This window comes from Manis pentadactyla, chromosome 1 (genome assembly GCF_030020395.1).
Source record: "Manis pentadactyla isolate mManPen7 chromosome 1, mManPen7.hap1, whole genome shotgun sequence".
NCBI lineage: Eukaryota > Metazoa > Chordata > Mammalia > Pholidota > Manidae > Manis > Manis pentadactyla.
The window spans coordinates 122,166,762-122,455,119 of record NC_080019.1 but is presented as its reverse complement, the minus strand read 5'-3'; the positions used below and the strand labels follow the sequence as shown (position 1 = coordinate 122,455,119).

Genomic DNA, 288,358 nt, shown 5'->3' with positions numbered 1-288,358 from the left:
TAACTGATCCTTGACAAAGGAGCAAAGGCAGCTCAGTGAGCAAAGATAATCTTTTCAACAAATGGTGCTGGAACCACTGGGCATCCACATGCAAAAAATGAATCTAGACCCAGACTTCATATCCTTCACAAAAAATTAACACAAAATGGATCAGAGACCAAAATGTAAAAGGCAAAACTATAAAACTCCTAGAAGATAACAACTGGATGATAATTAATCTGGATGATCTTGAGTTTGGTGGAGACTTTTTAGATAGAACACCAAAGACATGATCCATGAGACAAATAATTGATAAATTGGACTTCATTAAAATTAAAAACTTCAGCTCTGCAAAAGACACTCTCAAGAGAATGAGAATAAAAGCCACAGACTGGAAGAAAATAATGCAGAAGACAAATCTGATAAAAGACTGTTATTCAAAACATACAAAGAATTCTGAAAGTTCAACAATCAGAAAATGAACAACCTTATTTAAAAAGTGGCAAAAGATGAACTGACAGCTGACCAAAGAATATATACAGATAGAAATAAGCAAATGAAAATATACTCAACACTATATGTCATTAGGGAATTGCAAATTAAAACAACAATAAGATAGCACTAAACATCTATTAGAAGGGTGAAAATCAAAAACGTTGACAACATTAAATACTGATGAGGATGTGGAGCAACAGGAACTCTCATTCATTACTGGTGGGAATGCAAAATAGCACAGCCACTTTGGAAGACAGTTTGACAGTTTCCTATAAAGCTAAACATAATCTCACCATACAATTCACTAATCATGCTCCTTGGTTAGCCAAATGAGTTAAAATTTAATGTTCACAACAAAACCCTTCACACTGATATTTATAGCAGCCCCATTCACAATTCCCAAAACTTGGAAACCAAGATGTCTTCCAGTAAGTGACTGGCTAAACAAACTGTTGTATATCTAGTTTGTTGTATATGATGGAATGTTATACATTGATAAAAAGAAGTGAGTTATCAAACTGTGAAAAGACACAATGGCAACTTCAATGCATATTGCCAAGTGAAAGAAGCCAGTCTGAAAAGGCTACATACTATATGATTCCAACTATATGACATTCTGGGAAAGGCAAAACTATGGAGACAGTAAAAGACAAGTGGCTGCCAGGGGCTTGGGGAGGAGAGGGAGGTACAACAGGTGGCATACACGGGATTTTTAGGACAATGCAACTATTCTGTAAAGTTATAGTAGTACTTTACATGACAGTATGCATTTTCAAAATCCATAGTACTGACAACACAAAGAGTAAACCCTAAACTAAGGACTTTAATAATAGTGTATCAATATTGGGTTATCAATTAGAATAAGCATACCCCCCTAACAGAAGATGTTAATAGGGGAAACTGTGTGCAAGGTGCAGGAGGTTCTTAAGAGGGGTATATGGGAATTCTGGACTTTCTGTCCAATTTTTCTGTAAACTTAAAACTTCCATAAAAAATAAACTGTATTAAAGAAACTGTTAGAACTAACAAATGAGTTCAGCAAGTTTACAGGCTACAAGATCAGTCTACAAAAATCAATTGCATTTCTACGTTACAGCAATGAGCAATCTGGAAATTCAGTCACTGTAGCCGTAGTTCAGTTCCTCAACAGCCACACATGAGACTAGTGGCCCCTAGATGGGACAGCACAGGTACAGAGCATTCCCGTCATTGCAGAAAGTTCTACTGGGCAGCACCAACCTAGCACAAAACAAAGGCTCAGTGCCCTCACCAGAAAAGTGGGGATAGTTTCCATCCCACAGGTTGTTGTGAGGATAAAATAGAATGATGTTTGAAACATAGTAGGTGTTCAGTAAGTGATGGCAATGTCATGATTAAAAACCCAGAAGATGGCACTGTTGGTTGTTGGGAACAGCCGTGGCCGGGCAATCCTCAGTGCCGCTACCTGGCCTTGTTGCCTCAGATAACTTATCTCCCCTACCTTGGGCCTCAGCACCTTGGTCTGGAAAATGCAAGAGTTGGACCACATGTCTGTGACCAGTTTCAACATCTGAAGAGACCATTAATCAGAGGATCTTTCTATGATAAATGATTGAAGGAATTTTCTCCCGCTTTCTTCCCCACAGAAGGGCCGTGCTACAATACAGAGAAAAGGAACCAGAGGAAATAATATTTTTTTTTCTCATTTTTCTGAAAGGTCCTAGAATTCTTGGTGAAATTTAGCAATTACAAAAAAATGATTCATTCTTTCAACATACTGAAGAAGGAAGAAAGGGCAGGAGGTTGCGGGAAGGGAGAGAAGCAAATGAATTTACAGGTTGACTCGACCTGTTCTGGCTGGCAGCTGGCGTGGTGGGGCTTCAGACACTTGACCTCGATATATCTTCTGAACAAAGTGGGAGGGAAGGGCCTCCTGCCATCCTTTGTCATCAAGCAGGCCAAGCTTGGCTAATGGGAACTGTCACCTGGGCCTTTCCAGGTCAGAAACGAAGAACAGCAATTAACTCCTCTTGAGGCCTGTGGCCTGAGCAGGCCCTCGTAGGCCAGGTAGCTAAATCATTAAAGACACAGTTCTTTTCAGTGATAAATTGTGCAGGCGCGTGAAACCTGCTGCTGGCCATTAATCTGGGCTAATCAGGTTGAAAGCTGGGTTGTTTTATTTAGTAATTAACGGGTTATGTGAAAAGCATGATCCATGGCCTGGGGTGTGTCTATAGAGCACAGTCCGGGAGGAAAGAATGCAGACCAGTAGGGATTCTCTGGAGAGCCACTCAGCCTTATGCAATTACAGCCATTGGCAAATGCTGAAAAATGACCCTGGGCTTGTATTGACACCCAGGAAAGAAACGTTCCTGCCAACAGCACAGGCGGAGTCTTGAAGGCCGATAATTGCTCTCTGCCTCCTGCCCCTCACCATGGCCTGCTAAACCAAACCAGAAGTTTCAGAGATGCACGTTGATTCTGCAGGCACACACTGCTTCTGGTGGCTGGGGATGGCCTGCGTTTGAGAGTGGGCTTGCTGGAGGGTGGTGCCATTTACAGAAATGGGGGTCCTGAGTGGACAAGGAGGAGGGTGAGGGTGGGAGACACAAACGGTTCCCACTAAACACATTGGCATTGTGGTGCTTAGAGATGTACACTTGGCATCTGGACGGATACAGCTGGAGCTCAGGTCTGGTCTGGAGCTATGAGCCTAGAGAGGGGCATGGGGTCATCCAGGAGAGTGTATAAGAGCAAAGAGCAGAGGCCTGGCTCAGGGCCCAGGTCTGACCGGCTGGAGGTCAGTGCCCATCTATACCCAGTCTCCCTTGCACGGTTCTGCTATCGCTCTACTTCTTTGATTCTCTTTTCCACTCTTGCTCCATGTGGAGTTACCAGAGACCAAGTCCTGCCAAACCCGCTTTCTAACCCACCCTCACATCTTGTTTACCTTCTCCATGATCAGGGCAGAATCATCTCTGTAAGAGTCTCTTGCAAAGGCTACTTTACAGGTCTGCTCACTTACATTCCCATCTCCTCTGATCTAGTCTCCTGAGTGGACCAGGGTAATCTTTCTAAATTGCAAGTTGGCCTAAAATCCTTGGGATGATCCTGGATGATTTAAAGATAAAATCAACATTTTTTTTTGCACCTTGCTGTCCTGTCCAACCACCTCCCCTCCCCTCCCCCTCTGAGATCCAGTCACAGCGCCCTTTACCCTCTTCTTCAAACCTACAATTCTGTATCTTCATCTCAGGGACCTTGCCCAGCCACCACATTAGCACTTGCTCTGCCGTGGGTCTCAGCCTAAAGGTCCCCTCTCTAGGAGCCTCAAGCTGGGTTAGAGGCCTGGCTGTGGGGGCCCCAGCCCTATGCTGTCAGATCACTTTGTGATCATTATCTGTTTGCTTATACTTCCCTCCAAGTTCTGTGAAAGCAAGAACCGAATCCACAGTGTTATTTGCTCTTTCATTTCTAGCTCCTAAAATGTTTTCTGACACATAGCAAGTGATTGATAAAATTTGTTAAATGAGTGACTGATAAATTGATTAACTCAGAAGGCCTCTTAGAGAGCACTGAGACTCAACCCTCACTGTACAAATAAGGAAATTGACCCCAGAGATGGCCAATAACATAGTAGGTCATATGGCAAATTAGTGGCAGATCAGGAAGGGAACATGGGTCTCCCAACCTAGCCCAGAGGTCTTGCCAGCAAACTGTATCACATTTCATCTTTTTTTTTTTTTTTTCACATTTCAATTCACATCTGCCACAGCTTTCTCTTTGGAAGATTTATTATTTAAATTCCCTGTGGAAAGCCCTCGACCTTTTGATCCATTTAAGCAATTTCTTCATATGAGCAGCCTATTGGTGTAAGTGGGAATATCTGACATTTTAGCATATCATCAATGACTAGAAACAATTTAATGACACTCCTGAAAGTTTACAGAAATGTTCTAGGAATCATTGGTAGCAGGTCAGTTGAGAGGTAAGAAAGAGTGTGTGTTTTGGAGGCAGAAAAACTGGGTTTAAATTCTGACTCTATCATGTATTAGCTATGTAATTTGGGGCAATTTGCTGGAGCACTCTATGCCTTACTTTTTTCATCTATAAAATGGGGATAAAAACAATACTGATCTAATAAATATTGTTAATAACAAGTGAGATGCTAGTAATGATGGAAGATACTGTTTATTAAGTGCCAGATTCTATGCTATATGTCTTATCTCAATCTCTGAACAATACACTGTTTGTATCCCCATTTCACAGATGAAAAAATTTACAACATGGAAAAGTTCAGTACACTGCCCAAGGTCACACAGTCAGTGGAAACGCTGGGACTGGCTCACTTCTAGTCGCTGCACTCAGCTTCCTGTGCAGCCCGGGGCCTGGCATACGCGCTCCATCCTTGTTACCCAGCATGAGGAGAGACAGCATCAGAAGCAACAATAGGAATTGCATTTTCTCAAGGGCTTGGTTCATCATAGGTGCTTAATAAATGGTAGTTTGTAGGACTATTATTAGCCTGAAGAGCCTGTCCTGGGAATTTGTTTTCTAATTTTCCTACCCTTTCTTTAAAAAGGACTTAGGAGCCCTTATGAGGACATCTGACCAGCAGGAACCAGTTCCTGTGGAGCTACGGAAGGCATTGTGGCCACAGAGGAGCCAGCTCTCAGCAGGCTAGGACTTCTGGTACTGGCTGGTTTCCAGTCAGTTAGCTGCCAAGTCAAGACATGCCAGGCCCCAGATGGTCTGTTCTCCTTCCAGGCTTGAGGCTAAGTCATGTGCCCAGAAACCAGACGGCACACCAGGTCAGAACACCCAGAGCACCCCTAGGGGACTGTGAAAGCCCTGGGCCCTGGGCCTAGGCCCCAGATGTCAACTGGAAGACATGTCTTTACAGCCCTCTGCCCCTCTTAGACCAGCCATGCAGCAGAAGGGGCATTCATAGTGTCTCCTCTTCCAAGGGAAGCTTACCATCCCTTATAGATGGATCTTTTGTTGGCCTTGTTGTCCAGCTGAGCAAGGGAAGGAAGCCAGTTAGGTACAATTTGACAGGGACACCAGTGGTGCCAGCCCTCGGCAAAGTGGGTAGTCACTGAACCCCAGAGATGGAAGGGGGCTTGCTTAAGATTGAGAGCCTGGACTCCTCCCTAAGCCTCCTCCCCAGGCTTGAGTCCAGGCTCTGCCACTTACCAGCTGTGTGACTGGGGACATGTTTCTTAGCTTCCCTGTACCTCCACATTCTCATCTGTACTAATGGGAGCAATCATGTTACCTAGTTTGTAGAGTTCTGTATTACATGAGAGAGTCCATGAGAAGTATTTAACATGGTGCCTGGGATATAGTAATCGTTCAGTAAGTGTCAACTACTAATTCTTATTACTATAACCCACTCACCTAATGTAGAAATCTTCAACTGTGACTAATGTGCAGCTGCTGTCCTCTTGACCACTTTAGGGACAGGAAGCTCACTACTTTTCAAGGCAGCTCTCCTGTTGCCAGGCATCTCTTGTTATTGGATGATCCTTCTCTGTGCAAAAATTAAAAAGTACACATGGGAAGCCTACACATACTGAAATGGAAGATTTCAAAGATATATTCAATGAAAAAGACCAAGCTGGAGAGCAAAGCACATGTTAAAAAAAAAAAATGGATTTGCCTTACTCAGCCTTGAGACATGTCAGGGGCTGCTAACAGATACTGTCCCTCTCTCTGCATGGTTGGCTTCTAAGAGGAACCAGAGGAAATGCACCCCCACAACACGGTGGGTTTTTGGGCAGGAGGGCAGGCTGGTAGGTAACAGAGGAGAGTTCCTGCTGATTACATCACCCAGCTGCCCGCTAATCCAGCCCCAAAGAGGGTCAGTTCCGGAGTGTGTCCAGAGGACACTCACTGGCTTCAAGAAGTGGGGTGCTTTTTATTTTCTGAATGAAGGCCAGGATCCAGAATTGATGAGAAATCTCAGATTTGGCTTTTCAAAAATCCCCTAAATTCTCAGAGTTGGTCAAGCACCTGTTACACAAAACAGGATGCATGCAAATCAGGGCAATCCCAAATCACCCTCTGTCCCAGGACACCCCAATCCTCTCGCCAGATGCCACCTGTTATCCTCTGACAATGGCCCAGACCCAGCCACAGCACCTGTTTGCTAACCAGCCACAGGAGGAATCGGGTTTCTTCTCCACAACCACTAAACCCAGGAGGCTTGGGATAGTATTATGTCACCTCATCATTAGCATAGAGAGAACACCCATCTTGTCTCTTAACATTGCTGCTGCCAGAGAAGTTTCTGTGGGTCAGTGGCAGACCATGTGAGTGTGCAAAACACCATCATATCTGTTATTCAATCTTACACTAAACCTTATAGTAGGTCTATTTGATTCCCATTTTACAGATGAGAAAACTGAGGCACAGGGAGGGAAGGAACTTGCCAAAGGCCACACTGCTTGCTGTGGCAGAGGTGGGCTTACACCCAGTCTCCCAACTCCTCACTGAAGGTTCTTTCTGGTCCCACTTAACCCTTAGTAGCTTCCTCCTTGTCTCCTGCCTTTGTTCCTGAGGCACTTATGCTGCCCCCTTCAGATATCTGCCATCCTTCAATACCAGGGAGGAAGAGAAATCTATTTCAAGAGGAGGAAGGTGGAAGGAAAGCATGACGGGACAGAGAACTATGGGATGCCCAGGAGAGCAGCAGAAACAGACGCAAACATGAGGCTGTGCCTGTGTGAAAGCTCCTGACTTCTGAGGCTGAGCCCGAGGGCCTGCCTGGGAGCAAAGCGAGGTCCTCCCGATGGAGAGCTGCCCACTGCTCCAGGCTCAACAGAGGCCTGTTGATGAGGTTCCGCAGGGAAGGCTGCAGCGGAGGATAAAGGGATGGCCAGGCTTGCCCTGGGCCCACAGTGCTCACGTGGAGGCCACACGGGAGCTAAAGCCCTGCAGCTGGACTTTGAAGAAGGGTGGGAAGGCAGCCAGACCAAGGAGAAGAGGTCCAGGACCGCCACGGCCACAGCAGCCTCACACAGCTGCATCCTTTTTAAGTAACACACATTGAAGACAGAAAAAGAGAGAAGAAACCGGCCACCAGATGGTCCCTGTGCCTACGTTTTGCAACTGCCTCCAGGTCCTCAGGATTAACAGGGGCGAGGCGAGGCTGGTCTGGGCATCCCTTCCCTGGAAGCAGGGGCTCTACTCTGCAGTCTCCACCTTGGGGTTATGCTGGTGGGTTCCCATCGTCCCAGGTGAACAGGAGGCCACGCGGGGATGTGGCCCCCGGCCTCACCAAGGGGCCCTGTAGAGGGAGGCGCCGCTGAGGAAGGCACCTAGCAGGTGGCTGATGAAGACCCCAGGTGGGACCTGCGTCTGCCCTGGAGCATTTCTGAAGGGCCGCAGCCCTGGGCAAGCCTGAAAATGGGAAAAGTATTTGCCAGCAGGCTTAACTTCAAACTTCAAACACCTGCACAATGGTCAAGCTAAGGGTGCGGGTTGTGGGGAGGAGACGTCCCAAGATAAACTCTTCCTGGGCTGAGAAGGTGAAGGAGGAGAGGTTTCCAATACATTCTTCTGCGTAGGAGTTCTGTTGGGGTCTTTTGTTTCTGCATCGTTAGGAAAAGGGACTGAAGGAACTTCCCAGTCTCTTCATTCTGCTCTCCTGTGACTCTGTCAACTCCACACCTTGATTTCCAAAAAGCCTGTGGCCCCAGGCACAGAAGCGCCAGGTGGACAGAGTATGAGAACTTATCCTAGAGAGGTGCTGCTTCCGGAGGGTTCCCCAGCATCATAAACAAGAAAATATTCTCTTCTTCTGAGACAGACGCAAGTGTGTCTTTACAGCTCCCAAATTCAGCTTCACTCAGTTACATGGTTAATATAATAATTCAGGTATGCTTTCCCACATCTTTCCTTTAATTCAACCACAACTCTGTGTGGAGCACCCCACAGACTCCCCAGGTATGTAAGTGTGCATTTTAGGTCCTGGTACCAGGTTTCTACCTGTTTCCCAGATTCCAACAGCTGAAGGATGTCTTTTTCTTTGGGATCTTCATAAGCTTTTTAAAATACATGTACAGAAACATGGGCGCTGTGGCCTCAGCCTCACCCTGTCTGGGTGCCAGGCCGACTGTCTCATGGGAGATGCAGATGAGACAGAGAAAAAGGGACACTGGGGTCTGACGACATGGACATGCCCCTGCGCCTGGATCTTTTGGGCATTTGCAGGCTTATTTGAACACAGGAGGCACCAGCTGAAAATGGAAAACTCATATGACCTGCTCACAGAGCTGTGGGGGAGTCACAGAGACCCAGCAGGGCCGGGAGACCCCCACTCCCCGACCCAGCTGGCCCCCCACTCACTGCTCTGATCCCGTGCAGCTCCCCAGGGAGCCCATTGTCTGCATGCAAGAGCCGGGCTCCATTGGGGAAACCTGTCCCTGGGAATGGAAAGGGAGATTTCAACCATGGAGTTGGACTTCTTGTGTTAACACAAGTGTGTTTTGTTCGGGAGTTTTGTCCTTTTTCAAATAACACCACACAGAGAACCCTAAAAAAGTCCCCAGGCTGCGACAGACCCACCGTTTCTTTTCATTCCTTCAGTGGGGGGAGAAAAGTAGGAAAGAGAAAAGAAAGGGAAGAAAAGGAAAAAAAGCCCCCAGACCCTCTCCCACATCCTACCCGCCAGCCACGTGGGTTTGTGCCATTAAATCTCAGCAGCTCCGTCCAGGGCCTTGCGGCCCCGACTGCCCCGGGAGGACCGGCACTCCTCACGCGCGCTCAGGTCCCTCCCCGGAGAGCCGCTTCGGCCCGGACCTAGCCTGCACCTCTCCGGGGTGGGCAGTGCTCCTGCAGGGGAGCCCAGGCCAGGCACGAAGCAGCCCGGGCGCCAGCTGAGGAAAACCTGCCGTCCATGAAGAATGCAGGAGAAGCTGGCCACTGGCGTCATATGCTTTTATGTGGCTACAAAGAGAGTTCAACACCAGTGTCAGGCTGGTTTATAGCAGGAACAAGGAAATTATTTGTTTGGCCTTTTTCCTATTAAGCATCCATCAGGGATCATGTGCACTCAAATCATCTAGTAGTTGCAGTTTACCAAAAAAAAAAAAAAATCCTAAACTTTCAATTTTTCTGATAATAAAATTAAGAGCAGGGAACTTAATAAAAGATGTATATTTTAAATCTGAAACTATAGTATCAAATGGGCCTTAGCCCTAGTTAGAAAAGAGAAAATTCAGCTAGAAGAAGGAACTCAGATGGGTAGAAGGAGAGCAGGAGTCTCTGGAATGGGAAGTCCCCACATTTTCCCTCCCGGTCCTCCTGTCCTCTCTGCATCCCAGAGCACGCTGTCCTTGCCTGTGCTCCTCTGCCCCTTCCATACATGTGTGGTTCCCTCCGTCAGGCCCTCTTCAATCCCACTGCCTCCACGCAGCATTCTGGATGCTGTCCCTGTCACCCCTGGCAACACGCCCCCACAGCACCATTGCCCGTGGCCACATCTGCCAATACTATGTTTGTGCCTTATCTTCTCACAGAGCCAATTTGCCTGTCTGGCTTACCCACAGCTACCAGGACTGCTTGCTCCTTGAAGGCCATGGTGGGGTCTCAATACCCCTAAAGACCCCATAGGGCCATTGGCGTGATGCATAACAGGAGTCCTCTGTCTGAGCAAATTGCAGGTGACAGAATGAGGTTGAGTCCCTAGGCAAGATAAACCCAGCTGCCTGCCACCCCTGCATCCACCCTGCCACCCCTGCATCCACCCTGCCACCCCCCTGTACCCACCAGGATGTTGCCGCGCTGTCCGGAAGCTTCTTTGCCACTTTGTTGGACAAAGTCATGTTAATGACATGAATCGCCCCAGTGAAAAAGAGCCCACTTAAGTTAAACTTAAAACTGTGTATGGGGGCAGGGAAGAGAACATGGATATGAGCTCGCAGATCCTGAATTTGCATTTTAACTTGGCCATGTCACTTTGGCTCCTTGATACTGTTTCCTCATCTGTAATATGGGAATAATATTAATAAAAACAATAAGAACAACAAAATCCACCTGGCCTTTTTCCGAGTGATTGTGAAGAGTAAATGTCTGTGCAGTGCACTTGGTAGAAGTTATAGGTACAAATGACTATAAAGCAAGGTCTCCTGTGCTTGGAAGTGTCATTCCTTAAATAATTATTGTCAATAGTTAGAAACTGATTTGAGAATTAACAGAATAAAAGACTGATGGAAAATAAGGGATCTCTATATGAACTTACGGTGTTCTGGTACTTGAAGTGGGGTGGGGCAGGAGGATATTAGGGAAGGGAACCGTGCAAGTCTGAATGTGAAATGGCAACTAGTCTCACCGCACCAAGAGGGCATGCAAGGTAAGTGTGCATGAAAAGGTGGGGGCTTTTTTTTGTTTGTAGAGTTGCACATGTCTATTAATGGAGCCCTTTAGGATTTTTAAGCAGAGAAGGGAAGTGTTGTGGCTCTGTTTGAGCATGGTTAGTGTGGCAGGCCACACTGGACTGGGAGGGGAGACACTGGAGGGAAAGCCACCAGTGAGCAGGTGACAGTAGCCAGATGGGATGTGGACTGGGCTGTGGCAACATCAAGGAGAGGGTAGATTTGGACCCAGCCTGCAGGAAGGGGCCACTGCAGGTGTCTGGTTGGGGGACGGAGGGACAGGAAGGAATATCTGTCATGTCAAAGTGGGATCATCTGGTACTCTGGACACTCCACACATATGTGGCATCATAGCTGCCTGTGGCTTGTTCGTCTCCCACACCGGCCTTCCCATTCCTTGAAAATGTGCCATAGCAATATCATCTGGTCCACAGAAGGTGCTAAGACATATACGTGTGGAATGAGTAAGAGTGACTCCAATTCGACAGCATCTTCAGAGGAGCCCCTTAGTGAAAGCGAGGCTCCTTGTTTGTGAGGGAGCCACATTTGGGAGGTGTGGCCTCTTGGGTCTTCCCCCAGGATGGATGCCACTCTGGGCAGTTCCCGGCTGCCTCTCTCCAGGCTCTACTGTGGCTTTCCCCATCTAATGCAGGTCCTATGAAACACGAGGCCAGCCTGGCCCCCATCGCTGTTCATCACTGGTATCCATCATAGCCAAACTTGTGAAGTGTCTGTCTGCTCTCTGCTTGACCCTGGGGACAGGACATATATCATCTCATTTAAGTCTACTTCATCTTTATGAAATCCTTTAAAAGTGTCATAATCCCATTTATCAGAGGTAGAAACTGGAGCTCAAAAAAGGTCAGAAACTTGCCCAAGACCACACAAGGAGACAAGATGGATGCAAACCACTGTTCTGTGAGCAGCCTGAGGGATTGCCTTGTGCTCACTATTGTATCCCCATACTTTGCCCTCGCTGTGCAATGTTAAGTATTTGTTGAATGAATGAATGAAACTAGATTCTTCTGACTCCAAAGCTCAAATGCATTTTGAACCTCCATTGCCTCATCTGGAAATAATATGAACCTTGTGGGTTTGGTGTGAGTTTACAATGGGTCCTGGCAATATGTAAGGTAAACGGAAGGGTATGCAAATCACTTTCCGTCCAGAATTCCCCATATCCCAGACTTCAGATAACGCTTGCAGGTATCCTTTTGAAAAGGTTTGGCCTTCCGAGCTCAGTTCGCTTCCCACTGGGGCTCATTTGTGGGTCCAATTTGGTACTTAAAACTGGCATTGTCACCTGCCACCAGGCAAGCAGCAAAACTTCGATGAGAAGCTGAACACACTCCCTTTATTTCTAAAGTATCTGAAAGCTGCTCCCAACTCCCAGCCACCATCACCACCCAACACCCCCCCTGGTCCAACCATACCTCCCAGCTCTACCCCCACTCACCTGCAGCTCTTTTTGTCACGGAGCAGAAGTGAAAGGTTAACTGAGAGGGGACGTCTTTGTTGCCAGAAGCAGCTAGCAGTGGGGCTGTGGCCTCTGTCATCGCTGCTGAAGTCTCAGCTGCTGTGGCCACACAGAGCACGCCTTGTTCTTTCATGTAAGTTCTCACCCCAGTTTTGCTCCAGGGATGTGGAGACTTCAGCAGGGACTTTGTGGCCAAAGAAACGTCCTGAACAACAGGGCCACCATCCTCCAAAGGGCTTAATCCCCACTGGAAGGAAAGCTGAGGCTCACAAACTGCTGGCTGCCCAACAGCTGAGGGCCTGGTAAGTTCCAAGAGGCCTAGGAGAAAGGGAGGGCTTGGGCTTCCACTGTGCCAAACCCCGTTAGGCCAGTCAAAACCCCGAGGGAAGCCTGCTTGCCGCCCCGCCTGGTGGTGCCTACATCAGCCACATCCACTCGGGGACAAGATGGGAGATCTAGACCCAGCTTAACTGTCACACTCAGAAGCTGGCTTTTTCTGCCTGGCTCAACTAATAGCCCCTCTTCATCTAGAGTGCCAAGACTGTCTTACAACCAGACAGTTGAATGCAGGAAAGTAAGGGTGAAACTTAATGAGGCATTTACTGAATGCCAGGTGTTGTGAGAAGCACTTCAGAATAATTAATATTTATTAAGCACCTACTATGCTCCAGGCATTTTGTTAAGCAATTTATGTGCACTATTTCATTCTATGTTCCTAATAGCTGTATAAAAAAGGTAAGTATATTATCACCCTCATTTTACAGATGACACATGGAGGTTCAGAGAGGTTAAGTGACTTGACTAAGATCCCACAGGCTGTTAAGTGGTGAGCTAGAATTTTAGTGTGGGATTTCAACCATATTTGTTCCACATAGAAACCTATTTTTCATTATTGAGGTACAGTTGTCATACAATATACTACACAGAGTTTAAGTGTACAATTGGTAAGCTTAGTATATGTAAAAACATCACCACAATCAAGATAGTGAATATATTCATTAGCCTTAAAGTTTTCCCGTACCTCTTCATAGTGCCTTCATCTGTGTCCTAGCAATTACAGATCTGATATGGCTATTTATTAGTTTGCAATTCCTAGAATGCATGATTTCTAGAACCATACAGTATGTACTCTTTTTTTAAAAAATCTGGTTTCTTTCACTTGGCATAACCATTTTGAGATTCATGAATGTTGTATGTATCACTAGTCCGTCCATTTCTTTTGACTGCTGAATAGTATTCCATTGCATAGATTCACCAGGGTGTTTATCCATTTCTCTGTTGGTGGACCCTCGGGTTATATTCAGTTTCTGACTATTAGAAATAAAGCTGCTATCCCACATCTGCACAAATCTTGTCTAGACACATACTTGTATTGCTGTTAGGTAGACACCTAGGAGTGGAATGACTAGGTCATATAGTAGGCTATATATTTTTAAGAAACTGCTAACCCTTTTACAAAGTAGTTTTACCATTTTACATTTCCACCAACAGTGTACCCATACTCACCACAATCATGGGCTCACAGCCAGGTGGTGTGAGAAGGAAGGACAATGCCAAGAGCAAGATGCATGGAGTTCGTGTTACATCCTAGTGCTACCTTTTGAAAGTGACATTAGAGCAGATCCTGGGAGCATGTATAGGAGGAAAGGACTAGACACATGTTCCATGATGAGTCACCATAGGAAGAGAAGAATTCACATTTGTTGAGTGTCTAAATGTTAAGGCACTTTGCATGGGTGTGCTGTAATAGCTCCAGAAACCTTTGAGAAAAGCACATTATCATCTCTAAGCAAACGAGCATTTAGGAGCTCACTGAGCTTAAGAATATTGTACAAAGATCCCAATTACTCCAGATCTTGTCAATACTTGGTATGCTCAATCTTTATAGTTTAAGCTCTAATAGGTATGTAGTATTTTATGGGTTTATTTGCCATTTTATATCTTCCTTGGTGAAATGTCTATTCAAGTTTATTGGCCTTATTTTCAGCTGGGTTGTTTGAGTTCTTACGATTGAGTTTGACAAGTTTTTTTATACCTTCTGAAAACAAGTCCTTTATTAGATATGTGATTTGCAAATATTTATCCCAGTCTGAGGATTATCTTTTCATTCTCTTTAACAATGTCTTTTGAAGAAGTTTTTAATTTTGATGATGTCCAATTTATCAACTTGCTCTTTTATGGATGGTGTTTTCATTGAGGTATTTAAGAAATGTTTGCCTAATTTAAGGTTACAAAGGTATTTTCCTTGTTTTCTTCCAGAAGTTTTAGAGTTTTTACATTTAGGTGTGTGATCCATTTCATATTAATTATATGATGCATTGAAATTTATTTATTTACTTATTACATAGACACTTGTGCCAGCACCATTTATTGAAAAAGTTTTACTTTCTTCATTGAATTGTCCTTGCACTTCTGTCAAAAATCCAGTGTCCATATATCATAGGTTTGTATCTGTACTCTCTAGTTCTTTCCAGTGAGCTGTTTGTCTGTCTTCATGTCAATATCATACAGTCCTGATTACCCTATCTTTATAAAAAGTCTTGAAGTCAGGTATTGTTAATCTTAGTCTGGTTTGTCTTTACGAGGTTGTTTGGGTTTTCTAGGTCCTTTTCACTACCATATAAATTTTGGAATCAGTTTGTCAATTTCTATGAAAGATTTGCTGAGATATTGATGAAGCCTATATCCTTAATTACATGCTGATCATATATAAATTTTACCAAATATCTTTGACCTTGAAATTATTCTTATCATTTTATAGATGAAGAAACCAATACTCATACAGGTTACAGAATCTCAGGGATAAAGTAAAAACTTGAAGCCAGGACTTCTGTAGTTCTTGTCAGAGCATAGTACTTGAAGGAGTTATCTGGGTCATAAATGGTGTCCCAGCCTTCAGCTGGGTTCTCCCATTGGAACATTTTTGGGTTGTATTCAACACCTGAAGCTATCATTTGATGTTTACATGATTGAAAAATAAACCTTCAAAACACATCCTGCACCCTGCCTCTCTCTGTCCCTCTCTTATCCTAAATTCTTCAGTGAATGGTAAACATGCACTTCCATCTATGATATGCTACCTTCCCACTAAGTCTCATTAAATATTATCATTATCACCAGACTTTTTCATAAATGCTCAAATATTTATCTCTTTCAAAGCACATCACTGTCTTATTCAAAACAATCAGTGACTCCTCAGTGCTATTAAAATTAAGGTGACTCATGAAGTCATGCACATTTAGAGCAGAGAGACCTTAGAGATCATGTATACCCCACCCAAAAGTGGAGAAACAATGTTCAGCCCTCTTGTTTCAGATATGAAAGCTGATTGCCAAAGAGAGGAAGAGTTGTTGATTCAAGGAATCTGTAACTCTACCTCTTTTAGGAATTCCGGTTTTCATTTTGTTTTGTTTTGAGCTTTGTGGCAGGATTTTTATTTCAATCCCAGCTTGATGTTTTTTCCTGCAAAAATGTGAAAGACTCACTCTGACATTCCAGGCTCAGTTGCACTCCCATCTATTTCCTTTCCTTCCACCATACTCTGGGCAACTTGCAGCCACATCAGCTGGGCCCTTCCTGACCTCTGTGCCTTGCTTTCTGCCAGTCCTCTATCAATGATGAATTCTCCTTTTTCTCTCTGCATCCCTTTCTTCCTGAAATACCCTCACTCCCCATCATTTGAGGCTGACCTCAAATGCCACCTCTTCCATGACACCTTCTCTGATTCCCTTAGCTCCATGCATAGGTTCTCCCATCATCCTGGGTCTGCGATGAAAAATATACTGGATGGGATTAACAACTGACTGGTGGCTGAAGAGAAGATTAGTGAATCTGATGATATAGCAACAGAAACACAAATGAAAGCCAAAATGGAACCCAAAGAGACGAAAAGAGAATAGCAAGAAAATGAACAGACCATCAGGGAGCTGTGAGACAGCTCTGAGTGGCCTAATATATGTGTAAGTGGGTCACAGAAGAAGAGGAGATGGTACACAGGAAAATACTGAAGAAATAATGGCTGAAGTTTTTCTAAATTTAATTTTTTAAAAGCTTCCCACAGATCCAGGAGGGTCAACAAATGCCCAAGCACAAGAAACATGAAAAAAGTACAGGCATTTCCTAACCACAATGCTTAAAACCAGTGGTCAAAAGAAAAAAAATAAAAGCAATGGAAGAAAAAGGACACAATATGGGCAAAGGCACTAAGTAAATATAGCAGACTTCACACTGGAAACAAGGCAAGTCAGAAGACAGCTGGAGCAACATCTTCAAAGTTCTGAAAAGGAAAATCAACTTAGAATTCTATCCCTGAGAAAATATCTTTTAAAAATGAAGGTGAAAGAAAGATTTTTTCATACTTATAAAAGCTGAAAGTGTTCAACACCTGCAGACACTACAAAAAATATTAAGAGAAATGCATTAAAAATGATTCCAGATGGAAATCTGCCTCTGCAGAAAGGAATAGAGCATCAGGAATGGTAACTACATGGGTAAGTGAATATGATTTTTCTTAATACTCAAATCTCTTTCAAAGATTATTTTTTAAAAATTGCCTATTTAAAGCAAAAGTAATACCAATGTTTTGGGGAAATTTATACCACACGTTGAAGTATAAAATGTATGACAACAGTAGCACATGAAATGTGATGGTTCACTTTTTGAAGAATGCCCTTCTTCAGCTCACATGCTGCCTCCCCCACAAAGGCCACCTAGGTTGCATCTGCTCTCTTTGTGCTACCTTCCCACAGCACTCTGTGCTCCTTTCCAGAGCACTTGTTCTCTAAAGTTACTTCTTGGCTGTGTTTGGGGTTTACCTACTCTCTGCATCACGTTCAGTCCTTACCAAACTGTGTGAGCCTTCCACTGAGGGTGCACATTTTGTTCACTTCTGCCCGCCACCTGCCATCCCCCCCAGAAGTCAGACCTGAATGGAGCAGAATCCTGTCTTCCTGAACCGAGCTCTTCCCAAACACCCACGGTCTCACAGTTTCCCAAGGATTCCTGGTGCAGCGCAGACACCATGAGCCCCTGCCTTTGCCCCCAACCTCCTTCTTTTAGGAAGTCCAGCAACAGAGTCCTCCAAGATTGTTGGCACTATCTTGGAAGGAACTGAAGAGGGAAGTTATAAAATTCCCTAGGTTGTGTGGCTGTTAGGGCATTTGGGTCCCCAGGTGGAGACCCACAGGCTGGTAGTTTCTGCCAAGCTCTTCTACCTCTAGGCCAGGGCCTCTGTTGGCATTCTGGCAATTGCAGATCCAGAGTATATGCTCAGCAGAGAGCATGGGACTCACAGAAACCCAAGTTCTGGATTAGAGCAAGCAGGAAATCCAGAGGCTCCACCCCTTACCCAGCAGGGCAGCAGCAGGTACACGAAGTTCCCCCAGAATCTCCAAGCCAACTCTTTGGCCAACGATGTAATATTGGGCAGCACAATTCAGAACACATACCTCAGGGTGACATTTGTTAATGGGGATCACAGTACAGGTACAGCACAGAGTTGTGACCACAGAATGAGCAGGTTCTGTAGATGCTCAGGGGTCAGGCAGAGGTTGATGTGAATGCACGGGAAGAGCAGGTGAAATGGAGAATTCTCCTGGAGGGAAAAAACTGGTTGTGTTTGTGGGTGTGTTTCCTTGGGGAGAGGGGCAACTGTTGATATTTTTGTCTCTTAACATTAGCAATAAGTCCTTTAAAAGCCTATAGGACTGGGTACAGCAAACTGGAGGCAGCCTGCTTGATACCCTCCACATAGCCTCAAGTAAGTCCCTTTCCTCATTGGGCCTGTTTCCCCACCTGTGAGTGAGGAAGTTGAGTCCCCAGCTCTGGCATGCTTTTTGTCAGCAAATTTACACTCCCTCCCACCCCATCCTAAATGCGCACACACACACACACACACACACACACACACACATGGCTTTAGGAATGCAGGAGGAGTGGGGTACCATGTAGCAATGTGTATGCAGAGGGACGTTTTCAGCCTCTCTCTCTCTCAATCTGCCCAAGACAGTCTTCAGACAGAATAGACCAGATTCAGGACTGGAACAAATCAGGTGTGTTCCTGTGGTGTGGAGGTAATCCTGAGCTGACCTGTGTTCTGAGCTCTCTGGATGTGGTGTGGAAGGAGGAGGTACAGTGAGGTGGCCTCCACCTTCTGAGGACATACACCCCAGCCTGTGCAGGGACATGGGCTTACAGGCAGTCCTCCCATGGTCAGCCCATCCACCCCTTCGTGTGCAAAGTATGGCAGAGCCAAGGGACCTCCTGTCAGCACTGCAAGGGCCCCAAGAGAAATAAGACCAGCTCTGTCCCTTAACAGACTCAGTCCTGATGCCAGAGCATGGAAGGGGCTCCTCTGAGTTAGGGCAGTGCTGAGATCAGCCTGTGATGGGCTGTATGGTGACCATGTCCTGCTGGATACATTCACAGTATGTCGGTTTTGAATGCCAAGGGACAGCATCAAAATTATGAGGCTTAAAAAGGCAAAAGCATTCTATGTTAAGAGTCCAGACAGTGGGCACCCTTGCAGGAAGTGATGCCTGGGAGGGATCACAATTGGCCTGTGGGATGCTGGGATGTTCAGGTTCTTGACCTGCTTCAGAGAAGAGGGTGGGCAGTTTCTGAAAATTCATCAGGTTGAACAGATCACATGTATACATCACATGGCCATAAAAATAGTTTTATATGAAAGGAACTCGTGAAAGAGGAGAGGAAGCATGTGGCTTAGAGTCTGCATTCAGCAGCCCTGTGAAGCCTATAGGAAAGGGCGGTGTACATCTAACACCCCAGCCCTACCCCTGGGAGGGGGAATCCTGGAGGGCCGGCAGCCCGCACGTATTGGCAGAGCAAACACGTGGGCCTCTGAGCACACTGTCCCCTCTGTGTACACAGGGTGTTAGGCCAGGCTCCACCGAGCTGCACTTCATCGTGACAAAGACGACAATGACACCATCTCGTGATTGTCAACAGTGTCGCTGCACTCAAGTCTTTGGAACAATATTTGCAGAGCCAGAGGAACCAGGTTCATGTTGAGATACTGATTTAGATTCATCACTCAGCAGCAAAAGCAGAGTGCCCAGGCCTGCCTGCTCCCCTGCCACGGCCTTCAGGAAGTGCGTGGCCTTAGGAGAAAGTGCGGGGTCTCAGAAAACCACCCTAGCTCGGTTTCACAGCTGTCGTCACTGTTTCCTTCCCCACTGTTTCCTGGGAGTCAGGCTGTAGAGAGGAGTCACCAATTTCCAGACGGCTGATTAAGATTGTCTGCAGGCCCCTGTAAAGGCAACCTGTGAGATCTGCAGGGAAGACAGCTGGAGAAGATGAAGACTACGGTTCACATCCTTGAACAGAAGTTTTCAGGAAGTGGAAATTGGAAAGTTTTTCTTCAGGAGGAAGTTTTCTTTTTCATAAGGAAAGTAATTTCTTTTTCATAACTGGATTAAACTCTCTAAATGCCAAACATGTTGGCCTCTGGTTCAGCATTTTACTTCGCCCAGTATTTTCTGAGTGAGACACTTTCCCGTGGACAAATACAAGCGCCTACTTGCCAGACACTCAGACACTTGTGTTGCCAGGGGAAGGCCCCGCCGCTCTGTGAACTCCAGGGCCCAGAGCTGTCCACGTGTCCACGACCCGCGACCTCCTGGCTCCTGGCCTCACTCTCAGCTGGAGGAGGTGAGTGGCCAGCCTGCGTCAGCTGGACAAGCCAGGGCCTGGAAACATTGCTGGGAGGCTCTGCTTTCCACCAGGGGCTGACCCCTCACTGCAGGGTCCCTGTCCCCGGGGCAGCCTTGCTGCCCAGTCGGGTGGCCAGGAGCTTCGGTGTCTGTTCTCCGACAGAGCTTCTGCTTTCCCATTTCACAGGCGAGCTCTGATGAGACTCCCAGCCCCATGCTCTCTCTGCCTCTAGGGCCCACACATTCAGTGAGACCTCCAATAACCATTAATTTAGCCAGTTTCCTGGGCCCTGCTGTCCCCCAGGGACCCCACTTCGGTGGGCGGCAGCAGAGCAAGGCTCCCTGCTGCCTCCCTTCCTATATAAAGACATGGGCACAAGCTTCCTTGCACTGACTTTGGGAAGCAAGCCCCGGGCCAGTCTGGCCGCCCTCCACGAAACAATGCACACATGTTCCGGAGAATTCCCTCCTCGCCTAATCCAGGCTGGGAAGAAAAGGGCTTTTCTTCTTGTTGTCAAAGGGGGTCTTCGATGCTAAGATACCATTTTGTGTCTCAAGTCATGTCACGGGACTTCTGCTTTGGCCTCGATGCCTGCTCTTTAGAAATGAAAGACACAGTCCTTGCTTCACCTCGGGACAAGTCCCCCCTTCCCCCCACTTCCCCCTGCCCTCCTCTCAAAATAAAGGGGTTGAGGGCCAAGGGAAGCAGGAAAAGCTCTCAACTCCCACTGTTCCTTTCTCATCCTGGCAACCTCGGCTTTCTGGACTATTTGCCCAAAGGATGAGTAGGGAGGCCTGAGCCTCACCTGCTGATCTCAAGGGTCATGAATATTCTTCTAATCCCCTGGAAAGAAGGGTCCTTTCATTAGAGAAGCTGATTCTTCTGGTGGCCTGGGGGCTTGCTACCCCCTCCTACCCATGGGCTTGCTTGCCTGCTCCACAGCCTCTGGGTCCTGGCTGCCTTCTCACTCTCAGCATAGGCTAGACGGAGAAACCAGGTTTTCACGAAGCTGTGCTATGCTGCTTTCCATCTCTAACCCATGTCCCTATTTTATAGATGAATGAAAGGAAATAGCAACAAAGACATGATGGACATGCTTAGAAAGGAGTTAGTTTCAGTACACAGGAGAGAAAATACCCCATCACTGGTAGTGTTTCCTCTTTAACTCATTTGGCAAAAGGATTGGAGGTAGCTTTTCGAAACACCCAAAAAATTCCGATGAAGAATGAGATCAGTGCAGGAGAGCAGCAACATGAAATCAAGCCAGGGCAAAGTTTAACACCATAGAGATGTCAATGTACGTTTCCAGATGAGAGCAATGGTAAGCTGAGAATTTAGTCTGGGCTTCCTAGCAGCCAAAGCAAAGGGAGAAAAATGGTCAGTAGAAGGTCAGAGCAGACCAGTGGCTCAGGGAAAGTACAGTTCATCCTGATACTGAAGCCTGAGACCTTCTATTAGTGATGGTCCTCAAACAAATAAAACATTGTGTGCTGCATTAAAAATGTCACCTCTAATGCAGTTTCATTCAGCTGTGCTTTAAAGAGGTTTAGCATGCAACTCACCAGTGATCACTGACATTTGCTAGACTGCCTTCTAACACTTGCCATTTTTTAAAAATTTATCTTAAGTTCAGGCTATGAAACTAAGGGGTAATTCTCATGGGCAGGGCATTACTTCAGACTTTGAAACAAAGGGTCTGATTCCACAGCTAAATCTTGTAGTACAAAGCAGTGAATGTCAATGTTTTAATCCCTTAAAAATTATTATTACCTTACATTATGTGGGTTATGTCTGTTGATATTTAATACTTACTATTGATATATTAGAAACAAACAGAAGTATTTCATTGATTTTTTAAAAATAAAACAATTTCATGTTAAACTAAATTGCATTTCCTATGAAAAACAAAAAGTAGCAGTAAAAGTAGCTTTTCCCCCCCCACGTTGTACGTTCTCTTTAATGTCTAGCTTGACAGAAGATAACTAGGTTCTTCTATCTGCTCCCACATTCAATCTTTTGCGGTATGTTGTTTTGGTTGAAGTATATGAAGAAAACCTGGCCCCACATAGTAATGTGATAAGGAAAGAGAAGGAGAATTTAATAGCCTTTTCAGGTAATCCTGAGTCTTCTCTGACAGTGTACCAACACTTGATAGAAGTGAATGGCAATTTGGCATCTGATACCATGTCAATGAGCTTCTCACACTCTGTAATGTAAAACCCACTGGCCCACCTTTCACCGGGAAAGGATCTTTCCCAGGCCTGATTTGGTCCCATGGTGCCTTAGATGTTTGGAAAACACTGGTTTCCTTGGTTATGCAGATCTTCCAACTGACACATTGCTTTCAACAATATCAAAAAATCTCAGTCATTAAAATCATCATCCATCTCATCAAATAATGAGAAGTTGTAAAGCTCATTTATATTTGTCCAATTTCTCACTTCTGCATAAATGTGCAGGTTTTATCACTGGCAACAAATATACCAGAGCAGTTTTCCTTGAAGTGGCGGGCTCACTCTGCTGCTTTCTGAGAAAATGTCTGTCCTATGACTAAGCTTCAATTACTGTAATTCCTCAGTCGTTCTTTTAAGCAAAATGGTACTCATGAAAAAAGTCAGCTTGTCACAAATCAAATAATCCAAAAGGCACAAGTACTTTTCCTCAAGAACACCATCATATTTTGGGTTGCAAGGTATTTTATGTGAACCTCCTAATTCATCACACAACTATTAAAAAGACATGTACTTAAGGTTTGTGATTTAGTAAAATGAAAAATCAGTAAAATAATCAAATAGAAATACAAATTAATAAAGTAAATGAATACTTTTTATTCTTTCATTTCACTAAGTCATTCTTTAACTAAAACAGGCTTTTTCTTCTTTTTAAAATGAGCTTGCCTGGCAGTAAAGATGACAATGCCCATTGGTACAGGTTGGAGCCATTGCCTTGACTCATGCCGAGCAGTCTTTCAACCACTACTTTTGCACAACCGGTGGGTGTCAATGAGTGAAAAGGGTAAATAAAATATGGATGATTAATACAAAATTTTGTTGAGCTTGTGACCCCTGAAAGGGTCCATAACCACCTCTTATCAACTGCTGGTGCAGAGGAAGACTTGGCATCTAAGGAGGCAGTTACCTGAGGAGAGACTCCCCAGAAGCTAAAAAAGAGAAGGCAAGGGTTTCTCTCTGAAAATGTCTTATATCTTGAGTACAGCACTGACAGTGAAAGAAATTAGAAATGCACTGTGCTGCAATAATCAGTATTTCAGAAATTCAGTGCTAGAATCCAACTATTTGATTAAGGTTAGATAAATGCTTAAAATAAGATAATAGCTGGATTCTATTCACTTCATCACAATAACTATCTTATTTATTGTATTGATATATTTTAAACAAGTGAGATAATAGCTTTTGAAAGCTATATGCCAATTAAGGGCAGTTTTACTTACAAAAGGCAGTTTATATAAAAATAGAATTAAAGTTCTCACAAATCTCAGCATTAGAAGGATATTTAGTGAACATTCAATCCAACCCTTTTATTTTATCAGTGAAAAAATTAAGACCAAAGATGTAAAGGACTTTCCAAGTTATATTCAAATCCTGATTATGGGTCCAATATTTTGTCAACTGAAGTGAAAAGTTATTTATAGCAGATAGCAAATGAGAAAAGAGATCACACACATACGCTCACACAGATATCAATTTGAGTAAACCTACAGATGGCACTAAACATTAATTTGTACGTACCTCAATATCTACACAGTGTATGTTCTGTAGATATGAAAGATTTACTCATTTAAATAGTTTTTCCATATGTGCGATGTGTCAGGCGCCTTGCTAAGTGTTCAGGAGATGAGGATACACAGCACTCAGTCCTTACCCCCAGAGACCTCACGGTCCTGTGAGGACACGTGTGGGTCAATCAGCAATTCCAGGACTTCTGCAGTTAGGACGGGGCATATGCTCACTGTGGTTTAATGAAAGACGTGATTCAGGTGGGAGACGAGGAAGGTGGAAAGGGGACATGGAAGTTTCCAGAGGAGGTGGTGCTGGACTGGGGTCCCCAAGGATGTATGGGGGTTGCCAGAGCAAGGACAACATTCCAGATGGAACAGTGTGTGTGCAGGAAGGCACAGCAGGAAGATTCCGTTGCTTCAGATACAGATTTGGGATTTGGGCTGGGGAGAGAGGGGCATACTGGAATTGCTGTTGGAGAGATGGGCAGATCCCATATCATGAAGAGCTATGTGCTAAACATTTTGAACTTTAATTTGAAAACTATCTGGAGACAGTTTTGACTATATGATCACATTTGCACTTTCGCTACTTCTGGCCAAAGTGTGTAGGTTGCACAGGACAGAGATGAAAATAAAGGCCTGTGGCGCTAAGGGTGGCCAGCAAATGCAGGCAGATAATAGGACAGGTGCAAGAGGTATTAACATGGTAACTATGGACATTGGTGATTGGGTCTGTTCCTTGTATCAGGGAAAGGGAGATTCATAGCTGTCTGTTTTGTGCTGTATAGCAGTGCCGGTCACCGAAACAGTGAAATCTGGAGGAGGGACAGGTTTCATGGGGACAGGGTTAGTTGCATTTTAGGCAGGTTGAGTGTAAAGTGTCTGTGGGACATGCAAGTAGATAGTTGTAGATAGAGGTTTGGAGCAAGGAGAGACGAACAGGATGGAGCTAGACAGTGGAGAGTCACACGCGGATATGGCAGGATTGCCCAGCCAGGGAGAAAGTGAGATTGAGAAGAGAGTACTGAGGTGGAACTGTGGGGAAGGCCGGCATTTAGGAAGGTCTGCAAACAGTACTGGGAATCAGCAGCCATTTTGTTACTACAAGGAAAACCAGGAGACAGTGGAAGCAGTGTTACAAAAGTACAGAAGTCAAAGAAGTAAGTTTGCAGAGAGAGACAGAGAGAGAGAATAGATGTCACAAAGCATTAAATGGCCTTAAGGGATCAAGCAAAATAAATATTAAATCATTCTGGGGAAATAGTAGCATGAGGGCCATTGGAGGCCTTAGTGAGGGGCAGTTGGCCCAGTGGCAGCAAGGATGAGGTGGAAAGGGTCCCAACTGGTTAATGAAAATGTCAGCTTGAAGTGAGAAGAAGAACAAATGGGGGATGACTTCTGTTTCAGGGAGCTTGGCTGTGAATGAAAGGGAGGGCAGTGCATCATTTATAGATAGGTAAGATTTACAGAAGGTACCAATTTGTTTCTAGATACTGGGGCTCAAACATATTTTAAGAATTCATTTGTCTTGTTTCCAAATAACTCTATCTGGAGTACACAGAACACAGTTAGTGTGGTGGTCTAAAATGAGAATGAAAGGAAGATCCATTCAAATAAGAGAAATGTAAAAATAGCTAATGCAAGCAACCACACTGAATATCCTCTAAAAGCCCCCAATCCAGATTTCCTTCTACCTAGACAGTAGATAAATGGCTGGTGGCAGGGCCTTTAGTATAATAATAAGCCAACCCCTTTTCTGCCTAGCCAGGAACATAGGTATTCACACAACTCACACTGTGCCCTCCTCTCTCAGACAGCCAATCAATATCTAAAGTCCTACTTTGGTTTTACTTCTCTCTGCCCTTCCCTGTTCCGTATGGGTAAGTGCTCAGGACAGTTCCCGACACATAATAAGCACCCAATAAATGTTAGCTATCATTATTTAGAAAGATTCAGAGAGAAACACCTCGCATCTGATTTGGAGGTAAATATTAGAATGTTTTTCACTTAAAAGAAAATGTAGTCTGGAAAATGTCTGTCCTAAGTCAGACCAGGAGGTATTTTCCCTCAGTTTAGGGAGAACGTGCTTAGATGCCAAATTTAACCAACGGCAGAAACTCACAAGCTCTCTGGGCTGGAAGACACCTTTGGGACGGACTATGCAGCTCACTGTCCTTTCCTGTATCTGGTGTGGAGGGAGTTTCCAATAAGGTTTCTCATCATGTGGGTGGCATATCATGATTAGAAGCATGTCTCTTCTGCTTCATGGGCCTGTGCTTGCTTTTGCCCTTCTAAAGACACAAACACACAGGTCTGAACTCTGTACGTGTACGCATGTCTCTGCCTTTGCCTTCCGAGTGCTGCTGCTTTCCTGGCAGACTTCTCCAAGGAGGGTTACTTTTTCTGGAACCAGAGAGGAACTGTTACTATCCAGGATAAACACACACACACACACAAACACGCACAGGCACTCAGACAACAATTGACCCTCTTTTATGAAGCTCCCTCTAGTTAGTGAGATGATTTTATTCAAGGTGTGCAGTAAATACAGCGTAATTACTAAGATTCTGGGCTACCTCTTCCTCAGTAAACCTTCAAACTAGAATGTGCTTTGACTACTCAGAATTCACATAAAATGTGTAAAACTGGCATGCTGTGTGCCACTTTCCCCTACTGAAGTTCACCAGGTGACTTTCAGGACTTGAAGAAGTTTGATGGTTAGAACAAAAGGCTTTTATCTTAGGGTTTTCTCTTAGGACTGACTTAGCCATTGTGTTGGGAGTACTGCATAGTTATCTCTTTATGAATACACATGTTTTTGCCAAGCAGTTCACAACATGGAAAGGGACTGCCACCTCAGGATACCTGAGGGGCTATTAGCACACTGCTGGCCTAATCAATACCTGCTCTTTTTCTAGGCTCTGCAATCAAATCTTCTGGGAATCCCAGAAAAACTCTGCCAATTAGCCAGCCAATTGGAACTTCAGGCAACCTCTCTGAGCCAGAGTTGACCTGCTGGTAAAATGGTGATGATGCTGACCTTAGGATGTTTTAAGAATAAGTAAGGTAATATATTTAATGTGTCTGGCATTTAATCAATATGACTTTCCCTTCAGTCCAGCCTCATCATAAGGAAGTTAAAGCGCTATGCATTTAAATGAAACTAAAAATCTATACATCTTTAAGAATGACGAGAAATCATGTTATTTTCAGAAGCCCTTAATATTTGAGCCTTTCAGAAAGCTCAAATCCATTAAGGCCAGAGGTGAACAGAAAACTTCACTTTAAATCAGTTTTCAAATGGCGACCCACAGGTGGGCAGCATGCTAAGTGTTGATGTTTCTCTTTGACACACACTGTTTAAGATTTTTAAAATTAGCTTTTAACTTTCAAAAGTAAGGAGGTTTCACATGAGTATCCAGCCACCCCTCCACCCCAACTCCTTTTACAAATGCCTGACTTTGGAGGCACTGAATGTGTGGCCCTGATTTAAATCTTCATGGAACAAAAACAACACTGTAGTCTCCCATTACCCGAGGGGAATGCGTTTCAAGACCCCCAGTGGATGCCTGAAATCTTGGATACTGTTGACCCCTATATATATTGTTTTCTTTCCCTATACATACATACCTTTGATGAAGTTTAATTTATAAATTAGACAGTAAGAGATTACAATATGAGAACAATTATAATATATTGTAATAATTTATATACACGTGCTCTCAAAATTGTACTATATTGTTATTTGCCCCTTTCCATGTGATGATGTGAGATAATAAAATGCCTACATGCTGAGACGAAGTAAGGAGAATGACGTAGGCACTGTGATGGGGCGCTAGGCCACTACTGAACTTCAGAGGATCTGCTGCTTTCAGACCAAGGTTAGCACGGATAACTGAAACTGTGGATAAGAAGGGACAGCCAAAGTTGCCTGGGAGTCAGCGGACAAGGGCTCTAGCTCTGCCACTGATTGAACAAATTGCAGCTTTTCTCTGGATCTTTTTCTTCTTTTTTGCAAAACAAGAGCTATCATTGTTCTAAAACTGTAATTCACTTTCTAGATGAACAAATTAAATCCAAGGGTAAAAAAATGATTTAACTCCCCTAGAAATCATGCTGTACTCCATACAGTTGGCCAGATAGTAGACAGCTTTAATAGTGTTTCAGTAACTGGTTGCACAAATGATTATCCAAACTATAGGTATCAGCATAAAAGCCATGGTAATTCAGAAAGAGGAAAATAGTTCTTACAGGAAGAACTAATCTATCTTATGTACACGGGAAGATTTAAGCTTCCCACTACCAGATGTTAAACATGCAGATGTGCCACATATCCATCTGCTCTAGAAACTTCCCTACTGCCACATTCTCGCCTTGTAGTTCTGAGGGGCTGAGCAGCCACGCCTCGGCTGAGGAGGCTTTCTGCTTGGCTGGCTTCAGACAAAGTTACCATTAACTCCCCAACCTGCAAGAAAATTATTTAACACAAAGGATTTCAAAATGTCCTCCTCTCCCCCTACAAGCCTGCAAACAAATGGTACAGGAATGAGGTCAGAAAGGAATCCCCTGCCCACTAGCCCTCTGAATTCATTTACCTACCTCAGAGCCCATTCAGAGAAAGGGGAGGGACCTGGAACAAGAGATGCTCGGAGGCCAAGTGGAGTTTGGGGGTCGAGCGCTACATTACAAGATTTGACAGGCCTTTGCCAGCCTTCAGCTTCTTTGTGTCTCTCACATAATAGAGAAACACAAACTGAGCAGCACACGATCTGTGGTTATACCCTTGGACAGAGCACACTCTTTGCAAATGCTAATAGTATTGTAGCATCCTGTCACCCAGGAACACAAAAAAGGATGTTGATTTTCACATGAACCAGAACAGGCCCATTGTACACAAGTTTGTGACCAACTTGTAGTATCTGCACATCAAAAGCCCAGCCAATCATGGGGGATACAGCTGGTGAGCCACACCGAAAGGGGTGCCCGATGGGGAGGACAAGATCCAAATGCTCCATCTACCAATACCTTCTGCACCACCATGGCTTTTAAACTGATGCTTACCATATCGATTTCCATTCTAATGGTCTTGGGAAACTAGAAACTCTCAGGGCAAGAAAACTAAATAATCACTATATGTGATACTCCTGAAAATAAATGTAGTCAAAATGATAAAGGCCTATGCTAGTAGCTTTCCTTTCAGGTGTCCAATTTATTAGAAACAAAAAGGCAGTCAAAAAACCTTGGGGAAAATAAAACATTCAATCAAGGTTTTAAAAACTGGGGTAAAAATAATTCTGTTATCTTAAATAGCTGGGCTAACTCAAAAAGATTGAGAGAATATGCACTTTCATAAGATGGGAAAATTAAGATGATTAACTGGTGAGGAAAAATTGCAAAGTACTCATTTTACTCACATTTTACTTAAGGTCTGGGATTGACATGAGATTGTAGCCCCCTGAGTATCAGTATTGCCCTGTCTGCCAGGATCCTACAGTAAACCAAATCTCTTTGCAGTTTTCATAATTGGGGAGCCTTGTATAATTAGGGAAACCATCCTGGGCCATTTCTGTAAAGTTAGCTCATTCTGCACTTTGCAGGAGTATCAGTGCCCTGAGGTACTCCTAGCTTCCTAAGTAAATTCATTTGCCTAAGAGCATCTTTGAGAGAGAGCACATTTTAGAATGCATAGGCTTGTAACTGGGTTTGTTTCCAAATTTAGATTTTGGGACACTAAGAAGGACCTGAGGCAAGTTACTTAAAACTTTCCTGAGCCTATTTCCTCATTTGCCAAATGTATGTATGGCAAAATGCAAATAATACCGCCTGTGATAATGGAGGCAAGACATAAGACTTACAGGTTCCTTTGCTTCACATTCAAGGTTTTCCTAACTTTAAAGTTTAAAAGGAAAACTAAGTTTCACAGGGTCAATCCTTGGCAAGATAGGATACTGGTGATTAAAAAGGCTTAAACGAGGTTACTAGATGGATCCCTGTACACTTCTTTGTTGTGTTCTTAGTCCTTCGAAGACCGTCATAGTGGGCCCTTAGTAAGGGTGTTACTATCCCTGGACTGGCTGCAGACGAGGCATCTATTTGTACCTTTCTACCAACATGTATCAGGAACCTCCTGTTAGTGTTGCTCATGGAAGTGAGGAGGGGGCTCACTATTGTCACTGGGTTTGTGCTGTGTTCTTTGGGGAAAGTTAAGGGGACTTCTGTTTCTTACTATATATAAGTTGATTGTCGAAAAAAACTACATACATTTGGCATGCAAGGAGACTGGCTGTGTACCACCTGGAACATCACTGACTGCAAGTGTGAGAACTTTCATCTTAAGCCCTCTAGACAAATACATTTCTTAACAGAAATAGCAAGCATTGCATTCTGTTAATGAGGCGTGACTGCTTCTGTGTTAAGATGTATGGAAAAGAGAAATTAAAAACAAAAATGGAATCCAAGCTAAGGGAGCAGGAAAATGGATGGTTAATTTCTTAAGTTAGGAGGTGAATTAATTTCAGCATTTCCTGGCAGTTGAAGCAAAGAAACAGGGAAGGTCTTGAGTTCACTTTGACGGAAGGAAAGCAGCAGATGTATTTGTCTGGACCTGGAAACTTTACTGCACTGAACTATCTAGTAATCCTTCCTTTAATGAATTTAAGTGATTGGTGACAAGTCATTTTGCTTCTGCAAAAGATACTCCGTATTATCTTCAAATAGATGCATCACATAATATTTGTCTGTGAAAGTCAAGGGGAACTGAGATAAATTGACAGGTAGGTAACATAAGTAGTTCAGGCAGTACTGCTTTCTGAAGATTTGGCCTAATTCTCATAAACTTTAGCAAAGTAAGAAGATGGATTAACCTAGTGTCTACATACTTTCTCACAAACATTAGAGTTCTAAGTTTTTGCCAAATGCAAGATCATGTAAACCATGACCATATTTTCTGATAAGTAGGTAAAAGTCTAATTTCCATGTTGTTGCTTTGTGACTTAGTTACTCCTAGAGTCAGCAGCAGAATTAGCATTCTGCTCAGAAAATTAAGCAGTGTAACTTGTATAACACATTCATAAGCCATGCCTCTGTGGGGGGCTGCGGGCAGTGCCACAGCATGGTGACTGGGTCTTCAGTATGGCCTCTGGTCTACAGCTTTCTTTTTTTTTAAAACAATTTTTTGAATTTTTTCAAAAACTTGAAAAGGAACCAGGTTACACCTGAGTTAATTATTTAAAAACAAATAAGAATTGTTTACCATAAAGAATGAAATAGCAACTGATTTAAAAACATTTCAATCTAGAAAGTTCAACTCTTGTCATTTTAAGATACATATTTAACCCAATGCCTTATGATTTTCTTTACTCTTTATAAACCATCTTTTTCAGGCTAAAGATCACTCATATTTAAACTTTCCTGAGTCTGTCCTGCTTTTCTTAGTCTTTGGCAATTTCTGTAGTACTTAACTCTTAAGTTTTCTACATCTATCAACTTAGTCTAATATAGGAAATATGATTTAGTTATTACAACTGGGTACGCTTGTTTTAAAACACATTTTGTAGCATAATTAAATAATACACCTGCATTATTTATAAGCACCTAGTAGCTACTTCACTTTGTGAAAGATACTAATTGTTCAACTGGAAGTGTTAGAAGAAAAACAGGTTAAGTTCTCTATTAAATCTTCAGGAAGTAAACTCTTCAAATATAAAGATTTTGCACTTGAATTACACAAAAGATGAAAACTTAATTTAAAATAAAACTCTTTTTGGGCCTCACACTAGGATTGGTCTGGTAGCAGTAGTAGTGAAATATATGCCAATATGATCGAAACATATTCTTCCCTATAAGCCCACTAAAGGTATTCAGATTGTCTCTTGACATTTATTCACCAGAAATATACCAAACTCCAGCTTCTATGTACTTCATGAAACAATTGTGACTTCTGGGTCTTTTCCTAGTTTTGACTCTAGTTAATTATATATATTCTAAGGCACACCTACCTTTTGCCATAATTTACACATCTATTAATCAACAAATATTTAATAAACATGATTGATGAGCAGAGTTCTGGAGGAATAAAAAATTGCAAAACGGAAGTTCACAGTTAGGTGGCAGATAGAATTAAGTGATCTTTAAGATTCCTTCCACTTCTAAACTTAGGTGTGACTTTTTAGTCTGAACATGTTAGGATCACAAATGAAAATGATGGCCATGGCAGCAAAATGCAATCTAAAAACGTTTTTTATATATTTTACCAAAGAAAATACCAAAATGTTTTGATGAGTTTCCAGACAAGAAAAAAAGCACGGTTTGACCATGGATTACAACCGTGAAGTGTGAGGCATGTGCAATTCAAGCCTTCAGAGAAAAGCCACATTCAGAGACTTGATAGGTCATAAATTTGATTATACGTGGTTCAAATTATGACCCAAGGTGCACAGGTATCTCTATCTCCCTCATTAAGACAGAGAAAACTTAAAAGACGCTCCCCAATATAGAATTATAATGTGACTTAAATGTCTTTAATTGTTCATCTACACAAATGACCATAAATCAGGCACAAGCAAATATAAATTCCAGTAACACATACATGTAATGTAAACGTTTTTAAAAATAATACAAAGTTCACTCACAGTGCACAAGTAAAAACAAGGCTGAGTTTTAAATACTTAAACATACAGACAGCCATGATTGTTCAAAAGGTAAGCATATGTGTAAGCACATACCTAGTATTGAAGCCTGAAACTATGGCACATACCAGTTTAGCAGACTGAGATTAAAAGCATTACTTTGATCCCCTTTATTGGAAAATTGCCATATTTCATTCACAGATAAGCACATCTAAAATAAATAAATACAAAATTATTAACCAGTTCAGGAGTTTATCTTTCTAACCTACAACTCTGAATCATCAATTTTCAAATTCCCAAATTATAAGGTTAGGTAGTAACACTCTCTGCAATGTTCCTGCTCCTTGTTATACTGTTCATTTGCATTTGGAAGCTAATTTATTTGTTGGAAGAGTCTGTTGGATTAAAGCCTGGAAAAGGGGGAATAATACAAAGAGGAGAGAATATAATTAATCTACTAAGAAAGGCTGATTGCTCCACTTATAACTACAGCTCAGTTGGTTCAACCATGAAGCAGCAAGAACTGTTAGTTTCATACTGTGCATTGCCTACATATACTTTCTAAAATTGATATCCTGACTGAGTAGATTTTAGATATAATCTATTTACAGTTGTTCAGTCTTCCATACAGAGCTTTGTTCACTCAAGTCTTTGCAGATTCTGACATGAAAAACAAATAATTCCTGGTCTAGTTAGAATTTAACTTCTACATATTGAATTTCTGAAGTGATCTGTTTGAATCATTAATTTTTGTACTAGATACAATACACAGGGTTTACTGTTAAGAATCCAAATTTTGTTTGTTTTTTAGAAACATTTGTACTTAATAAATATGTAGCTTGCAAGGGAAGAAAAGGCATGCTTAGTATGATATCAGGTAAAAAGGAAAAAAAATTATATAATCCATGAAAGAAAAAAGTTCTATCATTGAGTGGGGTGGGGGAATATCTGGACTCTTATGTGGAAATTTTATCATCTATTTATATTTAAATTACCTCAAAGAAATGAAGATAAACTACCCTCCTTTCCTAAAGTTACAAAAAGAGGTATGACAAAAATACTGACTTAACATCAGCCTTTTGCTTGGGAGAAATGTGTAGAAATACAGCTGAGGGCACTTCTTCCTATCTATAGCTCACAGAAATTAATATGGTCCTATATTTTTCTTTAGAAAATAGTTTGTAAAGTGGTTGTTTTACAACTGCAAAGATATTAATAACTGCATGGTGTCTGCTTCAGGGAGGGGCCGGCACTGGCGAGGCAGTCACCCAGCGAGGCCCCCTCTAATCGCTGCAGAGAACAGTGGGAGCTCTACTCCCTTCTGTTCACCCACTAGCCCTAGACCCGAAGGACACATGAAATGTACTTGACTACTCACCCACCATAACAATGTGCACTGCAGCTAGAGGCTTCTGAAAGGATCTAATTTTCCTTTCAAACACTACAAAATAAGTATTTACTGAATTCTCAATTTCTGAAATATTCCGTGATATCCTTCAACCTTGCATAGTGTCAGATTGTGACAGTGATCATAGTGAGGAATGTGTGACAAACAAACAAACAAACATGTGGGTGGCAAAGGAAATATTACCAAAATATAATAAAAAAACTGAAAAATTAAGTATAAACTCTAAAATAAAAGCTGTCACAGAGTGGGCACTTTTATTAGAATAATAAAGGCTTAAGGAAATGGCAGCAAAGAGCAGAGTTAAATGAGAAAGACATTTGTAGTTAAAAATGGCATATTTCTTTGCTTTAAAGTCTTTCAGCCAGTAAAAAAAAAATATATAGAACACATGAAAATGCTGTGAGGGTATTATTATAATTGAACTGCAATGATTTAAACTTTATTTTTCTTTCTTTTTTTTAAGCATTCAGCTTTATTTTTCTTTAAACATGAAAAGAGGGGGATGGTCAACATTATTTTAATTGTTGAAATAACTTCATTTAAAATACAGTCTTAATGAAAGAAAACCTTTTACTGATGCTTAGGTGAAATGTTTGACAACAGTCTAAATGAAATTAGTCAATGGATTATTCTTAATCTTCCTTGTCCTATGTCACAATCTAATAGCTCTGTCAACAGGTAAAAAACACTGTTAACAGAAAGCCTAGCTCAAGCATACAACATCCAAAATGAATGAATTTCAAATGTATACAGTGAGTACAAAAACATCAACTGAATCAAACAGGTAAGCTGCTACTGACTTGGCTTCGAAGGGCGACTCTCCAAGCTGTCACTGAGGATTGAAATCTCATTCAGTGAATGCACACAGAATTGTAATTCACATTAACCTATCTGAGGGGTTCTTCTGTTAACTGGTTTTCTTTCATGATGAATATAAACTGAATTGTCATGGTCAAATAGTTTCCGGATATAGAACATTACAGATGCAGATAACAACTTAACAAGTTACCATTATTTTATATACAATTGGTATGTTTTAGAAAATTGCTGTAAGTTTTATTTCAAAACACCTAGCATTCTTTTTCTGGAGAAGAAACTGCCATCAAATAACATCAACTAATGAATTAGTTGAACCAGTGCCACCACACATGAGACAACAAGGAGGAGAGCAAGTTTCTTATCTTCAAGGACTAAACCTAATGGCCATATACCACTTATATTATCCCAATTTGTCACTTCAATACAATAAATTGGATGTTAATACCATTTCCACTGTTTTTTATTCAAAAGGCAGCTGGTGGTTAAAGTGCCTCTAACACTCATAAATTATTTTTACCCCATGACTTTATTTTATATTTAGAAAGGTGGGCAGAAGAAAAAAGGCAGGACAAAAGACTTTGGAATTTTCTTTCTTCAGTTGTATGCAGAGGTGATTATATTATGAGTAGGATTCTGTAAAAATAAACACATCTGATGAATTTAGGTCTGGGGAGACGAATGCAAAATTTCTAAGTACACTTAATTAGTTTCATAAAAGTGTTGATAATCATTAAAATATTGAAGCTTAACTTCCTAAGTTTGCTAGTTTTATTATATTTAAAATATCACCCTCCATGGCACTAAACATAATTTTATCAAACATGATGTATGAATCAAAAACTACTGAAATTTATTTCTTATAGGAAAAAAAAAAAAGTTAAAAACATACTAAAATTGATCAGTGGGAGGAATCTATGTGTGGCTGTGTTGGATATGAATATCCTTAGCAAAGATCAGAATTAGTTACTTAAAACTATCAGGCTGACAAGCTCCACACATGTTAAAAACTCTCATTTCAGGGTACAAAATAGATCATCTTTTCAATTCAGATACTTGGAACAGTTCAGTTATAAATCCCAAGGGTTTGGAAGGGCCTTAGGGGCTGTAGACAAAAAGGGAACAAAGAAAGTTGGGATGGTTTCCTTATACAAATATCATCACCACGTGGCTCCTAGGACTGCCGGGCATGCACCTGGCAGACACTCTGGCAGGAAATGGCATGTTCCCAGCAGCAGTGGGGACTATAGATGGTACACTGACTAGCTTAGTGAAGTGACACTGACTATTATGTAAAGCACTGGCTGGCTTTGGACTTTCTCATTTCATTAAAAAGAAAGAAATGTAGCTTATATTTTTAAAAGTTTTTGTACTTTAATGAATTTTCTCCTCCCAAAAGCCCCATTTATAAACAAAAATATCAAGTAAACTCTGGTGCTGAAAAGAATCTCCAAATCAAGATGGCTCTCAAAACTTTTCTAACATTAACTGTTGATAGGAATCATGATGACGAAGATATAACACTTTATGGTTTTAAAAGAAAATTTTCATACACTGGAGTTGTATAAAATATTCACAAACATAAACATAAAATAACAATTATTTCTGACCTGTGTTAAAGATGACTGACATTTGTTTCTAGATTTATTTTTGTATACACCTATATACATCTATCTTATCTTATGAAAGAGATAAACAAAACAAAGTAACAAGGTATTACTCTAAAGTTTTCTAACTCCTTCCTCCCACTCATTGCTCGTGAATTATTCTGAATGTCTGTCTGAGCTGTGCTCCCCTTTCTAGCTTGCTTTCTCAAATACACTGCTCTTATAGTAGAGGAAACTAGGGAGTTTCATTAAAGAGCTTTTTCCAAACTGAGTACAGCTAAGGAGGGAATCTTTTATTCTTCTACTAGTTCTGACTGTGTTGCAGGCTGCCTAGAGGATAAGGTTCACAGTTAAAGTGACTAATTAAATATTTTAAATAAATTATAATGTCTTAATTATAGCATTTTCCCTTTCTCAACATCTTCAATAAAAGCAAAAGACTTACTAATTATAATTCTTCAGTGATAATTATCAATTTACTGTGCTACTAAGGGAAGTCTCTAAACATGCAATATTTTATTGGGAACATGCTTAAAATGCCAGATTATAAAATTGGACAAGAGAGTCTACACATTTTGAAGAGTACTAAATTCTAAGGGTATCTTAGTTACTTTAAACAGGAGAAAGTTTCATCTACATGTTTTTAAACATAAAATAATAAGATTAAGAGCAATTATTAAGATTTTTAGTCAAGCCAAATAAAAAGTTTGTGAGTTAACATATACATAATTATCCATCAAATCTGAGGAATAACATGAGAGCTATAGTTCAATTCTTAAATATGCAGAAAACTTATGAGCTACTGTATATTATGAAATATCTTAGCTTTGTGCACCTTTATTCTGTTGGAGGATATTTTTAGTTCAGCCAGAAGGCAATCAAATATTCCAAGGAGCAATATGAAATTTAGAATCTAGTTTCAGAGATCCCTGCCATTCAAGTCACTTAATTACATTAAAATAATTATTAAGGAGCAAGCAGGATAGTCAAGTAGAATGATAACTATTAAAATAAGTTTAAAGATAAACTTTGCGCCTAGTCAGAACCAATGCAGTAAGAGGACTTTTACTCACTTATTACAATTATTTCTCCTGATGAAGAGCTTCAATAAAAGCATCAAGTTTTTCTTGAATTTCTCTAACTTTCTCTGTGGAGACAAAAAGAGACAGTAAGTTGGCTAAAAATGAATTTATTTTTCAAAGGCATCACAAATCACAGGAGATAATCACTCAAATAAGATCTGGGATACTTTAACTATTTGGGAAAGGGGGAAAATGTTCCCTTAGCACACACGACCTCTTATCTAAATAAAGTTCAAATGGATAGTAGTAATAGCTCTTAACAATTTTTTTGGAAAGGGGAGGAGGATGAGGTCTGTGACAGACCCCTTTGAGAATCTTATAAAGGTTATGGAATCTTAGAAAAATGCATGTATAGATACACATACAGTTATGTATAGAATTTTAAAGAGTTCTCAGATTCTCCAGAGTCCATCAGGACTCACAGTTAGCAACATCTGGAACAGAGAAAAATACAAAATAGTGAAACTATTTTTAAAAATTAAATGAGAATATAGGTATTTAATTGGCCTTAGACTGGGAAATGACTTTCGAGGTGTAAAGTAACAGGAATAGTTACAAAGGAAAAGATCAACCAGTATGATCACATTAAAATGTGCACTTTATATATCCAAATGCCCTAAAATGAGAAGACAAAAGAAACTGTAGGAAATATTTGCAGCAAACATGAAAAGGACAACAACACTTTAAAAATACATACAAAAATATACTATACTAGTTGTGAATGAGGAAAAGTTTAAACATCAGAGCCACTCAAAATAGATATACATTATTTTTTATTTTAGTTTTTCATATTTATAGACTTCAAAATAAAATCTATAATTTCTCTCTAAAATATAAAGATTTTCACAAAGGTAAACTCTTCACAGTGCACATCAATCTCCTAATATTAAAAATGGAAAAGTAATGGTCTATTCTACTTCATTGCTACCTTAATCATTAAACTCCTATTTTAAAATGTTAAGCAAATTTAAAATATTTTTGTCCCTTTAACACAATTTACCATATTAGTGGGGATTATCAATAAAAGTGAGGTGACTGGTTGAAAGTTAGTGACTTAGAGGGAAAACTGCAAATCATTCTATGTGATTCTAGAGAAATCATGTAAGATGCTTTAAGATTCAACATTTGTATCTTTTACATTTAAAAATAAATAATCAGTAACTGAAGATAAAAGTATCCCTTTCTATCAGTGAGACAGCATTTGCAATGAGTAGCCAATAAAAGAAACGACCTTTTTATGAATTTTTATTAGCACTGCAGGAACTCAACAAAGCCTACCATGGCTGTATATAAAAAACATGATGTCTTTATCTTCTTTTTCCAGTAACTTAACACTTCTAATTCTTTGTATTACATCGAGACTAACACCAAATCTATAGGAAGAAAATCCCTATTGTTTTAATCAAACTATTTACTGAGAAAATATAATAGCTATCACAAAGACAGCAATAACTCTTTATAATAAAGTAGAAAAACTAGAAAAAAGAATTCCAACATATCTTGGAAGTTTAGTCTGTACTTTTTGGTAGTTTGTACTGTTTTTTAATCTGCAGTCAAACCAGTAAATGTAATTCCTTTATCAAAATATGGTCACATTTTTATTTTTAAAATTAATTCAGCTGTTATTGTTAATTCAATAGCAACTTCATCTATTTTCTTCAATGACTATTTAGAGAGTTAAACAGTACAGTTTATTAGTCAAAGAATTTTTTAAAAGGGTGGGAACATAGGAGGAAAACAAGATTTCTAAATTGTCTCATAGAGTTTTGAAAATGAATGGGATCTTTAAAAAATCTTCTAGCTTAACCAGCATAACACGTGGAAATCTAAAACAGGTATTTAGAGCCTAAGCATTTCACTGAGAACTATTTCTATTGGGGAGAGCTGTACTGTATGAAGAGAAGAAATCTGATTCTATTTGCTTCAAGATCTGAGGGGAATCAGGCAAGCTGCAGGGCCAGCCTATCTATCCTTTCACCCTGTCAGTGACCCCTTCCTCAGCTGGGCACTCTGTGAGCAGGTGGCACAGTAGCATCACTCACGAGAGACTACACGGAGCAAAGTTGGATCTGAAACACCAAGAGCCACTCCGATGCAGGCATTTAACTGGGCAGCTGGAATCAAATTCAAATTCTTCTAAAATCAGAGATAAGCAATGTTTTTTCCAAGTGAAAGGCCTATTTAATATGAAAACCACAGAATAAAAGATTACCAAATTTTCCTTTTAAAAAGCCATTGTTTATGATAATGGGGGGAATCTAGCAACCACAATGTTGCTCATGTGACTGTATATTAATGATACCAAATTTTTAAAAAGCCATTGTTAACAAAACATTTTATAATTGGAATATCAGGACACTGTACCACTATGCCCTCAAGAATGACATTTAAGTCAGTTCCTAGGAAGACAAGAGGGAGAGGGGAGGAGAGCAGAGGATGGGGTAAATGTTAAAAGGAAAATGAGTAATTGTGATACATGCATCCTTTTAACATTAAGTTAAAACATTACTTTTGTTCCTTCACTTATACAATGCACTTAACGGTGGGATGTGGAGACACAGATGATATCCTGCCTTTGAGAATAATTCCTTATTCCCTACCTGAATCCAAGTCTACGGTGTCTATTATGTTTTGAAGATGTCAAATCCCACATTTCATTTGGTCCTCACCCAAACCCTTAGGTATCACTGTCCAAGATGGGGACATTAAGCCTAGAGAGTTAGCCTGGTCCACATTCTTCTGATTCAGAAACACAAACTAGATCTGCTGCCATATGCAGACTCTAAATAGTAACAAAATAAATGCCCTTATTTCAAGTGTATTTGCTATGTTTTACATTTTATGTGAAAAAAAAGTATTTTGGTAAAAATCAGGGAATGGAACAGTTACGAAGCACCTCCAAAGTAATTCAGTGCCTGGGAATGACTAAGAAATGTACAATAAATATTATTACTTCTTGAGGAGACTAAATGTATAGACATTGGAGAAACCCTTAGAAAACAATATAAAGGTACAAAACAAAAGTAGCTCAGTACCTTCAGTGTCTACAACAATGCCTGACTCACCACACATGCTCAATAACATGCTCCGTGATAAATAATAAATGAAGTTCCCCCAAATATGGCACAGAAAGTAAGGGCTATTGGTCATCAAGAAGCAAAACACCACTTGACAGGCTTCCTGGATGTTATACCAGTGACCAAGAGGGCAGAAGCCAGAGGCACAAGAGCTAGAGCAAACCTGGGAACAGGAGGCAGGGAACACATTGACAATGAAGATCAAGGGAAGCTGGTGGGTCACTGAACCACATAAGCAACACAGAGTAGAGCACAGTCAGGTCTCCCAGCACAATACCAGTGTACCAGTGGTACTTAATTTTAACACCTTATTAGGAAGACTAAAATATGCTGACTGTATACACACACATACAGTGTTAGCAAATAAACTGATTCCATGCTTTGCAAGGAAACTATATTACAAATAATAAGCAGCATTATTTCCCACAGTTGAAGTCATTCATTTTAAATTCGGATATAAGTTTTCAGCACTATCTTAAACACTAACTATGCCATCTACTGCACAGTATACTAAGTTATCTATAAAAAATTGAGGTTGAATATTAGCAACTAGAACTTTCTACTTTCTGATCCTTCCAAATTAGTATCTGAATATTAGTGTTTTCAAATCCCAAGATTTTAAATAGTATTTAACTATTTCACCATTAGAAATTACTTTTCAGAGAAATATGTATACAGATTAACATGGTTAATTACAAAACAAACTCCTTTTTCTATTAAATATTAGCATTAAATATTTATAGCTAGCGTATCTTTATAAAATTTGTGATTTATTTGATAAATTAAGCCAACTCAGGAAAGGATTAACAAACTGCTCTTTCTGTTACATTGAAATAGCCAATTCTACATGTAGTGAACACTAAGTCTACCTTCCATTTATCTAATGTTTACTTAAGAGATGAACTATTTCAAACATCAATTCACTGTGCTTCTTGATTAAGTCATGAATATTCCCATAATCCCCAACTCATAAACCACCAGTCTCAGTGAATGAAGTCCCTTCTCTTTTTTCTTTTCTTCAGATGACTTGACACCCATTCATGTTTTGGGTCTCTTTATCTCCACACAAAATGATACTGCTACTCATTTTCTTTTTGAGCCTTCTGATACTTGCTCTAGAAGTCTCAAATACAGACTAATCTGTAATTAGGTTTTGAATACACTATGAATACCAAAAGGCCAAACCTGGGAAAAGGTTCACTTCAGTGGTTAGTAACAGTTTAGAACAGGAACAAAGAATCACACACAAAACATTACCACATGCACTGCAATAAACCTTTTACAACTTTTCATATTTTTAAAGAAAGCATGAAGAAACATGCTGCAAACTTACTAATACAGTATACTTTAAGCAAATCACACATTCAAAGACCCAAAAGTACCTCAACAGAACAGTTCTACAACATGCTGCATACATAGTTTGTACCAAGACTGAGGACACCTTGTAGGTGTGATTCTGCTGTAAAAAGCTGTTCACTAAAGGACTGAAAATTAAAGGAACACTTCTTATTCTATAATATATATTGTTCCTGAAAAGGCTTGCTTTTTATTAGATAATTAGAAGTACTCTTTAGAAGTTCAGTACTTAAAGGAATCATCTAGGATACAGAGAAACAAGAAGATAAATTTTAAAAAGATGAGCAGAAGACCAGATTCAAGATTCTCAAAACTACAGTCAAAATCTTAAATTCAGCACAACAAAAAATGTGCACCTTTTAGAGGTGATGAAAGGAATAACCAAAGAAATGCAGTCAAGGGTGTATAGCTAAACCTAACACTTCTGAATCCTGACCCTGTAGGTTTTTTCCTACCACTAGACATGATTATTTACTTCTACTTGTTACAGAAGGAGGGGGCATCATTTCGTACATCCCGGAAAGATGTTTAAGACTGGTATGGTAATTTCAAAGCTGGGTGGGGTCCCAGACTCCTAGGGGCATCTGTGAAGGTGGTATTAAGAGTTCTTTGGTTTATTTCCACTGATTCAAAAGTTCAAATGGAAACCTTTGTTTGGGCTAGAATTATATCTACTCTCACAACACTTACTTACTTAGGCTCATTTTAGGTGATAAAATTGTAACTCTATGTTTCTAATTAAACAATTAAGTGTATTATTGGAGACAAATGGTGGCTACATAAGTACATACACATGTCAAAATTCAACAAGCTGGACACTATGATTTGGGCATTTTATTGTATGTATCTCAATAAAAAAGTAAATAATCTAAGTGTATTTAAGGGTATTATTGTAGAAAGTCCTCTACTACATGGACTTCACAGCAGTATACAATAATGAAATGAGTGTGTGATGAAAAAAAATGTTAGGAACTCCTGGTCTATCACCCCTAATAATCAGTGAGGTAGTTACTTCAAACAATTTTCATAAAGGCAATAACATAATGTATTAAAAAATATATGATAATGTGATCAGGAGAAACAAGTTTCTAGTCCCAGCTTTGTCTTTAACCTAATTTATGACTATAGACAAGTGTCTTTATTTTAATGAAGTAATATGTCCAGAAGAATTCAAAGCCTATTCTACTTTAAAACTTAGGACTGAAATGTAATATTCTGTTTTAATTGCAGTTTTTAAAATGTGTTGTCTTTTGTTTGTTCCTTAGTACCTTTTTACTTATTTGATGTTAAGCTCCCTCCCAGTAAAAAATTCAATCATAAATGACAACATTATTCTCACAGGGCTACACAATTCATTTTAGAAAGATCAGTTTTATATAGCATTTTCCAGGAATCACTATGGAACTGCTTGTATAAATTATTTACTTATAAAAATGTCTGTCATTTAAAATCAACGCAGCAAAGACAGAGGCACTGAACAACACTTTAGAATAGATGGACCTAACAGACATCTACAGAGCACTCCACCCAAAAGCAACAGGATATACATTCTTCTCAAGTGCGCACGGAACATTTTCCAGAACAGATCACATACTAGACCACAAAAAGAGCCTCAGTAAATTTAAAAAGATTGAAATTGAACCAACCAACTTCTCAGATCACAAAGGTATAAAACTAGAAATAAATTGTGCAAAGAAAACAAAAAGGCCAGCAAACACATGGAAGCTTAACAACATGCTCCTAAATAATCAATGGACTAATGGCCAAATTAAAACAGAGATCAAGCAATATATAGAGACAAATGAAAACAACAGCTCAATGCCCCAACTTCTGTGGGATGCAGAGAAGGCAGTTTTAAGAGGAAAGTATACACCAATTCAGGCCTATCTAAAGAAGGAAGAACAATCCCAAATCAACAGTCTAAACTCACAATAAATGAAACTGGAAAAAGAAGAACAAATGAGGTCCAAAGTCAGTAAAAGGAGGGACATAATAATGATCAGAGAAGAAATACATAAAACTGAGAACAATAGAAAGAATTAATAAAACCAAGAGCTAGTTCTTTGAGAAAATGAACAAAACAGATAAACCCCTAACCAGACTTATTAAGAGAAAAACAGAATCTACACACATTCAACAGAATCAGAAATGAGAAAGTAAAAATCATGATGGACCCCACAGAAATAGAAAGAATTATTAGAGACTACTATGAAAACCTATATGCTAACAAGCTGGAAAACCTAGAAGAAATGGACAACTTCCTAGAAAAATACAACCTTCCAAGACTGACCAAGGAAGAAACAGAAAATCTGAACAGACCAATTACCAGCAATGAAATTGAATTGGCAATCAAAAAACTACCCAAGAACAAAATGCCTGGACCAGATGGCTTCACCGCTGAATTTTAGCAGACATTTACAGAAGACCTAATACCCAGCCTCCTTAAAGTTTTCCAAAAAGTAGAAGAGAAGGAAATACTTCCAAACTCATTCTATGAAGGCAGCATCACTCTAATACCAAAACCAGGCAAAGACACCACAAAAAAAAAAGAAAATTACAGGCTAATACCCCCGATGAACATAGATGCAAAAATACTCAACAAAGTATTAGCTGACCAAATTCAAAAATACATCAAAAAGATCATCCATCATGATCAAGTGGGATTTATTTCAGGGATGCAAGGATGGTACAATATTTGAAAATCTATCTACATCACCCACTACATTAACAAAAAGAAGGAAAAAAATCACACAATCATCTCCATAGATACTGAAAAAGCATTTGACAAAATTCAACATTGATTCATGATAAAAACTCTCAACAAAATGGGTACAGAGTGCAAGTACCTCAACATAATAAAGGCTATGTACGACAAACCCACAGCCAACATCATATTTAACAGTGGAAAGCAGAAAGCTTTACCTCTAAGATCAGGAACAAAGCAATGATGCCCACTCTCTCCACTTTTATTCAACATGTATTGCTGGTCCTAGCCATGGCAATCAGACAACACAAAGAAATAAAAGGCATCCAGATTGGTAAAGAAGTTAAACTGTCACTGCTTGCAGATAACATGATATTGTACATAAAAAAACCTCCTAAAGAATTCACTCCAAAACTACTAGAACTAATATCTGAATTCAGCAAACTTGCAGAATACAAAATTAATACACAGAAATCTGCTGCATTCCTATATACTAACAAAGAACTAGGAGAAAGAGAAATCAGGAAAACAATTCCATTCACAATTGCATCAAAAAGAATAAAATACCTAGAAATAAACCTAACCAAGGAAGTAGAAGGCCTATATCATGAAAAACATAAGACACTTTTGAGAGACATTAAATCAGACACTAACAAATGGAAATACATCCCATTCTCATGGGTAGGAAGATTTAATATTGTCAAAATGGCCATCCTGCCTAAAGCAATCTACAGATTGTATGCAATCCCCATCAAAATACCAACAACATTCTTCAATGAACTAGAACAAACATTTCTAAAATTCATATGGAACCAAAAAAGACCCCGAATAGCCAAAACAATCCTTAGAGAGAATAAAGCATGGGGGATTATGCTCCACAACTTCAAGCTCTACTATAAAGCCATAGTAATTAAGGCAATTTGGTACTGGCACAAGAACAGAGCCATAGATCAATCAGTGGAATACAACAGAGAGTCCAGATATAAACCCTCAACATATATGGCCATTTAATATATGATAAAGGAGCCATGGATATACAACAGATAAATGACAGCCTTTTCAACAACTGGTGTTGGCAAAACTGGACAGCTATTATGTAAGAGAATGAAACTGGATTACTATCTAACTCCATACACAAAAGTAAACTCAAAATGGATCAAAGACCTGAATGTAAGTCATGAAAGCATAAAACCTTAGAAGACAACACAGGCAAAAATCTCCTGAATATAAACATGAGCATCTTTTTCATGAACATATCTCCTCGGGCTAGGGAAACAAAAGCAAAAATGAACAAGTGGGACTACATCAAACTAAAAAGCTTCTGTACAGCAAAGGACACCATCAGTAGAACAAAAAGGCATCCTACAGTGTGGGAGAATATATTCATAAATGACATATCCGATAAGGGGTTAACATCCAAAAAATATAAAGAGCTCATATGCCTCAACCCCGAAAAAGCAAATAACCCAATTAAAAAATGGGTAGAGGATCTCAACAGACACCTCTCCAAAGAAGAAATCAAGATGGCCAACAGGCACATGAAAAGATGCTCCACATCGCTTAATCATCAGAGAAATGCAAATAAAAACATGATGAGATATCACCTCACACCAGTTAGGATGGCCAACATCCAAAAGACAAACAACAACAAATCCCGGCGAGGATGTGGAGAAAGGGGAACCCTCCTACCCTGCTGGTGGGAATATAAATTAGTTCAACCATTGTAGAAAGCAGTATGGAGGTTCCCCAAAAAACTAAAAACAGAAATACCATTTGACCCATTAATTCCACTCCTAGGAATTTTCCTGAAGAAAACAGGATCACAGATTGAAAAGATATATGCACCCCTATGCTTATCACAGCACTGTTTACAATAGTCAAGACATGGAAGCAACCTAAGTGTCCATCAGTAGATGAATGGATAAAGAAGATGTGGTACATATACACAATGGAATATTACTCAGCTGTAAGAAAAAAGCAGATCCTACCATTTGCAACAACATGGATGGAGCTAGAGGATATTATGCTCAGTGAAATAAGCCAGGTGGAGAAAGACAAGTATCAAATGATTTCACTAATCTGTGGAGTATAACAACAAAGCAAAAACTGAAGGAACAAAACAGCAGCAGACTCACAGAACCCAAGAATGGACTAGTGGTTACCAAAGGGAAAGAGGTTGGGGAGGGTGGGTGGGAGGAGAGGGAGAAGTTGTTTAAGGGATACTATGATTAACACACTTAATATAGGAGGCTGAGGGGAAGGAAGTAGAGTACAGAGAAGACAAGTAGTGACTATAGCATCTTACTATGCTGATAGACAGTGACTATAATGGGGTATGTGGTGGAGACTTGATAATATGGGTGAATGTAGAAACCATAACGTTGCTCATGTGGAACCTTCATAAGATTGTGTATCATTGATACCTTAATAAAAAAAAAATCACCCTTGCACAGCACTTGCTATGTAATAGATGCCCACAGACATTCATCGCTCATTCATTGCTGACTGATCTTACTTCACCCATACCTAACTCAAACATAAAAGATGATTATTTTAAAAATTTCCTATTTTCAGACCTCAAAACAGTAAGACTTAGAAACAAAGCTGCCATAAGATAGTCTATGAGGTATACTGTAATTTATGTCTCCTGAATATATAAATATTTCAAACTGACTTGAGGATAAATGTAGCCTTCTTTTCTTTCTTAACTGTAAGCATTTCTATCAGATTCCTTTTAGCTAATATAATCAAAACCTCTTAAAGTTATACTTCTTGATACTTAGAAGCCTATTCTCCAAAAGACTTCAGTATGGGTGACAAAGATTAGCCTTATACACAGGCCTTTACACTGAATAGGCCCTTCAACATTCATAAGTAAATAGCAAACCTAATTTCAGCTCAGCTATTAGTTCTTATCCATCTGCCCTTAACAAAGTGGAGTACCATTCCAGGTGCTTATCAATATCAATGAATGTAAAACAAACTTTCCTTTACTAAAAGGCTCAGCTACAAGAAGAAATAAGAAATAAGATTTATGTATGGGGGATGTATAATGCTCCTATTTCTCTAAACACTGTATTTTATCTTTAGATAAGCCAAACCAAATAGCTATGAATCTGGATTGCAGCATTTTGATTTCACCTAGAATTGGTTGTGTGATCAGCCTACACTGAAAATACTAAAGAGCCCCATGAAACTCTTCATTACATGTAGCCATTTGATTCACTACATCATATAATTCAGCATTCCTTTTATGAGGACTGATTACATTTCTCTCAGGTGTGTATACTGGGAATATCTATAATCTACTTTGCTTTCCATTTTGCACCAACCACGAAGACGCTCAGAGCTAAATCTGCAGATTACTTATAGTAAAGTATACAGAATCCTTGAGAATGTATTTTGAGAGGGTACTAGTCTTATCCCCAAGTTTCACATTATTTTACTTGCCTTCATTTACTCTTTTCTTTCATCCAACTTTTCCACCTAATTATCTTTACTTTTTGCACAGGACAGATCTTTGTAAGCTGTCTCACATCCTTTCTGGGAAAACACAGGGAATTAACACACAAACTAACAAACTAATTTGTAGACGATATACCACTAGGCAGCTGACTCATATAATATATTATATTGTCCTAAAACTGGTCTTTTTATACTGCTAATGCTTTTAAAATCAGTAATTTAAGAACATTCTGGGGGGACACTTGTCACATTTAACCCTCTATGAATAATTTTTGTATGGGAGAAAAAATAAATTTTTACTTCTGCTCAATTCTTAGAAAACCCAGTGGCATAAATATCTTTACTTGAGGTATTTACTTTTAGAAACAGAAAAAAATCATAAATTTTTATGGGATTCATGATCACCTTTTTAAATAAAAAAGTTAGATTCTACCATAAGATTGTAATAGTGTACTATGTATTACTTTATTCTATATCCAGTAGATAAAATACCCCATATTAATTATATCTATCCATTCAAATTATGGTAAAAAAAATATTTAAAAGTTATTTTAATGCTAACCCTTTAATAATACACTGCTTTATTTTCTCCCCACCCCAAAAAGCTTAAATAAATACTATTTCAAGAGGAATACATTCCTTTTGTCCCCACTAAAAACTAAGTATCAATACAACTTAAGAAATATAATTTAGATAATTAACTGGGAAGGCTAAAAAAGCTTTAGCCTAATGACCAATAAAACATTCAGTCCCAATCAATTAAAAAGTTTTTAAAATAATCCACTTTTTTCTTTTCTATTTTCCTCTTACTCTTAAAAGTATATTTTACTCCGAATTTTGTTAAGAGGAAAGTTGAAACAGTTTAAGAAAAAGGAAACCACCCAGGCAGCCCTTAAAGAGACAGGACATCATTTATCACCTACAAAGACAGATTTACAAGAAGAGGGCCCCTTCTGTTCCTTTAAGACTGCAAAACAGATGGGAAGTGAATGGACAGTCAATGGGACAAGAAAACACATGGGAGGTGCTGCTGTATGTATGTTCCCAGCATAAGAAAGAGGTCAAGATTGTAACTGCATGACTGGATCCTGGAAAGGGTCTTTCTTCAAGCTGTTACAAAGACAAACGCTGTTCCTCATCCTGATGTCAAACTGTTATAAATATTGGTTTGTCAAAAGACCTTCAGTGCTGAAGCTTTAAAAAGGAGGTGTAACAGATGAATGAATCATGAGAATGATTCTTAGACAGTCAGCTCATTAATGTAATTTTAAAAGTAAAAGAAAAAATAATTCTGATTTATGAGCCATACCAAAAATTTTAAAGTATGGAATTAAAAATTGTAGACTTTAATAAAGTTATGAATAAAGTGAGATGAAAAACAAAAACGAAATACAATTCCCTCTCTTAAATATGATGCTGCATTAGGACAAAGTATTATTAAACTTGTCACAAGGAGAACAAACAGGCATTCATTTTTTGTTAGGCTGACGTCACAAGTTGTCAGTTATTTCTAACAACAACCCTGTAAGGCTCTCACAACAACCCTATCATTATTGATGTTGGTTCAATTAAGTCATAATAAGGTTCAAATAAATGAAAATAACTCCAGAATTAATCTCACATATTCATTAGCTTAGAAAATCACCTTTAAATTGTAAGCCAGAATTTATTAATTTTTTTATAGAAAAAGAAAATAACATAATTGAAATAGCAGCAAGAATACACAGACTTACAAACCTGGGTTATCTTTGGTGATGAATGAAATCATTACATATGTCTTTAGGATACAAATTCATTGTCCTACATTCTCAATAATTAATTTAACTAGGAAGGCTCTAAAATTAACACATTGAAAATAACATAAACAAGCAAATTATATGAACTTGATTATCTACTGTCAACCACAAGCACAAATCCAAACACCAAAGGTGAATAGAATCCCAAAACAAATAAAAAAAGATACTTTTCTAATATATCTGGTTAGCCCCAGTTTTGCCATAAACATTTACATACTGGCTAAATCATTTCCCTCAGTGAACATCCATTTTCCCATTTGAACAATGGGGTATAATACCTTACAAAGCTTCATATGCCTTGCAAGGCAAAAATGGACAAACACGACACATTTATAAAGTGTAAAATTCTATACAAACGTAAGAGGCAGATCCAGAGTACTGAGCAGGATTTGGGTTCCTAAGTACCAAATGATGCAGTTACATGAGAAAACGTTCTATTCCTGAATGCTTCTTGCCTGGCTCATCACTTTCTCTTGCTCATTGGCAACTTTGGAAAAAACAATTACAGTAAAAGTGAGAACAAAAATTGCAAAGTTAAGAAGCAAGGAGGTAACTAAAATTGGAGCTAGTGGGAGGAACACTCAAAGGTTTTCCTGTGTAAAAGAGAATCAACATCAAAAGTAGCTGGAGTGCATGGAAGAATCAATCACACTAACAGTTTTAAGATGGGAATGACTTGGGCATCTTTGAAGGAGAGGCATAATGAAGGCACACGTATACATAAGAAGAGCCAGGGTCCTGAATACAGGTGGGGGTTAACTTTCAAAGGACAGTGATTTTCAGTACATGTTTTGCAACAAGATAGCCTCTGGAATACCTGACCTATTTAAAGTAACTGGTACCATAGGTTTTATTTTTATTAATGCTGTTTATTCCTCTCAGTGAACCTTTCTGGTATGTTTATGTGAAGAAAAGGAAGAGAAATTTAGCCTTCTCTGACAGATGAGAAATGAGAAATAGGAGCAATGACAATGAACTGAAGATGTGGAGGTGAAGAAGCCCACCTAGCAAGGAGGTCTCTTAATGAAAACTATTCAGACATGTCACAGAACTCATGGCCCTGAGACCATATTAAAAAGTTTGTTAAATGCCTAAGGTGCCTAACTGGTTTTCTTGGTTTCACTGGAGATGGCTGGTAATTACAGGTATGCTTTGGTTAGGTAACTATATTCCTATTATGTTAATGTGTGTGCACAATTTAATTAGTAGTTTAAAACCTATCCATGCTGAAGTTACTCTACAAGAAGATATGTCAAAGAAATAATCAATCTCCCCAGGTTTTCTTCTGCCTGCTACTTCTATAGCTTTTCTTCTTCCTTCCTAATCACAACCTTTAAATAGAACTCGTGCCACATGTCAAATTTACCAAGTATCATAATTCTTCCAAGTGGTAAAGACACCTCAAGACAAATGCTGGGCATAGAAGCCACAGGGCATAAATATGCAAAGAAGTAAAAAGCTAACCTTTTCAAACTATAAGGCTTCTCTCTCACTTACCAACTTAACATTTCCCTGTATGGCCCCGGAAGATGACTGGTTAGCCAGAGACGGGTAAGATTCCTCAAGGGAGGAACAACCTAAGACAGGCACAGTCGCAGGGGGCCATCTGGTGAGAAAATGGGGAGCAGCAGAGGTGAGGCTTAGAACCTCCCCCCTCATGTTCTGAGAGAAATCTTCTGCATACGTGGATGTTTATTGCCTTCATCTAGCTCGGATTAACACATAGTCTACAGGCACACACCTGATCATCTACATTTGCTCTCTTACAACACTAAACTCTGTTTTCTACCTTTATCTCGTATCTACCTACCACTTCAGCATTTTATTAAAAATAATAATAATAGAGAAATGTGGTATCCACATATAAATCAAGTTTAAAAATCAAATGAATATTCATATTTGAACTGACTGTTTATAGTTCATAATGCATGAACAAAACCGAAAGCTTCTGTGATGACTGCCCTTGCACTGTTCACCATGTAACTTATTCACTATGTAAGAATTTGTTCTCCATGTAAGAATTTGTTCGTTATGCATCAGAAGATTGGAGACTGACGAAAATTAGGCTTGGGGTGGATTAATGATTGTGCATTGAGTATTGACCCCCCTATACAGAAATTTATTGTTGTTAACAACTATTTGATCAATAAATATGAGAGATGCCCTCACAAAAAAAAAATATATATATATATATATAAACACACTTCCAATTGTAAAATAAATAAGTAACCGGGATGTAATGTATAGCATAAGGAATATAGTCAAAATATTGTAACAACTTGGTATGGTGATAGCTGGTACCTAGAATTATCATGTATATAAATGTTGAATCACTGTGTTGTACACCTGAAACTAATGTAATGTAATACTGTGTGTCAACTACCCTTCAATAAAAAAAAAAAAAAAAAAAAAAGTTTGTTAGACTGCAATGTTAGATTGTTTAAAAAAATTTGCCATCTACATTGTCTAATTTTGTACAGTGTACACATACTAGTTCTGTGATTTAAAAAGGATTAAAATAAAAACACCTAAAATTCTGGTAGTGTATTTGGCGAAGACAAGTACAGTACAGTCTGTGCCTATGACTCAAAGTATGAAGTGGTGCCAAGAAAAGGAGAGACTAAAAAGACTTTAATTCCTTGGCCCAGAAAAAAGATCTAACTAACTAAAGTGAATAAAAAATAGCAAAGCTCTGTCTACAACTCAAAATACTAAAACTAAATAGATGAAACAGCTGTTCTAAGAAATTAAAATAGACTACTTCAATATGCAATAGGTAGCAAGCACAGAAAATCTATTATCTTAAATGGGTTCTACAAGCTTGAAAACTTCACTAGTTCAAAAGATTTCAATTAACAGTGACAGATCCATGATGGTCAGTTACTGGAAATGAGAAGAATTCAAAGTGAATCCCAACCACTAAAAATGATACCATGAAGAACAATTACTATGTGGTCCCAAGAAATGTCTCTTAGTGTCACAATCACCAAGAGGTTATTTGGGGAAATTGTCACTTTTAAGATTGATTGTATCATGAATTAGCTTCATCATTTCTATGAATACAATAATTAAGAATATAAAATTTTGAATTATGTTCATTTGGGAAAAGAAACCACTTAGAAATGTATAAAATAGTAAAAAATTAAAATTCCTTTTACCCTAAACTCCCCTCTCCAACTATCCTAGAATCCTACACTTCACAGAAATTGCCAGTTTAGCATGCATCAATTTGTCCTTCAAGACAGTTCTCTCTTAAAAAAAAAAACTTACACACATCTTGCTTAATTTAATTTTTTAAATATACTGTTTCACAGGCCAATGGATTGTCCTGTGGTTAGTTTTCCATGACTGGATTCCATTTTTTTTCTTAGAAATGGAGAGAACACATAATTTAAAAATAAATCAAAGTTTAGTCCCAACTCTAATGATGTTACTTCTTTTTAAACTCTCACTGAGGAAATGGTAAACAGCATTAACAAGGGAAAGAAACAGCCCAATTTCTACCTTTAAATATGTGCACTGGCTTTTTTATACATAATGTAAACATAAACACATATCACAATAACACATAAATAAAACCTACTCTAAAATGTTAAACAAAAACTTCAATCCATAAATTATGGAGGAGACCTTATCTTTATCTATACTTTCAATCAGTTAAAACAGGAGTTTAAAGCAAAAAGAGTATACTTGCTAGGGAAGAACTGAGTACTAATAGCGAGTTTAAGATTACAGAGAAGTAAATATCCTTTTTATCTTGTACCAATTTATTAATATCCTTCAATGTTGCCTTTAAAAGATAGACTTAGGCCATCAAAAATGTGTTTGATTCTAAAAGTCCCATTTTGAGTCTGAATTTTTTCACCAATAACCTGGAAAGCACACCACTGAGGCTTGTCATGTGGAATTCTGCCTGCAAATAACTACTTCTTTAACACAGAGGACTCTCCCTGAGGATTACTTTATTCTTTGTATCACCCTCTCTAGCTTTCTCTGGCTACAATACAAAGCATCTATGCAATTCAAGGTAAAAATAATCCTTCACTATCTTTCTTAGTTGCTTTGATCTGTCAATTTCACCTTCACAAAGGCAGAATTTAGATATTCAATCACTTTTACCCTGAAAAGATACATCAAAGACCTCAAACACTGTTAACATAAAATAGAAAGAAGTTATTAAGAAACATCCAATCTTCCATTTTTCAAATATACTCATTTCCATTAGTAACAGTTACAAAAAGGTATACAAATGAAAATACTCCATTCAACTTAAAACTACCTAATAAACATAAAAAATTATTAAAGTGCTTGGTGAATTGGGTGGCTTGGCAATTAGGAAATCATTGGTGACCTAAAAAAGTGGTTTTGCTGGGGGTGAAAGCCAGATCACAAGATGCTAGCAAGGCAGTGAGGGGCTTAGGGGTGAAAGAAGCAAATGCAAGCTGCTCCATCTATTAAGGGATGAGATGGCAGCTTTCCGGCATGACAGAGTACGAGAAAGGTTCCTTAGGATGAGAAGAATTGGGTTCCTTCTCCCTCTTTTTTAAGTCAAGAGTACGGGGCTAATGAAGAGTGTGTACTCAAAGGTCATGATCAGTCACTAAACACATACAATATATAATAGACAAAGTATGGTGAATTTATTAAAGAAATTAATCACGTTGGCAGAATAGATCAAAATAGATTTAAAAAATTTAACTGGTTATTTTGATTTATCTGCAGTTACCTATATTAGGAAGAGTGCCTTCTACTCAACTAAACAACACTGACAGTAAGTACCTCAGTAAGGGTTTTAATTACTGAAGGAAGGTAAATAAATAGGAAGGAGGAAAAAATACTGGTTGAGGAGCAAGCAATAATGAAGAAAGCACAGTGAGCTAAGAAAGATGGAAGACTTAAGAGACAGAAGGAAAAGACAGCTTAGGCTGTGCTATGAGGTAGGAGAGATGAGAAAAGCAGGATTGAGGTCTTATTGATTTTTGGCCAAAGAAACACAGTAACACTATTTAGACACAAATAATTCCACAGGGATAATGGTCCATCATATAGTTCATGCCTTTTCTCCAGAGTACCTCTATTGTTTTTGATTGTGCTTTAAAAAAAAGAAAAATTCTCTCTGGACCTATGTACCTAGAATCTTACAACTTTCAATGCCACCCCCTCTTCCTTTAAACCCCATTAAACTTCTTTTTTTTTTGGTTACATCTATAGAAACAAAATGAACATGTTACTATAAACATAGTTCAAATACATTTTCAACAGTCACATGGCTTATAAGACTTTACTAAAACAAAATATTGTCAATTTTGTCCCAATTAATAAAATTACAAATTATACTGCTGTGAACAGGAAGAACTCTTATGTTCTGGTTTGGGGTAGGAGGTTGGGCAGTGGTGGTGCATCTTGGCAAGAATCACCTAAGAAGACTTGTTGAAATATGCATACCAGAGCCCCACCTCTGGAAAAATCAATTCAAACATATGACCTCCCTTTCCTATAATTTTAAGTTCTAGATTTTGAGTATAATAATCTTCCTAGGATGACGTTCAGTCTTACACACTACTTCATGGCTACTATTATAATCCATAATGGCTCTCAGGGGAATGGCAGGTATAGAAGTTTAGGAATGTGGAGTAACCAGTGGAAGTTAAATCCAAGAGTATCTGGTATTTTTCTTTACTAAATTAAGAACAAAATCATTCTGGCTGATGGATCCATCCAGATATGTTCTGACTACTTTTTATTCAAGTTTTAATGTGGCATGAAGTTATTTCTTAACTATCCTACACATTAAAATTACATTTTAGAGTTAATGAAAGGGTCTTTTTAGATTTAAGCAGTTATGATGAATTTTCCTTCCCATCTTAGCTTTTTTACTGCCATAACTTCAAAAACACATTACTATGTTAATTATGAAAAACAAAGTTTTCATTATAAAAATGATTTCTGTTACTGAATATATGGGAGCTCAGAGAAATAAGAAATTTCCATCTGTAGTTTATATTTCTAAAAGTTTTTAGAGTCAAAACTGAATCTCATGCACACTAAGATGCAAAGCTTGCATCTTTGCTCCTTTCTAATTATCAAGAGAAAGGACAGCATGGAGGATAAGAAGGGATAGGGAAAGTGAAGAGACACAAAGACGAGCCTCAACAGTATTGAACACTCCAAAGAGAAACAACATTAAGTTTTAAGAAACAATTGCTTGCTGTCTGGGAGATGCTCAGGCATCAAACAATAAAGAACAGTCAACAGAGGCAAGAGGCCGAGCACGCTGCTGCGATTCCTACTCTCTAATCCCCCAAGCTCTAGTAAAAAGGCCAGCTGTTGCCACCTCGTGTAGGGAGTCAGCAGAGCAAATTAACTATGGGAGAAAAAAGCTGCGGATATTGGAAAATTCTAATTTACCAGCCTCTTTAAACTATGCTGTTAACATTAAGGACATCAAACTGTAACATTAAAATAAGCCTGTGCAGTGGTAGCCCAAGTAAAGGAGTTTACCACTGTTTTCATATTTCATTAGTAAATGAAATGTAAATATATTCACTTTTTACTGAAGTGTATCTTCTATTCATATAAAGTACAAGAAATATGAAGATATACACTGAAGCTTATTATAAAAATTTAAACACTCACAGACTAGCTCAACAGAAAGCTTCAACTTAGAGTAAGAACCATTGGGCTCAATTAAAGATTCTGTATCTGACAGCTCTTCCTTAAGTCTCTAAGCATGAAAACACCACACTGAAAAGCTGTGTCCGAGTTTTGGGCAACTCAGACAACCACTTAACTATGGTGGAATTTTACGGTATATATCTCAACACATGTTTACATGTCATATAAAGAAAATTAACTTCCTTCAATCTGTTTAGTGGCTTTGTTTAAGTGTTCCCTTATCTAGATGTTGTAATTCTATTAAAGCTTCCATATCATTTGAAAGTTTAAATTGCAAAGCTTTTTGTAGTGTACAAAGTATACAGGATGATAATGATCAGGATCATTATTAGGACCATCACTGATAGATATGTTTCTGACCCACTCCATAAAGGACATTAATAACTACAGGAGCTTCCAAATATAAGGACCATTTTACAGAATTGTATTTCCCAATAGCTTAAGGTTTTTTTTTCAAATGATTTTGGCACAGTAGCTAAAAGACCTGGGCTCAAATCTTGCCTTTACCACTATGTTTTTCTAAGCCTCCATTTCTTTATCTATAGAATAAGAAAAATTGTACCTATGTGAATGCATAGGAAAACTATTCAAATATTAGTTCACATGCATGAACAGTTTCAAGTTCTGATACAAAAGTGAAAAGGAATTTATTATAGATAAGGAGGGAAAGACTCCACAGTACTTAGAAAGAATGATCTAAGTGATTGGTAATGCCCCATTAGTTCCTAAGTATCAATGATTCTTCAATTCTGTACACAGAAACACAAAGTGTGTAACTCAGGCTTTAGTGAACAAGAGTTGAAGAAGAAACACAAGTTCTAAATCCCAAGTAATTGATCCAAAAACTCACAATAACCTACATAACAGCTGATATAATATTCATAGAACAAACAATAAAATAATTCCATGCTGTACTGATGAAACTCAATCTAGCAACATTACTACCAACTGTTACTGGTGCCCAGATACACAGCTTTGGGGGTGGAATGGAGAACAAATTCCAAAAAAGTCTGTGAAATTCTAAGCACCATTACTTATATATGACAACAATCATAAAACAGATCATAAAAGAAAGAAAAACTTTGAATTGACTTATATCATACCAATCTTTTCCTCTCCAAAAAAAAGTATTTTCAAACTGTAGTCTGTTTCAACAAATAGATTGGACACATTATTGAAAATTATGCTGGGAATCCAAATAGGTTTTATCTAAGTTAATGCTATATTTAAACATCTATAAAAAAAAAACCCTTAAATAAAACTCAGTACAAAATCAGAAGATTTCATCAAGGCCATAGTGGACATTTTAAATACCGGACAATTGTAGTGTGACTAAACACTGCAAATAAGAAATTATAGTAGAAAGATGAGCTATGTATTTTAATAAATTGTCCAAGAGGTAGGTAACTCAATCTTTCAACATCTTCGGAGATCATGTTTTCAAACATCTTATTTTCTATAAATTATTTTCATATGACACTTATCCATTATCAGTTATATAAACAAAATTAAACCACTTTTTGCTGTTTATATAAAAATAATCTCAGACTTAAAAGTTGTCAGAAAACTACAAGGAACCTACTTTTCCTGAATCAGTTACTGTCATTATGCCCCATAAACGCTGAACATTCTATTGTGTATTAGCTGCAAATAAGGATATTTTCCTAAATAATCCTAATTTAACAAAGCTTGAAAATTAACATTGATGTACTGCAACCATGTAACCTTAGATCTCACTTGAGTTTTACTAACTGACCCATTAATGTCCTTTAGATCAAAAAGAACAGGTTCAGGAACACACACTGCACTCCACATTCACGTTCTTTAGTCTCCTTGAGCCTGGAACAGTTACTCAGTCCTTCCTTGTCTCTCATGATCTTGATACATCTGAAGATTACAGGCCAGTTGCTTTGCAGACTGTGCCTCAGTTTGGGTTTGCCTGGTATAACTCTATGACTGGATTTAAGTTATCATGTGCAGTAAGACTACACTAGCAGTGATGCTGGGTTCTTCTCAGTGCATTCTAAATGTGGCATGCAGTTCTGAGCTGACCATTACTGGGAATATTAACTTCAATTGCTTGGTGAAGGTGGTTAGTGCCAGCCTTCTCTAGCATAAAGGTATTCTGTTTCCTGTTTTAATTATTTTGTGTGACTATACAAACATCCCATTCATCATCATTGATTTAATTCACTTATTTATATAATTATCAATTTATGGATTCTTGTTTTATTCACTGGGTTAAAACCTGCCATTATTTATTTTGATGCCTGGACTGTCCTAATTTTGGCCAGCTGGAGCATTTTCAAGCTGGCTTCTGTATCCTGTTGACAATGTCCCTATCATCCTTAAACTACTTCCTTACTTTGTACTTCTTAAGATGCCCCGAGTTCAAGGGTATCACAGAGAAGAGACATAGTGGATCTCTGCCAACTTGCTGCACTGATGGACAGTGACTGCATTGGGGTATGGGTGATTGCAATGGGATAATACGGGTAAATGTAGTAACCACATTGTTTTTTCATGTGAAACCTTCATAAGAGTGTATATCAATCATACCTTAATAAAAAATTAAAAAAAAAAAAAGATGCCCCAAGTTCATCCTGATCCTTCCTTGCTCCAGCTCAGGAACCCACCATATCTCCAAAGAGTCCTGGTTCCTATGTATGACTTCTCTTCCCATGAACCACCTGAGACTAGAAGAGGTGGGCTCTTTTTCCATCTCTTTGATCTTCCTAACTCTAGCTTCATGGCTTCATTTCAATAGTAAACATGGCATATCTTCTTCAGAATATGAGAGAACACTGCACTACTTATGTACTCATCTTAAGAGACAATCAGTTGATGAATCTCCAAATTGAAGTGGAGAAATGATTTAAATTTGGGCAAGTGCTGTAAGTGACTTGATCACTTAAAAATGATTAAAGACTGGCAAAAAACATGATGCATAAAACTTTTATCAATCTCTGTAACACTCTGCCCTGTACTATTTTGAAATTACAGTAAAAAGTCTTTTGACTGCCTTCCTTTCTCTAAATTCCATCAACTAACACACTATATCTAATTGAATATGCTATCCTAGAAACTTTGATTCATATAATACAGTAGTAACTGTTACCTTTGAAAGTTTTCTGGCTGAAAGTATCCATGACCATACTCCCAAGTGTTAGACTGAAGATAAACAGTGAGGAAAAGGTACTCTCAAGATTCTTTTTCAACTAATGGACAAAGTCATGGCTCATCTCATTTAGTGTGACAGATGAAGCTGAGTCACTGGTGAAACACTTGCTTCCAAGGACATTATTTGGTACATTAACATGACCATAACTTTGTATGTATAAAAGTAGTAAACCATTTTAAGGGAGTCACATGAGTACTTTCTCAGAAAACCAGCAGGAGAACATAAGACTTGGCTTGACAGTGCACAAATCTATGTATTAGTAATGCACTTTCTTTAAATAGTCAAATTGGGAGTGGAGAATGATGGGATTACAGAAGGTTCTATTATAAAACATGAGAAAAGACACATTGTTTTTTTATCACTTACAAATGTATATGCTGGTAAAATATGATTAATTAACTATGTCCTGAGTGATACAAAAGAAATCTATCTGTATAAACTATGACACTGATACACCTCTTCCTATAACAGGACTGATTTAGCTTAAGATTAACAAGGGACTTCTAAACATTTTTTTAAACTAATTCTCCTAACAATCCTGTGAAATAACTATTACAGTAGTCAATACAAACAAAAAAACTAAGACTCTGGGAGATACCCTACCTAATACAACACAGCTAGTTAAGTGGCAGTTCCGATTTAAACATAGGTCCTCTACAATTTAGCACAAACTTAGCTGTACTGTCAAAGTGGCATGAAGAACTAAAAGAAAAGCAACAGAAAGGGAAAATAAAAGTTAACATGAGTTATGTTTCAAAAAGATTATTTAAAGAAAGAAAGGAAAGGAAAGGATGGGAAAGAAATGAAGAGCTCAGCAAACTAGAGAGAATAAGAAGACAAATGATAGAAGAGGGCACACTGCTTGGGCACAGGACAGAAAATATGGAAACACTCTGCCTGGCTTCTCATAGATATTCTAGTGATTGTATTGTACACATACAAATTCAACTTAGAAACTGTTTTCAAATTGGAAGAACTTTCTATTCAGCATCAGCTTTCATTAGATATCAGAAAACTCCTCTAGGGGAGATGCCTACAGTGAAGAGTCAGAGCATGATCTTGGTAGAAATCACAGGTCAGAAAGTTGGCACAGGTTAGATCTGACACAGGATGTCAGAAACCAGATGAGGTAAAAAGGTTGTCAACACAGGGGGAGGCACTGTGGTGGTGGCCTGGGGTTGGCTGATGAGAGGTGAAGAGGACGTCTGTGCAATGAAGGGGATAGTGACAAGCCACCTTGGTTCTCAAGGGATATATTGGTTACATATAGAAAGACTAATCAAAATAAGTAAGTATATTAAGGATAGGTGGAGCCAAATTTCTTGTCAGGAAAAGGAGTCAAAAATATGGGAAAGGAGAAAATTAGAATGAACCCTGTATTTTGGATTAAAATGGAAACTGTTGGTGTCAACTTAAGAGTTTTTGATACAGAGAACTGGGAATACAGATGTAAATGTGTGTACATGCACCTATAAGTGTACTCACATAGAAATGTACTCACATACAAGTATACACACGCAATATTTGTTCCCTAGCTCTGACTACTGGGAAGGTCTGGGGACAGACCTCAATATTGGAATATCGATATTCCAATAACAATGAGCATTTCTAGTCCCCAGCTCTTGCTTCTAAATACTATTTTCTAAAAAAGGAAGCTGGCTGAGGGAAAGTACAGGATGAACATGGAGTATCTTGTTACATGGAAGGAAAATATTAGGACACCAGGGGAAGCTTGAATGGGGCCTGAAAATTAGATGTAGTATCAGTGTTAACATCCTGATTTTGATGGCTGTATTATGGTTGCTAAGAGACCGTTCTAAGAAACAGATATTAAAGTATTTGTAAGTGATGGGGCTTCAGGTCAGCAACTTTCTCTAACAGTTCAGGGGAAAAAAGTTATTTGCATATACTTTTCTGTAAGTTTGAGATTAAATGGATGAGCAAATGAATGCAAATGGGGAAGGGAAAGAGGCAGTAAGAAGAGGAAGAACTACTTACTGAGGTCTTCAGCCAGCTGGACTCGTTTACCAGTAAGCAATTTAACTTTCTTCTCACTGTCTTCAGCAAAATCTTCCAATACCTCTTTAACATTTTTCTCTAATCGTCTGACTGTTCAAAGTAACAAAAAAACTCAAGAATACTGTTTTTATGAACACACAAGGATAAAATCAACAATATATGGAGAGTAAGTTATTTTTCTGATCATGTTAGATCTACTGTTCAGACTTCCCACAGTTACAGGGAGCATCGCTGCTGCTGTACTTTTGTTAACATGAAACCGATGCATATGGTCAGAGAAAGTCATATTCTCAAGCCCGAACACTTAAATGAAGGTGCATATTGCCTAAAAAACTAAGTGATTTGTAGGAGTCCTTTTCTAATAGGGTTTTTGGGTAATGATAGTATAGTTCTCATCTTTTTCAATTATGACTTATTTCCACTAATATTTTAAGGGCAAACTATAATTTTTGGTTTTTCTAATAATGGTTTTTAAGAAAGTATTTTTGCATCTTTCTTTTAAAAATGGATGTTGTTACTATTATTTTTGAAAATAAAATTAGAAAGAGGTTCCTCTGTGGCTCACCTTCAGTGTTTGTAAGTTGCTGCCTTAGAGTATTGGCAGTGATAGCAAGCATGCGCTGTATTCGCCAAAACAGGACAACATCATTGCACTCCAACTGAAATATTAGGTAATTAAGATTACCAGATGCAAATTTAAAATGAATAACATGATCAAACACATACAAGTACTAAAGTCAGTATCTATATCCTAGCTTTAATAAAAAAATACTCAGATTCACCTAATAAATATATTCCTATTGTAGATGTAAACTACTGAAATTTCTCTGTATAGGATCCATGAAATTCTGCATTATGTGAGTTCTATCTGCCCCACAGTTATGTAGCTTTGTTTTGATTCTAATGACAAAGCAAATAAACTTCAGAAGTAAAGCGTTTCATTACATTAAACACAAGTAGAAATTTATAGCATATTCCCTTAATTTGTATTTAGTTTCAACTAACAACAAAGTTACCTTAAGTATGTCAAGTTAACGTTTTTGAGTGTACACTCAAGCCATTTTTGAAATTCAGCTACATATGAAAATAAATTAATGATATTTTTAAAAAGCTTATTCTGTAGCAAGCAGTCATCTCAAAAATTAAAATTATGCAAAAAAACTGGCCACCTTTTTACACAGGTGCATTTAAATACAGATTTTTTAACCTGCTGAAAACTCAGAAGTAAATATTTGAGGGGTCTTAAATAAGATCATGATGAATTAGAGCTCTTTCAGAAGGATACTTTAAAAACCACTTTTTACATCAGTCTGCTGCCACCTACGGGTTACTTTGTGAAATGTGACATTCAACTATGTACAACGGTCCATTCTAAGAACTTCTAAATAATTATTTAAAACAAGATTTTAGTGATCTAAAGAAAGGAGTACAATGTAATAAAGGAAAAAAGCATGATAAAAAATTGCTTTTCAGTATGATTTCCACCATGCAAATGGTTATGTTAGACACAAACACACATGTAAGCAATTGTGTAAAGCTGAACAGAAATACACAAAAATATTATCTAAAATTGTGTCTACGTCAGGGGATTTTATGTGATTATTTCCTTTTGCATATTTTTTTTACATTTATTTACTGCATTTACTTTCCAAAATGGAAATAAACAAAAAAGTTAATTAAAAAAAAAATTACTTAAATGGTTTAGTGTCTATTATATGCAAACACAATCTATAGGCACTGGGATGACATGCATGTAAGTTAAGATACAGTTACTACCAAAATAGTAAATATCTTTGAAAACATATGTTAGGCTATTCTTTATAAATCATGCATATTTTTTTTTCCAGCAGATCAAAGGACTTAGAATTAAAAGCTAAAGTTTACTTTTGAGCATCTAAAGAAATATTGCTTCAATAAAATTTCTTTTTTTGGGAACCATTACCTCAGAATCTACAAAATGCCTTTGGTAGTAATAAAAGCCTCTTCGACAAAGGTTACAATGGTTTAAAGCTGTTTTTAAGAAATGTCTTCTATAAATTTGGTGCCAAGTATCCTTAATCTAAAATGAAGGGAAAAAAAAAAGACCAAAGGGTTACTGTACACTTTTACAGATGATCAAACGCATTCTGAAAAGTCATACAAAAAGTTAATTTATAAAAAAATTAATAAAAACCAATAGCAATGTTATTATTGTACCATCCATTTAATAATCTATTAAATTTTTTTCCAAGACAAAGATTAGAATTACTACTACTCTGACCCCTTACCAGTTTATATACTTCAAAATTTGAAGTGTTTTTTAAAAAGTTATAATATTCAAATAATCATCATGTAGAGTAGACAGAGTAGAGACTGTCTTCTCCTAGTTAGAGGTAAGGCTTCCAAGGCAAAAAGAGGTTGTTGTAAGCCTTGTCTAAGGAGAGCTAGGACTAGGAAGCTGGTCTCAGACCATGTTCACCACCTCAATATCTTCTTTCGATGCAATTTTACTGTTAGCACTGTTAGCACATGGCCCCCACCACATTACTGCTACATAGTCTTTTAGAGTAGTCAAAGTTCTTTCACACCATTGTCTTTTCTGAGCATAACAATAATAATGTTAAGTAGATAGAACAAGTATCAATACCACTTGACAGATGTAAAAAGTGAAGCTCCTATCAATCCCTAGAGGTACCAATACCAGCTAATGGAGTGGAATGATACTTGAATTCATATCTCCTTACATCTAGTCCATCCACCATTCTAGTCATAGTACTTTGCTACCTATTTTACAGCTTCATAAAGTGCACTAAACAAAATATCTTTTGGATAAAAACAAAGATTTTTCTTGTTCACAGAATGTAATTAAGATGTACAGCTGATCCGTATCCTAAGATACAGGCAAAGTCCCTTCTACTGTAGTAACCAAAGTGTCAACACATAGAGCCACATCAAGTTTAAAAGTATCAAACTAAATACAACTTATTGTTAATGAGAGCTAGGACAAATATGGATAAATATAAATCTTGGTTCAACTAATAATTTCATGTAATCATTAGTTTTAATTTCATTTTCAGTTTATAAATACTGCCAGATGTATAAAAGTTTTAACTGCATTGAGTTTGATCAGTTTTCTTGTTTTGACCTCTGTAGGAATTTAAAATAAGTATATTTACTTCTCAGGTGGAGAAACATAAATGGCAGATAATCTTTAAATAAGTTTATGTGGCTCTGAAATTTCTTATGTAGTTGTTTTGTCCATTATGATTACTTTTCTAATTGGCTTTCACTTAAGCTAACTGAAGGTAATACTGAAATGAGGTTTTGATCCCTTACACCCTAACTGGGAAAAACAGGCCCAGAAACACAGTTGTCTTTTGTTTCTTTTTTTCCCCAAATAAGCATCATGAAGGTGAGCAAAAGTAGTCTAAGCTATAGTTATTTTTATCCTCATATTTATACAAATGAAGAAAATGAGACAGAATTTGAAGGCATTATCCAATTTAATAAAAATTTAACATCCACATTTTTACTACATCTGTTCATATCTGATTAAGGTACATTTGATCGAAAAACATAAATATAAATGAGCCATATTTAAGCAGAAATTCTATTCTGCAATCTAAAACAGTGTACTGAGTGAGGTATGGAGATCTGATTGGGTCTTATCCCCTTCTGCCAGAGTTAACTGCTGAACTTGCCCAGGTGCTTTACTTTTCTAAGTCTCAATTTTCCCATTTATAAATGAAGACATTGTATTTAAAAAGGCAATACTGAGAAAAAATTTCTACTCTTTATGCAATCAAAATGACTGAGTTTTTACTGTCACCAAAAGCATACATTACCAAGGTCAAGTTAACCATTTAAGTATCTAAGTGACACATTAGAAGTAGTAATATTTTACTATGAGAAACAAAGATTAAGGATGCAAGTGATGCTTTTCAGCAGTATTTATTACCAAGCTTGGATCTACTGCTACTCCTCGGGATTCAAGGTTCTTCCGGACTGTAGTTATCTCATCACTGGCAAGATAAGCTGGGTGCTCCTCATTGCATTTCAACATCTTCTCCAATTCATTCTTGGTTTCATTGTGAACACACTTGAAAATGTTTAAAACAGAATTTTGTTTAGATAGTTCATGACTGTTACACATACAAAAAACGTCCCTATTTAATAAATAAATTGCTATTGCATAATAAGTGACACAATCTCAATCACAACAAACAAGAAGGAACACACCACCCTGGCTTATCTTATGAATGGAGAACAACCTGGACTCAGGAGATGCAAAATAAAAAAAATAATCAGAAGGAATCAGCCCTATCTCTTATATTTTGCTTTCGCTGAAATGTTTTCCTTTTCCAAATTACAGTACCACAGACATCTTACTATGTATGTTCCTTCTTGATATTGAGGTCTGATTTCAGTCTAGGAAAAAGTACCCTGAGTACATGGGAAGAGATAATCTTCTGCATAAGTTCCTCATATCTAAGAACTGGATGACTGTAAGAACTTGCACCTGTTGACATATTTATTTTCTATAAATATAAAATTCATAGCTTGTTTTTAAAATTCATTCATTAAATATTAGATAGATTCTGTGAGGTGCCTATTATTCTTAAACGAATTCTAGTCTCTTTTATATAACTATTCACAATCTCTTCACCAAAGGAGGAAAACAGTTACACACTATTGATAAGTTTGAAATAAGACTTATAGTGTTAAATTAAGTTTAATTTTTCAGTTCTTCCTTCAAAATTGCATGGTAAAAGAAACTAGCTTCAAATCCAATGATTACCCTAAACAAGTTACTACCACGGCGCTTTGTCCCCGGCCATACCAAGCTATGGGATTTGAGTATTTACACCAGAATAATACTTAAACACAAGTAATTGGCTTGAAAATGGAACTACTAATCAGTATTCCCTGAAAACATGACACTTTGGAAGAAATGTTATTCAATAAAGAGAAATTTCACACTTTCCTTAAACATATCTGCTATTTGGTCTGATGTAGGAAGGAAATCTTATGATATTCCCTAACTCATTCTATCCCGTTTGCTTGTTTTCACTTCCACTTGCCTGCCTGTCCTCACCACGCTTGGTCTTCAGGATAACACTACTCTCCCATCTATCTTGACCAAGATCTCCATTAGTTCAGCTCACACAAGGTGAGAATGTTTCAAAGGGGTAGATTTTTCCTAGAAAACTAGGGAAAAAATAACACAACAGCATAAAATAGTTTTCAGAGCATTGATTCCTCATTTTTAACACAGGAGAATCTTGAATTTCTTTTCCTGCAAAATCTGGCCACTCAGAAGACAGAAGGAAATTTTACACAGCTACCTAAATTTGCAATGGAGACCTGGGGATATTCTCAACCTCTTCCAAAACCTGTTTCTCACTGTAACTCCAAGTATGAGGTTTAAAACAGTGGTTTTCCACTGGGAGTGGGAGGGATGGAAAGGTTAGAGACTTGACTCAGTGAGTCTGACACAAACCTTTGTTCTGAAAGAGAAATTAAAACCTACATAGATAAACCCCTCCCCAGGTGATTCTGATGTCCCTTCTCTACACACTCCAAGTTACAGCATCTGTTCTACAGTCAGCCTGGTCTTAAATATGCTGCCCTGAAACCCTGGGAAGAGAAGACTCTTCTCTGAAGGTTTTCCATATTTCTCTTGTAGGCTACTGATCCTTGCACTGACCTTCAAACTAATTCCTCTGCTTCTTTTGAAGGGCTCAGGTTCCTGAGAAAAATAACTTATAACCAAGAATTATTTGTCTGAGAGTTTTTGGCCAAAGCATATTTACCACTAGCTGCTGAGGCAAGCTCTGCCATCATTGATTGTTCTGGAGACATTAGCCTTGAAGGTTCAAACTCCATTTTTCTTTAGAGTTTCTTGCCTTATACCAGTTCTTTCCAACCAATGCCAGAAACTCAGAAACCTCCAACAGACACCCAAGAAATTCTTTCTTGACAGCTCTCCCCATCTCAGTCCATCTATAGAACAATAACTGATGTACCTGAACACAGGCATGATCCAATCACTAACTGTCCACTTGCTCAGCTTCTCTTCAGTCTCTTATGATACATTTTTCTACAAAAATTTTGTTAGAAAAAAGAAGAGGAACACTGTTCCTTCACTATTTTAAGAGAAAGTGGGATTCACACCTTATGTATCATTTGGTAATATTTCATTCTCCTTCTCTCCTCTCTTGATATTTCCATATCTTGGTTGCTGTTCTCTAATTACAAAAATTCAAGGAATGAAGAAAAGAAAGGGGTTTGGATGCCACTTTCTTATTCATTACTTCTTCATTTATGTATTTTGAGTCTATATTCTATTTACACTCTTTTGTTTAAGGAATGAACATTAAGAATGAAGTGTCAGCCAGGAAAAGAAGCTGTAACAATAAGGAATAAAAAGGGGTGTATGTGGGGGATGGGGATTTTAATAATTTACACACCTTCCTTCTATGTACTTACTTGCAAAGCTATTTATGATTGCCTTTATCATTTTGTTCTTCTGAAGTGCTCATTAAATGTTTATTAAAGTGAACAAATTCTACAATTCTGCTTCCTGTCTGAATTTTTATACTTACTTTGTGAACACAGTGAAGCAAAACATGTAGAAGAATAATTTGAATAGACAACTAAGAGAAAAATCCAGAGGTAATAGAAGAGAATAAGGTAAGAAAAAAAGTCATTATATCTTTTATATTATATCTAATCATTCTACATCCACTGAAATCCTTGTCATTTTTTTCTCCTGTTCATAATCTTTATTTTACCTCAAACAGGGATTTGGAATGAACAAAGCAATCAATCACTAAAGGGGCATCTTTCATCAACTCTTTCTTTTAATAACATAACTCGTTCATATCAAAAAATTTTCTTTTTTAGTTTACTGTTTATTCTAAAGATTCATTCATTGTATTTTAGAAAGGCTGATATAAAACATTTGAAATTATTAAGATTGATCTACAAGTATACAAGGTTATATTTTAATGCTTGGATTAAAATTAACAAAATTATATCATCATAAGACCAGAGATTTGTTTGTTTTTCACCTGTTCTTGAGTCCGATTCTTCCAGTATAACCACCTCTTTTTCCAATCTGGACCTACCATGTTTTCAATTGCATTTTCAGCTAGAAAAATTAGAAAAATAATTAAATTCATACAAATTAAAGAACTGTATCGCTTACCAAGTACATAAATTATAAGTAATATAATCTTGCTTTCTTAACTACTTCAAAGTTCTATATCAATATAAAGTCAGTTGAAATGAAGAAAAAATTTACATGACTGATATGGTAATATGTAAGAATTTAATTATATGTTTACAACCTAGAAAAGTACAATTACTTATGAAGTTCCAATAAATACAGTAGCAAACACTTAAACAGTATGAATTATACCTTTTTAGAATATGAATATATACATATATAAACATGTGTCCAATTTAACATTAGTAGTTTTAATTTAGTAGTTACTAAGCAGTTGACTGAAAAGTCCTGCAAATCTATTCCACTATAGTAACAATGACAAAGAAATGGAAATACTTTTTTTTTTAAACAAATATTCACTGAAGTTGGATAATACTTTAAACACTGGAAATACTAAATACTCAAAACTCAATAGCCCATGTCCCTACTTACTATCCTGGAGACGGGCCTGAAGAGCTTCTTCCATAAAATAAATAGCTGCATCCCACTGCTGTTTATCAGATATGGACCGGTCTTCTAAAGCATTGTGTTGAATAACCCTCTGAAATAACAAGGAGAGAAAAACAACTAATTTATGTCTTACCATTTTGGCAACTGAATTCAAACTGAGAGCTTAGCAAATATCCAAAGTAACAGAGTATCTAAAACATAAAAGTATATCCTCCCACACTACTGCAAGACATCCTAGTATGCGCCTGTTTGTCAGCTGTCTAAAAAATAAACTGGAGATTCTCTCCTACCCCACATTAAATGAGCTGATCATCTCTTATGACAGAGAAAGTAGCAGCAGATTTAACATTTAACTACATAGACTCTAATAACTAGAATCCTAGTATTCAGAAAGTAATGAGTCAGATCATCTCTACCTCTCTTTTTGCCATATGACCTATGTGTTAGCAGTTTCAAAAGAGAGGGGTCGAGAAAAAAAGCATTACTGCACTGTTAACAGCAAAGAAAAATGTAATGGAGGGAATGTTAAAAGAGCTTGACAATTGTTAGTGAATATTAGTTATTATAAGAAAATTGGTTTCTAAATTTTATGATTTTTGAATGAATGAATGAAAATGTCACCAATCTTTTCAAGACAAGTCTTAATAAGCTTTTAATAAGTATGGTTTTCAAACATAAAGACAAAATGTCTTCAAAAAAATTATTACCAGCCCTGTGAGTTATGCATTTTCCTACCACACTGCCCAATCTTACCTTTCAACAATGCCTCTCATAACTGTCTGAGCAGAGCAGGTGCTTAATAAGGTTTGATTATGATAATGAGAATATTCTATGTAAAAGATTTATCAGGTGGTGGAGGTCAGGAGTGAGGCATTGTTATTAGAGCAGGGCTTATGTCTCAGCTTTGCCAACATTAATATGATGGTTTAAGAACTAAATAAGATAATGCTTACAAAATACACAGCAGAGTTTCTGGCACCTTGTACGCATCCAGCACATGGCAGTTAGCATTATGATTTTAGGTGTCTAACATTTTCATGACTCAAATTCACTAAAAAACCAAGGTACCTAATTCCTTTAATTAGCACAGAGGTTAAAATGAGAAGCAGCTACCCTGTTTCTGGACCACATAATGGCTAGTGGATGACAAATCTGTGGAAATTTATAGAAACCTGTTTACTGTGAAGTCTGACTTTTTCTGAAATGATAGCCAAGAAAGAAATAGCAGAGAACAACTTTAGAAGGGCAGAGAAATGTCAAATGGTGATTACAGATAGTAAATCTATTTCTTCCCCTCATTATTTTAAATTCAGAATCTCATTTAAATAGTCATATAAAAATAAAAATAGTCTCCTATAAGGCTATCAATTTGAGAAATGTATAAAAATATGAGGCTGACATGGTAATAGACAAAGAACATACCAAGCTGTCCTCTGCAAAGTCATTCCATTTGTGGCGTTTAATACTTTCTTCCTTAACAGCCTCTTTAAGTTTATCAAATATGTCATCATGCTCTTTTCCTTTTGGTTCTGTCATGAAGCGGGAAAATTCTTCTTGGAGGGTCTCCCAAGCAACCTAAAATTATTTAAAAGAAAAAAGCTGTATTTATACTGGTTTTATTTAATGTGTAACATGAAAAATAAACATTTAAGCTAAATGGATGTGATAAATCAGTTTATCAGAAAATACTTATGAAACCAATTTTTTTTTTTTAAAGGCAGCAAATATAAACTCTGGCCTAGAGAAATCACACTGGTAGCTGGTGGGACAGATCTGGCCTCCTGAGACATTTTGCTAGACATACATAGTGTTCACATTTTTTAAATTAGTAGCCGAAAATGTGAGAAACTGAGAGACTCCATATAAAAATCTGCATTTCTAGCCTTGAACATTGGCAACACTGTGCTGACAGGGCTCCATATCACCAACCTTCAGCACTGAATAGGAGCTGCTCCCTTAGATAGGGTATGCACTCTATGGTCAGCCACCGGATTCAGTGCACTTTTTATTTAGATCATTCTATATGATAGCTGAGTTTGCCTGCTTCTTCCACAGTGTAAAAAGTTTAAAATTTCTTAATGCTTTAGTCCCTTTCAGATCTTTGCCTTTATGAAATCTATGAAGCAATGAATGCATCAATACTTCAAAGCACAGTTGAGTATTATTCAGCCTTGTATTATAGCGAACTCCTAATTATCTGAACAGTGAGAGGAAGAGCTGGGTCAAAAGTAATGAAGAACTAAATCTATTTATACTTAAGTGTGCTAGTTAATGCTGTATTTTATATTAAGCCCCCTCTTTTAAACATTAAGATATTACGGCATAAGGAAAGGTGACTAAGAATACACAAGGATGTATTAAAATCTACACTTCCTGACCTTCAGCAGGTCCACATCTTTCTATCACATCTGGACATGAAGGGAGAGAGTGGCAGGAGACAGAATCACTGCTGCTTTTGTGACCACTTTCATTGCCTGAACCTTATGATATGAAAATATCCTATCATGGAACAAGGCCCAGAAAAATGTGAAGGCCAGTAGTGAGGAGAATTGTGAAGTGATGACAGCAGCTTTCTAATTACTTAGGGGTAAATGTGGAGAGAACTGACCAGGGGTCAGCAACATGCAGTTTAGGTAGAGCAGCTGACAGAGTTCTTAGAAAGTGAGGCCTGAGGAAATTGAGAACAGAGGTAAAGAAGCTAGGACTGGGGCAGGACAGGAAAGGGGTGAAATACACCTGAGTAATTAGAAACTGACATTTCTACCGTAGGTATGAAAAATTATTTTTAACATTGATTCTAATTTTGTGAGCAACCTCACACAGAAGCACAGGACACAGTGACTCTTAGCTAGAAATCATTCTTCAGAGTGACAAGCAGGGCAGATCAGCTTGGATGGTAATGATATGACGATAATAACAGCAGCTGACATTTACTGAATAGTTACTTTAAGCCAGGTATTGTGTAAGTTCTTACATATATGAACTGATTTACTCCTTATGACAATCTGTGAGGTAGACAACATTAGCACCCTATTTGATAGGTGAGTAAACAAAAAGCTTATGCAACTAACCCAAGAATCACACAGCTATTGAGTGGTAAATAGTGGTAGCTACTAAGCCAAGATAAATGGGTAACAGAAAATGCTTTCTTTAAGGTATTTTCTTATAATCCCTACTCTAACTTTCTGGTAGGATCCCAACCTAAGGAAATGATTATTTAAGTATAATTAAGGTGTGTAAAAAATAAATAAAGGAAATGCTTCATCCACTAAACTTTTTTCTTATGGAATCGCTTTCCATTGAAAAAGTTAAAAATATTTCACATTCAAGCAAATTTTGTTGGTTTTATTAAATGCTATCTTTGGAAAAAAAAAATCAATACTATCAGACCAATACCATATCAATTAGTACATTTTTATAACCGTAGTAACTGGTAGCAGCATTAAAGTTAATCCCAACACAGAGATGGAGAGTAAAGAATAAATGGAGCATAAAGACCAAAAAGAAAGATATGGCTGCAGTGGGAATTAAACCTAGAATTTATAGCTCCTACTCCCTTCAGATAATGCTTCTTACCCATTTAATTAAATTATATCCTAACCTCTACTGCTTTATTAGGAAGTTGTTTATCAGTCCACTGTTTAAGCTTGATGTCCACAGTAGTATTAAAAGTCCCTGAATTCATGGTCTGTGCAGCTGGAAGATAGATGTTTTCAATCACATGAGTTGATACTCTTTCCCACAAAGACTGTTGAAGGATTTCCTCCCTAAAATTAAAAAAATAAGTTTCAAGAATATCAAATTTAAATATTAAATGTAATATATTAAATATACTATTTATATTAATGAAATATATTTTAAATATTGAAGTAGCCATTAACTTACAATAAATCACACATGAAATTTTGCCATCTCTACACACCTCTGCATCATTGCAATCAAGATAATGAATTATCTATCATCCGCTACCCCTCAAGTTTTAACCACTAGATCTGCTTTCTGTCACTATAGATTAGCTTACATTTTCTAGAATTTTATATAAATGCAATCATATACTATGTACTCGTTTTTTAATCTGTCTTCTTTCACTCTGCATAATAATTCTGAGATTTCATCCACATTATTGTATATATTAATATATCACTTATTTTTATTGCTAAGTAGGATTCCATTGTGTGAATTGTTTATCTATTCACCTGTTGATGCACATCTGGGTTGTCTCCAGTTATTGGTTTTACAAATAAAGCTGCTGTGATCATTCATGTACAAGTCTGTATGGACATATGCTTTTTTTCCTCTGGGCAGCTACCTAGGAGTGGACTGCTGATTAGATGGTAACCATATAGTATTTAACTTTTTAAGATACTGCCAAACTCAGTATAGCATGGAGAAAACAATTAATGACTCTCTAGCATCTTGCTATGCTGATGGACAGTGACTACAATCGGGGGAGGGGGCTGAGGACTTGATAATATGGGTGAATGTTGGAACCACATGTTGTTCATGTGAACCTTCATAAGATTGTGTATCAATGATACTTTAATACAAATAAAATAAATAAATAAAGGAAAATAAACAAAAAACTAAAATAAACTAAAATAAAACAAAATAGATATGCCAAACTGTTTTTCAAAATGGCTGAACTTTTTTACATTCCCACCAGCAGACTATGAGAGTTCTAGATTCTCTACTTCTTGTCAACACTGTATGGTTAGTCATTTTAATTTTAGTCATTCTCATAGGTTTATAGTGTAATCTCATTATGGTTTTGATTTTAATTTGTGTTTCCCTAATGACTAATAATTCTAAGCATCTTTTCATCGCATATTTGCCTAATATTAATACATACTTTATATGTGTTGACTGTGGAGTCCAAGACTAAAAACTTCTTGGCATATCTTTAAGTTTATCAGAGCATAGCACAAAGCACAGAGATATTATGGGGTGCTGCTAAGTAAAACTGTTCCTCTCTTCATGATTAAGGTAACAATATGAAAGATGCATAATCAAGTTGAAAATACTGCCTTAAAAGACATCTTACAGGAACAAAGATCTCTAAATAAGAAAAAGATAACTATTTCAATCAAGAAAAACAATTGAAATGTCAGGAAAATATTTATTTGGTTTATCACTTTCTACTGTAATATAAACTACGACATACAAAACCACTGCTTATCTGGTGGTCAGTCTTAAAAGTAACCCCCATTCCCTAAGGGGCAGTCACACAAGTCAGGGCAGCAGAAACATCCCTGCTGTCCCAAAGCCAAGCTGCTCTTCTCTTGGGTGAGGAGAATCAGTATTCCCTCCTGGCCCCGAGCACTCTGACTCACTCAACATTCTGTGTAAAATTAAGTCTACTGAGTCAATGGGCTTTGCTGCCAATCTATCTCCTCTTGCCAACTTTCAGGTCCTTTTTCAGTGACAACCAGAGAACAAAAGGAAGTGTATGAGGAAGGGACACACCACTGATGACCAGAAGGGAAGTCAATTCAGCCACAGCATTAACGACAGTGGGAGAATTTTAGGAGCAAGATGGAAGAAAAGAAGCTTGTCAGAGCCTCCAGTTCATATACAATTTTAAACACAAACTCAAGATTTCTGAAAGATGAATAAAAGACCAGGATCTACCTACCATCTGACTACCAGCACTTTACTGACATAGTCTGTTATCTCTTCCTAGGAGTCTGTGCACCAGGAATCTACACCCTGACACCCTTTCAAGGAGACCATAACAAAATTCCAGATCAAATTCTGACAAGCATAAGGTAACTTTCTCAAAGGAGGTGGCTGCTTCCCAATCCACCACAGGTGGCTGCAGTCACTTACCCTTAGCCAGCCTCACCTGCCCTTTCATCACCAAGGTGCTGTCCTCTGTCCAGACTCTCCCTGTTCCCTTCCACCACAATAATTTTTATTGTGCCCTCATTACCCTGGTTCCACAACAAACAAACCATTTTCTATTTTCACTCTCTGTTCCTTGCATCTTCAAACCTTTCCTGGCTCTCCCTTAACAACGATTGTCCTCAAATTCTGCTCACTGAAAATTGCTCATCAGCTGAATGTACTTCAGAGTTAGAAGGCAAGCTATGCCTCCTCACCCCCAGTCTCTCTTCTGGACAGTTAGTCCTTACTTCTCAAGTAAAAATCCCTGCACTGTGAGGCAACCACTTCTGGCTATACCATCTGCTACCCTTACTTGTACCCTAAATTTTCATTGACTAATTTCCCCAGCAGATGTTCTATGTGTTTGTAGACTTCTGCTCTAGCCTAAGTTTTGACATTACCCAAGGACAAATTCCACAAATTTACAAAATACAATTAACATTACAGTTCTACTTATTGCCCTCTTACCCTCCAGGAACTTTACCTATACTAAATTTTAATTTTCAAAATTTTCAAAATGGAAATTTCTTCTTTTAAAGCAGAGAACTTACTCCATATAATAATTTCAAAACAATACATAAGAAGTAAAAAGTCCCCCATAATTCCTCTTTTAGTGGACAACCATTATTCACAGTGTAACTTACTTAAAAAATTTAATGCCTACATAAGTATTTGTGTGTGTTACACTATTAGACATACTGATAAACATTTTTTTAAAACTTAAAAGTATATTGTACATAGTTTTCCATGCCAACATCCCATATTTTTCAATGGCTGCACAATAGTATACTCTGTGGATAAATAAAATATCATGTAACTCCAAGTAGCAGTATTTTCTTTTACACTTTCTAAATCAAGTATTATAATGAAGTATTAGGGTGAAGATTCTTCTGTGTTCATCTCTGTCAAATACATCTTGAATTCCATAGATTCCTATCCACGTAATTACTGGATAAAAAGGTACTCACTGTTTAATAGACTCCTCTTATCCATTACCTATACAACCAATCACTTCATCCTGCCAATTCTATCTTCTGGGTAACCTCTCAAATATCTCAAAAATGTCTCCTGTTCTCCATCTGCACAACCACTATTCAAGTTCAAGCCGACATCACCTCTTGTCTAGATTATTTCAACAGCCAACTGCCTCCTTGCTTAGTTTTCTCCACCTGTATTTCACTTTCCCCTACTAAAATGCACATCTTTCTAAAATGCACATCTGGCCTAAGCCTTTTCAATGGTCCTCACTGCTCATAAGATGAATTCTAAGCTTCTGAACATGGCTTGGAAGTCCCTTAATAATCTATACCCTGAATATACCTACTATTTTATCTCCTGTCTATTGCTTCTTTCTATGCTAAAGCTATAGGTAACTGCTTTCAGCTACTTGTGTCACCTTTCCTGATCTCCTGATCTCACTTCTTGACTGTAATATTCCTGTCATTGCCTTTACCTCACACCTATTTGCCCTTTAAACTGATTATGTCAGAAATATTTTTTTCTTCAAATCTGAGTTAGGGGACTTAACTGTGCACATAATAAACATAATACTTTTCACCAAAAATTGGATATACATGCACAGTAACATTTTTTTAAAAAACTGTATTTCTATAAATCCAGCCAATCAGTTTTCCAAATGACATGAAAAAAAGATATACATATAATAATGGTCACACAATATTAATAATATATCAATATCTTCTGCTTAATGTCAGTAGTTGATTCCTGATGATCAGGTATATTGCATAAAAATATTGAGAGCCTATTCTTCACTATAACACATCACAGGTTAAATATAAACCCCCATAACATTCTTAAAATATAATTAAAGCATAGCAAAATATCTGTAAGTAAATAATAAACTATCATGTTAAGACATAAAATGCTTGTAATGATGCTTTCAGATCACTAAATATATATCAAACACTCCTGTGACTTAAATAATTATAAACATTTTTAGGCATGCATCCTAAAATAGGCACATTTCATAAAATGTCACATATGGCATTATGCAGCAAAAACATGCTACCTAAGACAATTGTCAACTATGTCACAAAAAAATAGAATGTTTTGGGTACAAGGCGGTTGAATTCAATGGGGCATGAACAGTTAAGATTACGACCTGCTATTCTGATCTATGTTTGTATTAAGCAACAGAGTCTGAAAAAAGCTGATGAAAAGATACATAATCATCTGATCCTGCAGCTCACAGATTAAATCTCTAACAGCCAGATGTCCTACTTCTCTCTCTTGCCTTTTCAAAAGGCAATCTGGTAATACAGGTTCTTGTCCCTTCACAATTCCTTCCTGCCACCTCAGTGTTAAATAAACCAAATATGTCTCCAAGGCTTGCTTCAGTGTCGGTATACTTTGATTTCATACTTGCTCTGTCCAAACAAAACTAACCATTCCATTTGATGATGTCAGAAATTTAGAGACACCATATGTTTCTCCCGTAAAAAGCAAATCACTCTTTATGTACATTATCCTCATACAATCCAGTAAGGTGTGTTACATTCATTCTGTGTGTGAAATAGCTAAGAGTCGAATTCTTTTCTGGATAATGAAAGATTAAAATTAGGCAAATTTTGATTACTTGAAGAGGGAAAAGTTCACTGCTGAGGAAGTAAGGGCACTGTACTGAGAAGGGGAAAATAGAAATACTGAATGAAAACGTAAGGACCAGACACTAGTGTCCAGGCTTGATTTTGATTATTTATAATTGAACAAACAGAAGACTACAGAAAATATGTATAATGAATGGCAGTAAGGATAATTCGGCTCCAAGAAAGACAGATTCTTGAAAATACTATAGACTTCATTATAAAGATAATTTAAGCACAAGGAATGTGTTAGTTAAAATATGATAACAGGTGTTGTACACCTGAAACTAATGTAATGTAATACCGTGTGTCAACTACCCTTCAATAAAAAAATAATTATCTAAAAAAAAAAAAAATATGATAACAGAAGTTGCAAGGCTATGTATACACAGCTTCCTTGAGGTACATCAAACCTATTTTGGTTACAATGGTGCCCCATTCCAACAAATTTAAGAGTACCAAAATTAACATAAAGCATAAATTGAAGGTTATAGTTTACCTTAAGGGAGTTTTGCATGGGTATTTTTTAAAAAGAATGCATTTACCTGTTATTTAAAAAAGTTTCAAATAGTATTCAATTTGAAATGTGACTTGTACAAAACACATTAGAAACATATTACAAAAAGCATCAACTGTCTTATCCAGAAATGAGAACTTGAAAATATATACTCTTCTCCTTTCACAAACTAATCTCTATAGTTTTGTTCTCTATGATTAATCCAACAAGAGCAACCAGCTCTAATGGACTTTGAAATTTATCTAAAGCATAATCTGATGAAACTTTTGCCTAAATGATTTTATGGAATCAAAATTATGTACTTATTAAGTATAAGGAAAAGAAAAGCCTAAGGCTAATCAAGATTTAAAAAGAGCACGGGGAAAGGTATCTTTCAAAATATCTCTTCTGAAAGAGACTTAATCAATACATAATTTATTGCACTTAAACGCTTAATTGGATAAAACCAGAATAGTGGTTAGATTTTGCAAAAAGACGTACTTTACGTTCTTGTCAATAACTAACTGCTTTGAGGGATGAGCCAAGACTACAATAAATCACTGCCGTATCAATCTAAATTTCAGTATTCATTATAATTCATATAGTAAAGTGTTTGACAAAAGGTCAAATGCTCACCAATGTTTTGCTGTGACCTGGCTCAGACTGATAACTTCGTCGAGGATTTCATTTTTAGCTTTTTCAAATAGTTCATTCTAGGCAATAAAGACACAAGTAAGTAAGACTTTCAGAAGATAGTTTGCATTGCCACGATTTTCAGAAATAACTAAAAGGAAGGCCTCTGACAGGTTAGTAAGGCTGAGCATAGGTTTGAAGCATGCATGACCAGCAAATAATGTTCTTCTCCTCTAGTCACTGTTGTAGGAATGCCAATATCCAGAAAAGGACAAAGAAACTGAGCCAAGTGTCTACTTTTTTTCACTCAATGCTCAGTACAGTTTTTTATATATTTGTTCAGATAAATTTTTCACATAACAAATATCATGTGAAAGTATTGATACATATTAATTTAGTGTACTGGTTACAATAAATTGATGCTGTGATTTATAACTGATGGCCATTTAAATCAAGGAAAACCAATATTTAAGCCTCACTAAATTAGGGGTATATTTCTCCATGGTAAATGTTGAAAAGGTTAAAAAGTTGATGTGTAATTTTAAAAAATTTACATTACATAAATACATTAATTCTAAAGACCTCTAAAGAATATTCTTCACTTTTTAGAAAACATTTTTAAACACTTGTTTTGACATTCTTGCACCTTAACTAGTTCTTTATGTTATGTAATACATAATTTAAAATTATTGTAGATGAGATAAGTACTCTTGGAAATATATTCTTGCAGCTCTAAATTATGATCATGGTCAAAACCAAAGCAATTTAGCTTACCAGATTTCACTCATCGACATGAAATTTATTAGAGAATATTAAATAAGATATATACAAAATGCATGAGTTATACAAATATTACCCGGTCAAGTTCTCGCAGGCGAGGATAGTTATTTTTCCACTCAGTCTCAAGGTTAAAACGTGTTGCTAAAAAAAAAAGAAAGATATTTAAGATGGAGGATTCTCTTTCTTTCTAGACGCAGTAAAGGTCATCTCACATATCGTCTGTGTTAACTAATGTTTGGAGTACATACCTATGGCTCCTGAATATTTTGGTCTCTCAAGATCTCAGAATGTCATTCTTGCAATAGCTTTCCAAACTAATCTCCTTGACTCTAGTTTCTCCACTTTCAGTCCCCAAAAAACACAGCTGAAACAGTTTAGTACAGGTACTAAGAGCATGGGCCATCATGATTCAAATCCTTGATCTATTATCTTTTGCTTTTGCTGTGTGACACTGGGTATATTACATAGGAAGTTACTCTGTACATCAGCTTCCTCTTCTGTAAAATGGGAACAGTAATAATACAAGGTTGCTGAGGGGCTGAAACAAATATGTAGGATCTGCAAATGTAGTTGAGGGAATATTCTCATCAAAGACATGGAGCAGGAAGTGTGGGATTCAGGATCTAGTACAATGTAGCAGAAGCACAGGCTGCCCTGCTTCCCAACATGTTTCCTCTCTTCCTCCAAAAAGGGGGAATCTGAGTTCTCTACAGTTAAGTAATCCCTTACTCCCAAACACTACTACAAACTTTCTAATCTGTTTAAGCTCTGCAAGGTGCTCCTTGCAGTGTTTCCTCTGATAGGGCTAATCTATTCTTGTAAAACTGAATATTTGTAATTTTTCCACTTTCCACATACTATCAAACAGTAAATGAACTAAAAAAGAAATTGTTAAAGCAAGGGAATAAAGAATCTGATGGATACCTAAGATTGCCAGCTAAGAAAATGTCTAAATTTGTCAGCTTATTTTAAAAATCCAACTTACCTTTGAAACTATCAGCCTGTTGTTCAACTGACTCTCGTACCATTTTCCAAAAGCAGTCTGATACAGCCAGGCTTAAGTTCCGTGTAGTCACTTGGTGTGCCTTTAACATGCTTGTCCTGTAAAAAATAACTAGGGCTATATATTAAAATGGCAAAAGGGACAATACTTATCACCAAGTCTGAGATTGTGCTTGTTATGATAACAATGAAACAGCCTCTTAGACATTTTATACTAGCACCATCAAACTTTCTGTAATGAAGATAGTGTTCTGGATATGCACCATTCAATATGGTAGCTACTTGCCACATGGGGCTACTGAGCCCTTGAAACGTGTGACTGGTGTAAGTGAGCAACTGAAAGTTTTAATTTTATTGAATGTTAATAACTTAAATTTAAATAACCACAGAAGACTAGTGACTACTATATTAGACAGCACAGTTCTATATACCTGTCAGCTCCAAACCAACAGATATTGCTCAAGACTATGTTTGCAAGAACTGCCTTGAAGTACTGTACTAATAAGCTGCAAACATACTTCTCCATTTCAAGAGACTCTCCACATATAAAGTTTTAATAAAATTCAGTTGCCCTTTAGCTCTTTTTGCTTTTCTGTAGGTATCTTCTGTTGATTTCTGTCGATATTTATTTAGGGATACCTCTCTGACATCCCCCCTCCCCAATTCTAACTTTCCTCAATACTGTAAGAGAAATGTGTACACATATTTAAAAATATAAGTGCTGGTTTCTAAAAGTCACTTTATAAGTAAAACAACTTAAGAGGTGCCCATGTTGTCTTTCAGTGCCCCCATCCCAAAGGGCAGTTTATCATGTCAGCATGTATTGTTCCATGTGAAACTGTCCCCAGTTCTGTCACAGCAGCTTGAAGGCTTCCTTACTAGATACACATCACTATTTGGTAAAGTTTTTGGAAATTCAATGTTAAACCAACAGCTATAAAACAAAGTTTTAAGTGAAAACAATTTTAAATGACTCCTTTACTATAAAATCTTTAAACATTTAAATAAGATACCTACTTTAGGAGTTTTGAATTCTGAAAAAATTCTTCTTCATATTCTCTTATAGCTTCAATGCTCTCAGAGCTGTTTCCTAAGGGAAAATGATGGTGAATTTCTCATTAAGAAAACTAACCCATATTATTTGAAAACAACAAGAATGATAATAATCCATCTTTCATACCTTTCCCTGTAACGACAGCAAAATAACCTAGAGCTTTCATTGGGAAGAGCTTCCCTTCGATTATCTGCTGAATCTGTTTTACAAGTGGGAAAAAAGTGGGAAAGATGAACTTGAGGTTTGGGTTTATATAATTTTTCAAATCATACTATTTAAAAAGCAAACTTAAATGCTGTATATGTATATATTTAGTTAAATACATAAATCTGTACAAAAGTGTTAAAATGTTATTTAAGAAAAAAATACATTTAATTTTACTATATTAAAGAGTATCTTTCTAAAATGTAAGTGCCCAAATTGAAACCTACGGTGATGTGTAGTGCTTTGGAGTCAGGCCTTAGTTTGAATTTCTGCTCTGCCACTTACTAGCTATGTGGCCTTAAGTAAGCTACTTAATTTTTCAAAATGGTTGTTGAAAAGATTATATGAGATATAATACCTAACACAGTGCCAGGCATGAAGAGGCACTCAATAAGTGATAGCTGCTATTATTATTTCCCCAAACTCTTCTTCAAATATTTAAATTCTAACCAGGTCGGACTGTGTTTTTGCTTTTTTGTTTGTTTGTTTGTTTATTTATTATTTTTTTATTTTGGTATCATTAATCTGTAATTACATGAGCAGCATTATGTTTACTAGACTCCCCCCCATCGTCAAGTCCCCTTCACATACCCCATTACAGTCACCGTCCATCAGCATAGTAAGATGCTATAGAATCACTACTTGTCTTCTCTGTTATACAGCCCTCCCCATGCCCCACTCTACATTATGTCTGCTAATAGCAATGCCCTTTTTTTCCCCTTATCCCTCCCTTCCCACCCAACCTCTGTAGTCTCTTTCCCTTTGGTAACTGTTAGTCCATTCTTGGGTTCCGTGAGTCTGCTGCTGCTTTGTTCCTTCAGTTTTTTTCTGTGTTCTTATACTCCACAGATGAGTGAAATCATTTGATACTTGTCTTTCTCCGCCGGGCTTATTTCACTGAGCATAATACCCTCTAGCTCCATCCATGTTGTTGCAAATGGTAGAATTTGTTTTGTTCTTATGGCTGAATAATATCACATTGTGTATATGTAACACATTTTCTTTATCCCTTCATCTACTGATGGACACTTAGGTTGCTTCCATTTCTTGGCTATTGTAAATAGTGCTGCAATAAACATAGGGGTGCATATGTCTTTTTCAAACTGGGCTGCTGCATTCTTAGGGTAAATTCCTAGGAGTGGAATTCCTGGGTCAAATGGTATTTCTATTTTGAGTTTCTTGAGTGGAGTGTTTTTTTTAACACTCCCACCCCCTTAAAAAATATTTGGATCCATTGGTTCTTAACCCTTCTGGGTCAAAAATCCTTTTCTAAATGTAATAAAAGCTATAGGCTCTGTTCCCAGAAAAATGCACATTTGCATAAAGAGCTATCATTCACACATAGGTGCAAGAGTTCCTACTCCCTGAAGCCCATTCAGATTCATACTGACAGAAATGTCCCTCCTCTAAGACAAGTTACATCCCGAAGCAAATGCTGAATCTTTGGTATAAAAAAGGACTGATGATATAAGGCTCAATTACATTCAGTATAAAAAAGAAATGATATAAACTAATTACATTTCAAAAAAAAAGTACAAACTTACTATCCTAGAGAAGAGGAGAAAGAAATGAAAGGAATGGGGAGAGATGAAAAGGAGGCACAGAAATTTGCTTCTACCTCCCTTCTCCCTTCTCCATATCAGGACTAATACTGCCACAGTAGGCCTTTCCCTTAAAAATAAGACAAGCAAAGGTCATGGGGGCTGTGAAGAAAAGAGTTAACACAGCAGGCCTGGGATTGCTGTCCACAGAAAGGCCTGTTTGTCTTCGGCTGGCATCTAGGAACTCAACTGGTAAACAATTCCCTACTCTGACACAAAACTTTCCCTAAATAACAGTAGCTTATTGTGCAAGCAATATGGTTTATGCTGAACATCTGAATTTCTCTGGGTGTCCGGAATTCTGATACTTGAGGGTGTCTATATGACCAGCCCCCAGTAAAAACCTTAGGTGCTGAGACTCTAAAGTGCAACATGTTGCTGGTAGGAATCAACTTGTTCCTGAGAGGACTCTTGGACTCCTGAGCATGGTTTCCTCCAGACATCAGCTCTTGCACCTTTTCCCTTTGTGATTGTGCTTTGTATCCTACACTGTAATAAATCTTACATGAAAGAATGACCATGTGTTGAGTCTCCTGAGTTCTCTTAAAGATCAGTGAACTAGGGGTGGTCTGTCTTGGGAACCCCTAACACAGAGGAATAGTTCTAGAAAGTTTCAGATGGAAAGGAGAGAAATTCTAAGCAGCAGCATGAGGGATGGGCACTGTGTCTGAAGTTACTCTATGGGGGGCAAAGATGTAGTAGATCCAGGATTTGAGATCAAGCAATCTCACTACAGATTCTGCACTCTTAACCACTACTTTACTTTACTTACACCCTTATACATATACCTTTATTAAGTAGAGAGCATGCCCTAAGTCAAGACTTGTACCCTAGTTAGACTTAACACACCATGTCACCTTGAAATCTTTTTCCTTGTTATGGGAGTAGAGGAGGGACACTGAACACCATGTAGAGAAGTCACAGAATTTCAAAAATGAAAATGACCCTAGAGATCAACTAGACTAATAGGTTGGATTGTGCACTGAGTAGATGCACAAAAGTAACAAGATCTGCCCAAGGACATACAGCCAGCTGGTGGGGTATGGATAAGAATGCTGAGGCCTGATTCCCAATCCAAAGCCTTCTCTATTATAAAAATCTGCTATACAATCTTTGCTCAGTTAGGAAAAGTAATGCTCAGTTAGGAAAAAATAAATAAAAAAATCAACTGGCATATATAAGGTCCAAAAGGAATCTATACTATCATTAGCTATACACTAATTTATGAACATCAACTAAAAAATATTTTTTTAAAGAAATACCATAAATGAGGTTAATGACTGTACATTAGCAACAAGATTAAACAACAGCAACAGTTTGTGTTTCTGAAACTAACTATAATTATGGAATTCTACTTATACCTTAAAATTGTACTTAAGTAATTTACTGTAACTTTCCAATATTTTAGTTTCAATGAAAGCCAAGAAAAATCCCACTACTACTCTTTGATTAAGTGTTCCACAAGGAATTGTTTTCTTTACAACAAGTCCCTGTCACAGCTGGAGCTTATACAAAGAATCTTTTCTCAGAATAAAGAACTTGCCCTCACCCTACTTGGACTAGCCACATTTTTCTCTGCCAAGTCTACTTTGGTCAAAACAAATATCGTCCTTCTTCCATGAGGATCCATTTGACTGACTAAGTCTGTAACAATGCTGCGTTCAGCATCCACCGATCCATCTGAAAAAAATTGAAATGATACTGTAACAACTGCAAAGTAGACCTTTAAAACTTCCACAAGCTATACCTTATGTTTATATTAGAGTAAGAAAATCTTTCTTAATACCTTTATCTTAGCTAAAAAAAGAATTTCTAGCCAATAAAAATTTCTATGTCTACAGTGAAATTCATTAAAATATTCCTAACTTCAATTCTATTTACTAATCGATGAGTAAGAGGAGAAGGTAAAACATATTTATCTTGTACGCTTATATTTAGAGCTTACATTGCTTAAGAAGGAAGCATTTCAGTGCAATTAAAATCTTTTGATAAGATTTACCTTGGATACATAGTATGATGGCATTAGGATTCTGCATATAAGCTTTGCTGATACTGAAAATGGTTTCCTTTGTGTCAGGAGCCATGCCTGATGTCACAGTCTTGAAGAAAAAGGTTTTAAATGTCATTATAAATGTTTCCTATACTTTGAATAAAAGACATGTTTTGTACATACTTACATTAATCACACCTGGTAAGTCAACAAGCACCATCCTCTGTAGTCCTGGACCTTTTACATTTAAGGATATGGTCTACTCAGGAAAAAAAAGCAAAACACAAAATTTTTAGAGGCAATTTCTTGGGAATTTTTTGATGAGATATATTCTGAAAATTCTCTATTTCATCCATTTGGATATGGTGCTGTGTTATTAAGTTACGAAGGAAAAGTTACTCTTTTCTGATCCTAAAAGTAATTATTCTAGAAAATTACCCACAAAATGATACACTATTTGGAATAGTGAAAAAAAAAAACCCTATGTATTTTGGAACAGCTGCAATCTAGACATCAATGCCAATACCATGATTTATTTCAAATCATAAATATTGGATTTCAATAAAACATTGTTGAGATGAATTATAACACTCACTTCAGGGCTAACAGTGCAGCCTTCTTTCACATTTTTCCTCATTCGAAGTTCTATTTCATGTCTTAATGCTGCAAGCTATGAAAGGAAAACAAAATTCTAAGAAAATCTTCAGTTAAATAATCCATTTAATTGTCTCTTTGAAGTTACATAGGTTACGAAGTTACACACATGAACTTCACATGAATTCTACTTACATCTTCCTCTTTGGTAAGATCAAACTCTCGAGAACTATCTTTAAACAAGGCCACATGGTGAGGACCTTCACTCAGAGTCACCTGAAATGAACAGAAATTAAGATGTAATAATGCATTTACAATTCTTAATTCCCATAGCACTTACATGGTGAGGGGGCCACTGCACTGCACGAATCCAGGTATCTCTTTATACTATACATCAGGAGCATCCCCAGGGGCTGTCATCATGGCAACTCAAAAACCACAGAATTTTGTCTATATTGTCCATACATCTGTCAACTGTGTTGTAATTTCCCAGCAATACTGCCAGCTATTTTGTATCTTTCAATACCTAAAATGTTGTACCCCTCTCATTTCCCAGTCAGTGTTATACAGAGTATGGAGCACAAACCCATCAATTTAAAACTTCTAAAAGAAAAATCTGACATTTAACTTTAAAGAGAAATTTAGGTTAAGGGATGATTCATTTATTTAACATCCATTTATCAGGAGTAACTGTGTCATGTGTTGTAGGAGAAGAAACATGAAGAACTAACTTTTTCTCTTATCAGAGCATGATATGATGTGTAGTCAGTTCATTTTCTGTTTTTCCTAAATTGGAAGTATCTCAAATGCCCACCTAATAGTAAAGTGGATCTATAAAGTTTAGTACAGTCACACAATACCACCGAGCAATGAAAAAGCAGCAAGTCTTACACAGCACAGTTGAGTTCAGTCAGACATTCACTACACTCAAACAGTGAACTCACTACAGACTGGGAGAAATAGACAGGTTTAGAACTCACTATAGTCTGGGAGAAATAGACAGCAATACCAGGACAGTGTAGCAAAACCAACAGTGTCCTAGAAGAGAGCTGTACTGACTACATGGGAGCTAAGGGAGCTTTCACCCAAGGGGTGACATCTAAGCAAGAAGTTCTCTAACAACAACTTACATGTTAACAGTCTTTGGTTTCCTGAGAACTTCTAAACTTCACATTCCTTAACTTTTCAATTATAACTTTTCAAGCTTTTCTATGATACAATTTCACTTTTAAAATTTAATTCCTTCTACTGCAAATGAACTAAACAGACGAGACAATAAACAAAAACCAGCTGTTTAAAGATAGCCATAAAGCAACCATGGCAGCCTGCACAAGTTCAAGACCCTGAAGGATCCTGGGGACATAGTCTTGCAGCTATTTTCCCTCAGGGCATTTGCTGACTTGTGGCACAAGGCAGCTGGAGAGAAAAGCTTAAAATCTATGGCAGTCTTGCTGGTTGAGGAGATGAAGTCACAATTCAGGGTTATCAACAGCCATCATTTAAGGTGCCATGGGCCCACACAGAAACGGAAAGCAGAAATGCATCTCCAAAAACGGAGCCCTATATTCTGTGTGCAATATCCCTATGAGGCTTTTGTGCATTAAGAAACAGCAGAAAGAAGCTGTTAGGCTAAATGTCAAGTCTAGATTTTGGCATCCTCACTGTTCAGGGGAGACAAAAATACGGAGTGCAAGTCCATCGAGGAGGAGAAATCTTGTAAATACCAGAGGAGTCATATAAAGAGACCAGCCTTGTCTGATTCAAGGAAATCTGCCTGTGCATTACCTGCCTGCTGGAAGAAAGTGAACTCCTTCCTAAAACAGCATTATCCACAGCCACTGAAGTGAGCTACTAGTAACAGTGGAAAAGGTAGTTGACAGCAAAACATAGGATGTGTGGTCAGTTCATTTTCTTTTTCTCCTAAATTGGAAGTATCTCAAATGCTCAACCAATAGTAAAGTGGATCTATAAAGTTTAGTACATTCACATAGTACCATGGATCAATGAAAAAGAAACTAGCCTTATTCAACATGGTTGAATTCAGTCTGACACAAAACAGCGAGATCTGTGTGAATCACACTAGACTGCCTGTTGAAATTATAAACAGACTTCATTTCTGGAAGATTTCAGCATATAGCATCAGCTTTATTGCCTCACTTTTTATCACTATTCTGACCTTCATTCTCAGTGATTTCAGTTCTCTTATTGTCCAATTACTCTCTACCTGCACACAACAGCTGAATGAAAAGAAAAAACATATAAACCAAAACAACCATATAGCTTCCCCTTGAATTTACATCCACAGACCTTAATGGGGACTTCAGCACAACTCAGCAATCCTACTATTGCTCAACTTCCTTCATCAACGCACCAGAGGAGTCACCACTCACCTAGAAAAGACTTCACAACTTCCCTCTTACCTCAATCTTCAATACCATCTCCTCTCTCTTTACTTAACAGCTGAAAATGTAGTTTCTGAGTTCACTGAGGAAGTGGAAGTAATCAGAAGGAAACCACCACATATTCTACTTATTTACCTCCACTGGTGTATTCAATGACCAATTCTCAGTCTTCACCTTCCACGATCTATCAGCAGCAGTTGACCTTGCTGGTCTCCTTCTCTTCCACGATATTTTCCTCACCTCATTCCAGTACACTGCACTGTTCTGGTTTCCCTCTTCCCACCCTGGCTGCTCTTCACAAGCTCCTTTGCGGTTTCCTCCTACCTCAACCTCTTAATGTTGGAGTGCCCAGGAAACAATCCTTTGTCCCGTGTCTTCTCTCTCTACTTACTCCCTTGGTAATTTTATCCAGTAAGATAGTGGCTTTAAATACCATCCTTAGATATTAAATTATGACTCCTAAACTTTGTCTCTACCCCAGACCTCTCTCCATATTATATATCTTACTGTTGATATGTTAACACCCCAGCAGTCCAAAACTCCTGCTCTCTTCCCAAAAGCTAATTCACTCTAATCTAGACTTGCCTGTGCCAATTACATGTGTTGATTTATTCAGGTCAAAAACCTTGCAGGCATCCTGAAAACTGATTTTCTGTCTCTCAATATAAAGTATGTCAAGAAATTCTGCTTATTTTACTTTCAGAATAGATCCATAATTCAACTATTTCTTATCACCCTCACTGCTACTTCCCTGGTTCAAGAATCACCACCTAACCACCTGTGGGGCTTTGCACTTTCTCTCTGAATGGAACACTCGTGGACTAGATATCCGCATGATTTCCTCCCTAAATCTCTGCAAGTCTTCATTCAAATACTACCTTTCCAATGCAGTCTTTCAACATACTGGCACTCTCAGTTCACTTGCCTAGTTCTACTTTTTCTTTCTGCACACTTAACTGCTTTCCTCCATTATGGCAAGGATCTTTGTTTTATTTACCAACACACTGCCTAGAACAGTGCAGGTGTGTACTCATATAACTCATTAAATATTTGCTTAATGAAAGATTCTGTAGCCATAAGACTTTCTTCCTGTGACCATGGACGAACTGTCATTGCTTCTATATGCGCAACTTACATGCAGAGTCTCAGCCTCTTTCACCTCAAAGACTTTGCACTTGCAATTGTCCCCTCTCTCTTGCACCATCATTTTTTTTCTCAACTAGATCATTATAATCAGCATAAAAATGCTACTGCCCCAATTCTGTACTTTTTCTTACAGTAAAACTAAAAAATTATATTTAGTGACTCCACTTCCAATACTGTCATTCTCTAACTCAGCTTCTCACTAATCTTACTCAAAATAAGATCCAAAGGCCTAGTATCAGCTCAATGTAGCCTGGCCCTCCACTGTGCCACTGTCCTCTTCCATCATTCTCCTCGCACTCACTCAGCCTGTCTTACTGGCCGCCTGGCTGTGCCTCTACTGATTTCTACAACATGGATACTTGCAAATGCTACATATCTAGTTAGAATTCTTCATTTCAACACAATGAACAGACTTCACTGAAGTGTTTATTTTCCTGAGGAACTTCATCAGATCACCTATTTTCTTACCTTAACCGGAGAGCGTGTCATCATCTCCCCAGATCCTCGCGGGAACATTCGTGCTTGAGCAATCATTTCCAACACGCTAGTTTTTCCAGCACTCTGATCTCCAACCACAACAACCTTACCACAAAATAAGTAACATGTATTCAGATTTTTCAATACTAACTTAAATTTCAATAGATTGGGAATGCTGCTGAGGTTTTCTAGTCTTTTGAAAGATCTACAGTTAAATGATTTTTAAAAATCATCCATAAAAAAAATGGTTGATACATGTATGCATATTGAAAATATAAATAGCAAACCATTAATTGGATTCATTATTTATGGCCAAATTTTTATTAAAAACTTGTCAATTTAAAAACACTATTTCAAAACCAGGTCATTAATGTTCCACAAATCTCTTTCATAGTTTACTTTTAAAAAAGACTTTTTCAGTTCTATAAGGTTAAATTTCACTCATGTGCCTAATTTAACCTACTGTTAGGTATTCTGGTACCAGGAATATTGTGGTTACATAATGCCAAATATCTGATAGCCGTCCTTCATTACACATAAATATAAGTAAAACAATGGACTAAAATAGTCAAATAATATTCAATGCTGAAGATATCATCTAGAACACATAAATAGTATTATTTAAGTAAAAAAAGTCTGTTTATATATATAGATATATATGTATATGTGTATGTGTAAATATATATATAAATACATGTGTCTGTATATATGTATTGTGTGTATGTGTATACGTATTCATATAACTTTTTTAAAGCCTAAAGTGTTTTTTGCTAATGGGTAAGCTCACTACGTATTGATTTATCACTTACCCTCGGCAGATGATCTTGGGTATTGTAACTGGCATCATAATCAGACAGAACATCAAGAACTTCGGAATACATGTCAATCAAAGATTTCTATAAAAATTTAAAAATTAATACTACATAGCAAAACATTAAAAAAAAAGTCAAGAGAAAAAAGCTGACAAATCCATGTTTTTCCATAATCACCGTATTATTTTAATTATGTACATACATATTTTTAGTAAAACAGTATAAAATAAAAATCTATTTCTTTCTACCAAATTTATCCATTTTATTTAGAGATACACTGATTCAACAAAGTACGTTAATTCAGAATGTCCTAACCTTGTAATTAAATGGAAAAAGAGAGAATTTGTTATTTAATATTGAATACCTAATATCTACTACAAAACCACAGTAATCAAGAAAATTTGGTCATGGCACAAGAACAGACCCATAGATCAGTGGAACAGAATAGAGAGACCAGATATAAACCCACACATTCATGGCCAATTAATGTATGATAAAGGGGCCATGGATATACAATGGGGAAATGACAGCCCTTCAACAGCTGGTGTTGGCAAAACTGGACAGCTACATGTAAGAGAATGAAACTGGATTACTGTCCAACTCCATACACAAAAGTAAACTCAAAATGGATCAAAGACCTAAGTCGTGAAACCATAAAACTCTTAGAAGAAAACACAGGTAAAACTCTCTTGAATATAAACATGAGCAACTTTTTCATGAACATAATCTCCTTGGGCAAGGAAAACAAAAGCAAAAATGAACAAGTGGGACTACATCAAACTAAAAAGCTTCTGTACAGCAAAGGACATCATCAGTAGAACAAAAAGGCATTCTACAGTATGCGAGAATATATTCATAAATGACATATCCAATAAGGGGTTGACATCCAAAATATATAAAGAGCTCACATACCTCAATAGCCAAAAAACAAATAACCCAATTAAAAAATGGGCAGAGGATCTGAACAGACACTTGTCCAAAGAAATTCAGTTGACCAACAGACACATGAAAAGATGCTCCACATAGCTAATCATCAGAGAAATGCAAATTAAAACCACAATAAGTTATCACCTCACATCAGTTAGGATGGCCAACATCCAAAAGACAAGCAACAACAAATGCTGACGAGGATGTGGAGAAAGGGGAACTCTCCTACCCTGCTGGTGGGAACATAAATTAGTTAAAACCATTGTGGAAAACAGTATGGAGGTTCCTCAAAAAACTAAAAATAGAAATACCATTTGACCCACTAATTCCATTCCTAGGAATTTTCCTGAAGAAACAGGATCACAGATGGAAAAAGACATATGCACCCCTATGTTTATCACAGCACTATTTATAATAACCAAGACATGGGAGCAACCTAAGTGTTCATCAGTAGATGAATGGATAAAGAAGATGTGGTACATATACAATATTATTCAGCCATAAGAAGAAAACAAATCCTACCATTTGCAACAACATGGTTGGAGCTAGAGGGTATTATGCTCAGTGAAATAAGCTGGGTGGAGAAAGACAAGTATCAAATGATTTCACTCATCTGTGGAGTGTAACAATGCAAAAACTGAAGGAACAAAACAGCAGCAGACTCACAGACTCCAACAATGGATTAATGGTTACCAAAGGGAAAGGGACTGGGGAGAGTGAGTGGGAAGGGAGGGATAAGGGGATCGGGGACATTATGATTAGCGCACATAATATGGCGGGGCACAGGGAAGGAAGTATAGTGCAGAGAAGACAAGTAGTGACTCTACAGCATCTTACTATGCTGATGGACAGTGAATGTAATGGGGTATGTGGTGGGGTCTTGATAATAGGGGGGAATGTAGTAACCACGTGTTGCTCATGTGAAACCTGAGAATAAGATTGTATTATCAATAATACCTTAATAAAAAAGAACTGAATAGCTAATATTAAATACCCAACAATGGAAGAGCATTAACACCATAAAGGCCACATAAGATATCAGGTGACCAACTGAAAGGCAATCACCCTTTATCAAGTCTGTCATGTATATCAGAGAGAGAAAGAGGGACTGAAAAAGGATCAAAGTAAGAAAGCAGCAGCAAGAAGATGGCTGAATCAGTAAGAATGATTAATTTTGATCACTGGGCTGGCTAACAAGTGAGAGCATCAGGATGACATTCAGTACTGTTTCTCTCTGTAGAACCAGGATCAAACGTGGTACTTGGCAAATAAGCTTCAACTAAGTATCTGATGAATTGAGGAGCAAATAAACTAGCTGTGAAAAAAAAGGCTATTATCAAGCATTTAGTAATTAAAGATAAGTTTTAATGTCAAGGCAGGAACAAAATGAGTGTCTACAGTTCCTTTAATCTCTTTGAACACCCAGAAATAATTAAATGGAAAGAAATCGCTATCTCCTCTACCTAAAAATAAACAAAAAAAATTGTTCAGATTTTCATTACCAATTTACTTTATGAGAGAAAATATGGCTTCTTAGGTAAACTCTCAAAATATATTAATACTTGGACATCACTTTGCTCAACTGCCATGTATAACTTTATTAAATTAAAGCCATCCTATTTATTTGCTTCATACAGTCATGATTTAGAGTCAGAACTACTAACACATGTTGGTCAAACTAGCATTATGTATCTTAAGACCCTGGCTTCAGAATATATGTACCATGATTTACTGGAGTTTTGCTAGATACAAATTTTGTTCACGTATATAAGTTAAAAGAATTACTTCCATTTAATTAATTAATTAATTGTTTCTTTTGGTATCATTAATATACAAATACAATTACATAACCACACTATGGTTACTAGATCCCCCCCATTATCAAGTCCCCACCACACACCCCATTGCAGTCACTGTCCATCAGTGTAGTAAGATGCTATAGAATCACTACTTGTCTTCTCTGTGTTATCCTGCCTTTCCCATGTCCCCTGCTACATTATGTGTGCTAATCACATGGCCCTTATTCCCCTTATCCCTCCCTTCCCACCCATCCTCCCCAGTCCCTTTCCCTTTGGTAACTGTTAGTCCATTCTTGGGTTCTGTGAGTCTGATGTTGTTTTGTTCCTTCAGTTTCTTACCTCCATTTAATTTAGCACATACAACTTGGTTTAGTGGGGAATAGTAAGATTTAATCTGTTGATAATGGTAATTACCAATATGCTGCTGCTGACAGTCCCAGCCTATGAAAAGTCCTTTAAAATGCCTAAGAAACCATCCAAAAGAACATGTTAACTCTCTTAATACTGAAAAAAGCATGTTAATCATTCACTGGAAATACAGGTAAGGCAATTATGATGAGTCATATATAAATGTCCATCAACTCACAATTCTGACTTTATAGCTGCAGTAATTAAATAAGCCTAAAGACAAACTAGATATTTCTGAAAAATAAGTTGATTCACAAGAAACAACTGTTAAGAGTATGAAGATTTTATAGGCATAGGATAAACCAAATGTCTGGAGACTATAATTTGTAAAATGTCTTAATCTGGGAAGAGACTTCCTGTCTTTCAAGGACATTAGGTGAGAAAGAAAAGGATGATAGAAGACTTTATAGTTCCTTGAAAACTGATACTGATGAACACACAATGTGAAGTGGCAAAGTTCATAGAACTAACAAATTATGAAAAACTTAAAGTACCTTGAGCTTTCTGTGATGGATGCCTTTGTCATCTTTCTGCAATACTAATTTTCTCAATTCTTTGTTTTCTTTTTCTAACCGTTCCAAGATTCTCTGGTACTTTAACTGCAACAAAATAATACAATTATGTAAGAAAAAAACAGGTTAATAAATAACATTAAGTCTCAAAATCTTCCAAAATCTTGAAGTCATATCCTGACTATTTAAAATGAATTATTTCATTTAAAAAGCTTCTATGAAAATGTTGAGAATAAAATAAATAAATATTACCTCATAAAAGCAGTAAAATTCATTATAGTCTTCTATTATAATTTGGCATTTCATTTGGAAAATTCTTTGCTATTTACATTGAAGAAATTATTTCAAAACACTAAAAATGTAAGAATTTAAAGAAGCAATTTGTTACGTATACTCTATGAAACAGTCTTTCCTATCATACCAAAATTTTAAGTCTTCATTATAGGGACAGTTGACAAAAATTCAAATTCTTCCCATTCTCCATATTATTCTATGTTTTAATTAAAATAATAATAGCTAACAGTACTTGAGCATCATTATGTGACAGGCCCTTGACTATTCCACCTGCATGAAATTCATGAAGTTCCTTACAGTTTCACATGAGGAAAAGGTTGTACAAATTAGGAACTTGATGTTACAGACACTTGGGAGCCATTCAAAATCACAAATTTTGAATATAGGTCTGAGTCAAGGGCTCAAACTCTTACAAGTTTGCTAAGTTTCTTTGGCCAGAGATGATACATTAATTTTTAAATTTTGATATAAAGATAGATTTAAAGACTAAAATGTTTAAACAAGTTATTTTTAACAAAGTCAATGCCAGCTGTACAATTTTCTTCTCAAATATATTGATTCTTTTCTACTTGGTCACCTCAATGTGTACACTATTATTCTCTAAACATTAACAATGTTCAGAAAACTATAAAGAATTACTTCTTCCTACAACCAGCAGAATTGCTAATTTCTAACTTATAATGTTATGTGTTTTATAATGGAAAATATTTCTTATAAAATTTTTTGGTGGCTGTAATCTTCCAAAAAACAAAGCAAGGAACAGATCAAAGCTCTATCCTCAAAACCAAATTGAAGAAAAACATGTTATGTAGTTGAACTATATAGTAGAGACAGAATTATAGACTAGATTCTACTATAAACTTTTTTCCACAGAGCTTGTTCATTTATATGTAGTAACAGTATATACAACAAACTTCATGCAATATCTAAGAATTAGATCTTTGTTAATATGGCAGCCTGTAGTCACATGCAGCTATTGAGCACCAGAAATGTGGCCAGTCTGAATCAAGATATGCTATTGAGTAAAGAACACACAACAGATTTCTATGATTTAGTAAATAAATACCTCATTTATTTTCATACTAGTTACACGTTTAAATTACACTATTTGGGATCTACTGGGTGAAGCAAAATGCATTAAAATCAATTTTGCCTGTTCCTTTTTACTTTTTTTATGTAAAAATTTTAAATGACACATGTAGCTTGCATTGTATTTCTACTGTACATTGATGATATAGATAATCCTATGGTTCATTATACCAATTTTCCATACAGTATTTGTGTCAATGACCAGTGGCTGACAACTATAATTATAATTGCACATGTTGAGGGGTTGATATCAACAAAAATGATATAAAAGGGTGATATGATTTCCATTGGCTCATGTCTTCATAAATATGGAATCAACTGTGAGTTCTACATTTTCTGGGGATGGGACCATTCTTTGATACAAGTCCCCGTCTGGTAGTCATCCTGTAGAGATGTGCTACTAAGCTGTTCTCCAGTGCTCTAGACCAGTAATTCTCAAACTTAAGGATGCATCAGAATCACATGAGGTCTTTTAAAAACATTGATCACTGGGTTCCACTCCCAGAGTTCTTGATTCAACGGGTCTGGGATGAGGCCAATAATTTGCATTTCTAACAAGTCCCCCAATAGCACTCTTTGAGACCAGTGATTCTTAACTTCTGACTACAGACTGGAATTGCCTGGCTGGGAAGCCTTAAAAATGGATATGGTGATGCCCAGACACAAGAGATTGTAAAATATAGTAAGGTATGAGAATCAATGCATAGACATTAAGGAAGCTTGCAATGCAAAATGTACTAATTGTTTAATTTCACCTAGATTGCCTTTGTTTAATATTTTCTTCCCTAAAAAGAGACACACAAGATGTCTTTTTAACTTAAAAAAAAGAAAAAACTTGTTAATTACTTCATATCATTGTTTTCTATATAGAATAACTAACATGGAGTGGGTGATAGGGCAATTTCTGCCCTAGAATGTTATCTACTGACTACATGGCACAGCAAAATAGGTCTTTAAAATAATGACAATTTTATAACCAACAATAAGAGAATAGCTTTTCTAAGTAATGTAAGTAATACCTTTGGTAAAGTTATTACCTGTTTTTGGGCTTTAGAAAAGCAAAGGAAAAAGTTACTGAGGGCTCATTAGGGCTGTGGTAGATTCAAATCCAATTTCTTTAATTGCTACTTAAATTAATTAGTCTATTAATATAAAAATTCAAGCACAGGTTTATACATGGTCATCCCCAATTCTTTTTCCATAGTTTTTCTTTATAATTAGAAGCACAAGATTCGCTCAAAATTAGGCTTTTACATATCAGTGAGTAAACCACACCCACAAGTTCCTTCTTTATTCCTTCTCAATTAGCTTTTGCATTTATTTACATCTATTAATAAAAAGGTTGTCACTAAACATGCCGTATTTTGCTTCATTAAAAAAATTAATTTTCACATCACCAACTTACATTTGAGTTTAAGAAAAAGTCCTTGTTTTTTGTATGCATCGTAATTACCTGAGTATGCAGAAGTTCTTCTTGAAGTTGGTCAATTTTCTCTTTGTCTGAAATCTAAATATTTAAAATAATTTTATTTGAGTAGAACTAGGTTTATACAGAACATACAGAAGTTAAACTTTTAAAAAAATGAGTAAAAACTGGCTTTTTATATATATATATACATGTATATATATATAATCAAAGCAAATTTTAAATCAAATGATTCAAAAGAAACACTTGTATTCAATAAAAATAGTACATTAAAATTTTATATTGTTAAAATTAAATCATTTTCTTAAAAAAAATCATTTTCCCATTGCCATTCTAGTCATTTCTTATGAATGGCTTGTTAGAAAAATAAGAGATCAACACATATGGTCACCATATTCTTCACATGTTTTATCCTCAAGCATAAATACTTCGATGCTTGGAGAAATAAGGCACTGATATCCCTAGAGATGTGCTTTGGAAAGTCAGATACCTGTTATCATTTACAGCTACTGAAAAAGTTCATTGGTCATAGTGTGTATCTGAAGTAAATAGTATCCATATTTATTCTGTAATAGATATTTAATAAATGCAAAGAACTTGCGTTTTCAGAGCTTTAAGAGGAGCTAGATGCTTGTTTTTAAAATCAATTCCAGCACAAGAACTGCTAGCCAATAACATAGCGAATGCATCAGTAGCAATGAAGTTGAGTAAAGCATCTCTACTGGATCTGAACATAAAAGTAGGATATAATACACAGGTATACAAGTATTGTGGAAACTACCTCAAATTGTTGTTAATGCCAATAGTTCTAAGAAAAAACATCCAAAAACAACTTAACAGGTTTTAAAGTAGTCACAATACAATTCTAAATATAAAACACAATCAACAAATATAATTAAAATTATGACACTTATGACAGATCCATGTAACTACACTTTGTTTTGACTTGCTGGTGAGGTACAGAAGTTGTCATCTTCAATCTTTCAAAATAATTGTCCAAATTATGATAATCAAAATTTATAAACATGAATTTACTACATAGGAGACAAAAATCAAGTTAAAATTCTTGTAAAGCCTTGTTTACCTTCAGTCACTCACTATTTAAGCAATGAAGACATGGTAGCAAATACATATGAAAAAAATTTCAATGATTTGCTTATTGAGGGAGACATTAATAACTCTTACCCATGTAATTAAAAAGCTATTTTGATATTTTAATCCCTATTTCCAAAATAATGTCTCAAAATTTTCCCTAAACATCTTTAAAATAAAAACGACACAATGCTTGCTGCAAACGATAAGGTACATGTATTTTCTTGAAAAGCCTATGCCTGAAAATCTCAAATGTGATTCAGTAATCAGCAAAAATGTAAGACAAATTCTGTATTGTTTTCTTATTCCTGTATAGCAAGCAGAGACCTGTGGATAGAAGCTTTTTTTTCATTTGACTGTATGTTTCTAAAAAATGGACAAGAATTATTAATAGTCTCCTAAATGTAAGGAAACAAGCAAGGTGGGGAGGAGTCCACAACCCAAAGAACAAAATCTTGAAGACCAATGAATAAATAACTCCATGTTTTGATTATATGACATGTCATCATACTATAATAATGTAGTCACAAAAATTTTCTCATGCAGATTAAATTCCCAATTCATTTTAAAAGATACTTTGATTTACTCTACTCCAATATTCATCCAACTGCAATTATTACTATGAAATGTACAAACAGTATTAGTAAATAAAACAAATAGAACTAATACTGTTTTATTTTTTATTTTGAGTGTGAATATTTAATGGTTGCATGCAATATATCCTAAATTATAATAGACAACCTAACATTACATTTGGAGCAATAGCAAAGAAACTAATACAGCTACACAAAAAAGTTGGAATGTTTAGTATAAACAAAGGGCTATAGAAGGTTTAATTTTGTAATTTGGTAAAATAAAAAGTTAAAATTATATAAGGTTGTTAAAATGTTACAAATATAATCTTTATGCTAATATTAGTATTCAGTGATCATGACTAGTAGAATTTCTAAAATTTGGATTTTTATAAGTGTTTATTTACATCTATCATTTGCTTTTCTGGCACTATTTTTAGGAATAACTTAGGCACAGTTTTACTAATAAACTTCCTATCTCATTAGTTTAACAAAACTTCAAAATTAATGTCATACTGAAAGACTGGTGGAGTCAAGAGTTAGATAAAGTATTTTCTAGGAAACAAGATGGAAAACCTTCAGGTTTATAAAATAAATAATAAAGATTGAGAAGACAGTTTTACATATGTTCTAAAGAGAATAGCACATGCTATTTTTAATTTGCCACTTATTCAAGGTCTTAACTAGCAATTTGGGTATGTTCTATTTTGATGAACTTTAATGGTAAACTTCACCTGCTTAAGAGAATATTAAGTCCTCGTCCTGTTGTTTAATATGCTCAGTTTGCATAATGAAATTAACTTAAAACTCACCCTGACAGAAACGGGTATCAGTGGTCTTGAAACCAGAACTTTTCTACAATTCCAGAGCTGTGAAACTGATGAAGAAAGAGCGGAATCCTCCGCAGAAACAAGCTAAAGCTGAAAGAGAAAAACCTTTACTGGCTCCTCACAAAACCAGGCCTGATCTTAAAATTTTTGTATTTCTTCCTACTAAGCTATCATAGCCATTCTGAAATACTGCCATACATATATAAAAGACTTGTAAAAATTTCTATGTATGTGTAAATATTCACAAGAGGATAAAAGCTCCAATGGCTGTTTTAACCTACTGTCTCTGTATATCTGCATGAGTTCCTTTGCTCAGAGGATAAAGGGGAAATTTACTAGCTACTACTAAGGAGATATAAAAAATGAAGAACTACTTATATTTTCAAGAAGGTAAAGGAGAAAAAAGTGATTGAAAAGGAACAAAAGATAGCTGTGATTTTGTACTTCAAGTAAACCTTACCTAGAATGATAAAAACCTTATGATATTAGGATTTCCATCATTATGACAGTAAAGGGCTAAAAGTCATCTGGGTACTAACTACAGGGGGAAGATACAGTAAGGAAACTATCTTTAAGGAAAGTAAGGCGAATGATGTCATTATGGAAGAGCATAACTTGTTTTTTAAGTTCCCTTTACTTTCACCCAAGGTAACTCCAAAGTGGGCATGAACAGCCCCATTTGGTGGTCTCCTAAGTATGTGTAAATAAACAAAACAGACGGAGGTACAGTCCTGTCAGTCACTATGTTAGAAACGGAGAAAGTGAAGAATAAATGGGTTATATGGATAATCAAATATTACAATAGTAACACTATATCTAAGCCTGAAAAAAGGCTGGTAAGGTAGGCCACAAATGAATAGTAACAGAGAATGAATAGTATTCAACTAATATCCCTTAAATCATTAGATTCAGAAGCATATTGATAATCTTAAGCCATATCTTAGTCTTAAAATGGGAGATTTATGGAAGGAACTCATTTCAAATTACTTTGCCATTACCAAGGAACAAGCACTTATAACTAGAGCTATATTCATATTTCTAACATACCAGAACATGGTAGCTACCCACCCCTTCTTCCTGCAACAAAGCTGAGAAATAGATGACTCAGCTTAAACGCTTGTTATTATATGTAAATGGTATGCTCAACAGCACACAGAACAAAGAATGCTAAAGCACCATTTAAAATAAGTCTTTCCTTGGTTAACACATCTACTTGAACTTAACCGAGTAGGAAAAAAACTTATTTTCTATTTTCTCCTGTTAGTCATTCACTGAAAGTGTAAAATACAATATGAGTTGATTCCACAGCCATGGAATTGAGAAAAGCCAGTAAGGACAGTGAAAGAATAACTGAGTACTTTCAAATATTACCCATCAGCAAATGAGCTAAGGTTAGCCTGCAGAATTACTGCACTGATACTGGCTGATTTCAGTATCAGAACCTATAGAAAGCTAATTATACAATGGTATCTTTTTCCCTAAGATTTGTATGTAACCTTAAAAGCTTTCTGACCAAATTAACTTTTCTGATTTCAAAATCTCAGAGTACAACTTTAAAATCACCACATTCATTTCATTTTTGACTCAAAGTTTCTTTAGAACATTAACCTTGAGATCTACACTGTGGGAAATCTAACAGCCAAAAGCATATTTTAAGGACCTCCTGATTACACGTTCAACCAAATATTTATACAGATTTTTTGCTTTAGTGACCAGAATTACATCAAATTCTCAATGTTCAACCTTTCACTGGTCCAAGGTGAAAATTTGTGTTGCTTTTACTGATCAATGTGGAAAAATTTTATGCAATGAGTTTACCAAAGTGTATAAGAATAACTTTACCCAAAAGTTAAATCAAAAGTTTTCTTCTATAAGAAATAAGAATGTTCTCTGTTGATCAATTTTACTAAAACAAATAAATTCCATTCTTTAAATAATCTAACATAGTTATCCACAGTAATTCTTTTCATTTTAGAAATGAAAACTTGGAGAACAAGTAAATATAAAAGTTGGCAACAAATGGAGGACTAAAAAACTGGACCAATTAAGTGCAATTCGTCATTCTTTTCTAAATACAAATCCATGGATCTTCACAGATTATCTAATTTTCAGAAAACAAAATCCAATGTCTAATATTTTGGGTTTGTTTGCCCACTCCAGGAAACTTACATATCTGTATTATGTATCTTTCATATTTTTGCTTTGTCGAAAATTTATTTTCAAAATAACTGGAGTCCATGAATGGATCAAGGTGACACGATCTTGGCAGAAATGATCAGTTAGTATGAACATATCAGTATCCCCTTAAACCATCCATCACCTTGCGCTTGTGTTGGGCATAGCTCGAGCTATACTGGCCAGCGGCTCTGCGCGTTTCTTCTTCATGCTCTTGAATTTGCTTTTGTAAGAGAATGAGCTCACCAAGCAGACCCTGCCATGAGTTTACAGCAAGAAGAAGAGGAAAATTGGGGAGGAGAACAATGTTAAACCAAAAGGCACAAGAAAGGAACAGATGTAAATTAGGGAGGAATGGATAATTTACAACAAAAATGAAAACTTATTTATGTTCCTTTATAGCCACTACATAATTGGGCTCTGTACCACATTTCCTTTTTTTCCCTCTGGAAAATTAGATGTCTCTGAAATTGTAAAACAGCATAGTTTAAAAAGTGAAAAGGAAAATGCAATGTGACTGTTTGCTGAATGCAACAAGCCAGATATATAATATTCATATACAGTAACACCTAGACTAACTGGAATGCTCAAGGAAGGTGGCACTGTAGTTAACTAAATTTCCTTGTAACAGGAAAATAAAAATATTTCAGCCCTTATTTTTTAATTGTCAATATGCTTCTGACTTGATACATATGGGGAAAACAACAAAATTGATTTTAACACTGTTGATCTCACAAGCTTAAATTTTAATTCTAAGCCATAATTCTCGAAAGACTGAATAGAAGCTACATAATATAGCTTATTTACTTATTAAATTATTATTCTTAAATATTTTTCCTTGATATAATATCTTCAATTACAGATTACAGCCCCTCAAAATTCTATTAACTTGAGTTTTTACACACCGAATTAGTCAAGGTTTTACATTAATTCATATTTTACATGCCTATGCAAACAAAATTATTTGACTAAAACTTAGAGTTCTTTTTTTGCAAATTAAAAATATTTGAGGTACTGTTTTAACTTAATACAACATCAAATTAGTAGTTTAAATTTTCACCTTCTTTGGGCTGTTTTGACATTAAATGCAAGTAGCCTTAAAGAATATAACCAAGAGTATATTAATTACTGAAAGGTACTAAAGAAGTACATAATTAAAATATGGACATAATATAGTTACTATGAAAATTAAAAAAGAGAAAAAACCCAGTTTGTACCTATGTATAAAATAATCACTTCTATGTTTAAAGTTCATTCCATTTACTAATCATGAACTATTAATCTGGTATAATTTTTTATCATAATGTATTCACATGGCATGATACTAAAACACATGTCATTTTTGTACAGTATTTTTAACTGCTAACCTATTAGATAACCAACCTTGGGAAATGTAGGAGAAAAGGCAATTACCAATTGACACTATGATAAGCTTAGTATTTTCTCAATTAGAAACCTTAAAAACCCTGAAAGTTCCAACGAATGAGGTTACTGGCAAGTGTTCTAGAGAACAATGGGCTCAATATTTATGAAGTGATAAAAAAAAAAAGAGGAAAACTGACATTCATTGAAATGATCTAAATTAGGAGTTTCAAATACCTTCAGAGCTTTTTTAAATAACTGCCCAAAATATTTTATTTTGCATAGTTAGAAAGTTTCTTAAAATAAATACTGGTAAACATTATATTCAAGTTTTAATTACTAGGCTCAACCATAGATTTAATACTTTTATATAACTCAGAGACTTACATAAATACAGAAGTTTTCCAGAAAAGAAATAAATACACAGAAAAGCTATCAACATATAATTTGGGAGATTTTTATTTTGTTTGATTTCTTAGTTTTAATACATTAGGCTATGCCTACAATAAACTGGTTAACTTGCTATAAATCAAAGGATGAAACTAGTTGACATTTCTTCATGACAAGAGGACATCAAAATGGCAAGTAACATAACTGAAATTTCAACATTTCCAAATTCAACAGTTCAAAATGTATTGATAAAAATCTGCAGTTATTGTTAAAGACATATCTTTTAAACAAATACTTTTATGGTTTATGAGAAATCTATTAAAGAAAGACGATGTCCACTCAAGCCCTCATCATTGCCACAATTTTTTATGTCACCTTTCTTGTTTTTTGTATCATTGCTTTGCAATCAAGCAAAAAGTAGTCCTCCAACTTATTTTTATTCAATTGGTCATTTAACATAAACACTTTCTCTAATAATTTATTCTTCAAAACAATTCCCCTACACAGTAGTATACCTGTGCTTTAATTAACATAACACCAGTATTCTAGTTTATAAAATACCAAAGCAGTGAGAAAATATCCCACATTTTTTAACTGTGCTGGTCTCATCACTTGCATGGTTCTTTTTTACTTACAGCTTAAATACTTCACCCTAATCTACTTCTTATATCTATGTACAAATCACATATTGTACATGATAAATACTCTAATAACTGTTAAAATAACAGGAAAACACCCTCTTTCTAGTGACACCTCACTTTCTTTCCAAGTCTGTTACTGAAGCACTGTTATATGAAGGTAGTTGAAATTAACTGTTAACCTCCTGAAAAAAGTAGGAAGAAAGCATGAATTAGACACAGAAAAAGCTATTTATACTATTCTAGATGACTAAAAGGAGGTTACCCTTATCCAATTTTAGGCATTAACTTCCACCCTAAATACTGAGTGATGGGCTCTATAGCTTCTAGGCTAAGGCCATGTGGATAAGGAAGGTGAAGAAATGTGTGTGCCTGTTGTGCCGAACATACTCCTTAAATGGACAAAATACTTTTTTCCAATAAATATTTTCCCCGGCTCAGACATTCTTCTCCCAAGAAATAGCACATAATTATTTTTTAAGTGATACACATTATACAAAATATAATAATTATAAATAACAATCATCATTGTCGAGTACTACAAATTATATACTTCCTAAACATCTGGTTATTATCAATTTGATACTACAGCTCCCTTCATCTCATATTTCGTGTATAATGTTCTCGATTATTAAAAAAATTATGATGTCAGATCAAGAAAACCAGTGACAACTCCAGAAACCAAAATATCAACTGAAAATGCTGTGAAAACCTAGAAGTTGATGAGTTTGGTAGGATAAATTTTAAATAATCTTGAAATTATAAGTTATTCATATGTGAGTACATTTAAAATCCTGTATTTTTAACATTTATTTTACATATAAAATATTGTATTTTTAACAGTATTTAAAAAAATTATAGCAAAGCAGGGCCCATATCCTGCTTGTTTTTATACCTCGCATCCAGAATAAGACTGACACATGAGATATGTTATAGCTTGGCACTGAGGGTACTGCTTGGCACACATTTGTTGTGAATCAACTACAACCTACTTTTATCTAATAATGCACACAAAGTTTCTAGCATAAAATCCAAACTGGGTTTCCTAAAAATGCTTATTCTGTAAATAAGCTATATCTCAACCCTCAATCCATTTTTGCATTTTTTACAATCCCCAGAATAAACTCCACAGAAATTAAGGGGAAGATATTAATGAAAACCTATTAACATACTATTAAGTCATGGAACAATTCAAAGTGTAAGATAATAATGATCACTGCCATTGTCATCATCATCCCAATAGCCAGTATTTGCTTAGTTTAATTATGTGCCAGATCTTATGCTTAAGGGCTTTACATAATTCTCACATCAACCCTATCAGATAGGGTTCCCCCTTTTATAGAGGAGGAAACCAGAAACTCAGAGAAGCTAAGGAACTTGCCCAAGGTCACACAGCTCAGAAAGCAGGAAGGGCAGGATCGGAATGCAAGCAGTGTGACTCCAAAGTCTACAACAGATTAGCCATTCTGGTGACACTATGGTCTCCTTGTATCCAAAGTGCCTTTAACCCATCAGGTTCAACATACATTTAAAAGAGGTAAATGGTAATATTATAATACATTGGAAGGTATGTTTACATTACTCTTTGGAGAAGGAGTTGGCAAACTACTATAGGCTGGCTGAGTGGCTCACAAAGACTGTAAGGCCTGCAAACCTAAAATATTTACAACCAAGTCCTTTAAGGAAAAGTTTGCCAACCCCAGCTTTATTACTTTTATAAGTAATTTGGGTCCAGTACACAACTTTCTGAAGTGATGACTCCTTCTCCCTTCCATTTAAAAAATATTCCTAGGCAATAAAACCACTTTTCAAAATTTGAATAATTCTGCTATTTGATTGGTGAAAAGAACTATTTTCCTCTTTTTTTTTCTTTCCAGTAATACTTAACTCTGTTCAAGATATTTATAGCCAACTAAAAAATGTTTATTATTGGATAGCAAAGGAAAATATATCTTTCCACTTAGATTAACTAGCTCTGCTCCAATTCAGAAATACCATATCCTATTTTACTATTTGGACAATTTCTATAAATAAGAATTTTAAGAGATGAACAAATCAGTCTATTACCAATAGTTATTATCAATATTGCAATTTCTACCAAATACACTGTTTTATATTATTATCTAAAACCAGTACAGTGTAAACAGTATATACCTATTTAATGTTTTGTAGGCACAGAGTACAGTGTGTTTATTAAGAAATAAAATAACGTTTCCTGTTTTGCCTTTTCTCTTTTCCTCAGAGGTTTTCCCTGCTTTTCTTCTCCTGATCCCTGTTTCCTATCTACTGTATTACAGTACACAGGTGGTTGGGCTTCCTGGCTAAGAATATAAACAAATACACTTGCTGATTGTTAGCTGCTCAGGAAACCTAAGTTTCCTGAATTTTGAGCCGGTTGTGAGAACTCAGTTTTGCCAGTTACTACATTATTTGCTGCATGAGGAATCCCAGAAATGTAAATCCTGTAAATTCTACTTAAGCAATACTGCTTCATTACAATTCAGAATACCAAGTACATGTACCATCTTCATATTCTTATTCTCTTCAGTAGTTGCCAAATATTGACAACCAAAAGAAATTCACAGGTAATCAGAGCAAAAAGGCGTACTACATAAAAATCTTTGGACCCACTCTCATTGGCATTAATCAAATTTATTTACCTTATTAAATCAGCCTCCCTTTTACTGAGTTAAATCAATGCATTAATTTTACTAAGAGCTCAGCATTATCCTAGGTGTTCTGAGGACAGGGATTTTGTGACAGAAATAGCCCATTAAAGAGTAAGAAAGCAAGACAAAGTAGTGTTTCATCTGACAAGTGTTTTAGATGTTAAAAGAGTATAATTAATGGAACTAAAATAGTTACAGGATTCATGAAGGAGACAACTGAGCTCAGCTTTGATGATGAGTAGGAATTAAGCACAGGAAAAGGAAGAGAGAGATTTCAGCTGGGAGATCCAATGTAAGTAAAGCCACACAAATAAGAATTGGAGTAACAAGTAGAAGAAGAGCATTAATGTATTACTGTCTAATAATTATATTTAAAACAGTAATACTACTTTTTATGATTTGGACTTTTAAAAGGTCTTTCAAATATTTTCTGTAAGTTATAAATGTGTTTATAACCTTCAGAATGACCATATTTCCTAATTCTGTGAGATGTTTATGACCCATCAGAAACATGATAGAACGGAAGCACAGATAATAAATACCTCATTTAGCAAATTAATCTTCACTAGAACACAACAATCTTATTGAATCTAAAAAAGGAGCCATATTAAGTGGTCCTATCACCTGTATATACTATAATTGATATATAGAAATCTGCTAATTTACAAATCAGATGAGCCTTTTAATTCACTGAAATAGGCTATGGAAGCAACCTAAGTGTCCATCAGTAGATGAATGGATAAAGAAGATGTGGTACATATACACAATGGAATACTATTCAGCCTTAAGAAAGAAACAAATCCTACCATTTGCAACAACATGGATGGAGCTGGAGGATATTATGCTCAGTGAAATAAGCCAGGTGGAGAAAGACAAGTGCCAAATGATTTTCCTTGTTTGTGGAGAAAAACAATGAAGCAAAACTGAAGGAACAAAATAGCAGACTCAGAGACTCCAAGAAGGGACTAGTGGTTACCAAAGGGGAGGGGTGTGGGAGGGCAGTTCGGGAGGAAGGACATGGGGATTGAGGGTTATTATGGTGTCAGGGGTCATGGGGAAGACAGTGTAGCACAGAGAAGGCAAACAGTGAATCTGTGGCATCTTACTACACTGATGGACAGTGACTGCATTGGCATATGGGCGGGGACTTGATAATATGGGTAAATGTAGTAACCACATTGTTTTTTCATGTGAAACCTTCATAAGAGTGTATATCAATAATACCTTAATAAAAAATTTTAAAAAATATATCACAGAATGTTTTTCCTAAATACCTATTTATTTAGATATTACTTTTTTTTTAACTTTCAAGGAATCAGTTTTCTTAACCAATTCCAAAAGATGGAAAAAGTAAAGACTAAGAAAATGTCAGGTTAACATGAATATAAACAAAGCAATGCTTATTTTACAACAGCAATTTTCCTAAAACTTTCATAGGATTTCAACAGATATACTGAAACTGACATACCCTAAACAGCGCCATAATTTTGTTGTCTATCAATGTAATGGAATCAATTTATCCCCTAATGACCCATTTCCTAGTCCGTTAATATTTCCCCTAAGTGTTTGCCATGAAATGTTATTCCCTAAAACACATTCCATGGATAAAGGGCTCTACTGATAAATAAATCTGGGAAACCCTATATATTCTGGACTTCTCTTGGAGATTCACAATGCACAGGAGAATATTAAGGTCTCACAAATCCTAGGGAAAAGAAAAGTACCCTGCTTGTTTTATTTATACCAGCTTTTCCCATACATATTTAGCAATAAAACTCTTTGTTGGGGAAAAACCTTAAAACTAATTATTTCACCCAATATATTTGATGGAAATGGGCTTCCCCAATTACATTTTGAGAACCATTGTATAGTACCTTGAATTTTGTACCAAGATTAGTAACAATACCTCTACTTAGATGCTTTTATATTTGCTCCTCGGATGTTACCATTTTCAAATCTTCCAAGTAGATGAAAACTTCTGCAGTTCTTTCAAGACTACCTATGTGAAGAATTTTCCTGTATACTTACCTTTCTATAATGCTTTTCACTTTCAGATCCATGATCTGTTGCTCTAAATGCCGTTTCTCCAGGGGAACCTTAAAGATAAATACGTAGTCCTTTAAATTCTCCAGTGATGTCAATAGCTTAAACTAAATTCAAGATCATGTCTAGTCAATTAAAAGGTAAGTGGATTTTTAGAGCAAAAATTACTTCTTGGAAAACTCTTCTTATTTTAAGGAATATACTGGTAACCTATGCAGATAATTCTTAAATATATCATAGAACATATTTAACCTATTTTTTTAAATATCATTGAATATGACAATAAAAAGACAATGTTTGATAAGGATTACCTTACATGAGAGTACTTACAGTTCAGCCATATATCACTGCCATTACAGACCACGTATAGTCACAAAATAAATTTAAAATGTCAACTATGACAGGACAGATGAGACAAACTAAAATTACTTTTCATTTTGATTATCAGAATCAGATCAATTTGAAGAAACTATTTTGGTTAAGCAAACTTTCTTAATAGCTTTAATCTTGTAATATAGAGACACTTTTAGGATTTTTAGTTTTCCTACAAAATAATTGTTTTATTATTTCTACCTGAAGGATAATGAATTTGCCCAATATAGTTCTGGAGTTTTAGAATTCAGCATAAGCAGCATTATAAATCTGGAGTACAATTTTATTGGCAAGTAGTTTATTAGAAGCATTTAAAAGGCACGTTAAGGTCAGCAAAAATGTCTGTTTACACACCTAACAAGAGAAGTAGGTCAGAAGCTCCTATGACTTCACTAACCAATTTGTGACCTGTGAAAAATCAGCAGAAAGGGAAATAGAAATGTAAAATTTAACAGAAATGAGCAAACAAAGATGTCTGAGACCTCAGATTTATCTCATGATATGGCAGTAATTGGGCAAATATGCCAGGATTAACCTTAGTAAATTCTACTTATTATGGCCCATCATAATTAAATGTTTTAAAATAGCCAAATTGGCTTTAACCAAGTATGAAAAGCAAACACATAGGAAGTCTCATCTACTTGTCAAGAACAAGTGAAATTTTTTTCTGACAAAAGCTAAAAACATGATGTTTAAGTTCCTGCACATTTTCATTTTATTGGGCTAAACAAAAACTAAAACCACCAAGCAACAAAACTTTGTTGTTTTTTTGAAAAATTTTTCATTTGTAATAAATCTTTTCATTTAGAAGATGGAAATAAACAAATGAATACATCTAAGTATTTTTCCTCTCTGATTCCTGACATTTTAAATGAGATCAAACACAGGTCTTTCCTTACCTGTGGTGAAAAAGTCCTTCAATAAGCTGAGGCTTTCAACAATCTTATCCAAATCAGGTGCTAATTTTGCAAGGTCCTCTGAATCAGGAAGAGCTTTTCTAATTTTCTCTGGAAAGGAAAAAAATTAAAAATTCTCAAAATAAGAATTTGACTATTAAAATATTCATAAAACTTAATCAAAAATTTAAATATTTTCCATTTTTCTCCTTGTTATAACTGCTACAGATACCTGAAATAACGTTATTCTGATATTCTACAAGTCATGAAATTTAAAAAAAAGACTCACCAAACATATGGTTTAGACACTACTTTTGATTTATAAACTAATAGTCCTGAGACAGAAGAAACAATGTTAACACTGGATTGGAATCACAAGTCCTTTTTGGGAGGAAGTCAGCAAAGAGGCAAAGAAACAAAAAAAAACAAGAGAAAAATATTTCTTGTGGACCTGGCCTGAACTAAAAAAAAATGATGAAATCCCAGTTCTAGTTCAAGAACAGAATTCCATTATTTTTCTCTCTCCTTTCATACTCCCTTTGAAGATTCATACTTGTTACCATTTACAAATAACCATCTAAGGACCTCAGCCAAGCTTTTATTTTATTTTTGCTAGCTTTATTGACAAAATACTCAAAGCATTTATTTTTTACAAACACTCAGCAATTTTGTCAAATTTTGGTACAACATTACAGGGTCTTCTGAACTGGAAGATTTTTTTCTAATTTTCTCTGGGGGAGACCAAAATAAATAATCTAAAAGTAAGAATATGTGTCAGATATTATAAGTGCTATAAAAGCATTAAATTTGACTAATCTTTATAACAACCCTGGAGAAAAGCTACCAGCAACTCCATTTTGCAAATGAGGAACTGGGACATAGAGGTTAAGTAACCAGACTTGCGAACACACCAAAAAAGGTGGTGGATTGGAGTCAAGGTTTAAGCCTAGGCAGTATAGCTTCAGAAACCAGGCTTTCACCCACTACACTGTGGTACTGGCAAATGTATTAAGTGAAAAAGCTCTCCTCATGGATATTATAAAAATATTTTGAAGGAGTGCTTTTTCTGCAAATATCTTGGTCAATGCAGTACAGTTTAATTTTTCAGAATTTCTTTGAATAAGTTTAAATAGAGATTAATTCCACTCCCACAAACACCTAAACTAAGAAATAAGACAAAGTCTAAAAAGAGAGAGGGAAGTAATTTCAGTGCCCTGCAAATTTTTTTTTAAAAGAATACCATGACTTACTGACAATTAGAGCTCTCACACATACTTTTTTTTCTCAACTACCTATTATTAGAAAGAGGGGATAGTGGCTGACTTTGGGGAGAAATTACTCTGGACACTAGCAGGCGTTTAAGGAAACTGGTTACAAAAGTAGAGGTCATCAAGCATCCAATCAAAAGACCTAGTTAGGGGGTCACAGTGGATCTGTTCTGGGGAGCACTCTACAACAGTGACAATGATGTTTACGAAGGCTACTTGGTAGTATGGAAAGTGCTGACAAATACATCAGGTAACAAAAGGACAAGACACTGAAATACATGTTCACTATGACTACATCATTTTTAAAAAGGAAACTAAAGTATTGACCACATATACATAAACAATTAAAAGAAAATGCTCTATAAGGGTAGTGGCAGTTGTGTTAAAGTGATGGACTAATGGATAATTCCTTACCAATTTTTTTCTTTGATATTCTACTACTTTTATTACTAAAATAGAACTGCTACACATTAAACTCATGAGTTAAGAAACTATCTCAATACAACTATTTCTCTTTTCTAAAGATACGACAAAGAAAAGAGTTAATGTGGATGATACAAACCTAAATCGATATATTCATCAATCTCCCACACAATGTCAGGCACAATCCATTTATAGTCACTAAGGTCAGGTATCATATCTTTCCACCGATCGAAAGTCTAATAAAAAATAAGAAAGTATGACAATCAAATGCTCTGAATGCCATACAAAATATAAATTAAAACTAATTCATTTAATTAAAGCATGCTAATCTACTAAGAGCAATATAGTATGTTCAAAACTTCCAGAAACAAAGTGGACTCAGCTCTTCTAAAAACAAATTAGCAAGCAAGCATATAAAACACATAAATGTTCCTTTACTAAGTGTGGAAAATGTAAAAATTCAAAATATGTTCCTATTACAAACAGGTTCCATGATATGGCTTTAAATAACACTGTTAAATAGAAGGAAGACAGACCAGGGGTCAGTAAGCTTGCCTCACTCGGGTCCCACAGCCACGAAGAAGTGGTTGTGTTAGCATGCCACATACTTTCCTGCCTCTACAACTAAATGGCAAGCTGAAAATCAAACTTAGGTGTACACACTTCCAGCCCAGTGCACCTTCCACTAGGCCATTTCCATCTCCTACAATTATAACTAAGATTTAGAGAGAATTTTCCTATTAGCACCACTAAAACAACTTAGCATGTGGTAGAGAGATACACAATAAATGCTTAAATATCCAACTATATTCCATTGCACTAAAGAAAAGCTTTATGCTATAAAACCTTAAAACAATTACACTGGAATAAGAAGAAAAGCAGTTGGAAAGATACACTCACCTTTTTGGCTGTATAGCCACCGCCAACAGCAGACCCTAATATGAGATACCGAAGTTTTAAGAGTCTTGCAGCTAATCTCGCTGGCCAAAAATTCCTGCGGGGCTGGTAGCCGTATTTAATTGGAGAAAGTTTCAGTTTACGTAATGGAAGGTTAGTTAGAGAAGAGAATTGCTGAAGTGATGTCTTGAATTGGGGTCTCTGAAGCTTTAAGGTAGGATGATGTGAATGATATACACTTCGTGAAACCAGATGCAGTTTTTGTAATGGTAAGCTTCCTTTTATTCCAGAACTATGTTTCACTAAGGATTGGCAGACCTCACTGAAAGAAAAATGGGTGTGGGAAAAAGATCAGGGTAACAATGCAAAGGAAATGACAGAGAAAGAGCAGTACGCTCAAGGAAAAGCACACGTGCACACATGCCCAACCACACTTTGTCATCCAACAGCTCACGTTCACTGAACAGTTACTGTGTGCCAGACACTGCTGCAGCCTGTGCTACCTCACTTACTCCTGCTGCTAAAATGATCAAAGTGTAGTACTATCCCCATGTTACCTAATGAGAAGAAGGGGGCACACAGACACAGGTAGCTTGCCTAAGTAACACTGATATAAGGAGTAAAGGTGGGATTCAGGAAGTGGGACTCCAGAGCCTATCCTCTAATTTACTATACGTGGGCTATGGTCCTGATCCAAGGAATTTAACCTGAAAAGAAAAAACGTGGAGGCTTCTTCTATTAACTTATTTTATTCACTGACAGTAAAGTTGAAAACATAATAAATGCAAACTTCTGCTTTCAAGCATAAAAACTCCAGCAGCTTGGAACAGCTATTCTTTGCCTTCTCATCTATGTCACACGATCATGAGAGAGCCCAGGAATGGAAAATAAGGAAAAAATATTAACACCTCAGGCACCTGGTTTCCCAGAAAATGAAAATAGCAAAAACAAACAAACAAATAAAAAGCCAACCAACCAGCTAAACAAACAAAAGAAAAGAGAATCTAACTGTACACGTTACTGCCTGAACTCTTCCCTCTTCCCCTTACTGGCAAAGAATGAAAGTTTATAACAAGCAACCATATGCCTGATAATTTTATTCAACACACATTCATCATGCTTACTTCTAAATAGTTTTAAAATATTAATTCATTTAATCACATGGGACTAGAACACCTTAATTAAAAGGATTCAAGGAACACAGAAACAGTGATGTGAAGAAGGATGGTGAGGGAAAAGGCTAAGGGCCAGGTATTAGTGTTAGATGTTTTCACAAATGCTGCCCTAAACTTTCAGAAAAACCTGGTAAGGTAAGTATCCATGTTTTACCAATTTGCCTTTTAAAAAACTGTGTCTTGCCTAAGGTACTATGACTAGTAAATGGTGGAAGAGAGACTGAAACTCAGGTCAGTCTGACAGTAAAGCCCACATTCTTTCCACAAGATACACTACTGGGTAAAGCCTGGGAAGCAGTGGATGCAAAAGACAGGTGTGACTCCAAACAGGAGGCTAGGGTGGCTTTTTGGAACACCTGCCACTTGCTCTGGAACCCTCAGGAAAGACACTGGACTTTCCTCTGATTCAAGACTCTAGAGGAATCTTCTAACTCAGGAAATGTGAGGGAAACAGGATTTAATAATAGGAAAAAATAAATGTTACAGTTCAGGCACACTAGTGATTTATAATTCTACATGTGAAGGTTATTTGCAATTACAAAAATATTTACCTTCTTTTTAGAAGTTGCTAGGCATTCTGTACATCTTTTAAAAGCTCTGACTCCAAGATAAATCATAATTTCTCCCATGTTATAAAGTAAGCTCCTGTTTTCTTTAATTATCCAAGAAATTAAAGTCTCCTGACCTCAACTCAGGACATATAAAAAGCAAAATCTTTCATTTAGCTTCAAAATGGGCTCCACCCAGTAATTATACACATATGAAAATTATTAAAACAATTGCCTCCATGTCAAAGGAGCAGTATAGACAGTAAGTGATAAGTTCACAAAAAAACAAGTGATCCCTAGGCATTGAGGTAGTCAGTGAAAATTTCCCAGACAAAATAAACTTAAAAGTTAGGTAGGAAGTGAAGAGTCAAAAATGGAGAAAGTAATTCAGCTAGAGGGATGGAAGTGAAATAATGAAATGCAAAGAGACCCAGAGAACTGACAAAGAAGGTTCACTGTGGGAGGTGAAATTGGAGAGGTGGCCTAAGAAAGAAACTATAGAGCCACTGATCATCAGGCTGAGTTATCTTGTAGGCAACAGGGAGACACTGAAAGTTTCTGAGTAGATTAACTAAACAGTAATGAAAGAATGTATTAAAGGCAATGTTCTATGAACTGAATGTTTGTGTCCCCCAGCCGCAAAATTCGTATGTGGAAGTCTAATCCCCAGTGTAACAGTAAAGAGAGGTGAGGCCTTTGGGAGGTGAATTGGCTTCTATGTGGTCATACAGGTGGAGCCCCTGTGATGAGCTTGGCATCCTTATAAAGAGCTGAAGAGCACAGACTTCTCTCTTCGGCATGAGAAAACACAGGAACATACTAGTGTCAGATAAATTTTGGTTCCAGTGACAGCTTCACTTCCACTAGCTGTGCAATCAAAGGCAAATTATGAACTCACCAAAGACTCAGTTTTTTAATGTTAAAAGGGATAATAGCTATATTCTTGGACCATAATCCCTTTTCATCATAATCTTTGACCCTAGTGAAACAACCAAGTAACTGACACTTTCATCTTTTTATCTATTAATCTCTGTTTTACCTACTTATCCACTTAACCTACCTTACAATTCCCTGGTTCATACTTTCAATACTCTTTTGCAAATACTCTAGACTCCTTTGCCCTCTAACTTTGTTTCACTTGTGTGGCAAAATACAAATGTTGGGCGAACCTTATTATCACTTTTCTTTCTGCCTGTATCAAGGGAATGAAGCACTACTGAAGAAAATCTCATCCAACTGGACAGACATCTAGCCTAGGCCCTCATGATTGCCTGACTATCTTACTTCATTTCTTTGTCAATTCATTCTTCCACTCTGCTAGGACTGTTTCAGACATTCTCTACTCTCCTCTAACTTCCAACACTTCCCATACTTCCTCCACCTCTCAGATGACCCTGGCCCCCTACTTCATGGAGAAAATACAAGCCATAGCAAGGAAACACGCTGTTGTTCACCTACTCTATCTACACCCATCCTCTTCTAGCTCCCCCTCACCCCACAGCGCCTGTAAGACTGCAGCAAGCACTTAAAAGCAAATCTCTGTCCCTCTGTCCTCCTGCCTTTACTGGAATCACAAGTTTCTCTCAACTTAAAGGAAAGACTAAAAAAAAGACCCCTAGTTTCTCTGCCCTAGCTACTCTATTAAAAGCCAAGCCAATCTGATTTCCATTTGTATCACTTCAGTGAAACAACCCTTACTGAGTCCCCACAAGGCTACCAATGGACATTTCTCAGTTCTCATTTTCTCTCTCAGCAGCATCTGACAAGGTTGACACCTCCTCACTGGTGGAACTCCCTCTTTCCAGAGCAGTCTCTAGTTCTGTTCTTACCTCACTGGCCACTCCTTTTCAGTTGCCTCCTCCCCAACTACCTTTTAGAAGTTGGGAGCTCCTCAGGCTTACATCTAAACCAACTTCTCACTTTATATGCTCTTCCTAGGCAATCTTATCCACACCCATTTCCTCAATTACCATCTACAAACCCATGTTTCATAAATTTATGTCTAATACAAATAGTTAAGTTCCAGATCCCTTACACTTGGGTTATCAAAAAGGGGCCTCAAATTCAAGATGTCTCAAATGGTGGTCTCTCTCCTTACCCTCCCCACAAACCCTGACCCTCCTCCAGTAGAACCCGTCTCAGGAAATCACATAAGCACCTACCCAGTAATGTAATTCACAAACCGGGATCATTCTTGATACCCTCCTTGTCCTCAAGTTCTATTCGTTACATTTTCAATCAGATCTCAAATCTTCCATTTCTCCCATCTCTGCTACCATCCCTTACATGGGCTGCTACAACTGGTGTTCTCCACAATATGAGCAGAGCAGTCTACTGAAATGTAAAGTTGATCACTGTCACCTGCATACATTTCCTGAATGTCTCCTTTTGCATTTAGAATAAAAGCCAAATTCCTGGTCTCTAAAGTCATATTTAGTCTGTACCCTGCTCTGAGTTCCACCCAGACCAGTGTGCACCTAGTTCCTTGACTGGGCCACATGCCTTCCTGCCTCCAGGCTTTGATCCTCACTGCTCTTGGACCAACCCTTCTACCCACTTAACCTCTGCTCCTCCTGATAACTTCTGGCCCAATCAGTTTCACCTCAAGCATTCCCCCCTTTCCTTGAGCCTTCATTCTATTTCAGGCCACCCTGCTACAGTTCTTGTCTCCCTGTACTTTTCCTTCAGTGCTTATAAAATCTGTATTATATAATAATGTAATTATTGGATTAATATTTATCTCTACAATAAAGTTCAATCTTCATAAGGTCAGGGTCCTGCCTGTTTTGCTTACTATTTAATTTCTAAAGTCTAGCCCAAAGCCTCACAAATAGTAGACACTCACTAAATTTGCTGAATGTACATGTTATTGGGAGAATAGCCAAAAAATAAAAGTGAAAGAACCGAGCTACAACATCAGAGTAAGCAGAGTAAGTGCTCAATAAATGTCATTTCACCTTAATATCACTAACTTCCATTAACATTGCCCTTTAACCCTCAAAAGTTCTTTTCTTTTTTTAGAAAGAAGTTAATCTAAATATACAGTTGACCCTCGAACATGCATTTGAACTGCATGAGTCATAAATTCTTAAAATATTTACATATTTATATATAAAAACTTATATATGTAATTTATAAAAACATAAAACAAATAAATGCATAAGTTCTTAAAATAAAAACATACTGGAAAATTTTTTGGAGATTTGTGACAATTCGAGAAAAACACCTCCTTTTCTCTTGTTTACTTTATTGGAAGAATACATTATATAAAACATATACAAACTGTGTTAATCAACTGGTTATGTCATTGGTAAGGTTGCAGGTTAACAGTAGGCTATTAGTAGTTAAGTTTTTGGGGAGTCAACAGTTAAATATGGATTTGTGACTGCATGGGGGTCACTCACTGCCCCTAACGACCACACTGTTGAAGGGTCAGCTATTTATCCAAATAGATGAATTCCAGGCCTGAATGGTCACATCCCTAAGGAATTTTGACTATTCATTACTTTCTTTTTCTTTTACTTCCAACCTCAAAAGTTCCTATTTCTACAATTGTGGCAACAATAGGTGAGGGTAAGGGCAGAGACAAGGATAGAGTATATGGTGGCCCAAGTCAGGAACTACATGTTCCACCACTACTCCCCTGTAAGAGATACTGACTCAAAGTAAAATCCTACTACTTGGAAAGGCATCTTCAAGAATCACTTCTAGAAATTCCAACTCACTACGATGCTCTAAAATACTGATGCTCATTTAGGAGAGACTGTTTTCACAAAAGGATTCTCTTGAGACATGGGTAAGAAAGTGAAAGAAGAAGCTGAGTTTACTGAAGCACTATCTAGGGAAAGATGGTGTAGGTAACCGTCCAGACCATTCCAGTGCTGCTGAGTATTAACAACACTTCCCCCAGGATGAGCAATCTAGCAGTGAAAAGCTAAGGGCTCCTAGAGAGGGTGAGGAAATGAATGAGGTGTTCTTCCCACTGTGAGCCCCAACAATACTGGCATTTGGATGAGATCAGATCACCTGCCCACTCTCTAAAGACCTAAAATGAAGCCTGCTAGATGATATGTCATACACCTAAAACAGTTTGTTAAATTAGCTTTCTCATTCAGGGGTAACCCACAAAAGGCATCCCTGTCAATCAGTCCTTCATGTTTAAATATTAGATAACCAGACTCTTGTAGAAAACCAGCCGCAGATCTTAAGATGAGGACCAAGAAAAATAATACTAACTCTAGAGAAAATAGAAATAAGAAGTTATAATTCTCAGAGGCTTCCTAAAGATATTGCAAATACAAAATAACAGCAGGTGGTCGTTAAAAATAGCCACTGAAGAACACTAAAAGTTTATAGAATTAAATGTGTTTAAGAGTTTAATAAATGTCTAAATGGAATTCTTGGAAATTAAAGCTATAATGTCCAATATTTTTTTTAAATGAATAGCAACACCAGAAAATGAATTAAGGAAATTCTCCGTATAGTTTAGAAAAAAAATGGTGGAAACTATGAGAGAAAAGTTAAACAACTCAGAGAAGTGGTATTCAACATGGGGTGAGAGTGGGGGTAGGGGAGTGGAATGCACTCCATGCAATGCACAAAATGATCCTCTGGGATTCAAGAATAAAGTACCAAAGCTTCTAGATACAATATTTTTTGCACCTCATCCTTCAGGTCTATGTTAGGTAGATTTATAATATAAATAATTAATTAGTACAGAGGTACAGATACAGGATTTAAAAATAAGTATGCATATACACATATTGTGGTACATGCATACTTTTTTTTAACAGATGATGACTACAGATCATATTTTGGATACCGTGGACATATAGGACGAATCTAAATGACCAATATTCATCCAATAGGCATCTATAAACAAAAAGGAAAGGAAAAATGAAAGGAAGGCAATAAATAAGAGAAGAAAAATTTCCCAGAACTGAAGAAAAGGTCCACTGAGTACCAAGCCAGATGGGGGTAGGGAAAGGACCCACACCTGGACAAATCCTTGAGAAATTAAAAATAAGGCCAAGATCCTAATTGCTTTCATGAAGGGAAAAACCACATTCCGACAAACACACAGAAACCAGACTGTCCTGAGAGTTTGCATTAGTAGCAAAGGATGCTAGGAAAAACTGCAGCAATGCCTTCATAGCTCTGAAAGAAAAGGATTTTGAAAACAGGCTTCTATTTTTGATCAAACTAAAATTCAAATGTGATGCAAAATAAGGTTTTCCCATCCTCCTCCTCCCCACCCCTACCAAAATTATCTACCATCTCTTTTACCCTGTATACCATTTCCTACCATTTATTTGTTTTTTCAACAATTTCACACAAACATTTATTGCATCTAAACATTTGGGTCATTGGTCTTTCATGCCCATAAGCATATAATTTGACGTGCCTGCCAAAATGTTTATATTCCCATCTGTTACAGAATAGGAATTTAAATATACTCCTTCATATATGCAAAGGAACTACAGCAAAAGACAAACTGCAGAGCTGAGGCTTCTGATTTGCCACATCTCTACTTCTGCAGGTAGCCAAACTGTGCTATCAACACAAGACACTTATAAGCCATGACTCCATGGAGACCATGGTTGCTTTAGAAACAATTTAGCCCAAAGCACCCAACTGAATAAACAAATATTAGTTATTAAACTTAATTATTAAAGTTTTTCCTACATATCTTAACTGCTTTAGTGAAGTATTCTATTTCCTGCAAAATCTCTTCTCTTTTTATTTAAAGAAACTTAGGTATGGTTCCCCAAATAAATACAGAAGAGTAGGAAAAAAAGGTGGTAACTTACTTCTGTATGAAGGTCTGAGGGTTTACTCAGAAATTATGATTCCATTAGATTGGAAATTATTATTCAATTATTCAAATTGACTAAAACTCTTCACTACTGCATGCTGTACAGTTCTGAATTTAGACTCAAGTTAACCTTCATAACACAAATGGGTTCCATTTGTTAGAAATTCTATAATTACCTACATCATTTAAAAAACGTTCTGAATAAAATTAAAGACAGGTGTTCAGAGGGTTAATTCAGGAAAACCATGTTTTTCCAACTTTGCTTGATGCTATTTTTTCTTACCAAATGCCTGCAACAATGAGTTAAACCTTAAAGTGTCTAAGGACATTAGAACACAACTATGAGTATAAAGTCAAAAATAATCTCATTAAAATGCATATAGTAACCCACAGAAATAAAAAGGCTCCTATGATTTTCTATTTAGGATTAAACCATGCCAGGTTTAACTCACCACTTCGCATTCAAAAGTCCCCCTCCCTAAATACTGCAAAGCTACTATTACAAGAGGTATCTCTGGTCACCAACTCTGACACCGTATGCGTCACTGCTCCAGTTCTGGCTCCAAAGTATGTTCACTCAGAGGACTAAGGAAAGAAAAGAGACAGAATCCCCTTCATCTCGGGATTAGGACGATACCCACGCCTGGTGTGGAGGTAGAAGAAAAAGATAGAGTTAAGAGAGCCACGGAGAGAGTAACACAAGGATACAGCCAGAGACTGGGGAGGGTAGAAAAAGAAGCAACCGGAGACAGAAATAACAATGAGGACAGAAAGGTGAAAGGGGCAGGAACAAAAGGACAACAGAGACAGGCACAGAAATGAAAAGCGCCCAGAATCTTCGAGTGGCATAGGAACAGGGACAAGGGCCAGTACTGGAGCCCGCACCTCAGGTAAGCACAGTCGGGACTCCTGTCATTACGGGTCCTCAAAAATACCAAGGAATCCTCCTACCGCCCTCCGCCTGACCTGAGAGTTATGTGTGCATTCTGGAGATAGTGATGATGGGGCAGCCCGTTTTTCGGAGGCCCCAGAAATAACGGGGCCGGTCGAGCATGCACTTACCAGGCCACGGCGGTCCGGCATAGTCGCCACATTCTGCCGGCGAGGAGGTCACACAGGGGCGGGGACCGCCACGCGGGAACTTCGGTGTCAGCCTCAGTCCAGCTCTTCTGCAGAAATGACCCAGGAAGAGGCCCTCGGCAACAAGGGCACACAGCAGCCACTGCGGCCCTCCCAGTGGCTCATGGACTTCCGGGAGAGCCCGCCAGGCACCCGTACTCGGTCCGTCGGGAAAACAACCACCCCCCAACCCTTCCTAGCAGGGCAGCACAAACGGTCCGCGAAGAACTAGTGAGTGCGCTCCTCCCACTTCCTCGCACAGCTCTCTGTTTCCGGGTAGGCTTTCGGAATGAGCATGTCCCAGGTTAAAGACTTGGAGAGAGGGTGGGTTGAGAGGTAGGCAGGGACTGGGTGAGGAGCGTGAAATACCGAGTGATAAATTCTCACTTGGTAGCTACGAATTTAGGAAAATTTAGGTGTTGAGGGAGCATGGAAGACCCAAGCGAGTACAAAATGCGTGCAGTAATGGAGCAATAGAATGATAAAAACCAACGGTTGCCCCGTTGCCCCACTCTTGTTCAGCGTCTTTGTTTACAAAGCGCTTTCATACTCTTAAGAACAATCCTGAGAGGCAGTAGGAGGAGTCATGGACAGGGTAAGTGCTTTAGAATCTCTGAAGATCAGATATGAGAGGGCCTCAGATTAGGCCAGTTATGTGTTTGGAGTAAGCTTGTGCGTATATGAAGACATCAAAAGTGATTCTGTTCGTTCTTCCTTAACCGGCTTTCATCTTTGAATCTCACTAACTTGGTGAAAGGGCTCGTGTTAAGGTCTTCAAAAATCCCATGTTGCCCGTGGTCACTATACCTCTCAGCATTCCGCTCAGTGTTGTGGGCTCAGCACTTGTCTTCTTCGTTGGCTTCCCTGTCTTGGCTTTCAGTACATAACATTCTCGTTTTTTCTCCAGGGGCTGCTGTTCCTCAGTCTTCTTTGCTGGCTCCTCCTCTCCCAGACCTTTCAACGTTGGAGGGTTCCAGATATCAGAGATTCTGGGCCTCTTCCCTCCTGTATCTTCATTCTCTCCCTAGGTAATCTAAGTCAGTTCTGTGACTTTAAATACCCTTTTCCCTACTAACCCTTATCATTTCGTTTTGTGAGGAAACTGGGTCTCATAAAAGGGATGTGGCCTGTGAAAGGTAATGAAGTCCATTAGCGGCCAGAACCATAATCAAAGGCCCCTGTGCCCCTTCTTCACTTAAAGGGCACCACTCCCACACATGCAAAGCATAAATAAAAACTCTTTTAATCATCAGCATCGTAAGTTTGTATCTAACCATTCACAACAACACTAGTATAGACCCAGCCATTGTAAACTTGTAAACTTCCCAAATACAGAACTCAGGGAATTTTATTATATTTACTGCTGTGACTGCTTTAATGGCAGGTCCAGATAGAAAGTTGCTCTAGTGACCTGTACAAACTATGCAAACTAGCTCTTTCCAGAATTGTAGAGTTGTGCAAAAATTCCATTGTTATTGTTGCTTTCCAGTTGTTTTAAGAAGAAGAAGAAAAACTGTATAATGGCAATCCCTTTCATTTTTGGGTCATCTTTACATTTTTCAAAGCCATTGTTTTTCAGTTTCACTTCCAGGCATTTAGCCTACGAATCATTCCCAAGTGTGTAAAGATGTATGCATGATGTTTATTTCTGCATTGCATGAAATAGCAAAAGATTGGCATCAATAATGTTAAAAATTAAAAGATAAACTAAAGCATATTTCAAATTTTAAGTTTATCTGATAAAAAATTGGTTAGAATCAAGCAGTGTCAAGCCAGAAGTGGTTAGGAGTCCTCTGTAAACAGAAGCTAGGAGCACTACTTTTATAGAGAAGACATGGAAACAAAGCAAGGAAATTGGCTATAGCTTAAATGGTTGCCTTCTTTGGAAAAGTCTAGTTGGTTGTTTAGTTTAGCTAGGTAGTTTTAGGTATTGACTTATTAACCTTGAGGCATTTAAAGCCTCAGGTTTTAGTTTGCTTAGTACACTGCCTAGGCATTAGAACCATCTCAGTCGAATGGCCTCCTTGTTTACTTATTTTAACAGCATAAATATCCATAAATAGGAGCTTAATAAATTATATTCCTACTAGTTATGAAAGCCTGTGAGTTAGATCTCTTTGTACTGATAAGGAGCAATCTCCAATATACAGTATCACATGAGAAAAAAAGGGCAAAATACTGGGGCAATCAAACTGCCAAATCATCTCAGTCCTGTTTTGTTTTCTTGTGTTGGCCTACAATGTTTTACAAATAATATTAGATTTGTTGCCAATTTCACATTTTAAAATTCTGGCCTCTCTTAAAATATCGAAGGTCTGATATCAAGCCTCTATTCTATGTGCAAAAAAAAATTAGTTTGAACAAGAAACCAAGTGGTGGTTCTCTCCTTCAGATATGCATGCTCTCTCCAGCAGTTCACATTCCTTCCTAAAGTCTTTCTGAAATTGAAGAGTAATCAATTACTATTTATCATGAAGCTTGTGCTTTTATTTTCCTTAATAAAATCAAGAGGAAAAGGAACTAGTTAAATTAGATCAAAAGTAAAACAATGAAAGACTGAGAAGGTCAAGTGTTTCCAAAACAACAAAAGAGAGCTTTTTTTTCTTCAAAAGTGAAGAGCATAACTATGCAAGTAAATTATGTGGTGTTGAAAGAATACAGTTTAAGATGACATTATACAACAAAGCACCTGCATTACTCATTCATCTTACATGCCTGACCCAGAAAGTATTTAAGTTGATGAACCTTGGTGAAAGGCAGTGTGATGTTATGATTTATAATTAGAAATGTGTGGTTTGTCTTTGACCCCCTTCCTGGGTCACAATTCCCCAATTTCCTAAGTGATTAGAAGAGGTATCTTTCGTTATGTTTGGTTTTTATCCTCCACATAGCTCCAAAATGATAAAGGTGAAAGGAGTGGCTTGTTATTCATAACAAGTCTCTTTCAAACAAACCTGAATTTATGTTAATAAGTTGATTTTTGGAAAACCCCTAAGGATGGGGCTAGATGCCAGAGGAACCAATCCTGTGATTAGAGGAGTGTATGTTTCAGCCCCACCCAACCATCTCCCCACCTCTGGAGAGGTGGGAGGGGCCAGAGGTCAAATTAATCATCAATGGCCAATGACTTCATCAATTATGCCTATGGAATGAAGCCTCCATAAAAACCCAAAAGGAGAGGGTTTGGAGAGCTTCCAGGTTTGTTAAAAAATGCATCCACATGCTGAGAAAGAAGATGCACCCAAACTCCAAGGGGACAAAAATTCCCATTCCTGGGACCCTTCCAGAACTTTCCTTAGGGATCTCGTCATCTGACTGTTCATTCATATCTTTTCATATCCTTTGTAATACATTTGTACTGTAGTAAGCTATTTTCCTGAGTTCTTTGAACCACTCTAGTAGATTAATCAAACTCAAGGAAGGGGTCTTGCAAACCTTTGATTTATAGCCAGTTGGTAACAACCTGGACCTGTAATTAGCATGTGAAGTGAGGGGGTTGGGGACCAGTCTTGTGGGACTGAGCCCTTAACCTCTGGGATCTGATGTTACTTCCAAGTGGATAGTGTCAGGATTTAATTAAATTATAGGACCCCCAGCCAGTATCTGGAGAATCTGAAAATTGCTTGTTGTAAGGGAACTACTCCTTCCCCCCACGTCATCCCCGCCCCACACACACATTCAGTGACTGTAAGTATCAGGAATGCAGTAGAATATTCAGAGTACTGAGAACAGAAACAGGAAGACTGCTTTTCCTTTACAGGCAGGGTCTGGAGGGACTTGAAGATGGTGAGTCATGAGTGAAATAGACAATTTTATTTCAGTACAATTGGTTAACAATTGTGTATTATTATGTAATAAGAACTATTAATAGAAACTAAAATATTTGTATTTTTTCTTAGTTCTTTGTATTTAAATTTTTACAGTAGGAGCTTTTCCAAATTTCTAGCTGGGAGATGGCCAAGTTCCTTGACACAGCACTCTTCCTGGTTTCCGGGAGACAAAAACTTGCTAATCACATATATTTGCACTCTCATCATTATCAGACTCTTTCCACTCCTCAGAAGAGCATGGCATAATCCTCAACAAGCATTTATAAATTATTCCCTATGAATCCTGGTCTGGGGATATTTAAAAAAACAGAGTAAAACCCACTCCTTGCTCTCAAGTAACCATGGTCTGGTTAGGAAGAGAAACATATGAAAAATAAACAGTGTGAGGAAGTACATGCTGTGAGGGGTAGCAGTTCTGTTGCAGGGAGGAACTATCGCATAATAGTGGGCTTAAGAATGATAATTCTGGAAAAACGTAAAAGGGTCAATTTGTAAAGAGATAGCCTGAGAGTCAGAAAGACTAGATGAAGAGCTATTGAGAAAGTCAAGTTTGAGGGGTCTAAACTACACTATAGAGAGGAATAGAGGTGAGAGATCGAGAGGATATTTCTGAATATTTAAAGCAATAGAAAACTAAATGCAGGAATTAGGGAGGCAATCAAATATGAGTGGGATTTCAAGTCATAATGAATCAACAGTGACAGTGGTAGTTACAGATGCAGGGGAGCTAATTTGGGGTGGAGATGATAATGCTGGCTTTGAATTGGTTAATGCTGAGGTACTAATGAGTTATCCAGGTGGAAAAATCTCTTGAGTTATTTAGAAATCTAGTCCTGAAATTCCAGAATGAGGTAAGGCTTACAGTATAGATTTGAGAGTTATCTTTATAAAAATGAAATTAAGTCATATTAATATTTATGAAACTGCAAGAATTTGAAATTGTTAATAAATGATTAAATCCTATTATTTTATAATGTTATATTTTAAGACGATATGTGTTACATGCAGTGCAGTAATGCAAGAAAAAGAAATGTAAAGCACAACATTTTCAAATAACATTATTGTTTGCATTGAAAACCCTAAGAAATCAATTTAAAAAAAACACTGGAAATAATTCATGAGCTAAGGACAGTCTCAGAAAACAAGGCCAATATTTTTAAAAATTGTGTTTTTATATTCTTAAAAAAGAACCTGTGGAGATATCAGGTCATGATCTTTAGAATTTGTAAATGTTACCTCATTTGGAAAAATAGTCTTCATAGATGTTATTAACTTAAGGATCTTGAGATGGGGAGATTATTCTAGATGGGCCCTAAATTTTATTATATGTATCCTTTTAAGAGGGAGAGTTCACACATACTGAAGAGAAGGCAGTGTGAAGACACAGAGATTGGAGTGACACAACTACAAGCCAAGGAGTGCCAGTGACCACCAGAAGATGGAATAGTCAAGGAATGAATTCTCCTAGCCAGTGCAGTGTTAGGATTTTGCCATGGGGACTAGAGTAGATAGAAGGCTTTGCAGAAACAAAAGTTGGAGAGTAGAGATTCCTAGAGACCAGAAAGAGAAGAATGTTCTTCCTTAACTAGCCCTCCCACACCTGGGAGAAAGACCTCTGAGGGGTGTCAGCCCCTGAAAAGATTCCACCTAAGCAGGATCAGAAACTACAGATACATCAGATTCAAAGGATCGTGAAGACTAGGAATCTGGGAGACTCCAGACATAGCCTATGACCACTAATTATAAAGAACTATTTTCTATCAAATGGTTACATCTATTGTATCTTTATGATCGCTATACTATGTAATACTGTGCTACGTGTATTTCTTCCCAAATCTGCCTTCAATGTCATTTTGCTGGTAGCTTGAAATTAGTTGTGGTGGCACAATTTACATCATAGACACCAGCAAATACTACCAGTCAGGGCTTGATTTATTATTTTCTTGATTGTTTAGTCTTAAGAAAATAATGGAAAAATGGTAATACTGCCAAATAAATTAAAAAATGTGTTGTGGTGATTCCTTTATGAATAGCATAAAAAATTGAGGAAATATTCTTCCAGTATTTAAAAACTATTACTTGATTTAGTAAAGAAGTTTTGCACATCATCTCAGATTATTTAAATTCTGACCTATGTCTTTTCTCTTATTAATATATAGAAAAATACCAACTAATACTTCCCATAAATATATGTTCAGCAGCATTCTAACTCATACATGCTGCAACTACATGGTACAGTATTGACAATGGTGAACAAAACAGTGGTGGTCCCAGTCCTTGCAGAACTAAGGATCTAAGCTCTTAGATGTCCTCACATCAGATCTAAGCTCATAGGTCAATGATGTGAGCAACTTCTTTGCTAAATAGATAGTAATCAAAGTAATCAAGCACTTATTTCTAGTAAAATTTACAATAAATTTATGCATATATATGCATTTTTTTTGTAGAGCTAAACATTTACTACCATACCTCTGGTATGCATATGTATGCTTGAGCAACACAACATTTCCTTTCTTCAATCTATTTCCAGTTTTTCATCATTGAAAACTTTGCCAATTAGTTTTTTCTTTGTTTTGAAGTTTACTATAACTCTGACCACTTATATGGTGTCTCATGTTTTGGGCCAATTTCATACCCACATCCTGCAGAAGTATTCCCTTCTCCCACTCCCCAGGTTTTTTGCTTGTAAGTATTTTTGCTCTATGTCTTCAAACATTTCTTCTTTGTTTGCCTTTTAAAGTAAAAATTTTAAATAGCCTCTCCTTCCACCCTATTCCGAGGAGTGGTGCTTGCATTTACAGAAGGCAGAACGAATCTGCTTACAGTGATTCATTTACCAGGTTATACCTATAAGAAAGGTGATAGGAGTGCACAGTACACAAGAAGTTCTTACCAAGCAGGATTGGATTTATGTATTTATATAAAACAAACATAAATTAAAACCCCTTCTTCCTTTATTTCCTTTACCCAGTTCATCATTTTGTTCCTTCTTTGGGGGTGGGTAAGATTTAGACAAACAGAAAGTATGGGGGGAAAATACTGGATTTAAGGCTACCAGTTGTACCGATTAGCAGTATAGACAGTATGATTTCCATCTTGCATTTTTGTAAGTTTGGAGGAATGTATTAATTTTCTCAAGGTCACACAGTAATTTGGATGTATATGATATATTTAGGGCTCAATATGCAAACTATTTGCCTGATAAAGTAATGGGAGAGAAAACTGAACGTAGGATCAGAACAGATCATAGAGCGGTTTGAAGATGTCAGATTATGTTTGGATATTTTTCTTTTGTCAGAAGGACCTATGTGCAGTTTGTTTGTGGGAAAGCACCATGATCCAAATGTCACTCTATGGAGGTTAATCTACCAGTAGGGTAAGTTGTTTAAAGGTGGGAAGCTAAAAGCAGAGAGCCTAGTTAGGAGAACATTGTAATTACACAAATGTGTTCTGACTTGGACTATGATTATGGGGTCAAAGACGATAATGGAGTTTTAAGCCTAAGTAACTGAAATTTCATTTTCTAATGTTAATGCCGAAAGACATTTATATGCTTTTAAAATGAACTTTTTTGATGTGATGTTACTTTTGTCTTTCCTCTCTTGAAGCATTTGTCTCATCACTATTGCCAGCACAGCCATGCTCCCTTCCTTGTTTCCAGTAGTGTCAGTGCCAGTGATGGGAGCGCTGATATTTTCATAGATATGCTGTTGTATTGTTCTGTCCTGCATAGCCTCAAGGCCACATTCTCCAGCCCTAACAGAGGTTCTGTGAGCTGCCCACTGTGACTTAGTATTACTGCTTAATTTACCCAGAGTTGGTTTCTGTTACTCATAAGAACCATAATTGATTAATTCTTTGATGCCGTAACCCTGATGTTGACTAGAACCACCCTACCCCTATGATTTAAACTACATCTAGTGATTGATTCAAACTACAATTCATATATTGTAGAAAATCCAGTGTTTTCTCCAAGATTTCTACAAATTCTGTGCATGACTTATATTATCACAGACACATCTGGCTCAGATCTTTTGCATCCTCTAAATCAGGATTCCTCAGCCTTCACACTATTGACATTTTAGGCTAGACTATCCTTTATTGTGGGTGGCTGTCTGTACATTTTAAGAATTTTGGCAACATTCCAGACCTCTGCCCACTCAATACCAGTAGCTGCTCTGTCCCAACTATGAAATCAAAAGTGTTTAATTTCTTTACAGGGAAGCACTGTGATCCATATGTCGCTCTAGACTTTTGCTAAATGTTCCCTGGGGGACAAAATCACTCCCAGTTGAGAACCACTATCCTAAATGAATTCAGTGTAGGAATTGGCACCTCTTGTCCCTGTTTTCACCAAGCCAACATAACTGTTTTTTTATCTTTTCAATTTAAAGAAAAATTAAAAATTTTAATTCTTAATTTTTCTTAATTTCCACCAGAATTTTTTAATAGAACCATCAGAAATACACAAACTTATGAAGGTTTCACATGAACAACACTGTGGTTTCAACATTCACCTGTATTATCAAGTCCTCACCCCCGCCATTGCAGCCACTGTCCATCAGTGTAGTAAGATGCTATAGAGTCATTACTTGTCTTCTCTGTGCTGTACTGCCTTCCCTGTGACCTACCTATATTGTGATTGTGAATTATAGTGCCCCTTAATCCCCTTCTTTCTCCTCCCTCCCCACCCATCCCAACCCTTTCCCTTTGGTAACCACTAGTCCCTTCTTAGAGTCTGTGAGTCTGCTGCTATTTTGTTCCTTCAGCTTTTTTAAAAATTGTGGTATCATTGATATACAATCTTATAAAGGTTCCACATAAACAACATTATGGTTTCAACATTCACCCATATTATCAAGTCCCCACACCCCATTGCAATCACTGTCCACCAGCGTAGTAAGATGCTATAGAGTCATTATTTGTCTTCTCCAGCTTTACTGCCTTTCCCATGACCTACATAGATTATGATTGTGAATTACAGTGCCGTTTAATCCCCTTCTCTCTCCCTCCCCACCCACCGTCTCCAATCCCTTTGCTTTAGTAACCACTAAGTCCCTTCTTGAAGTCTGTGAGTCTGCTGCTGTTTTGTTCCTTCGGTTTTGCTTTGTTGTTATACTCCACAAATGAGTGAAATCACTTAGTACTTGTCTTTCTCTGCCTTGCTTATTTCACTGAGCTCCATCCATCTCGTTGCAAATGATAGGATTTGTTTTCTTCTTATGGCTGAATAATATTCCATTGTGTGTATGTACCACATCTTCTTTATCCATTCATCTACTGATGGACACTGAGGTTGCTGCTGTATCTTGGCTATTGTAAATAGTGCTGCAATAAACATAGGGGTCCATATGTCTTTTTGAATCAGGGATCTTGTTTTATTCAGGTAAATTCCTAGGAGTGGAGTTACTGGGTCAAATCGTATTTCTATTTTTTAGTTTTTTGAGGAACCTCCATATTGCTTTCCACAATGGTTGAACTAATTTGCATTCCCATCAACAGTGTAGGAGGGTTCCCTTTCTCCGCATCCTCGCCAGCATTTGTTGTTTCTTGTCGTTTGGGTGTTGGTCATCCTAACTGGTGTGAGGTGATATCTCATTGTGGTTTTAATTTGCATTTTTCTGATAATTAGCAACGTGGAGCAAATTTCCATGTGCCTGTTGGCCATCTGAATTTCTTCTTTGGATAAGTGTCTGTTCAGTCTTCTGCCCATTTTTTAATCGGGTTATTTGCTTTTTGGGTGTGGAGGAGTATGTGTTCTTTACATATTTTGGATGTTAACCCCTTATCAGATAAGTCATTTACAAATATATTCTCCCATACTGTAGGATGCCTTTTTGTTCTGATAATGGTGTGTTTTGTTGTACAGAAGCTTTTAAGTTTGTTGTAGTCCCACTTGTTCATTTTTTATTTTGTTTCACTTGCCCAAGGAGATGTGTTCAGGAAAAAGTTGCTCATGTTTATATTCAAGAGATTTTTGCCTATGTTTTCTTCTATGAGTTTTATGGTTTCATGACTTAAATTCAGGTCTTTGATCCATTTTGAGTTTACTTTTGTGTATGGAGTCAGACCATAATCCATTTTCATTCTCTTACATGTAGCTGTCCAGTTTTGCCAACACTAGTTATGGAAGAGGCTGTCTTTTCCCCATTGTATATTCATGGCTCCTTTATCGTATATTAATTGGCTAGGTATGTGTGGGTTTATATTTGGGCTCTCTATTCAGTTCCATTGATCTATGGGTCTGTTCTTGAGCCAGTACCAAATTGTTTTGATTACTGTGGCTTTGTAGTAGAGCTTGAAGTTAGGGAGCCTGCTTTAATTTTCCTTCTCAGGATTGCTTTGGCTATTCAGGGTCTTCTGTGGTTCCATATGAATTTTAGAACTATTTGCTCTAGTTTCTTGAAGAATACTGTTGGTATTTTGATAGGGATTGCATTAAATCTGTAGATTGCTTTAGGCAGGATGGCCATTTTGACAATATTAATTCTTCCTATCCATGATCATGGGATGTATTTCTATTTATTGGTGTCTTTAATTTATCTTATGAGTGTCTTGTAGTTTCCAGGGTATAGGTCTTTCACCTTCTTGGTTAGGTTTATTCCTAGGTATTTTATTCTTTTTGATGCAATTGTGAATGGAGTTGTTTTCCTGATTTCTCTTTCTGCTAATTAATTGTTAATATATATGAATGTTAACAGGTTTCTGTGTGTTAATTTTGGTATCCTGAAACTTTGCTGAATTCAGTTATTAGTTCTAAATAGTTTTTTGGTGGAGTCTTTAGGATTTTGTATGTATAATATCATGTCTTCTGCAAACAGTGACAGTTTAACTTCTTCCTCACCAATATGGATGCCTTTTCTTTCTTTGTGTCATCTGATTGCTGTGGTGAGGACCTCCAGTACTATGTTGAATAAAAGTGTGGAGAGTGGGCATCCTTGTCTTGTTACTGATCTTAGAGGAAAAACTTTTAGCTTTTCACTGTTAAGTATGGTCTTGGCTGTGGGCTTGTCATATATGGCCTTTATTATGTTGAGGTGCATGCCCTCTATACCCATTCTGTTGAGTGTTTTTATCATGAATGGATGTTAAATTTTGTCAAATGTTTTTTCAGCATCTGTTGAGATGATCATGTGGTTTTTATCCTTCTTTTATTAAAGTGGTGTATGATATTAATGAATTTATGAATATTGTACCATCCTTGCATCCCTGGAATAAATCCTACTTGGTCATGATGGATGATCTTTTTGATATATTTTTTAATTCAATTTGCTAATATTTTGTGGATTTTTGCATCTGTGTTCATCAGGGTTATTGGCCTGTAATTTTTCTTTCTTTGTGGTGTCTTTGTCTGGTTTGTGTATTAGAGTGATGCTGGCTTCATAGAATGAGTTTGGAAGTATTCCCTTCTCTTCTACTTTTTGGAAAACTTGAAGGAGGATAGGTATTAGCTCTTCTTTAAATATTTGATAAAATTTAGCAGTGAAGCCATCTGGTTCAGGGATTTTGTTCTTAGGTAGTTTTTCAATTACCAATTCAATTTCATTGCTGGTTATTGGTCTGTTAAGATTTTGTGTTTCTTCCTGGGTCAGTCTTGGGAAGTTGTATTTTTCTAGAAAGTTGTCCATTTTTTCTGCATTATCCAAATTGTTGGCATATAATTTTTCATAGTATTCTCTAATAATTCTCTGTATTTCCATGTTGTCTGTAGTGATTTTTCCTTTTTCATTTCTGAGTCTGTTTATGTGTATACACTCTTTTTTTTTCTTGATAAGTCTGGCTAAGGGTTTATATATTTTGTTTATTTTCTCAAAGAACCAGCTCCTGCTTTCATTGATTCTTTCTATTGGTTTATTCTTCTCAATTTTATGCACTTGTTCTCTGATCTTCATTATTTCCCTCCTTATACTGATTTTGGGCCTCATTTGTTCTTCTTTTTCTAGTTTCATTAATTGTGAGTTTAGATTGTTCATTTGGGATTGTTTTTCTTTCTTGAGGTAAGCCTGTATTGCAATATACTTTCCTCTTAGAACTGCCTTCGTTGCATTCCACAGGTTTTGGGGTGTTGAGTTGTTTTCATTTGTCTCCATATATTGCTTGATCTCTTTTTATTTGGTCATTGATCCATTGATTATTTAGGAGCATGTTGTAAGCTTTTATGTGTTTGTGGGGCTTTTTGTTTTCTTTGCATCATTTATTTCTAGTTTCATACCTTTGTGGTCTGAGAAACTTGCACAGTTTCAATTATTTTATATTTACTGAGGCTCTTTATGTGGCTTAGTATATGACCTATTCTGGAAAATTTTCCATGTACATTTGAGGAGAATGTATATCCTGCTGCTTTTGGATGGAGTCATCTGTAGATGTCTGTTAGGTCCATCTTTTCTAAAGTGTTGTTCAGTGCCTCTGTCTCCTTACTTATTTTCTGTCTGGTTAATCTGTCTTTTGGAGTGAGTGGTGTGTTGAAGTCTCCTAAAATAAATGCATTGCATTCTATTTCCCCCTTTAAATCTGTTATTATTGTTTCACATATTTAGGTGCTCCTATATTCAGTGCATAGATATCTATAATGGTAATATGCTCTTGCTGGACTGACCTCCTTATCATTATGTAATGTCTTCTTTGTCTCTTGCTACTTTCTTTGTTTTGAAATCTATTTTGTGTTATATAAGTACTGTGAATCCTGCTTTTTTTCTCCCTATTATTTGCATGAAATATCTTTTTCCATCCCTTCACTTTTAGTTTATGTATTTCTTTCAGTTTGAAGTGAGTCTCTTGTAGGCAGCATATAGATGGGTCTTATTTTTTTTATCCATTTTTTAAGTCTGTACCTTTTGATTGGTGCATTAAGTCCATTTGCATTTAGGGTGATTATTAATAGATAGGTACTTATTGCCATTGCAGGCTTTAGATTCGTGGTGACCAACAGTTCAAGGGTAACTTTTTTACTAACAGTCTAACTTAACTCGCTTATTATGCTATTTCAAACACAATCTAAAGGGTCTTTTTTTTTCCTCCCTTCTTCTTCTTCCTTCTCCACTCTTTGTATATTAGGTATCATATTCTGTACTCTTTGTGTATTCCTTCACTGACTTTGTAGGTAGTTAATTTAATCTTGCATTTTCTTGGTAATTAATTGTTCTACTTCCTTTACTGTGGTTTTATACTTTCTGGTGACAGATATTTAGCCTTAGGAGCACTTCCACCTATAGCAGTGCCTTTAAAATACACTGTAGAGATGGTTTGTGGCTTTAAAATACATTGTAGAGAATTTTTGCTTATCTGGAAATTGTTTAATCCCTGCTTCAAATTTAAATAATAATCTTGTTGGATAGAATATTCTTGGTTCGAGGCCCTTCTGTTTCATTGCATTAAATATATTATGCTATTCTCTTCTGACCTTAAGATTTCTGCTGATAGCCCGATGGGCTTTCCTTTGTATGTGATCTTTTTTCTTTCCCTGGCTGCTTTTAATACTCTGTCCTTGTTTTTGATCTTTGCCATTTTAATTATTATATGTCTTGGTGTTGTCTTCCTTGGGTCCCTTGTGTTGGGAGATCTGTTCACTTCCATGGCCTGAGAGACTATTTCCATCTCCACATTGGGTATGTTTTCAGCAATTATTTACTCAAACAGACTTTCTATCTCTTTTTCTTTCTCTTCTTCTTCCCTTACCCCCATAATGTGAATATTGTTCCATTTAGATTGGCCGCACACTTCTCTTATTATTCTTTCATTCCTGGAGATCCTTTTTTCTCTCTGTGCCTCAGCTTCTTTGTTTTCCTGTTCTCTAATTTCTATTTCATTTGCCATCTCCTATATCTCATCTGATCTACTTTTAAATCCCTTCATTGTATGTTTCATTTCAGATACTGCATTTTTCTAAGTTTTTATCTGTTTCTTGAAGTCCTTCCTAAATTCTTGAATATTTTTCTATAGCTCCATGAGCATATTTATGATTTTCATTTGGAAATCTCTATCAAGATTGGTGATTTCAGTTTCACTTAGCCCTCTTTCTGGTGTCTATTGGATTTTTGTACAAAATTTTTTTGCCCTCTCATATTCTAGTGATTCCTACAGAATAATAACTTTGTGTAGGTGGTACCCTCTTGTGCCCAGAAGCACTCTCAGGAGCTGCTGAGCACCTAGAGCAATGGTAGGGTCTGCAAGCACATAGCATTAGTGCCTGCTGGGAGGAAAGAGCTCTTTCCTGCTTCCTGGCTACAGTGCCTGCCTCCTATGCCAGGTCCAGTGGGCCGAGCATGCAGGAATTACACCCTGTAGCTGCTGTAGGTGGGGCCACCCTCCAGCTGGCCTGGCATGATGGCAGATGTCTGGGGCAGCGAACCAGTGCCTAATGAGAGGAAGGAGCAGCAGGCTGCTTATCACAATGAGGGGCCTCAGCGCTGCCTAGCCAGACAGGGGGAATGGAGCATCTGAAGCTTCTGAAACTTCCCAACCTGTTGGGCTGAGTGTGCTGAGATGATTCTGTCCACCTGTCCTTTCTCCTGAGCAGCAAGCTCTGTGTAATCTTTGCCCCTTTAGCAGCCCTCTTGCTGTTGGGAAGTCTTTCAAAGTGCCTGCCTTTCTTTGTCCTGGAACAGCAGGTTGTGGGGACCTGTTCTCCTCAAGCAGCTGGAATCTCAGTCTCTCTGAATATTCTGCCTGTCTTTGCTTTCCAACTGCACTAATCTCCAGAGCACCATGTAATGTGGGTCCATGGCTGATCTCCAGGGCTGGGTGTTTAGCAGTCCTGGGCTACTCCTCCCCGCCTCACCCCATTTCTCTTCCTCCCACCTATGAGCTGGAGTGTGGGGAGGGCTTGGGTCCTGCCAGATCACAGCTTTGCTACTTTACCCTTTTCTGTGAGGTCTTTTCTTTTCTTCAGATGTAGGCAGTCTGTTCTACAGTCTGGGTTACTCTTTGTGGATTAGTTGAATTTGCTGTATTTTTGTGTTACATGTGGTTTTGGGGGGAGGTTTCTGCATCACTTCTCATGCCTCCATCTTTTTCCCCTCTCATGTCCCCGCAATTTTTTTAAGTCACAAAAGGTATCTCTATTGCTAGCAAATTTGATGGAAGTTTTGGGGAATGAAGAGATTTTCATTATAAATATGAAACCAAATCATATTTGTTAGACTGATATTTTTTTAAAGTCTCTCAGTCATTTCTGCAGCTTGGCCCCCAGCCTCTAGCCCTTGCTTGCCCCTCCTCTGTTTCTCTTCCTTAGTTTGCTCTTCCCTCCTTCCAAATTCCTGTCCATTTCCAATTCCCTCAATTGGTTTAGTTGTGTCTTTTTCTCTGTGCCCACTCATCCCCTTAGGGTCTCTTCTTTTACTCCTAATTGGCATGTCAAGGTGTTCTCCCAAACAAAAAGGCCCCTTCCCCCATAGTAATTCTGGAGCCTATTATGAAGAAAATTAAAATTTAATTGTGTAATTCTCACTAAAACTCACCTATATAGCTACAGTAGTATTAACCTCCCTTTATAGGAAAGATACTGTTTTAATGATCTAATTCAGAATAGCAACTACCCCAAATTTAGTGATTCAAAACAACAACCATTTCATCATCTCTCTCTTCAAATGGCATATCCGCCTGGTTGGCTTGGCACCTCACAGAGTAGTGTTCTCAGACTTGTTCACTTTTTACAAGGTGACTCGGGGCTCCTAGAGAGGGATTTTTGTGACAGGAAATGGAAGCCACCAGTCTTTTCAGGCCTGAGCCTTTAGTGTCACTTCTGCCATATTGGTCAGAGTGGGCACAGAGTCTAACAGAGTCAAGTAAATGCGTGGTCATCTTTATTATACTGTCTGGCCACAAAGTTTGATGTGACTCCTTTATGCAAATTACCCTCTTCCCCTCCCAGGACACCCCAAGTATCATCCCATTACAGCATCAGACTTAGACTTGAGGTCTAGGTTTTGATGGATTAGAGAACTAGAAAAAGAGCCAAGAGAACTTGGTGCTCTGAAAGCCCAGGACGGAGAGGGTCTCAAGAACAGAGTGATCGGTAGTGTCAAAGATCAAGCCTTTGACACACAGAGACTGAGGGGAGGGGAGCTTTGGGTGTGGCCAGTAGAAGCTTGGGTCTCCTACTTTCCCTCCTTCACTTTCCCTCTCTCCTTGTTTATTTTTTTTATAAGTAATTTCTTTTTCCAGTAATATAAAACATGTTCCTCCTAGAAATTTAGAAAATGAGGAAAATCATAAAAAAGAAAAATTATGCATAGACAACTACTAAAACCTTTGGTTGAATTGATTCCTCTATTCTTTATGTAAGAATGTATGCTCATATGTATGTATATATGTGTATGTTATGTGCATATATATATATATCCATTCCTTTATACTCTTATCCTTCCTCTAATTGTTCAATCACCAGCAAGACTTTCTGCTGTATACTCAGGGGAGACAAGTATCAGCATTTAACTTTTCAAAAAAGACTTCAAGTTCCCGGAAGTGACAGTACTTTGAGAAAAATCATTTCTGAGTCCCGAAGTCTGACTTCTGTTTACAAAACTTAATTTTATTTAAAAAATAATAGACTAGAATAATGAGTGATATAGGAGTCCATTTCCCTGCCGTGGATTTGGTACAAATATCACAGCTGAAGAAGGAGAAATTGGGGAAGCATGACTGGGTTCAGTGTTGGTGTAGGTCTCAGAGACAACCCCATGTTTTATGGAATGATAGAAGTCCTCGAATACTGGGGTTGGGGACCTCAGGCAGAGAACTGTGTCCTGATTCCCAGGGAAATCTGAGGGGGCAGTGATGTTGACCGAGAAGTCCTTGTGCTAAGATGCCCCAGCAATAGTGGAGAAGAAAGGGTAAGGCAATACAAGATCAGCAAGACCACACCCCACACTGCCTTAGGCTCAGGAGACTTGGGAAAGTGCCTAGAGTTTCATTTGCCCCAGAGGTGTGGAGAAAGACTGAGAGAAGGCTGAGATAATAATTGTGGTGAAGCCACAGATGTCACAGTGGAGGCAAGCCTATTAAATGCCAATGACCAGACAACAAAGGCAGTGGTGGCTAAGCTATGCTAATAACAGGCAGAGGATGGCAAAAGACCAGCCTTTCCTCTCTCTGTGATAGCAAAATTCAGTGAACATAGATGCCAATCTAATGGAAGGAAGAGGGAAGGGGGAAATTTAAACAATTAAATTTCTGACTATTTAAACACAAAGTGCTTGGATATACCCTGGGGTAACGAGCTACCTCATAGTTGACTGGATTTATTTTCTGGCATCAGGGAAGATGAAGGATTAAAACAAAAATCAAGTCAAGATATAAGAAAGTTATATTTTCTATAAAATGTGACCTAAGAAATCTGTATCACTTTATGTGTGTATGTATATATAGGGCCATCTATGTTACTCCCTAACGTTTTGATGACACGGTTTAGAGTTTTACCAAACATTAGATCATGGAGAGTTTAACAATATCATTAAATATTCTTAGGCATGCCTTCATTAACTGTATAATAGTCCATAATATGGATATAGTTTTCCTTCTTCCTTTACTTCCTGTTCTCCCCTCTTCATTTCCCTTCCTTCCCTCCACAATTCCCTGATCACTAAACACTTTGTTTCTAATTTGTCACTGTTACGTGTAACGTTCTTTTATTTATTTTTTTTACATTTTAAATCTTTTTCAGTAATAGCATTATTTCAGGGGAATAATTTCTAAAAGTGAAATTGCTGGGTGAAGTTGTGTAAATGTTTTTAAGATTTCCCACTCACATTGTCAAACTGCCCCCACCCTCTTACCACACCTCAGCACACACACACACGTTCTCATGTGGTTTATACTCCCACCAGCCAGTTCCTTCACTTGGATGTGTCTTTCTTCTGGGCCACTAAGAATGGTAAAGTTCATTGTTTAAGAACCACGTAAAGTATGGTCCCAGTAGATCAAAGACTCTGAGTATATCTGTGTCTTGTCTAGACTTTGAAATATCAAAAGTGACCAGAGAATGAAGGCTGTCCTTTGCCACTAAATGTATATTAAATATGAAGCCACTAGGGGGCAGAGTAATCTCACTAAACCAAGGGTGTTTTGTTTTTGGTGGCGGTGGGCGGGGATGTGCGTGCGTGTGAAGTTCAAGGCAGTGTATAACATTAATCTACATCTAAACTCTGACATTGCCATCAAGGTGGTTTCATTTATTTTAACAAGGTAATTAACAAAGGCAAGGATGCTGTAAATTTAACAGCCCCCAATTACTGTGACAAACGCATTGTATTCACATTACTTTTTTAGGAATAAACTATTTTAGAATAGTTTTAGATTTTACAGGAAAAAAATATGAAAATAGTACAGAGATCCCATATGCTTCAAAGCCAGTTTCCCCTAATTGTTAACATTTTGCATTAGTATGGTACCTTTTATCACAGCCAATGAACCAATATTGACACATTACCATTAACTAAAGTCTATAATTTATTCAGATTTTCTTAGTTTTAACCTCATGTTCTTTATTTGTTCCAGGATACCGCATTACATTTAGTTGTCATGTTTTCTTAAGCACCTCTTGGCAGTGACAGTTTCTTAAACTTTGTTTCTGATGATCTTGACAGTTTTGAGAACAGTGGTCAGGGATTTTGTAGAATATCCTTCTATTGGGATTTATCTAATATTTTCTCACTATTATGCTGGAATTATGAGTTTTGGGGCAGAACATCACAGACATTGAGGGCCATTCTCGTCATCCTGTGAAGGGTACATACTATCGATATGCCATATCACTGTTGATACTGACCTGGACCACCTGGCTGGGGTGGTGTTTGTCAGTGTCACTCCTTTCTCTGCCTTCTGTACTGTTCCCTTGGGAAGGAAGTCACTGCAAGCAACCCCACAGAAGGAGTGGAGACCTATGTAAGGGGCAGTGTCTATATAAGTTATTTGGATTTTTCTGCATAGGAGATTTATCTCTTCTCCCCCATTTATGTATTTACTCTATCCTTTATGTCAATGTGGACTCATGGGTATTTATTTTAAACTTTGAATTACAATCCAAATCCAATTTTTAAATTTCATTGCCCAGATTGTTTTAGTTTGGGCCGCTAGGAGCGTTCCCAGTTGCTCCAATGCCCTTTGATGTATCCCCATCAGCTTTTGGTTTTGTTTTGTTGATCACTTCCTTACTTTCTTGTATTATAAAAGTCTCCAGGCTCATCTTGTATATTTGCTGCCCTAGTTCTGGAGTCAGCTATTTTTCCAAGGAGCTCTGTTTCCTTTTCTTGAAAAATAGTATTAGAAACAAGAATATGGCACTAGGTTTATGTACACTTAGGTACACATTTTGTATACTTTTGTTCTTCCAACAGCCATGTAAAGCTCCTAGTCCTGTTTGTAGATGAACAATCTTTGTAGCCTTGCACAAGCTCCCACAGCTAGCGTAGAGCTTGGCCGCAGGTCCAGATTTGGGGTGACTGCAAATCCATGTTCCTTTCAATGTGCTTGGAAATAATGGCTAAATTGGAAGAGGAATGTCCATTGTTGCTTGCATTTGGATAAAATATTTTCCTTTATTTCCCCTCCTTCACCCCAGAGAAAGAAGCAGCCTTTTTCATGAAATCAATTGTTTGCCAAAGTTCTCTGGCTGTCAGAGAAAAGCGTTGGTGCTCTTGGTGCCTCCATTGTATTAAGGATGCCACCGTGGACCTAGGATCTCAGACGGGTGGCCCTGTCTTGGCTTGCAAGATCAGAAGATGGGGAGTCTATCTGGAGAACCCTGGATAAGCTTCAAACAGGACCAGAGCCAATCAGAGTTGGAGAGGCATGGGCTGGCAGGGAGGAAAGAAACAAAAACATCACTAAGATACATCCTGGAAGAAGGAAACAGCCTCATGGAGAAAAGACAGCCTAATGCATGGTAGCTAAATTTCCATTTCTCTGGGCAGTTCAGGAAGTTCAGTGGATCCTTAATGAGCATTCATTTCCTGTCACCAAGTAAGTCACACTGGTTCTTTATTTGGTTATTTTCTTTGTAATTGGAATAAACTTGTATTACATTTCCAATTCCTTATCTTTGGGAATAATTTTAACTTCTAGTTCATGGGCTCCATCAAAGAGATTAACATTGTGAAGCTTTCAGTGGGGCAAGAGACTTGGTTGGGCTCTAGTAGAGCTTAGGAAGAACTTACAGAAATTATGCTATAGCAAAAAATGTTTTTAATGACATATATTTTCCAATTATGATATTAAAGCATGTTTCTTGTGGAAAATCAGAGGATATAGACAAGTAAATAAAGCCAAGAATTCTCCCACTATTAGGATTTTACTTTATTTCTTCCTCTTCCTCCTCCTCTTCTTTCTTCTCCTACGACTCCTCTACTACTTCTTCTCCTTTCCCTACCCTCTTCCTCCTCTTCCTTGTATTTTTATTGACCATGCTTCCATGGATAATACTGGGCTCATGTTGCATACACAAATTTGCATTTTGTTTTTCACTTAATATTTGGTTACTATTTTCACATTATTAAATATTCTTGAAAATTTTGATACCTAATGTTTCATGTTATTCCATCATATGGGATATATTCAGTTTGAACTGCTGTGATAAAGCCTAAGGAATTCTAGAAATAGAATGAATGGTGATAATAAAAGTATTTCCTTCGTGAAGTTGATGAAAAGAAAATGAAATAAGTTAAACAACTTATAACAGTGTTTGGTACACAGCAAGCATTCAGTCAATGTTAGGTATGATTATTGTAAATATATTCTACTTGATAAATACTAACAAATAGTCTTCCAGAAAACTCCTTTTTCACTCTTAACATAAACATGTCATCTGATATTTAAATAGTAATTGAAAATATTGTGAACCACAACACTAGGCTTTTTGAATGACATCTGGAGTAAGAGATGGGGTCTTGGCCAAAAGGAGTAAAGAAATTAGCAGTAGACCTCCCAAAGACTGGGCTAAAGGGGTGAGTACTATCGTTTCTTGCAGAAAGGAATGGTGAGGGCAGTGTTACCCTGGAATCTAATGGGTCTTTTGGAAGAGTGACCAGGGCTCATGCTGGGGTTGTGCATGTGTCTACCTGCATGTGTGTGCATGTGTGATTGTACCTGTGTGTGATGTTGGAGGGATAGAGGGAAAGGGTTGCAAGGCTCTTGTGATGCCTAACATCCTGTGCTGGGAGGGCCCAGGAGATCAGGTTTGGTGCTGTGCATCCAGGATCAGTCACAGATCATTGTGAGCAGATGGCAGGCCAGCTGCTGCCCGGATACATAGACTGTTCAATTGTGGAGAACATAAAAGGTGGAGAGCATCTCTTCTGTCAGAGGGGTTAAAAGGAGCAAAGCAAAGAGAAGCCTGGAGCTCCAAACTTAAGGACCATCATTGAGATAGTAAATTTCAGAGTGAAACTGAAATTTAGGGAAGCAGCAAAAAGAGCAAGCTAAGAGAGCACAGGTGGACACTGCACGTCCAGAGAACCACACTCTCAACTGCATCTGTGTCACCTAGAGGGGAAGGAGGTACTCTGACTTGGTCCTCTCGGCCACCGTGCGGGGCTGTGAGCTAAGGACCCAGGTACTACTGTCATGTTGCTTTCACCTCTGTCTCCTCACATTATGCTCACTCATGACAGTCCTGTGATTGGTCATTCATGGAGTACTTACCTCAGGGCTGAGCAGTACTAAGCCTTTTACAATATCACAGTGATGGGTCAAATAATATCTGTTTAATCATACAGATGAGGAAACTGAGGCTTGGAGCAGTAAGGTGACTTGTTCAAGATCACATAGTGGGAGAACAAGAGATAGGAACTGCATGTGTTTCCCAACTCCTATTCCAAAATACTTGACCAAAACTACCCTCGCTTATAGTAAACTACTTCTTCCAATGTTAAGAGCTTGCTTCACAGAAGCCAGAGTTCCCAGCAACAATAGCAGATGTTCGTCATATGTTGACTCTGTCCTAAGCCCTTTATATGGGTCATCCCACCTAGCTTCTTATCAAATCCAAGAGATTTGTCAGAGGTTAAGGAATTTGTTCCAGATAACACTGATAGTAAGTGGCAAGTCAGTGACTGGAGCCCAAGCTATCTGATGTGAAGGCTCACTCCCCGGTCTGCTTTATTGAAGTATAATTGATTACAGTAAACTGAGCACATATAAAATGTAAAATCTGTCAGGTGTATACCTGCGAATCACCACTCAAGTCAAGAGGACTGAAGTTCTTACTCTTAACCACTAGGCAGCAGCTTCCACCTGTTTCTCCTTGTTCACCACATCAGTGTCAGTCCGTCCCTCTACATGGCAAGCAGTCTAGTATCTGAAGATAACCAAATGTGCTTCCTGAATCTGTTATTCCTCAAGATAAGCACCTTCATAAATTGCATTTCATGGGACAGAGTTGAGTTTCTCTTATCAGCTTGTTAACCTTCCCAAAGGAATTTTACCCAGGTAATTGGATATTTGGATGCTTCTCTGCTCTGCCAAAAGTCATGGAAACTTTTGCTGCAAGGCACACAGTCTGAGCCCCGGCCTGTGGGTGGCGGCCAGTGATGCCCGTAGACGTGGGGTGGGAGGCCTCCAGGATAACAGGACGTGCTCTGAATGCTCCTGTCCAATAGGCTGGCACCTTTTAAGCAAAACATGAGTTTCTACATGTGTTTATTTTAGAAAGATTAATAAAATGTTTTGTCTTTTTCCCATTTTATATATATGTATACACACACATATATATAAAATGGAAGATATGTACGTATATGGGTATACACATAATATGAAAGAAAACATTCCCAAGCACAGGTTTTCTTCAACTTCTACTAAATATTTTTTATTTACATTTTTATATTGAATATTTTTCCTTAAAAATATTCTTATAAGGCAAATAATGAATCTGTGGCATCTTACTACAGTGATGGACAGTGACTGCATTGGGGTATGAGTGGGGACTTTATAATATGCGTAAATGTAGTAACCACGTTTTTTCATGTGAAACCTTCATAAGAGTGTATATCAATAAAACCTTAATAAAAAATTAAAAAAATATATTCTTATAATTTGACACTAGCCTGGATGTATACATTATCTTCCATATCCTTACCTCATCTCATAGAATAAACCATAACACAGCTAAAAATTGAAGCTTAGGATAACAAGTTAACTTGTCAAATTTTTCATTGCTGTTAAATGGTAGAGCCATAATATAAACCGTGACTCAGAGGCTGACTGGTTTCAGTGCAGGCATGGTTTGGCAGGTGAGTGGTATAGGGAAACAGGGAACAGAGGTTTAAATTCCAAGTCCAAGGACTCCTTTGATTAAGTACCCTCAAATACATCACAATTACACTCACATACATAGATTTTCTGCTTTTACAAAAATGGGATTATCTTCTACAGGGTGCCTGTAACTTCACTTTGCAGTTATGTACCGTAGACGGCTTGCCATGACAGTAGACCCACCTTGTTTTTTTATTTTCCTTTGTATTTTTAAAAGCAGCACAAGCACAGCATAACCCATTCTTGCCCCAAACACAGATCCTGTGTTTCCCCTCAGTTTGGTAGGTCTGGGGCCCAGGGCCTGTGGAGTAGAAAAGCTCCCTGGGTGACAGATAGGCACCCTTGGTGGAGCCCATGGGCTGTCCTCTGCCACCTCCTGTAGGGTGAGCGAGCCATCAACGAGCAGAGCAACAGCAAAACCCACAGCCGGCTCACAGCAAGGGCCCTGGTGCCAGGGAAAGGCAGAGAGGATAGGGAGGAGGGCAGCGACATGCCGGGGCAGACTCGGGAGGAAAGGTGTGCTGCATAGGGACTTCCACGGAGGGGAGTGCCCAGGGACAGTCATCATGCGCTTCTGTAACAGTGATCAGGCTGGAAGCTGGTGGACTTGTTTTAAAGTTGCATTTGTGTGGTAACCACAGTTTTTACTTAGATGTTTAATTTAAGGTGCTTTGTCCCAGTTAACAGAAGCTCTGGGACAGCTAAAAACCTTCAAAGAGGCCTCTTGGCTGGCATACTAAGTGGGGAGGGTCTGCATGCTAGGAGGGCAGGAATTCCACTTGCCGGTCTGTTATCTACCAGGAAATAACGTTTCCTGGTGCCCATTTGCTCAGGGCATGAAAAGACATACATAATATGAACAAATGAAAGCTCTGAATTTCATGAGCTGTTAATTTCAGCCCCTTCTCCCTCCCAAATTATCACTGACTGATCCAGTGTGGCAAGTCTCCACCCTTTGTGCCACGTCTTGTTTGCTGGTGAGTGTCTGCGTCAGTCCTCCTAAAGGTCCGAGGGAAAAGGGATTCACAAGAGCCAGCCCCAGCTTTGTCTCTCTCTCTGTGTCTCCAGCAGGTGCCTGTTCTCGATGCCCACCAGGAAGCTCAGCCCTGTTCCTGGGTCATCCCAGGCCCAGAGTGGGTGTCCGAATCTAGCTCAGTGTCAGTCTCCCCTGCTCAGCACCAAGTGACACATCCCTCCAGTCTCACCAGAGGCAGTGCCCCAATTGTGCTAATTGGGTTTCTGCCTTGTTCCCAAGTCCAAGGCCCCTGTGGTACTGCTGTTCCCACATTCCTGTCTGGCAGCCTACATTAAACCTGGATCCTTCGTAGAAGTAAGGACTAGCCTTTCTCTGGCCAGGCTCTGACCCAGAAGTGGAACACTGTTCCAAGCCCAAAGTCTCTGGCTGGGATTAGTCACAGAGGACACACTCCTGGAGCCAGCTTCCTCTCTGTATTTCCAAGTATCATTTGCCCCAGACTCCTCCTGGCTGGACTCTAATTGCCTGTTGAAAACATCTCTACTTCTGTCTTATGGCCATACCCCCTAAACCCTTGGCAAACTACCTTCTTGAGCTGTAAGCAAAGATTGTCATAAGTTTCAATTGCCTGCCCAACTGAACTTCCTTTGAGAGCACCTGCATTCATCAATTCCCCAAATGCAGATTTTTATCCCAGTGGATATGTCCAGTACCATGTCCCAACCCCTCTATCTTGCCTACATAATTGGATACCCTCTACAATTCTGTGATATGGCCATGGCTTTACACAGTTAGTGGGTTCTGGGAGCATTCTATTTCAACTAAATTTTCCAAACAAAATTATCTTTTAAATATTCTGGAGAGAATGCTTTAAAAATGTGATCCTGATTCCTTTACAAAGGCTGGATAGCAATACATGCTGTGTGAAGTACATTATATAAAACATGAGTCCTTAATTTGAATCCTACCTCTCACAGACTGTAACCTTGGACAAATTATGAAGTTCTTCCTGGAACTTTTTCTTCACCTGAGAAACAATGAGCCTAACTGAGTAATACTAAGACCTAGTCTAGTTAGAAAAGTCTATGGTGCTTAATCTTTGTACACTAACATATACTGTTTGGTATATTTAAATTTTCAGATTGAAAGTTCTCAGAATTAAGTATACTGGCATGAAGTTTCTGCCTGGGAATTTACTCTTTTGGCTTTTTAAAACATAGATTGTCTTTAATTACCTGAAATTGTCATAGTAGTTGCCAAATTAGGTAAGCTTCACAAAAGGAAATCTGCCTTACCTCGAGAGAGGAGCTTTTTATTTTTATTTTTGGAAAAAGCAAAAAGCAAGGGGAGGGACCTTTTCTGACTGTGACATATGGGCCACCCCAAGCCACCTCAAAGCAGGTCAGAGCCCAGTACCAGTCAGGGAAAATGGAGGGTAATGCCTCTGAGAGGTAGAGATGGCCGTTAGCCAGCTCTTTTCTTCAGCAATTCATGGGGAGGTTCTGTATCTTTGTGTTAGACCCTTTAATCTAACTAAGGGTTGCTAAATGTTTTACAAACATTAAGTAATTCAATTAAACATCACATCACCACCTTGAGTCAGGTAATTCCTTTTAGGAATATCACACCTTTGCTTACTCCAATATTGTCCATGGTTTATGCCTTAGTGCAAATTAGGATAATTAATAATAAAAGTGAAATCTTGAGTTTAGTTCTGTAAAGTTCCATAACTGAAGATCTCAAGTACTCTACCATTATCAGATTTTTGAAATAAGGACTGAGAGGAAGCTTGAGGCAGCTCATTACAAATGATGATAAGACAGAAGTACTGAACTTGTTTCAGGTTCTACTCCATGCTGAGGACACATGACCTTGAATAATTCTTTGTGATCTCTTTGTGACTCAGTTCCTATAGCTCTGAAGTGGGGGCAATAGTATTACTCACCTCCATACTTCATAGAGATGTTGCAAGGCAAAATGTTTGTAATGGACTGCGGAGTTCTCAGATGAAAGGTGGAAATTAGTATATAATGAAACATTATTACCACTTACCTGCACACCATCTAAATGGGTTAGGCAAGTGAACTATGAACAACCTCATAATCTTGGCAGAAACAAACACTTCCATCATGTTCACTAAATATCTACTATTACCACCAAAGAGGTTGAAAACTGCTCAGAGCAGCAGACATGCTCTTGGAATAAAGGAAGGCAAGCTGAGATACAAGATCATCAAATTATTTATTTTCTTTGTCTGCCTCCCCCCCTTTCCATTCTTATTTGAGATCATGTATTTAAGAGGAAATGAGTACAGAGAGAGAAGAACTAAGAATGCCAGAAGCAACTTTCCTCTTAGGTATTCCTCTCAATGCTAAATTGTCAGTGTATGCGTATACTTCACAGTCTCCTTATGGGCTCCTGGGCACATCCTCCTCTGTGCCCTTGCCTTCAGTCTCCTTTGTCAATGATGTTTTCCTTATCTGCCTGCATAAATCTAGGCAAGCATAGAACTCCCTATCTCCATGAAGCCTTCCTGGCCTAACTCCCTCCCTGAGCTGCTTCTGACACTCCTCTGTAATTAGCACATGTTTTGGAATTTATCTTTTAGTATTGGTCTTGCTTTCTAATAGACTTATTTTTTCAAGGGTGTATTTTATTAATCTCTATTCTTCATCTAGTACAGGTCTTGGCATACCGAAGTTAAATAAGCATTTATTAAATGAGTAAATGGAATGTCAGCAAATCCAGTTCAGACTGCACTATATCCATGTCCGATATTTTCACCATGCCATATCACACACTGTGAGGCACATGTAGTGCAGAATAAAAATATTGAACAGGAAAAACTAAGGGAAGACAAACTGATTTAAAGAATAAATTTTCCACTCCTTTGGGTTAAATACTAAGGAGTGTGATTGCTGGATCATATGGTAAGATGTTTAATTTTGTAAAGAACTGCCAAACTGTCTTCCGAAGTGGCTGTATCATTTTGCATTCTCACCAGCAATGAATGAGAGTTCCTGCTGCTTCACATCCTTGCCAGCACTGGGTGTTGTCAGTATTTTGGATTTTGGCCATTTTAGTAGGTGTGTAGTGGTATCACATTGTTTTAATTTGCAGTTCTCTAATGACATAGTCAAATAAATTGAAAACATAGGGTCACACAAGGACATGTACATGAATGCTTGCAGCAGCTTTATTTGTAATTGCCAAAACTTGGAAGCAACCAAGATGTTCTTTGGTAGGTGAATAGATAAATAAACTGTGGTACATTCAGACAACAGAATATTATTCAGGTCTAAAAAGAAATGAGCTATCAAACTGTGAACAGACATGGAGGAAACATGAATATCACTAAGTGAAAGAAGTCCATCTGAAAAGGCAACATATGGTATGATTCTAACTCTATAACATTCTGGAAAAGGCCAAGTATATTCAGGAACCCAGCCAGATAAATGCCTGAATTGCCAATCATAGATGGTAAGATTAAACACTCTTCTCTCACCTGCATACTGGCACTGGTACAGTGTTACCATTTCACATACTAACACTCCTCAGCCCCTATCAGTTGAGATAGAGTTTGAAATATTGTTTTATTTTTTTTCCCTGCTAAATATTTAAATGACTGCCTATGAGAGCTCTACAATTCTGGAAAAGGCAAAACTATTCACACAAAAGAATCAGTGCTTGCCAGGAGTTAGGGGAAAGTTACGGATGAAGAGGGGGAGCATAGAGAATTTTTAACGTGGTGAAAATACTCTGTATGATACTATAATGCTGAAACATGTCATACATTTGTCAAAACTCATAGGATGTACATCAAGAGTGAACCTAATCTAAACCTTGGGTGAAAATGACATGTTAAGGTAGGTTCAGCAATTGTAATAAATGTACCATTCTGGTGGGGGATGCCAATAGTGGGGGAGCATGTCCATGCAAGGAGTATATGGGGAACCTCTGTAGCTTCTGCTCAGTTTTGGTGTGAAACTAAAACTGCTTTAAAAGATAAAGCCTATTAATTTTTTTTTTACAAAAAAAACCTTTCAAACCATGTTCTAGAAGGAAATAGAAAATTTAGTTTAGAGGGTTCAAGGAAACTGTTTATTGCATATAATTTTAGCTAGAAATAATGAGTCACTTTAGAACTTGCTTATGCAATGATTCCTGTAATATTTATGCCCAGGATGATAAAGAATAATGTGCATATTTATGACATCAGCTGGCCTTCACTGATATCTTTACTTACTGCATTAGGCCCAGACTCTAGCCTCAAATTCAAGATTTCCATGGAATGGCCTCAATCTATATTTCCTGCACCATCTTGCTCACCCAGTTCTTTTTCCTTCACACACACCCTGGCTCTATACAGCAAAGGTTAGGCACTTCCTCTGCACAAGCATGTACATTTCTGATGACTCCCCTGCTTCAAATCCATCCTCTTCTGGGTGCCACCATCTTCACCTATTGGAGCCTTTTCTGTCTGTTTCAAGGCCCTGCTCAAGTACTTCCTCCACAAAAAGGTTTTCCTGGCTCTATAAACATCCCTCGCTGAGCACTTTGGTGGTCACCTCATAGCTGAGACATGGATTGGGGAAGCTGCATTGGCTGGCCCTAATATCAACTCTTCACTGAGTGTTTGAATGTAGGCAAACTATTGATTTCCTTTACCCAGGCTTCCTTGTCTGCTAAGTGGGGATGATCATAATAGTACCGACCACAGAAGCTGTTGTAAGAAGTGCGCAATGACATGTAAAATGCTTACGACAGTGCCTGACATATGGAAATGTTTGGTAAATTTTGTTTGCTTTTTTCATGGAATCTAGCCCTGTTTGTGTATACTCACGCTTGTAGACCAGCAGTGCCAACTGAGGGAGGGTACTGCCCATATGTCATGCTGCCGTAGAGGCACTGGGATGTTTTACCATTGGAACTCCTGGAGGGATGTGAGAAAACTCACTATTTCAAAGTCTTCAATTGTCCTGGACTGAATTGCTGAAAATGATTTTCTGTGGTCTCTTGGTTTTCACAAAGTTTTTTATGTTCTTAGAGACTTATTTTGCTTTAATACTGTAACCATATAACACGATTTGTTCAATGAAATGAGATCCTGTGGAGTTTTTCCTGTAACTCCTGATCAATTACACACCCATCCTAACCCTACAATGTTGCATGAGTTGCCAAGTATATTCAGGAACCCAGCCAGATAAATGCCTGAATTGCCAATCATAGATGGTAAGATTAAACACTCTTCTCTCACCTGCATACTGGCACTGGTACAGTGTTACCATTTCACATACTAACACTCCTCAGCCCCTATCAGTTGAGATAGAGTTTGAAATATTGTTTTATTTTTTTTCCCTGCTAAATATTTAAATGACTGCCTATGAGAGCTCTACAATGTTCATTTACTTTTGGGGGGTATAATTTCTTTTTATTGAGATATAATTCACATTTGTAAAATTCTCTCAATGAAAGTACAAATTCAGTGACTTTTAGTGTATTCACAAAGTTGTCCTGCCATAACCACTCTCAAATTCCAGGACATTTTCATTCCCTTAAAAAGAAATCCCATACTTCTCATATTTTGATCTTGAGGTATAATGTTAATTGCATTTTTAAGTTTATTTTGTTAAATTGTGCTAATAATTTTTGGAAATTCAGAGAACAGCATATATGTATATATGTATTTATATATATAATAACTAATATTACAATAGCTTATCATTTTTATGCTTGTCTAATTTATACTTTACCATTTGCTCAAGGTTTTGTACATACATATACCCACTCACCCACTTTAGTCTTGGTCTTGTTTGCATTACCAATGTCAGGGTGGGGATATCAGTGCCAACAGTTGTGCATAACTTAAAGGAGAATGAGTGGACACAGTGAAGGTAAAAAATAACTCCTTTATTGAATACATTCTGTTTCCCAGGCACTACTCCTCACACAACAGCTTTAAGAGGTAAGTTCTATTACCATCATCTTTATTTTACATATGAGCAAATGGAGGCTTATGAGGTTTATGAAACTCATTATCCCAAAGTGGCACAACTGGTAAAACCCCAGTTTGAACCTGGATCCTCCAAATCCAGAGCAACGCCCTTAACCACGATGCTCCACCGCCTACTGTTAAATTGGATGTTTCGTTTAATTATACCAACAGCGCTTGATCAGTGCTGCACAATATGTTTTCACAAGTCCGCATTTAAGCCTCCGGTTACTGGATGAGAAGAGCCAACTCCTAAAGGTTAACACAGTTGATCACACAGCTCGACCAGCGCCAATGAGCAGCTGGAATCCAGGTTTTTTTTCCTGAGCCAAAGTGGATGTGTGTTCCCTACATCACACTGGGATTTCTGACAGTTATGTCAGACTTCTGTTCCAGCTTTCATAATAAAAAACCATTTGAAACATTTGTTTTATTTTATTATATTTGTTTGCATGTTTAAATCCCCACATCACTCTGAGGGTAGCAATTATGACTTCATTCATATATAGAGTTCCTGTGTTCAAATAATGTATATTGAATGAATGTGTGAAGAAATTTAAAAAGTCTTGCCACATAGTCAGTTGAATATTTTATTTCCAGACTTTCTTAAGAATTTAGCCACCAATTTTTTAGTGAAAGGAGACTACATAAAATAGTTTGATTATATCTTCATTCTTTGTCTACATGCTTTTTGCAAAAGTAAACTTAATTCCACATACACATTAAGTGGAGTGCCTTTGCATACACACAGAAATGTGATTACGAATACCTTTTGAAGAGGATTAGTTATAATTTGTAGCTTTTGTAAGCAAAATGAATGAGTATACTATTAAAAGCTGATGGGCTGGGGCTTTCATTAATTAAATAAAATCTGCAGCTCTGTTAGCCTCCGTCCACCCCAGTCTCTGAGCCTCTGTGGAAAAAGCAGTGAGCTGGCAGTTCTTGCGTCTGCTCCTCACTCCTTGGAAAGTCCTGCCAACTCTGCATTGTCCTGTTGGATTTGCAGTCAGATATGCTGGCAGGCACTGGGCAGGCAACAAGTTCTTTCCCTGTAAGTTGGGTACAAAAAGATCGGCATGGGAGCAGCCTCTTTTGGGACTGCTGCTCTGGGAGAACACAGTAGGCAAGGAGCAGGCAGACACTCCTCTAAACAGAGGGTGACTTGTGGGAGGAGTTCAGTTTGCTAAGTATTACCATTTGCTGAGAGAAGGTATGTGCTCAAGAAGGAGTTTTAACCTGGAGGATCCTTAACACATTCAGCCGGCTGGCGAGCGACAGTGACTCGGCAAGTTCATCCTGGAAGCATCTGCTCAAGAGGGTCAGGCAGGAGAAGTGGAATCACCGTTTCATGGGGAACCACTTTGAGGATGGCCAGCATGCTTTGCTCAATGAAGGAGAAGAGAATGAGATGGTAAGATTCTAGCCACAGTCCCTCTCTTCACACACACACACACACACACACACACACACACACACTCACACACACACACACTCACTCACTCACTCACTCAGACACTCATGCACTTCTCTTCAATTTGACTCTCATGTTATGTGAGGAAAGATAATGTTCAAGAAATCTTTCTGTCCCATAAATGTAACCTCTGACAGCAGAAATTTTCTAGAATGAAAATATTTTACTCATTTTATCAAGAACATTTTCTTTTTAAATAAAACAGAAAGGGAGTGAAGCACAATGCCACTTTCTGATGTCTTTTTGAGCTTCACCAGTATAGCAAGTTCTGTTCAAAATTTCAAATAATTTCAGCAAATCCCTAATGTGGGGAGCAATGTATTCCTGATAGGGAGAAGCAGAATATCCATAGAGAAATAGAAGTGCAGCTGGTCTTTTACCGTCTTTTCTTCTCACATATCTGTGTTCACAAAGACTGTTGGACAGGGAAAACATAAAATATTAACAATTGTCAGCCTACACACATTTCTGTTTACTTCTAGAATTTTACTTGTAGCTCTCTAGGTATAGAGATGGTTACAGAAAACTTTCTATAGTTAACTATCTCTTTTCATTTAGATGTGTTCCCATCTGGGGAACTATAGGAAAATCAAAAATGATTCTTATGCTCTTGCTGAATTTAAGGCTCTGTTTCTCAATTACATGGTAATCAAGAGAGAGATAGAAATGTTACTTCTGTTTAATAGGGCCTTTTTTGCTAATTGCAAAAGCACAGTCTTTTATACCAGTAATGGTGTAATAAAAATGTTAGAATGTGATACTCTCATTCTGTAATAGCATTTTATCTTCCTGGAATTAATATATAAATAACAAGCCCAAATGATCTTTACTTAAAGTGTTTTCTTGGTTAATTGCTTTAGTCTTGACTATTAAATTCTTTTTTGCTAAACTGGTCTTTCAAGTTTAATCTGCTTACCTGTTCCTATAGCAGCAACATGTTTTGGACCTTCAGAGGTAGATCCTTCTGTTATCAAAGCCGAAAAAATTATAAGGGAATAAAAAGCACCCAAATTTACATGGGTTTCTTCACCTTCTCCTTACTTCCAGATTTGACTGCCAAATAACAGTTGCCTTTAGGTTTTACACAAATGTCACCAGAAAGGACCTTCTGACCCTTTGTTGGATATCATATTTGTATCTTCTGTTTTCTTTAGAGAGTGAATATTCCATTAATATCTATATTAAAGTTGGAAATTTGATCCTCATCTTGAATATTCTTTTTTTTCATTGAATATTCTTCACCAAAAGGCATGGCCTCCTTCCCTCAAGTGTTTTTTTATTCTCTCTCAAATCCTTAGATTAAAACACACCTACTCTTTTCTCATACACTCATTTTTGTTCTTCCATTCTTTGTCATTCAAGAGTCATCTGCTAGCTAGCAGAAATTCCTAGTTTTAGGGAAATTGCTATCTCCGTGTACACATTCCAGTGAAGCAATTTTTTTAACAGACCATCTTTATGATAGTACCACACAATCCTTCAGAGTTATCAGCCTACGTTTTGCCTGCTGCTGAAAGCCCAGTTTGGGGAAGATCTTTGCTATGGAAAAGGACGCTGTGTTTTCTGGAGAGGAGTCATTTGGCCAGTCATCTCAGTGGAGGTGCAGCAATTAGTATACACCCTTGAGCTCTCCATCCTCTTCTGCCTGGAGCCTGGCCATCTGCCTGTTGCTGGGTCTGACACTCCATCCCTTCTTAACCTACTATTCTATTACCTTTACCCAGAGCAGTAAACTTCAAAAATTATCAATATACCTTAAATGGATTCCACATACCTTTATAGTGATTTTTAATTTGTAAAATATTTTCTTGGCCACAAGCTAATTTAGTTTTTGCTATACCCTGTGAGGTGGGTGCTGAAGTTCCCACTTTAAAGATAAGGAAACTGATGCGTGGAGAATGTGCCAGCCTGGTTTCATTGACCAGTAAGTCCAGGAGCTGAGGCACCATATAAATTAGCTTAGGTTGATAGCACTTTTTTCTCTGGATCTACACATAGCCCACCAAAACCCTTTTCAGTTCTTCCTGAGGACACTGTACTCTTAGCAGGGGAATACACTTCCTCCCTTAATAAAACAAAGCTTAGGAGAATATCTAATCTTAGATTCCCTAGGATTTGTTCCATTATGTGTTGTCTTTCCTGAATAAGCTGTCTCCTCTGACTTCAATATTAATCCCTTTGGAAAGCCCAAATTGTCTAGACATGTGTCACACCAAAGGATTTATAGTTTCTTGCTTTAGAATATACACTGTTTGGATCTTTACAGAAGTCATTACTACAATGATAGAAATGATGACAAATTCAAGAAAGATGTTTAGGATTATCTTGTATTCTAGAATAAAAGAAACAGGAAATAAAGAGCAACTCTAGACAAGCTGAAAGTGCAAAATGAGACAGGAGCCAATGGAAGATAGAATTTGTTAGGAAGACAGGAAGGAAAGGAGAGAAAATGGTCTTCAAAGAAGGTTCACCCAGATTTCTGCCTAATAAAGGTCTCAAAGAGGAGCCTGGTCCCCTGACCCACCATAACTGGTCTGGAGGGCCAGCTCTCAATAGCCCTGGGCTCTCCGCTTGCCTACTAGCCTCAGTTTTCTTGTCTGTAAAATAGGAGTGGTCTTTCTTACCCTACCTGCCTCACAGGGCTCTTAAAGAATCAACTGAGACTATCTGTGTGGAACAGTTTTGAGAACTAGAAATTCTGGGGAAGTGTAAGCTGTTATTAACTAAACAAAAACAGGAGGAGTCGGGGCCTCAGCAGGTAACCAATGGAATGAATATTATCTTCCCTCCAAATAAGGTCAACTTTTCTCATTAAATAATGACAAGTGAGGAATATATGCTTTCATTTACATGATATAGCCATCATTTATAAATGGAGAGGACCTGACTTACCTTATAACCTGCCTTATAGGGTTTACTTTGGGAAAACACCTATCTGTCTTGGGACTCAGTTTCCTAGTTTATAAAAGGAAAGTATCAGATGAACTGGGGGCCTGAATTCCTTTGAATTTTGATGTTTCATATTTTTATTTGAAAGGCCTTAGAAACATTGAGTGCTCATTTCTTAACACCATGATTGAACATTGATTAGAACATTGCTCACTAATATTCTTATTACACCCTAATAAAATCTTATTCCTTTGGTGAAAGTGTTTTGTTACAGTGAGACTTGATTTAAAAATAATGTCCTTGGTTTTTTCTCCCCTAAATTTTAGCAAAAAAAAAAAAAAACTCTTGAACTTTTTCTGATTATAGTTAATATATGTTTATTGTAAAAATATTGAAATGACATATAAAGGTCTGAAGAAAGAAGTAATATGATTCATGAACTTTCCACCCAGACCTTATCAATAGTACTGTATTGGTGAATTTCCTTCCAGACTTATAAATGCATCCACAAACTCATCACTTTCTGATTATTTTACTGCATTTAGTATTAGCTATACTCTTGTGATTATTTACATATCTTATATTTGTATCATGGAAAACTACATCATGGTGTGCTACCGACATTTTTACCAACTCCACATTCAGTGATGTTATATTAGTGAATAAAGCCAGAAATATTTATGCCATAGGTAATTGGTAAATGCTACACGGGATTTCCTTCCTGCTCTACCCGAAAGCCAGTTGTCAACTATTTACCAGTATACCACTGAACATATTATTTCTTCAAGACTTTGCATTTTGCTCTTGATACATATATACTTATTGTGGATATTATGCATTCATTTACACTATGAGTCATGACAAAACAAATTAAAATCAATCACAACCTATTCTTAAAAGAATGCACACTCATGTTGGCAAATCCGTATTTTTTTAACAAAAAATGGAGTCATTCCTATATTCTTTCTTTAAGCTCGCTTTTCCATTACACCTAAAAGTATGTTTTGGATATATTCCTTTTGATAATTATAGCTCCACTTAACCATTTTAATGTTTAAATTGTGTTTAGATGAACTATACTATAAGCAAATCTCTCCTGTTGTCCACTTACGGTATTTCAAAGTATTTTTGGCTGTGATGGGCAACTTTATACATGTATTTTTACATATTTGTCAGATCATTTCCTTAGGATAAAATCCTAGAAATAACATTGCTGTGTCAAAGAGGATGTGTGTTTTAAATTTTGATTGATATGCAATGGCAAATTTCTCTCCATAAGATTGTGGGCATAGCAGCTCACACTTTGACTCTCAGTCGTTTTTGAGAATACTTGCTTTTCCACCATATTAGCCAACACTGAGCATTACCAATTTTTTTCACTTTGGTTCATCTGGTATGTGAAAATGATAATTTATGGCGGTATTATTTTTGCATTTCCTTGATTTGAAGTTGAACACATCTCTCTATATGTTCACTGGCATTAATATTTTTTTCTACTAGAATCTCTTAATGGTATCACTCATATTATATCCACTAGTAGACTGCACCACTAAAATCTGGTGAATGTGGAAATGCAAGAGAAACTCTTCTTGAACTTCACTGTCCTTTCTGAGAACAGCAAGAGGTTAGTACTGCAATAGGCACATAATGTGGCAGCAGGATGGTATGTGGTTTTCGCCACATTGGAAGTCCTGTCGCGCCTTCAGCATGAGCTCCGGACATCTGTCCTCACCAATTATTTGGCTCACTTTGATAGCTGATGTTCGTCTTTTCTTCTCTAACCCCAGGGAGCCAAAGCACCTCCCCCCACCTCAATAGCCCCTTATTTATTATGCTCCCTGAGCACCTCTGAGGTGGTTGCCAATGTTAACTAGTGTACCCACAGATCTCATAGTGGAGGAATTGTGTTCAGACTGAGACATTTTGTCAGTTGAAATGTTCGGGAAACTGGGCCACAGGCCAAGTCTAGTGTCTTTATTCTTGATTCATTGCTGTAGAACTCCCGTAAAGTCACTCATCTTTAATATAAACTCTTTAAGAGTTAGATTTAATTGTTTCTTGAGGACAGGGACCCTGCTTGGTTCACGTTTCTCTGGTATCACCCTTCCGTGTCCCACTACCTCCAGAATTTAGCCCAGAGCTTGACACAAATCGTCCGGCATATCTGACAGTGCAGCTGCAAGCTCCAGCCGCCTGCAGTTCTGCATTCTGAGAAGGATGGAGACATGGCAGGGCTCAAAGGGACAGTCAGTTTGAGTAATTGAAAGAGAAACCTAAGAAATATTATGTTATTTATTTGGAATGGTTAGTGATCTTGTGAGTTCATCGATTGATGACTTTCTCCCCCAAGCAAAAACAAAGCTTATTCTTCAGAGCTAATTAGCTATTTTTCTGTGAAATACCCTATTCTATCCTTTCATCTGATCATGTATAAACTCAACAAATATTTACTAAACCCCTACTCTGTGCCAGGAGTCCTCTGTGTTAAACAAGGGGGATTTTGAGTGAATAGCACACAGCTTCTGTTTTCAAGGAGTTCACAGCTGAGTGGGCAGGACCAAGTACATAACTGCGGGGCCCAGAGAAAAATGAAAATGAGGTGACCCTGTTCAACAAGTATTAGGAATTTCAGGATGGTTCTAGCAGTGCTTTAAACCAAGTTCAGGGACCTTCTGAGAGCAGGACCCTGTGTGACTGTGAAGGCTGCACACCCATGGATGGGGGGACCAGGGGTGCAAACATTGAGCATGGTGTAATAGATGTCATTGTCAGAGTTATGTATTCAGAGCTGGAGGAGAACAGAAGCAGCAGCAGCTCAAAGACAACTTCAAGGGGAAAGATGGCATTAATTTCCCTGACGGGAAGGCGAAGACCAGATTGTGAAGGCCTTTATAAGACATCCTAGTAAGTGTACATTTTATTCTTTCCAGTGAGTCTCAAACATTAGTTCATGAATAAAACTGTATCAGAATCAAGTTGGAAAGTATATATATATAAAAATAGATTCCTAAGCCCCTTTCCAGTCCGACTGAATTAGAATGTTTGACGGTGGAGCTGATCTTGGTCAGAATGTCTGTGATGTCAGCCTGGCGGACAAAGTGGGGAAGCCACTGGAAGATTTGAAACAGCGAATGATAGGTAGGATTTGCCCTTCCAAAGGACATCACACCATGGGATAAGGTAGATTGGCTGGAGGAGGAGCAACAAGGAAGGAGGTGTTTGAAAGTCCTGGTAAGAGATAACAGTATAGCCTTGTCAGAGAGGATGCTGAGTAGAGAATGGATTTAAGAGATATTTAGGAATTAGAATTAAAAAACTTCATGATTCATAGGTTGTGGTGAACAAGATGAATAGTTATTAAGGACATCTCTGAAGTTCATAGTTTTCTCAGTAGGAGATGATGCTACCACTTAATCCTCTAGGGAAAAGTAGGACCAGCTTGGAGTGCAGATGGGAATAGTAATAGCAAATACTTACACAGTGTTGATTTGAACTAGGAGCTTCACACATAGTAATTTAATCTTCTCAGCAACCCTGTAAGGAATTACCATCTTTCTTCTACAAATGAGGAAACTGAGGCATAGAGCGGTTAGGTGACATGCTAGGTTCATTTGGTTAAGTAAATGGAAGGCTATGTTTAAGTCCACACTTTAAACCTGGTAGCTTACTGCCTCTTTCTTGGCTTTGGTAAATTTTGGCCACCCTACTTCAGTTGTTAATGGTGGCAAAAACAACAGGGCGTAATTCAGAGAAACACATGAGGAAACAGGAGACCAGCACAGCAGTGTGGGCTCTGCCATTATTTATTCTCACAACTCCAAAGCAAATTTTGTTCATCTCTTTTTGACTTCACTTCGTTTACAAGGCGGAGGAGATAAAATAATATCTTCCTGGGTTGAATCATGGACCAAAGCAGCTGGTTTCTTGAGATGCTCTCCAATACATGCAAACAATATGATTTAAAAAGTTTTAAAACAGGTATAGAAAATTGTTGTGAAACATCTTAAGAAATTTAAGTGATAGTTTTCATTTTTTTCAAAGCTCTGGTGAATTTTTTTAGCCAAGGAAAGAAGAACATATCTGGATTCATTACATCAAGTGGTAACTAGAAAATTATCACAGCTGCTGTGTGATTGACTCATGAATAAAGGAATAAAGAGTAACTCTACTGTTAAATGACTAACCAAAGCTGACTGTGGGGCCTCAGGCCCACAGTAGACATAGAATACAGGCCTTCCGAAGAGTTGGTGATTTGGTGATGTGCTTAGAAAAGATTTATTCTGGGGGTCTGGTTTCAAGGCTTTGTTTATTTTAAAGCTTTGTGAAGACTAGCCAGAGTGGGACCACCTCCCTAAATGGCCTACAGCTATTTCTAGATGCCTATCATATGAACCTTGGTGAGTTACCTGAAACCACAGCTTAGGTAGAGTTGAAAGCAGCTCAGAATACCACCTCCTCAACTCTGTCCTTAGCCTAAGGCTACTCTTAGGGAGAATGAGCACAGCCATGCCCTCAATGTCCATCAGAAAGAGAACAAAGAGGAGGCCCAGATGTCACATATGCTCTCCAGAAAGATACTATGTACCCCAGTCCAGGACGCTTTCTGATTTTAGTGGTTGCACACACAGGGCCCTGGCTGGGAATAGAATCATTTTAGTGTTTCTAGAATCAGTTAGCTTCTTGGGGGAAACATGGCTGGAGAATTTTAAAACTCATGCACTCAAGCCTTAGAATCAGTACAGAGAAGATGATATTGTGAGGAAAGATCAATTTTTTGAGGCCAGTTCAAAAACAAAAGTATCCAAGAATCAAGTTCTGGTGAATGAGTGGTTAGTTCTACTTGCTTTTTAATGGAAAAATAAGACTGATTTTTATGGTACACATTTACCTTCTTTTGCTCTCCTTCAACTTGGAATAACCAAGCATAGTAAGGATCTTTCAGCTTGGAGGCCAAGCCATCCTGTTTGGGTTTAGCCAATTCCAAGAGATAACTTTTGCTTTCCACTCTCTCTGATCATCCCAAATGTGGTCTGTTTGCTCTTCCCAGAATGTATTACATACTTTTTCGGCCAGGCACACATCTTCACCCTGATAACTGGCCACCAGAGTCCTGCCCATCCATCAGAACCCATCTCAAATCTGACTTCCTTCATTAGCATTGGGGATCCCTTGGGTCACATTAATCACTTCCTTGTCTGGAGTAGATTTGAATGCCTATTATAGTGATTTTCACTGGGTTTTGCAGTAGAGTCATTTGTTTATCCTTTCCTCCCAGCAGACTGTGAATTATTACTGGCAGGGACTGTGTTTTATTTCAAGTCTGCATTTTACATGCAACATTGAAGTTACTTAATATGTTTCCAATAGGATGAACTGGAGGTGTTTGTGCAAATTTTATAAGCATTTTCTCTTTTTTTCTGACTTAGTTGAGTCATTAATCCCAAATTTACCAAAGGAAGCAATGAAAAATTATAGACTTTGTCCAAATCTGGAAGCTGAGAAGCCATGAAAACAGATGCTGAATATCAGCAGGTTGATTCCGAGCTCTTGCTCTAATCCTTTGATGCGGCTTCTGTTACCCCTAACTACTCCCACTGCTACTCCCACTGCTTCTGCTCCTACCACATCTAGGAGTGTGGCCAGGAGAATACTGTGCTCTTCCTCATGATCCCATTCCTAGTAGGGGTCAGGGTCAATTCGACATGAAGCACATCAGCTGAATGTGGTCTGACAGAAGAAGATTGGGTATTGGACACTATTTCTTGGAGGGAGATGAATGGGGATGGGTGGAGCAAAAATATAAATGCACAGATAAACAGAATTGCCAATCTGATAGTCAATAAATAATAATTTAACTGAACTGAGCAAATAATATTTAAAGTGGTCAGGTTCTCAGGGTGGTTTTCTTTGCCAGAGAGAATATAAAATATACAGCTTCCCTGCTGGCATTTTAGCTATCTGTGAAGAGATAGAACAAGCTTTTAAATGTATATATTTATTTTTCTGATTTTAACGGTGAAACATACTCAATGAGTAAAATGTGTATAATACAGAAGCAAAAGAAGAATCATGATGATGCGATCACCCAAGGCAAATACTATTAGTCTTTTCTTTGATCCATTTATCTTCCAGTCTTTTTTTGTTTATGCCTCACCATACTGCATAATTTTATTCTGTTTCTCTTCACTTAACATTATTACATGCTTAACAAACATTATTTTAGTGGCTCTATAATATTTATGATTACTATATATACCTAGGTTACTGCCTATTTACTACAACTAATATTGCAGTGAACATCTCTGCATATACATCTTGTCTGCTCTTGTGTAAATTAGATGCTTTTAAGACAGAGAGTCTTTCTTAGTGGTCTAAAATCATACCTTTTGGGGGTTTTCTCATTAGTAAAGTCAGGCATACAGATCTCGAGAACTGCCAGGAAGGGATACGACTGTGATGCTCAGAAATGCCATGTTTGCCATTCTCCATCCCAGAGAACTATGAAGAGGGAGTGTGTAATAGGATGTTGTGAAGCTTCTAGTTATTTAACTGCTTTTCAGGCAAAAGGCATCATGTTCATATAAAGGATGAGTTCTGATCGCAGCAGACACATGTTGCGCAGGTGCATAGGGCTCTAGCAACAGTCTGGGGACTTTCATATTTCATTTCAGAGAAGTTTCTTATGTAACTACCCCCTACTGTTCTACCCTAGGAGGAATAAATGAAAGCTAGAATTCCTGTTATCTTGGTATCAAATTCTAGACCCTGTGGTCAGAGCTGTAGCATCTGTTCTTTAATGAAATCTTGACTCTGGAGACTTTCAACCTTACAGGGAGAAAATCCCAGTCACCTTCCTTCTAAACTTTTACACAAGATCCTAGAGCAGGAAAACAATTTAATTTTGAGATTCATCATCACTGAAATAATTACCTGCAGAGTATCCCTGTATAACACAGAAATTTCATTGGTCAGTTGAAAATAGCAAAAGAATATACAAATAAAAGTCGAATATTTCATTACCCCAAGGAAGATATATTTTTCTATTTAATTTTTAATGGCTTATCAATCAACTATTCACTGCTATAGCTCCAATGCTTAGAAAAATGCCTGGCACGTAATAAGTGCACAATATATACTTTTAGAATACTAAATGAATGTTGGATGAGTGTAGTTAATGACAATATATTCCAAAAATATATGAGATAGCATACAAATCTAAAGGTAAGTAAGAATTCGAATTAGGGAAATAGGTGATTGATTTACCACACTCCATTTCATCTCAGGCCAGAAGCTTCTTCCAAGTTTACCTGACATTGTCCTACCCCTTCCCTCCCATAACTAGCCTTTCCTTAAATGCCCTTGGAGAAGAAAACTTACTGTAAGACAAATCATTTCCTTGCAAGACACAGCTATTATAAAAACTTCCTTATATTGGACTGAAATACGGTTCCATTAACCTGAATTCAGTAGTCCTAACTCTGTGCCTTTTGGGGCCGCATGTCAGAAATCTGCTTCCCTTTCTACAGCTCAGGCATTAAAGTGTTCTTGTATATCCCCCATCCCCATGCCTCTAGACATCTCGAATCTAAACGCATTCAGTTCCTTCATCTGCTCTGTGAAATTTACCTCAGAAACTCTTGGAAACATATCTTCTATGATAGTTTAAAGAAGCTACCCTCTCAGCGTGATCCTCTCTTTGAAGCCCACGGGATTCTGGGACAAAGGAGCACTTACTGAGGCACACAGAGGCACAGGCGCCACTTACTGTGTCCCTAAGGCTGTTGAAGATGAGGAGTTCAGACCAGTGATGCCACCCGGTTCTTCAGTTGAATTCTTGCCTAATAATAGTAATAGTTAACATTGATTGACTACTTGCTAGGTCCTATGCCTGCTGCAAAGCGCTTTCAACCCCATTAGGTAGGTACTATCACTATAGGTGCAAAGGCTGAATGTTTCTGTTGTTACTGCATGACAGGGGCCCGCAAACTATGGACCGTCAGTGAATTTTGGCCCACTGACTTTTTCAAACATAAAGTTTTGTCAGAAAACAGCCACCACCTTGTTTACACATGGTTTCCGGCTGCTTTTGCACCACAGCAGCAGAGTCTGGAAGTTGTGAAAGAGAGTGTATGACCCACAAAGCTGAACATATTTTCTATCTGGCACTTTACAGAAGTTTGCTGATTCTGTTCTTTTCCTTTCCTTATTCGTCTCACTCCTTAAAAAAAATTTTTTTTTTCGACTTTTTCTTTATTGCCTTAGTAAAATGCTACTTGTTAGGATTTTCCAAGTTTCTTCATCTACCAGGGCTGGTTTAGTAGAGCTCAGAAAGGACATGGGCTGGGTGGTGGTTAAGGATTTGGACAGGCTGTCAGATAGGTCAAGAATATTTACCTGCTAGGGTAGAAAGGGGTCTGTTTCGAAGCCTGGGTTCTGTCTAACATGGATTCTCCATTAGCCATTCATTTTGTGTGAGCTATGTCCCCTTGCTTGGTCTGTGTTCTTTCCATCCCTAAAGAGATGTAGATCTGTGTGACCTGTCTGATGTAGATACACACCTGTCCTCATGTTGAGGACATTATTGCTGTTTGAGAAGGGGAGTTCCAGCTTCTCACTAGGTGTCCAGTGATACCGCTCTGGGATGGAGGCCCAGGAATGCCTTCCTATTCCTGTCCATAGGGGCTCCACTGATGCCATAGAATGGGCTCTTGTGACTGCTCAGTGGTAGTGAGAGCTTGAGTCTCTCTAGGTTTCCTCTGACAACACCGCAGCACAGAGGGGGAGTTAACCTTGTCACTGGAGGTTGGGAGTGTAGGTCCAGTCTCCACATGGTTTCTACTGACATTTTAAGGTGCCTTGCTACTACTTGGTGGGGATAAAAGTCCCAGTTCCCTACTTAGCCTTCTTTGACACCATCCTTGCTGTGAGTTGAGGTGCATGTTTACAACAGGATGAGCAAAGCAGTCAAGACACCCCACTTGGCCTTTGTTGGTGTAGGTGTGCTGGGGCCCCACCTTTTTGGGTGAACTTTGGACACTTTCCTTGTTCTTTGGCTAGAAAGATTAAGCTGTCGGTGTGTGTGCGTGTGTGTGCTGATTTTTGTCTGCTCTCCTTTTCAGTTCGCCAGTTCCTTCTGCTCTCAGCCATATGTGAGAGAAAAAGAAAACCCAGGGAAGTGACTGTTGTGTCATTTGTTCCTTGAGTCCCAAGTTCCCTACCCAATTCTGCCTTCTCTTTGCCATTCTGTCTCCTTTTGTTTGTTTTCCATGTAATGTGCAGGGATTTTAGTTGAACTTACTGAGAGGAATAGGAAGAAGTAAGTCTATTCCATGTTTCCAGAAGTGAAAGTCTCCTTTACTTTTAAAAATAATATTAATTACTGACTTTATGTTAAAATGCATTTTATTCTATTTTTATAAATGTTTGAAAGCACAGAGAAGTATAAGGAAATAAATAAACATCCCTCACAATTCTATCATTGTTAACGTTTGGTATACTTTCTGCTAGTTTTTTATTTGCTGATAAATTTCCTTCTATATTATTGGACTCAACTCTAAATGACTTTGCTCATTTAACACATAAATATTTCCCTACATCTTTAGAATTTGCTGTAAACTTTAATTTGAAAATGAATAATGTTCCATTTTGTGGAGGTGTCATATTTACCTGAAAGTTCTTGTGTCTGACAGTTAAGTTCTTTCTAGTGCATGTATATGTTTTATCCTGTATATACAAATACTTGTAGAATTTTACCTTTTCATTGCAGATGATTTCCTTAAGACAGATTCCTAGAAATAATAATTGTATTACTGCTGCAGAAATTATGAGCAACACTTTCAAGGCTCTTGATAAATTTGGTGCATTGCTTTTCAGAGTGTTGTTGCCATGTTTTTAAGGATGCTGCTGACTTTGTACAAGAATGCCCTTGGTACTCTCTCTCTGGTCAGCTTTCAGCACCTGTCAAAGATCTTGACCAACTAAGCAAAAAAAATGACAACTTCTTTTAAGGTTTACCTCCAACCTTATTCAAATTTGACATAATTCAATTTCTTGGGGGTCTGTTATCTGTAAGTCCCTACACTGGATGTCAAAATGCCAAGGTCAATATAAGGATAAAAAAGGCATGCTCTTTTGATCAAGGAGTGCAAAGTCTAGGAACAGCGTTGGCTAATACATCCTGAACACTTGTCATGTCAGGCATTGTATAAGCACTTTATACACAAGATATTATTGAATTGTCACAGCAACCTATGAAATAGTTGCCATTATAATACTAATTTGACAGAAGAAATTTTACTTGTTCAAATGGCAGAGTCTTCTTCACTGTATGCGTCAGCAGTTTCCAAATGCCAGTGTACATAAGAATCAGTGGGGATACTGATCTGGAAATGGTCTTCTGGCCCTACCTCAGAAATTTGGGGTGGTGGCCCAGGAATCTGCTTTTTAAAAAGTTCCCATACGATTCTGATGCATGTAATTGGTAGTCCCACATTTTGGCACTTTGGCATAGATACTATTTATGGCTTGGAAATAAGGGCTATGTGAGCATTGAGCAAAGCATCACTCTCTCTCAATAGAGAACCTAGTTGAGGGTAGTAGAGCAGTGTCAACTGTTTCCAGTGCCTGCTTTTGATGGGAGGGTCTTGTTTTTACACTCCTATCTACTCACTTAGTGCAAAGAAGTTTCCCTCTAAGAGAAGAAGTGATTGCTGCAAAGGCAGGCACATGGCAGTCACCCTCAGGAAGGGGCTGCACTTTAACTAATCCTTTGGGCTATACTTTAGTCCCTCTTGACATACCCTCCAATGAAGGCTTCATAGTACCTATCTTTTCTCAGTCTTAGACAATCTCCAAACCACATCAATGGAGTAGATTTAATGGGTCTCTGCAGTATGGATGCTGAGCAGATAGATAGACATGGTATTTGCCCTCAAGGAGCTAACACTCTAATAGAGAAAGGAAACATTTTATTCAACTACCTCAAGTAGAAGTTCTATAGATAAGGCAATCTAGGCAAATATCCTTCCTTCCATCCTGCCTTTTGCCTCATTTATGTGTGAGTCCTTATGCTGGGTATTAGGTATACAAAGTGCTCAATATCTAGAAGAGGTAGAGTTCAGTGGGCTAGTGCTATTACAGCAATACATGCCAGGTACTTGAGAGCATAGAAGCTACAGTCAATTCCTGAATGACTCAGTTAAAGAGAATCTAGATACATAAATAGGAGTTTACCAGCAAGACTAGATAAGGTAAAAGGCATTCTGAGTCAAGGAGACACAATGTACCAAGGTACTGAGATGTAAAGGAACAGAGCACATTCCATTCAGAGAACTGAATGTAGCTTGACAAAGCTGGTGTAGGGGTGTATATGTGTGTGTGTGGTGGAGTGGGGCAGGGAGAACAGAGAGTTGAGGTTGAAAAGATAGTATGAGAAAGGTTAAGAAGAACGTGAATGCCATTCTAAAGGTGCTTAAGGGTTTGAGTAGGTGACCAGCCATCCTTGTTTGCCTGGAATTTCTGGGCATTAGCAATGAAAACCACATGTGAGAAGCTCCTCAGTCCTGAACAAACCAGGACAGTTGGCCACTCTAGTAAGGAACTGAAATCAGATGTCTATTTTAGAAAAGTAACTGTAGCAGTGCAGACAACAGTGTAGACAGAGGTGGGACAGGAAGGAGTGGTTCTTGTGATAATTTCAGTGGAAGTACAGGTTGAACTAATAAGCAATAGTATTAGGGGTGCAGCAGAGGAGGCCAATTGTGAGATACAGTCAAGAGACTTTGGGTTAATTAGATGTTGAGGGTGGAGGAGGGGAATATTAAAGGGAATTCCTAGATTTCTGGGTCCTGTAATTGGATGTGTAGTGTTGGTGGTGAGGATTAAGAGAGAAGAGGATGTGGGTCATGATTTCGGTTTTAAACTTGTGATTAATTCTGATTGAGGAGGCTTCATAGAGAAAGCTTTACTTGAATAGTGCTTTTAAGATTGCTAGAATAGAGGCGGAGCCAAGATGGCAGCGTGAGTACAACAGTGGGAATCTCCTCCCAAAAACATATATATTTTTGAAAATACAAGAAATACAACTAATCCTAAAAGAGAGACCAGAAGACACAGGACAACAGCCAGACTACATCCACACCTGCGAGAGCCCAGCGCCTGATGAAAGGGGTAAGATACAAGCCCCAGCCTGGCGGGACCCGAGCGCTGGTCACCCCAGCTCCCGGCGGGAGGAGAGGAGTCGGAGCGGGGAGGGAGAGGGAGCCCAGGACTGCTGAACACCCAGCCCTAGCCATCCACACCAGAGCGCAGACACAGTGCATGCGTGGAGTGCTGGAGACTAGGGAAACAGGACAGCAAGACCTCTGAGCAGGTCACGAAGCCAGCGCCCCTGTGACAAAGAAAAGCGAGTGCTTTTTGAAAGTCTTAAAGGGACAGGGATGCCACAGCTGGACGGAAACATCCCAGGTCACAGTCCAGCAGCTGGAAATTCCAGGGAACTGCGGGCACACTAACCCCCTGGGCAACAGCTCTGAGACCCCTCATGGAGGTAAACAGCCAAACAGCCCCCCCATCCATTACCCCTCTGGGGCCCCGCCATAGCAGAGTAGCAGCCTGAGGCTGGCCACGCCCTCAGCAGGGGATCTTCCTCCATACCAGCGGGGCAAGATACAGAGACCCAATCTACACGCAATTGCCCAACACAAGCCACTAGGGGTCACAGTTGTCCCAGTAAAGAAAGGCCAGGAGCCAAGTGGAAAGAGGCCTGACTCTTCCAGCTAGCTGATAGACGCGTCAATAGCACTCCACTGCACCTATCAACATGAAAAGGCAAAAAAATTTGATCCAGACAAGACTAACCCAGACAGCTTCGACATCTGCTACATCTTCCCCTGAGAAGGAACCTGGGGAGATAGATTAAACCAGTCTTCCTGAAAAAGAATTCAAAACAAAAGTCATAACCATGCTGATGGACTTGCAGAGAAATATGCAAGAGCAAAGGAGGGAGAATAAGAAATAAAACAAGCTCTGGAAGGACTTCAAAACAGAATGGACAAGATGCAAGAGACCATTAATGGACTAGAAAACAGAGAACAGGAACGCAGAAAAGCTGATGCAGAGAGAGTTAAAAGGATCTCCAGGAATGAAAGAATTTTAAGAGAGCTGAGTGACCAATCGAAATGGAACAATATCTGCATTATAGGGGTACCAGAAGAAGAAGAGAGAGAAAAAGGGATAGAAAGTGTCTGTGAAGAAATAATTGCTGAAAACTTCCCCAAACTAGGGGAGGAAATGGCCTCTCAGACCACAGAGGTACACAGAACTCCCATGACAAGGGATCCAAGGAGGGCAACACCAAGACACATAATAACTAAAATGGCAAAGATAAAAGACAAGGACAAAGTATTAAAGGCAGCCAGAGAGAAAAAAAAAGGTCACCTACAAAGGAAAACCCATCAGGCTATCATCAGACTTCTCAACAGAAACCCTACAGGCCAGAAGAGAATGGCATGATATACTTAATGCAATGAAACAGAAGGGCCTCGAACCAAGATTACTGTATCCAGCACGATTATCATTTAAATATGAAGGAGGGATTAAACAATTCCCAGACAAACAAAAGTTGAGGGAATTTGCCTCCCACAAACCACCTCTACAGGGCATCTTACTGGGACTGCTCTAGACAGGAGCACTTCTAAAAAGAGCACAGAACAAAACACCCAACGTATGAAAAAGGGAGGAGGAGGAATAAGAAGGGAGAGAAATAAAGAATCATCAGACTGTGTTTATAATAGCTCAATAAGCGAGTTAAGTTAGACAGTAAGATAGTAAAGAAGCTAACCCTGAACCTTTGGTAACCACAAACTTAAAGCCTGCAATGGCAATAAGTACATACCTTTCAATAATCACCCTAAATGTAAATGGACTGAATGCACCAATCAAAAGACACAGAGTAATAGAATGGATAAAAAAGCAAGACCCATCCATATCCTGCTTACAAGAGACTCACCTCAAACCCAAAGACATGTACAGACTTAAAGTCAAGGGACGGAAAAAGATATTTCATGCAAACAGAGAGAAAAAAGCAGGTGTTGCAATACTAGTATCAGACAAAACAGACTTCAAAATAAAGAAAGTAATAAAAGATAAAGAAGAACATTACATAATGATAAAGGGCTCAGACCAACAAGAGGATATAACCATTATAAATATATATGCACCTAATACAGGAGCACCAACATTTGTGAAACAAATACTAACAGAATTAAAGGAGGAAATAGAATGTAATGCATTCATTCTGGGAGACTTCAACACACCACTCACTCCAAAGGACAGGTCCACAAGACAGAAAATAAGTAAGGACACAGAGGCACTGAACAACACACTAGAACAGATGGACCTAATAGACATCTACAGAACTCTACATCCAAAAGCAACAGTATACACATTCTTCTCAAGTGCACATGGAACATTCTCCAGAATAGACCACATACTAGGCCACAAAAAGAGCCTCAGTAAATTCCAAAAGATTGAAATCCTACCAACCAACTTTTCAGACCACAAAGGCATAAAACTAGAAATAAACTGTACAAAGAAAGCAAAGAGGCTCACAAACACATGGAGGCTTAACAACATGCTCCTAAATAATCAATGGATCAATGACCAAATCAAAATGGAGATCCAGCAATATATGGAAACAAATGACAGCAACAACACAAAGCCCCAGCTACTGTGGAATACAGCAAAAGCAGTCTTAAGAGGAAAGTATATAGCAATCCATGCATATTTAAAGAAGGAAGAACAATCTCAAATGAATGGTCTAATGTCACAATTATTGAAACTGGAAAAAGAAGAACAAATGAGGCCTAAGGTCAGCAGAAGGAGGGACATAATAAAGATCAGAGAAGAAATAAATAAAATTGAGAAGAATAAAACAGTAGCAAAAATCAATGAAACCAAGAGCTGGTTCTTCAAGAAAATAAACAAAATAGATAAGCCTCTAGACAGACTTATTAAGAGGAAAAGAGAGTCAACACAAATCAACAGAATCAGAAATGAGAAAGGAAAAATTACGACGGGCCCCACAGAAATACAAAGAATTATTAGAGAGTATTAGGAAAACCTATATGCTAACAAGCTGGGAAACCTAGGAGAAATAGACAACTTCCTAGAAAAATACAATGGTCCAAGACTGACCCAGAAAGAAACAGAAAATCTAAACAGACCAATTGCCAGCAACGAAATTGAAGCGGTAATCAAAAAACTACCAAAGAACAAAACCCCTGGGCCAGACAGATTTACCTCGGAATTTTATCAGACATACAGAGAAGACATAATACCCATTCTCCTTAAAGTTTTCCAAAAAATAGAAGAGGAGGGAATACTCCCAAACTCATTCTATGAAGCCAACATCACCCTAATACCAAAACCAGGCAAAGACCCCACCAAAAAAGAAAACTACAGACCAATATCCCTGATGAATGTAGATGCAAAAATACTCAACAAAATATTAGCAAACCGAATTCAAAAATACATCAAAAGGATCATACACCATGACCAAGTGGGATTCATCCCAGGGATGCAAGGATGGTACAACATTCGAAAATCCATCAACATCATCCACCACATCAACAAAAAGAAAGACAAAAACCACATGATCATCTCCATAGATGCTGAAAAAGCATTTGATAAAATTCAACATCCATTCATGATAAAAATTCTCAATAAAATGGGTATAGAGGGCAAGTACCTCAACATAACAAAGGCCATATATGATAAACCCACAGCCAACATCATACTGTACAGCGAGAAGCTGAAAGCTTTTCCTCTGTGATCGGGAACAAGACAGGGATGCCCACTCTCCCCACTGTTATTCAACATAGTACTGGAGGTCCTAGCCATGGCAATTAGACAAAACAAAGAAATACAAGGAATCCAGATTGGTAAAGAAGAGGTTAAACTGTCACTATTTGCAGATGACATGATATTGTACATAAAAAACCCTAAAGACTCCACTCTGAAACTACTAGAGCTAATATCGGAATTCAGCAAAGTTGCAGGATACAAAATTAACACACAGAAATCTGTGGCTTTTCTATACACTAACAATAAACTAATAGAAAGAGAAATCAGGAAGACAATTCCATTCACAACAGCATCAAAAAGAATAAAATACCTAGGAATAAACCTAACCAAGGAAGTGAAAGACCTATACCCTGAAAACTATAAGACACTCTTAAGAGAAATTAAAGTGGTCACTAACAAATGGAAACTCATCCCATGCTCTTGGCTAGGAAGAATTAATATCATCAAAATGGCCATCCTACCCAAAGCAATATACAGATTCAATGCAATCCCTATCAAATTACCAACAGCTTTCTTCAATGAACTGGAACAAATAGTTCAAAAATTCATATGGAAACACCAAAGACCCCGAATAGCTAAAGCAATCCTGAGAAGGAAGAATAAAGTGGGGGGGATCTCACTCCCCAACTTCAAGCTCTACTACAAAGCCACAGTAATCAAGACAATTTGGTACTGGCACAACAACAGAGCCACAGACCAATGGAACAGAATAGAGACTCCAAACATTAACCCAAACATATATGGTCAACTAATATTCGATAAAGGGGACATGGACATACAATGGGGAAATGACAGTCTCTTCAACAGATGGTGCTGGCAAAACTGGACAGCTACATGTAAGAGAATGAAACTAGATCACTGTCTAACCCCATACACAAAAGTAAATTCAAAATGGATCAAAGACTTGAATGTAAGTCATGAAACCATAAAACTCTTAGAAAAAAACATAGGCAAAAATCTCTTAGACATAAACATAAGTGACCTCTTCTTTAACATATCTCCCTGGGCAAGGGAAGCAAATGCAAAAATGAACAAATGGGACTATATCAAGCTGAAAAGCTTCTGTACAGCAAAGGACACCATCAATAGAACAAAAAGGTATCCTACAGTATGGGAGAATATATTCGAAAATGACAGATCCGATAAAGGGTTGACATCCAAAATATATAAAGAGCTCATATACCTCAACAAACAAAAAGCAAATAATCCAATTAAAAATGGGCAGAGGAGCTGAATAGACAGTTCTCTAAAGAAGAAATTCAGATGGCCAACAGACACATGAAAAGATGCTCCACATCGCTTGTCATCAGAGAAATGCAAATTAAAACCACAATGAGATATCATCTCACACCAGTAAGGATGGCTACCGTCCAAAAGACAAACAACAACAAATGCTGGTGAGGTTGTGAAGAAAGGGGAACCCTCCTACACTGCTGGTGGGAATGTAAATTAGTTAAACCATTATGGAAAGCAGTATGGAGGTTCCTCAAAATGCTCAAATTAGAAATACCATTTGACCCAGGAATTCCACTTCTAGGAATTTACCCTAAGAATGCAGCACTCCAGTTTGAAAAAGACAGATGCACCCCTATGTTTATCACTGCACTATTTACAATAGCCAAGATATGGAAGCAACCTAAATGTCCATCAGTAGATGAATGGATAAAGATGTGGTACATATACACAATGGAATATTATTCAACCATAAGAAGAAAACAAACCCTACCATTTGCAACAACATGGATGGAGCTAGAGGGTATTATGCTCAGTGAAATAAGCCAAGTGGAGAAGGACAAGTACCAAATGATTTCACTCATATGTGGAGTATAAGAACAAAAGAAAACTGAAGGAACAAAACAGCAGCAGAAGCCCAGAACCCAAGAATGGACTAATAGTTACCAAAGGGAAAGGGACTGGGGAGGACAGGTGGGAAGGGAGGGATAAGGGCAGGAAGAAAAGAAAGGGGGCATTACGATTAGCATGTATAGTGTTGGGGGGGCACGGGGAGGGCTGTGCAACACAGAGAAGACAAGTAGTGATTTTACAGTATCTTACTGTGTTCAAGGACAGTGACTGTTAACTTGGTGACAAGTAGTGATTTTACAGCATCTTACTATGTTGATGGACAGTGACTGTGAACGGGGATGCGGGGGGACTTGATGAAGGGAGGAGCCTAGTAAACATAATGTCCTTCATGTAACTGTAGATTAATGATACCAAAAAAATATTTTTTAATTTAAAAAATTAAAAAAATTAGAAAAAAAAGATTGCTAGAATATTTTTTCTGGGAGAGTGAACAGTGAAGTTGGAACAGGCATTTGCAAAATACAAACAAAAACCCTGCTTGAACAAAGACGTGTTGGTGGGCAAGATGTGATATTTTTGGGAATGGTGAGTGGTCAGAGGACATACTCATTTTACGTGTGACTTTGTCTTACATGACTCTGATTTGACTGAGGGCAATAAGAGGAGAAAAGTACTGTTTTGCTCTAAATAGAGGATAAAGCAAAGCTACCCAACTGGTGATCCATGGCTGGCACTTGGTGTCCCAGCTAGATCGCAGGGGCCTTACAGGGGGTGAGATACTGATCTCCTACAGCTAGGAAATTAAGCAGCTTTGTCTATTTATTTGATTTACACTCTGCAAAGATTGTCATTTTTCTATGGGTGCCATTAAATGAAAGAAAAATAAATGAGAAGCGCTGTGCTAAGGAAATCCTCCCTTCTTTGATTTGCTTCAGAGTAAAACTTAAATTGATGTAAAATTACACCTAAATTTTTATTAGAATGCAAAGTAACAAAACAAAGATTAAGCTCCTGTTTTCTTTCTTGCTCATAGTCTATTTTTTTGGAGCCTTATTGAGCTATAACTATATACAACATTGTGTAAGTTTAAGGTATACGAGGTGATGATTCGATATACATATATATTGTAAAATGATTTTGTTCTTTGTAAACAAAAACTCTGGATTCTTTAATCCAGACTCCTGTTGGATAAATGTTATTTCTAAAAGAAAATTCAAGTGAAAACTGCTGAAGATTAGAACATTTCTCAGTTGTCTTTGTGTAACATCTGAAGTCAATGGGAGTATAGCTATTAGCATTTGAACTCTTGCAGAATGACTGCCTCTTCAATAAGGCATTATCATGAAATGAGTAAAGACATTAATTAAAAGAACCATCAAAAAGTACAATGATATCCTTATGAGAGTTTGTGATATCTCCCCCATTTTTGTTTTGAAATACATTGTTATATGTATTAATATTATTTATTATGGATACACAAAAGTACAAAAAGTATTTTTGTATATCTTAATGGATAACTGTGAGGTGGACATTTATTGACCATCATCTAGGTTAAGAAATAGAATGATGTCAAGCCAGTTTGGAAAAACCAGGTGTAGTGGACATAAGCAGGTCTGTTATGAAATTTGAATATGGTTTGGGTATTAGTTGAGTTAAAAACTCACTAACCTGAAAAATTTGAGGCCTGTGAATGACAAATCAGATGGTAAAAGACCATTTACTGTATGGTTTCATTTTGGTGAAACAAACAACATACAGGCAGTAAGTTGTTAATTGTGGTTCTGATTTATGGGAATGTAGTTTTGATTTGTATTTTTGTTTTCTGCTCTTTAAAATGAGCATGTACTGCTTCTGTAATAACGAAACCATTTAAAGTCTCGAGGCAATCCCATACCTATCTGGCCCAGCACGTAATGTCCTGAATTACCATGTATCATTTGCGTGTGCCATCCCAGGATATCTGAAAAAACTAGAAATTCTGTTTTTCCTTATGCTCCTCTATTCTCCCAGACTATTTTCCTTTTTTATCAAGTTACTCAATTCCCTGTCACCTATCCTAATTTAACCATTTCCCATCTGCTTGAAATTCTCCAGCAGATTAGGGTGTTCCTTTTCTGTCTGTCAAAACCAGAATCATGTGTCATCAACCTTGTAAGAAACTGTCCCTAAAGCTCAAATCTGGATGCCAGTTATGGAAATGAATCAAATAGTCTTGTCACACTGGGGAATTCTGATGCTGAGTTGCTGAATATGGCACAGTGGCCAGAGGGTCACACAATGGCATGCTGGCTCCCATTATCAGGCCAAGCTTAGGGCTTCCTGCATGTGCCATGTTCCTTCTTCCAGAGGGCTGTCTGATCATTGTCAAGCAGATGACCTGCACAATATGTTGGCACTAATTTGCAAAATGGTGCAATAGAAACCACTTTTTATTTTTCCTTAAAAAGAATGTTGAAATTTGAGTGAAGGCCATGTGGGAGGCTTTGAAGTATAGGCAGGAATCTTCAGAGCAGGAATTTATGACTTCAGTCATGCATTGATGAGGGGACTACAAACTGTCGCTTAGGTGGTATTTGGGAGGCTCCTATTGTTACAGGAACCATGGGAATCAGAATTTGGAGGGATTCAAGAGATCATATAATTCAGTTACAGAAGAAGAAACTGACCAGAGTTCAGACTAGAACCAGGCTTCCCCATCTCCAAGCCAACACTTTCTTTTCTTCTGACACCAGGGATTGCAAACAAACCTGTGGGCAGTGACTCTCAGTAAGCCTTAGAATTATGATTATGGGCCAGGACCTGTATGTCCAATAAGCGCTGACAGAACCTCCACAGGCAAAAGGGGAACTCAGTCATTTGAGAGCATGGCAGTTTTTGAAATATCGTGTAAACAGGCAAAAAATATATGCAACTGATTTAACAATAAATCAAAACCCATACAATCATTGTGACCTAAGTCAGAAGATAGAACTCAGCTCGTACTCCAGAGGCTCTCCTGGGGTCCCACCTAAATGAAGCCATTGCTGTGCCCTCCCCCAGTGCAGAAGTAATCTCTCATCTGACTTTGGTAATCACTGTTTTTAAGCCTTTAAAGAATATTTTTCTAGCTAGGCATGCATTCTGAAATAATATTTTTGAAGTTATATGGTTGAGGTCAAGGTGATTATACTTTTCTGTGTTTTGCTGCTGCTTCTTATATTTGTGAGATGTATCCATACTATTGAGTAAAATTTTAGTTTGTTTACTTCCATTGTGTCAGAATATATCATTGTAAGACATATATTTGTTAAAAACTCAATTTCATTGTTGATGGACTTTTGGATTGTTTCTAGATTTGAGCTGTTCTTGTTCAAGTCTCCGAGTGTGTACATAGGTGCACACATTTCTGTATGGAAGCTACTTACCAGTGGAATTGCTGGATATCAGTATGCATAGCTTTACCTTTACTAAAAAGGCAACAACCATTTTATTCATGCTTCCCCCCAACCTGCCCCACTTCCATTAAATGGAAAAGATGTAAGGCCATCTCAACAATAGAGCTTGGTAATGTAGTGATTCTCAAAATGATTATATCTATAAAGAGCCTTGTTTAGACATAAACTTGCAATGGAAGTTCAATATATTTATATTGGCTTTATGTTGTTTGAACAGATAGATACGGAGTTGTTCTGGTTGATAGGGAAGTGTTTGTGTGTGTGCATGCATGCAGTGAGTGGGAGGGAGCTCAGAGTACCACCTCTGACCTCTAGTCCATGTTTGTCACCTGGTGTAATTATTAGTAGGTTGCCTGAAAATGGAACAGGATTCCCAGGAAGTAGAGTTAACTTCACTAGAGGTGTGGGAGTTTCATGTTGTGAAAGAAGTGCAGAATCAGATCATCTCTGATTCTTCCCTCTCACAGAGTTTATGATAGCATAGTTCTCCCTCTTTCATTTTCTGAAATCCTATGGAAAGTGACAAATAGTAATACCTGGGGATAAAGTCAAATAATAATATCTGGGGGTACAATATATTGTCAGGATAAATTCTCCATTGATCAAAGATTGAAAGTCTGGCTTGGAAGGAAATCATTGCTTTTTTTTTCTCTCTCTCTCTCTCTGTACCTTTGTTTGAGAATTCTCTTAAAATCTTGGCTTTCTTTGCTGAAAAAATGATGTTTGACTGGGTATTTGCTAAGATTCATCAGGTGCTAACAGTCCATGTCATCTTTGGCCTGTCTGTTTACCAGTCTAGTAATATTCCAATCTAATTCCTTAGATTGGAATCCCTACAATGTAATCCAAGCTGTTTGTTCACTCCCCAGCATAATATTTGTCTACCTATTATGTGCCAGGAAGTGTTTTACTGTGTACCAGGGATCTGGCAGTAAACAAGACTGACAAAAGCTCTGTGTTCATGAAATACACCTTCTAGTAACAGATCATTAATAAAATAAATAAATAAACAAGTAAGAAAAATATCAGATGGTGATAAGGTCTCATAGAGATTTAAAGTGGGGTACTGTGCCAGAGAGTGAATGGGTAGCTTCTTTAGAATGTATGGCCAGGGAGGCCAAAGTCTGAATGATAAGGAGCGGCCAGACATATCAGGGTATCCCTGAGGATTTAACCATGGGCCTTAAGCCTTATTTCCCTCCAATAAGAACAGCTTATATTTGAGTACCACTTTCACTGTTGTTATTGCATTTCACTGCCATAACAGTTTTATGGGGTAGGCATTAACATTCTTATTTTTCAGGTGAGATTGGGACTTCCAGAGGATAAAATTAATATGTGGCAGAGCCAGGCCTGGAACCCATGTGTTTGGTGTTTAAATGTGGCCTTTCCCCTGCTCTGCCCTGTCTTGGGCTTTTATCCTGCATAGTGAGTAGGCTGCCCAGGCAGGATGGGAGTCCCAGACACTAACCTGTCCATGCTCTACCTGTCACACCACTCAGATGTCACCAGCAAGAGGAGTTTTAATTTCAGCATCACACAAGAGCCTAGAAAACACCTCTTGCCCAAGATCGCCAGACACGAAGATTAGGATGTTGCTTGCAGAAACCACCGTCTGGCTGCTGGGTGGAGCCCCTCCTTCCTATTTCTTCTCACTCTGCAGTTTGAAGCTTGTGAAAACCTGTTTAAGGGGAATCTAAGAACGTGTCTGGGCGGCACATACATTAACTCAAATGTGAGCAATCAACAAGAGTTCAAGCTGTGGCCCCTGTGACCCCTGGCAGGTGAGAACATCCTCTATGAGAACATCCCAGATGAGAGACCGAGGAGGGAGTGTGCTCACGAGAAGCAGCCTCACTGGGCCAAAAGCATTTTTGAGTAAGAAGGATCTGGCTCTGTTCCCTACCAGCTAGGTGACTAAGGGTACATGCTTTAACCTCATCAAAACTTATCTTCCTTAGTTCTCACCCACGGCTGATATTAACTTCTTTTTAGGATTGTGAGGATTCAAGCAGAATATGGAAATATATACACTTAGGATGACTGGGATGTAAGAAATTATTATTCAGATGAACTTTATGTTTTTATGACTCCAGTCAAGTCTGGATGGACAGTTATCCACAGGGCAGGGTGTTGCCACCCCACTGGCCACTGATGGGTGGGACAGGTTGCTTTTCTGCCTACTGATTGGCAGCATCCTAGGCTGAGAAGGAAACCCTGATTAGTCAAAGGGCACGAAATCCCCAAACGTGGCTGTTCTTTCTACTTCCATAATCAGACTCTTGCCCTGCTGGAATGGCCATAGACAGTGACCTCTGGCCCTGACTGCATCTAGGACACCAACTTTACAGAAGCCCTGAGAGGTCCACTTGCTGATGGGGGAGGTAGAAAGATGGAGGTGTAGTTTTAAGGGTTCTGTTCTGGCTGATGGTTAGGTGGGGTAGAGTACATGTCCTACAATCCCCAAGGCCCACCTAATAGTGCACCATCTGGCCATACATCCCTCGGATAGATGAAACAGTGCAGTACACTGACCTGTTAGACCTTAAACTGACCTTTTGTTCTTATACATTCCATGCTTGCCTTCAGACTCTGCACTTTTGCCCAAAGCTGGTCCCTCCACTTGGAGTGCCCCTTTTCCTACCCTCCTTTGTCAACTATTGATATTCGAACAATTCCCTCCAAGTCCACCTCAAGTACCAATTCTGGAAAGCTTTTCCTAATTATCATCTCAGTAGGATATCTTCATCATTTGAACTTAATACATTTTTCTCCTTGTATATTTCATATGACACTTAGTGTTTTTTGCAATGAATACTTTTACCTTCCTCATTTGTCTTGTCAGCCCCTCGAGAGTGTGAAATTTATCTCTAGCCAACCTACCTTACCCTTGGCCATAGAGACAGTAAGCAATTTGAACTGAACTGAAGCAAAGACACCTTGAAGACTTTATGCTGGGGATGTAGCACTTAAATCTTTTTATGATGAGTTGCTTGGTTCTGGGGCCTGACACTTCACACAGGCATCATTCTGTGGTTTTCCATAGTGATCCTGTGAGCAATCATTTGACAAGAGAATTGGGAGTCGGTGGCCAGAGAGGTGGTATTCCAAAGCTAGGAATGAGAGAAGAGTGAAATTCCAAAGCTGGGAATGAAATTGACTTAAATGACATGTTAAATGTCTGCCACACCACAGTGAATGGCAGCTAGTCCACTAGACTCCATGGGGTCCCCTCAAGGCTCATGCTTGTTACTACTCAATACATGCCAATGTTATTGAATGGAAAATGGGCTCAGCTGTTAAGTAGTCATTGGAGAATATTTTTTCATACATTTTTAAAATACTTTTATCTTCTAAAGCAATTTCCAAGCCTTGGAAATTAGCACAACTCACCCAAAGGTAATTGCAGATACATTTTTGGTCCAGAGTAGAAACCTGGGCAATAAATGTCCAAATCGGTCTGTCCCTTACAGCCCAGGCCCTTGGTGTGTGTCTGTCAAAGGTAAGGAGTTAGTGAAACTCAGACTTACTTTTAGATCTTCTCAACTCTGGACATAGACTTTAAGGTAGAAGAAAAAGAAAAATGAAAGCCCTTGTTCAGAAACCTAGCCTTAGAAATTAACTTGAATGTAGTACAAATGTTAAGACTGGTTACTGATTCCTAATGACCAGAGGCACAGAGCAATATCTGGGGGCTCTTTTTTCCCCCCAGTGAACTGATATAATTTTCACAGTACCCAAGAAGAGGATACAGTTAAACTTGTTGGGCAAGGTATGAAGTGAGTAAGGGTTTATTAATTTCCTGTCCTTCCCTCCCTCTGCTCTTCTTCCTTCCCTCTTTCCTTCAGTACAGTCACTCATTCATCTGCTCATTCATTCAGCAAATATGTACTGGTGACCACTACATACAGGTAATATGTTAGATGCTGGGTAAACAGTTTTGGAGGAAACAAACTTGAACAGATCCTTATCCTACTGAACTTAAAGTCTTGTGCAAACTGAAAAAAATTCTAAGAAATGATTAGAAAGGGTGGATGAAATCAGGTGCTTATAATTATGTAGGAGATTGTCTGAGACCTCCTTGAGAAGGAAATAATCAAAGGAGACTTGAAAGGATGAGAAGTATCCGGCAGAAGGCCCCGAGGCAGGAAAGAGTCTGTGGCTGGGGCAGAGTGAGAGAGAGGCACAGTGACTCAGGTCTGGGAGGCACAGACCACATGGCCATTTGCTTTCTCTCTTAGCATCTTAGTTTCCTCATCCATAGAAATGAGTTGCTGTGACAACTACTGACATTAGCAGTCATTTAGCATTAAGTGCAAATCTTTTTTTGTCATAGATTTCAGTATCAAAATTCTCTGGTGTTCCTCTGGGTGCTGAAACTAGGAAGCAGAGACCTGTTTAGGTAAGCTGGGGGAAACTCCAGTGCCTTCAGCAGGTTTATCAGCTTCAGCATTATTTGGGACCAGATAATTTTTTTGCCATGGGGACTGGGAGCAGCTGTCCTCTGGCCTGTAGGATGCCTAGTAGCATTCCTGGCCTTTACCCATCAGATGGTAGTAATACCTCTCACCTAGTTGAGAATGACCAAAAATGTCTTCAGCTATTACCGATTGTCCCCTGGGGGGGCAAAATCACCCCTGGTTGAGTACTGCTGGCCTACAGGGTAAGGCTGTAACTTCAAAGGGCAGGCCCAGGATGAGATGAGAAATGGAATCTGACATCTGGCTTCAGTGCTGGGGAAAAGAGAAAGCATGGCAGAGCCCACAGGAAATGGGGAGGCACCTGCTCACTTAAATGGGGGGCATCTCTTACTGTGGCTGATTCTGTCGTTCTTTTCCCCTAAGACTTCAGGTGCTCACAATTAGATTATCCATGATCCGTGGTCATGACACACTTACAATATTTGTCCATGCTGTGTTGCATTACTTTAGTTAAGTTATTAATTAGTTCTTTATAATTAAGTGATGATGACCCCCACCAGCCCAAACAAAGGCTAGGACCTAGGCGGTAGCCTATACTTCACAATGTGGCTCCTCATTTTTCTGCCTCCCCCAGTAGAGGTAGCCATTTTCCTGTATCATGTATTCATTATTCCCTCACGTTCCTTTCTATGTAGTTCTCTTTCATATAAGTATATCCTAAAATATGTTATTTTAAAGTTTAGTTTTTTCACTTACCATTGCCTTCCCAAGAGTCATCCATATTGCCAGTTTTGCTGGAGTTGGCTTACCTGCAGTGTCAGACCCCATTGTGTGAACATACCACAGTATGTCATCCTTCCTCTCACTGGATGGTGCTGGGGTAAATTCCTGGGTTACACTGTATATGTTTCTTGGTGCCCTCCAGCTGATTCTTAACGATGCAAGAATGTGGGTACAGTGTTGTCACAAGTTCTACCCTATTTTAAACAAAAGGTGGAAATTGAAATTTTTATGCAAAAGTAAAAATATTGAGGGACCAATGTAAAGTTTTAAGGATACTTACCCGGCCAACAAGAAACTGCTGATAGCCATTCTTTTTGTGTCTCCAGTTTAAGATTTCTGGATTAATTCATACAGATTGAGAATTTCTCACGTGGATCTCGAAGTAAAATTAACTTATAAGACACTTAGGAAATCATCCTATAGCATGAAAGAGTGGCAAACAAGAAACTACTGAGGGAGAAATGTGAATAGGGTTTGGGGTTGTGATAGGCACTGAGAGAAATTGCACTCATTTATCATAATTTGTTGTAGTGCATAGAAATTACAGTGAAACATGCTCTTCATACCCCAAATTTGGAAGTAAGGGAAGAGAGATCTTCAGGGAGGTAAACTTTTAAAAAATGAATTACTCGGGGAGGGCTGCACAACACAGAGAAGACAAGTAGTGATTTTACAGCATCTTACTACGCAGATGGACAGTGACTGTGAAGGGGTATGTGGGGGGGACTGGGTGAAGGGGGGAGCCTAGGAAACATAATGTTCTTTCTGTAACTGTAGATTAATGATACCAAAAAAAAAAATGAATTACTTAAACTTGCAAATATTTAATGAAGCAAGAAAAAAATTTTTTAATTGTCTTAAAGAGAATAAATGGCTCCCAGGCCAGTAGGATTTGACTTGATTTCATGAAATGAATTAATATGTTTAAAGAAGGCATGTCAGTCAGGGTGGGAGATAGAGAAGAGTCCAGAGCCCATTTTAAACACCATGCTTGCATATAGCTCCATTGGTAGGACAATCATGACTGGAGCTACCTACTCATATTTATCTGGCCAGTGTGACTCCCTCATTTTCACTCCCTTATGTCACTCCATCTCTGAGACCTGATTAACTGGAATCTTCCCTACAAGAAGTGTTCTGCTGGCAGTCTCTGGGACTAGAAGGCTAAAAGCCTTGTTGAGTCCCCAGCTGATGACATTGTCCTGTAAACTTCTTGAAGTCAGCCACTGTTGTTTCCCTCATACTCCCACCTGCACTTCCATGAACCATGTCTTTACTGGTCCACATTCACTAAGTGCTTAGCTAGTGTCAGCCCCAAGTTAAAGTACAGAAAGCAAACTCTGAAAGATGAGCCTTGATTCAGCCTTATGAATCTTCTAGGGCATTGTTCTATCTAGACTCTGGGGACCCCCTGCATTTCTATGGAGAGGTTTATGTGTATGCATCTATATTTTTCTGGGGAGAGTTCTATAGATTCCTAAGTGGTTTTGTTGCCTGAGGTAGTTAAAATCATTGCTTTGGGGAGCATAGTTTTTCTAGAGTATAGGGGCTCTGCAGGGGGAAAGGCAAACGTTATGCCTTCAGGGCTGTAAAGGGCCTAGATCCCCAGGGACAGAGAGATAAGAGGAATCTGTAGGTAGGAGGGGGATAAAGAAAGGGACAGTGTGCTATTCCATAATGCACATAGTCTGCCGTGAGTGTAATATCTTCTGACATTTTCCAAATATTTTTTTTTTAGCTGATCAATTCCTTTTTGTGGGAGGTAAGAGTGGGGTTGGAATGCAGGGTAGCAGGGTTAGTCTCCGCAAGCATTTCAGGGACATGGAAGGCACTCCATAATGTGGGCAGTACATTGCTACAGGGTGGTAATATACAGCACTGTGATAATTTTTTTGCAGTTTTAAACCCAGTGTCTATTAATAGTCAACCCAATGCAATTCACTTCAAGTCAGTACAATTCAATTTATTTCAACAAGAATAATTGAGTGTTCCTTGTCCACATTATTCCAGCCTTTCTACTGAAAATTTGCAATGGATTATGGGTCATGAGCTACTAACTGCTATTGCTGTGTCTTCAGGATTGAAAGCAGGCACGCTTTTAAAGTAACACTCTGGCAAAATTAGGCAGTATTCACCTGGTTTGCCTGGGATCTTCTGGTCTACTCTAGCAGTTCCAGTGTTATTATTAACAGCACTCCATTCAGATGACAATTTATAGCCACCCCTTTCTGTAACATTTTCATTGCTCTAACCTTGTTTAATCTTACCTGTTAAGCTCTTTTCCTACTAAATTAATGAGTTCCTTGAGCCTAGCGACATTGTCTCATTCATCTGTGTCTAGCACATGCCTGTTCTTTGGAGGCCACTTAAAACACATTTGTTAAATTGAGCTTAAATTCAAGAGAGAATGAAGAAGAGACTTAGAGTAAAAATGGCCAGTTCACAATATCTTCCATGTGCTGCAGAGGTCTAGACTGGAGGCCCAGTTTTGAGTTACGATGAGTTTTATGCCTTGAGAACTCCTTAAATCGTTTTCAATTTAATGAAAAAGTATGTGTAGAGTACTTGGTGAAGGGCTTTTAAGTGTTCAATAAATGTTCCCTGCCATCACTGTTACCAATAATAATTAATTGTCAATAATAACTATTACATATAATAACTTTAAACTTCAGGGTGTTTTTTAATTTTTAATTTTTTTTAATTTTGGTATAATTAACCTACAATTACATGAGCAACATTATGTTTACAAGACTCCCCCCATCATCAAGTCCCCACCACATACCCCATTACAGTCACTGTCCATCAGCATAGTAAGATGCTATAGAATCACTGCTTGTCTTCTCTCTGTTGTACAGCCCTCCCCGTGCACCCCCCCTACATTATGTGTGCCCTACATTATGTAATGCCCCTTTTTTTCCCCTTATCCCTCCCTTACCACCCAACCTCCCCAGTCCCTTTCCCTTTGGTAACTGTTAGTCCATTCTTGGATTCTGTGAGTCTGCTGCTGTTTTGTTCTTTCAGGTTTTTTTCTTTGTTCTTATACTCCACACATGAGTAAAATCATTTGATACTCATCTTTTTCCACCTGGCTTATTTTACTGAGCATAACACCCTCTAGCTCCATCCATGTTGTTGCAAATGGTAGGATTTGTTTTCTTCTTATGGCTAAATAATATTCCATTGTGTATATGTACCACATCTTCTTTATCCATTCATTTACTGATGGACACTTAGGTTGCTTCCATTTCTTGGCTATTGTAAATAGTGCAGCGATAAACATAGGGGTGCATATGTCTTTTTCAAACTGGGCTGCTGCATTCTTAGGGTAAATTCCTAGGAGTGGAATTCCTGGGTCAAACAGTATTTCTATTTTGAGTTTTTTGAGGAATCTCCATACTGCTTTTTACAATGGTTAAACTAGTTTACATTCCCACCAGCAGTGTAGGAGGGTTCCCCTTTCTCCACATCCTCGCCAACATTTGTTGTTGTTTGTCTATTGGATTGTGGCCATCCTTACTGCTGTGAGGTGATATCTCATTGTGGTTTTAATTTGCATTTCTATGATGATTAACAATGTGGAACATCTTTTCATGTGCCTCTTGGCCATCTGAATTTCTTCTTTGGAGAAGAGTCTGTTCAGATCCTCTGCCCATTTTTTAATTGGATTATTTGCTTTTTGTTTGTTGAGGTGTGCGAGCTCTTTATATATTTTGGATGTCAAGCCTTTATCGGATCTGTCATTTACAAATATATTCTCCCATACTGTAGGGTACCTTTTTGTTCTATTGATGGTGTCCTTTGCTGAACAGAAGCTTTTCAGCTTGATGTAGTCCCACTTGTTCATTTTTGCTTTTGTTTCCCTTTCCTGGGGAGATATGTTCATGAAGAAGTTGCTCATGTTTATGTCCAAGATATTTTGGCTTATGTTTTTTTTCGAAGAGCTTTATGGTTTCATGACATACATTCAGGTCTTTGATCCTTTTTGAATTTACTTTTATGTATGAGATTAGACAATGATATAGTTTCATTCTCTTACACGTAGCTGTCCAGTTTTGCCAACACCAGCTGTTGAAGAGGCTGTCATTTCCCCATTGTATATCCATGGCTCCTTTATTGTATATTAATTGACCATATATGTTGGGTTAATATCTGGACTTTCTATTCTGTTCCACTGGTCTGTGGTTCTCTTCTTGTGCCAGTACCAAATTGTCTTGATTACTGTGGCTTTGTAGTAGAGCTTGAAGTTTGGGAGCATAATTCCCCCAGCTTTATTCTTCCTTCTCAGGATTGCTTTGGCTATTTGGGGTCTTTTGTGGTTCCATATGAATTTTAGAACTATTTGTTCCAGTTTGTTGAAGAATGCTGTTGGTATTTTGATAGGGATTGCATTGAATCTGTAAATTTCTTTAGGCAGTATGGCCATTTTGACAATATTAATTCCTCCTACCCGAGAACGAACATGGGATGAGTTTCCATTTGTTAGTGTCCTCTTTAATTTCTCTTAAGAGTGTCATGTAGTTTTCAGGGTCTTTCACTTCCTTGGTTAGGTTTATTCTATTTGATTTTATTTTATTTATCTATAGGTATTTTATTCTTTTTGATGCAATTGTGAATGGAATTATTTTCCTGATTTCCTTTTCTGCTAGCTCATCATTAGTGTATAGGAAAGCAAAAGATTTATGTGTATTAATTTTGTATCCTGCAACTTTGCTGAATTCAGATATCAGTTCTAGCAGTTTTGGAGTGGAGTCTTTAGGGTTTTTTGTACAATATCATGTCATCTGCAAATAGTGACAGTTTGACTTCTTCTTTACCAATCTGAATTCCTTGTATTTCTTTGTTTTGTCTGAGTGCCATGGCTAGGACCTCCAATATTATGTTGAATAACAGTGGGGAGAGTGGGCATCCCTGTCTAGTTCCCAATCTTAGGTGAAAAGCTTTCATATTCTTGCTGTTAAGTATGATGTTGGGTGTGGGTTTGTCATATATGGCCTTTATTATGTTGAGGTACTTGCCCTCTATACCCATTTTGTTGAGAGTTTTTATCATGAATGGATGTTGACTTTTGTTGAATGATTTTCAGCATCTATGGAGATGATTATGTGGTCTCTGTCCTTCTTTTTGTTGACGTAGTGTATGATGTTGATAAATTTTCGAATGTTGTACCATCCTTGCATCTCTGAGATGAATCCCATTGATCATGGTGTATGATCTTCTTGATGTATTTTTGAATTCGTTTTGCTAATATTTTGTTGAGTATTTTTACATCTATCTTTATCAGGGATATTGGTCTGTAATTTTCTTATTTTAAGGAGAATGGGTATTATGTCTTCTCTATACGTCTGATAAAATTAAGCAGTGAATCCATCTGGCCCAGGGGTTTTGTTCTTGGGTAGTTTTTTGATTACTGATTCAATTTCGTTGCTGATAGTTGGTCTGTTTAGATTTTCTGTTTCTTCCTTGGTCAGTCTTGGAAGGTTGTATTTTTCTAGGAAGTTATCCATTTCTTTTAGGTTATCCAGTTTGTTAGGATATAGATTTTCATAGTATTCTCTAATAATTCTTTGTATTTCTGTGGGGTCATGATTTTTCCTTTCTCATTTCTGATTCTGTTTATGTATGTAGATTCTCTTTTTCTCTTAATAAATCTGGCCAGGGGTTTATCTATTTCATTTATTTTCTCAAAGAACCAGCTCTTGGTTTCATTGATTTTTTCTATTGTTTTATTCTTCTCAATTTTATTTATTTCTTCTGTGATCTTTATTACGTCCCTCCTTCTGCTGACTTTGGGCCTCATTTGTTCTTCTCTTTCCAATTTCAATAATTGTGACTTTAGACTATTCATTTGGGATTGTTCTTCCTTCTTTAAATAGGCCTGGATTGGTATATACTTTCCTCTTAGAACTGCCTTTGCTGCTTCCCACAGAAGTTGGGGCTTTGTGCTGTTGCTGTCATTTGTCTCCATATATTGCTTGATCTCTGTTTTAATTTGGTCATTGATCCATTGATTATTTAGGGGCATGTTGTTAAGCCTCCATGAGTTTGTGAGCCTTTTTGTTTTCTTTGCACAATTTATTTCTAGTTTTATACCTTTGTGATCTGAGAAACTGGTTGGTACAATTTCAATCTTTTTGAATTTACTGAGGCTCTTTTTGTGGCCTACTATGTGGTCTATTCTGGAAAATGTTCCATGTGCACTTGAGAAGAATGTGTATCCTGTTGCTTTTGGGTGTAGAGTTCTGTAGATGTCTGTTAGGTCCATTTTTTCTAGTGTGTTGTTCAGTGCCTCTGTGTCTTTACTTATTTTCTGTGTGGTTGATCTCTCCTTTGAAGTGAGTGGTGTGTTGAAGTCTCCTGAAATGAATGCATTGCATTCTATTTCCTCCTTTAATTCTGTTAGTATTTGTTTCACATATGTCGCTGCTCCTGTATTGGGTGCATATATATTTATAATGCTTATATCCTCTTGTTGGACTGTCCCCTTTATCGTTATGTAATGTCCTTCTTTATCTCGTTACTTTATTTGTTTTGAAGTCTATTTTGTCTGATACAAGTACTGCAACACCTGCTTTTTTCTCCCTATTGTTTGCATGAAATATCTTTTTCCATCCCTTCAATTTTAGTCTGTGCATGTCTTTGGGTTTGAGGTGAGTCCATTGTAAGCAGCATATAGATGGGTCTTGCTTTTTTATCCATTCTATTACTCTGTGTCTTTTGATTGTTGCATTCTGTCCATTTACATTTAGGGTGATTATCGAAAGATAGGTACTTATTGCCATTGCAGGCTTTGGATTCATGGGTACCAAAGGTTCAAGGGTAGCTTCTTTACTATCTAACCGTCTAACTTAACTTGCTTATTAAGCTATTATAAACACAGTCTGACGATTCTTTATTTCTCTCCCTTCTTATTCTTCCTCCTCCATTCTCTATATGTTAGGTGTTTTATTCTGTACTCTTTTGTGTTTCCTTTGACTGCTTTTGTGGATAGTTGATTTTATTTTTTGCCTTTAGTTAGTATTTGGTTGGTTTGCTTTCTTTGCTGTGATTTTATTTTCTCTGGTAAAGTCTATTTAGCTTTAGGAGTACTTCCATCTAGAGCAGTCCCTTTAAAATATCCTGCAGAGGTGTTTTGTGGGAGGCAAATTCCCTCAACTTTTGCTTCTCTGGGAATCGTTTAATCCCTCTTTCAAATTTAAATGGTAATCTTGCTGGATACAGTATTCTTTGTTTAAGGCCCTTCTGTTTCATTGCATTAAATATATCATGCCATTCTCTTCTGGCCTGTAAGGTTTCTGTTGAGAAGTCTGATGATAGCCTGATGGGTTTTCCTTTGTAGGTGATCTTTTTTCTCTCTCTGGATGCCTTTAATACTCTGTCCTTGTCTTTGATCTTTTGCCATTTTAATTATTATATGTCTTGGTGTTGTCCTCCTTGGGTCCCTTGTGTTGGGAGATCTGTGGGCTTCCATGGTCTGAGAGACCATTTCCTTCCCCAGCTTCAGGAAGTTTTCAGCAATTATTTCTTCAAAGACACTTTCTATCCCTTTTTCTCTCTCTTCTTCTTCTGATACCCCTATGATGTGAATATTTTTCCATTTGGATTGGTCACACAGTTCTCTTAATATTCTTTCATTCCTAGAGATCCTTTTATCTCTCTCTGCCTCAGCTTCTCTGTATTCCTGTTCTCTGATTTCTATTCCATTAGCAGTCTCTTGCACCTTGTCCAGTCTGTTCTTAAGACCTTCTATCGATTGTTTCATTTCTGTTATCACCCTCTAGACTTCATCCCTTAGTTCTTGCATATTTCTCTGCAGGTCCATCAGCATGGTTATGACCTTTATTTTGAATTCTTTTTCAGAAAGATTGGTTATATCTATCTCACCAGGCCCTCTCTCTGAGGTTGTCTGAATGATTCTTGACTGAACCAGATTCTTCTGCCTTTTCATGGCCATAGAGGTGGTCATAGGCAGGTGGCACATGTGTCAACTGAGAGAACAAAGTCCCTTCCTGCTTGCTGGTCACCTTGCCCTTCTCCACTGCCTGTGCCATTTACCCGCACACCAGGAGCAGTCTCTGGGATAATCCCCTGAGCTGTCATGGGTGGGGAAGCTCTCGGGATAGCCTAGAGCCCTGTGGGGAGTCACAGATGCACTGGGTGTGTTCTCCTGCGAGAATGGTGCCCTTTCATGCCTTCCGGACCTTGCTCTGGCTTCCTCTGTCTGTACTGAGCAGTTGCACACCAGCGGTAGCCTCTGGGTCTGTCCTGGTTAGCTGCGTGCTGGGAGGAGACTCTGTGTGGTTGTTGTGGGTAGGACGGTTCTCTGGCTGCTCTGCAGCTGTGGTGAGTCAACCGGTTTGCTTGCAGCGCCAGCTGGGGGGAATGAATGGCAGGTTGCTTATCACCGTGAGGGGCTTCGGGGCTGGGTTACACCTCAGGGGTTTAGGGCACCTGAAGTTCCTTAAGATTCCCAGACTGCTGGGCTGAGTGTGCTGGGATTTGTTCAGCTGATAAACCCTTGTCCCTTTAAGACTTTTAAAAAGCACCCACTTTTCTTTTGTCCCAGGGGAGCCGGCTGTGGGGACCCACTCGCAGTCTCCATCTTGGATTTTACTTTTCCGTTTCTCTAATATCCAGTACACCATGGGATGCGTGTCTGTGCTCCCAGTGCAGGTTACTAGGGCTGGTTATTTAGCAGTCCTGTGCTTCCACTCCCTCCCCACTCTGATTCTTTCCCTCCCGCTGGTGAGCTGGGGTGGGGGGAGTGCTTGGGTCCCGCCGGGTCACGGCTTTGTTTCTTACCCTTTTCGTGAGATGCTGAGTTCTTGCAGATGTAGATGTAGCCTGGCTGTTGTACTGTATCTTCTGGTCTCTCTTTTAGGAGTAGTTGTATTTGTTGTATTTTCAAATATATATATGGTTTTGGGAGGAGATTTCTGCCGCCCTACTCATACTGCCATCTTGAGCCCCTTCCTATTGTGTAAACTTCAGGTTTTTTAAAGCTGGAAATTGAAGATACTAATTCCTCTGTACTTTGTTTTGATAATGGACATGAAAACTTTTTGGAAACTGCAGAGGGTTCTCATTGGAAAGCCCATAAAAGAATGCATGGTAACTGGGAGATCTGTGCTTATAGAACTGGCATAACTCAGGTATATTGCAAGGGAGAGGGGGTTGGGGCTCAATTAAGTAACAATATAAGGAGACTTTTAAATATAATATTTTTTAAAGATGACAGAATGGCTGAGTTGGCAGGTAGAAGTTGATCTATTCCAAAGTGTAGGAATATAAAAAAAGCACATGGTAAAAGTTGATGAGATGGACTCAGTACAGGCATGGAATTTAGAATTGGGATCCTGTCAATGCAGGATCAACAAAGCATTGCTTCAGGCATGATGGGGGGACAACCATTCCAGGCTTGGCATCTGGAGAGGAACATCTTGAGTTTGGTACAGAAGAATATTAATGTCAGGACAAACATTCTTTGAAAAGCCAGTCAAGAGCTTGTATTTCTGAGTTAATGTGAACATTTATCAAAGGCATGACAAATATGGACCATATGTGAAGAAGCCATTCAGCCCCTGCATGCACTGCTAATAAGTGAAAAGGAAGCTAAAAATTACACATGAAAGCAGCTTTCAGCCAAGGATCACAGACATTTGCCTGATAGCAGAATCTTTACCAAGTGAGATAGAGAAGTTGGTGGATTTAAAGTTGGATGGTCTAGCTCCCTTGTTATCCTAACAGACAATTCTAACAACAGCAGAACTATTGACGCTAGGAACTCTTAGATCTAAATGCCAATAAAGCCAGGGGTAGAATTTCAGGTCTTTGTTCTGGGAGAAGGTAAAACAGTAGTAGTGGTGGCAGCTGTAGAAATTGCTTGTGTGGCACTGATGTGTATTAACTGCTTCCAGCTTCACAGCAACCCCTGTAAAGTGGTATGATCCTCACCTCCATTTTATGTCTGACAAACTGAGGGACAAGGAGGTTAAACAACTTTGTCGGGGGCCACACCCACTAAGAGTCAGAGCTGAACTTTGAACCCAAAGTGGCTTGGTCTACAGTATGTGCTTTCAACTGGAATACTGTATTTCCTCTCAGTTTTAGTCATTATAACCAATATCAAGTACACCTATGGCTTTGTGAGAGATACCTGTGGGACTGAGGCCATAAACTTCAGGGGCCTTTCCATTCTGTTCCAGGCAGTACTTGGAAAGAAGAGGTTTGTCCAGATTATAAATTCTTTAGGATAGGACTCTTACCTTGTTCATGTTTGTATCCTCCAGGGTCTCATATCCCCTTGTGGCACATAGCAGGGGCTTAATAAGCATGAGTTGAAACAAACCAAATAGTATCTATGGCTTTTCCCCTTGACATAAAATTATTTTTGTCACTGAACAAGAGAGGAGAATGGAAATGCATAGCTCTATCCAAACTCCCAAAGGCATGTTAGCATTTAGTTGTTCATCCTCTGTGGTCAGACAGTTCCACCAAATCCTGACTCCAAACTCAAGGCCTGGTTCTAGTCCCTCCTGCCTCAAGGCTGCTGGTCCTGGCTGAGGGAATCGCTACGCTGCTGCTGTTACTCAGTGCTCTGGTTACAGCACTCATGGTCATGTCTGTAAAGGCTGTGCATCAGGCTCAGGACTTGGTGGCTGACAAGCATGGCTTTGAACCTTAGTCACAGAACTTCCTAGCTGGTGAGCCTTGGACAGGTCATTCCATTCAGCCTTTCTCAGCTCAGTCTCATCACTGACAATATGAAGCTAACATTATCCTACCCAGGGGATGCTTGAGAGGCTTAAGCAGGATGACATATCACCTAGCATAGACTCTGGCACAGGGGAGTCAGCTGCTCAAATTGTAGAAATGAAACTTACTAGTTAGATGGCAACTTCTTGGAGGCCTAGGATCACATCTCACGTTTCATCAGGGACCCTTCTCCACACTCTGAACCCCTCATGCCATTCTCCCCTTCCTTACTCACCTCAACTTCTTCACTCTCTGCCCCCAGTTTTATCACCAAATTCCCAATTTGTTCATTTGTTGTTTATTGTGCTTTACCAATAATGGGGTCATTTTGGTTCTGCCCCAGGAGATATTTGGCTACCGGACTCAGGGCCACCGGAAAGCCCTCTGCCTTGCTGGATCCATCTTCTCACTTGGGATCCTCCCCCTGGTGTTTTACTGGAGACCTGCTTGGCATGTGTGGGCAAACTGCATCCCGTGTTCCTTGCAAGAAGCAGATGTCGTGTTGCTGAGGACAACAGTAAGTGTGCACTTGGTTTGGTACCCGTCGGCCCTTTCTCCTGAACATCTTGTTATGGCTGTGGGGAGACACGCACAAGGCAGGTGGCAGCAAGAAGCTATAGCCTCAGGTTTCATCCAAGCCTTGCATTTATTGACCAAGAATTTAGTAATTTGTGTATGACAAAGACCTATTTCATGGGATATTCCTTTAGAATTGTGAGTTTTGTGAATATTAGAGCAGGGAAGAACCACGTTAATTGCTAAAAATAATATGTAATCTGAAATAGTTAAGTCAGGCTACAGGCTATAAAATTCACTGATCCTGATGCACCCATGCCTATTGTGAAGCAGCTCTGGAGGAAGAGAGCTGGGGAGGAGACAGGAGCCCTACTCTGAGGATGATGCTATCTTCCTCTGATTCTTTGAGAGAGCCATGGTTATTGAAGGGAGTGTGTGGAATCCTGCAGATATGCTAAGGCAGAAAAATGCAGCCATCTCTCCCTGAGCTCACTGCCTCTCTATGCTAATACAGGATACTGGTGTTAGGTGAATTTCTCTGAATACGCTCTGATAACACTTCCCCCTAACACTCATCACACTTAGGCAATATGCATTGTTTCTGCCAACTGTTAGCTCCATAAGGAAGGGACCATTTCTAACTTATTAATTGCTACATCCCTAGTTCCTGCACCTGGTACAGATTATATATATATATATATATATGGATATGGTGGCTGACAGGCTGACGTGGTATTTCTATTGATGGGGATCAAAGTACAATCTCATGGAAGAATCCTTTTCTGGCTGACTTTTACTGAGTGTTGTTAATAATGTATCAGCCCAAATGACCCATAATGACAACCAAATTCTTGATAAATCAACCTCTGCTGGGCTGTTAGCTTCTTTTTATGTATAGCAATCTTTCTAGATAAACATATTTAATGCAGCAAGAAGGGAGGATAGCGACCAATCTTATTCCTGGCTAAAAAACATTTCACATTTCAATCTAACAGAGTTGAGGCTAGACCTCAGTGAAGCTGGAAATTGGATGGAATTTGTCTTTGTTGGCTTGATCCATTGGGGTGAGCTCCCCCCTGAATTTCTGGATCCTGGCCCTTTAAGAGCCACCTGTTCTATGTCCCAGCTTAGCTGATATGCAAACCTTGATAAAGGTGATAGCTTAGGCACTTCCTCCCAAGTTAACTCAAGATTCTTAGAGAATAAACTTCAAGACTTTAAGAAGGCAAGATTATTATGGAGAAAGATGAAGTCATATTGGTGATGCAGGGCTGGGAGTTATACTTCATTGCTGCCTAAAATATACTTCATAAAGGCTCATAGAATATGCATGAGAGGAGTACCTGGTGCTCCCCAAGGAAGATGTTTTCATTTGACAGGTGAGGAAATGTGGCCTGGAAAGGGGACCCAGTTTACCTGTTGCTCCTGGGAACTAAAGGGTCTGACTAGAACTAAGTCCATGGCTCCTAGCTCCTAGTGCAGGCAGAGCTCTTCCCCTGAACCATGTGGACCAGAGGTTCCCAAACTTCAGCCACCATCAGAATCATCTGGAGGGCTCCTCAGCACAGAATTGTGACACCAACTCCAGAGTTTCTAATGTGTTAGATTTGGACAGGGGCCCAAGAATTTGCATTTTTAACAAATTCTCAGATGATGCTAATGCTTCTGATAAGGGGGCCACACTTTAGGAAATACTAATGTAAATAGCCATTTATGAGCTCACTTTGGCCCTTGGGAGAGGAATAGAGGCCTGGACATTTGTTTTATGGCTCAGCCAATATATACGTATATTGTCTCAAAGGGAATGTTCCAGATTTAGCAGTGTTAGAAATGGTCCTCCCACACAGCCTGAGTGTTTTGCTAGTACAGGGGTAAGGAGAGAATTGTTTTGGGGACTCAGAGTGGGGACATAAGAACTATGGAAGACCACACATCTTTGGGGTCAGTTGCCTCCATGTGCACTTAAAGACCTATGAGATTCTTATTTTCTGGTGTGAAAGGAAGATTTGGAAAAGTACTCTACTTTGCTGGTACTTCCCACTTCCCCCAACTGGTTCTCCAGAGGCAATGCTTTTTCTGCAGCAGAAACAACCCTGGGAACAGAAAAGCTTTCTGCCTTCCCAGTGTGTCACCAGACCCTCTTGAGAGAGCATCTGGTTGGCTGAGCTGTCCTCTGAGGCTGCTGGCAGTCAAGGCACAGATGAGAGTAAGAGGAAATGAGCAAGGCAATGGCAAAGGACAGGAGGAAAAGGAAAGAAATGGAGAGGGAAACAGGTCAAAGGGAAAGGAAGAGGGAGAAGAAAGAAGGAAAAATCTAGTAAGAGTGAAAGGAATGCAGAAGTGTCAACCAACCGGAAAATAGTACCTTTTGGGATTTGGAGTCAAAAGTTTTAACTTCTAGTCCTAGCATCTTGGGTGTGTTACACCTTAGGTTTAATATCTAACCTTTCAGGATGTCCATTTCTTCCCTTGTAAAATGGGCCATAAAAAGTACTTGTTTTTTGGGCTGGTATGAGGATGAAGTGACTGTGTATGTAAAACCCCTTTGCAAACTGTAAAACGCATTATCAAGGACCATTTTGAGTGTGTGTGTGCACGCGTGTACATGCGCACGTGTGTGTATTACTGCTCAGGCAGCTCCATGAGCCTACTGTACAAAAGAGCTTGCTGTAGACGAATGCATCATGTATCATGGCCCTGCTTATTCAGACTGTGTCCTTCCCTTACTAACCAGGGAGCCTACATTCCCTCCCAGGACAGGAGACATGGGGAATGTGTCCTGTGGCTGGGAATCCCCAACACTCACTGTGACTCTGGGGGAAAATCCCAGGGCAAAATATCTTTGAAACTGAAATCAGTCAAAGGGAGAAATAAAGTGTGAGAAACCTGTTTATTTCTTACAAGCAGTCCACTTCTGCTCTCCCTCATCTCTCTGGACCCAGCAGCAAAAGAGGCCCCATCCAACCTCTCTGGCCCTCGCTCGCCCTTATAATTACCTACTGATATGGAGATGTCTACCTCTCTCCACCCCTTGGAAACACCTATTGATATGGAGATGTACTAAGGCCAGGCAAGAGATTCTGGAAATACTGCAGTTTTACCCACACTCACCCATGCTCAATCAGATCACCACCTCTAGTTGCATGAGGTCAGCTTTACAACTAGACATATTCTGGGAAGATTCAAAGAAGCGCTGGTGCCTCAGGGAGCTGTGTTCCATTATCCTGCCTCTCTCTTTGCCTCTTTGAAGTCTATTAAGTTCCTCTCCCATTTCACAACTAATCAGAGCAGTCTAAACCAGCTTCAATCTTGCCTTTTTCATCTTGATTTCAACTTTAATTTTTAATTACCTGCTCTCATGTGTCGTTTTTAAAGGATTTGCTATGCCAGAGACTCTCCAAATAAATGAGGCTCTAAATTCGTCTTTATGTAATTAGACAAGAACTCAATTATCTCAAACACTCTTACTATCTGAGCCTTAGATAAAAATAAGCTTTGGGCACGAATAGTTTAAAAGCTTGCTGCTAGGTTATTTGTATTAAAGTGACACCTTAAAAAGGATTTTGTTTGAGTTGTATTACAATAGCTGGACTGTAAAAACTTTCCATTCCTGAGGGCTTGAAGGCTTCTACCTGGGAGTGTGTTGTGCATCTGTTTTTCATGTTATTAAAAAAATCAGTACTTGGTATTTATCATCAGTGTCACACTGGTAAGATTATAGATCATTATCACAGATACTGATTAGAGAGTCATTTCTTAACATTATAAAAAAAAAAGCCATGATGTACTGACTGAAAGTCTTTAGCACCCAGTTCCTCATCCCTTATTAAGCACCTCTGTGAGATTCTTCCGAAAGATAAGAGTAATTCCACTTATATTTTGTAATTTTAGAAGTGGCATTTTATTCATTATTCATCTACCTCAGAATTTTAACCAATATCTATAGTGATGCCACATTTCTATGCAAATAACATTATTTACATTCATTGGTGTTTTGAATTCAGAGGCCCCTGTTGATTTCCACAGTTTTCATCCTTATTATAATTACAGATGCATTTTTTTTCCTTCATTGTCATTGCATATTACACATTGTCAAAGACCCCTTAGGTGCAGAGGAGAGTGCTGGGATGATCAGTTACTAGGCAGACTCAGGGCATTCCATTTCGATGTTTTAATGCAGAGCATTTCCCCTTCAATTTCACTTGAAGATGTCAGTGCCAGAGGCCTTAGTTTGAAAACGTAGAAATCCTGCAAATCAGCCATGCAAATGCCATCCGAAGTCCACCAACCCACCAGGATATCTACTTGTCAGCCACCAACATTTGTGTTCATGTTTCCTGAATCTCTTATTCATCTCCCTTTTCCACAGCAGTCTGGTCTCTCCAAGACCAGGCTCCCCACATCAACATCATTTTCTGTTTTGTCTGTGCTTTTACTCACAAAATTTCTTTTGATATCCTCCATCCCCTCCACGTATTTATTCATTTACTTATTAATTCAAAAAATATTTACTGAGTACCAGTCATGTACCAGACATTGTTATAGGCACTGGGAATACAGTTATGAACAGACAGAAATCTCTGTCCTTACAGAGTGGCAGTCTAGTGAGGAGTCAGCTCACATGCGCATGCACACACACACATTCTCTTTAGAGTAAATATAGGAAGTAGGTGTTCTATGTCTACTTATTAATACCTACTCATTGCTCAGCCCTATACCACCTTCTTATTGAGTCTTTGATCCATTCTCTGCCCCAATTCTGGAGGGAATTACCTTTCCTTCATTCTCTTTTAGCTCTGTATTTTCATCTCTGGCTGCTATAGTGTTTTTTGCAGTCTATCTTGTGTTAACAAGCTATTTACTTTACATTTTATAAAACAGCATCTCATTGATTATTTCATTTAATTCTCATAACAACTCTAGAAAATGGGCATTATCATCTCTGTTTTTCAGATAAGGATACAGAAAGGATGACTTTGCAACCTAGCAAACCTACTAAATGTCAGCCAAGATTTCCCTCCCTCCCTTTGTCCAGCATTTCCCCTCCTCCCTTCAGAAATTTGCCGAGCACAAATTTTGTGGTGTGCCAACTACAGTGGTAGCTCATGAACTGGGGGCAGAGATTATAACCATTAATCATATCAGAGTTCTTGAACTCATGGTGTTCATTAGATGACTACACAAATAAATACAAATATCTATTATTTATAGGTGCTTTTTTTTGAGAAGCTCATGGTTATGGTAGGATTATAGAATAGAGATTTGACCAAGTCAAGAAAGCCAGGAAAGGCTTTCCTGAGCTCCAAAGGATGATAAGAGTCGGAAGGTGGCAGTGGCTGGTGGGGAGGTGCCCATGGGGAGTGGCCCAGGGAGGGGGAGCCGTGTGGACAAGGAACCTGAACCCGTCCTTGGACCCTCTCAGCCTGGAGTTCTTTCCCACTGTGCTATATTCCTCTTCACAATGTTTTCTTCTATTAGATTGCATGCTTTTTGAAGACAGTGATGATGGCTGACTTCATCCTCTGCAGCACCCAGCACATGGCCATGGCAGGTGCTCAGTATTTATTTAGTTCAGTGAAAAAAAATTGAATTGAATCTGTCACAAATGGTCTCATAGTTTGTACCAGCACTTTATTACAAAGACACTAAAGTGAAATGTCAGGGTTGAGAACGTAGGAGAAGTCACAGTAGTATGTGTCTCTTCGGTACACCATAATTCTTCTGAATCCCATTCCGCCATCTCTGATTCCAACCTGGTTTTTCCTTAGACATCCAGCCTGAAATCCTGGAGATCCTGTGAGCTGGCCTTTCAGAAATGATTCTGTATTAAGACAAATAGTTTTGAAGCCATTATCCTTTATAAAACAGGACCATTTGTATTGTGATTTACAGTTTGCAAAGTGTTTGGATATGTGTTGTCTCATTTGGTTTTTCCCTGGTAGAGATAATTTTCCCCCATTTTACAGATGGAGGCATAGAAGTTAAAGGAAATGCTCAGGGTCCTGTAGCTATGAGCAGTGAAAGAAAAACTTCTGTTGAGAGTTGAACTACAGTTGGCCCTGAAGATCTTGCTACTCTCTGTCCAGTGACCAGACTTTACAGAGGCAGAATTGGGAAATGGTTTAGAGCGAACTGACTGTCTGGGGTTGGTTCCTTGTGGTGCTCTTGACCTACCTTGGGCAATATAGTAGCTCAGGATGCCATAAAAGTAGCACAAACTGGGTGCTTTACACAACAGAAATTTATTTCTCACAGTCCTGGAAGCTGGAAGTCCAAGATTGAGGTGCTGGCACAGTTGATTTCTGGTGAGACTGTTTTTCCTGGCTTGGAGACAGCCAGTTGCCTTCTCTGTGTATGCTTACATGGCAGAGAGAGCTCTCTATAGATGAGGGCCTCACCCTTACAGCCTCACTCAACCTCGGGTACCTCCTTATAGGCCCTATCTCCTCAGTTACCTCCATATAGGCCCTATCTCCAAATGCAGTCATTTTGTAGGATAGAGTTTCAGCATTCAAGTTTTGGGGAATTCAGTCCATAATGGGCAAGTTACTTACTTCCTTTCTGCCTCCATTTCCTTTTCTGTTAAGTGAGGATTATAGCAGCACCTACCTCATTGTCATGAAGACTAAATGAAGTGGTACGTGTAAAGTGCTGAGAAGAAAATTGTGCCTGGCTGGCACGTAGGCATTCCATAGACATTGATGACTGTACATTATTTTAAACCAGTTTTAACTTTAAATCTATTACTTCTTACTACACACCTCCAGATATTTCGGACAATGAGCCAGCTAATCCCCTTGTCCTTCTCCCTTCAGAAAACGACTGTTGAAACAAATGAAAAAGCCAATCTCTCCAAAAACATGCTGAATTGTTCAGAATTTCCTTTTTTGCACACAAACATATAGTCTTTGTCATATAACTTCCCTGCATTGGCCACTCCCCTACCCACCACCTCATTTTATTATTTTTTTGGTTAACATGTCCCTAAAGTCCTGATAAATTGATTAGTGTGAGATTTCTCCAGTGCTTAGAACTTTCTCTGTGTATTTTATAACTAAATCCTACATTCTAGCCAGTGTCAACTTTTTCCAGCTAAATAATTTTGGGGTCAAAATGTCAAGAGTGTCAATGGGTTTGGCCCAGGGGGAGAAAGAGAAAGACAAAAAAATGATACGTAAACATAGAAAGAATAGAATTTTGCCAAAGCTGTGGGTCTGTTAAAGTAGAACAGTGTTTCAGAAAGAGCCTGAGAAATGAACGTTATTACTACTTTCTTCCTTAATCCTCTAAGTCCTCCACCTTAGCTGGAGGTCAGCCTTTTAGCATTGCAACCTATCCATCTCCAAGTGAAAAGTCCTGGTTTCTTAATGTCTCTTTGGAACTGTGCAATGGGTTACTTAAGAGGATAAATCATAGCATTGGTCTGACCATTACAGTACTTTTAAATTCCAAGAGATTAGGTGCATATAGCAAAAGGTTGGAAGAAGTCAAGCAAGGTCACTCATTTCATTCAAATATAAAAGTTTGTCTGGCATTTCTAGGTTCAGAAAGTGCAAGACCACAGGAAATAAAAATGCCCAGGTTTCCTCCTCTTTCTGTACAGGTCAAACATAGGTCCTCTGTGTACATTTGGTTCTTTGAAACGCACTCTTGAGTTATTTTAGATCCTACATTTTTAGAGTTCAAGGACTGATTTGGTTAATTGTCTTGATAAAGAGGAAGTAAAGCCTGCTCAGTGAGACTCAAGGTGTTAAAAGTCTAGAACTGCCAGGCAAACAGTTTGGATCATTTGCATTACAAAGCAATTACCTCAAGTGGCAGTTCCTCTGGTGCGTTTAAGTCTTACAGATCATTAACTGCTTGAAAGACTTGGAAAGCAGACTGAAATGGAAGTAGCCATTTCCAGGTAAAGATGCTTCTTTCCCAGAAAGGAAAAATAAATATAGAGACTCTCAAAGATTCTCAAGTTTTCTCAAAGGGAAAACAAGTGCCTATTTATCACAAGATCTCAGGAACAATGTACTGTAGAAAATGAAGCAGAGAACCATAGGGCAACTAGCATTCATTGCATCTGGCTATGGGCCAGACCTTGAATCAAGTACATTAACTATTATTACATTTAATCCTCCAAACATCCGTATCATTCTCACTTGCTGGATAAAGAAATTAGTCACAGAGAGTTACAATGATTTTCTAGACTGTTTGGGGCTGAGATTTGAACTCAGGTAGGAGCCTGTGCTCTTTCCATATTGGACAACATCAAACCAAAAACCGAGAGAAGTTTATGATGCTTCCTGGAGTGACCATTTCACATTGACACACTTCTCCACTTTTTTGCCTTTTTTTTCCCCTTAAAAATTGGGTAAATTTCTTTAAAAATATGAATGATTTTTCAGAATCTTTAACAGAATAGTAGACAAGAGAAATGTCAGTCTTATTAACTTACTCTAAGAAAAATGCTTGTCTCTCTGTAGTATCTTTAGCCTGTAGAATTCTACTTTTCATTACACAGAATTATGAGTTACAAGGCTTGGAAAGAGGATGATAGGAAATGAGCTTAAAGGCAAATATATTCAAGCACTTTGAATTTAATTATGCTGCTAGAAATCAGAAGATGGAGGCATAGAGATGGGAGATTCAGTCTTGCATACCCACTTAACTAAGGCACACTGGCCTGTGAGAGCTGGGAGTTCAGTGTCCACTTTACCTTTTCCTTTTTAGGCTTTATAGTCTAGAGGCCAGTTTGCTAAAGGGAGACAGCTCCCTATTAGGAATGAGATTCTGTGCTGCCGAGAGAGCAAAGATTGTGAGAAGCTGGATGCTATTTGTTCCACGTTGCAGAATTCAAGGTGATGCTCACACATGAGCCACAAACACTAACAACATGGGACAACCTGTTGTAACAAAGAGGAAGGAGCCAAGATTTGGAGTAGGAAGCCTGGCCTCAGGTCTCAGGAGTCCTTTGCTACCTGTACCAGACTGGCCTGAGCCATTCCGAGCCTTGCTGGCAGAGAATTTTCTCATCTGTAAAATGGAGGTGATAATATTGACTTTGGAGAATTGTGAGCCTAACATAAGATAACTGACACAGATTTTAGAAACTGTTATGTATTCATATGAAAATTAGTAGTTAATATCATTTCACTTCAATGAAGAGGATCAAGAGTAGTTGTCTTCCTAACTGTCCTCATTTGGTGGCCAGAGGTCCCTAGTCTTGATGGCACTTTTAGGATTTGTGTTCTCATTTACCTACAAGTTATGTATTTTCTTATGAAGTTTTCCATTGAAACTTGTTCTTTGGTAGTCCCAGTTCAGACTGAATATAAAACTGACAGTCTAATCAAATTGTATTTTTAAACAAAATGCAGAATAGAGAAGAGGGTAAGAGGGAACTCTGGAAGGGGAGGAGGTCAAATCCCTGCTCTAATAGCTGCCAACTGAGTTTTAGTTTTTTCACCTGTAAATTGGGAAGAATAATAAACAGTAACTACCCTCACAGGGTTTTTGAGCATTAAATGAAATAATACATATGTAGTATTATGTGCTTAGAACACAGAAAGTGCTCCATAAATGTTAACTATTATCATTATTAGAAATTCAAACAAATCCCCCTCCTAACAAAACCCTCTTTGTACTGGTCAAAGGCAAAGCTGTATAGCACTGTGTTCTATGGTGTATTCTAGGGAGTCGCTCCCCTATTCCATGATGCCCAGAGCATGTCCATCAGTTCAGTGGCTCAGTCCTTAGAAATTTAGCCGTCTTTGGTCATTTTTAGGTTCTGAAGGTAACTCCATACAAATTTTATTTGATTTCATTGAGTCTTCTTTTAAGAAAAGGAGGGTAACGGTGAGTTTTACTGGTTTTTAAAATTAATTAACCTTCAAATTTCTACTATTTTGCCCCTGCCACCTCTCCCCTCTCCTTCCTTCTCTTTTCCTTCCCCCCCTCAACTCCTCACTTCCTTTGCATTGTTTTCCTCCTCCCTTGACCTCTCTGACTCTCTCTCTCCCTCTCTCTCAGAATCTGTGCGAGACCTGGCTGCAGCACAGACACACATCAGACACGGTCCCTACCCACAGTCCAAGAGGAGTGATAAGGTGGTTAGGCAAAGGGGAATGCAATGAGGTAGAATGTGGTAAGAATCTTAAGTACTATGTTGGTTTAGAGAAATATCACCCATAGAAATTAGAGAGTTCCCAGGATACGAACTTTGAGCTGGACTCTGAAGGATGGTGGGATCTAGTCATGTGAAGATTTAAAGAGAGGAGAGAAGAATGCAGTTCTAGGCTAAGGAAGCAGCAGAAGCACAGGGATGGAGGTGAAGTTTCTCTTGAGGGAATCAATATGAGCGATTTAGGAACAGCAACTACTGTGTCTTCTGCTGGCCTTTTGCAGCATCAGCTTGGCACTCTTTGTGGCAAAAGTGGGTGTGGTGGAGACAGTTCCTAGCTCTTGCCTGCATTCCCCAGGCATCAAATTGTTTGACTCTCCTTGCCATCCTTCCTAGCTCCTGAGGTTTACCAGGCATCCCAGTGCATTTGATGTGTATCATCTCCCTATTCAGATAATAAGCACTGTTATTATCACATCAGTTTCTGAGGGCCCATTGTAGTAGCTGCTACTCAATCCAGTGCTCTGTCCTCTAGTTTTGTTCTGTCATGAAGTCATCAGTGAACTGTGAAGGGCAGCAGCTTCAATTAGGGTCATGCATGAAGGCACCACCTTCATTTCTACCTGTGCTGGCATCTTGACAATGACCTTCAGGCATGTGCAGCGGATGCATACAATCTATTTCCCAACCACTCATCGCTCTCACTGAGCAGGTCACAGTTCTCCACATGGATAGGAATAAAAAGGACAATTAAACATGGTCCTTATCTTTAAGATAGTTGGAAGAACTAAGAGAATACAAAGCAGAAAGTGATTAGGAGTACAAGAGAGGGACAGTTAGAATCGTGTGGAGCTAACCCTGGCAAGAGGGGGTTACAAGAGCTGTCCTGCTGAAACAGGTGCAATGGAAGCTAAGCCTGGAAACATGGGTTTAAGTGACCTGGTTTCCTCACCCTCAAAGACTTACAAAACCCTTTAGAATACTTGCTTGTTTGCTTTTTTTGTGTGAAATTTTGCAACTGGCTGTAGCTCCCCATGGGTTGGAGGGTAACAGGGAAAACTAGCTCTTATCTGCAAATCTGCATCCTAACACTCAAGCTGTTAGATGTGCCAGGGCCTCACATTCACATCCTGATTCCTCAATAAATGATGCAGACTTTTCCCCTCAAGACTCTATATCTACCAGTGTGCGAAGACACATAATTCTGTCTGCAGTGCTTATTGGCTCCAAAAACTTATAGAATTACATTGAAATGATGTTTTTTCAGGTTGAATTTTAGCCTGATGACTTTTCTTAACTTCACCGGGGTTTTGTTGTCTTATTTCCTCAGGATGAATTCCAAACTTACTGTTGGAAAAAGGTAACATGGATCTACCTGTCAGCATTAGACAGCGCATTTGGTCTCACTCCTGACCACCCTCTCCTTACAGATGAGGGGTACATCATAAATAGAGCCATAAGAAAGCCAGACCTAAAGGTAAGTAAACTTACCGCTCCTGCTGATGCTAGAGATATGTAATCCCCTGCAAATACAAGGTTAAAATTCAGATCCTCCACTGTGCCAATCCTCAACTGAGAGTGTAAGACATGAAAAAGAGCATGAACTTTGGAGCCAGACAGCTCGGTTCAAATCTCAGCTTCATCTTTCTAAATGTGCAAACTTGGATCGGTTCCTAAAGTGCCAAGCTGCAGCTTTCTCAGGTATTAAATGAGGATAATGATGCCTGCCTCAACATTAATTAATGAAATTCAATAAATTAAGGAATACAAAGATCAATATGCTACCATATATATAGTAGACATGCAGTACATATTAGCTCTTAATGGCTTCATGCCTTGTGTTATAATCCATGTAACAGGGTTTCTCTCACAGTAAAGACAGTCACCCAGGATATCACAGGGAGAGTGCTTATGCCCACAAAATGACCTTATTTTGAATTGTGACATTCAGATGTGACATCTTGGGTTACTCCCTCCTCTCCATATTAAATTAGTTCTACTTAGATTATAACTAGTTAACATTAATATTAAAAACATTTCATAAGACAGACTGTTTTCTCTTAAATTTGTGTATGTGTAGACAGCTGTTTAAATTTGTTTTATGAGCTCAAGGTCAATTTTTAAAAATAATAAAAGTTAATTATTGAGTAGTTGCTCTATTGTTGGTTGTTATTACCCAATGTCTTGGCTGCCACAACAAACAAAAACAGAGGTCAAGCCCTTCTGACTAACAGATTGCCAAATCTGTTAGGTGGCCATTCACCTGGAGAAGGAGGTATCTTAAATCAGCATATGGACATGACATCAGAGTATTACTGGCCTCAACATCTTTAACAAACTAATAATTACACAGACAAATGAAGATATGCTCAAATAAACAAATAAAATGTGAGGAAGGGGCAGAGGTCTTGAAATGGAAAGTTCTGGCTCCCAGAATTGATATCTTCATTTACCAAGATATGAAATTTGGTTAGTTATTGTCTCTGTGAGCCTTGAGTTTCTTACCTATAAAATGAGAGAACTCCTTCTTTGCCTGTTTCTCAGGCTGTTGTGAATCTAAAATGAGAAGGTGGATATCAAAGTGACTTGTGAACTGTAACAAGCTAAATTCATAAGGACTGAAACTTTCATTACAGTTGGTGGAGATGTCACCTGCTCAGCCGTGACAACACTGATGGCAATAACAATACTGACAGTACCAAAGTGATAACCAGGGCCATTTATGGGAAGTTTGGAGACTGCAGTGATGAACTTTGTCAGGTCTGCAAATGCATGCCAAGAGGAGACTCTAAGGACCACCTTTGTAGGATTGCTTCCCAAACTGAAATTCTAGTGCTTAACCTGTTAGACAGGATACTCTTACATGTTCTAAGAAGTGAAGAGCAGGAAGCCTGGAGAGCATGTCCTGGTTCTGAGCAGAAAGATGAAAATTACCTCACACAGATTCCTGATTTCCTAATTACTCTTTCCTGTAAATGGGCAGTTCCAGGAAGAGCAGGGAAGTCTGAAGTTCCGGGAAATGGGCAATAAACTCCAGTCCTTACAAATATTATATTTAACATCCTTTTACCAGCTTCCAGAGATTCTGAACGAGATAATGAGAGCAGAGAAACTTTGGGCAGAGGTGTTTCTTGCTAGGCGAACCTTATAGATGCTTAAAAAAGTCTATGATGCAGTCCTTCTCATTCTGTGAGGAATGGTCTTAGAAACTGTTAGGAGTTAATGGAATTTTCCTTTTCCTGACCTGATGTAAAACTTATCAGTAACCTCTTTAGTTTTCATTATCACTGCCTTTATCTGCTCTTTCCTGCCCGTGATGTTTCATAAATTTCCCAGTCTCAGTTTGTGGTTGCCCAGCCTCTTGATTTAGGTTGTCTAGTTGAGCAGTGACCCCACATTCTACCACAGTTTGTCCTTTAAAATTTTTCTAAACCAGAGAAATTTATGGAATTAATATTATGGAATTAATAAAGCAGGCAACCCTCACTTTATGCAACTTGAATCCTGGAAATTACGGGGTTTTCAGACCTTCTGAGATAAACTTGAATATCATGTCCTGTGAGAGATTGGATTCTGGAGTCAGATGGTTATGAGTTCACATTCCAGCCCAGCTTGTTATTAGGTACAATCTTGGGCAAGTTACTTAATCAAAATGAACTTCAGTGATGCAATAAAGATACAAATACTATCAGTCGTAACACAGAGTAAAGATAATGTGTGAAAATTGCCCTCAAGTCTTCAGTGAACAGCGGTTGAGATTACAGTCCAGGTCTATTTGCAAAATTGCAGGGATGTCTGAAAAGGAAAGGGGGAGGTGAGGAGAAACTTAAATTATAAGATGAGCCATGATGGCTAACACACCCAGGCTAGTCTCTTCCAAATACTCTTTACTCACTCTGACTTACAGCTTGTGAGAGCAGAATCATTCCCATGCCGATTTACTCCAATTTTTTACTGAAAATCAATTGGAAAACAGGATTTATTTTTCAAAAAAGTTACTTTGCAACCAACCTCATTGAAATAAATCTATTCTGTAAAATGAAAAATATTACATTTAGCATTCTTATGGGTATCTATGAATGTGTGTGTGTGTGTGTGTGTGTGTGTGTGTGTGTGTATGTGTGTGTCTGCACCTGTGTGCACACACATATATTTATTGAACAGGGTTAAGATTCCTTGGCAGTAACCCAGATCTTGGAGCTTAGAGATTTAAATTCTATTTCAAGTTGTCATGTGGTTGTACCAAGCTTCCACTCATTTAATAAAAAATGTATTGAACCCTTACTATGTTAGCAGCTATATGCTCATCCCAATTCTAGAATTTACCTACTATCTTTACTGACTATAATATTCATAGATATAGAACATATTCAGAGGGCTTGCAGGGAAAATTAGAAATATTCTGGCCAATTGCTTTAGTTTATTCATAGGGAAAGTGTGGTGCAGAGAAATTTAGTTGAATTTCTCAAAGACGCAATGATAAGAGTAGCTCTAAAAGAAAGTGTTAAACACTTTTCTCAGCTTTGGCTTCCCATTAGAATTCTCTGAGGAAATTTATTTATGCTCAGGCACCACTCTAAATAAGTGAAATCAGAATCTCTTGGAGGTAGAACCCAGGCATCAGTACTTTTTCAAGCACCCTACTTGATTCCAATGGGCAAATCAATAATCAATGAAGTTATAACTATTGCTCCAGTACTATGATAATCTTATATTTCTCTTGTACTTCATTAAGTCACAGCCTCATCAGTTAATGGAAATTCAAATTCATATATAAAGTTGCTTAAAGAAATCAGAAACAAGGAGGTATAATTGTCAAAGCATTAGCCTTTCCTTTCCTTTCTATGTCCAACACCCTCAGACCCTCACTTCCTAGAGCACATTTTCCTGGAATAACCTCCTCACTCTCTTCTAGAAACCTGCTGCCAGCCTCATCTTTTTCAGTGGCTCTTCTCTAGGCTGCTCTGAGTCCACTGTGTAAAGATAAAGTCCTAAATACCTCATCCTTGCAATTCAGTCTGCATAATCTGACCTTTATTTGTCTTTTCACCTCATTCTACATCTGTGTCAGAGGCCCCACTCACTTGTCCTTTCCCCACCACTGACTTGTGCATAAGCTCTTAAAATGCCTCTTCCTTTCTCATCTAAGCAAAATCCTTTCAGTCCTTCAAGGCTGCAGCTCAGATGTCATCTTCTCCATGAGGCCTTTGGCATTCTGTCTTCTCTGTATTTCTATAGCATTTCAATGCTCTACTTTTCACTCTATTATATTTTTATTTCTTAGACATGTACATATTTGTGTGGTATAGTTTTCTTTTTTGTTATGTATTTTCTTTTCTTCTCAGGTTTTCAAGTAATGGAAGGCAGAGACAGAGCTTTATTCATACACTGATCCATATAATAGGCCCATGATACATATTGACTGAATGATGACTTCTAGTAAAGAATGCCATTTGTGTAGTAGGAAATGGTAGGATTAATTAGGAAAGGATACGGTCCTAAGTATATGAGGGCTCCATCTTTGCTTCTTCCACAGCTACTTCTTTAGCCACTGAATTGCTGGGTATTCACTGATCCTCAAACTAGAGACTTTCTTAGTACTTTTCTTTTGCAGGTGAGATGCATAAAAGTGCAGAAAATAAGATATGTTTGGAACAACTTAGAAGGACACTTCCAGAAAATTGGGTAAGTTCTTTGAGCAACTGCATCCAAAAAAGAAAAATGTTAATTCAAAAATATTGTTACTAAATATATTTTTCTCATTAATATTATTTTAGCTCTTTGGAAGACTGGCTCAGTTCTGACAAGATACATCTAAAATTTGGATCAGGTCTAACAAGAGAAGAGCAGGAGATTAGGTACCATGCATATTGTTATCTACACGCACTCAAAAGGACTGTTATCAGTTGCCAAATAGAGAGCCCAATAAATAGTTATCTTCAGTCTCTGAAAATGTTGCAATGCTCTATCTAGTATTATTAAATTAAATGCTTTCACATGCTTTATCTCACCTTATCAGAGTAACCTTGTAGGGAGATAGAACAGACATCTTCATCCTCCCAGTGTAACACTGAGAAATCTGAGGCTCAGAGAGGTTTAACCGCCTGAACATGGTCATGCAGATGGAAGTGATAGAGCAAGAACTGAGTCTCACACTCTGACTATAGGTTTAGTTCTCTTTCTTCTCTACACAATGTTATAAATTATAAAGGTTATTATAATAATAAGGATGGGCCAGTTTTGACTAAGTAACAAGAAATATATATTATACTATGATAACATAGTTAAATAGTTAAATAATGATCATAGAGCAGCAGAAGAATGTCATGCAAGACCTGTAGCTCCACAGTTCGAAGTCAGGTACCAGGCAGGGCAGTGTATTGGAAGGGCACTGGGTTGAATGTCAAGAGTGTCATGAACTCACTGTGTGACTGAGCAAATTTTTTCTCCTCTATGAGCTTTAGTTTCTTAATTGTTTAGAAGAATAAGACTCTGTGCATGCCTCGCTAGTGCTAAGTTCCTGTGATTCTCCCACTCCCCTCCATCCCATTTCCAGTACTTTGAAAAGACTAGAGCCTTCTGGCATCAGCATTTCCTGGAAGCTTGTTCAATATATAGAATCTTAGACCACATCTCACCCCTATTGAATCCGAATCTTCATATTAACAACGTCAATATATTATTTGTATGACAATTAAAGATTGAGAAGCATTGCCCTAATACAGTTGGTCATTTGATCTGAATGTCAACGGAGAAGGCACAGAGAGAGGGGTTAGTGTTTTCACCAGCAAAATAACTCACAAGGGGTCACTACTCTGCATAAGCAAAGAAACACACTTCTGTGTGTTCAATTAAAGGGCTGTGTAACTCTGGGTGTGGGGCTTTTGGAGGATCCCAACACCCTTTCCATTATATTAAAACAAAAAGCAGCTTCCCAGAACTAAACAGGAATGGGAAGGCAGGTACAGTATCCCTTATCAGGAAAACTATTTTCTGGTAATGATCCCTCCATCCCATATCCATGGTGTCAAAATTGAGGACGGAATTGAAAGAGTTCCAATTCTAAAACTGCTTGAATGAGACAATGGCTAATATTAAATACCCAAATTATCATCAGGGAAATGTGCAGACCTCAGCAAGAGTCTAATTCGATAGATGCAATCTGATTGTGTTTATTGTTTGTGCTCCTGAGAGCCCTCCACCTCCCCAGTAATTCTGAGAAGGACTGGGGATGTTATATAACATGGGAGGCTTGATCCCTGAAGCAGGAAAGTGAGCATGGAACAGACCTTTCTGTGAGTGGGTGAGAAATGAGTTTCATTTTTATTTTTAGTAACTGACTGATTTGTGATCTCTCCCTATAGGAGGTTAATATGTGGGCCTAATACTATTGATGTTGAAATCACACCAATTTGGAAACTGCTCATCAAGGAGGTAATCAGTAATTTCTTTTGGTGTTGAAAAGAAAATAAAGAAGTCCTAGTCAATTGATCAAGCTGTTATTTGTTAATAAGTAACTATAATTTAGGATATTTTAGAGGAACACAAAGCATGTTTTCTTCATAGCTCATTTCTACTCTTTTTTTCTTGGAGTCTCTCTTTTGAACACATTGCCTGATACTGTATAAGATATAATGCTCGGACCACCAGTCTGCTTATACTTTAATGATTGGAGGAACACAATGTTTTTCTTTTTTTCCTTTTTAATCCTATGCATTTTAGCCTGTATCAACTTTGTGGAACTAAAATGAAAACTAAAAATCTTAAAACTCAGTCCTTTTCCTATGTCAACATGTACAATTTCTTCAGTGTCCAAAATTGTAGGAAGAAAGACATCTGTTCAGGCTTATTAGTTCTGTTGATCTTGATGTGTGTGTGGGAAGGAAAGAAGGATTTGACCATTATTTACAGTTGGATTTGTGCTCTTTGACTCTACCACTGGACTTATTTTCCATTTAACAGCGATTATTATGAAAGTATATCCACACAGCTGCACTCTGGGTCTTCTCCTGCACTTCACCTCCATTCCTCCTTGTTTTAAAGAAAGGCTTACTAAACTCCAGGTACTTTCTCAATATTTCTAGCAAGGTTTCAGGCATGAAAGAAAGCAAAAGAAACTGATAGGAAAAGTTTTTGCGTGTTTCTTCCCTAACCAGAAGAAATGATTACCTTTCCTGTTTTAGACAGATGGAAATCACCTAGAGGGAATTAATTTGAGTAGGAGCACAAAATATTTTAAACCAAAGCAGGAGTACAACTGTTGGAGTTATTTCTACCTTCTCCCACAGTGATCTAGATGCTCTGTTACAAGTTATCACTTTTAGCTTGGTTCTCTACCTGTGGGAAAATGTAGTCTTCTATTTATACATTAATTTAAACTACTTTAATGGTTTCAAATATGGCAGATGTGTCATAGAGAAGACAACAGACTAGAAAGCATTTTAATACTGTAAACCTGAACTAATACTTCACCCTTTTGAAGGTCAGTTAGTGTAAACTGGACATGATAACATCTACTCCTTACACAACTGTTGTCAGAGCCAACATGAAGATACATGGGACACAACTTTGTAAACTAGAAGGTGCCGCAGTGATGAAAAGTTAGTGCTATGGGGCCAAATTACTCCAGGGCTCTCGTCCTGATCTGTGAGAGCTGCAGCTGTGTGACCATGCACAAATTTCGCAAGATATAAGGCTCAGTTTCTTTACAATGATGGTAAGGAATAAATTCTAGTTAGGAAGGTAATAATGGAAATTAAATGAGAAAATTCAGGGAGAGTTGCTTAATGCATGTCTGGCACATAGTGATTGCTGAGTAAATATAGGAATAAGAATATTGTGTGGGATGATTCATGTCATGAAGGTGATTATGAAAACAAACAATGAATAGCTAAGTATGAAGCCTAAATATTTCCCTTGTTTTCCTGTTTTTATGTCTGCCAACAGGTTTTAAATCCATTTTACATATTTCAACTCTTCAGTGTCTGTTTGTGGTTTAGCGAAGACTATAAGGAATATGCTCTTGCCATCATAATCATGTCTGTCATTTCCATAGCTTTGACAGTGTATGATCTCAGAGAGGTGAGTTTTTCTACCAGTCTTATGGTTTCTGGAAATGACTACTGAAATTTTGTTAGGAAGGAGAATCAGGAAATAGTCATTGCCCATTCCATAATAAATGAGACAAAGATTAAATATATCTAGCACAAAAGCTGATGCTCAGCAAGTGTTAGTCCTTTACCTTTCATCCCAATTCCTAATCTTTCAAGTCATTTTGTCCCTCTCTTTAACTTACTCAGACAGATTTGTCAAAAGAATATTTGTGAACTGTGAATAAGTGAAAACATATACAGAGAATACTGAGGTGGTGAAAGAAGGATGGAAGGTGGAGGACCCTCTTTAATACTGACTCCTTTGTCCTTTATGTTTGGTTGGTACTCATTTGTGAAGCCCCTGTTCAACTCTTGGCATTATTTATGGCTGCACCAGGAGATGCTGTTGGGAAAAAAATCACACAGAATAGGTTGTTGATTGCACTTTAAATCCATGAATGACATCCTCATCTGGGCAAGTTTTCTATATGTCTCTGGCAGCATGTTCTCCTGTTCTCTGAAATTAAGGTTTTAAACCAAATCTCTCCAAGTTTCTGAGATACCCAACTGTTCATTCCACTTTTCCTTGTTATTCAGCAAATAACACCCCCCTCCACTTGTTTCACAATGAAGCTAGAAACCATAGGATGAGAATTTGCTCAACTCCCTACTCTCCAATTGCTGAATGACACTTGCCTCCACCTCCCTCCTGCCCTGACCTCTCATTACAGAGGAGGAAGTGGCCTCTGCCTTGCTTGCATCCTCTCTTGCTTTCTCAGGGGCTTCTGTGCTCAATCAATGGTCCCTTCTCACCAAGACCCTTTCCATCAGCATTCAAACATGTTCAAGTTCCTTCCACCTCAAAAAGCCCTGGAACAACTGAAACCATCCCTGCTCTTGACCATGCCCCTGCCTTCAGCTCCCATCCCACCTCTCCTCCTTTTTACAGCAAAGCTTCTTGTGTTTTTTATGCACACGCTTACCATTTACTCATCTCCGTCTCCCTTATCACTTGTACTGACCTGGCTTCCTTTTTCAAGACTCCACTTAAACAGCCCTTGCTAAGATCACTACTATAATCCTAGGGTCCATAGTTTAAACACTTTTTAAAAACATTTTTTTTAACTAGCTAGTTTTTTTCTTAATAGAATGAGTAATGTAAGGTTATGACTTTTTAAAATTTCAATTACAGCAAACAGTGTAAATAAAAAGTAAATATTCCTTCCATCTTAGGTCTCCCAATGTCCAGGTCCCCTTGCAATAGACACCCACTGGGACAAGATGTTCTGTATACTTTCACTAATATTAAACATATGCATTGGTTTGTTTTTACACAAATGAGAGTACAATATGTATATTGTTCTGTATTTGTATTTTTCACCTAATATATCTTAAGTATCTTTCCATATCTGTACAAATGTATTTTCTCTAAATGTGTCATAATTTTTAAACCAATCTTATATTGATGGATATTTAACTTGTTTCTAGTCTTTTGCTTTTTGCTATTAAATCAATGTTGCAATGATGATTCTTGCACATACATCTTTTCATATATACACAGATATATGTATACAAATAAATATGTATAAAGTATATGTAACTTATATTACATGTGAATATGTATATCACAGGTATATATAGTGATATGGAGATGTAAAATTTCTGCACTTGAAATTACTTCATCATTAGTTAGGTATATTATTTTAATAGATGTTGTCAAAATGCCTCTTAAACACGTAATATTAATTTATACTCCTCCCAACAGTAAAGGAGCATTGGTTTTCCTTATCTTTGCCAATGTAAGTGAAAATAGAATCCTATAATTTTAACAGCATGTGTTCCATTATCAGTTGAGCACTTGCTCATGTTTTAGACTATTTGTATTCTTTCACGATGAACTGCGTTTGTATTCATCAATTTTTACTGGATTGCAGGTCTTCTGCTTGCTGATTTTATGGTCCCCCTCCACAGTGGACACTTTTTTTGGCAGTACAGATTTCATTAAACTTCTCAGTTATACTTGACGCAGTTAATTGCTCCAGGGCTTCTTTTTGAAACACTCTTTCCCTTTGGCTGCAGAGATAGCATGCTCTTCATCCTCCCTAGTTGCTCTTTTTCATTCTGTTTATATAATTCCCTCCTCCTCTACCTGGTCCTTTTTTAAAAATGTGTGTCTCAAAATCAAAACAATGTGAAAATTATACAATGTATACTTCACCTGTATACAATGTGTGCTCCATTTTCCTCTCCCCTCCACTTGGGCAACCATGTTAATTAGTTTCTTTGCTTTCTTCCAAAAAATTTTAGGCAAATCAAGCACATACAAAGATATGTATTTTGTTTTTCTTTCTTTCTTATTTGCTATTTAAGAGATAGCATAAGTACTTATCTCTTTCTTTTTTTTTTTGTAGATAATTATTTTTTATTGAAGGGTAGTTGACACACAGTATTACATTAGTTTCAGGTGTACAACACAGTGATTCAACATTTATATACATGATAATTCTAGGTAACAGCTATCACCATACCAAGCTGTTACAATATTTTGACTATATTCCTTATGCTATACATTACATCCCAGTTACTTATTTATTTTACAATTGGAAGTGTGCACTTTTGTGTGTGTGTGTGTGTGTGTGTGTGTGTGTGTGTGTGTGTGTGTGTGAGGGCATCTCTCATATTTATTGATCAAATGGTTGTTAACAACAATAAAATTCTGTATAGGGGAGTCAATGCTCAATGCACAATCATTAATCCACCCCAAGCCTAATTTTCGTCAGTCTCCAATCTTCTGAAGCATAACGAACAAGTTCTTACATGGAGAACAAATTCTTACATAATGAATAAGTTACATGGTGAACAGTACAAGGGCAGTCATCACAGAAACTTCCGGTTTTGCTCATGCATCATGAACTATAAACAGTCAGTTCAAATATGAATACTCATTTGATTTTTATACTTGATTTATATGTGGATACCACATTTCTCTCTCTATTATTATTATTTTTAATAAAATGCTGAAGTGGTAGGTAGATACAAGATAAAGGTAGAAAACATAGTTTAGTGTTGTAGGAGAGCAAATGTAGATGATCAGGGGTGTGCCTGTAGACTATGTGTTAATTCAAGCTAGACAAGGGCAATAAAACATCCACGTATGCAGAAGATTTCTCTCAGAACAGGGGGGGTGAGGTTCTAAGCCTCACCTCTTTTGATCCCCAATTTCTCACCTGATGGCCCCCCTGAGACTGTGCCTGTCTTAGGTTGTTCCTCCCTTGAGGAATCTTACCCGTCTCTGGCTAACCAGTCATCTTCCGGGGTCATACAGGGAAATGTAAAGTTGGTAAGTGAGAGAGAAGCCTTATGGTTTGAAAAGGTTAGCTTTTTACTTCTTTGCATATTTATGCCCTGTGGCTTCTATGCCCAGCATTTGTCTTGAGGTATCTTTACCACTTGGAAGAATTATGATACTCGGTAAATTTGATATGAGGCACGAATTAAGGGTTGTAATTAGGAAGGAAGAAGAAAAGCTATAGAAGTAGCAGGCGGAAGAAAACATGGGAAGATTGATTATTACTTTGACATATCTTCTTGTAGAGTAACTTCAGCATGTATAGGTTTTAAGCTACTACTTAAATTGCGCACACACATTAACATAATAGGAGTATAGTTACATAACCAAAGCAGATCTATAATTACCAGCCATCTCCAGTGAAGCCAAGAAAACCAGTTAGGCACTCTAGGCATTTGTGAAAATTTGTCTATGATATGGTGGATATTGTCCAACTGAACTTGAACAGTCTGAGAGAAATCAGACAAATTAAAACAACCCATTCCTGGGAACTGTTCACATCCCATATGTTCTTTTAACAGTAGATAGTCTGTAGTTGTAAGATTTTGGAGCGCTACAACTTGCACTTCTCCTAATTCTTGGTTGAGTTCCAACGTGTAGATCCGGTCAAATTTGTTGTTTTACTGTATGCACAGGCCAGCTTAGATATCTCCTTCCTCATTCCCATGGCAAGTCCAGGAACTGGTGGGATGAATGCAGCTACAACTGCAGCATCGCCTGGATCTTTGTTGAGGTTTTTTGATGATCATCTTCTGGCATGAGTCTTCCAGAGAGTGCTGATGTTGGAAGTTCTTCTTCATATCATGTCTTAGTTCATTTTTGGGGTAGCCCAATTAGGCTTTGATCCTCTGTATAAACACAAACCGACCCTTTGCCTACACTTTTATATGCCCTTTATACCCTTGTGTAGAACTCATTGGAGGTTACCACACAGGAACTGCCTTTATTATTATTATTTTTTGGTATCACTAATCTACACTTACATGATGAATATTATGTTTACTAGGCTCTCTCCTATACCAGGTCCCCCCTATAAACCTCTTTACAGTCACTGTCCATCAGCATAGCAAAATGTTGTAGAATCACTACTTGCCTTCTCTGTGTTGTACAGCCCTCCCCTTTCTCCCACCCCCCATGCATGCTAATCTTAATACCCCCTACTTCTCCCCCCCCTTATCCCTCCCTACCCACCCATCCTCCCCAGTCCCTTTCCCTTTGGTACCTGTTAGTCCATTCTTGAGTTCTGTGATTGTGCTGCTGTTTTGTTCCTTCAGTTTTTCCTTTGTTCTTATATTCCACAGATGAGTGAAATCATTTGGTATTTCTCTTTCTCTGCTTGGCTTGTTTCACTGAGCATAATACCCTCCAGCTCCATCCATGTTGCTGCAAATGGTAGGATTTGCCCTTTTCTTATGGCTGAGTAGTATTCCATTGTGTATATGTACCACATCTTCTTTATCCATTCATCTATCGATGGACATTTAGGTTGCTTCCAATTCTTGGCTATTGTAAATCGTGCTGCGATAAACATAGGGGTGCACTGATCTTTCTCATACTTGATTGCTGCATTCTTAGGGTAAATTCCTAGGAGTGCAATTCCAGGGTCAAACGGTAAGTCTGTTTTGAGCATTTTGATGTACCTCCATACTGCTTTCCACAATGGTTGAACTAACTTACATTCCCACCAGCAGTGTAGGAGGGTTCCCCTTTCTCCACAGCCTCACCAACATTTGTTGTTGTTTGTCTTTTGGATGGCAGCCATCCTTACTGGTGTGAGGTGATACCTCATTGTAGTTTTAATTTGCATTTCTCTGATAATTAGCTATGTGGAGCATCTTTTCAGGTGTCTGTTGGCCATCTGTATTTCTTTTTTGGAGAACTGTCTGTTCAGTTCCTCTGCCCATTTTTTAATTGGGTTATTTGTTTTTTGTTTGTTGAGGTGTGTGAGCTCTTTATATATTCTGGACGTCAAGCCTTTATCGGATGTGTCATTTTCAAATATATTCTCCCATACTGTAGGGTTCCTTTTTGTTCTATTGATGGTGTCTTTTGCTGTACAGAAGCTTTTCAGCTTAATATAGTCCCACTTGTTCATTTTTGCTGTTGTTTTCCTTGCCCGGGAAGATATGTTCAAGAAGAGGTCACTCATGTTTATGTCTAAGAGGTTTTTGCCTATGTTTTCTTCCAAGAGTTTAATGGTTTCATGACTTACATTCAGTTCTTTGATCCATTTTGAGTTTACTTTTGTATATGGGGTTAGACAATGGTCCAGTTTCATTCTCCTACATGTAGCTGTCCAGTTTTGCCAGCACCATCTGTTGAAGAGACTGTCATTTCGCCATTGTATGTCCATGGCTCCTTTATCAAATATTAATTGACCATATATGTCTGGGTTAATGTCTGGATTCCCTATTCTGTTCCATTGGTCTGTGGCTCTGTTGTTGTGCCAGTACCAAATTGTCTTGATTACTATGGCTTTATAGTAGAGCTTGAAGTTGGGGAGTGAGATCCCCCCTACTTTATTCTTCTTTCTCAGGATTGCTTTGGCTATTCGGGGTCTTTGGTGTTTCCATATGAATTTTTGAATTATTTGTTCCAGTTCATTGAAGAATGTTGCTGGTAGTTTCATAGGGATTGCATCAAATCTGTATATTGCTTTGGGCAGGATGGCCATTTTGACGATATTAATTCTTCCTAGCCACGAGCATGGGATGAGTTTCCATCTGTTAGTGTCCCCTTTAATTTCTCTTAAGAGTGACTTGTAGTTTTCAGAGTATAAGTCTTTCACTTCTTTGGTTAGGTTTATTCCTAGGTATTTTATTTTTTTTTGATGCAATTGTGAATGGAGTTGTTTTCCTGATTTCTCTTTCTGTTGGTTCATTGTTAGTGTATAGGAAAGCCACAGATTTCTGTGCATTGATTTTGTATCCTGCAACTTTGCTGTATTCTGATATCAGTTCTAGTAGTTTTGGGGTGGAGTCTTTGGAGTTTCTTATGTACAGTATCATGTCATCTGCAAATAGTGACAGTTTAACTTCTTCTTTACCAATCTGGATTCCTTGTATTTTTTTGTTTTGTCTGATTGCCGTGGCTAGGACCTCCAGTACTATGTTGAATAACAGTGGGGAGAGTGGGCATCCCTGTCTAGTTCCCGATCTCACAGGAAATGCTTTCAGTTTCTCACTGTTCAATATAATGTTGGCTGTGGGTTTATCATAGATGGCCTTTATTATGTTGAGGTACTTGCCCTCTATTCCCATTTTGCTGAGAGTTTTTATCATGAATGGATGTTGAACTTTGTCAAATGCTTTTTCAGCATCTATGGAGATGATCATGTGGTTTTTGTCTTTCTTTTTGTTGATGTGTTGGATGATGTTGATGGACTTTTGAATGTTGTACCATCCTTGCATCCCTGGGATGAATCCCACTTGGTCATGGTGTATGATCCTTTTGATGTATTTTTGAATTCGGTTTGCTAATATTTTGTTGAGTATTTTTGCATCTACGTTCATCAGGGATATTGGTCTGTCGTTTTCTTTTTTGGTGGGGTCTTTGCCTGGTTTTGGTATTAGGGTGATGTTAGCTTCATAGAATGAGTTTGGGAGTATCCCCTCCTCCTCTATTTTTTGGAAAACTTTAAGGAGAATGGGTATTATGTCTTCCCTGTATGTCTGATAAAATTCCGAGGTAAATCCATCTGGCCCGGGGGTTTTGTTCTTTGGTAGTTTTTTGATTACCGCTTCAATTTCGTTGCTGGTAATTGGTCTGTTTAGATTTTCTGTTTCTTTCTGGGTCAGTCTTGGACCATTGTATTTTTCTAGGAAGTTGTCCATTTCTTCTAGGTTTCCCAGCTTGTTAGCATATAGGTTTTCATAGTATTCTCTAATAATTCTTTGTATTTCTGTGGGGTCCGTCATGATATTTCCTTTCTCGTTTCTGATACTGTTGATTTGTGTTGACTCTCTTTTCTTCTTAATAAGTCTGGCTAGAGGCTTATCTATTTTGTTTATTTTCTCGAAGAACCAGCTCTTGGTTTCATTGATTTTTGCTATTGTTTTATTCTTCTCAATTTTATTTATTTCTTCTCTGATCTTTATTATGTCCCTCCTTCTGCTGACCTTAGGCCTCATCTGTTCTTCTTTTTCCAATTTCGATAATTGTGACATTAGACCATTCATTTGGGATTGTTCTTCCTTTTTTAAATATGCTTGGATTGCTATATACTTTCCCCTTAAGACTGCTTTTGTTGTATCCCACAGAAGTTGGGGCTTAGTGTTGTTGTTGTCATTTGTTTCCATATATTGCTGGATCTCCATTTTGATTTGGTCATTAATCCATTGATTATTTAGGAGTGTGTTGTTAAGCCTCCATTTGTTTGTGAGCCTCTTTGCTTTCTTTGTACAGTTTATTTCTAGTTTTATGCCTTTGTGGTCTGAAAAGTTGTTTGGTAGGATTTCAGTCTTTTGGAATTTTCTGAGGCTCTTTTTGTGGCCTAGTATGTGGTCTATTCTGGAGAATGTTCCATGTGCACTTGAGAAGAATGTATATCCTATTGCTTTTGGATGTAGAGTTCTGTAGATGTCTATTAGGTCCATCTGCTCTACTGTGTTGTTCAGTGCTACCATGTCCTTACTTATTTTCTGCCCAGTGGATCTATCCTTTGGGGTGAGTGGTGTGTTGAAGTCTCCTAGAATGAATGCATTGCAGTCTATTTCCCCCTTTAGTTCTGTTAGTATTTGTTTCACATATGCTGGTGCTCCTGTGTTGGGTGCATATATATTTAGAAGGGTTATATCCTCTTGTTGGACTGAGCCCTTTATCATTATGTAGTGTCCTTCTTTATCTCTTCTTACTTTCTTTGTTTTGAAGTCTATTTTGTCTGATATTAGTACTGCAACCCCTGCTTTCTTCTCGCTGTTGTTTGCTTTAAATATGTTTTTCCATCCCTTGACTTTTAGTCTGTACATGTCTTTGGGTTTGAGGTGAGTTTCTTGTAAGCAGCGTATAGATGGGTCTTGCTTTTTTATCCATTCAATTACTCTGTGTCTTTTGATTGGTGCATTCAGCCCATTAACATTTAGGGTGACTATTGAAAGATATGTACTTATTGCCATTGCAGGCTTTAAATTCGTGCTTACCAAAGGTTCAAGGTTAGCCTCTTTAGTATCTTACTGCCTAACTTAGCTCACTTATTGAGCTGTTATATACACTGTCTGGAGATTCTTTTCTTCTCTCCCTTCTTATTCCTCCTCCTCGATTCTTCATATGTTGGGTGTTTTGTGCTGTGCTCCTTCTAGGAGTGCTCCCATCTAGAGCAGTCCCTGTAAGATGTTCTGTAGAGGTGGTTTGTGGAAAGCAAATTCCCTCAGCTTTTGTTTGTCTGGGAATTGTTTAATCCCACCGTCATATTTGAATGATAGTCGTGCTGGATACAGTATCCTTGGTTCAAGGCCCTTCTGTTTCATTGTATTAAATATATCATGCCATTCTCTTCTGGCCTGTAGGGTTTCTGTCGAGAAATCTGATGTTAGCCTGATGGGTTTTCCTTTATAGGTGAACTTTTTCTCTCTAGCTGCCTTTAAAATATTAAAGTATTCTTATAAGAAAACACATATATTTGTAAAAATGGTTTCCTGTTTCAAGTATTTGTACAATCAGCTAAATTATAATCTATTCTTGCAATATCTAGTTATTTTGAAAATTTATGTAATGATTCTGGATATATGACTAATAAAACTAATGAAACAAAGAAAAAATAAAGTAAAATAAAACAACAAATATTGCAAGGAAATAGCAGGAACCACCAAACTGTTATAGATTAGGAACTCTGATGTGGGATAACCCAATGCTGAAACAATGCTTAGTCCTTAAAGCTATTTAGATGTAAACACATATCTTAAATGATCAAAGTTCATGATGTCATCTACTTAAATAAGTAAATGCAAATTCACGGTTATCAAAAACTGAGCGCACAGAGCATGCTGGGAAATTCTTTTCTACTAAAGAACATTTCTTGTTGGGTGAAGAGCACAGACTGGAAACTTTTTCAGTGATAGGCTATTTTGTCTTTAAATTTTAGTTAGTACCTTAATTTGGCAATGAGACAGTCCTCAAACTTTAAAGAGGCTAGTGTTTTACTGAGTAATACCTGGGACTGGTCCTCAAATAGAAGTCTTTTTTTATTTTCCATTCTTCTCTTTCAGCAATCTGTAAAGCTCCACCATCTAGTTGAGTCACATAATAGCATCACAGTCTCTGTATGTGGGAGAAAAGGTAAGTCCCTTTATTCGAGATCTGTAAATTGCCCATATGGAATCAGAAAAGGATTTAAATTTGTAATCCAGCCTTTTCCTACTATTATCATCTTCAATGCGTTCTTTCCTATGCACATACCGAAGGGCTAAGGGACTTGAGATATTTTCACTGTGAAAAGAAAAACAAATTTATTGAGATGAAATTGACAGATGATACACCCATGAAACTGCCACTGCAATAAAGATACTGATTATCCATCACTCCCAAAAGTTGCCTTTTGCCTTTTTGTAATCTGACCTCTTGACCTCTCTCTACCCATCCCTATCTTCAGGCAACCAATTTGCATGTTTATAATTTTATATAAATGGTATTGTACAGTAGACATTTTTTTTTGCTTTTTATAATATATTTTGGATTGATTTTATTTGGATCAAAGCCATAATTGTTTTGAAATCCATCCATTTTGTTAAGTCTATCAATAATTCATTTTATTCCTGAGTAGAACCCCACTGTATGGGTAGACCAGTTTGTTCATCTGCGTGTTTATGGAACCGTTTGGTTTGTTTCCAGTTTTTTGCTATTACAAATAATGCCACTATGAACATTAGGGTGCAAGTCTTTGTATGGACATACCCTTTCATTTCTAATGGGAAAATACCTAACTGTGGAGTGGCTGGGTCACATGGTGGTAAACGTTCAACTTTTTAAGCTAACTGCCAAACTATTTTCCAACTATTTATGCCATTTTCCATTCTCACCAGCAGTATATGAGAGTTTCAGTTGTTCCACATTTTTGCCAGTACTTGGTCTTTTTAATTTTAGCCATTTTAATAGATGTGTGGTAATGTGTCCTTGTCTAATTTGCATTTCATTTACGACTAATGGCATTGAAATCTTTTCAAGTGCTTATTTGTCATTTGTATGTCATCTTTGGTGAAGTGTCTGTTTAAATCTTTTATTTATTAGATTGTTTTCTAATCATTAAATTCTGAGAGTTCTTTCTAGATTACGGATACAAATCCTTTATCAGATACATGATTTGCAAATATTGTCTCTCACTCTATGACTTATCTTTTCATCCTCCTTGCAATGTCTCTCAAAGGGCAAATGTTTTTACTTTTATTAAGTCCCATTTATCAATTTTTTCTTTTGTGGATCATACTTCTTGTGTCATATCTAAGACATCTTTGCCTCCTCCAAGGTCATGAATATTTTCTATATTATCTTACTGTAAATAACTATTTGATAAATACCTATTCAGTAAATTGATGTGAGGTGCTTTCTGAGATTTGAAAAAAAGCATTTTTATAAGACTACAATAGAAAAACATTGGTTACTTTATGGAATAAACACATTAAATCCTTCTCTTTAGGAAGGGTTACTAGCTGGAGACTTACCTCAAATTTCTACACATTGGGGAAATTTGTTAAAGGTTGAATAGATTGAACAGATTTATCAGTATTTAACAACTCTGTTTCCATAAGAAATTGTAAAATACAGGAGTAGGAAATTTTCCTAAAAGATATAATAGCCCAAGCAATGAAGTAAATCAAGAAATGATTCAGAATTTTCCAAATGGGATAGTTATCATGAATATAGCCCAGTGGCTACAATACTAACCTTTCTTTACCCAGCCCTCATGGGCACATGGCTGGTTCCCAGGAGGAGAGAGGGTTGTAATTAACAGCTGTAACAGCTGTTTTCTTATAACACAGGAAAGCAAAGAAAAATCTGTAACATTTTTTAGTCCAAGTAGAAATGATTTGGGTCCCAGGAACATAATGTCACATAAAATGTTGAGTGATGCCCCCTCCCACACTTCATCTCAGTTCTCCAGGAAATTGGGGTCTGTATTACCAAAGGGAAAAGTCTTGCATGAATAACAACAAAAAAGCCAAATTCAGATTAAATCAATTATTGTGTTTTCTTTTAAGTTGGTAGTGAAAGACAGGCTGTTTGCCTGGTTGTTTACTTATAGTTTCATGCTGTTGGTGGCTAAGAGTTGGCAATTGCTGCTGGAAAATTGGGTACTTATCAGGGTTTGTAATCAAGTTAGCTTTGGTGAGTAGAACAAGTTTTTGAATTCATACATAACTAGCAACACTGCCACCACATTCACTTGCTGAGAGTATAGGTGAAGCCCTTGGTGGCCAGCTGATATCCATGAGGGTATTGGGTTTTTTCTCCAGGTATAATGGGGCTCATCCAGACTGGGCATCATTATAACGTACAGATACACTTATAATCTTTCAGGACTATCCTTTGTTCCCTGTTATAAGTTGTCATAGATCTATTCTTCTAGTTATTTCTCCTTTTGGGCACGATAGGGAAGTTAACGTAATAGCTGAAGTTCTGGGCACTGTGAAGTCTTCCTTCTCCATGGTCATTCTGGGACCTCTTTAAGCCATGAAATACTTGGGATTCCTTCCCAATAATAATGTGCACATCCGGTGCTGCCCAAATTTTCTTCAACCCGTTATGCCTGATGATCGCAGAATAACAAACCAACACACCCAGCAACAATATGATTTCTAAAAACAGTTTATAGATTTTTTAAGAGTTCTGCTTTCCCCCCATTTGTTATATACAATTAGGAATGTACAGTCGAATTATAACTTCTAAAATAAATCATGTTTTAATATCACTCAAAATAGTTCTTCTCTGTATGGTTATGCCAAAAACTTGATAGGTTCATCTCATTCATTTTGCTTCAGACATTTAGTATTAGCTTATCAACTTTATCTTTGTATTAGTTTGTATAGATATTATATAAAATATCTATATGGTTCAAAAGTTAAATCCATATGACAGGAGAGATTCGGGGGTGGTCTAGTTCCTATCTCTCTTCTTTCTGCCTTGTGTACTCACCCTCCTTATAGTTATTTTTGTTTCTGACTCATTCTTACATTTTAAAAATGAAAATAAATTATATGTAGTATCTATATCTGTATAGTATATATACAGAATAGTGTACATATTTATACCACTATTTAGATAACAGGAGCATAACATAGACATTTAATTTATGTTTCCTTGTATGTATGCTTTACATACTTACCTATGTTTCCTAGGGACCTTTTCATAGTAGGATATATAGATATTCTTCATTCTTTATTTTGGCTGCATAGCACCCTCTTGTGTGAAGGAACCATTGTTTATTGCATCACTTTTCTTCTGAAGGATTTTTTTTGTCTTGTACTGTTACAAATAGTGGTGTATAAAAAGCCTTGTGCACATGTCTTTTTGTGCCAGTCTCTTTGGTATATGGGTTTTAAGAAGTAAAATTGCTGAGTCAAAGAATAAATGCATACATACTTTTGCTAGATACATATTGCCAAATTTCTTTCCATAGAGATTATACCCACTTGCATTTATAGCAGAAACATGTGAGTGCATCCTCATAGCCTTGTCCACAGAATATGCTGGCAAACTTTAAGATTTTTCTATAGGTGAGCAATGTTACCTCATATATGTTTCTCTTTTTTTCCTTTTTCTAAGAAATATTTAAAAATTTACAGTAAAGTTGCAGGCATAATTCAAATAATTTTTTTCCTGAGCCACTTGAGAATAAGTTGCTGACATGTGGCTCCATGACTACCACATACTTCAGTGTATATTTCATAAAGACAAGGGCATTCTCCTACATAAATGACAGTGCAACTATTAATATCAGGAAGTTATTGTTGGTATATTAATAGCAACTAATGCTCAACCCCTATTCAAGTTTCACCAGTTATATTAATGATGTTCTTTTTAGGAAAGGATTTAGGATCACACAATACTATTGTTTGCCATCTCTCTTTAATCTTCAATCTTTCCTTGATCTCTGTGACTTTGACTCCTTTGGTTATTTTGTAGAATGTCTCTCAATTTGGATTTGTTTGATATTTTCCCATAGTTAAATTCAGGTTATGCATTTTTGGCTGGAATATCACAGGTTTGAATGCTGTGTTCTCACTGCTCCTTTGTAGGTTGTACATACTTTAAAATTGTCCTATTACTGATGATGGTAACTTCAGGTACTTAAATGTTGTCTGCCAGGTTTCTCCATTATAAGTTTACTCTTTTCCCCTTTGTAATTAATAGTTATTTGTTGGGAGATACTCTATATAAATAGGCCATCTTCTTCAAATTTTTACCTACTAGCTTTAGTATTCATTGATGTTTCTTGGCTAAATTAATGATTATTTTGATAGTTGCCAAATGATGACTTTTTAATTTTATCTTTCCTCTTAAATTAATTAATTGTAATTTACTGTAAGGGAAAGCTATCTTTTCTTCCCATTTTATTTATTCATTTACTTATGTTATATGGACTCATGAATTCCTTTTTTTATTTGATGGGCTATAGCTCAATAATCATTATTTACTTTGATGCTCAAATTGTTACAGATTTAGGCAGTGAGAGCTCTTTAAGTTGGCTCTGAAACCTTTTTTGGTCTGTCCCCATCATTCCTTAATCACTTGCTTACTTATTGGCACATGATGTCATATTTATATAACCCTTCCTTGGCTCAGCCTTGTAACCAGCCATTTCTTTAAAGAACCCTGATCCTTTTTGGGGAGTAAATGGAATTTAGAAACTAAAACTTGGGTACTGGATGTACACATTCTTATTGGGTTTTCACAACTCCCAATGCTCTTTCAGAGGATGGAATTATAGGATATATATATATACAAAACAGACAAGCAAGAGTATTATATATGTGCATATTCTTATATACATACATGTTTACACCTGTATTATTTTTCCAGCTATTTATCTATTGAACACCATCAGTTTACACTGTTGTCTCCAGTTCAAATCCAATACCACAGAGTTTATTTTAGTTTTATTTCTGTCTATATTTGTAACTTCCTTTCTTCAGTGAGAAACCTGCTCTCAGCTTCATTAAATCTACTTATTCTATCAATCCTGCCCAGCTAACCTGTTTTTCATCACTGCTGATGGCGAACCCTCTCCTGCCCCCAACTCCTGTGTAGATAATGTTTTCATCCTGCTTGGGCTCCAGTATCCCACTCCAGGCCACTGCCAGGATGGTGGCCCTTCTCAGCCTTCTTGCGCTCTGACACCCTGCACCAGGCTGTGCAGATACTTGTCTGTCCTCCTTAGGTTCCAGTATCTGTAGCAAGCTGCCACCTTCAACCACACTTCACCCAGCCCTGTACGTGGATGCTTATCTTGCTTAATCCTTTATAGCTTTGGGACTAAGGAAAGAAAGAAGTAAAGGAAAGCAGGATTGAAGGAAGGAGAAGGAAGGAAGGAAGGAAGGAAGGAAGGAAGGAAGGAAGGAAGGAAGGAAGGAAGGAAGGAAGGAAGGAATTTTTTTTTTTAATTATAAGAATGGGCATCTTTTCAAATGTTGGACACACCACTTACATTTTGTGTGTTGTGTGGACTATCTGTTAACATCTCTAGCAATTTTGCTAAACATCTCTTTTTAGGAACTCTATACATTAGGAATATTTATCTTTTGTCTTACATGTAAGTTTCAATCATGTTTTCTGAATTTATCTTTAGTTTATTTCTTTGCTTATTTTTTTGCCACACAGAGAGGTTTTTATTTTGTATAATATAATCTTACTACTTTTTTCCCTTACTTCTCCCAGATTTTGAATCACTGTCCAGGAAGAGCCTCTTTTCTTTAAAGTGCCCTGATTGCTTTTTCAGTGAATTCCAATTTAGGTAGATGCTGGACTGTATTTTTGAGAAAAAACCTAATTTGACTCTTTCCTCACGCTTCCAGGTGGAGTCCAAGAGCTGGAATCACGCTTCCTCGTACCTGGAGATCTATTAATTTTGACAGGGAACAAAGTGCAAATGCCATGTGATGCCATCCTGATTGATGGCAGCTGTGTGGTAGATGAGGGCATGCTGACAGGTATGGTTCTGTCTCATGGCTTACAGCCTCTGTAGTCTCTCTTGGGTTCTTCCTCTACCTGAATGATAGTGGCAAAGCACGAGGCTGCTGTAGGGCCTCCCTATTCCCACAGCTCTTTATAGTCCTACTCTGGATGGTTCTGAGGTTCAAATTAAAGCTGCTTTATGTCCTTAGTTTGATATAGCCATAACCTTATGAGTGTTTAGCATGTTTTTTGTGAACAAAGTGGCATGGAAACCCTGACATTTTACCTTAAAATATATTTCAGAATCATCTGTGAATTTTATGTTTGGCATTTTTATATAAAATGTATTTTCAGATCATCTTGGAGGGTTTGAAACCATCAATGACATCCTTAAATCCACAGGGTCAAGTCCAAGCTCTTCCTGGCTTGGCTTGAAAATATTGAAAAGTTCATGATGCTGGATTTGGCAAATCTGCTGCTTCAAAATATACACTGGGTATTTTTGACTAACGGTATTCCATTTTAAATAGCATGTTGGAGCTGGGAGGGACCCAGAGGTCATCGTGCCTCATAGATACAAAAGGTGAGATCCAGAGATAAACGACATGCTCGGGGTTATGGTGTTGTGAGTCCTTACCCACATGAGCATTAATGAGGAGGTGTTTTGCTGGTATTTCTGAAGATAAAGAAGAATCATAAAGGCTTTTTCAGAGATGGACTGGGAGGCTACAAACACACATCGATGTACTATGGTTCCCTTTAAAGTCCAGATCAAATCCATTTCTGGGTAGACCAAGAAGTCATGAAATAGAGATAAGAACACAACCTCTGACCTATGTAACTTCACGCCCCAAAGTTTTAAATGTATGGCATTCCTTTCTCTAAGGAATCCATAGGTTTATAAAAGTCTGTTAGTGCTAGAACTTTTGCAATGCTAAACACCATTTTCCTAATGGAAGTGGCCCTGGCATAGTGGGATTTATCTCTGACATTACACTGCCCACTCTGCAAAGACCAGTGGAAGATTCTGTGAGCACTGTTTCTCAGAACAGGTCCTAGTTACTTTCACAGCTTTATTCGCCAGCTTATGTTAGCACTCAGTCCACTGTAGTCCACCCCTTCCACTGCACTGGTGAAAGCCACCCATGTCCCAGGGGCCAAATCCTGTGGATTCCTTAGAATTCTCTTCTTATTGACCTCTCTTGTGCTTTTGATGATTCTGACCATCTTTCCTTCTGGAAACTCTCTGTTCCCTAACTCTCCAAGATGGTGCTGTCTCTCTAAGTTCTATCACTGACTATAACACTCAGCTTCCTGTGCTGGTCCTCTTCCTCCATCTCCTTGACTGCTGGGGCTGCTCAGGGTTACGTGCTGGTCCTTTCCTCTTCTCACCCTACACTTGGTCTCTAAGTAATCTGGTCTATTCCTGTGTCTTTAATTATAGTCTGTGAGGTGATGAACTCCAATTAAATATCCTGGTCAAGGCCTCTCCCCTGAACCCAATAAATATCTAATTGCCTACAAGGCTTCTCAGCACGGTCACCCCTCAAGGCATCTCCAACTCATGGAGACTATAAGGTGATTCTCCCTTCCTCCTATAACCCTTATGTTGATGACGAATGCTACCCTCTGCTCATTTTCCCAAGTTGGAAACCAGGAAACCAATTTAAATTATTCTGTCTCTATGATGTGCTAACACAAAAATCTCAAGTTTCATAGCTTCTTACTCCTTTATTTCTCAAATCCAGCACTTCCTTTCTACAGCCACTGCCAACTGCCTTAGTTCAGAACTCATTCTCTCCGAGAGTTGGGACTCTTGTGATCATTTCCCAACTGGATGTCCAGCTTCCAACCTCGCCAGATTCCAACTCATTCCCTGTATTGCAGAGAGAATGCTCTCTTTTATACATGAATGTGATATCACTCTCCAGAAGAGAATAGTTAAATAGCTTCTGCTTCTAGTTCCTATAGAAAAACTTCTGAACACTTAAGAATGTGCATTAAGGGCCTCCAAACTTTGGCTCCTACACAGCTCTCGTGGCCTCATATTCCCTAAGCCCGCATCCTAGACTACACAACTTGCTATTCCCTAAAGCTATTCCAGCCCATTTTAATGTCCATGCTTGATTTTGTAATTCTCATAGTATTTATAATAAATGTGACATTATACTTACTTGCTTACAGGTCTGTCTCTCACTCTGGACTACAAACCTCTTAAAAACTATGTTTCCCCTTACATCCCCAGTACCTCGGGTTGTCCCTGCCACCTGGCAGGCTAACAGCAAATGGCTGCTGTATGATAAGTGAACCTATACATGATTTAAATGAGGAAAGGTGTCCCACCCCACAAAATGAGATGCTTGTTTTGTGTAGGAGAAAGTATTCCAGTCACTAAAACTCCATTACTCAAGACGGATAGCTCTGTGTCCTGGAAAACACAGAGTGAAGCAGATTACAAACGGCATGTCCTCTTCTGTGGAACAGAGGTCATCCAGGCCAAGGGCGCTTGCTCTGGGACCGTGAGAGCAGTGGTACTGCAAACTGGTTAGTTAGCACCTCCTTTTTTCTTTCATTATTTTAATAAAATATTTTTGCTCAGTTTCTCTAGTGCCTTAAATTTATTAGGCAAAGAGTAGCCCAGATAAGAAACCAAATATATGTAAATCGATATATTTTAAATGTGAATTACAGTATGGTATATAACTTTTAGTAGAATATAATAATACTGATGATAATAATAATTGCTATTGATGTGCTCTGCAGTTTATAAATTATTTCCACGTATCCAACCAGCACAGCAAAGATGCCTGTCCCCTTTGTACATGAAAAGGCTGCGGCCCACACAATTTGAATGAAATTAAGAAGAGCACACAGCCAGTCACTGACAGAGATGGGCCAGAACTGAGGTCTTCGAACCCCAAATTCCAAGTTCTTTCTAGGCAGGGCTAGAAATTGAAAACTTGACGCTGTAAAGTATTAGAAACCGAGTCCATTGGCATTTACTGGGCCATTGAGTCTAAATTCAAGTGATGTGCATGTGTGCGTTCACGAGTTGTTCCCTTAAAGTGGAAGCTATATTTGAAGAAGCTGCGCTCTGCCTTCAGTGTGGTGGTTTCCTGTCTGTGGGATGCACTGGAATGGAAAATAAGGGAAGGAAGAGCAGAGACTAACAGGCTCTGAAGTGGGCAAAGTATTTCCATTCTAGTACCTAAGGTATTTTCCCAATTATTCTTTAATTGTGTTTGCGTTTAAACACTGTTTAAATATCCCTAGAGGAAAACAAAGGTGATGTTGAGGTTTAGAGAAGCCCTGGCAGTAGGATTTGTCACCCTGAGGATGTAGCGTGTGTTTGTTGCTTCAGGATTCAACACTGCAAAGGGGGAACTCGTGAGATCCATTCTCTATCCCAAGCCGATGAATTTTAAGCTTTACAGAGATGCTGTCAGGTTCCTTCTGTGCCTCGTAGGAACAGCCACCATTGGGATGATCTATACGCTGTGTGTCTATGTGCTCAGTGGGGTAAGCTGCTTTTGTTCTTTTACTGCATTCACACACACACTCATCTACATATATTTTATGCTGTACATGTTGACCTTAACTTAGAGCCTGGTTTACAAACCTGGGAAACAAAGCCAAACACTGAAACCTGCTTATAAACTCTTATTTCTCCAATATAAGCAATTAATCATAAGTTAATTAGTTCCATAATAGCAATCAAATCTAAATATTCCGTTTATTGATATATCAACATGCCTCTATTCTTGCACACTTGTCCTTATGCTATTTTTCATTTTCAATCTGAGAATATATTTATTCCAATAATCTAATATTTTGTAGCTGTTAAATGACAGATTTAAAATAAAACCCAGATACACAATGTTGGTAAGGTCGTGGGAAGCTGGCACATTGTTCTCTGCTGGTAGCAGTATGAATTATGATAAGCCTTTTCATTGAACTTTGGCAAAACATATTGAAAGACATAAACATGTTCATTTTTTTTGATCCACTCATATCATTTCTAGGAATTTGACCTAATGAAGTAAACAAAAGAAGGAAAAAAGTCATATGTACAAAGCTGTTCATGACCAATTTAACTGTAATTGCTTAAGAGTGACTTTATCCCCCAGGAACCTCCCAAGGAGGTGGTGAAGAAAGCCCTTGATGTCATCACAATTGCCGTTCCTCCTGCTCTACCTGCTGCTCTGACCACAGGCATTATCTATGCCCAGAGGAGGCTGAGGAAGAGAGGCATCTTTTGCATCAGCCCCCAGAGGATCAATGTATGCGGACAATTAAACCTTATCTGCTTTGACAAGGTATGTATGTTTCACGCTCATATTCATGGCCATTTTACCATCACTGTCATCATGTAGGTGCTTTATACTTTTGTGAGGCAGGACACATAGGTTTGAATACCTGCCTTCATTTTATGTCTGGTTGGCTTTGTGATCTCGGAAAGATACACCTCTTGAGCGCTCAGATTCTGGCGTTCAGAGGAGAGAGAGTGGGTACAGAATAGTTGAATCTTTTACAGTCCTTCCAGCTCCAATATTCTATAAAATACAATTAATTTAAATAGCATTCGGTCCCTCCACAGTCAAAACCTTCATATAAAGAACACATTAATGAATAAGAAAGAAAGAGTTTATTTAGCTGTGTTTTACTATGAGACTTGGTTACAGGAAAGCCCCAATCAAATCCTTACTGTATCTTCCCAACTGCAGGACACTGTTTAAAATTATCCTTGATTGTATGTTAGTTATTCCCAACCAGCTTCTTTGTTTACCTTCCTTTGAGTGTATTCTTTTAGTCTATGCACACATATACTGGAGTGAAAGGGGGAAGCTGTTAAGAGGATAAGATGGAGCTGTGGGCTGTTTTATACCCAGGTCTTAATTGATAAAGGTGACTGAAGACAGGTTTAACGTTACTCACAGTACCCCTAGTATGGAGAGGCATGGCTCAGCATGTAGAGCTCTAGGAGGAAAGCCAAGTTTTGGTTAGGAAGCAAAGTAGGAATGAGGCGAGACTTTATTGGGGTTTCTGCAGGGAAGGCAGGGCAGGGCAGGGTAAGCAGCTTACAGCTGGCTGGTTTGAAGAATGTCAGTGTGTTTTGGGCTATAAGTATGGTCTGTAGTTGTATGGTACTTGACCCTGGATGATAAAGGCAGAGGAATGTTGTCTCCTGAGCAGTATGAGTCAGATAAGATTAGTTTGCGTGCTGTGATTGATTAGGTGTGCTGTGTCCCTTACTGTCACTAAGGACTGGCTAGGTCTGGAGAGGCAGGATCTCCCCAGTCAGAAAGGTCTTTAAGATGTCAAACCAGATGGTGACTACACTCACCATGGTATTTCATAATGTATTCAATTATTGAATCATAATGTTGTACACCTGAAACTAATATAACATTGTTTATCAACTATGTTTCAATTAAAAATGTCAAAGCATTGTAGTATACAGAAAATTAAAAAATATATACACTACCTGCATTGCAGGCAGCTAAATATGGGCAAAGGCATGGAGTCAGGAAAGCAATAGAGTATGGTTTTGACCAGAGCAAAACATCAGTAATATTTGTGCACCTTGAATGTCTGGCTAAGAAATTCTTTTATATACTCATTAGGTGGGAGGGAGCCATTGATGGTATGTATTCTTTCTTTTTTAATTGTTGCCCTCCTTCTTCTTATTTTTTATTGTGCAAAAATATATGTAAGATAGAATTTAACATTTTTACCATTTTTTGAGTTGCTTTAAGTGCATTCACATTGTTGTGCAACCATCACTATCATCCATCTCCAGAACATTTTCCATCTTCCCAAACTGAAACCCTGTACTCATTAAATAATTCACCAAAGTTTTTGATAGCAGAGAATTAATGGCATCTGATTCACCAAGAATAGAAAGTTAACATGGCTCTTGCCACCATTTCAATATTATTTTGTGATCAAACTAGCATCATAAGGAAAGATATTCTATTTATGGGATTATCTCATCATACTTGGAAAAAAACAGGATAGGAATTTTTTAAAAATGGCAATAATTTTGAGTATCATTATAATTAGCTTTTACTCTAAATCTAAATACTACATTAAACACTTTTTGTGTATTATCTCATTTAATCTTCACATTGACCCTATATGATTATGACCATGTTACAGATAAGGGCTCTGATGCTAAGAAGGATTAAATAATTTGCCTAGGTCATACATCTGGTGTTTTAAATCAGTCCAAGCTCTTCATCATTATACTACACTAAGAGAAATCCCATCAAGCAACTTTTTAATTTTTTTACCAAATAGGTGTCAAGTAGCAAGCCATTTCTTTAGAACAGTGAAAAATTCTACTCCTTTCACTTATTTATGATGACATACTTTCATCTTCTGCTATAAAACTGGGACTTACCATTTTATAGCTGTTAGAGGTTTACCAAGGACTTTCCCATCCATTCAGTCTACTGTTAGATCCTCAAAACAAGCCTCTGAAATATGTAAAGTAGATAAGGTTTTCTTTCTTTTACTGCTGAGAACACTAAAGTTCAAAGAGACTGAATGTCAGCTCGTCATACAACTGGCATGAGCTTGTCAAGGCTTTTGCCCATGACCCCTGGTCGTGTCCTTCCTTGATGTACTGATCTAGATGATATATTTGTGACATAAATTTTCCTGTTAAAACATACCTTATTGGTCTTCACTGTGGGGCTTCTGTATTCAGAGTAAACGGAGTGCTTGTTTCTGTTTAGACAGGCACCTTAACCAGGGATGGCCTGGATCTCTGGGGAGTCGTGCCCTGCGAAAGGAATGGGTGAGTATCTTAGACTAAATGCATTATAGTTTCTCTTTTCCCAGAACTCCTTGTTTTCTCCTGAAAATTAATAATGGAGATATTTTGGCTCTGTTTTTGGCGAGCAGAGGTTGCCAGAATATCTTCATTTAATTTCTCCTGTTGAATACTTCCAAGTCTCACTAAAACATGCACATTTCCTCCCTCACCAGCCCCTGCTTCATGTCACTGACTCTCAAACCCAGGAGATGAAGGGGAAGTTTTCATGCTTGCTGCATTCAAATCCTTGCTAAAATGTAATTTTGCTGTCAGCATATTAGTTAGTGGCCTGAAGTTGGCCCGGTGTGCCTATGTGAACAATACTAGGACACTGTCCTTCAGGAGATGCCATTTCTCATACACACTGAAGCCTCTCAGCGAGCTAGCACAAAGAACACTGCACTGACTTGTGCATGCGGCATGTCAGGAAGAGGAACATCGGTGGAACTGTAGCTAATGTACTCATTTTCCTTGGTATCCTAGTCCTGGGATCTCTACGTTCTGGCTGCTGGAAGCGCCTCTTCTCTGGCTATAAGACTCAGTTTTGGCAGTTTTAGGCTCCTGTGGTAGATTTGCATGTCTCTGTCCTGTGGCCCTCTTGTGGCCATGTCTGAGTTTGCTTCTCTCTGCCTCTTCTCCCTAGTGTGGATGGAATACCAAACATTTGACATTTACATATATATGTATTTTAATGAAAGTATTTTCCTCTCACACAGCCAAGTTACACAAGCATCTTATACATCGTGGTTCTTCTGAATATGCAGATGATGTACAGTTTATCCATACAATATTTTAATTACATATGTTTAATGCATTTTCATATTAAAATACACTTATAAATCAGTCTATTTCCTGGGTTTAAAAAGCTAATCTTGGTTTTTCTAATCACTTTAGTCTACAGAAGCAGCCTCTTACAACGATTCAGCTTTCTTAAGTTCTTTTCATTTTCCCTTGAGGGTAGATTTACATGCCTACCTCTTCTCCTTATTCATTAGTATTTTTTTGTTTCAGCTTCTACAAAAGACTGAGAGCAGTCTTTTTATTATTTATATTTGTGTCCCTAATCCTGCAGCATTCTACCAGGCACACAGTAGGTGAACACAGTACATTCATCTGTGATGACCTAAGTATGTTCATCTTTTGAGTGGTCTTCTACTTCTTGAACTGACACCATCTTTTCCACAAAACCATCTGTTTCTAAAAGAAACTTACCAAATTTAAATAAAAACAATTTATAGGCTGTTTAGGTTATTGGTTGGTTAAATTAGGCCACCCACTCTTCCCTCCTCCCCTCTTTTTTCCAAAAAAGTTAAAGTTGGCTTCAAATGACTAAATGAACAGTTTAAAATTTAAAAGAAGTCATCATCAAATTTAATTAATACCATTAAAGAAAATAGACTCAATTCTAGGTAAGGGATCAGCACATTATAGGCTATTAAATATCTTCTTATAAAAGGTGAGTTCTTCTCACCTTAATTATTAATCCTTATCTTTTCTTAAAAGGACCTGCCCAAAGCACCAGATACTTCAAGAACCATCAGATCACTACCAGGGCTACCTGAGCTTGATAAATCATAAATATTCAAGCAGAAATACAAGGACAAGGATGAGAGAGAGTTCTGCCTATTTGTTGTGCTAACCAGAGATAGGCCCAATTCTCAGGAACTCAGAATTACACACTGGTGACAGTGTGTGTGCCATCTTAAAAATAAGATTTTTTTTCCTGATCTGTGTTTTCTTTTTGGTATCAGCTGAAGATTCCATGTTAATCACATTGCTAGTGATTGTTTCCTTTTAGATGTTTATTAAAATACTGGGTGACGTGTTGTAAACCACTAAGATAACTTGATCTTTCGATAAATGAGAACAGAAATGATCAACAGTGTCAGTAATCAGCCAAGAGGTTTTTGAACTCTTTGGGAAGCTTGAATGAGGAAGCCAGCAAGAAATATGGCTGCATTACGAGTTAACTCTGTGATGTGGATGTTTTCTAGAACAAGAGGCTGGAGCAACCTAACTCTGAATTTAAAGAAATGCAGTGTGCATATCATAAGAAGTAGTCTGATCTGGAACCACATTTTAAGACAAACTATGACCAAAAAAAAAAGCTTTTCTAAGAAAGTGATAGATCTGTAAACTGCACATTGGAGGCACAGCTAGAGAGGTTCCTGTGTGACCCCAGAGGAAGATAGGACAGGGTTGTGGGGTACAGTTGAGCTGATCCCCAAATCCAAAAGCAGTTGAGGAGGAGGAAGAGCAAGTAGATTCTGACTGGCTCCAAGAAGCAGTTTTTTGCCTCCAGGGAGCAAGTACCCTCTGCCACTCACAGGTTCTCCAAGTAGAATGGGCTGCTGTGTGAGTCACTTACTGCACATGTAAGAAGGGACTGACAATGAACGAGGTTGCAAAGGACATTCCTCTAGTGGGCTCAAGGTTGAACCTGATGTCTTCAACTCTAAATTAGTGGAAAAACCCTGAATATGACATTTGAGTTGTATTGGGCAGGGGTGTGGATGTCTAGAGGAAGCCATGGTGGTGATGGCTGTGGTACGAACACTAGATGTCAGAATGGAAGTGGGCATGCAGTGTGCTTTTCAAATTGCTTTTAAATGTTCTTTATTTACCATTACCATCTCCCAGATTTCCAGTAACCAACTCATTCATTTATTCACTTATACATTTGTTGACTATGTACTGTGGACAAAACATCAGATATGCTGGAGAGAGAGAGATAGAAACTACATCTCTGCCCTAGAAGATTGACTGAGGGGGGCTGCACATAGAGACAAACACTATAGTATCGGCTAGCTGGTTCTGTCTTAGCACTGGAAATGAAGTGGTTTGGTAGTTGGGGAGGGAGAGAATGTGCTTCAAATTAAGGGTGGTAATTCAAGTTCTTTCCATACCTCTGGAATTGAATCAGTACCAGACAAAGAGTAAGGAAAAGAGGGAGAAAGAGCTTGAAAGGGCCTCAGAGACTTTATGCATGCTCATTAAACTCATAGAAGGATGATGGCTAAAGGAAGCCTGTGAATTTGCCGGGGTTGGAGGGGCGGGAAAGTGAGTACTAATGTAACCAAGTGTATTAAATTATTTTTAAAAAGGATACTCACTTCTAGCAGCTCCATTTTGGCATGGAGCAAGAGGACTGAAACACTTTCTTTTTTCTTTTTTAGCTTCCAGGGTGTCCACAGCTTTGCCTCGGGTGGGACTTTGCCATGGGGCCCTTTGTGTGCAGCCATGGCCAGCTGCCACTCTCTGATTCTTCTCGATGGGACCATCCAGGGAGACCCCCTGGATCTCAAAATGTTTGAAGCCACTACGTGGGTAAGGCTCTGCCCTGAAGAGAACTTAAGAAGTTTCTTCAATTTCAGAGCAACACAGATTTTATCATAGTTTTAAATACTTACAAAATGTGAGGTCTCCAATATAGAGTACATGTAGCAGTGATGGACAAACTAATTTATGCCTGGTTTCTGTGTCTGTACAACACAGCTAGTAATAGTATCTCTATCACAGCGTTATTCTGAGGATTAAATGGAATGATGCATTCCATTCCTGAGGACCATTGATCTAAGTCAGACAGAGCGAAGAGCAGAAACAGCGGTGAGCACCAGAAAAGAGGATAGTAAGGTGCTTGACTCACACACAATAAGCCTGGCTGTCCACACTCACTATTTTTAAGTTAAGCTCTTCAGAAATGGAGAATGAGCCTTTATACAGCACATTGCAATATGAGAAAGCGGGATAAATTGTATGAGGAATTCCAAAGTGACTGCCCTCCAAGTTCTGCAGCATTTCCAATGCATTATTTTCTTCTGTGGTGTAATAAGTCTGGTTCACCGCCCATCTAGTTAGGGGAGGAGACAACAAGAATACATTGAGGTGGCCTGAGGATTTTCTCAAGGGGCAGATTTGAGCATAGAATCAGCGGACGAACAAGAAATAAATCTCTACAATGAAATATCTGATTTGTGAAATAGGAAATGGCTATTTCTGGAGATGATTTCCACATCAAGGGAATTCCAGCACATGCCATGGTAGTTAAGCCCTGCAGAACACCCAGCCAGGTAAGCCTTGCCTGCTATCCACCCTCCAAGAGCCAAACTTCAGGGCAAAGTCCCATTAGGGCCACAGGTGTAGAAGGTCACAGATGCGTCTTCTTTGAACTCCATATGTGAAAATTGTGAGACTTTGTACTCCTCATTTGCTAAAATAAGGATTGAGGAAGGAGTAGTTAATTCCCAATAGCTAGAGGCAGTGTTCGTCTGTCCCTCTCCATTTCCCATCCCTCAACCAGGTCCCCGTGGAAGGAATTGCAATCCTGCATCAGTTCCCATTCTCATCAGCACTACAGAGGATGACAGTCGTTGTCCAAGAGATGGGGGGTGACCGGCTGGCATTCATGAAAGGTGCACCAGAGAGGGTGGCCAGCTTTTGCCAACCTGAGACAGGTAAGTGAATTGACTTGTATTACAACTGGCAAATCTGTATTTCCAGACCAAACATTCCCCTTCGGCACTCAATGTTATGAGTCCAGTTGCCCACTGGTCATTGCCAAATGGGTGACTCATTGGCATCCCAATCGCAATACCAAAATCAAGCTTGCCTTTTTTCACTTTTTATATTTCCCATCTTGGTGAATGGTACCAGCATCGCCCCCTTCTCTCCCCCAAATTAATTTCTTCCCTGATTTCTCCCTCTTCCTCAGTGCCTCTCTTATCTGTCACTCCTCCTGGTCAGACCTTCTTCATCCCTCCACTGGATCACTTTAATACTTGGCAAATTGACACCCTGTTCCTAGGCTCTCCTGCTCTGATTTATTTTTCACACTGTGACAAGACTGGTTTTTCCATCCCATAGTATAACCATGTTGTCACTTTCCTGCCTTTATCCTTTTGATTCCTTCCCATAGGCTTCCAGATAATCTCAAACTCCTTTAGGATCATATATAAGGCCTTCACGACTGACTCCTATCAAACTTTCCAGATACACTGTACCACTTCTGTCCTCACATCTTGTGCTTCCCCCTGAGCTGAACTAACTACTCAAGACTTGCTGTCTCATGTCTCCATGCCTGAGCACATGATGCTCCCCCAGCCAAAATGCCCTTTCTTCTCCACCTGACTACTTCCTCCTAGCCTGACGTATGCCCCCCATGAGCTCCCACAGCACACCACAATTGCCTACTTTGTAACCACGACCTCATTAGATTGCATTGCTGGCCTATTGCCTGTTACCCTGCTAGACAGAGACCCTTAGAGTGGGCTTGCTGTTTAAGCTGTGCAGAGCCAATGACTGACACATAGTAATTAGTCTTTTAATAAGTATTTGTTAAACTGGAGAAAATGAATTATACATGTTTCTCATCTCTTTTGTTTTTTTGAATGCTTTCTTTTCATTTCAGTTTCATTGGAATCCAAGAGGTTCACTCCAATAATGTGGTTATATTTAGGGTTCCCAGTTACTTGTTTGTGTATCTTTTTAGAGGTGTGTTTTCCTGGGAAAGTATTGGATCTGCTTGTAAAGAATTTCTTCACCATTACCAGCTAAGTAAATGTTACATACTAATCTGGTATTCTTTTCTGAACAGTACCAACTAGTTTTGTCAGTGAACTTCAGATTTATACAACACAAGGTTTCCGGGTCATAGCACTAGCCTACAAAAAGTTGGAAATGAATCATCACACCACTGCCTTGACAAGGTAAGTGGGGAGGACTTTGATGAAGCAGAATGGTGGAAAGATGCATCGAACTGAGCAGTGGATTCAGCAACATAGCTTACTGGATTTGTGTGCATGAAATGTCTCTGAACCTGGAAAGGGGGACTATTGTCATCCCTGGACTTCCTAAATCACAAAGCTGATGTGAACAAGGGAGAATTTATGAGGAATAGCTGTACAAACTAAAATATTATGTGATTGTACAGCTTTGTGAAAACAGATGGATGAACATAACCTGTGTTTCAGAGAGTTTAAAATTGTGGCCATGCCCCAATTTGAACCAAATACAAGTAGCTGATTTTTTATTATAGCTGGTGAAAATTAGCTGAGAGTTGGAAAACAACATTTATCTGAAAAAAGTGCTTGATAAGAAATACCCAAGTTATTATGCTCAATGAATTAAGCCAGGCAGAGAAAGACAAGTACCAAATAATTTTACTCATCTGTTGGAGTATAACAACAAAGTAAAAACTGAAGGAACAAAACAGCAGCAGACTCACAGAACCCAAGAAGGGACTAGCAGTTACCAAAGGGAAAGGGACTGGGGAGGATGGGTGGGAAAGGAGGGAGAAGGGGATTAAGGGTGGTATGATTAGTGCACATAATATGGGGGGGGGCACGGGGAAGGCAGAATAGCAGAGGGAAGACAAGTAGTGACTCTATAGCATCTTACTGTGCTGATGGACAGTGACTGTAATGGGGTATGTGGTGGGGACTTGGTAATAGGGGGGAATGTAGTAACCACAGTGTTGCTCATGTGAAACCTGAGCCTAAGATTGTATATCAGTGATACCTTAATTAAAAATAAATAAATAAACAAATACACAAGTTAATGAAACAAAAAAATGTAGCTTGGACTTAAAACATAGTCCAGGTAATGTTTGTAGAAAAACAAGAAACATTCATAGGGGATCATCAAGCCAAAATGGACTGGAGTACTTATTAGCTCAAATTTATGTTTTATTTTTCACTATTTTTAGGCTATCATATTTATTCCATTTTCAGTTCCCCTCCCTCCTCCTGTCCAATATTCTATGTCAGCCTCTATTGGTAACACTGCTAAGGAGATCAAGGCTCATCTTAATATTTAGGATTTTAAGCTTGGGAAGTCTAACATAATTTGTGTTCAACCCTGTCAGACTCAATACTGTCATATTGTAACTATATTTTATACCACTTCCTTTCATATACTAAAATAAAATTTAAATTTAATGTGATCAGCATATGTTCTCTATAAAAAATAAATACAATGTCCTCCTATGTAGTAAAAATAAAATCAAAACATGCAATATATTACAAAAAGTAACAGTCCAATGAATGCTTAGCCAACTCCACTGAAACAAAATGGAGCAACACCTGTGTGCCGAGTTGCACCTGTGTGTACATTGTTAGGGATATTGTGCTCTAATTAGGGATTAGTATCTTTCTGTTGTGTGCAACCGTTTCTCAGAGTGCTTCCAGCACTGGTTTCTTTGAGGGTTCTCAGCCCACTTTATGTGTATTTCATACTTTAAAAATTGCATGGATTCTAAGAACATGAAGTGCAATCACAGGGATGACAATCTTCCCTTTGTATTACCTTCCCCATTCTTTCAGGAGGAGGCAAAATGTCTGTGCAGGAAGCAGAAAAAGATGGTGTGCTATTCTAAGTTGCAGAACTTGAGACCCCTCAAGTGACTACTTCTCTGTATTTCTTGGCTCAGATTGAATACTCATGAAAAAAGAGTCATGTAAGGTTAAAGCTAGAAGAGATCTTGGAGATCTATTAGTTTCACCACCTTTTCTTAAAAGAGAAGGAAGAAATTACCATAAAAAGAAAAGGATTTACCCAGCCAGGTAGTGGCGGAGCTAGGACTGGAACTCTGCTCTCCTGATTATTGTGTGTTGAACTCTATGAAGGCCATGGACCAGAAGAACAAGAAATATGAGGGTCAGTGTGGGTTTCAAACTATGTCACAGTTGACCCTGCAGCCATTTTCTTGGCCCAATCTTGTGCCTTATGGCTGGGCTCATGTCATATCCTTTCTGAAAATCTCTAAATCCTGAGGACTGGGAACAAGGGCCTCTGGAAAGATTGGAGGGTCTCAGTTAGGTACCACCTAAGTTATCCTTCAAAGACCAGCTCAAATATCACCTCCTCCAGGAAGGCTTCTCCAAATACTCCACCCAGAAATGATTACAACTCCCTCTTGGACTCCATAGGATTTTTACTTTTACATCACCAAGCTACTTTTCCCAGCCTTCCATATAACTGAGGTGGTCAGATTTAATATTGTCCTCTTGGTTCAACATGAAATCTCTAGAGTCAAGGGTTATTACCATCTCTGCTTATTCTCCCCTCTTTTCCTTAGCTTGTTCCTTGCACTTACTTAGGTATTCAGTCAATGGTCATTGACTTAACTGACTTTGGTTTCCAAGAGAACCCTCTGGCAGTGGAATTTCTGAAAGAGGAAATGAATGTTCATAGGTTGCATTGCAAAAATGGCCACACCAGGCACCAGAGCATTTCAACTAAGCAAACATTTGCTGAGCACCTCTGGCTTGGGCACTACATGGCTGTTGCAGAACTTTTTACTGAACTAGGAAGGCTTGCCTTTAAGGACTTGAGATAGACAAATCAGATAGCAAGAATAATGTATGGACAAATGAGACAGAAGCCAAACTGAGGTAGAAGTAACATGCTGAGGGAGCAATTATTTCTATCTGGGGAGGCGCATGTAAGTTGGACGTCAAATACATAGAGGAAGGATTTCAATGGCAGTTTATGGAGAATTATAACCTTTTCCATGAAATAAGGAAGATTGTCTTATGGCAGTCTAGAGCAAATGTTTACAGTTGGTAGAGTACAGACCATATCCATAGTGAGTGGTCCAACTTGGCTAGAAGTTTGGGGGAGTGAAGACTTCCCTCATAGATGAAGATGGAAAGGCAGTTTGGAACCAGATTATAGAGAGACCTCAATGACAGATTCAGGATAGAAAATGCCTGAGGTGAATGGTTCAACCTGTGTCTACTTGCTTTCACTCTGGCAGAGATGTTAGCAGTGTCATAGGGACATCACTAACACTAGTCCATGCCCCTGGCTGACGTGAGGCCCAGCATTGGGATGCACATAGCAAAAAGGCAAGGTGGCTTTCCTGGGTGCTGCTTTCCTCTGCATTTGGGACAGAATCAGCTGGCATCTTGCTCTTGTGTCTGCTATGGGGGTCTGGGTCACAGATTAAGGAATCATGGAAACCCCAAATCCACATGTTCTCACTTGTACTTGGTCCTGTGGGATGTCTTAGAAATGTTCTGTGGTGGACAGAAGCCTCAGAAGCCTCACTTAATTGCAGACATTCACAATTTATGCAGAATAATGGTACCAGCTGACGGAGAAAGAGGGGAGGAGCTTGACCAAAAAAGAGGGGCTTTTCTGAGATCATGGCCTCACACTTCCCAGGGTTAACAATGCATTGATTATAGCCTTAGTTCCTGGAGAAGCTGGCATTTTATTTTATTGTTCTTGTGCCTCACTTGTATTTCATGATGTTTTGCACCAGAGCTGGAACTCCTCTCTGATGGTTGCTCACAGGTGAAGTGATGCAGATCAGGCTAGCCACGGCAGAAGGAAGAGAACTTTGGGTAATTTAGGTCTTTCTCTACAAAGGTTATGGCAAATGTTTTGTTTAATCAATATTCTCTCTTCCTGTTGATTCAGTCAGAGTAAATGTCAAGTATCCTTTGGGTTGCCTTCTGTCTACTTTCCAGATAGTTCCTGGAACGTATCCAATCTCTAAGGAATCTAAGGATTGGTGCTTAAATGGGTAAATGGTACTCAATCTGACACGAAGATATTTGGCTTTGTTTGGTTATGGTTTTGGCTCTTGTAAGAAAGACTACACTGTGCTATTTCTATTTAATTTCATATATATATATATATATATATATATATATATATATAATATATACATGTTTCCAGGGACAATGTAGAATCAGACCTGATATTTCTGGGATTGCTGATCTTGGAGAATCGGCTGAAGGAAGAGACAAAACCTGTCCTGGAAGAGCTCATCTCAGCCCGGATAAGGACTGTAATGGTCACAGGTACAGCACAAAGTGTACAGTAGGAGTTTGACGGGGAAATAAACAGAGATTCACTCAATTAACAAATATCGTCGACTACCTGATATGGGCGAGACACCATTCTTCATGCTGAAGACAGGCAAGAAAAAAGGCAAAGTTGGAGTCTCACTGAGCTTTCATTCAGGTGGTAGGAGACAGAAGAAAACCCGTCAATCAGTCAATCAAATAAGTAGCTAGTAGTAAAAGTATGTAAAACAAAACAGAATGATGTGGTAAAGTGTGACTGGTCACTTTAGGTGGGGTGTCCTCTCTGAGAGAGGACATTTGAGATAACACCTGAATGAGGGGGAAATATGAGCCATGCAAAGATGAAGATTTTTATTGTTAAATGTTAGGAAAAGATGAATGCTTAGTCAGTGTGGTCTGTAAGGTGCCCTGATGGCCCATCAGTATGAGATCTATGAGTCCCATGATAAAAACGCTGCCCCCTTCACTTCAACTCGCAAACCCCAAATCACACACACAAGGGAGCTGTGAGAAGGGATCATGGAAGAGAAATGTGTGAAATTTCTTAATGATTTTTTCTGAATGGAGAATAAATGACTTCCTAATGCATTTGTCATTTTTCAGTGTGTGCCTTTCTTTCCCTACGCTCATAGTCAGATGCGCTTAACTCTGTCAGTTGTGTCAAATTTCCTCACCAAAGCACTTACTCCCTGCCCCACCTCCACTGAACCCAATTCTATGTTGGGCACTCCAGAATACTTTTACTTCCTCTTTTGCACCTCTCCATCCCCCATCACACCCCTCACTGTGGGATCACTTTAGTTTTCCCCTTTCTAGACTTTAAATCCGTCTTCCAGGTGTTGCTGAGTTAATTTATCACTTAGAATTTCCCTTACATTATGACCCCTCTGTTTCAAAAATCTTTATTTAGAACTTACATTTCACATTCTCATAATTTATTCTTCCTGCAGACATACCATGTTTTGTTGCACTTTTATTGTATTCCACAGATATTACATTTTTTACAAATTAAAGGTTTGTAGCAATCGTGATTCAAGCAAGTCTACTGGCACCATTTTTCCAATAACATTTGCTCACTGTGTGTCTCTGTCATATTTTGGCAGTTCTCACAATATTTCCAACTTTTTCATTATCATCATATTTGTTATAGTGATCTGTGATCAGTGATTATGACTCACTGAAAGCTCAGATGATGGTTAGCATTTTTTAGCAATAATATATTTTTTAATTAAGGTGTATAGTTTTTTTAGACATAATGATGTTACATACTTAATAGACCACAGCATAGTGTAAATGTTACTTTCAAATGCCCTGGGAAACCAAAGAATTCATTCGATGTGCTTCATTGCAATATTTGCTTTATTGCTGTGTTCTGGAATCAAACAGGCAATATCTCCAAGGTATACCTGCATGTAGATTTATGAAGGAATGAAAGCTCATATTCTCTACCCTCCCTTTTTACTTCTTCTCTCATATTGAAATTTCTGTTGTTTCTTGCCTTGCTTGGTTATAATTTTTTTCTCTAGACTTGTCCTTGGACAGGATAGAAGGGTGATATGTTCTGTGATTTTTTTATATGACCTGGTTTATCTTTCTTTACTCTGATAGGTGAATGATGTCTTGCCTAGGTATGGGATTTGGGGGTTACGTATGGTCCTTTTTTCTTAATGATCTGCAGGTGTTATTCCTTTGTCTTCTGGACTTTGGTATTGCATGATACCAGTCCAGTGCCAGTCCACTGTAGGTAATTTGTTCTTTTCTGAATATAGTCCTTTTCTTTAACTTTGGAGTTTAGAAATGTTACCACAGTATGCTCATGTTTGTCTTTCTTCATTAATTTGGTCTGGAGCATAGTGAGCACTTTTAATCTGTCTTCCTCTCAGGAAAATTTCTTCCATTGTTCATTTGATGATTGCCTTTGTTCTGTCTCTTTCCTTTTTCCCTGCCGAATTTCAATCATTCACATAACAGACTTCATGGATCTATCCTTTAAGTTTCTTATCTTTTTTATCTTGTGACTTATATTTTTATAATTTTGCTTTGTCCTTTAAGATTTTTTGTTTGCACCCAAGTTTCCCCAGTCACAAACTCAGATCTCAAAAATGGCCATTATCTCCTTCAAGTCACTGATTGAACTGGTAGGTTCTTAAACTGCGTTTTGAGGTGGGAGTGGCTCTAGAAACTCTTTGTGTGTGTGTGTGTGTGTGTGTGTGCGCGCATGTGCACATGTGCATACACTACATGTGAATCTCCTTAAGTGCACTTGTTATCTTTAATGTTTTATTCAGGGTTCGTCTACCGCCAGCAGCTACTCTATTTCACCAGTCATGTGTTCTGGTTTTTCTGACTGATTTCCTATCTAGCTTTTGTGATTTGCTGAATAAATTGATTTATTTCTTGTCATGGTGGAGGCTCAGGCCTGGGCTGCATGTGCTTAACAGTGGCACTCTCACGGGTGGTGGATGGCAAAAGGGCCTGTGTTACAAAGCAGACCCTCTGTTGGTGCCCTGTGGAGGCATGTGGAGGGAGCTCTTAGCTTTCAGGGTTCCCTGTACTTTCCCAGCCTCAGGGTGGAGAAGCTCCTTCCTACCAGCTAGCTCTTTTGAGGATCTTCATACTTTGGTAGAAACCTGGGAGAAGCCAGATTAGGGATAGCCAGCTGGATGTTATATTATTTATGTTCTAGTGGTTGCTCTGAGAATCACAGTTTCTGTACCTACCCTTCCAACTCTACAGTTGTCATGAGTATGAAAGACCATGAAAACTCCCGCGGACAATGTTAAAGTTTTTACTTCCAATAGCTAAGAGTTAAAGAAGATAGGTGAAAAAACTTCTACATTTACCTAGATCTTTATTCTTTCTGTTACTATGCTTTCATTCCTTCCAAGTTTCCCTGAAGTATCATTTCTTTTTCAGCCCAAAGAACTTATTTTAGCCTTTCTTTTTGAATATGTCTGCTGGCAACAAATTACCTTAGTTTCCCTTCATCTAAGAATATCTACTTCTTCTTCATTTCTGAAGAATATTTTCACTAGTTTTAGGAGTCTGAGTCGACAATCCTTTCTTCAGCCCTTTAAAGATGTTCCACTGTCATCTTGCCTCTAGGTTTTTTTAATGAGAAATCTGTAATAAAATAAATAATCATTCCTTAATATGTAATGTATTGTTTTCTCTAGCTTCTTTTAAGGTATTTTCTCTATCTTTGGATTTAGAAGTTAGGTTTAAATTATTTTCTATATCTTTGGTCTTTAGAAGTGTGGTTCTCATTGAGTTTATCTTTTCTGGAGCTTTATTAAGCTTCTTGAAACTGTACATTTAAATTTTTGACCATATTTTGAAAGTTTTCTGCAGTGGTTTCTTCAAAAAATGTTTTCTGTTACAATCTCTTTGGCCTGTCCTTCTTGGACTCTAACACTATGAATGCAAGTCCTTTTGCTATTATTTAGCCTCTGCTCTTTTGTTTAGTTTTCTTTCTACTCTTCAGATTATATAATTCCTATTGATTCATCTTCAAACTCACTGACTTATTCTCCTGTTATCTCCATTCTGCTGTTGAGTACATCAGTGAATTTTTTATATCAATTATATTGCCGAATTCTAAAGTAACTATTTGGTTCTTGTTCATAGAGTATATTTTTTTCTGTTGAGCACATCTCTCTTGTCATTTATTTCAAGAGTATTAACCTTTACTACATGAAAGAGGCCTATAACAGCTACTTTAAAACCATTGTCTAATAATTCCAACATCTGGGTCATCCTGGGACAGTCAACAGTTGATTTGTTTTTTTTTATTGAGAATTGGCTAGCTTTCCAGGTTTTTTGTGTATTGACTATCCTGAACATCTTGAATATCATATTGTGAGATTTTGGATCTTGTTAAAGTTCTCTGAAAAATGTTGAGCTTTTTTGTTTTAGCTAGCAAAACTCTGGGACATGGGAGTGACTAATATCACAATTCAATTATTGAAGCTTATGCTAGCCTTCTTTGAGTTTGTACTGCATATGCCAGATCTGGGTTGAGCCTGTGACTTCCGTAGCTCATATGCTGAATTAGTCACCTTGTCTAGCTCTCTCCTTTCCAGGATTTGCCCCTTCGGTCTTCAAGCACCCCTTTTCCTGGCCTCTGGCCAGACAGGTTAGGTTCTTTTGGAGTTTTGTCTATCTGCATTCTCTGGGACTGGGGTTCATATTCAGGTGAAATATGTGAGAGGGAAGAGAGAAAAATGTTGGGAATCTTACCACTTAGAAATTGTTTCTCCAAGTTTGACTTCCTTCCACATCCTGCCTGCTTATATTTACTATTCAAAGTCCTTGCATAGTTGTTTTTTGTATTTTGTCCAGACTTTTTCATTGTAATCAGGAAAGAGATACATCCTAGTGGGCTTACGCCATCTTGGCTAGAAGGGAAACCTCTAGATACTACATTAAACCAGTAGTGTTTGCTAAACATTTACCAAGCTGTTAACAAATGACAGAAATAGATTTGAATTTTGCCTTTTTGTTTTTCCTTTCAACTTCCTGGCAAAAACAACCCTGGTAGGTCATGATGTAACAGATGAAAAGCAGCAAGAACCAGAAAAGGGATCATGGAATTATGGGAGGTCAGGGTTGAGGGACACCTTGGAGATTATTTCTCTTCACACCTAACATAAGGTCTGAACTCCTTACCCTAGTTTTCCAGGCCCTACCTTAATTGGTTTGATGTCTTTAACCTCATCTTGGGGTACTCTTCCTTTCTTCTAGGGGACAATCTTCAGACTGCAATAACAGTGGCCAGAAAGTCTGGAATGGTTTCTGAAAGTCAGAAAGTCATTCTCATTGATGCTAATGAAACTACAGGGTCTGCATCAGCATCTATATCTTGGAAATTACTAGAAGACAAGAAGCACATTTCATATAGGAATCAGGTATACCTTAAAATAGACCTTCTGCCACGTTGTCTAACTTGTCTCACAGTGTTGGCGACTGAGCAGCTCTGACTAGCAGAAGTGTGCAGGTGGCCGAGGGTCAGCATACTTCTCCAGATATCTAACACATAAGCCATTTGACGAGTCAGTTGTATCAGTTTCCCACACAATTCCTACCAAACTTTAAGGTGCAGTGCCTTGCTGGATGTTGGAAATAACCTATTCTTTTAAACTTAAAGAGTCACCAGCTCTGTATGAGAAAGAATATAGTAAACAGGGCTGAGAAGCTGATTTCCCATTTCTCCTTTGCTCGTCGGCCATTCCATTGGGATTTAGCCCCTGGGAGAGACACCACCGTGTAACCTGGAAATTCAGACTGTGTCTTCAGGTTGGGGAAAAAAAGTTGTATTCACTTATCTCCAATCTTGTCAGTATCCCTTTTCTATTATGTCCTTGCAGAAAAATATTAATAGTGTAAAAAAAAGATCGCAAGTTATTACTTCGGGGAGAGATTTGTTAAGCTGCAGTGCTTTTGTATTTTACACTTGAAATGTGTGAAATGTGCTCTTTCTTCTCTGGGGCTCACCGAGATCAAATCAGGAGAACAGGACATGAATAGGTGTTAGTCTCTTATTCACTGGAGGCTGTGATGTGCAAAGATTGGTCCAGCAAAGAGAAAGTGCTTCTCTGAGGAGTCACAGCTGGAGTATGACTTTTAAAGAGAGACCCAGGCCAGACCTGACATTGTTGCCTTCTCTTAGGTACACCTGTGGTCCTGACCACTCTATCAAGTGTCTAAAATAACTGTGTCTTGCTCTGCAGAACACTTACATTAATATGAGGGAAGAAATCTCTGATAAAGGCAGAGGAGGAAGTTACCATTTTGCCCTAAGTGGAAAATCCTTTCAGGTTATAAGTCAACATTTCAGCAACCTACTGCCAAAGGTAAGTTCTAAGAGGGTACCAGTCTCCTGGGAAAGATGCTGATGATGACACTTTCAGAGCATGTTCCTAAGTAATTTCAAACCTCCAACTAGGGAAGCTATACCTATTCAGTGTACAATAAGAGAGGCACGTATTTTTGCAGTGGTTACTGTTGTCTCATGTCTTACTATATTTTAAATAAATAAGCTTGATTAGCCAATTTTCCATCATCTATTGGATTAAAGTGTTAGTGACTTCTCAAGTCGTAAGGATTACTTTTGGGTAGCTGTCACTATATTGTCATGGTTAGGGGTCTTACACAATAGTATAGTGGAAATCCAGCAATTTTACAGGAAGTCAGGCAAAAGACAGAGGAATTCTATTAGGTTTTTGGCAGAGGATCTCTCTACAGAAGAAGGTCAAACTTAAAATTTCCCCAATGAAAAATAAATCTGTCATGGGGGAAGGTAAGTTATATATATAAAATATAAACAAGCTAGAGAAAGATAGTGTGCAGTATAACCTACAGATATATTATTTGCTTTCAATTGCTCATCATTTTATGTACTGTTTAAGAAAAAAAGAGAATACTTTGAAGCTGATTTTACTGCCAAGAAGAACAGGGAACACACAGATCTTCAGGGAAAAATTTAAACTCTGTAGAATGGAGCTCAGACGGATGGAGCTGGTATAGGTTCTTATACCCCCAAACTATCAATGTTCCATAGTCCAAATTAGGCTTGGAATATCAGCCAAATTGCACAATTGGTCAATCCCAGATAGTGCGGTTAAGGCAAAGACCACAAATAGTCACTACTTCACCATTAAGGCTGTTTTTCTGCTAGTTCTGAACAACTTTTGAGAAGCAGTTGCCTCCCTTCCTTCTCCTGAGATGTTGACAACAAATACCCTGCAATTTCTTATACTCAAGATTTCATTAAGCTCAGAAGTTGTCAGACCACATTCTCTATGGTAGCTGTAGGTCATCAATTTCATCAAATATTTTTATTAAGCAGTCATATTTTCTGATTTTAGTTCTCCTTGGCCACTGATAAGCAAAGTCCCAGTGACTTAAATTGTGAAGGAGGACTTCTTGGAAACAATTTTTTTCTCCTTCGTGGGTATCATTACCTAGTCAGGATTCTGAGTATGATCAATTATTTCATGTGTGACCAGCTGACATGATAAAAAGTTTCTCTTTTGGGTTCCTTACAGATACTGATCAATGGGACCATCTTTGCAAGAATGTCTCCTGGCCAGAAATCCAGTCTAGTAGAAGAATTTCAGAAACTGGAGTAGGTTCTTTGCCAGTTCAGGTGGTGAGAAGTACCTGGAGGCATGACAGTCAGAGGGAGTGTGAGAGGTACAGGGAGTCACTCAGTTTGTCTAGGACAGTAGTTCTTAATCCAGCTGCAAATGACAGTCATCTTAGGAGATCTGCAAAAAATAGCAATACCAGGACCCCACTGTCCAGAGATTCTGATTCAGTTGTTCATGCGGGACTTAGACATCTGTATTTTTAAAAAGCTCCTCACACAAGTTTGCGTCCAAAGTTTGGAACAACTGAAGAAGAACATAAGGAGCATGAAAGGGTGAGAAATAAATCTGGAAAGGTAGTTTGAGCTCAACTCATGAATGTACAATGAGAATTTAAACTTAATTTTTATAAATTATCATCACAATTATGATGGAGATTCATATGGCAAGAGATTCATATAACCTTAAAAGTATTAAAACATTCTTAGGCCAAACCATCCTCTGTACCCTTAATCAGAAAAATAATTCTCTTCTAACACAAAGGGTCTCTACTGACAGAACAGGCCATTCAAATAAAGTGCCTATCATTTGGGACCCTTATTTCCTGTTAATGGAACCCACTGAGTCCAGAGGCTTTCTTTAGTTCTGGCTCTGGATTACATAGATGTGACTTCTCCTAGTCACTCCTACTCCATCCTTGAACTCATTTGATTCAATCACTAGTCAAGCTTCTCAAATCAGAGCATCCTGTCTTTTCAAAGGGGTTGAAAACCTAGCCAGTGAACTCATTGCCTTCATATAGCGGTATGGAAGAGGAGTACAGCAAGTTCTGTAAATGCTGCCAGAGTGCTCCCATCTTGAAAGGCAGACTATCCACAATCTTGGTCAAAAATTAAAGACAGCAGTATTCACCTATCCTCAAAAAGCAACTGTGAAGCAGGGATGCATTTTCTTTTTTAATGCCTGAGCTTTGCATTGCATGTTTTAGTTGAGTGACTGTGGATATGATAGATTTCCTGTTGTCTTACTATTAATAGCTCTAACTAGTTCTTGTTTATCATTTTAGAATTTTTAAGGCACTTCCCATACAACACCTAACTGAATATTCAACATTTTGTAGGAAAGAAAAATGATAGTCAAAATAGTAAAGTGATCAGGTCAAAGGTCTAGATCTTCTGGTTTCAAATCCTGTGTCCTCTCCCCTGTGCTATTTCGTCCTATTTTACAGCTGACAGAGATGCTTCCTCACCAACGAGGTTCAGGGTCTCCCTGAAACACTTGGAGTCAGGAATGGGGTGCTGGATTTCTCAATCCCTTGTGGAAACTTCTGAGCCGCACTTTACTTTTAGTCAAACCAGACTCTTAGGGAAACTTCCTTAAAATATGTAATCAGTTTGAATCCTAAGTAATGATATTCATTTTATCTCTTTAATTAGAGAAACTAGCAGGTATGATTGCTTTGATATCGTCTATGATTGACATGGTTCCCTTTTAGTTACTTTGTAGGTATGTGTGGTGATGGAGCCAATGACTGTGGGGTAAGTAGCTGCCAGTGTGTGGGGCCATCACCACCAGGACCCGGCAGGCGGCACACTCTGTTGTGCTAACCCAGAGCCCTTGGAAACAGCATCTTCTGATCCATTCACCATCTCCATTCTTCTAGATGGAGAAACTGATGTTGCTTTGAGAGAGTTTGCAGCAAAGTCACACAGTGACTCAGTGGTCAACATAGACTCCATGGGGTAGAATTTGGTTCTGGAGTCCCCATACCTTTGGCCAGGCATGGCAATGCCATCTCTTTCTCATGTGGCAGGCAAAACAAATTTGGTTAACTCCTGACTAGTGCTTGGGCCCACACGCCACCTTGCGAGGAGCCTAACTGCCCCTTTCTTATGTGTCCTTGGAAGAGATGCATGTGAGTGCACACAGACAGTAAGCTGACTCTTTGCTTTCAGGCTTTGAAAATGGCTCATGTGGGCATCTCTTTATCAGAGCAGGAAGCATCTGTGGCCTCGCCTTTCACTTCCAAAACTCCAAACATTGAGTGTGTACCTCACCTGATCAAGTAAGTAGGCACTTTCCACCAGTATCATTTCAATCTCTCCTGACTTTTAGGAGCATATTCCATTGTTCTGCCAGGCAAAGACTAGGGTAACTTTGTGTCCCTGGGTAGGGAGGGTGCTTTGTGGGAGAATGTAGTCAAACCTTTTACTCCCAAGTGGACTCACCAGGAGCTGGAAATCACCCTAGGAGAGCAGTGGCATTCCTAATGAAATGACTGAATAGGTTATTTTTAGACAATTGGAATCTGGAGCTTATTACTGCTTTGAAAGTGGAAATTATACTCCTATTGTTATTATTTTAAATGTGTCTCCTTAGCTGCTTTATTTTGGGGGATTGACAGATGCTTTCTCTGCCACTTGCTTTCTTTATGCTTCCTTGGACTATCCTTCCCATTACCAGTTTTAAAAATATTTATTTAGCTTCGCTGCTTCTACTAAAGAACCTAGTGCTTTATTCCCACCCGAGTACCCAGGCCTGTCTCCCAGAAAACATACTTCTGCACTTCATTCAAAAGATGGAGATGGTTAGCATTGTGGCTGCTTTTGGTTATTGTAACTACAGTGTGTTCACAGTTTATAAAGTGCTTTGATGTCAGTTATCTTATACTTCAAAACAGCCTGGAGATGTAGGAATGGTCACCATTGCTTTTACAAATAAAGAAATTGAAGCTCAGAGAACTTAATTGATGTGTCTAAGCTCACAAAGCACCATAATATTGGAGACTATATTAGAATTGATTTTATTTAAATGTGTTTTACCTACAAATATCATACTCTTTCCTCCACATTACCATAATGATTTGGATAGCTCCTCCCAATTTAAAAAATTTATTTATGCATTTGACAACTATTTACAGAGTAGACATTTAGTGCCAGGAACTGTTGGAGGTACTGGGGACTAGAAGTAAATAAGTCAAACATCCCTTGATCTCATAAAGCTTTCTTCCAGTGAGGAAGCCAGAAAATAAATACACAGATAAATTAAAGGTAACGTGAAAAGTAGGAGGATAGCTGGGCAGGTAGAAGTGCCTGCCTCAGATGAGGAGGATGGGCAGGAAAGCCTTGCTAAGGAAGTGAGGGATGAGGAGAAACTACCGAGTAGGCAGAACAAATGGCAGGAGCAAAGCCCTGATACAGGAAAAAGCCTGGTTGGAGGATCAAGGTTTGGAATCCCAGGAAACATTAGGACCAGAAGTTTTTTAAAACTCTGCATTTTTTCCCAAATGGAAGAGATCAAAGTGGCATTTGTGCTTTATTTATGCTTTAAATAGACACTATTTACTCAAAGTCAGTCAACAATAACAAAGGAACGTATTCATTGTATCCAATCTATTTAAATTTGACATATATGACTAATCTGTGCATATTGTTTTAGATCAGTTTTGGAAAAATTTGGGACTGCCAAATGACATTTGAATAAAATGTTTGCCTAACTCCTAAAGCACTTGCATGAAAATAGCCTCCAAACCTGCAATCTTATATAAATTCCTTAGTTCACAGATGAAAAGACTATGACTGAGAGAAGGAAAGTGATCTTCCAAATCCCATTAGTGAGTCGGTATGAGATCTGGGGCCGGTCTCAGGTCCTCTGAGCTGAAGCAGTGCCCGCAGAAATGACAGGAGAACCTATAGCTCCATAGCTGGAGGAAGGCCTGTGGGCCTTAGTCTGAAAGTGGTCTTTCCTGAAAATCTGGTCACTTGGCATACTGACAGCCAGCTCCAACTGGCTCAAGGCTTGTCCAGTCTTTCAAACAATGGAACAATCAGGCCTTTGATTTTATTCTTCTGAGCTCATCTGAACAGCACAGAATAACTGACCTCATTTCTTTCTATTTTATTCCATTACTTTTCATTTCTTTTCACACACAGGGAAGGACGTGCTGCGCTTGTTACCTCATTTTGCATGTTTAAGTACATGGCTCTGTACAGCATGATTCAGTATGCTGGTGTTCTGCTGCTCTACTGGGTATGACTTGGGACCTAGTCTCTTGGTTAGTGAGAACTAAAACACACAGTGGTGCACTCTCAATTCCCATGCCTCATAAAGGAAGAATGTAAATAGCACATTTTGAGTACCAACAGCCCCTCAAAGGCTATGTTTAAAGTTTTTGAAAGTAAGTCAGAAATAGATAAATGAATGAAGGCAAAGTTGTTAGTGCCAGTTCTCTGACTCTGACAAGCTTTTTATCTAGTGGTTCCTGTGGATCGGAACTGAACCTGCTGCCCTCTCTCTCACCATTGCATTCCCCTGCTTGGGCAGATGTCACTCTTCTCAGTTCCAACATGGCTATACCCTAATACAACTTTCATTAAAGAGATGATTCTCTGATTGGGGTGCTGGTAAATGTTTTATAACTGGCTTTCCCTGAAAAGATAAGCCCTGATTATTAATGTTTGCCAATTTTGGTGGTGTAAATACTCCCACCATGGCTTGTTTCAAACTCTCTAGCTGATATCACTGAACAAGGACTTGGGAAGAGATGTACAGTAGCATACCACTATATAGTACTTGCACCATATAGATACAAGAGTTGTAAATAACTTCAAGAGCATAGGTCATAGTAAAATATAGAAAAATGCTTAAGAAGTGCTGAATTTTGAGTATTTATTATATTTGTTTTTCATATAATTTAGTTGATGGTAAATTTGCATATTCAGGTTTTTATATCAGTTGTATTTAACAGCCAGTTCAAAAAATTCCTGAAGATTTAATAACTGACTCTCAAGAGCTAGTACAAGCCACCGTATCACTGATAGCCTGAATATAAGGATTTGAAAATTGGCATATCACAAAAATTCAGAGGTCTTGTATTAGTTTTTACTATTCAACAAGATATAAAAGGAAGAAAGATGTGTCTATTGTGTGTGAACTCAACATGTGGGCTTCCTCTATTAACTAACACTGAGAAAGGGAGTTCCATTTGTGCAGAAGATATCTAGATTCATCTCTGTGTCTTGCCCTCTCCCTCTGGGCTGCAGGTTTTAGTTCTCTTATTTTCAAATTACCTGTCTTTTCCCACTTGCCAGTGAGTGGGGTGGAAAAGGAGAGGCTATTTTCAGAAATTTGGCCCTATTTTGAAATCCCAATAACTCATGCTCAAAAGTAGAACTAAACATGAGTCATCATTAATTCCTTTCCACTATGGGGTGGGGCCAAGGAAGCAAGTTACTTGCAATCAGTAGGACCTGAATGTGTTTTCCTCAAGAAGCTTTATCAGGTCTTCCTAAAGGTACCTCAGAATTCAAATAATGGGTTCAATAATTATTCTTACATTTGTAAAATTTCAGTAAGGTTACCACATATTTGTCACTGTTACTATTGGAAATGCACTATTTTATTGGGTCCGACCAAACCCCAGCTTTTCTGCTAACAAACAGAAAAGAGAGCAGAGATGGGTACAGCTGAGTGAGGTGTCCCCCTCCACAACAGTGAGATGATGCACACAGGGCCCAGCCAATAAGCCCACACTGGTGACTTTCCTGGTTAGAGAGGATTTCACGGCCTTGTCTTTGTTATTCACACCCACAGACCCATGCGTATACCATCCCCTTGGTAATTTCCTTGAAAATCCTATGTTGCAATGAGAAAATGAATGCACTTGATGCCAAACTTCATCCAGAAGCTTTTTGAGCTACTTTCTGTTTTATTTTCAGGAGACAAACAGCCTTTCAAATTACCAGTTTCTGTTCCAGGATCTGGCCATTACCACTCTGATTGGTGTAACAAGTAAGACATTTTAAAACTTTCTTCCAGAGATGCTCCCCTCTGCTTGCTTCCCTCTGCCCCAGGAGGGTTGGTCTGCTAGGAGGGAGAGCCCTGCAGCCACAGTGATGTAACTTATTCCCTGAGTTGTGTACAGACAGGGAAAGAGGAAATAGAGTTCCCACCTTTGAGTGTTGAAACAAAGTGTTAGCAAAGGAAAAGCTGGCTAGCTATTTTGCTGTTTTCCACAAAATAGCTTCCATAAATGGTCACTAAACATCTAAAATGAAAATAGAACCTAAAAGACATTTAAAATGAACATCTAAAAAAACATCTAAAATGAAAATCAGAAACAGTGACTTCAGTTTGCTTTTAGGTATAATTATAGTTGAAGTGTGCCCAATTTATAGAAGCTAAGTGGCTTTTATGTTTCCATTCCTAAATCCTAGCCTCTCAGGATTTAGAATGCAGATTAAAGCTGTTACGCTCCCCCAACAAACTCCTAACTAATATATGAGTTTTGTCCCTAATTTCCCTGCTATAGAATTTTTCCCCAGTCCATCCACTAACCTTCTTTACCATATTCTCTGCTTTTCTGTCACATATAAATGCCAACAGCTCCACTTGTACATTTTTTTTATTATTAAGGTATTATTGATATACACTCTTATGAAGGTTTCACGTGAAAAAACAATGTGGTTACTACATTCACCCATATTATCGAGTCCTCCCATACCCTATTGCAGTCACTGTCCATCAGTGTAGTAAGATGCCACAGATTCACTATTTGTCTTCTCTGTGCTGCACTGTCTTCCCCCCACACCATGTATACTAACCATAATACCCCTCAATCCCCTTTTCCCTCCCTCCCCACCCACCCTCCCACACCCCTCCTCTTAGGTAATTGCTAGTCTCTTCTTGGAGTCTCTGAGTCTGCTGCTGTTTTGTTCCTTCAGTTTTGCTTCATTGTTATACTCTACAAATGAGTGAAATAATTTGGCACTTGTCTTTCTCCGCCTGGCTTATTTCACTGAGCATAATATCCTCCAGCTCCAATGGTAGGATTTGTTTCTTTCTTATGGCTGAATAGTATTCCATTGTGTATATGTACATCTTCTTTATCCATTCATCTACTGATGGACACTTAGGTTGCTTCCATATCTTGGCTTTTGTAAATAGTGATGCAATAAACATAGGGGTGCATATGTCTTTTTGAATCTGAGAAATTATATTCTTTGGGTAAATTCCTAGGAGTAGAATTCCCGGGTCAAATGGTATTTCTGTTTTGAGTTTTTTGAGGAACCTCCATATTGCTTTCCACTTGTACTTTTAATCCAACCTCCTCCTACCTTCTCAAGGACTTTGTTTCTGTAATAATCTTTACATCATCATCAACTTTTCTCTGGTCTACTGGATCATTCCCATCAGCATATAAATATATGTCTGTATCTTCTACCAGATAATGAAATCATTAAATATATACTGAGTGTCCAGTTTATGCTAGTTACTGTAAGAGGCACTTGGAATACATCAATGAAAAAAAAAACCGTAATTCCTTTCCTCATAGGAGCTTACATCCTGTTAAAATAGCAAGGCTATCTATCTAATTGTTCAAAGACCTAGAATTTCCTTAATTCCTTCCTCCTTTTTACTCTTCAAATCTAATATATATGAAATCCCTATTGGCTCTACCTCCAAAACATATCCTGCATCCCTTCCCTCTCTCTCTCCTGCAGCCACTGTCACAAAGCAATGTCACCTCTCTTGTATCCACAATCGATCTTCTTGCTTCCACTCTTGCTGCCTTCCTCTCAGCCCTATGTACCTTGCACACAGTAGTAAGAGTGCTCTTCTTTAAATGTAAATTTCATTGTCATCCTCTGGCTTTAAATGCTCCAGTGGCTTTCCATTTCCTCTAAATTCGAAGTCCTACATGGTTTGGCTCCTGTCCATGTCTTCAACTTCACCTCTAACCACGTTGACACTTGCTTACTTATTCCATCACCCTGGTCCTTCTCTCTCTTGAGCATTGTCAAGCTTGGGGTCACATCAGTCCTTTTATTTTTGCTGTTTTCTTTGCCTAAAACACTCTCCCCTTAGGTCCTCATATGGCTTTGACTTTTTCTAATTGTTCAGATCTTAGCTCAAATGTCACCACCTCAGAAAGGTCACTTTAAATAGTGACAAAGTCAATTATTCTCTGTCACACAGTTCTCTATTTTTTGCAGTACTTTTCACAATTGGAATTTATGATATTTACCTGTTTTTGTTTGCATTTGCCTGCTTCCCTCAGAGTGTGCTTTGTGAGAACAGCACCTTTTCTGTCCTGATCACTGCTGTGTTCTCAACACTTCTAACAGTGCCTGATGGATCAGAGGAGCTCATTTCATATTGGTTAAATGCACAGTCCTCAGTGTTAAGCTGTTCTCCTTCACATCAAGCCAAATCTATCTCTGTGTAGCTTTCACCCATTCTGTTCTGTCATTTGTGGTCACACAATAAATAGTCTGATTTTTCTCCCCTTAACAGTCCTTCAGATATTTGAAGATAATTCTCATTTTTTCTGTGATTTTTCCTTCCCAGTAATAAGAACCTTCAGGTTTTTCTCTATTTTTTGATAGATTCTTTTCTTAGTGTGATTCTTTTCTGTTTTTATGATTATTAATATATATATTCATGTGAAAAGAAGATAGGAAACACTGCAAGATATAACAAAGGAAAAAATCCACCTTATCTATTACCCAAAGCTAATCAATTAAAACATTTTGATGTATTTCCTTCCAGATTTTTCACATATTTATATAAATTAAGAAATGGAATTATGTTCTCTACAATCTTGTTTGTTATTTTTTATATTTAACTTTGTAAGTACTTTTTAGTGTCATTAAATATTTTAGTGCTTTTTTATTATGGTAAAATATATATATAGTGTGAAATTTACCATTTTTATCACCTTTAAGTGTATAATTCAGGGACATAAATTACATTGACAGCATTGTGCAATGATCACCACTATTTCCAAAGCCTTTTCATCACCCCAAGCAGAAACTATGTACCCATTAAATAATGATTCTGCATTGCCTCTCCTCCCAGCCTCTGATAACCTCTAATCTCCTTTTTGTTTCTATGAATTTGCCTATTCAAGATATTTCATATAAATTGAACCGTACAATACTCATTTTTCCCTTTTGTATGGTTTATTTCAATTAGCATTAGTTTCAAGGTTGTGTAGTAGCATGTATCAGAACCTCATTGCTTTTCTTACGGCTGAACAATATTCTATTATACGTATATACCAAACCTGTTTATCCATTTATCTATTGATGGACTTGGGTTGCTTTTACCTTTCAACTATTGTGAAAAATGCTACAGTGAACATTTGTATAAAGTATCTGTTTGAGTCCCTGTTTTCAATTCTTTTGGGGTATAGGAATGGAATTTCTGGGTCATATGGTAACTATGTGTTTAACTTATTAAGAAACCACTGAACAATTTTCCATAGTGATTTTCATCATTTTGAGTTCTCACCAGCAAAGTATGAGGGTTCCAGTATCTCCAAGCCTCATCAATACTTGTTAGGTAACTTAAAAGATATTTAGAGATCCTGATGGGTATAAAATATCATCTTTTTTTGTCTTTGAATTCAGTTCCCTAGTGACTAAATGATGTTGAATATATTTTCATGCAGTTTTTGGCCATTTGTATGTTTTTTCTTTGGAGAAATGTTTATTCAAGTCCCTTGTCCAATTCATATCTGGATTTTTGTCTTTGGTGTTGATTTCTAGAGTTTTTCATTTATTGTAGGTATTAAAACCTTCCCAGATACATGATTGCAGGTATTCACTCCCATTTGATATGTTCTTTTCACTTTCTTGATAATGTCCTTTGATGTACAAAGGTTTTTTGTTGTTGTTCATTTTGTTTTGTTTTTTAAATTTTTATTAAGGTATTATTGATATACACTCTTAATGAAGGTTTCACATGAAAAAACAATGTGGTTACTACATTACCCATATTATCAAGTCCCCACCCATACCCCAATGCAGTCACTGTCCATCAGTGTAGTAAGATGCCACAGACTCACTGTTTGCCTTTTCTGTGCTACACTGTTTTCCCCGTGATCCCCCACACTATGTTGTACAAAGGTTTTTAATTGTGGTTATTCCAATTTATCTATTCTTTCTTTGTTGCTCATGCTTTTGGTATCATATCTAAAAATCTGTCAAATCCAAAGTCATGAATATTTACCCTGTGCTTTCTTCTAAGAATTGTATGGTTTTAACTCATATTTAGGTAACTGATCCATTATTTTTGTTGATTTCTGTATATAGCAAAAGGTTAGTGTCCAGCATCATTTTTTACATGTGGAAATCCAGTTGTCCCAGGACCATTTATTAAAAAGCCTATTCTTTCTCCATTGAATAGTCTTGACGCTCATATTAAAAATCAATGGGCCTAAAGGTATGGGTTTATTTCTTGATTCTCAGTTCAATTCTGTTGTTTTACACATGTTGTCCTTATACCAGTTCTACATAGTTTTGATGACTATTTTTGTTGTAAGTTTGAAACCAGGAAGTGTGAGCCCTCCAATGTTGTTGTTATTTTTCAAGATTATTTTGACTATTCAGGGCCCCTTATAATTTCACATAAATTTGAGGATCAGCTTTATTACTCTGCAAAAAAGAAAAAGCCATTTAGAGATTGCATTGAATCTGTAGATCTTTTCTTACTATTTTCCTACTATTGATAACTTAACAATATTAAGTCTGGCAATCCATGAACTTTGGGTGTATTTCCATTAATTTATGTCTTCTTAAATTGCTTTCAGAAAGTTTTATAATTTTCAGTGTACAAGTCTTTCTCCTCTTTGGTTAATTTATTCCTAGGTATTTATTCTTTTGGATAATGTTGAAAATGGAACTGTCTTCTAAATTTCCTATTTAAATGGTTCATCGCCAATGTATAGAAATACAACTGATTTTTATATGTTGATCTTGTACCATGCAACATGGCTAAATTTATTAATTCTAGTAGTTTTCTTGTGGATTCCTTCCTTCCTTCCTTCCTCTTCCTTCCTTCCTTCCTTCCTTCCTTCCTTCCTTCCTTCCTTCCTTCCTTCCTTCCTTCCTTCCTTCCTTCCTTCCTTCCTTCCTCCCTCCCTTCCTTCCTTCCTTCCTTCCCTCCCTCCCCCTCTCCCTCCCTTTTCTTTAATTGCTGTGGATAGAACTTCTAGTACAATATTGAATAGCAGTGTTGAAAATGGGCATCTTTGTCTTGTTCCTGATCTTATAGGGACAACTTTCAATCTTTCATCCTTGAGTATGTAGGTTTTTCATCCTTGAGCTGTCGGTTTTTCATTATATAATATATAATCATGAGGATTACATGTAACAACCTAATTTTATGACAATCTATCCTGAATTGATGCCTTAGCTTCAACAGCATGCAAAATCTCTGCTACTTTACAGCTCTGTTTCCCCCTTTTAGGTTGTTGTTACACAAATTACATCTTTATTCATTGCGTGCCCAACAAAAAAGATATGTAATTACTTTTTATGAATTTGTCTTTAAATCATGTAAGAATGAAAAGTGGACTTAAAAACCAAAAATACAATGATATGGTCTTTTTATTTGCCTAAATAATTACCTTTACTGGTCAAAATGAGAATGTCAATAAAGAGAAAGAAATTACAAAAAGAATTCTTTAAAAAGAATTTCTTTTGGCTCATTTTCATAATTTCTATCTCTTTATTGAGATTCTTGTTTTGTGTATGGGTTATTTTCCTGATTTCCTTTAGTTCTTTGAGGATATTAAAAACATTTATTTTTAAGTATTTGTCCAGTAAGTTCAATGTCTGGGCTTTCTCACAGATAATTTCTCTCAATTTATTTTGTCTGTTGAATATTGTAATGTCTTAACTCTGGAAATCATGTTCTTCCCATTCCCCAAAGTTTGCTGTTTTTTGTTTTGCTGTGTTTTTGAGGTTTGTCAGTCTGTTTAGTGACTTTCCTAAACTGTTTTTACAAAGATTCTACCAGTTGTCATGTGTAGTCACTGAAATCTGTGTTCCTTTAACTGTTGTTCAGCTAGTGTTTTTGACAGATCCCTAATTATAAGAGTTTAAAAACAGGAACAAAGAAATACCTCCCCCAATCTTTGCAGACTGGTTCTGAGTTGGGGTGCTTCAACATTTAGCCAGGCTTGTACTAAATCTAGAGAGCATCTAGAGCTGAAAACATAGGGTCTTTTCTGGTCTTTTCTGAGCATGCAGCTTACCCTGGGCATGTACGTGGCTGTCTACATTCCCCAACATACAGAGATGCTTATGACTGCCGTAATTTCCCAGAGAAACTTTAGTTTTCTTTCAGGCTTTGGGTCGTTATTTTATGTCTCAGCTGTAACCTCTCTCCTACTCCTGGTTATTGTGGGTAATTTGTTAGTTTTAGTATGTTTTCAAGCAGTGTGTGCTGCTGTTCCACCCCGAGTGAACATTAGGTGAAACAAAGATGCTTTGCATTAGGTGAAACAAAGATGATTGCTTTCCACCAGTTTTTCAGGTAGCCCTCTGTCATGTTAGAACAGACGTACACAATAATTTGTGGATAACCTCTGTGACCAGGGACAAGTGTCCATAACTAGGCATGATGGGCTATGATCTCCAGGATTGCCACAAGGATGAGGAGGGTGGGCAAGGGCAAGTAAAGATGTCACAAAGCTTTCCTACTATTTTTAAGTTGCCTTTTTCTTGAATCAGCATTTGTTTGGATGCTATAAACCTTTGTCTGTTTTTCAGTTGTAGCAAAGTTAGTCTGAGAGTTCTGCTTGTTTTTTGCTGTTTCTGTGGAGGGATGGGATGTTGGAGCTGCCTACTCTGCCGTTTTGCTGATGTTACTTCTCATTTTTGTCTTTAAATATTTCAATGCATTGCTTTTTAATGACTGCATGTTATTCCATTATGTAGATGTACAATGATTTACTGTAAATGATTCCATGGTGTATATTTTTCTACATCTGTGATATTTAGCTTACATTTCCAGAAGTGGAATAATTATGTCAAATGCTGTGAATATTTCTTGATCTCTTCATATTTGTTGCCAAATTGCCCTGTAGAAAGTTTTTGTCAATTTACATTTTCACAAGCTGTGTTTGAGAGTGTACATTTCATCACTCCCTTACCTATAATTTAATAGTCCTTGCCTACTTAATTGACAATAAAAGGCATCATGTGATTGTTCCATGTCTTCTGTCTTAGAAATTCCTCACATGACTTGAGTTTGACATTAATTGTTTTCTTCCCTCAGTTTGTGATATACTTCAATTTGTCAATTTCTTCATATGTGTAGTCTAAGAAGTTGTACCATTCTTCTAATGTAGAATACATATTCCTGTTCTCATAAGTATAAAACTTGAATTTATTTTGTAGTGAACTTGAATGGTGCCTACCCCAAGCTGGTGCCTTTCAGACCTGCAGGACGGCTGATCTCCCCACCTCTACTGCTCTCTGTGATTTTCAACATTCTTCTCAGCCTGGCCATGCACATTGTGGGCTTTATTCTGGTTCAGAGGCAGCCTTGGTATCCCATGGACATGCACAGGTACCACGACAGCCTCAATTCTAGTTTCTCACATTCTAAACATTCTAATTTCTATCACACATTGTCTGACCCATATGATGGGAGGCAAATGGGTCTTCATTCTTCCAAAGGCTTTGGCTCCCTTAAGTCCCTTGGGCAGCTTCCCAGTGATCTTCTGTTCTCTGTAGCACAGTTTGAGGGTGAGGGACTCATGCCTTGGTACTTACCTTTGCCTTTCTTGTATTATAATGATCTATGACCATCTTTTATATCCAGGGTGACCATGCATTACAGTTTGCCTGGGCACTTCCAGTTCAAGCCTCAAATTCCAATGAAATTATTAAAATCTTTTTTTCCTTTCACATTCAAATCTGTTCCTGATGGATGATAAAGTATAAGACTACTCTACTTATATGGTCTTATAATTATCCATCTTAAGCCATTAGAGGGAAGAATCATGGCTTATACATCTGATTCTCTGCCCAATTTACTGAATTGGAGCCCAATTTACTGAATAAATAACTTGTTGAATCTGTCTATCTATCTATCTATCTATCTATCTATCTATCTATCTATCTATCTATCTATCTATCTATTTATCTATCTATCTATCATCTATCTATCTATCTATCTATCTATCTATCTATCTATCTATCTATCTATCATCTATCTATCATCTATCCATCTATCCAAAACATAGATCCATCTGTGCTGGTTTCTTTCTCCTTATATTTCAGTATATTCTTTCCCAAACTGTAGGCAATCATAGAAGCATTGAGAGTATGATGTCCTGTAGATACAAATGCCCCATAAAGGCCTGTCACCTTACTTCATTAGCTTTTTTGTTTTCCTTTTTAGTGTCTGCACAGTGCAAAATGAAAGCAGCTCACAGTTAACCATTTCTTCTACTGCTCCAGAAAAAAATGGAAGTAATGGTTCCTTCACAAGTTTCGAGAACACAACTATATGGTTCTTGGGAACAATCAACTGTATTATTGTGGCTCTCACCTTCTCTAAAGGAAAACCATTTAGGCAGCCCATCTATACAAACTGTGAGTAGAATTTTGCCAGATCAGAGGTGAGAGGTCATCAGAGAGGAGGACAGACATGCTCAGGTCACTCAAGGAGCACCTGCAGCTTTGATGCTTATCTAAGGTCTCCTGAGTCCCACTACAGGGCTCCATAAAGCACATTGTGCAGCCTCATTCTCATGATCCTTTGCTTTTCCCCTCAAATCTGCATTAAATATTGGGGCTTCTTTCACCACCTCTTTCTCTCACCAGAAGATTGTCTCTACGTGTCTTTTCATGGGATCACTCCAAATTGGGAAGATTCTTTTATTTCTCTGTTTGTCAGTACTTGTCAGAATTCACATTGCAGATGGAGAGAAGGGTACCAGCCCCCTGTTGGAACATGTCTGCTGTCATGAAGACGACGATCTGGGTGGGATTGTGTGGTTGGCAGGCTTGGAGTGAGTCCAGCTTGGAGAGACCTGACTCTTGATGAGTGTAGAGGCTCTTGGCTAAACCTTACATCCTGAGCTGCAGATAGGGGTGTGTTTTAGGAGGAACGGATGACCTGCTTAGCCTTTAGGGCATTCATTTGTATACCATCAGTCCCATTCTAACTGGGAAAATTTAGAAGCACAAGTTGAAAAATCAATATCCTCATAAAAATTTGTTCAGAGAAAATTATTTTGCCCTTCCTCTTGGGATGAGGAAGCAGCTGAATACTGACCTCTACAAATGTTGCACTGTAAACATTTATTTTATTTTTTTACAGAGTTTATTTACTCTGTAAAAAGCTCTCCTTTTTTCCAGGGAAGTATTTGAAGCAGATGATTTGCGTTAAAGAGACTCAGATACATGGATGTCTTCAAGGCATTTATTGAAAATATATTTAATCAATGTTACCCTCCCTATATTTTCCATTTTTATTAATTGAAACTTATGCATGTGAAAATTTCCAGTTGCCTCAAGGACATGCATAGAAATTGTTTAGGTGATATCTATTGCATAGAAATGAGTACTTTCCATCTATTATGCTGTATTTGGATGTAGAAATCAAATAAATTTAATCAGTGTTAATCTAGACTATGTCTATCAATAGATATGACACTGTATATTCTGATTTCTCAGAATGATAGCTTGTGTTCTTATTTCCTCAGATATATTTGTTGTTCTGCTGATTATACAGCTGGGTGTGTGTCTATTCGTTCTATTTGCTGATATTCCAGAATTATATAGGCGTTTGGATGTAAGTCTTATCTCTGGGATGTGATGATGTTTCACAGTTCTATAACACCCTAACTTCGAAAAGCAAGTCACAATTACAATGCATATGGTTTCTTGACACTGATTATTCTTGTGGGATGATAAATGAATTAATTTATTCATATTTTTTAATTTAAGCCAGTCAGGAAATAAAATTTGTCTTGCCCTGATTTCAAGTATTTCAAAAGCATTGAACATTTTTATCTTAGAAGATCCCTGTAAGACCGGAAAATCTATTTATATATATTCTCTTTCAAATGTGAGAGAAATTTCCTCTAAATGCATCTGTTTTGAAGCTGTTAAAAACAGTTTTGGCTATAACACTTGTTCCATTAATTCTCAAATCTGTATTTATATCTTTTTAAAATTTCATTAAAAGTGTGTTTTTCTTCACATTCATAATTAATGTCTGCAAAACTTACTTTCAAGAGCCATACCCTACCTTATGAACTCTCTTCGATTTTGCAATTTCAAGACTAGTTTGAAATTCTGTAAGAGACATAAAGTTTACATACTCAAGCAAAGGAAAATATACATTTTGATTCTTCTAACCTATAGTACTTTTAAATTAGAAGTTAATCGTTACTAAATGTCCTTTACACCAATAAATAGAATATGGAAGAGACATCGAAAGGGGCTGAGCTTTTTTTAACTTAGTGCTGTGTGAACCTGCCTGCCTGCCTCTGCATCTCAAAGATAAGTTTCACAAGGCTGAAGATTCTTACTCATTTTTTCTATTACCAGTGCCTTGCAAAGCCAGTGGCACATAATGGCAATGAATGACTCATTGATTATTGTATTTCAGGCCATTAAATGTAGACAAGCACTTGGCATGCACAGTGAATTGCAAGCCAGCAGCTCCTTCATGAACCCATCATGACATCTGACATTAAACTAATGTCTACGTTTGGTTTTCATTTTATAATTGTATTACTATGGCTAACAGTGTAATTGCCACTGTTGTTAAGTGTCTTCATGAATTAGATTAAGTACTCGTGGAGAAAAATAATCTTGCCCACTAGTCTTCTAAGTGAATTAAAACTTCTTCATCCTATAGAAGTTAAGGTTAAGACCTGTTGAGTTTTGTACAGTCTTCACCTGTAGACTCTTGCAAAGAGGATGGTCCTTTTTATAATAAATTGGGGAGCATACTTGGTTTGGTGGGAACCAGTGTGGAATCATTGCCAGCATGACTTGCAAAGCAGTCTGCAGAGAATTATTGTTCATCTTAAAAATAATTATTTTTCTTATTATGACATAAAATTATGAGTATATTTTACAAAAGGTTAACATATAGTCAAGGAAAAATTTAACATGATTCACTATGTCCTTCCGTCTTTGAAAATTCATATTATAAATGTGCATCGACTGATTTATGAAGCTTATTTTATTTTAAATAGAATCATGCTGTTTTGCATCCTTGCTGTTACTCATTTTTAAAAAAGAAATAAGCATAATTTTCAAAAAATAGGGAACACACTTGCATGATTTAAAATCCGAGAGTTAGAAAAATTCTATAATGAAAATCTTCCCATCCTTGTTTCCCAGCTACTAGTTTCCCTCTCTGGAGGCAGCTGATGATACCAGTTTGTTTTACATACTTTCAGAGAAATTTTATACATATGTGCACATATATATGTGTATGTGTGTGTGTGCATGTGGTGTACATGTGTGTTTGTATATATATTCATGTTCGGCCACATTTTTATACAAATAGTAGCAAACTATTACATTTATTCTGGTCTTCTGAGTTGGATATGTCAGGTGAGATGAGATTAAGGTAAGAAAATTATTGGAGGAATTGCCTGGAGGGAAAAGCTTAAGAAGCCAGAGGAGGGGGGAAGGCATACCACTAGGATGTGGGTCTGATCCCCATGAGGAAGAGAGGGAAGGAAGGAGGCCTGATGAGCTATTTCAGGCTTCAGTGCATTTCTGAAGGAGCCAAGCCAAAGTTGCCCACCAGAGGTTCTCGTGTCTCACAGGAAAGAACAGGATTAGAAGCCCTTCTGCCCTCAGTTCCTGGCTATGAGCGGCCCTGGAAGTGTGGCGTCAGGGTGACCATTATGGTCGCATCTGAGTACCACACCTGGGCATATGCCATTCATCCTCCCAGCTGCAGACTGATGGGCATTTCCATGGCTGCTACACCCACATGCACAGTCCTTCATCTTGTTCTTTTATGTGACAGTCTATTTTGGTAATTGTTCCATATCAGTATATACAGCTTCCTCATTCTTTTTCTGTTAGTATAGCATTTCATTGTACCATAATTTATAGGTAATCCCTATTGAAAGACATTAGACACTCAGGTTTGTTTCCAGTTTTTTAATGTTACAAACAAAGCTGCAATAAAATAGCCTTATATATACACCATTTCAGTCATGTACTAGTAAATCTCTAGAATAAATTCCTAGAAATGAATGTGAACTTTGAATTTTAATAGCATTGCCCTCCATAGAGTTGTGCCAGTTTTTACGCCCACTTGGATATAAGGCAGTGTATGAGGAGCACCAGGTACATCAGAGTGCCCCTGAGTTTGTTTCAATCATTCAGTTATCCGTCTAACATACATATGAATCATCTATGTCATCTGGGCAGGGTTTAGGGAAGACACAGAGCAAGTGGGGAAAGAGACAAGTGGTGGCAGCTGGATTTTAGCCCTGCCGGCTTGGTGGATGTGTGCCCTGGGGACGGCACGGCCTGCGCAGCTCTGCCTGCAGTCCTGACAGGGAAACCTTGACCCAGGACTCAAAGGCAGAGATGTGGTACCAGACAGAAGAGGGCAGCGATACCCATGTGGTGGTTTAACACGGGCACCCTCAGAGCCTCCTGAGAGTAGGGCCACATTTCTGTATTCCCAATAAAAAATAAAACACAAGCAAAGTGGTCAAATTTATTTTGGGAAATTTAGAAATTACAGAGAAAAAAGAACAAGAAAGGAAGATAAAAGAAAGAAAACAACAATCACAGTCCCCAGATCACTGGAATCATTGGGTATTTACTTCCACACTGTTTTCTGTGCATACATGCATAGAAATACTTATATATGTAAAATGTGTGTGTATGTATATATGTATATACAATATGTATATAAAACAAATACACATATATGCATGTGTCTTTTACTACATGATTTATAACTTATGAAAATGTACTGTCAACATATGTAAATTTTTTCCATTGTATATTTGTCTTCAGACTAACTGTGCTTTTTTGTCTCCTGCCAGCTGCTCTGCACTCCTGTTCAGTGGAGGCTCTACATTGTCATCATGCTTAGCACCAATTTTATTGTGTCCTTTGTTGTGGAGGTAAGTGCCTGCAAGCTGCTGGTCTCTGTGGGGGTCTGCGCGGAGTCTGAAAAAGGGGCAGCTCAACAGGGGACAAGGCTCAGCAGTGCAAGGGGCTCCCTTCCCTGGCAACCTGAGCAATGGTGCTCTCTTCTGATGAGTTCCAAACAAGGCACGAATTCTCCCATCTGTAATGTGGAGGTGGGAAGAATGGAATATTGACCTCTAAAGTGGCATCCATTTCTAAAATTCACAAATAGAGACCCAATTCAATTCATTTTTTTGAAACTGAGGTGTGATTCACATACTATAAAATTCATTTTATAAACTTTTATAGAATTTATAAAATTTTATAAAATATACAATCGTACACTTTTTAAAGTATACAATTCAGTGGCTTTTAATGTATTCACTAAATTGTACAACCGCTACCACTATCTAATTCCAGAGCTTTATCATCAACCAAGAAACCCTGTGCCTATCAGCAGTCACTCCCCATCCACCTTCTTCCTCCCCCGCCCCTAGCACCCACTAATCTACTTTCTGTCTCCCAATTGGCCTCTTTTGAACATTTCATATAAAGAGGATCACATAGTTTGTGGCCTTTTGTGTCTGGTTCTTTTCACTTAACTTGTGTCACTTTACAGATGGGAAATGAGATTCATAGTGAGCTTTTCCTGGCTTTTATTCTTCAGTTCCAATTTCTTCCATCTTGTCTGTAATATGAGCTCATACTCCCCATTCTTTTACTGCATGGCTCACTCTCTCCTTTGTTAGTGTTCTTAGATGTGATCATTCTTCAAAGCCTGCTGTTGCTTAGGGGGTGCCCTCCAAAGGATCCATTTCAACAGAGAGGTAAGCTGCAGGGCAAAGGCCATGTAGGAGCTAGTGGCAGAACAGGACATAGACTTAGGGTCGTAGAACTCCTCTCTATATGCTAAACCAGAGGCTCACACATGGCAGGCCCATTGGGGCCTCAGAGTCACCTGGAGGGCGTATTAAAACAGACTGTCTGGCCCTGCCCCCAGCACTTCTGATTCAGTAGGTCTGGAACGGGCACAAGGTTTTGTTTTAAAAGGCTGCCAGGTTCTCCTGGCTCGGAAATCACAGTAAGTACTGTGCTAAACAATATGGTCTCCAAAGCTACCAGATTAATAAAAAAGCATTCCTATTGGCGTCCTTGTACCTAATTACAAAAAGATGGACCTTGCCCTTTAAGGGGTAACCTTACGTATACATATCTCGTTCCTCTCCATGATCATAGCTCCTCTGTCTAGCACGTCTTTGCCCATCTCTGCATACCGAAATGCTAGTCCATCCTCTGGCACAGCTGTGTACTATCATGAATCTTTCCTGCAGCCTGGATCAATTAGGCAAGCAACCAACTTCCCTAACAGTTTGCCTCAAAGCTCAGCCAACAGTGGCTTACACAATAAGCATATTTATTGACTCACTTAACAAGAAGATTGGAGGGAAGTGGCTTGAGGACTGTTAGCCAGTCAGCAGTGTTATTGGGATCCTCATTCTTTCACTTTCCTGTCTCACCACCTTCAAGGTTGACCTTTCATCTTTGTGCTTGCTTTCTATGGTGCCTAGATAACCTTCACATCGCCAGGCAACATGTCTGTTTTCAGCGCAGGATGAAAAGGGAAGAGGCACCAGCAGGCTTTTTTCCCACAAGTATGAACGTTTTATCGGGAAACCAGAATATTTCCTCCAGCCCACATGGAGACTCACTCTTGTTCTTGGTTAGAACTATGTCTCATTGTCAGACTGAGCAGAAAAGGATTCTGGGAAAGTGGATCTATGCCAGAAATGTAGACAGGTTGGCTTACACTGTTCTGTAGGGCAATCAAGCCACAGAGTCGGCCATAATCCCCTAGCAGGAGACCATTGCACTGTCAGTATTTTTGCAGTTATGAGCATAATCCAGGCTAAGTCTACCTGGGTTTGAATCCTGTCTCCACCCTTTCTTGCTGCCTGAGTTTGGACAGCACTTGCTACTCCTCTTCTCTGTCCCCATTTCCTCACCTGTAAAGTAGTGATAAAAATAATGGCATCTTACTTGGGTTACTGTGAGCATGAAATGTGAACAGTGAAAAGCACATAATAAAGTGTTTAATAAATATAAGCTATTATTAGAAGATTATCTTGTGGTTCTTACCATTTCTTACTTTGTATCTATCAATCATTCGGGTATTTGTTGATTCATTCACTCTTCCCACCAGCATTTGTTGGCCAGGTGTCATGTCCTAGGGCATGATGTGAAGGTGAAAAGGATGACAAAAGGGTATCACTCACAATCCTCAGTGAGCAAAAGGACAAGTTCTATAATTACTTGCATATATTTTTTTCTCATACCTGCCAGTAAACTGTTCGCAAGAACTCATCTCAGTAGCTACAGTACGCAAACCCCTGCTTTGTTCTCACAGGGGCTGGGTAAAGGTTTATTCAATTATTACATGTAAGAAGTGACCCTGATCACCCCCAGCAGATGGCAAGGATAATTTGATACTTATGAAAGATAGTTTCTCTTTTGTTTCTCATGCTGCAGGAGAAATAGAGACACACGTGGGTGTTAGTGTGGGTTCCCAGCAGCTGTACCCTGAGAACACTGCGGGTTCCAGCTCACAGCCACTAGCCCCTCTACTGCAGCCTCCAGTTATTGGAAGTCACCCCTTTGCCTGCTGTCAGTAGGAACTAGGAACAAACCGAAGCCATTTGAGTCTTTGGTGAAGGCAGTTGTAATGGAGAATTATGGACACTAAGATTTCCTGCCTCATAAAGTGAGCCTCTTGGAGTAGGTCAAGACCCCAGACTATCAGGCAAACAGCAAGATGTTTTCCTCAAGTGGCTCTTGGTATGTCTGACAGAATATGCTAAAGATCCCTGGGATGGACTGTGCTCACTCCATACTACCTGGCCCACCCGTGGCAGAGATGGTCCAGAGAGGTCCTTGGGTCACAGGTATGGGGGCTGGTTGGCTTCCTTTTGCACAGTCACAAATACTGTCTGGCCTGCTGAGAAATCCAACCCTACCCTAATCCTGTTGCAGCCTAGAGTACAAACAGGTTTGAATGAGACCTTATCCTTTACTGTTTCTCATGATCTAACCTCCAGCTGAAGGGCATAGAAATTAATGTGTATAACTTTAATCCTCTCTTTTTTATTACTAATGTGTTTGTATATTTATGCATGTATGTCTACATGTATGAATTATTTGAGTAGCCAGTCAGATGAGCTCATGAGGTGAAGGTTTTTTGAAGAAATGGTATCTCATCAAGGCATCCCTTTTGTTTCTAGTTCTGCATTTCATTTACAATGTACAGTGACAGAACAGATCCCCTCTCAGTGCTTCAGTTTCCCTTCCCAGAACAGCAAAGCAATAAGCTCATCATACTTCTAGAACTGTAAATAATTCCAGGCATGCATAGAGTACTAAAGTCTTTCTATATGTGTTGTTTTGTTTCATTTGTTTTATTTAAAACCTGCTCAGATTTCCTGGAGGTAGGCTAGATTTTAAAACCATTAATTGGATACCTGTGATCCTGCCTTATCCCAGCTCTAAGGAGAACTATAAGTAAACAGGACAAAAACCTTGTTATGGGAAAGTAGAGTTTCAGGTCTGGTTAGGCAAGCCCTGAGGTTTGCAAGATGCTGATCAGATGGCTGTGTGGGTCTTTAACAGCATGCTAGCAGATGGTTAGTGTTTAGGGGAAGATTCAGACTATCTATTCTCTATTATGTCCATGGGCAATGGGACTCAAATGTCAAAAATGGGTGGGCTTTAAAAACTATCATCTGTGGCCAAGTTCCTGGTAGAATCTACAGAATGAGCTCTTTCAGTTTAGCAAAGACACCACGAATAGGTACCAAAGCTGGTTCTGATTCTGTGGGACAGCTTGGCTCCTCATATTTTTCCTCTTCATTTCTTTCATGATAACTTTTAAGATGGTCAATCTTTGACTGAATATGATAAAAATGAAATATTAACATGATAATATCTCATGCACTCTGTATCATAAGTCAGAACTTGGACTGTATCTAGGCTCAATCTAACTCATGAAATAAAATGGCAGTCCAGAATGTTTCCAAAGAGATGTCTTTTTTGTAATCTTAGAAAGTGCATTGCAGTGAAATACTTGTAGGTGAAAATTAGAGGCATATGTGAATAGGACCACAGAGCACAGCCTTTTGTTAAATGAATAGGTCTGGAATATGATCAAGGGAGGCACCTATGCTGCCATGCCCTGCATTGTGATTGGTGTTATATAATCCTCATGATAAATGTAAGCAGAAGGAATTGTGATTTCTAATCACTGAGGCTTGGATAGGGCATTTAATTTGAACATAGGAGGTGTCGGAGCTGGAACTCAACTCCAGATCTGCTTAGCTCCATGACAGTGGCCCATATTCCTATTTTATTGACCTGTGTTCATGACTATGCAGTTATACACCAAAGCTATGTCATACACATGGCACAGCTTTCTATAAGGTCAGTTCCATTTGGTGGTAAGTAATTTTACATGTCATTTTATATTAAATCAAATATGGATGTAGCATGGAGTGGATGGCAGAATTTGAATGATTTTAAATTTAATTTACATATGACATTCAGAAGAAATTTCATCCTTGGGGCCAACTACTTTAAGCTATGTTTCCATATTCTTGAAACTATATGCCTCTCCCTTCTCCCAGAAGAGTTCCTCAAGTAGAAAAGTTTGAGAAGCTGAGACCTACCCCATGAAACCGCTTTGGACCTGTTTATGCAGGGCTCTGGTTCTTTGTCAAGCTGGATCTAAGCAGCCAGGTGCCTGATTAGGGCCTCTGGAGGGCTATAGTCTGGAAATACTAGGCCTCTGATGGTAAAGAGTGACTCTTTTATTTTGCAGGAGGCCATTATTGAAAACCGAGCCCTGTGGATGATAATCAAAAGGCGTTTTGGCTATCAATCAAAAAGCCAGTATCGGATATGGCAGAGGGCCTTGGCAAATGAGCCCAGTTGGCCTCCACTAAGCAAGACCTCCTACTCTGACATGCCTGAGTGTGGCACAGGAGAGTCTTACAGCAACCCGGTGTTTGAGAGCAATGAGGAGCATCTCTGAAGGCAATGTGATATCCAAGTGGATAAAACACAGAAACAACGGCAAAGAGGATCAGTTTGGGTGATTTTTAAGCAATGAGACTCATAATATCAGCTGGAAGTTTTGGAATCAAAAACCTATCCAATCATGGTCACAAATTAAAGTCTGTTGATAAAATACTTTCTACAAAGCAGAACACTGCCCCAGAGGAGTGCTTTTCTCTTGGCTTCTGAAAGTATTAGGTGTATTCATGACTCAAGAATTGGCCAACAGTGGCAATAGGCCAAGAGATTGGCAGGCTTCAAGAGAAGAACAGGTCATATTTCTTCTTAGATAATACATTTTTTAAGTGAGTTGAGGTAAAGTAGCACTATGTATAGTCATAGAATCGCAACATGTTAAAGATCATTGCTGAATTCATATTTTATTGATGAAAAACAAATGCATGGGGACCATCACACCAATTTTCACTGCCTGGTTTCCTTTCCTTTGTAGTACTTTTCAGATTTGAGACATTTCCTTCTATTTTTGGCCTTCTACTGCATATTAGTAAGGATAGGCTAAGTCAATGCTATAGGAGGGTCATAACACACAATCCCCACGACTCAGTGGCTTATGCAACAGCTTCTTTCTTGGCCCAGATGACTCTCTGGACTGGCTCTCCTCAGAGAGGTGACTCTTTCAAGCTGATGGCTCTCCCGGCTTGACCAAGGGACATGGTGTTCACTGGATCGTGGAAGGAGGAGACTGGGGAGCTCACAAGGACTCCTCACTGCCGCACCCCAAAAGTGGCACTCACACATCAGTAATGAGGAGGAATTTGACAAAGAATCTGGGAAATACAGTCTCTGGCTTTGGGGCTGGCTAGCTTTGTGTACACGTGGCCTGGGTGATCACACAGTGCCTCATGCTTAGAAGGGCCCCACACTCGAATTAATGCTCTGCTGTTACCATTTTGAAATTCTTAATTTTTGAATAAGGATCCCCACATTTTCACTTTTCACTGGGCCCTACAAATTATGTAGTAGACCTGGCTTGTATTCCTGGGAAAGAAAGTGAAGTAGCACACATCAAAGAGCACTAGTACCGCCCACTCAACCTTGTGAGTATCTCCTGTGTTTTAGGACCCCCTCATCTCACATGTCCAGCTCCAGGAACTTCACTCTTCTATTATTTTTTGAGAAGAGTCAGTTTTGTGCTCCAACATTGCGTTTTCATTAATGTGAGTCGTCATGCAACCTAAACACTTCTTAAGTTTGAGGCTTTAGTTTTCATAAAACAAAGTTTTCCCTTATTTTATTGCTATTACAATTCAGTTATATTGGATTCAGCATAGAAAACACTCAGGATTTGGTTAACTCAACAGACAACACTGAATTCTAGGAAAATACCTACAAATAAAATTTTAGAGCAAAAGTAAACATTTCATTACAAACATCAAATCCTAAGTGAATATTCTGGGCAAAGGGTGAGACTCAGGCTGGCTTTGCAACTTACTGGTAGCATTTGAAAGCATTCCTTCCGTGGCTGAACCCCTGAGCGCGGTTGGTAGCTCGGTGACTTGCAGACATTCTGCGAATGTGGTGCTTCCCATGAAGGTGCCTTGTTGCGTCTGGTTTTCAAATAAGGTGTGAAGAATCACTTAAGTAGGCTGCAGAGTCACTGTCTTCCTTGGCACAGAAAGAAGTATTTCCTTTTACAAAGTCAGTATGAGCAGTGATATGGCAGCTCTGAATGTCTTTTTCTACAACTAGTAACTTCTCTCATTTTTCAGAAGTGGAGGGTTATAGGGGCAAACAAGATGGTTAATAACCTAGTGATGGGCAAGAGCAGTGTGCACAGTTCATCCTCAGAAAAGGCTCCCTCCGAGTGCTGTCACCTCGGGTGGCCCATTTGAATTGCACAGTTCTCCTGGAACTCAGACCAGGAGGGCTTATCCTCCCCACCTTACAGAGGAGAAAACTGAGGTTCAGGATGAGTAGAGTAGACCCAGGGCTCAGACATGGATCTTTTGAGTGAACCTTCTGTTGCTTCCAAATACCTCATAATTACAAACCTTGGGCAGGGCAGAGTGATCCCATAGTCCAACAAGGAATGAGCTTCTTATTTACCAGGTAGAAGGAGGAAACCCTTTGCTAATACAAGAGCCTTCTGTTCAGGTGAATGCCAGGCACCCTGCCAGGCTCAGGCTAGAAGTGTGTTCAAAACAACACAACAAAACCAAAACCCACAAGCGTCTGTCTTTCTGAGACTGAGCGGCTCTTGCATTGGTCCTGAATGACTCCACCAGTAGCCATTTGCACATGGCTGGCAGGGAACGGGGAGGGAGGACTCTGGTTCCTCACCAGCCTGACAGCCCAACAACATTTGCCAAAAGGGACTCTTCTAAAGACTGTACTTGAGCCTAACTACATCTTAGAGGCAGTAAGTGAAGGAGCAGAGAGAGCTTAACCTAGAAAACAAGGAGTCAGGGGACATGACAATTGTATTTAACTACTTGAAGGGTTACATGAGAAAGAAGGCTCTGGCCTGTGCTGGGTGGCATGACCATTGAATAGCACGGTGGGAATGGCTCCTGGCCGACAAGGAGACCCCTGCCCTAAGAGTCAGCCCTGATAGAGTGGAAGCTGGTGATCTCACAAGGTGTGCACTCAGTGACACTGGAGGTTCGAATGGTTATTCAAAGACCAACTAGAGAAGGAAGTCAAGTATCACACGAAACTCAATCACTCAGTTGCATGATCTGGAGCCGCATTCAGTCACATGCCTTCTTCTGGGGCTCCCTGATTTGTCACTCTCCCATGTTGTTCTCCTCTGGATGAAACGTTTGTAGCCCTGAGAGACGAGGAGACAAGCAAGGCCCCTGTCTGGTAGATGGTCATCATCAGTATGATTTCCCCCAGGAAGAGCTTTTTGTTTTCACAGAGGTTCTCTTGAGCCTAATCATCAGTCACAGGAAAGGTCAACTCCCATAGACAAGAGAGTAAAATCATAAAGCCATTGCCCTGTGAGCCTGTTTCTTGTGGTCACATCAAGGTCTGGGTTCTGGCTCTGCTCTCCAGAACAGAAACCTACATCCTTGCTAGGACTTTGTGGGTCATAGGGACTCTCTCTTGGCCTTACACTGTGCTCACTTCTTTATGTACAGAATGCTGGAAAACTGCCACCGCACAGCATTCTGCCTGCCTTTTGGTTTCCATTACACTGGTTAAAATGAGCCTCTAAACTTTATCAACAAAATGACTTTCTTCAGAACTGAACAAACATAAAAATTACAATGACAGCAAAACACACCTCTCCTGGAGGTGCTGAGAGAGCCTTGGGGGTGAGCCACCCCTTCTCAGCTGCACCGAGCTTGCTCCCTCCTTGGGGGGACAGCATTTGCCATCCTTTCCACCATGAGTGCTCCCTCTGCCCCACCAACCGCCACCCTCAAGGTGGACCCCTTCTCCTTCCCTGACCACTTCATCTCATGTCCTGCCCCACCAGCTTGGTTCGTTTTCTACATAAACTTGCTTAACCCTTTGGGTGATAGAAGTTGAAAAAGTATTACTTGTTCAAGATTACACACTTAGAAAATGGGTGACCTAAGTCTAAAACCCAAGCCTACTGACTTCCAAATCCAGGTCCTGTGTCTTCTTCACAGCTAGCCAGTTTCTGCTCATCCAATTAGCTGATTCACTGGGAAAAACAATGTGGAATATTGTGATGCCCACGGTTGAATGAAGAGCTCACAAGGGGTCACCCAGACTCTTCCAGCTCTATTTTCTTGCTCTGGAGTCTCCCGCGGACTCTCTCTCCTTAGTGTTTCAATTCCATAAATAACCTGATGAAGCACTGGCCTGTTGTAAAGGCTGCACACATGCCAACTGTGGAAACTATTGAGCTCATCACTGTGATGAAGATGACAGTGTTGCAGAAAGGTCTCACATATGTTGCACATCCTATGCTCTGTACAGCTCAAGGGGGCACCATTCACTTGGATTGCAAGTCACATGGTAGCTCTGTGTGATATCAAGAAGGTTTTGTGGGTAAGTGAAGACTTACTCTCATAACACAAACATGGGTATGCAGTGGAAGAGTCCCACCTCCCTTCCTCTGATCAGTTCCTGAGTCCTGATGCTCTCTCCTAGCTGTGTCTCTCCTCTAGGCCCTTGGCCACCACCTGCCTGATTATAAGATGGTAAAAGCCTCATAACTGGTTTCCCCAACCAAGGTCTTTCTTCTATCTTTGCTTCTCAAAGTCCCTGTGGATTCTGTTGCTCAACTCCAATCATGTCATATTCATGGCCAGGAACTCTTCATAGTTGGAATTATCTGCCAAATAAAGTTCACCTTACTTAGTGAGGAATCCAAGGCCCTTTGTACCAACCATCTCTGCCCTCATCTCAGACGTTCCTCCCGGCACTCTACAAAGCCACAAAATGTTATTCCCAGCATTCCGTACTCACTTATTGCCAGCATATAGTAACTTTCTTTCCCTTACCTCAATACCTTTGCTCATGCTGTTTTCTCTTTTGGAACATCAGTAACTCTTATCTCCACTCATCCAAACCCTAGCAGTTCTCAAAATCCAATTAGAATACCACCTGATCTGCTAAAGAGGGTGCAATCTCTGCCACCTCTGCTATCTGCACACTCTGCATATCCATCCTTTCGGGGGCACGCTGGGCCTTTGCCTTGCATTCTGGTCTGGTACTGTTTCAACTTCCTCTACCTTCTCCAGGACCCCAAGTCAACTAGAGAGCACATTCTCTGGGGATAGAGACCAAGCCTGATTCATCTCATCTTCCTACCCTGCACTTAACACAGGGCCATGTTTGAAGCTTAGCAAGCACCTGTGTCATGACTGAATTAAAAAACATAATCACTGGGACATTTTGTTGATTTATTTTTCCTCCTTTGTCTTTGGACATCTGTTTTGCATTCACTACAAAGAAGCTTAACTGAAACAATAAGACTATAAATAAAAACAAGCTAAAGTACAAAGTATAGTGATTCCAAAGTTGTGTTTAGTAAGTTTGGCTATCTCTTTGAATAGGGAACATGTAGAAGTGTGCTGTGGGATCAGAAGGATTGGATATTTGCTACAAGACTATCTCAATACATACAGGATGTTAGAGGCACATTTGCACACTAGAGTAAAGATCCTCCCAGGAAGATACTCAACCCAATGGAAGAGAGAATTGAGGTAAGCAAACTTGCTTAAAAACACACACTAGAAATACAGAGAGCAGGGGCAAAGTTTGAATATAACTGGATGTCTAATTTTTTTCAATGTGTTCTCTGGTTTCACTATACCTTTAGTAACTTTTGCAAGGAACTAGGAAGAGAAAGCCACGATGGAAAAGGAGATGATAGAGATAGAGATAGATAGAGACAGAGATAGAGATAGAGATGGGGTAAGGAGAAGCCCACTCTGATTTGTGTGTCAGAGTATAATAAAAGCAGGACAGAAGGAATTCACCTGTGGCCTCTCTCACCTGGCAGCAATGTGACTGTAGGAACACAGGTGGAAGAACCATGTTACTAGTGCCTGATGATATCACAATGAGATGCATAGGTGACACAACAGCCTGAGCATATCTCCAAATGGCTGAAGGATATGGAGAATGGTCAGGGGTGACACAGAGTAGCCATGTAATCACAGAGGTCTGGGGTTCTTACAACCAATCTCAGGGTTGAGCAAGGCCCACAGAAGCTTCATGGAAGCAGCAGAGATCATCACAAAGCTGTGGCCTGTGGTCCATACAGCCAACACGGGTTGCAGGAAGGGACAACATGCCATAATCTGGAGCCCTGTATGCAGCATCCCATGCAGGGAGCTTCTGTGGACCTTCTCAATGACTCATGGGGGACTTCAGAGTAGCAGGTCTTCTCTGATCTATTTTTGAGTACTACCCCAGGTTTATGTGACCAGGGAAACATAAGTTATAAAGATAGAAAAGACACCTCCCCATTAGGTGAATGCTTATTTGGTGATAGTCCATGCAGAAACATTTTGGGAAAGCAAAAGGCCACCTTTTGATTCTAGTCTACTTAGCAACTGAACAAAGTACAAGAGGTGACTGATCAGCTCTTTCCTGAATGCTGAGCCAGGTCTCTCTTCACCCAGCCCAAGGTTAGTGTTGAGAATATGACAAGGCTCAAATAGCCTCAAGAATTCAGCCACAATCTATGACTAATTGGAAACTGGTTTGACCCTTTTTGTAGGAAGAGAAAGCTATGATGGATCCTGGAATCTGATCTGGTCTGAATGCCAAGAATCATACTTGGAAAAGGTCAAATCTTTGTATCCACCCACACTCACCTGAGCAGAGCAGACAGGAAGGTTCACATGTGTTGCAGAGCAGAGTGGGCAGCTCAGGCCAGCAGGAGTCTGGGCCTGCACCTGGAGCCTGTGAGAAGCCAGAGCTTGCTTTTGGGGACATAGGAGCAATCATGCTAGCTGAAGTCACAGCCTTTCAATGAATACCCATGTCTGACCACATCATCAGAGGCCTCACAGCACTCAGATAAAGTCCACCTCAAAATTGTCTCCTTTGGGCAATGGCATATGGTAGTTAAGAGTATAGGCCTGAGAGTCAAACAGGTCTGAGCACTAATCCAGACTTCTCTGACTTGTGATTTTGAGCGAATTAGTTCCTATGTCTACATCTCAGTTTCCTTAATTATTTCCATGGGAATTTATTTATTACCTCATTCATAACTGCAAAAATCAAAGGAAATTGAATGTGGCACATAATTTCTTTGCCTTTATCTCTCAAATTTGAAGGAAGATTCTTAAGTCTTGGCCTTGCACATACTATAGCTATTTAATGTATTGTGTGAATCACTAAATGGGTAAATAAAAGACTGCATAAGTGATGAATGAATGAACTCATGAGCATTGAATGTGAGATTGAATGTATATATAATTCCAGGGATTTAATGTATGTATAATTCCATTTTCATTAAAATCCATTATTGACTAATTGGTTAAAATCATTCTTTTTAGTAGTAGTCTGTTGATTCTTATGTACTTCAAGAAAGATAAGAGTGACCTATTTCCAGCCTTCGTTTACAGAGTCAATTACTTGTAATTCAAAGAGTCAACATTTTTATAATTCATTTTACATCCCTTCATGTGACTATCCTGAAGAACTGCTTTTTAAAATTGGCCCTTTCTGGGTTATTTCCAAGTCTGCAAGGTTTCCCATGAGATGCACATACTTGTACAAAAGGGTCCAGATTCAGACATATTTGTAGGTAGTTGTTAGTTGGTATTTTTGCTGTTATGTCACATGATAGCCCACTCTCATCAGAGGATAAATAGCCAAGGGCAATTCATAGTCTTCTTTTCAGAACATGGTTCTCAAACTTGACCCATTATGAAAATCCCCAAGAGACTTATTGGAAATAAAGTCATGAGCCCAAACTCATAGTCAGGATCTCAGACGGTTCCTGGAAGCCATGTCTTTATCAGGCTCTCCAAGAGATTCTGATGATGAATCAGGTTTAGAAACAGTGATCTTAAAAGAATAACATAATTATTTTTCCCTATATGTGATATCTTGTAGTTGTCCCCATAGAGATTCATCTACAATATTTTCTGCCAACTCCCGCAGTGTTGAGATAACTATTTATGGTATGATTCCTTTGGAAATACTCTGTTTGTCACAGTGCATCCTACGCTCCATATTATAAAGGCAGTCCCCCAAAGGAAGACACCCTGCCAGCAGACATCTCTGCCTTGAGCTGAGGCTAGTTATCCTTGCTCTTTGTCAGATCCTACTCCATTCTTCACAAAACAATCACCGTCTAGTCTAGCTAACTTCAGTGGGGAAAGCATTGACACAAGTCAAAGGCTAAAACAGAACTGTGCTTAATATCTTGTACTCTTGAAGCTAGTTGAAAACTTGTGCCAAAACTCTATTCCTTAAGATATTCAATCAACTCCACCCTTCCAAAAATGAAGAAAAAGAATTCCCAATCCTGGACCATGCCCACATGTGAATAGCTCAAAGAAATCCTCATCTCTCCAACCGGGTTAGATCATCTGGAATTGATTAATAAGAAATAAATTTACTTCAGGACAACAATACAGAGAGGTTTATATTTTCCTTAGGATATAGCTTGGGATCCAGCTCATTCTAGAATACTAAGATCCATTCCACATCTTTGTAACCATTCCACTTCCGCCCAGCTCTTTTCTTCTGGGGAAGCCTCTCTGATCGACAAATGTAATTGAACCCCTGATTTTACACAGAGGCAACTGATTTCAGAAATGCCATTGGTTATTGGCATGTTTAGGAGCAGTGAGGGGAGCAGAGATGGAGATTCAGTGTTCACCAAGGTATTGATTTGACAGCACAGGGGCATTTTTGGCCACTAGGCAAACTTCAGTTGGTGACTTACCTGACAAACATAGTTAACACTTGACAATCATTTTCACTAGCATTTACTGTGATCAGCCAACAAGCTATGCTACTGGCAGTCTGTAGATTTGTTTTTGTGGCCAGTGATCTGGAAAGCCTTCCAGAATATTCAATTAAACATTCTGTTCCTATGCAGCTACTAAATATACAGAGTACCGGGGCAATGTGGCATAAGCTTTGGAAAGCTTAAAATCCTTGGCAATAGTCAATACATTTCCAGCAGCATATAATGAGCAGTTGAATTCCCCTGGAACAATCTTAATATCTTAGGCAGAAGGAATGGTTAGAGAAAATTCAAATGGTTGCATGAAATATTTTAAATTAGGTAGGGAGAGAAGAAACCAGAGGCTTTGAAATGAGGGAGCTGAGAACCAGGTGAGAGAATGGAAAGGTGAAATCTATTTATATAGTACGTGGCTTCCCTCCCAACAAAAAAGAAATGGGTTGACGGTGCCTACAGAGATCCAGGAGGTACAAATATTAGAAATCCTTAGTTATTTTCTGAAGTTGGCTTCCCAAGAAGCAGACACTGAGATGTGTATTTATGGGCAAATGTTTTATTAAGGAAGTGCTCCAAGGAGAAACTGGTAAGGGAGTAGAAGAGGAGACAGGTTAGAATGTAATTTCTGGCAAAGTTTTATCTTCAACCTAATGCTGCCAGGGATCTTTGGAATGTAAACCTCACCTCTGTGTCCCATCTCTTGGCAAGGAAGGAGAGCTTCAGACTTAGCCTTATTCATTGACTCTGAGCTGCTTGGGCATGGGTGAGGGTGCAGAGCAAAGCCCAGACACTTTTGGGTCTTTGCTGGGACAGGCAAAGGGGCTCAAGGGCAATCATTGGCAGAGAGGCATAGGCACAGGTGGTTGGAAGAAAACACACAGACCCCTCTGGAGTCATTGGAGGCATCCACGGGGATTTGAACAGACCACAGACAAAATCTGCTATAGTTCTATTTTCCACTCTGCCACTGACCATAAGTTCTTGGATTTAAGAAGAATGGTTCTTTCTCTTTAATGTGACAATGACCATTATTGACTTATATATAAAATGCTATGGGAATGGTCGCCAAAGCAAAGTTGGTGGGCCTAAGGGCAGTGAGGTCCCACTAAGCCTAGGACATCTAGAGCATTAAGAAAAACATAATTGACCCCATAATAGAGTAAATAATTTATCTTATTTAACAACTGAAGAAACAATGTTTTAAAATCCCAAACAGAAGGAATTAAATAAAAAAGAATACTTATAATAGTTACACAGTATTTTTGTTGGAATATTGATTTAAGCTTTATAACCCAAAGGATATGAAGTTTCTGTTATTTAAATGAAAAACATCTCTCGTGTAAAAAATGAATGAATAAATAAATAAGCAAAAAGAATAACTGCTTCAATGGTCCACACCAAATTATAGTATCTGCAATGTATAAAGCTAATTATACAATAAAGCCCAAATAGAGCCTTGGATTTGAACCAAGTTTTGGTACTTGACTCCCATTAAGGCCACTGGGGCTTGCTCAGCTCCCTAACTCGTGTCTGTGCCCTGATGGAGGACAGCTTGGAGGTACAGCCTTGTCTAGACAAGGAGCATACATGTGAGCCCAGAGAAAAGCCGATAGCGGAAGAGGGGAAGATCTCCCTCGTGCATTAGGAGTCAGCTGTAAGGTGTTGGGGTGGAATGTTTCTTTCCCCTTTGCTTCCTCTTTTCTAATCAAAGGTCACTGGACTGCCTTGTTTTCTATTACCAGTTCAGATATTCTAACAATCAGTCTCTTTCAAACAACATAACCTCAGCCAACAGATTCTGAAACACCCATCTTTTACAAGAGGAAGGTGCCTCAAAAGATCTAGCTAAATAATGAATGGTTTATGTATCGGTGACAAGCTGAACCTGAACCTATCAATAGGAGATGAGCTTCTCAAGCCCTTATTTGGTTTGGGTCACAGTGCCACTGGAGGAAAGTAGAGAATATAGAAGATTTAGATTCCAGGGCATGGCCCCAGTAGACTGAGCTCAAGGACAGAGTATTAGCCTCATCTCCAGATTCACATATGATGGCCTAGAGCAGCACTTTGCATATGGTGGCTTCTTACATGAGTGGGCAGAATTGAACCAAGGAGAGCTGATAAAGCTGGGAGTTACTATTATACCTCTCAGGGATGCTTTTTGTCAACCATATGAAATCTAATTCCTTAGCTAGACAGTTCAGATTTCCTTTTCCTGGCTCCAATTTAGTTATTTAGTTTTTCCTCCCAAGGATCTTCTTCAAAAAGAGTAAAACAACATTGTGAGTTGAAGTATTTGTGTATGGTAAGCACACACTTTGGTTCTTACTTAAAATACGTTACCAAATTTGAGTGATATCTTTAGAATTGAAATTAACTCAGCTACACATCCCCTTCTGGCTCCCACCCCACCAGTCCTAACCTCCACTGGTGTTGCCTCTTCAGTTCCTTCACCTTATTTCTCTCCACAGCAGTATCACCATCTGCCCAGCTGGGAAGTTTGCTTGTTTACTTACTTTGTCAATCTTTCCTCCCCTTCTTCCCCAACACCGCCCCCCACCCCTGTGAAATATCAGCTCTACTGGACAGAGACTTCATCTGCCTTGTTCACTGCTCTTCCCTCAACACCTGAAGCAGTGCTTATGGTTGGTCAGCAAGCACTCAGTATTTGTTCAACAAACTAATGAAGAACTGTGAAATGAAGGGTTTAAATCAGATACGGGGTAAGTAAAATCTATTGTAAGTCAAATTTTATGCACATATGCATATGTGTATTATTCTTGGGCAGAGAAAATTTACAAGTTCTCCATATTCCCAAAATTCTGTGACCCCACAAAGGTGAGTACACCACTGGACCCAACACCTTTGTGAGTTGGTTGAGCTGCTGGATTCTGAGCCTTTGTCTAGCTTCCAGCTCTTTCTCTGTCATTCCCCTCCAGCCTGTTTTCTTGCTAGCCTGTGAACTCATCAAGGACAGGATTAGCTTCTGATTCATTTCCATACCTGCTTCAGTCCTGACCCTGGTCTGATAGCTTAGAAGCTGTTTGCTAAATGAATGAAAAGGACTGGAGAAAGTTAAGGGGGAATTAGAGAACATCCCTTTTCACAGTTTGGGCTCTTTTTTTTTTGTCCCCAGTTAAGATGGGATTTTACTTCTGCTCATTTAAATTTTGACACATTCACCAAATTCTTTATTTGCTGAACTTCTAAAATGAAATTTAAGATAGAGAGTGGGGAAGACAAGACATGCCTTCACCTTAAACAACCCATATTTGTGTTTCCAAAGAGGAGTACTTAAAATACAACATTTGTCATGGCATATTATTTATTTTGTGTGGGCAGCTCAGTAGCCTTTTTGGCATGAAATGCTGTAATTGTCTACTGTACATCAGCCACTTCCTCCTGGGCCTGAGACACTTTGACCTTTCCTGGACTTCAAGGTAGGCACCCTCAAGGCAACCAGTGACCATCTTAGGCAGTGAAAGGTGTCAAGTATCGTCCTCTCTTTCATGGCCAGAGGGGCAAGGATTTTGTTCACTGGATTTGATACAATAAAAGGGCAATAAAATGGTATGTCTTTATCATGAACAAAGTAACCAGCCCCTGAATGGATCAGTGTACCTATTTTCTGAGGAAAATACCAAATTCAGTGGTGATTATACGAATGTGGAAATTCAAATATCCCCGATATTCAGCCTTTTTTAGCTCTTTCTTTTTCCACATACTTTATCTGACAACTTTGTAAACTAAAAAGTGAAAGTGAAAGGAATTAAATTATATAGTTTGTTTTCCAAAAGCTTTTCTCTTCTTGATCAGTGTTATGATTATGATGCTGATTACCTCTTACTGAGTGTGAGGGAGCTATCGCTGGCCTTTTACAAATATTATTATAGATCCTCATATCACTCTACAATTATTATTGACATTTTACATATTCAAATCCTAAAATTCAGATTTTAAGTGATTTGCCCAGGGCCATCAGGAAAGTAGAGAC

At 38.3% G+C, this 288,358-nt stretch overlaps 2 protein-coding genes across 10 annotated transcripts; one reads left to right on the top strand and one right to left on the bottom strand.

Annotated features, from left to right (window-relative positions):
* Positions 1–32,211: 32,211 nt before the first annotated feature.
* On the bottom strand, positions 32,212–121,771 carry OPA1 (OPA1 mitochondrial dynamin like GTPase). Of its 5 annotated transcripts, XM_036875128.2 has the most exons (31): positions 121,552–121,771; positions 112,955–113,273; positions 112,194–112,290; positions 110,367–110,474; positions 109,822–109,875; positions 109,081–109,148; positions 102,139–102,249; positions 97,352–97,405; positions 94,498–94,602; positions 90,867–90,953; positions 90,049–90,162; positions 86,228–86,308; positions 86,034–86,108; positions 85,626–85,697; positions 85,448–85,547; positions 84,998–85,128; positions 81,770–81,842; positions 81,607–81,679; positions 80,573–80,688; positions 79,664–79,728; positions 78,811–78,887; positions 72,794–72,959; positions 70,615–70,767; positions 69,175–69,283; positions 68,585–68,664; positions 65,470–65,610; positions 63,475–63,591; positions 62,098–62,191; positions 61,512–61,622; positions 37,251–37,324; positions 32,212–35,206 (listed from the first exon to the last, which is right to left on the bottom strand). In XM_036875128.2, exons 1-30 carry the CDS (start codon positions 121,581–121,583, stop codon positions 37,260–37,262), a joined length of 3,048 nt encoding a protein of 1,015 aa, XP_036731023.2. In that variant the 5' UTR covers positions 121,584–121,771; the 3' UTR covers positions 32,212–35,206; positions 37,251–37,259. The 5 variants fall into 5 exon arrangements, with proteins under 5 accessions (XP_036731023.2, XP_036731027.2, XP_036731026.2 ...); XM_036875132.2 differs by lacking the exon at positions 102,139–102,249; XM_036875131.2 differs by lacking the exon at positions 109,822–109,875.
* Positions 121,772–152,634: 30,863 nt separating this feature from the next.
* On the top strand, positions 152,635–276,410 carry ATP13A4 (ATPase 13A4). Of its 5 annotated transcripts, none has more exons than XM_057501243.1 (30): positions 152,639–153,059; positions 193,412–193,585; positions 205,026–205,172; positions 209,310–209,380; positions 209,473–209,553; positions 211,060–211,129; positions 212,642–212,776; positions 222,340–222,409; positions 228,139–228,273; positions 230,612–230,782; positions 231,600–231,757; positions 232,366–232,554; positions 234,979–235,040; positions 238,235–238,385; positions 239,042–239,128; positions 239,359–239,512; positions 240,652–240,763; positions 244,743–244,867; positions 249,617–249,780; positions 250,603–250,725; positions 251,920–251,999; positions 253,457–253,499; positions 253,917–254,026; positions 255,894–255,990; positions 257,679–257,751; positions 265,152–265,323; positions 266,161–266,354; positions 267,470–267,558; positions 270,803–270,883; positions 272,459–273,084. In XM_057501243.1, exons 1-30 carry the CDS (start codon positions 152,997–152,999, stop codon positions 272,504–272,506), a joined length of 3,429 nt encoding a protein of 1,142 aa, XP_057357226.1. In that variant the 5' UTR covers positions 152,639–152,996; the 3' UTR covers positions 272,507–273,084. The 5 variants fall into 5 exon arrangements, with proteins under 5 accessions (XP_036731168.2, XP_036731167.2, XP_057357226.1 ...); XM_036875268.2 differs by lacking the exon at positions 272,459–273,084 and adding an exon at positions 275,755–276,410 and having other exon boundaries at positions 152,662–153,059; XM_036875273.2 differs by lacking the exon at positions 267,470–267,558 and having other exon boundaries at positions 152,635–153,059; positions 272,459–273,091.
* The last annotated feature ends 11,948 nt before the right edge of the window (positions 276,411–288,358 follow it).

Excerpts from the sequence above, each read along its gene's own strand:
- ATP13A4 (XM_036875268.2), top strand. The coding sequence starts at position 152,997 with ATGGGGAACCACTTTGAGGATGGCCAGCATGCTTTGCTCAATGAAGGA. Across the intron at positions 205,173-209,309 it reads TAAGAAAGCCAGACCTAAAG|GTGAGATGCATAAAAGTGCA; the intron begins GTAAGTAAACTT and ends TTTCTTTTGCAG. Across the intron at positions 239,513-240,651 it reads CTTTTGCCAACCTGAGACAG|TACCAACTAGTTTTGTCAGT; the intron begins GTAAGTGAATTG and ends TTTTCTGAACAG.
- OPA1 (XM_036875128.2), bottom strand. The coding sequence starts at position 121,583 with ATGTGGCGACTATGCCGGACCGCCGTGGCCTG. Across the intron at positions 102,250-109,080 it reads GTGAAAAGCATTATAGAAAG|GGTCTGCTTGGTGAGCTCAT; the intron begins GTAAGTATACAG and ends AACTCATGGCAG. Across the intron at positions 86,309-90,048 it reads TGACACGCTCTCCGGTTAAG|GTGACTCTGAGTGAAGGTCC; the intron begins GTAAGAAAATAG and ends TGTTCATTTCAG.